Source organism: Gnatocerus cornutus, chromosome 9, assembly GCF_029298725.1.
Source record: "Gnatocerus cornutus isolate USDA-ARS CGAHR chromosome 9, icGnaCorn1.1, whole genome shotgun sequence".
In the NCBI taxonomy this organism is placed as follows: domain Eukaryota; kingdom Metazoa; phylum Arthropoda; class Insecta; order Coleoptera; family Tenebrionidae; genus Gnatocerus; species Gnatocerus cornutus.
In genome coordinates, this window is record NC_142241.1 from 11,572,411 (window position 1) to 11,779,454 (window position 207,044).

Sequence of the window (207,044 nt, forward strand, 5' to 3'; positions counted from 1 at the left end):
ATAATATCAGCTCCTTTAACCATTCGTTATAACTTTTAATGTTCAATGAATCATCGTCGCTCTTCTCGCACCAACATCCATTTTTATCTTGATTGTGATTTATACGATGATCATCGACTTTTTATAGGTCTAGCTTAGCTAAGTTTAGGGAATTCTCAACGAAAAGTGCGATGATTCATTCAACATGGACTTTATTTAAATTGCCAAAAGCGTAAGACTTGCATGGTGATACACCAATTCAAAAATTAGAAATCATGGTTAAAGGAGAAACTTGTGATTCTATGTATGTGTCCTTTTCAACTTTAAATGAGCACAAATGTGAACATACTTCAACAAACTAAATGTAATAGATATAGTTTCCTAGTTATATTGTTATTTTATTTGATTGTTGAAGTTATTAGGATGTAACTGTACACTGCATTGAAGCGTACCCTGACCACTAGCGACATGTACGTTTAACAGATATTTATTTTTGGACGCTGGTGTTGAGGGCGCAGACCCCTCACTCGTGTGTTGTGACCTTCTGTAGCTAGTGGCACCTGTGTCTATGTCTGCTCCTTGTAATATGTCATATGAATGTGCACGCAACCTCCACAAGATGATACGAATAGAATTCATCACCTCATTTCACGTGTAAATACACTAGTTGTGACCTATTTGCTTTCAGTAACGTTTTTACATTAGACAATAATATAAGGTACCATTTGTAGAGCATTCCTTTCTTTACAAAAGTGTCATCTTGTGGATTTGTACCTATGTAAATTAGGAGATTCATTTAAATCTATATATAATATACAATATTTGAAGTTTGAAGTTTCATTACATCCACGCGCCCTTTTTTGAAACTAGGACCATTCATCTCTCACTAAAAACAGCTGATTTTGACGTTTCCAAACGTCACCTGTCAATGGAGTGTCAACAAACAATGCTAATCACTTGTTTGGATCGAAATTAAACTGTCGCAAATTGCTTGATAAAACCTTATCAAACGCAATTTATAATATAAAAATATATAAATTCCCCAGTCATGGTGGGAATATATTAAACCCACGTTAGTTGTTACCGCACAAAAATGCTTCAAAACCTCTCTCTAAAGCCGCTGTTTTACTTTTTTGCTATTTATAGCGTTGTAACAACCCAAGGTAAGAACCTCACTTAAGACCACAACAGAGATCATTTTTTTACCATTAGAGCCACCCAATGACACCCCTGACTGGAATGGGCAATGGTTTCCTCACTCTCCAGACACTGTTGATACCAACCCTGTTACAGAAATACGTAAAGATATGTACGACCCCATGCATGGGGTCATGATGGGTATTAAAGACCCCCATTGCGACGATGGAAAGGTAAATAACTCAAATTATATCAACAATCTCAGATCTGTGTTTCAGACCAATTTGGAGATAGATTGGGATTTTAATCCTGTCAACTTCACGTGCTTTGATTTTATGAAACATTTAACGTATAGATCAAGAAGTGACATCCAGCCTGTGCACAGTTATGACGTCATACCTAAAGGCTACAGTGTATGTAACTCAATTTGTTGTAACTTTTACATTTATGCGTTACTTCTAGGCCTCCCACAGATGTATGTCTGAAGAGATTGATTATGATGTTACAATCCCAACTTTGTAAGTAACCACTTTATTAAGAATTGAAATGGTAACAGTTTTATAGTGGGACCCATCGCCCCCTTTGGGCGAAATATGGCGAGTACACGTTCCTTCCAAGACAACGATGGGTGCATAATTTAGAACATGGAGCTGTAATAATGCTCTATCACCCATGTGCTGATAAGAATGAAGTTAGTATTCTAAAGGCCTTGGTCAGGAAATGTTTATATAGGCATATTATCACTCCTTATAATTTATTATCAGTGGATCGTGTAAGTACTTTTTTTTTGTTGTTTAAATTGAAAAATTTACTGTCTTTTTAGCCTCTAGCTCTTGTTACTTGGGGTCACCGCCTGGAAATGTCAAAAGTAGCTCCTGAAATCGTACTGAAATTTATAAAGGATCACGCGCTTCAAGGGCCGGAACAGACTGCAAGGGATGGACAGTTTAGTTTCATGCTTGAACGACATGCTGACATTGTTAGCGATATTGAGGATCGTGAGATTTGTAAGCTTTACGATTTTATCCAATGATATGTGATTATTTTGTGCTTAAAAGTAACTTGTGCAATTATATTGATGTAACTAACTTGTAAGGAGATTTACTAATATACGTACTATTCTGTAATATCAATGGTTGTATTATTTCATCACATTGTTTGGTAAAAACATTCAAAAATGTTAAAAGTTATAAATTATTTTTGAAGTCAAATTAATAATAATCGAGCACTTATATTCTGGTCTGCATGGATACAACTAAAAATAGGAAAGACGAAAGTCCTGTCGCCAAAGAAAGGCACTTGGATGTTTTATTTATTGATTGCTTATGATTACATAATTAGACTCATCTGTTTTTTGTTTTTATATCTCAAATACAGAAAGTTATTGGAATGACTACAGAAATTTGAACTTGTAATAGGATACGCATCATTTGGACTTATTTTTCTGGCTAAGAAAATTTCAGAAAACTTCGTTTTTAAAATTTAATTTAATTTAAAATTTGGAGAAAATTTGCACACCTATATTACTATAAAGATACGTACTTACCTAACTTCTCAAAATAGTCACATTTATTTACTGCCCGATGTGAACACCACCCATAATACCAACACCGGATTATTATTATTCAACTCATGTTTTTTTCATTTTTAATGTTTGGGTTTTTCGTTATTATTCAAAGAAGACTGAAGAGCAACACAAAAACAAAATTTTGATTACATAGTTAAAACTAATAACACTGATAATTTTAGTATTACGACGAAGAAAATTGGAAAAGTTATTTTATAAGCTACTTAAATCTGTGGTACAAATTCCAAGACTTTAGCACAGAATAAAAAAAACTTCTACATTTTAATTTTTAGCCGAGGCTGATTTTTTTTTATTATACCTGTAAGTACAAAAATTCAGGTAAGTATGAACCTGTCCAAACTTCTTCTTTACTTTTTTGTTTAGGAGGGCAGATAAATACGACGAGCTTTAGAAATTTTCATTGGCAGAATTGAATTTGAGTAGTTTATTATTTGTACTAAATTACAAAATTATAAAGCAGAAAAGACAAATTTTAGAAATTTTTATTTTTAGAGCGAATCAGAAATTCCGAAAATTTTGAATTGTTTATTTTGATTCGGTCCATTTTGCTTCTTGTTTAATCAAATTGATGGAGGTCGTTTCTTCTTAAATAGTTTATTAATCGTACCAAATTACTAAATTATATAGCAGAAGAGACAAATTTTAGAAATTTTTATTTTTTGGAGTGATTCAGAAATTTCGTTTGACTAATTCTGTCAATTTTGTCCTTGGACCAATAAAATTTATGAAAATTTTTCTTCTTTAGTAACTTATCAGTTATAGCAAATTACAAAATTATAGAGCAGAAGACACAAATTTTCGATATTGTCATAATTAGGACAAACCTGAAATTTGGAAAATTTTGATTTTTTTTCTAATTCTATCATAAACGAGTTAAGACAACGATATGTCAAATCTTTATTTTAATGCATTATTATTGCTAAATTTGTAAAAAGTGTCATGCATTTTTATTGCCAAATTTGGAAAATTTTAGTAAGAAACGCGAAATAGAAACGTTTGTTATTACCTCATCTCATTTTCGACTTGCTGGACAATAACCACTTTTGCCTCTTGTTTAATTAATTTGAACTCAAATAAAATCATGCGGTAACATTATTATACCCTAAAATCGAAATTCTGATTGATTTCAGCTCCGCAAAGTTTCCATAAACATTAAAAAAATCTTGATAACAAAACGTACTGCTTAGTTTACAATTCAAATTCATTATCATGAGCAATCTTTCTGGTACAAAAAAAAAGATTTTGATCGTCAACCTGTGTATAGACCTACAAAAGCGGTGTCAATCATGTAAGGTAAGCTGCAAGTGCAATCAAATGCTGCCCAAAAAAAACTACGAAGCAATAACAGGTAAGAATCCCAATATGAAAACTACGATATCTGTTTTCTAGATAAATATATTGTATGGCTCTGTTGCTATTCTAAAACAAATTTGATAGAACTTACATGTTTTTAGTCTCATTTTTAACTTAGTTGGAGATAAACACTTGTCCCTGCCAGTTTTTTATTGTTTACTGAGCAGTCGAAACCCATTTCTTATCTTTTTTTTCCATAGCTAACATTGCAAATACGATTGTTATGCATAACGAGCATTACTTAGTACATTTGACGTGTCCATGAACATAATTATTACTATTCCGATCCCTTATCTTAATAAAAGTCAAACTATTGAATCCCTTTCCATATAACACAACAGGTAAGTCAGCGTTGATTATAAATTAGATCCATTTCGTCCATCAGCAAGTCAACAACACCAAACCACGAATAAAATTTCAAAAGAAGTCTTATAAAAGAGATTTTGTGTGACAATAAAAGTCACAGCTTCGTCCAACAAAGGACAAAGATATTAGCCCATGAGAAGGATATAAAATACACAGTTTGACCTGGTAGTTTACATTTTCTTCTGACACTCAGCTTTTGTCGGCCCTGTTAAGCTGCAGGGGGTTGCAGCCTCTAGGTCGGAAATTATTACTAGCCTGACCATATCGCTTTGTTTCATGCCGAAACATATTAGTTTTTTTAATCACTTCCAGAATATCCATTTCACGAATCGACCTTCGAAAAGCCATTAGACAACACCGGCAAAACAGATAATCATTGATTAATTAACTTTTGGGACACTTCAAAATTGTCGTCGGGGACACACTAGGGGGCGAGTTTTTGAGAATTTCAACGACATTCAATGCTCGTTTAGAACAAAAAGTATCGAGTTTATTCCATTGAAGACAAGTTTGCATTGACTTATTCTTTTGATATCGGATATTTTCAAATTGAATAGCTAATCCCCTTAATAAAGTAGGATAAAATATCATTCCAAACGATAAGTTTGGGGTGCACTGGTTTCTGAACCTGTTGAATCAGGTGCAACTCGGAGTTTTAAAAGCCGTGTAAACTCATTCTTCTCTTGAAATTCGTAACTTTTGTACCCTAGTTTTGGCGAAAAAAACCTTTTCAAGCTCATGGGAACGCACTTGACACTTGATATTTCCAGCGCTGAATGCATGGACAAGGTGGTACCCATTAAACCGATTAAATTCGGCGCTAAGAGGGTTTATCCGAGACTTATTTCATTATTTGCCACGATTAATGCTTATTTTGACAGGATGATTTATGATATAAATTCCAGGAGGACAACCACGCCAAATTCTAAAACACACATCCTATTTTTTCCCAGTATCACTCTTGTTTTGATGTAAACCGACGCGGTCGGCTCCATCTGGAATACTTTTCATCATTGTTAAACCAGTTAATCACCACCGAGTTCAGAAACCTTTCCCTCTTTTCGACGAAGGCACTTTGCTTGTTTATCTTAATTCCCAGATTTACAACATTTTAAGGAGATTAAAGACAGAAATCCCCGACTTTAACAGGATTTCTGGAAAATCCTATCAAAGACGGACGGTTTGCACACCGGCGCGCCTGGAAAGTACAAAAATTACTCTCAGGCAATTGTCGAAAGCATTTCGGGTGGAAAGTTGTCTGATCACCATCTGAGAGAAAAAGCAACATTACAAGGAGCCTGTTGTAAATCAACCGAGTGCTGACCATGCAAGACCATAAATCAGGACCCGCGGGCTCGATGACGACCGCCACTGGACAATGCGGCACGTTTAGAAAAGCCAAGGGACACTGAGGATTCAAAGAGACTTTATGTTAGCCCTCTGATGTTACATTTTGTGTTTTGATAGGCGTGAAACTTCAGGCACTCCTATTCTTTCCAGGCGTTATTGTCGATGATTTCGTTTTTGGCGGGCGGTAAAATTGATCTATTAGTTGCATTTTTGTAATTAATCGTGATGGGATTGGCATTTCATCAGGAAAATTCAAGATTTTATTGGCGTAATACTGGCAAGAGAGGCGTGGTGTAAGTAACAAGAAAGTGGATTGAAGATTATTATCTCGCGATTTCTGATAAAAGCGAATTGAAAATGAGAATCCATCTAGCTCACCGTGAGAACTGAATTTTGTTATACAATAGAATTAAGTAATAAACAACGAAGATTTGTAAATGAATTACAATTATTGTTCTAGATTGTGCAATTTATTCAACGGTTAAATAAATCACGCGTTTGTAGCCCCCAGCGCGGTTGAAATTTATTCACATTTATTAATACTGACGGAAGTACTTCTTCTACAGCTTTATCCAATCAATAAGTGTAATTAATTAACATCCAACATTAAAACACTGACGTTTTAATTACAGTCATTTATATTCACAGTCGACGTCGATTCGACATAGGGGTGGAATTTTTTTAACAAAACCTGTAGTAAAATTACTAAAACAACCCAAATCGATTATTACTTTTGCAACTTGATCCGCAGTTGTAAAAAAATTCTCTTTGATCATTCTAATTCAAAGAAGTTTAATGGTTAAACCTATTGAGATTGAAAGGAAATCGATTAGTCTGATTAAGAATTAAGTCACGTAAGAATAGATGGTGTCTAAAAATTTACTTTTCCTGTTATTAACTGTTGAAATAGTAATGTCGAGGGAATTTGGGTGTGTAGATGCTTATTAGTAGTAATTTTATAGACAGTGTTCTTTAATTTAAAACGTTGGCATATCATATATTCTTAATTTCAATCGATTTATAAAATGTTCGATGCAAACAAACGTCTTTCATTTGGAGAGTATTTTTAACACAGTAGGTTTTAACACACAACAATAATAATACAAAGACAATCTACATAACACGTGTAGGAATAATGCAGTCATCATGTAGAGAATTAAAAAAAAATCTCATACGATTGAATAAACGACTTAATGCAAACTAATCATTTCAAAAGGTTATAATTAGAGCCATTAAACATTTGCACTACAACAAATAAGTAGATACACAAGAACAACAAAGTATCGCCCAAGTCCGTTAATTCGATAAAAGTTTGCGAAACTCAAATCTGAAGAAACTCTTGTCAGCATCTTCTGTATTATTATAGAGCGCCTACAGGTACTCTCTTTACAAGGTAAACCCTTTATGATGGGATTAGTACCTGACCCTTGAAAACTATTTCCATCAAAACCGATAAGAATCACCAAAATTAGTTGTGTCCAACACATTTTTGGTGATGCTTGTCAAGATAATTTTTCGAGTGACGGTTGACTTCTTGAGCGAGCCAAATGTTGCGCTTACACCAAAAGGGGCGAAGATAATTTACTTTGTCTCGGATTCCAACAGTTGTTTGCGCAAATTTTTTCTTTCAAGACAAGTTTATCCAGTAGCATTAATGATGAAAATTGAAGTTATAAAGGACTGTTTCTTTATTGCACCCGGAAACCGCCCGGATTTTGCTGTTACATAGCCGTTAGAATTTGGCCACAGTGAAACCTGTGTCGCCTTGGATAAATTTCCAATGCAAATTAATCTCAAACCAGTTGACTTTCTACACCTCCACCCACGCAAACGCTGTATCATCTCATGTTGTTTCCGGGTATAAAGCACCAAACCATAAAGCTTTCTTTTAAAATCTCCCGTGTTATTGTACACAAAGCAATCTCTCCCTCTGCGCATTATCTCAAAACCGTCCCTTGAGAACTTTCCTTCGAAGGGTCAATAGGGTTGGCGCGAAGACCCTCGAGTCCGGGAATGCCCCGGAGCGGTGTCCGTTCTCAATGTCGCGCATTTCCTTCGCGCAGCTCCGCCTCCAAAACACCAAGATCGTCATCTGGGGCCCCTTAGACGCCGCAATCTCAGTTATTAGTGCGCCGTTTAAGTGTCCGCTATGATGGCTTCCTCGGTCCAACTCCAGTATCAGCCAAACAGTGCGCAGCCGCAGGTGCGTGTACCTAATCATAGTAATCTTCTTCGACACCCTTTCATTAGTGCTTACGATTTTATTAATGCTCTGCTATGATGATTACCGACTGTTGATTGGTAATTTCATTACGGTTCGTTTCGATAATTGCAAAAACTGTTATCTGGGCTGCACAGCGTCAATATTTTGTCTTCGCTATCATTACAAAATTACAGACTTACCGGAGATTGTTACACGACATTCCGGTGTAATGCCCGGATCGGTGCCTAGACACTTGGCGACCGCAAACTTGCCAGCCAAACTTTCGTCGCGCTCGCTTTTCAGACTCCTCAAGCAAACAAGCACAAAAAAATAAAAACTTTTATTCTCACACTAAAATACGGAAAAACTTCCAACTTTTGTGGCACAAATTTGACCACGCTCATCAGTTTGCATGGTTTGTGAATAATAATAAAAATCTAAATCAATTGTAGAGGATCAAATGGGTCGTTAATGTTCTCAAGTTAAACATATAATTTCTAAGTTATATGCACATACATAATGTAATTATTATACAGTCTGCTGGCTTGTTTGGGTGAAAATTAAAGTCGTTTTTCGGATTAGTTACGGATTCAGCATGACACACGATTTTTTACATCACTTTTACAGTGTTAATTGCCTTGTCATTCTGCTTCAAATAAATGTTTCCGCGTAATGCTTAATCTACAATGTTTGGTTTATTTACACGATTTTTAGTTACATTTTTAAAATCAGGAAAATAAAAACAAAATAAATTCCCATTTGATGATTTTTTATTTTTGCCATTTTCGCCGTAAAAAATACCGAATATTTCGTTCCTTTTGCAGATGACGTCGCTCAACCTCCTGGCGACCACCTGCACGAGAATGTATCAGCCCCAGCCGTACACCCCTCACTCTCAGGTGTCTCCAGCGTCGACGACTTCCTGCAGTAGCGACGGTTACGTCTCCCAAGTCCCCCTCGAAACCGCTCGTTCGCCTCTCGAATTTTCCCCACACTATCAACCCGCTTACACTCACAGTTACAACAACCAGTATTGGTTTCAACACTCTCCACCTCCAGCAGATATCGCGACTAGTGGTTATCAACCCCAACACCAACAACAGTATCAATGGCCCCATCAAAATACGTACATGTCGAGCTTTCCATCAATGAAAATGATCAAGCCTGAAGTGTCCATCGTCGACTACCCCACCTACTCGAAAGCACGTAGATGTATAAAGTGCCAATGTCCGAACTGCATAGGGGAGGAAAACGGATTGAAAAAACCGTCGTCGAAGAAAGTGCACATTTGCCATTATCAAGGGTGTGATAAAGTGTACGGGAAGACGTCGCATTTGCAGGCGCATTTGAGGTGGCATACGGGGGAAAGACCCTTTGTTTGTAATTGGCTTTTTTGTGGGAAGAGGTTCACCAGATCCGATGAGTTGCAAAGGCATTTGAGAACGCACACTGGGGAGAAGCGGTTTGCCTGCACCGTGTGCACGAAGAGGTTCATGCGTTCCGATCATTTAGCCAAACACGTCAAGACTCACAAGAACAACAAGAAGCCGGAAAACCCGCAAAGTGAAGTGAAAACTGAAAACACCACGCAATATGGAGGACCAAGCGCTAATCCGCTTTACAGTGCGTATCCTCCCCATTCCGGAAGTTACCATTCGTCTGTCGTAACTGCACAGTAACTTTTTATGAACTGTTGGGACCAGTGCAAGGATGTTGGAAACTGTTTTAAATGTATTTTGGATGTAAAGAGAACGACCAGTTTGTATTTTTGTATAGTCATGTTGTAAATACCTACAGAATATTTTAATAAAGATCTTAAAAACAATTTTTCTTTTATTCCTTTCTCGCCATACTTCAAGCTTTAATGACTGCATTCAGGCGGAAATGAGCTTATTTATAATGATGTATATCAAACTAAAGTGATTTTCTAAGCTTAAACACGTTTCAGCCATAATTCATTATTTGCATATCAATTACCGACAATATTAATTAATTATATGTTTTTTTCCACGAGCTCCAATAGACTATCAATATCATAACTTGGTATCCAAGTAAAACATGTTTGTGGAGACACGTGATAAAAAAGTCCTCACAATTCAAAACGGAATTGTTTGATTACGTTTCTGATTATAAAAGATGTTCTTAAACAACCGGATAGTGCTTTTTAAGTGTTTTGAAGCCGTTATAATCTATTAAAACTCATTAAATTTTATACATTTCGGTGATTAATTTCAACAAGTTGATTAAAATTGTACGGCTCCAGTTTGATTATAGAGAGAGGACACAACAACTTGTATTTTGCAATTAATGAGAGAATGTTAACACGGTCAAATTAACATTGATCTGATTTGAAACTGACGATATTTGTCAAATTTTATCTGTCTAGACCTAACAGGAAGTTTTATTTTTTGATTGTTGAAAGAAAGTCATTTTGCGGCATTATTTGGTCTGGTGGTTTTGTTAACAAATTATCAGACTTGTCGCATTTACAAGCAAGAGCATAGTCACGTAAGAAGAAACCTACCTAATTCACATGATTATAGTAGTTTGTGGTGTTGTACAACTGCGTAAAAAGAGACTTGCGAAGTTTGCTCACTTGTGCAATGTATAGGCAAGTAAATTGAAATTACAGGCTAAAGCTCACTTCATAGAAATATTCAATTTCAAAATATTTAGAATTGTACCTAATAGATATTTACATAACAAGTGCGGAAAGTGACCAATTTCGCACGAGTGTGAATGTAGATGCACGAGGCGCCAGCCTACACTATTTTTCCTACGACCTTCTATCATCAGGAAGAAACAATAAGTTTTGTCAATAGTTCATTTCTTATCTATTCTAAACGTATTTTTTACGAGCTTATATAAAAGAGACGTATTCCACAAAGTTATATGGTTGATGTTTTTGTACATCCATTTACGAAAGTAAAAGTCACAAGTGTAATATGAATATATTCGCACAGACTTAATGAATTCATTTTTGCCATTCTGCATGTTGTTTTACAGTGAACCGTCTAGATATTCAAGCCAAAAATTCAAGAGTTACATTTGTATTTCAAAATAACTGTCAATTTTGACAGGTCTGTGATTTCTACTTTCGTACCTAAATGGATGTACGAAATCATCAACTTTCGGAGTCATTTAACCGTATAGAAAATGCCACTTTTATATGGGGTCGTAGAAAAATTCAACTTATTAACAAATTGTTAGAAATTGAACCCTTAAACATACCCACCCCGGAAATTATGAACCACAACAGCTTATTAGAACCTTTAGAAAGAATATTAATTGCAACGATGTGTGAGGAAACGGCGATTTTATAGCTTAATTTTTTAAGCACCCTTGTAACAAGTTGATTGCATTTGTTTCGGAACATGTAAAGGACCCGTAGCGGAACTGTGGTCGTCCTGTTGGCGTTTGCGAGCTTTTTCGGCTTCCTCGAGTGCTTTAGCTAGTGCTTCCACCTACCATGAACACCATGAACCCATTCGCGTCTTTCTATTTTCGCAGCCTTGAGATGGCGCCACAATCGATATAATTGAGGGTGCTATTAACTGGGCGGGTTTTACGGATGCATGGCCGCCCTGATAGAGGAGGGCAACGAAGGAAAATAAAACAAAAAAACGCAAATTATAGTGTGATATTTATGTATGCGCGGTGGGGTTGTGGAAGGCGGCAGGGGGAACAACGACGGCAAGTGGCGCTCGAATTAAGTCAGTTTCAATCAAATCACATGAATGTATACATTCTGTTGCGGTTTCTTATTGTTATTGTCGTTGATGTGATGGGGCAACAAAGTGCACAAAGTGTGTGTTGTTGTTGACTTGGATTCGTTTGTCTTGTGTGGATCCCCGGCCGCCAATCTGGAGGAGCGACAGGACCGGGATAAGGGGCATGGATCCCCCGAACTCTTAGCTGTAAGCTTACTATCCCCTCTGCATTAATTATTCCACCACAGAAAACTACCTGTTTGCCGGTTCACTGTTTTCATAATTAATCATCCGGCTCTTGTGGGATCTTTATTTAGTCGGAGCGCTGTTAGGTTGAATTTTTTCTATACCTTTGGGGTCGAAGTTGCTTCGGTTTCATACAAATAATAAAAAAACAACATGCAATGTCACGAGTGTCATCCCCTCTTTGCGCGTACTCATCACAAGTGTTACGGTTGTTGAAGAGGTAAAAGCACAACACGTAACATCACTCTAAATGCGAAAATTGAGGTTTTTCATGTTGATGATTTACCTACACGTTCTGGGTTTTGTTTTCTTTATTACCACGGGGGTCATCTACTTTTTTCTCTATAGGTCAGCCCGTAAAACGAGTTTGTTGTTTTTTTTACAACCACTTTGCTTTAGTATAACTATACAAATTAATCCCAACTTATACATCAAGTTTTAGAAAAATTGTTTACGCACTGGAATCGCCTCGCTAACAAATGACGAGCATTTAAAAAAGAAAACTAATGACCACCGCTAGTGAAGATTGAACGTTACGTATCAATTTAAATTACGCTTTGTGAACTTTTTAAAATATTTAGAAATCAGATAACAATGATGAAGGATCAATTTTGTTTGCCAATTTGACAGTTCTTCGTTTGTGGTACAATGAAGAAATTTACACATCGATAGTTCGCTGTCCGTCGGCGTTGGTTACGGACTGTAAATAGGTGATTTACTTCCAGTTACTTGCTTAACTGAAATGACGAAACTTTGTTATTGTAACGACCGAAAATTCACATTTCTAACATTTTTAATTAAATTAAAACCTTCGTTGTCCGACGCATTGCCCAACCATGGTCGAATATATCGCCTGTCACATCCAATTGATCCTGAAATACCCACAAGACAATGGTATTTTAATGCACACACATTTAAAAAAAAGTAGGAGGTGTTGTTGTAAACTTGACAGCTATTGGAATTAACGTCTTTTGTCAGGTCTTATTGTTGGTGAAATTAGTTAAAAATTTATCAGTTTTGGGCTTGTGGCAAGGAAATTTACCACGGCTGTTTGCCGAAGGAAAAATTTTCCTGTTCACTTGCATACCGCCGATATTCTTAGTCTTATTCTTTGTTTAATTATTTATGAGGCGAAATTTAAATTTCAAATTTCGCGGCTCGTATTTTAGGGTAGTACCGACAAATAGTTTTTTTTTTTATCATCACTAGCCACGACACATCTCTTAACAGATAAGAAATGTCAGTTTTTTTAATAAAGCTCGTAGGCAAGATCCTTAAAATGTCATTGAAAAGATATGAAATGCCTGCATACTACCTGCTAATGTCACAGACTTATAAATATAATTCTTCTATAATAGGTCAGCTGCATAATGAAGGTGCTGCTAATTGCGGCAAGGTGCAATTCCCGTCGGTTGGCGAAAAGGAAACAAATAATTATTATTATCTTTGAAAAACCGAAAGTTTTCAAAGATGTTATCTTCGCGCTCTAATTCATCATATTTTGTCTATTTGTTGCATGTTTGCCCACATTGTTTAAATAGACTAGTAGCCGTACAGTGTTTGAAACATCACTTTTGATTAATATCTAAGCTGACAATAAATATTTCTGTGTGTGAATTGACACAATCAATCACATCCATCTGAATCAAGCTTTCAACAAATCACATTGTGCCATCTAATGCAGATGAGTGCGGTCGACATTCGGATACATATCTCATTAATCCAATAAACATGATCGAGTGTGCTGGGATTAATTATTGACAATAGATGAACGGTGTGTGGTAGAGGAATCCCCGCAGAGAGACGGGTGGCTGACGCATGCCGACAGAAGTCCAACCGAAAAGGAATAGTCATTTATTAAACGCTGATCTGGAGGAGATGTGGGAACACGGCGTGTTTAATTTTAAATGTACAAATAGAAAAAAACTAGAACAAAATTGATAAATTAATGTATTCACGGCGGTTTGATTTAAAATAAGAAAAAAATACTGTAAATGAGATCAAAACATGTCAATTAAATTGTTGCATAACTCTATAATTATTTGTTATTCATTCGCATTTGCATATCTTAGTATGGATGTCTACAGGGTGTTGTATTAAAACTTAAACGTACAATTTGCTTTTTATAAATTTAAAAATAATTAAACGATTGGTAATTTCATCAAAGAAAGTGATTATTTTGTCAATATCGTAAGTTGCATGTCGAACAAGATATTCTAAGTTATCTATTATTCTGTTTCATGGAATTTATACGTTGTTCGACTTGCATATGAGATAGGTATACTTATAAGTTGTGTATTTACTACGAAATTGATAGGTAGAAATCAATAAAATTATTCACATCTGTTGGCGATTGGAATATTTTTAAAATTCGATGTTGCAATAAATCATACAGCTACTGCACCCAATTTTTTTTTAGTCAAAAAGCACGTTAAAATCTATAAGTAGGTAAATAGGTCTCAACAAATTTGAAGGAAGTTTTCTAATTGTTATAAAATTTTGTCAAAACGCCAACATTAATTATTGCATTTATTCAAGTAAAGTAGGCTAACAGTTTTCATGCTAAAAGGATAGTTTTACGATTTAGGAGGCCTTAGGAGAAACTAAATTTCTGTAGTATTAGGCCGTTTTTTTAACGAATTTTATGACCTATACTTGGGCTAAAGTATATAATGAAGACCTCACGAATATAATTTGTTTAACAGAATTTGTATTTCAGATAATAAGTACTTATAACGCGATTAAAAAATGTGTAAGTATATATTTTATTTTTTATTATTTTCATGTTTGTTTCAAATACAAAACAAAATTTAAATTTAAAATAAAAATAAATTAATTTACATTTGTTAAATACGAAATTAAAATATTAGATAGAATGTAAAGAAAAAGACTTTAGGACAAGAAGCAACCCCGTATATGTTTTTGTGACAAAATATTGGCAAAATATTCGTGTAGAATTTGAATTCTCTATATCTACTATACAAGATGATAGACGGCAATCAAAGAACTCGTAAGTCTGTGGACTTCCTAAATAGAGATTCCGAAATTTTTCTGTCCAAAAGCTTTTCGTTTAGCAATTAAAACGTTTTAAAAATGATCAAAAAGATGCGTTAAAAAAACTACTTACAACATGTGTTCAAGTTACGTTGCTAAACAAATGATGAAATCTAAAATAAGATTTGTCAAATTTAAAAGATTGGATCAGTGTCGCCCGTTAGGTGCAGAAGACAAGAAACAACAAGAATATAAAAAAGTGTAATAAACAAAAAATTTACAACATGAGTACATTACAACAAATTGTGTCCTCAAACTGTCACAAAATCTAAAAGTCGCTGTAGAACTTTGCTAAATTCTTTACGATGCGATATCCGTCTATTGGGAAATTTTTTATGATCAGTAAACATGATGATAATATAAGAAACATTTATTATAAACAACCTTTAGTTTTGTCAACAAATTTTGTTTCGGTCATTAGATATAATTACATCAACTGCCAGTCGTTAAAATACCGTGTTAAAGATGCCAACATTTTTGATAAAAGCAACTCTTTAAAAATTTTGTTGACTATATCGAATATTCTCTGCATCCTCAAACCACTTGCTGCTTAACAGTTTTCGTGGACTTCACCATAAAGTAAAAGCATGTCGGCAAACTTTTAAAATATATAATTTACCATTTTAAAGATAAAGGCATACATTCGGCTTGGATATTATTTGGTTACAAAAATTCCATGAATTATTAAAGATTCATGTTCGGTAGAAGTAACAAAATTTAGTAACTTATATTTTTGAGCTGGGTTATAATTTTTCTAGTGTAATGTCTTGTTCCAGTCTTGCCTAATTAATTTTTCGCAGTTGTTTGGTGTGCTTTGCAAAATTGATTTTAACCATAAATTTCTGACTTTGTTCCTTCCGATCCTGTTTTCTTCCTTTTGAAACTGCTTGTCTTGTAATAGTTGATTCCATTTCGTTATACTGTCAAATTTGAATGACAAATTTATTTGATAGACAATGATGCCAATGTTTAATTCCTAGTTATTTCAGAAATTCAAGAAGAAGAGAAGAACCTTTTAGTTGTTGAACGAAAGACATTAGAATAAAAGTTACTGCACATTCTCGTTCCATAAAGTCCCCAATTTATCAGTTTATGGATTTTCGTCTATTTACGAAACCCCGTATACCTACTTACATGGAATAATACGTAAAATTCCCTAACCATCATACATTGAAAAGCAATTATTTGTAAAAGAAATTCCTCAATACATGAAGAGCCCTTAAGAGAAAGTATTCTTAGAAATTACAAGTTAAAGGTTCTGAACTTATGTTACCACCAATTCTTCGCTTTGGGAAAGCTTGGAACAAAAATTAACAAAAAAATAGGTAAAGCATCACTTTTTCAAAATTTCCATGACATGTGTCCCAAAAATGACTGATTTTTCCAATAACTATTAGATAGTAAAGGTTATCTGAAATGTACAGGTGTTTGTAGTTTTTAGTGCTAAATTTAAATAAAATGGCAATCTTTACATACTGAATCTAATGCTTACTTATAGTTTAACCCCAAAAGGACATGCAACCACTGACGCTTACCTTAGAGAAATTGTTCCTCGAGACCATAATGTTGTGAAAACTCGAGAATGAATATACCCGGCACTTCACTTCAAAAATATCGCGATAATTCGGCACAAATATCAGACAATCATTCTCCAACGAAAGGTGGTGATTAACTAAAGAATGTATTGGCCATTACGTAAATCCCTCAGCGGACGTAAACAAAAACATTTTTTTAGCAACAAATGGTACGAATATCTTTTAATCTCTACTAATTACGAATGATTTATTGTAAAAAAAACTTATTGTCCCCAAAAATGAGGTTTTTTATCCGCTTAATCACCGTTTAAATTTGGCACCCAAAATCGCACCCTTCATTAGGAAGAATTAAATAGGCAGCGTATTCCACTATTCATTCTTTAGTATCATTAGATTCAGTTGTGCCTTTACAATATTTGCTAAAATATGTTCAAAACAGTCAATTTACGATTTTTTAGGTGCTTGTACTTCTATTATAGGCAATTAAAAAATAATCTAAAACTGTATTAGCGATTCACGTTCGGTAGAAGTAACTAATAGATACTTTTGTGTCGCTACGTTGAATTTCTAAAATAACTAGGAATGAAACATTGGCATCATTGTCTATCAAATAAATTTGTCATTCAAATTTGACTATACAACCAGATGGAATCAACTATTACAAGACAAGCAGTTTCAAAAGGATTAAAACTGGATCGGAAGGAACAAAGTCAGAAAAATTTATGGTTAAAATCAATTTCGCAAAGCGCACTAAACACCTGAAAAAACTTTGTTTCACACTGCGAAAAATTAATTAGGCAAGACTGGACAGCACTCATGGTAGATGCAACTGTAGACAATATTCCACCAGTAACACTAAAAAAGTCAGATTCAGAAGATGAAATCGATGAACTAATTTTGAATCAGATTTGGAGCTCTGATGATTTTCTTCTTTTTCGTTTGGAAAATAAATATTTACCTTTAATGACAAACCAAAAACTGTCATTTGGATGACATCTATTTTACAAGACATTACACTAGAAAAATTATAACCTTAGTTACACAGCTCAAAAATAAAAGTTACTAAATTTAGTTACTTCTACCGAACGTGAATCTTTAATAATTAACAGTGTGATCGAAATATTGAATAGCATAAAAGCTTCTTCCAGATTAGAGCTTTAATACCATTTTTCTGAATTTAGGTACCCTAAATTAATTTGCGTCCATCGTCAATAAAGTGAAAATTTTCTGACACAAAGGACAAGTTTAACATGCAATAGTAAAAATAGTCTATTTTTACTGTGTTTTAAATTTAGTTTAAATTTTTATCACGAGTTTAATTGTGTTGCTATCGCTTAAAAATATGCAAGCTATTTCTGGGAAGTAGTTTTCAAAGTGACCATGATTGCATATAAACAGTTGAACAGAAAAAAGTTGACCAACAAACCAAAGCTTGTGTGTATTAGTGTATAGTTTTTGGGTGTCGGTACATATTCTCTTAGATCAGATCTCTTAGATTCAAAAGTTATTTTGAAAGAGTTGAGTATTCAAAGGCAATTTTAAACAACCTAAAATGTAAATGAGTAGTTTTCTGTTGTCTAAATTTTTTTGCATAAATTATTTTGATACTGGACATACTTCAAAGTTAACTGAGGATGAGCTTTTATTATTTGCTCGCTTGAGAATTTACAGTTCTGGCTGAAATTTTAATATCTACTTGTTCTATATCTCCGAGCCTCAAAAATTCGCAACAAAAACGAGTTTCTTTTTCGACGTTTTCGAAGAGACAATTTTTGCAAAGCCATGCAAATTGTTTCGTTGCCCACACATGTGCTTTTAGCTTAATACGAAACAGCGGTAATTTATGTAAATGCAGCAAGTGTTTTAGTGGAAACTAATTAAAACTATCTGCCCCCGTCATTAAAATGTCATTTATTACCAGTTACAACATCGTGCGTTGTTGAAGGTTGATTATTATGGTTTTTGATAAAGAATCGCGTTTGAACAAGAGCACTTAACGAAAATAAAAGTAATTTTAGAATTCTTGTGCACGTTTACTAATTGAAACCGATTAATAATTGAAAGGCGAGCAATTTATAATGAACGGAAATTCGACTTCACCACCAAACCTGCCATTAAAACAAGAACCGAAACAGTCAAATTCATAATAAATTTTATTTTCTTTGATCACTTTGGCGTTTTTAATTATGGGAATCAGACGCACTTCTTAATTAAAGAAGCTCAGCGATAATTTATTAGTTTGAAAATTTCTACAGTCCCATACTAGTTCTAACTCTTCGCCCCACAAAAGGTCTTCGACTTGGCTTAGTTCATGGCTTTTATACCATCACCAGAGAAAAAAAGCCCAATAAAAATTTTCACCGATTAGTTTACACGCTATACTGGGATATTTCTATCTAAATGAGGATCAAGGTAGCCGAGGATGGAATCGAGGTATGGTTTGAAACTCGTTCGGCGGTTCTTTGGCGGGACAAAATTGCTTTCTGCTTTGGCTTGAGCGCGCACTTTATAAAGGCAGTATCACGTACTCTGCATTTTTATCGATCATCTTTTTGATTATTATCGATAATTAGCTCTACCTTGAACTTGGTTTGATTAGAAAACGTGTTCGGAGAGGTAAATTCATTTTTTGTTATGGTACCACGTTAAATTGCGCTGTTGTTATTTTAATTATGTTAAAATAGCTAGACCAGCAAAACAGCGACTTTGTTTGCTCGGAAATGATGTGAAAATTGCGGATTTTTATTGTTATCGCTGCAGTAACATTCTTGGGCGAATGTGGTAGGAAAAACTAAGCAATAATGGCCGTAGCGGAGTTCCACATCCACTGCATAAATTGTCCGGAGCGGGTCCAGTGTGCTGTCGTAAAAATCACAAACAAAGAAAATAGCCGAAAAGCTTGGATAATTACACGCGTTTTATGGGGTTTTTCAAACATACCATGATAACTCTATCAGGCATTTAAGTTAGAAACGATTAAGTCTGCAATTCATTTTCTTTCCATATCCTATGGAGAATTAATGGCAATGTTCCTACATCGTAATCTATAATACGCCGTATGACAGTTGACAAATCGCTCATTTTGCATTGGTGTTGATCACGTCAACGTTAAAAATATGCAAGCAATTTGCATCTTTATGGAGTTTTTATGCATATAACTATTAAATAGAGCTCATAAAAGGAATTAATGGGAACAGTGCAAATCTGTTATGTGGTTACACCTTAAAAACGCCGTTTAATCCTGCAATCTAATGTTATTGAAAAATAGAGGAGCGCAAGCTGACAAAGAAAAAACGAAATTAATGGCTCAGTTTAACGAAATCATTTACCATGATTAGAAGAAACTGAAATTTATCTTGATTTTATCCACAAAAACTGGGTTTAAGACGTTTGAGAAATAATCAAAGAAGAGCAATATACGATATAAGATCTTCAAACCAGTTGGATCTACAAAAAAATCTTTTACAAACTTTGGAATTAAAATTGAAACCTACTGAAAACAAACGTTACTTTGCTTTTTTTTCTTTTTTTGTGCTATAATTTTGTAATTTTGCACAATCACTAAGCAATTCTCTATTACAAACTCCACCGAATCTAAGTTTAGTATCGTTAAAACCAATTTAAAATTTTGGAAATTTATATCTCGTCAAAATAGAAATTGTTGCTTTCGTGCTACAATTTTGTAATTTGGTCCACTTAACAACCAAATTTAATTGCTCTATAAGTCGCCGGAGCAACAGACATTTATAAAAAATTTTGAGTTCCTAGCTCGTCCTACAAATTGTCAATTTTTATTTTAAAGTTTTGTAATTTAGTGTAGTTAATAAATACTTTTAAAATAATAAGTTCACCAAATTTGATTGCTTTAGTGTTAAAAATGACGGATTTATATAGTTTTAAAGAAAATTTTTAGTTTGAACTCGTCCTGCAAAGAGAAAAATTCCGAAATTTCAATTTTTTTCTAAAATTGTGTGTTCTTGTGTAGTTAATAAATGCTTCAAAAGTAACAAGTTCACTAAATGTGATTACTTTTGTGTTAAAAGTGACGGGTTTATAGACTTTGATAAAAAATTCAGAGATTTGAACGTCCTGCAAATGAGGAATTTTTTATAATTTTTAATTTTTGTAATTTAGCGTAATTTAGTGAAAATAAACGCTTCTAAAATAATAAGTCCACCAAATTTGATTGTGTTTATGTTAAAAATGACAGACCTATAAAGTTTTATAGAGATTTTTGAGTTTTGAGTTTGTTGTGTGTAATTCTAAAATTTTTAATTTTTGTTCCGAAAACTTGTAATCTAGTAGTTCAGCTAATAAACGCTTCTAAATCCACCAAATTTGATTGTTCTAATGTTAAAAATGACAAACTCACACCGATCTACAAAAAGAATTGAGTTCATCCTGAAAATCCCAGCAGAACTAAAATGTTATGTTTCGTTAAAATAGATTTTTTTTTAAATGTTTCTTTTTCATTCTACGATTTTGTAATTTTGCACAAATAATGAGCAACTTAATAATAATAACTGCACTAAAAGTCATGATTGTATCGTTAAAACTACGAGAGTTACAGAAGATTTTAATTCAACATTTGAAAATTGATGTCCTCTCCTCTATAGAAGGGCAAAAGGTTGCAAATAACAAGGCATTTCTTGCCTGAGCAAGGATCCCGATAATCTATACATTTCCAGTTGATTGTTGTTGGTCCCACCCCCGTAATCAATATGTTTTTCTTAAGTTAAGCATAATAATCAAAACAACGCTGACAACCTCCTCATATAAACATTATTTCCATCAGCGTTGGTAATAACATAATCGAGTTCGAGGTAAAACAGACCTCATTACCGCGTGTATTCTATTCTATCCGACAACTACTTTAAGTGCACAGTAAACAATTATTTGCACGGCATATGGTAACGTGTTGGTAGATTTAACCACAAATTTGCGTGCTGAACGTTCAGGGGGAGGAAGTTGGGACGTTTATCAATTTACACAAGAACTCTCGGGTTAATATTGGCCATGTATATTATCAGAAGATACTCAAGATACCCGCTTTTTGTTGAGCTTTTAACAAAGGTGAAGACTTTTGCATCGTAAAAGAAGCCTCGAGGCTCGTGTGATCTCCACCCACGAAGACTTATCGACGAGTATCTTTGGAATTTTTTAATGTCGCTATTATTGAGTCCGGTACAACACATTGTCTCGGACCGTGCCTTAAACGTGTTGTTTTGTATTTATTACACCGACTTTGTGAATAATTTTACCATCTCTTTTATTTTGAATTATTGATTAAGTATGTTAAATATTATGATCGGATACGTGACGTAATGTTGCGGGAATAATACAACGTCTAACTTTATCGAAAATTGAAATCTGTTGGTTAGATGGTGGTTATTTTATTAATAGCTTGTCTTAGTGGGTTTAAAAATTTTAATTAACGTTGAGTCAAAGGTCGGCAGAATTCCAATCGAGGCAGGAGTTTTCCGTAAAAATTCCTTATTGCCTCATATACATCAAAACCCTATTAAAACATGTGAATATTTTAATCCGCGGAGATTGTTACACCCAAAATGATTATCTGGCCTTATTATCTTTTTTAATTGTTAGATTAAAATGAAAATTGCTTTTACGTAATTAAGTTTTTAATTGCCAAATAAAAGCACCGTATTATTCCAAGCAATATGTAAATTTACAACCTAAACAAAATAAACTTTTTTCTTAAGTGTGAACATACTCTCTCCACTACACATACACGTAATGTATTTATTTATTCATAGTAGAGTAATTTAGCATCCTCATTCCATGATACTGGTAGATAATTAAAACCGACATGATTTCTCTGGATTATGTATGGCAATTTTTATTATTACATTCTTAAAATTCATTAATTCATCGTGTTTGATGTGGATTAGTTACTTAATTGCAATTTTATGCAGAGTTTAGTCACATTACTACATTATTAATTATGTTATTATTCTCCTTCAGAAGACATGACTTTGAGTTGACCATATCAGGAAACTTATAATCGCTTTCGTGATACTGAATGATAAAATCTGATAGACTCGTGCATTTATTGTGGATCCATTTTCCATATTTTTACGGCCTTGAATTACCATAATAAGTGTCATAATTTACGTCCAATTAGCGTCGCAAGTTTGAAATGTAATACTCGTAAAATTAAAAAAAATATACAAACTTTTTGACGTGTGTTTAATGTACCAGTAACTCCCTTTTCCCAGAATTTTCTTTTGCGCTAATATTTGGTACAAGAAAACCAGTATAAAATATGATGGTGTGGATTCCAAGAAAATGAGTGGTTTTAGTTAATTCCTCATCATTATCTTCACAGCTTAAGCTGTCTGAAAGATGGACTTATGAAGGTCTGGGTAAACGACGTGTGAAGTCATAATCCCAAAGGAAACAAAATTTCAGTCTATTTTCTATGATTTTTTTAACGATTTTTTAACAGTTTTTACATGTTCCTCTTCTGGCAAAAGAACTGTTAAAAGACTACAACCGCCCATGCCACGATGTATGTATCTGCTGTCACAATATACTCCGTTATGAGTCATAAACTAATTTTATAAATACATGCAGGAAGACCACGTGAATGTAAGCAGCGACATGATTTACTGATACCACAATAATTATTACACAGTGATAAATACAACTGCTGTTGTATAATCAATTTGCTTAGATAGAATCAACAAGAGACAACAACTATCATTTAACTTGGCACTGCCTTCTAATTTGTATCGCGTTTTTAGCATGTTTGGAATATGCAAGTTCCATTTGCATACAATTTTAGCACATTAAAAATTAATTAAAACCTCCACAATGTCGTTCCATGTTCGAGTTGTTTGTCCCAAATTGCTCTTCTTCATTATTTCGAGACAATCGCCGACTTGCTTACACTCTGTGAAATGAGACAATGGAAAACTGTCAAGCAAACAATGAATTTCAACCCCCAAACTTGTCATTCTCATTCCCCGGTTCTGGGAATGTCTCAAAACGACGTTTTCAAGCGATAAACAATTAAATATATCGTAAAACCGGCCGTAATTCTCCCGTCTTGTAATAATATTTCACAATTATCGTGTACTGAATATTAATTGGGCGGTAAATATTTTAATTCAATCCAATTAAAGCAGAACAATTTGCATATCAAGCATACTTTAATTGTATTTTAATATGGTATTTATACACTACGGCAGAATCTTGAAGATTTGCGTGCTAGCATTAATAAACATGCCGACTTTTATTGCACACGATAATAGGCCACATTTTTATCAGAAAAGGAATTAATTTTTCCCACTTTTATAGGAACGGGACATGAAGAAAGGAGAACAAATTTTTCAGTGCTGCAGAAGTAATTACAGGTCGAAAATCTGATGAATACATGTTTTCTTGCAATTTATTTGACGTTATAATCTAAAGTGGAATAAGAAATTTGTTGTAATTACGGTTTTTGAAAATAATTTCGGGTGTCGGTACTCAATTTGAATTTGTGTCTCTCACGCAATTGTGACGTGTCATGTGTGAAAGATATTTGAGTCCAAAAGGTCTTTAAAACTTTTTACTTTGTAAGGGTTAATTACATCAATAAAAGACCCTCATTTGTCTTGATTCAAGACGGCCGTTTTGTTCGACTTCTAGGAAAAATCCAAACACGCAAGAGTACATCAAGATTATGTCAAATCGTTGAAGCAAAGCGAAATGCGATACATTCTTCCAGACAAAGTGAGACAGTTTGCTATATTGATGTTGCATGAGGTATGTCACGCGTTTTACAACACAACGAGTAAAAACATAATACTTGTTATTATCTCTTGGTTAAAATGCCTTGAAAAGATCTAGGCAAAACATAGTAATCACGTAAATTGAAAACGAGCATTTTTCAACGTGCCGACATTTCATTTTTATCAATGATTCGCATTAGATTTGCATTTTATTCATGTTACTTGCATGATAATCGTGCAAGTAAAATAATACAAAACTCGTGCTGCTTGCAGCTGGAGTAGTTTTCCTTTTTCAATAAAAACTTGCAGCTATGAATTAACAGTCATCACAGATTAATAAAACAGTTTTTACGGTTATTGAGATAATTTTTACAATGATGCCCTTAAAACATTACAAAGTACTTTCACCTGTGCTATTAATTAGAGCCCTCATCTTGCAAAGATGTCCCACAACGTCAAGTGCTTATAATCTACCCATATCATCAAGAGTGGTCATCATCATCAACCAACGACGCATTAAATTCTAATTTTTTTCTACGACTCCATTTGAAAGTGACATATTCCACAAGGTTAAATGGCCTCAAAAGCTTATTCATATCTTTACTTGTAAGTTTCGTAAATAGACGTACAAAAACGTAAGAAATGGTCGCAGGAAAAATAGTGTACGTAACTCGTCAGAGGCAGTTTTCGCACTCGTTAGAATGGGATTGTTGAAAAATAAATGAACGTCAAAGTCCTTTACTCTCAATGACTTTTTAATCCTTTCGCCGCAAGTAAAAAGTGCTAAAAATCCCTAATTAAAAACAAATAACTTTGATTACAGTGCACCGCCATTTATTTGTTGGTGGCACTTGCACATCAAAAGAGCAACACTTAACATCTCAAGAGCACGAATTAATTACATATTATTTGAGCGAACACTGTGATTTTAGAGGCATCTGTCAGATGATTGACGATTGAAGCCGCTGTTAACCTGGCAGCCATTTATTTCTGTACAAGAAGCTTTGTTTTCGTTTTAATTGCCTTTTAAGCGTTTGTGACGTCACCACTGACTGATATAAAATCAAATAGCTTTTGCTCGATATTCGATCGAGCTTTTTAGCATTCAGGATCAGCTTCCGGGTCAGCAAGATCCCATAAAGTCGGATTGGAAAGCAATGGCTCGGAACGCTTTCCAACCGGATGGCAAGTCTTCAGGATGTCAGCACTTTTCGGACTGAATACTTTATGTTTCAGTGTCTGTCGCATTTTGTGAAAAAAACTGGAGTGTTACGTAAAATCGTTTTGAAATTATGCATCGGAACGGGTTTGACCGGTGGAATAAGTACCCTGCATTAAAATATTTCGAGCTAATTTTTGCCCCATGGGGATCATTTACATGAAATCGGTTCGGGGGTCCCGAATTTGGGGCGCACTCTCACTGGTCTGGTTGTTTCAAAATTAATTTTTTCACTGAGGTCGAGGGTTAACAGTCAAACGGACTTTGTGCACCGCAACAAAGTAATGGTAATTGAGTTCGAAATTGATCACATAAGTTGATTCCGTGATCGTACTAGGCACAACGAGATATCGAAAATTACACACACTAGCTGAACGGGTAGAATAATTTACACATTCTGATTGCTAGTCCAGTTATGTGAAATTATGCTAGTAACATTTTAACTTCCGAGACCGTAACCTATCATTTACTACTCGTACCTGGTTTGCAAAGATCGATTTGATTGGAATCCAGCGATTTATTCGTAATTACCGACTCACTCGATCTCGGTAAGCTCGAGAGGTTTAATTGCTGTTTTCAGTATTTTTACCACCAGCTCATTGGTACGGATTTTGAGATTCCGTCTTTCTGTTGCAACCATGCGGGTCTTAATACTAACAAATCTATTGTTATCAATATTCTAAGTTTTTCTTCGTCCGCTTCCTGGGAAAAAGAAGCAATTTGTTGAACTATTAGGCAGGTGCTTCCTCTGTACCGTAATTTTTTATTAAATTTCACCCTCGCATTCTGGGTATGTGGGTAGAAAACCAAATTCTCTTTTTCCACGAGGCGCTTCGTGAACCCATGACCTCCATAAAGGGTCGTGCAAGGTATTGCTTTAGCAGCAGCGTCAATTTAAAGACAGCTGTACGTCTTGATTGCTCATTTCCCTTTTCCAAGCTCATTATAATAAAATTACCTGTGGAAATAACCGATCACCCATCAGATCTTGCCGTTTATATTTAATAACTTTTCGATTAAATTTTAATAGTGGAGTTGTTTTCACAGTACAGTTCGGACTATCCGAAAGTTGAAGACGTTGACTTTTTGTAAATCTGCGGTGCATGGTTGAAAACAACGCCAGACAACATGCACGTTCGAAGAAACGATTAGATCTTCTCGAGGTCGTTCTTCAATCACGCATGGTTCTATAAAATTCTTGTGGCGAGATAGTGAGACCCAAATTGTTGTTTATGTGGTGCATGACACAAGATGCAGCGAGGAGTAGACCAGAAGAAGCTTCGTTTCCTCCGATTTTCAGTTGTAACATATGGGAAATGAAGCCGAAATTGGTCTAATTTGGATCATCTCTCTTCTCTCCAACATCTGTTGTCTTCTTCCAATTTTCCCCCCAAAGAAAAACGATTTGTGTGGCTCGACATCACGTTAATAATTAGACTGGCAATAACTAAAGTTAGACGTTGAGCATAGGTAGACAACGTGTGAAATCGATTTGGTCAGGTAAATCGGAAGCCACGGCGCCGGACCGCCGGCTAAACGCCTCATCTTCGCCCTGCCTCCTTTAATTAGAAATGGGCTATATTAGGACCCACATTTAAATAAATATATTGTTATACTTTGTTTTAACCGGCTTAATTATCTGGGGGAGTTCCCCATAGACCCAGCTTCCCCTAAGTTGTGAGAAAAGCCATAAAAAATCTTCTCAACTGCTTTGAAATTGCACCACACTACCGAAAATTCCCAAAGACAGCATTTGAATAAACTGTAATTATAATAATCAACGCCAAGTTTTTCAGGACAGTCACTGCCATTATCTCATTATCGAATTAGCATAGGATGATTTCCAGTCGAGCGCCCGAGTTCAAAGTGAAATAATCCTCTGTGATGACGGCGTGTAATGAGAGCATTGCCAATAGAGTAATTGACATCATAGTATCAAAGGTGCGTTGTTCCAGCCGCCCTCGATCAAATTATAGAGGCCGCTTTGGGGGGTGTAATTATAGCCTGCCCAAAGAAAATTGCTCGAAAAATATGTTGCGGCCCTTTTTTGTTGCTGCATGGGACTGGGGCTCGTTTATGTGCTGTCTGATTTCTGTGCCCTCACGTTTTCAGCTTTACTTTTATGTTTTTTATGAGATCGCCGCAGGTCCTCAAAATGTTCAGCCACGTTGAAGGCGTATGCAAAATAAGATGTTTGGACGTCATTCGAGCTATTTACACAATTTTAAAAATTCAGAATGCATATCGTGTCCATTAGCTAGGTACTTACGGAAATAACTTCAAAAGTATCCATAAAATCTAAAATATTAAAAACATGCAGTAAAACGTATGACGGTCTTAAAAAATTCCGCTCGTTATCAACTTGTTTGGTAATTCAAAAAATGTGGATATAGGAATAGTGCAAATGTTAAATAATGATTGAGTGGTTTTGGGGTTGGTTGGGAACCTCTGGAACGTCATTTGCGGCTAGCAAGATTTCGGTCAGCTTGCGTACACGTTGGCGCCTTTGTCTGTTCCATATATGACCCAGGGTCCACGAAAAGAAAAGACCGCGGTCTGAAACGATGACTGATCTTTCACTACTACTGATGGATCCGTCAGTCATTAACTAGTTCAAAGTCGGCGCAAAGCAAACACTTAACATAAACACACTCTAAATTATACAAGAGAAAAAATTGCTTCGAAAGGACCTTCGATTCCACAGAGAAAAGGCTAATGTGTTTTTAAGCGATGGTGTGAATATTTTAGTAGTCCGAGTAAACGTAAGCAGTCAGCATAATATCCACGTTCCAAGTGTTTGTACCGACACTGTTTATTTATCAAACTCCCTTCCTGTGTTCGTAATTCGTTGGTCATGGCAAAAGTGTCACTTGGTACACCTATGCAAAAAGAGAAGTCGGTGATTTATGGAAGATGTACGCTTTTCGAACCCACCCAATATAATTTGTCTGAGTCTGACTTTATTGTCGATGGTTATAGTTTGAATAAAACATTATTATAAGTGTGGGAACTGCTGGGAAGATATAATTTATAGCACCTAGATATAGGACAGTGTCAAATTCGAAACACCTATAGATATATCAAGCAATAATCCATAACAAGAAATAATTAAATAGCCTCGTCCAATCCGTTCAACCGGTCCCATAAATTTGAAGCACCCTCGATGCCTCGAACAAAGAGAGTCAAGCAGCAATGCTTTCAGCCACAGCCACACACACCCGTTATCAGTATTGGAAATCCATTTTACAGAAAGCTCTCATCAGCCTGTTGCCGGCGAATTTTCACTAAATCCACCAAAGATACAAGGGAGCTTTAAAAAGCTCCGTTTGGTTCCGCTCGTTCATACAACCACCGCAGCGGTCTTTAGTGTCAGTTTTCATTAGTGATCACGTGGAGGCTAAATAAAAACAACCCCAAACAACATAGCACGTCATTAACCCAGTCGAGCTTTTACAGCACCAAGACCATAAAAGCTCCGAGATGCGTGCGGATCAAGGGTGCGGTGATATGGCGAACTCCCCCGCGAGAGAACTGAAGAGTGGGCGTGTCGAGGCGAATAAATCAGTAACCGCATCGCGAGAGTGCTGCCATCTCCCCCGCTCTTCAACCCGGACTCGTGACCCTCGATCCCCCCAACGCACCCGCCAATGTTCTAATAGTGACCAGAGATAGGACCGTAATGAATTAAATTCTTGCAAGTTTTTAGTATTGAACGACGGCGATGGGTATTATCGCTTCTGCCGATCTGTAAATTAATTACAATCGTGATTTGAACCGGAGACTACTTTTTTCGCGAAATAAACCAGACTTAAAAATCGGCAATTCTATGAAGTAATAACTTGATAATGGGAGTAATGACGTGATCTTGGTTAAGCATGCTAAGAATATTAATAACTCTCCATGAGGGTGACAAATTCTCTCGAGTTCTTGTGATTTAAGAAAGGGTAATAATTATAAAACACGTTTTCTCGTATCTATAAATTAATTTATTCGATAATAATTATGTTCCCGGTATTAGATAATACGGTAAATCCAAAAAAAATCATATAGTGTTACAATCTATAAATTTTTATTGTTGATAATTACTGTTTTAGTGAAAATGTAATCTGTAATGTAAATGGAGATTATAGGTTTCTAAATTAGCAAATGACAAGTTGTTAGTGCTAGTTTCATTAACAAGAAAATGTTATGTTATGAAACCGTTAATTTATCAGAAGATTGAATTTATATTTGATCAAAAGATAAGATTTAATATAAGTAATTTAGTTTTAATAGCCACGATTTTAATGCGGTTGATGTGACAACTTTTTATGTAACCAACGGTGTAACTTGTTTTTTAGGATCTAGTTAAATTTCGAGTACGCAAGAGGTCAAAATTCTCATCGGAACGACCAGAATTTCCTTTTATAACTCTTGTACATAAACATTCGATCAATTAATTGATATTACACTGATCAGCACGACTTTTTTAAGCTCTATTACGTGCCCCTTACACACTTTTTGATTTAGTTGCTGAAAATAGCTTTAGAAAGTTTTCATCACGTCATCAAAATCTTCTATATGAGTTCATAAGTGGATGAAATGCTTTTCAAGCAAAACAAAAATCAATAAAATTTAAATGACCATTAAAACAAAAAAACCTTGAAGCATATTTCAACTTGTTTTCTAGTCAAATATTCGACTTTTTAGACGTCTCATGTTACAATTTCTTTAATGTTGGTAATTGTAAAACTTTTCCGGATTATTCTTGATTTTCGGTATTTGAAAATAAAATAGTTATTCACGCCATAAATGCGGAAACTAATGTTTTACAGCACATGTTGAAATGTTTCAGCACGAGGCTACCGATGTATTTTATTTCATACTGAAAACAATTTAATTGGAAGGTATTTGTGGATATAAAGAAGCAAAGAGCAAAGTGCCATTTTTCCGGACTGCAATGAGTCCTGTAAAATATGGAAAAACGGACAGTACGAAATAAAAGTTATCAAAATCTTCTAAAATAAGACAGAAAAGCTGCAATTAGTTTATTTTCCGTACTATGATCCTAATTTCCGTTCTGGCAAAAAATAGCATGCCTTCTAAACCGTCTGCGGCCAAACCTCGTTGCAGGAAAACGGAAACCCCGAGACTTCCGAACCAGAGAATCTCACGACCATCTCCGGAAACTTAGTAAAAACTCATTACTCTTATTATTTTATTTTATTTCGTGCCCGTTTATTATCGCAACTTAATCATTCATTATCCACTTGGCTAGATATTACCGCAAACTGTTAGTTCCTGGCTTCGTTTCTTTAATTAAGAAGAAATGACCCGTAAATATGTAAATCTGGTGAAAAATTCAAATTATTTAATGACAGTTTAAAGGTGTCATGCATATCTACGCAAGAATTCGAACCATGTGAATAATCTGAGAAATCTGCAGATGAAATCAGGAACTGTTGGTCATCCGGAACTAACGACTATTCACCAAAGTGTCTATCTTCCCCAGATCGCAAAGTCGATAATGAAGGGCGTCCACTCTCACACGTGCTGAAGAAAGCAATCTCGTGCTTGCAATTTATTATTCTCCTTGTCATTCTAGGCAAAAGTCAGATTTGTCTACTCAGGAAACTGTTAGTTATCTTATTCTAATTATATTTCTTCTGTAATGCGGACAAAGTCAATTACCAATAATAATGGCGAATTAAATCAACGAGTAGAATCTCATAAAGTTATAATTGCACATTTGAAATGCGCCGCCATATTTTTTTAGTAAGGAACCAGAAATAATTAATGGACGACATCAGATATGGTTACATCCACGATTTATCAAAGTTGTTGGCGATGTTATGGTTGGTCGAAGAGGCAGCTGGCCACAACTAAACCAGCGTGCAGCTATTTTTTAATTGGTCTTCTTCAGTGGACGTGGGAGGCCAGAAACGACCATAAAACACAGAAAACTTGTACGATGTATAGAAAGATACTTATCGCTTTTCGAACGGAAAAATTTCAAAGCGCGACTTTACAACTTCATTTCTCAACCGCCTCTAGCTCAAAGTACAAAAAATTTAAACCATTGAAGTTTGAATGACCTGTGCAAAAAAATCGACAAAACCCGAGAGACTTGAATTCCAAATCGTGATCCTGAAAGACTGAATAAAAATTTGAACAATGCTATCAATCAAGACGGAAGCTTTCAGGGAAGATGGTAAAAGAAAAACAGTTCATTCGCTCAACTAAGAGATAAAACACGCAATCCGCAAATCGAGGGGAACGATTTTTTTAATAAACACAAACACAATGGGTCTTGATATCGCAAGACAAATGGAAAGCTGTGTGGGCGGTTTACATGGAGTTATTGATAGCTGGGCGGCGGATCCGATTATTGATTATTTTGTGCGTGGTTTAGAACAAAACTTCATTGGGCTCATACAATAGAATAACAAAATAAAAATGATTTGTTACTTTTTTTTTTCAATGGACGTTTACATCATCGACGATTATGTCGAATGACTGGAGAAAAAAGACCCGAAATTACACGTCCAGCGACATATTGGTGCAATAATATAAGTATATCATTTTCGAAATTATAATATTTCAATTTTTTTTAATGGATATGATATGAAAAAGGACCTCTTTTTTATTACTCGTGTGTTCAATTATCAATAATACCTCTCCCGCAGATTGTCTCTCCTCCCGCTTGAGGGCGCTGTCATCTCCACCTTCACTCATCACGTGACCGAGCTGAACGTGTAAAAATACACATGTTATGACACGTGCTTGTCAAAATTAATGAACTTGACACAAGAAGTGGTGGCTTTAATAATAAAAGGCCCTGTTTATTCGGGTGAGGTGACACACCCCCGCGTGTGTGTTGCCATGGACACGGGGGCGTGGTGCACACACACATACACCTGGCCGTCACTCGACAGACTGTCATTTCTCAACGCTATCTAGACGCTAACTAGCATACGATTTAGGGAAACCGAACCTTTAGTTATTTTCATCGGCCATCAATCAATGGGTTCGCGACTATAATGAACCCTTGAAGTTCTGATTTTTTCGGTTTAATTTAAGATGATTTTTAAATATCGCATCAGCGGCCATCTTTAGCTAAGATTTCTTCAGTTAAACTCATAAATATTGAGCATCGGAGACGCCGCTTAGACATCAACGGAGGTGATGGGAAAATTACTGTGATCAACTGAGCTTCTCTTATTGCTCTTGCCGTCAATCCATCCATCATTCGTGCTAATCACTTTTTGATATAAACAGTTATAAATTGCATATAAATTCTTATTGATTATTGTTATTATATTTTATTAGTCGCAACCGCTGGATTTGGGGGTTATTAGCGAACTATAATAATTTCTTGAGGATATTTATCTTTGAGCCAACCTGACTTATTATTCATCTGTAAAATAATCGGATCGCTATGCCATAAATAAATGTTGACATAAGAAAAGTCCTAATAGCTAAATTACGGTATTCTGTGATCGCTTTCGATTTATCATCATCCTGCAGGAAAATTCTCCTGTTCCACGTTTTACCTAATTTACCCAATGACGGTCGGAGTTAACAATGTTCATCCGTGAAAAGTTTCATTGACGCGCGCCAAAGAAAGAAAAGAATGTACTCGTTCCCCTAGTTCGTAATGAAATTATAATTATTACGTACAAAAATACAGTCTCTAAATGTGATAATACGTTGTTAGACAACAAAATGTACGCCCAGTTCCTACTATGGAAGCAATATTAACGCCAAGTCATCATTGCTGAAGATGGGTAGACGACCAGACAAACCACAGTCGTTCTAATTGTTATAATTACAATTCGCTTTATCATGAGTCAGACCTTTAGCTCTTCTATCTTGATTTTTACACGTTTTGTTTACCGACCGTTCAAACGTTTATCATTATTCCGGCACCATTATTAAAATCTTCGTGTGTGTTAATTTTTTCCAATGTTGTCATTAAATCCGTCGCAACATTTCGTTAATAGGTAATAATTCTGTTTTTCTACGGGAATTATTCAAATTAAAGAGCATAAATCTCGACGAAACGACAAAAAGCATCCGTAAAGCAACATAATAAATAAAGACCTTTTGATGGTCCATGCTCAATTTATTCGATATATTATGTTTAATTGAGCGTGCGACAAGATTTATACTCGCGATCCCTACATATAGATGGCTGTAGTAATCGAGCACGGTATAAAAATGTCGATAAAAATATCCCTACTAACTTTACAAAATATTTACGAGCTAGGCTAATGTGTGAATATTCAACTAAACTGTAACGATGGAACGCTTACTATAAATTACGTTATTAGTTTTATTGCTGCTGATGACTCGATTTTATGTTCTTTTAATTGCGTCGATTTTTACTACTGATACTACAATTGATTTCTCATTTTATGATTACTACGAAAAAAGCATGTTTATCTGTTTTAGCTGTTTGTAATGTCGAGAGCAAACAACTAAATTACGAATAATGACACAATAAAACATTGTCAGGAATAAAATAAAACGAATCATTTTCAGTTTGGGGCCCATGATATAAAAAAATTATATTTCCTTTTACTGATGATTATTATCGACGTGAGCTACATTTATACTCGTTTATTTATTATATCCTTTTAATTAAGCTCATGTAATACGAAGTAAATCTAATTAGAAAAGTCTAATATATTATGTGATTTGTCGATAAATAGATAATTAACACACTCTGTCTTGTTTTATTTTTCAAAACTACATAAAACGTATGCCAAGAAAATGAATAATGACTTGAGATTACTATACTGCAAGCGCGATTATGGATATCGACATCAGTTCTGCCTCATTTCGTCCAATATTCACTGCTCAATACATATAATGTTATGTGACTTTTATGTCAGAGCAATTATAAAGCAGATTATTGATCGTGACTGATTTTTTGTTCGAATGATATGGGCCTGTTTAGATTTATGTTTATGATCCAGTTTCTGAACAGTGTTATGATAACTCTTTAAATTGGATTTGAAAGGCAACTCCATTACTATTGAAAGAACTACACGCCAATTTATTGATTTTTTTATGGACTACAGGATGCTACAAATATTGTCAGGTGTTAATTGATATTGATTTGAAGCGGAAATATTTTTGACCAAAAAAACATAATTTGATTTTTTAATTGAGGATATTTTATAAAAAATGAAATCACTGATAGGTACAAACATTTTGTGTTCAAGACTCATTATATTTTATCTTCTATCCTAAATATTTATATGTGCCAACAATAACTCATTCGCAACAAATTGTGTTAAGGCACATTTAACAACACTTGTACTGTAAAAAAAAATCTTTATCTACAACCATCAAATAATTCGCTTACAACATGTTTCCTTTTAGACAAATAATGATGGCTATAATTAGGGTCCGACGCAATAATGGAATTCGTCGGCTCTGATTGGCCAAAATCCGTTTAGTAATGACCATAGTTCAGCGTGTTTTAAAATGATTTTCATCTAGGTACCTTTGAAATGTAATTCTTTCTGTGTCGCTCGCATTGTTCTGTGTTTGAACTCGTTGTGTCAACAGTGTCACTTGTCACTTGTCAAACGTCAAAATTACTATTAGGGAAAGAATTTGAACAACAAATAAAAAAGTTTATCTTTTCAGCGATGATCCAGTTGACGTCGATCAGTTTCTACCTAATAATTTTTGAATGGTATTCTGAGGTTATGTAACCGATGTTACAATCATTATCTTCGAAAAGCGGGATTTTTTAATTTGTACAAAAAATCATAGGCGACTAGATGATTTTTTTTCTGAAACACGGCATATAGTAGGTTTTTAACCGGGGCGAAGTGAGCTATGAAAAGAAATGTCAATTTATATTTTGACAAACACGCCATTCAGTAAATTTTTGGGTTTTACTTTTTGAACAACGCACATGCTAAAACCTCGTACGAAAACTACTTGAAAATAAATGTGTTTCGCACTCTGAAAAAATTAAATTAGTCTGTTAAAAAATTTAGGGATTTTTATTTTTACATTTAGTTAATTTTGTAAGTTCTACACAAAATACTCCAACATAATTATAATCATCATAGTGACTGTTTTGTAACTTGTTTTTCAGCAAATGGTCGTAGATAAAGTACAGTATTACACTCGCATGTTATAACATGCTTGTATAATAATTACTATAATCACACTAGTATAATACTTTAAAAACTTTTTAGACGTGGTCAGCTTGAGCATTTCGCTGTTGATAATTTATAAAGTTATGTTATATATAATATCTATTTATGTATTTTTGGAGTCATAGGAAAAGTTACCTACTCAGGAATTTTAAAGAATAAACTATAAACTCATGCGGAGCTGTTAGATATTTCCGTACTTATTTATGATGTATCTCGTAATTTAATGCTCATGATACGCATTTTATGTTTCACGGTAGATAAAGTCTTTTCACGTCCAGTCTGTAATAATAACCATCCCGTCGTAAAACAGCAGAAAATCTAGAAACTTGCATATTTTTTTAAACCGTTACATGTAACAATTTGAATATAAAACTCCAGTCAAATATGGCGTGTTCGCCTGCATTAAACCTTAATACCTACATGAAATTACGAAGAAACTTATAAGCATACCCCTTGATATCATCATAACTGTACCTAATGAACTGATAATTACATTATAAATGATTAGTTTTCATGACAAATATCCAGCCCAGCACATTAATCTCGCATTTCTCAACGACGTCGTAGTCTAATCAACTTATACAAATAAGTACGAGCAAACCAATAGTTACCTCACAACTTAATTTCTGATCGATCAACTGATAAACGAAAGTATGATGAAACCCGAATATAGAAAATGATGGTAAAGACAAGTTGATGGATTCTCGCATTTCTGAAAGACGGTGTATTAATAATGCACTAACCAGTAACACTATTGTATAATCCCCTTGTTGTACTATCTAGGGCCAAATTGTTTACAAAGCTGTCATTCTTCAAGCGTGATAGTTATTTTTACCACACAAATAACGTTTTTAATAGATCACGAAAGTTTAATTGTTTCTGATGCAAATTTCTTGATTGGTGCTTTGTTGAAAGTTCAAGGTGCTCATAATTATTATTAATAAGGAAAATGTTGCCTGTCATAAAAGTGTCAAACAATTAATATAATGGCGAGCGTAACTGTACATTTCCCGGAAATTATTTTTTTCACTTTTTGTTTTTTTATGGCTGGAACTGGATCAAGAGGACATGAATTTTCTATGTAAATGTCGAGCTCCTGTTTTTTCAAGGGGTGTTTTAATCAAAGCCAACTAGATGTATGTGTATCACGCAAAGCATTCAGGCGAATGCGTAACCCCGGGGTAGATTCCCTTATTACAGTAAATCTGTTACATTTGATTAAATCCTGTTGGGGTAACCCAAAATTCAAGGGGATCCTGCTGATACTCCCACGTTCACTAGATCGCACTGATTACTGTTACATTATGCATTCATTGCTTACTTAGTTACAACGGTTCACTTGATCCAATAATGCTTTATAATTTTATGAACTTTGCCTTGGGGATTTTCGCGAATTAAATACAAATCCCGAAGAATGGGGGCGGAAAGATCAATTAAAATCATTGGTGTGTCGGAAAAATCATTGCAACTTTGGAATCAAATGGGTTGTTACGTGCTGAGGCTACGGAAAGAGCGCTTTATTTAGGTGAACATCATTAAAATTATGCAAATTGCAAATCGTTCTGATGTATAAACAACATAATAAGGCATTTCCTTGTGATTTTTTAATTGTTGGAATAAACTGTCGATCTTTCAAATGTTGGTTCTCAAGACATTACGGCGCGGTTTCGTATAGTACAACACGGTCTTCAAAAGATTATCTTCTGAAAATCTTACAGAGATCCTCTGATGCACACAGTGGAAATAGCAATAACAGTTTTATGAATTGGTTAAAAAATATATAATTTTTTTAACTACAGCTGCCAATTTAAAAATATTTAGAAGTAGTCAGATCCTTTATAAAGAGTCTATCAAACTTCATGAACTTCACATATCACATACAGGGTGTTTTTGAAATGAAGAATAAAAGAAGACAAGTAGAATCAATTGACAAAAAATGTTATAGGTAAAAATCTTTCGAGATAAAATTAATCGAATATTTGGTATAAATTTCCAGTTCGCCACTGGATTAAAGAATGTAGTCTTGATTGCTTAGCAACAATCCAAGGTTTGTTCTTTTAGGTTGATATTTTCATCAGGAGTGTTTTAAGTAGATAAGTGGTAAAAAGTGTTTTCTTTTTAACGTTAGAAAAAATAAAAAGTAGTCAATTCAGTTCCTTAAGGCTGCCAAAGGCCGTGTTTAATTTTTGGTAGTATATTTCAAAAACACTGTATTTATAACACTGAACCAGTTGCACAATGACTAGCTTATTGTATGACATACTTACTGACCGAAAAATGATTGTTGCGACGGGTATTTGGTACTACCAAATATGAGAATATTACAAGACATTGGTAAATAAATGTAAAATTTAATTCCGTAAGTTGCTCTTTTGCCCAGAAAAGTGCATAGACTGGTATGCTCTAGAGTGCAGTATGCAGTTTACGATACCAAAAACTGTTAAATGAGTTGTAATAACTGCAAGTAGTTATTTTGCAAAATGACAATTGTGTTGGAAAACCTATAAATCGCTTAGGCATTTTGCAAAATTTAAGTCAAATGATTTGGAATAAGCATATAAAACTGTAAATTCCGGAAAAAATGAGATGAAATAAAATCATTATTTTAAACATGCAATTTTAGAATAGCGCAATTTTTCCACTTTTGCAAGAAATTACTTTAGACTCTGCAGGATACTAAATATAAAATATGCAACATTTGCCATTTGAGCCAATTATCACCTCTCCTCACGCAGATATCATCACATGCGTTGCGACATCAATGCCGATAACATTATCGTCGTTTCAGAAGCGGCAAGTTGAAAGCCGCAATACAATCATGTCAATTATCAATTGTTAGTTGTAATTACAAATAACGACCAAGTAATTGTTTGGAAGTCGGTATTTTGTGCCATTTACCACGCAGAATATCATATTTTCCCATGCCCAGCTTGTACACGATTCACAATTCTTGAGATAGTCCCACTAAAACAGTTGAAAAATCAACTATTTAACGTCGTTTTTTCCACTTTTCGAGGGCCGTAATTTGTTAAACGTAGTGGGAACGAATTCGCATGTTGTTCAGACCGCCATTGCCATGTGGGTTATAATGATATTGGTATGCGGGTTTTTCTTATTTTTCCATGAAAACGTAAACAAAGACATGACCGCTTTTGCCGAAACAACAATTTAATCATTAGCTGTGAAAAATTAAAGCGATGGCGTTTATTGGAACAGCTGTCAAAAGAGCCACCATGTATGGGGTAATTAACATTAACAACGCATTAGCTTCCACAAATTATACCAAATTAAAGGTGCTTTTATGACGCTTTGGGAAAAATTAGTGGTAAAGCAAAGGTGGGTTTAGATTATGCTTATTTGGCGTCGAGCGGTAGCCCCCGAGCTTTTTAGTAGCTTCATAATTCGTAGTTTTAAATTTTAAATTATAATATTTGGAATGTACCTACCCGCTCGGTAATAGATTAAATAAACTGGTAAAAAGATGATATTTTAGACCGCGGGTTTCCAGTTGATGAAAATTATGCACCCTCCTACTTTAATTGTTCTTAAAAGTGTTGTAATGGTGGTTCAGCCAAGTGTATACTTCGCCTCTATCGTAAAAATTAGGGCAATTAACCGCATTTATGCACTTGTTTAAATATGGCTGACAGCCGTACTACCGATTCTCTGTAATTTTATTAATGAATTCTGAAGAATTCCACAGTCATTTACCAAACCTGCAATTATACATCGTCGGAGAGAACATTTCTGAAGGCATATTCATGATATATGAATTTTGTCTGCTTCATGTCTGTAATATACAAACCATTTGATATTTTTTCATCGAAGTGTTGGTGTAGCAATGTCGGTCCTCCATGTCACATTTTAATTTATTTAATCCGCCGATGAAACATTATTTATGTTAGGTTTTATTTTGACATTGCTAGCTAGTAATTAAGTAATTAATATGCAGATTAATTTGTAATTAAAGATTTATTGCAATACTGGATAACTGTCAGATTGGATCTGTGAATTTTATGACTTTGCATACGATTAAATCAATTCCTTTCGAATGGACGTTTTTACGGACCTTTAGGTATAATTAGAAAGTGTTGAGGATGTTTTAGGAAGCGAACATAATTGTGTGCGTGCGATTATTATGATAATAGTTGGCATTGAGACAAGACATTTACATATATCTTCACTTTCAAACAATGCCACCAACTTCAGACAAAGAACTATTTAAATGATTGCGAGAACATACATAGAACTTGGCACTTTGGAGTGTACTCACCTGTGAAGAAGAAGAGCCTTCTGGAGGACCAACCTGAAAAAAAGAAAGACAAATTACAGAAGAGTAAAAATCTTGCAACGAAAATTTTTTACACCACTATGATAACATCAAGAGGAACACCTGAAAACCCATCAAACCCATGACATCGCGCTCTAATGTTTATACCCTCAGTTAATCTTACGATGTTTTTTTATTTGGGAACAACAGAAAAGATGGGACTAGACGATCGTCGGGCGTTATCTCTCTTGGGCCCCCGCATACAGAAATTTACTGACCATAATTACAGGGTTGGCGATATTTAATTACAGATGGTGGTCCGCGGCTGGCGGCTCTATCTCTGCGCCATGTCTTATACAGAGGGTTATATGCACCACCTAATATTCCAGAGATGGTCGTGTGAACCGCGATAAATGAACCCACTTTTATGTTTGCTTTTTGTAAAGTAGGAACTGAGTTGAGTGACTTCAGATTTATGCGCACAGGTTACATGAAACATGGTGGTAAGACATGAAGAGGAGGGTTGTTGAATGAGTTTGGAAAACTTTACGTGTTGAAACAATGCTAATGATATGAAGAAATTACAATCAGTTTATGTGCTTTACCATTTAATTTAAACATGCACTTAACTATTTAATTCCTAAGTAATTTTAAATAATTTACACGGACTTAATTATGCAAAATTAAACGTTTTTCAAAGAACAATGTGCGGTCAAACTTGTTAAAATACGTGTACTATAAACAAATTAAACAATTAGGTATGTTCAAGGCGGATATTTTAGTGTTTTCTTTTATTTAAGACAATTATACCATTAGAGTTGTTCTGAGAAATGTCACTGCTTAATTGCAGATGTAGGGGAGAGGGGGGCATAGTGGGGTACCGGGGCATAGCGGGGTAACACTCCTGCTGCTCAAATTAAACGCTGTGAAAAAAGTCGAATAGCGTGTTTTGATTGGTTGTTAGTTGACAGTTAACCACGTGTGTTTTATAAAACAAAATGTGAAAACCTATATGTTTTATAAAACAAAATGTGAAATTCAGTGTTTTCGTTAAAAAATTCGCGAAGTTAGGGAGCAAGTTTTTTTCAAATTTAGTCATACAAATGTTGTGGCTAATTATGATGAACCTGCTCATTTATGTGCAATTGGCATTGATGCCTAAGTAATTTTAAAATGTTACTTTTTCTAAGTAGGTACACAGGAATTCAAAAATTTGATTTCCCCATAGGGTACCCCACTTTACCCCTATGTGCGGGGCAAAGCGGGGCAAATCCCATTTTTTAAAATAATGCTCACAAGTCGTAAGTTTTTTATGGTAATCAAAAAAAGTTCAACAAAAATCATCCGCAATACATTAGTCTATGATATTTAGTAAAAAAAAATTGTTAATTTTTATTATTTTAACATGCGTGGGTAATTGAATGTTAAGTACCCCACTATGCCCCCCTCTCCCCTACATACATAAGCAATAAATGTTGGAATTTTAATAATTCGAACTGTAAATAGTCAAAGTTGGAATATTTTATCGAAACTAGAAATTTTTCAAATGTTACGTATTTAGAATATCTAACTAGACTTAATTTTCATTGTACTAAAGTATTGTGTTTATGCGGCTCGATTTTTTGTTAAACCACATAATTATTTTATTAATAACAAATAAAAAACACGATAATTACCAAAAAAATTGGATCAAATCGTATAACCCCTAAAACTGTATCTTAATTAAATATTTATCATATCCCATAAATTTTGTTTTATATTGCCTCTGAGAATCTTGAAAAATTGAGAAGAAAAAAGAGCAGAATTTCACGATTCGTTGTGTTTATCCTCGACTTTGGAAGTTTCTGATGCTGAGGATGACGTTGAAAAATTCTTTAATGTTAAATTTATCACCACAGAAAAATGACATTCAGAATAAGTAAGAAATGGATTTTGAAATAGGGTAGTAGGAAAAATTGTGTACATAACTCGTCGAAATTTAGCACTTTCCGCACTGGTTATATAAATATCCACAAAATCAATACAAATAATTAAGTTTCCAACAAATCTTCCTTTCCCAGTCAACAGTTATCATCACCTCATCATCAGCGAGCAATCTCCTCTGACGAAACACGTAACGTGGTGCTCGATCACGGCCTCTTGTAGCATCGTTATGACCTTGAACTGGTGTTCTTTTCGCTTGGGATGTTCCCGAATAGCAATCATCCCAACTGATGCGGTGGTCGTTCTTCAATCCAATAAATCACCCGAATCGTGAAATACCGACTTTTCTCTAATCGTTGGTAATGGGCACGTTATCAAATACAATGCAACTATCCGGTAGAAAGGGCTGGAGGCTATCGCGAGCTGTAATTTCAGCGGCATGACAGACTCGTCGGTTGTGGTTGAAGTTGTAGCCGTATACATATATCTTTCTGACGTTGACACGCAAATCATAAGGCATAAACCTTCATGGACCACATCCATATATCTTTAGAACCCAACTTCGAATCCAGTTCACACGAATTCCTCTAATTTATATTGTTTATCTGTATTTGCGAAAGCGAGGCACTCTGCTTCTTTGCCTTCGGCGATGTTATAATTACACACTTATCTGATCGATGCACCATCAGAGGCAATATTGAGGAAGGTGCTTATTAAAAGCAGTTGTTCCCAAAGCGTGCTGTACACTCATTTGTAATAATTATTTATAACTTAGTGTTTCTGTTCTCTACGTTTCGTATTTTACGGCTTGATGAATAATCCGTTTATCAAATTAACCCTTCCACTTATTATCGAAACGTTTCGTACTTTGATTTTTTCCATCTTCAGACACGACGCACCAAATTTATTATTCCTCGTTTTCATTGTTTGCTTGCATGCTCTGCAGCACTCCTTCCTTCTCCTTGAACAGCACATCTTTTGATTTTCCGCTCAGTTTAAATTAGCCCTTCTCGTTTTGAAAAAACGTAGATGTAACGATTTTCGGGCGGAAAACGGGTGTCGTTTTCACAGCACCCATCGCCTATTCATCAGGTAGGGTTATTTGTACGTGTGAATAGGTGGCATAAAAGGAAGATTTCAATGAAATTGTGTGGCGTTTGAATGGGGACGATGGAGGAGTGTCCCAGTAACTCAATCCCGGAGCGGAACTGGGAGGATCTCCTCCAGCACGTGTGAGAACCAAACACCTGGGTGCTCCCTGCAGATTGCGCGTTATCGGCTCCGGTAGCTGAAGCTTCAAGCATGTTATTTGGGTATGGCAGAGGCGTTCTTCGTACTTCTAGAACTGTAATTTTGTGATATCTTCAGATAAGTGAAGTCGTGAAGTCCGTATGTCCGCCTGCACGCTTGCGGTAACACACGTTTGCTATGATCATTCCATTATTGCTTTTCAATTGTGCACTTGAGAACTTACTTCCTTCAGGCCGAGATTTTATAGATAAAAAACGATGGGGCACGGAAGGTCGGATGCCAAGCATTGATCTTTCGCATTTACTGAAAAATTCTAAAGTGCTAATTACGGGTGCTTGGATCAGGTTTTGCAAGTCACTGCGGTTTGTTTATGCTAATTTTTTGCTTGGAAATTTCTTATTTGTATCCAGTAATTACACATGATTAGAATAATATCTCTTACAATTAAACGTGGTCTTACTTTGTAGACACGTTTCCGCTTTTTTTTCGTCGAATATTTTTCTAGTTCATTATTTATGTGTAGTATTCCTTAGTTTGCCTTGTCACGACATTTCATAAGTTTTTATTTCGTCGTTTGCATGTCTCTTTACTTTGTATGGCATTTAAAATTTAATTTTCTGTTTATTAATGTTTATTTTTATTTTATCTACTCTCAATTTTCCTGCCACAAGTGTAAAAATCGTATTGTTGGACCTCCGGAGTCTCCGGAGTCCCCGGAAGTGGACGCTTTAATCATTATTTCCTCCCAATTTCCTGCCACAAGTGCAAAAATCGTATTGTTGGACCTCCGGAGTCCCCGGAGTTCCCGGAGTCCTCGACTTTCATCGATTTCCATTTTCAAAAGCAAGAACTAGAGTGTGTAAATCGCCGACAATGAATCACTTGTTGCAACCGCTCCCGTTTTCATTTGCACCCCGAAGAGCATCTCCATTTCATCGATCGCCGCAACCTTCCTCTCATATCGATACTTTCGTTATTCAAGACCATCGTCCAGCTCAGAAAGATGTTGAAAAAAATGGTCGTCAACAGCAGCAAGAAGACGCGTCTCCCTCGCGGCTCTCCGCGGTGGTCTGAGCGTTCCGCGGGGCGTGCAATCAGGTAGAGCTCCAATCGGGGCCCCATTTGATCCGCGGGGGCGTTTCGTAGCACGCAATAACCGGAGCCCCACGCTCGCCCGTTCGTACGCAGTTCTAGTCGCATGCTGTTCCGGTCCATCACATCGCTGTTGAGCTGTCTCTATAATTACACCGATAGCTCCGACAATTACCTTACCGAATAACCAGCACTTTGTGACACAAATTAGTGGTTGCTTTATTGAATTATATTAGTGATATAAACAGTACAAGGAATGGTGGTGCGGTCTTAATTCGTGGGGGTACATGGTGAACGACGGAGACATGAACTGTACGTATTCTTCGTATCAAGTGCAGGCGAATTCGCCGCAGGTCGCTGCGGGCGCCGATTTTCTCGAGGTAATGATTCATAATTTCTGCATGTTTTCTAACGTGAATAGTAATAAAGATCAAAGCGATTAACAATGTATCACTTTTTTCAATAAATTTTCCTCCCGGGAAATGTGCTCACCTGCAATTACCATGTAACAGTATCAATCAAGTGCCGGCGAATTTGCCGCAAGTTGCCAGGCACGCCTTTTCTTCGGGTAATAAAATTTCAAAACCGTTTTCACAGCTTTTATAAATTGTTTCCTCTTTTTGCATACTACCCAGTATAACAAAAATTTAAAAAACTTTTGTTCCTATAAATTTTGGTTTTGTTTCTGATAAATTAGGCTTACCTGATTCAGAAAATTAACTTAACAGAACCATTAACTTTACTTTTTTCTGTTTTACCTATTCTGGTGTAGAAGATAAATAAGTATATAAAAGAGCTTTGTTATAATTTGAATAACACTGTATTGTCAAATTATAATTTATTTTAAAGAAAATAAAAAATTAAATGCAAATAAACTCAATTACTTCAAAAATAGAGGATTTTTCTAGTTTAGTTAAAATAGATAAAAACAACAAATTTTGCATACATTTTCTTAAATATTTTTTCCAAAAGTGATAGTTTTGATGAATGAACGCTTAAATCATGTTTAAACTAATGTATTTAATCATAAAATAAAATCAAATGAAGAGAATCAAATTTTTGTTGCACTGTGTTATCAGCAGAATCGTTTTGTTATCGCAAAACATTAAAGCTCCAAAATAATTCATTTCTCTTTTAAAACCGACGGCTCTTCTGATCAAGAAATAAAATTCTTTGGGTATTAACTTTGTGTTGCAATTAATGGCAGCTGATTAGAAAAATGGAAAGAAAGCTTTTAATTTTAATAGGCACATTATCGTCAAAGTGCAAATATTTTAGCCTTTGATGGAGGTTGGTTTTTACGTAGCTAATTTTATTAATGTGGCGAAAAAATATGAATTTCTGCCAATTTTGTGTCAAGAAATTCAGATTTTTGAATTAAACACAAACTATTCATGTTTTCTTTAAACCTCTGATTCCAATTAATAATTTTGAAAGAACTCCAGCCTCTAATAAATTGGCATCACATTTGCACAGCTGAACATCACAAAACATACAGCCTGCTAATTGACGTCAATTGCAATTAATTATATTATTAAAATAATTATGCAGTTGATGATTTGAATAACATTAATTGCAACATTCAAATGGGCGTTTTCAATTAACTTTGTTTTCAATCTACATACATAAACATAGTAATGTCATCATAAAGAATTAGTTAAATTAGTGCATGCTTGATTTCAGCTGCACTTAACTACTCAAATTATTATTTCTTTGGTCGTAGAGTTTTGAGAAAATTAAAACAAACCCGCAGACATGCCCCATTGACAATCGTTTCCGGTTCTTTCTTTTAACGAATTCTCGTTATCGAAGTGATTAGAAGAACCAATAAAAATTGTACTGCGTCATCCTGTAGTGTGGTGTATATTTATTTGACACGTTTACCTGCTATAATTCTTTACTCTCATCAAATTTCCTGAAAGCCTGAGCCGACAAATAAGTAGGTACGTTCAAAACGTCCCCACATTAAATAAATCATATTTGTTTTCGATTTATCCGGCCAACAACAACAACGAAGTATTGACTGAATATTTAGTTCCGTTACTTGGATAGAACGCCAAGGAGAAAGGGTAGTCATTAAAATTTGATATAATTCGATTGTCTAAAATTGGTAAATAAAGATTTTTCGGATGGAGATTTGAAAAAATAAATTATTTAAAAGATTAATGACGGCGAATCGATGTGTAAATTACATTCATTACAGTTCAATATAATTTGGGAGTGTCAAATATGAAAATAAACAGGAAAATTGATTGTTTTAGAAAATTCAACATCGGTGATTAGCCTGACAAGAATTGATTTTTAGTGCAGTCTCGTGCTAAATCTCCATTCATTGTTCAATTGGTCTTGAAATGGAGCCAGACATTTTCATTTCTTATTCTTATCGTGGTTTTGTAATTGGATCAATTTCTTATCGACTCGCGCAATCAGCCGAGTAACTCTCTATCACTCCCCAATCTCTCCCAAAAAATTCCAAATCGTAATCTTACCTTGAAATGGCCATAATTTCCGAAGTAGTTAAACAGAATTCAACCATAAAAATTTGCATAGCGACGCTAGCCAACCCCACCTTTAATTAATCTTCCCCTTGAGCGTTCCATTTACAATTTAATTTAGTTATTTACTGACCAAACTCACGTTAGTTTAGCTGTTTAGCGCGACATATGCGTTCTAAACCACCACCATCTGGGCGAATTCACTACTTTTTGCCACAAATAGACGGAATTATGTCATTATTGTCCACCAGGGATGTTCGTTAAACCACAAGTAGAAATTTCCTGGAAACTGGTTTAGTTCATCTGTATTAAGTTATAAATTGAGTGAATCAATTATTGGTAACGAGAGGTGGACTTACGGGAGGCCTTAATTGAAAAATGACCACCTTAGATCAAATTACATATGCGCAAGTCTGGAAGCGCCATGTAAACACTCACAAATGCTGAATTTTGTATGGAAATTGCACGAGTACGGCCCTAGCCAGAGGCGGATTCAATAAATTATGATAGAGTGCAGATATTGTTATCGAGTGATTGATGGCGTGCAAGAAAACACCGAGCTGCCACTTAAAAAAAATAATCACCGTTAATTAGATTTAATTGCAAAGATGCACCAACGAATCAGAATTTTCTGAAACACAATGAGGAAATGTAACATTTTCATGCCAATATCCGTCTGGAGGGTTGATTGGTGCGTTAGTATGCAAGTTGGGGTGACTGGCAGTATCTGTCGGCATTTACCCTAAAGCTAAGAGCTTATTTAAACCGTGTTTCAATTTAGTCCCTCCACTTAAACCAAATTATTCTCCAATTGGTTTGGCTCAATCAAATTTCGTCAAATAATCCATTTTTATAACATTTCTCTTTAAGTGCTCAGTGGAGGTTTTTTCATTAATCCTCTTATGTGATGATGGAAGATTTTTTTTTGGCTTTATTAAAACGACCAATCATTTTAGGTAATAATACACCGGACCGTGCGCTCACCGGATTATAATAATTACTGCCGAGTATAAATATAAATTAGAGTGCTTTTCATACATGAGGAATTAAATGCAAAAATCCTTCATTATTTTTCCTAATAATAATGTTTTCGTATTAATCAGATTCAAACGAAAATAATTATGCAATAGGAGATAGATTAACATAACGAATGAAAGGGAATGGTTTTTGTTTTCATTAAAGCACGCAATATTGCAAAATTAAGTCATTCGCGTGATCAATTTAAGCTAAATTTACCTCGCTAAAAATGTTTCACACACGACACCTTACGTAAATAATTAAAAATTTATAAATTTTATCTGCTAATAATTGCTATACTTAGCAACTTTTAAGACAATAATTAATATAAGATTAATCACCGTAAAGGTGCACTTTTCATGCAAGCATAGGAGCGAAAGTTGCAGTTGTCACCTGATAATTTAATTTTCTATAATTTCAGAGTAATTAAATGCTGGCATTGTTTTAAAATTGCAGCAACGAGCTCGCATTTTTCAAAAACTGCTACGTATAATTAACAGTGTCAATCATGCGAGAAATGTAATATGATTGATTGGAATTAATTAATCATTAAGCATAACGAGGTGGTGAAGGCAAAATTAGAATAATCGGAGTGATTCAATTTGGATGATTCAATTTAGACGTTGTAGTTTGCTTACATAAGAATGTTAAATACTCAAGGGCTGGTCCGAAATTACTGGCAATCTATTTTTAATTTTTACTGCCTTTAAACAATATTTAGGATTTTTTGAAGGTGGGCAGGGCTATCAAGGAATGTCGTGTTCTGCATATTTTCACTTTCTGAGCCTCATTTTGTCTCATTAGACTCCGGTTTTTTGTCGAGTTAGAATAAACATATTATCCACCTTGCCTCAGGACGACATCATTATATGTACCTCTATTAAAAATTTTCACAAAAAGCGGTATTAACACTTCCCGGAACTGTTCTTTTGAATAATGAACCATCTGTTAAAAATTCTGTATGAAAATTCCCGCTTTACCATCAACATTGTCGAAAATAGATACAGGTCGCGTGTGTGGTCGTTTGTACAAATTGCATCTTCTCATCATACCATCATCGGTACGTGCTATACAATCATTTCTTTGATCTTGCCGCATGCTCCGCTCTTAGTGTAGGTGTATTTGCGAACGTTGACGCTACATATAAGACACTTTCTAGTATTCAAATGAGCTTGAACAATAACCATGGTCGAATTTCCTTTTAGAATTTTGCTGGTGTCATCCAATAAAAAGTGCTGCACATGGCAAGTGGCAGAAAGATGAGCTTTTATCTAATATCTAAGGTGCTGCTGTCAGGCGAGGTCGAGACTGAGGTGTAATTATGCCCCATCTTGGACAGTATTAGCGGCGCCTGCTTTACCGACCTGCATTATCGTCATTATAAAAGTCATCATCATTATCTGGACTGATCATTCCCATCATCTTCGGCGCTAGACGTCTGTCCAGTGAGACATTGATACGATGAGAAAACGAGTCAGACTGAATAAAATCATGACTTTGTAGGTACGGATATTTATACTTGATGAGAATGATGATTGCGATTGTTAGGAGCAATAAGCTTGTGCCTAAAAACGTAATAGATGCTGAAAAAACTAGCAGATGGTGCAGGTGACAGATTTTAATGTCCAAAAGTGCTAAAAAACACGCTTGGTTTGTCTTACCAAATTATCTTTTTGATGGGTCATGAGTGCAGGGCGAAAGTTTTAGAAAACGAAAAAAAATGGCAAGAATGAATTTATTATTATTGGAAGAGAAAGAGTATTTAAGTGAATAATTACTTGCTGTAATTAAATTACTTACCGTAATACATAATATAATTTTAATTAGGTTGATAATTATGTTAAAAATGGATAATGGTGTTTTAATTGTGTTGCAAGCAAAATGTTATACCACTACATTTTACGGGTTCTGAAACAAACTTGCTCAACTGCTTAATCCAACTTTAAACCGGGCTTAACTAAACTAAAGGTTAAAAAGGCAAGTTTTGCTGTACAATTTAAAAGTGAATTTAAGACTTTTAACTTTACCACTAACGCGAAACTAAAGAAAGTTAAATCTCAAATTCTCAATCCGAAACAAGTTTAAATTTATACTGAGTAACTGCCACTCAACTCTCAAGAAATTTCAGCATTGCATAAGAAGTATTTAACAAGAACATCCTCAAGAAAAATAAACAAAATTCCAAAAGTTTTAAAATTTTTGTCAAATATTAACAACAATGTAAAAGGATTACAAATTTTAATTTGAAGCATCGTAGAAGGCCCAAAGGTTACTTAAAAAAATTAAACAATATTTTCGAAAGGTTCGAAAAGTTCGAAACAATTCGTGCTCAATACATATATCGGAAACTATTACAGATATTAAGATGCGGTTTGCGCCATCGTTTTTCTCGCGATTTTTTACATAAGAAATAGTTCTTTGATTCTTCTACAGTCGAAATTCGCAAATTTTCGCGAAAATTCATGATTAAAACTATACCAAATTTCTCATATCGATATCTCGCTTATTTTTTAGAGTAAACTTGAGTTATTACACATCAGTGTACGCAAAATTTTACGCAGATTCCAAATCTGGGATTTAAATTCAGATCTGACAACAAATAACTGAGTTATGGCCGATCAAAGTTTCGGATAGTTGATTTTCATTTTTTCTCATTTTTCCCAATTTTCAAAGTTAAATATCTCGGAAACTATTAGAGATATTGAGATGCGGTTTGCGCCATCGTTTTTCTCGGCTCATTTTACGTTAGAAAAAGTGCTTAAAAGCCCAAAATTCGATAGTCGATTTTTCGCGAAAAAAAATTGCGACTCAAACGATGAAAATTTTTATTTTTTTTTATTTTTGGCCATAACTCGTAAACGATTTGTCCGATAGATCTCAAATTTGGCCAGTAGATAGATTTTGAGCTCCTCTTTCGACTGATGTATAATTCAATGCTATTAAACGTCGTTTTCATGTTGAAAACATTAATTGAAAATCACTCTAAAATGACGTCTTCAAAACAGTTTTTGGCCAATGCCTCGTTTATTTATTAAGCAAACTTAACAAATTTGGGTCTCATTTTACGCAGAATGTCACGCTGAATCCAAAAACATGAGAATTTTTAATTTTCGTCAACAAATAACTGAGTTATGGTCGTTTAAATTTATGGGTTGTCGCCAGAGGGCCAAATTTTTGAAGGTTCAAAACAATTCGTGCTCGATATCTTGGAAACTATTTCAGATATTGAGATGCGGTTTGCGGAATCGTTTTTCTCGCGATTTTTTACATAAGAAAAAGTTTTTTCATTTTTCTACAGTCGAAATTTGCAAATTTTCGCAAAAATTCACGACTAAAACTATGCCAAATTTCTGATATCGATATCTCGTTAATTTTTTAGAGTAAACTTAAGTTATTATACATCAGTGTACGCAGAATTTTCCGCAGATTCCAAATCTGGGATTGAAATTCATATTCAACAACAAACTCATAACTCAGTTAGGCCGATCAAAGTCTCGGAAAGTTCATTTTCATTTTTCCTAATTTGTCCGATCGATCTCAAATTTGGCCAGTAGATAGATCTCGAGCTTCTTTTTCGATTTAGAAATTTTACTAAAATCATTGGTGCGGGGAAGCTGGTTGATATTATAAAATGTACATTTTTTTTAATAAACAAAAATTTTTTAAAAAATGTATTTTTCTAAACTAAAAAATGGAAGCACAATTTTCAATGGGGTGCGGAGACCTATTTTCAGGTTCAAAGGGGTGCGGCTTACTTGAAAGATTAAGAAACAATGATTTATGACAACAAACATTTGACGTGCATTTGAAATCCAAGACATTGCGCATGCGGAGCGTTTTTCATCGGGTTTCTGAGTCCGGCGATTTTCGAGCACTCTGTGCGTTCCTAGCGTGGTATTTATGAACGCTCAAAGTGGAGTGACAGAAAGCATTGCGCATCTTTATGAACGCTTTTGTGTCACATTTTACACAAACTTTACACACAGTGAGCAGCTCAGAGGTGGCGAAAGATGCCAATGCCAATTAGTTATTGCTATGTTGCCAACTCAAAAAATTCCCCTAAACATAATGACACACTTACAAGGCAAGTAGTCTGTGCAAAAATGCCTACTTACGCTAGTATGAGTAGAAAAATATTTGAACGAACTCAGTAGTAGAAAAGGAATTTAGAAATCACATTGCTAGCATACCATTTGTGTGCTAAATGTTTGTGTTTTTATACGTATTTACCAGGTGTAAACTAATAGTTACAGAGGTAGGACAAAATAAAGAAATAGATGTGGATATAATCATTACCTATTGTTAAACCACTGTTGTAGTAAAACTAAAAGAGGTAAATAACTTGTTTTCCAATTTTTTTATCCTATGAAAAATGAGCTTTGAATAAATAACGCAAAACTGTGTTTATGTTTTCTGTTTTTTCTGTTCACTAATTGCATACACAGCATTTTTATGTAAATCATATTCCACTTTTAAAGGAGAGCCAAATGGCCAAATCAACAGATCGCTGTAATAATTAAGGCCAATGACTGGTTCATAAAACTCGTAAAACTCATGTCATCACCTATAATGCAGTACCATTATTTTAATGGTATAAACAAGCTTCTGAAAATAACACCTCTTCGTCGAGCTTAAACCATACCGTGTGTTTTATCGTCAAGTGCTTGTACTAATAAAGTGCTTGTTTACAAAATAATAGACGCATATATAGGTGCACTCATTCATCAAATACAGTATAATTTGTGAAGTCGTGGGGGTGTCATGCGCAATATCAACCTAGCTATAAAAACTGGAAGGTGTGGCTATAGATAAATGGCAACTGCTTGGATTGGTCGTTGCAACAATGCCACGCCTTTCCATGACCAAACAGAAGGGGAACCTGTGATTTGGGCATCTCGAATCCTTCCCCTTCTTAGAATCAGTAAGCAATGTGATCTCAACAATAGCAGTTCAATATTTCTACTGTATTAGTGCTGTGTCGGGCATTGTTTTAGCAGTGTTGTCGTAAAATAAAGACAGTGGCTTACGTCAACATCATGCTCACCGACATGACCCCCACGGCGAGCCAACTCTATGGGGCACAAATTCCCGCCATGTCCATGAATGTAAAAGCTGCTGTAAGTACGACAAATTAAACTTTACTTTGTGCAAAAGTTGGCAAATGTTAAATTCGAGACATGTTGTTTAATCGGGTGCTGGTTGCCACAAGACCTCGGCCTTTAAAAAATTCCAAGCCCAACCCTACTCATTACGCCATAAAATTGTCAAGTACTGATAACATCAAATTCTGCCATTGTTTGAGGTTATATTACCCACCCATATAGCAGCAAATTTTCTAATTGGATGCCTTTCCATCGACACTCATTTGTTTCGTGCGTTAAATCATGTAAATATTGCCAATTAGTAGCGTATCACCTGAAGTCCCAGCCTACTATTCATTACTTTGATTTTATTTTGACATTTATTTGGCAGCACCGGTGTGAACTGTCAAGATTATCATCATAGGATATTACGGGAATAATAATAATTAATTTTAATGAATTATGTTCGGGTTCAGCAGTTTCATACAATGTTCCTGCTAATTTATGCAGCGGAGGTCAGTTGACAATTAATTTTTTAAAGATGAGGTCAAAATATCAGGTTTTACAGTTCATTATACATTAGTTCCGTCCACTTTAAAAGGAAAAAGGCGTAGTCAAATGTGCCGCCTGATAGCTATTTCAAACTAATTATCATTATGTATATTAGGTTGGGGGTTTTAAAGGCTCTGCCGCCATTATGGGCAACGCTAAATGCCAATTAAATTAGGTGAAGAAAAATGCCGTCGAAGTTTGCCAGGTTTGCGATCAAAATTTACAAAATTTGATTTGGAAAAATGTTTGATTCTTATAATAAACTCTCACTGTCAAAATTTAATAGGATCAATTTCCTTTTCGCCACTAAAATAATTGTTCAAAACCAAATTGGGTGATATTTTTAGTGAATAATATTCAAATCCTTTTGCTTGTTGTTTTGAGCCCTAAATATTTACTGTATTTCAATGCCGCTACCGAAAAACTCTGATCTAATGCCCATTTCAGTCCTTCACTTGTCAATAGATTATCCCATTGTGCAACATCCCCAAATTGACCACAAAGTCCATCCTAAATAAACTAGCTATTTTCAGTCCATTGTTGACTGCTCTTTGCCAGCCTATTGTTACCTTCTAAAACCTCTCGAAAATCCACCTAACGAGATGTATCCAGCTACTTCTCTCGAGGACCCTCAAATAAAATAAGTCCCTAACACTTCACTCTTTAATTGATTAGTGATTGGCACTGCAGTTGTCCTACCGCTTCGATAGCATCAAGCTCCGGATTAAAAATCCATTAGGGCAATGCAACACTCTCACCTCGCATTTGAAAAATATCCCGCTGTGCAAATCCATCAAGTAAAAGTACACAAACCCCGCATGTGGTACTCTTGTTCATTTTATATTTTACCAACAGCCTGTGAATTTATGCGACGTAAAGTAGGCTAATTCCCTTTCATCCGACGGCCGAGGTAGGTCATACGGAAAATGCGCTCAACAGTGTTATTTTTCTAAAGAGTCTTAAGTGTAAAAATTTGACTAAACGAAAAAAGTTGTACACTTGGTGAAGCTGTTGGGGTCACCGGTGTTTGAAAACTACAATAGTATTATTCTCCCGTCTGTCCCTTGTAACGAAATTGTCAACCTCGATCAAACACATGATAGAATAGCTCCCGATTGCCTTAGACAGAAAAACAAGTATTTTTGTAATCTTTCTAACAGATGTTACTGGTGTATTTATGTAACACAATACCGGAAAATCATTTAAGTGGAAATTTGATAACGTGTGAGACTTTTTTCGAAAATAACCTTCACATTATGCATATAACAGTCAGGTATTATGAATTCTACCATAATAAAACAATTTGGAGTTGGACAAATAAACGAAACGCTTGACTGTCACAAAAAATGTAATTTATTTATTTCCAATCATTATTTTCTCATTAAGCTGTTATGTTGGGCTTATTATTTATAAAATGTGCTTTTTTGTGAATGGGCTTTTATCTGCAATCTACATTTGTTGATTTAATAATTCACATGATATTTGTTGAATAAGCCGTTTGCGGAAAACACGTTTTATAGTGATGTTTCCTGACGTCTATTTATGCAAGAGAATAATTAAAATTGCATTGATATTAATATTCATCTATTTACAACGCATAATCGAACAAAAACACCATCAAGAAGGCGTTGAATAATTTTGACGTGTTGGTAGCACTGTCTCTACACACTTTGACGTTGCAGAAATGTCTCGACAAGTGTCAACAACAAGTAGTGCAGCCAACGTTAGACAATTACCATTCCTTTTAATAAATTGGTCAGTCTAACAAAATTTAACTTTTCTATTTTTTCCGAAGAAGTCTCAACAGTTCTTCACAATTTAAACCTTATTGTGTAAGAATCCGTCGACAGATTTATCATATCAGCTCTAGTTGTTTTGATTTTCAATTGTTTTTCCAAATTTTGTAGAAGCGATTTTGGCAACAAGAAAAGGAAAATCAAAAGTCTGACTGTCCAATTTAATCAATTTAAGTGTAAATTTACGATTTTCATCGATCTTTTCCGGTGTTTAGTGTTTAAATCATAAAATTTTACACATTTCTCGAGACCAATTTTTGCGTTTTCGACAATTGTCACTGCAATCTTCTAAGCGATGTTGCTCTAGCATTTAATGGCATTGCTTGTAGAGTAACATCAATTTTGAATGAATTTGAGGACTTTTTCAAAAAAAACTTAAAAAAAAGTTTATTTTTACAGTTGGTTTAGCCTGAAATTTGACATTAAAGTTGCCATTTTTCGAAAACTAGAGCTGATCTTGAAAAACCGTAATCAGAACAACCTGTATATCCAGAAACTCCTTTTATAACTTTGGAAAAAAAGTACTGTTGCGCAGTGCAGGGCATTGTTGCTTACAAGACGATTTTGGAAGTCTTCTACCAGAAAATGCATTTGAAATTGTAATAAATTGATCTCTTTTGGCGAGCTTAAAATTTGATCAGTAGTTGCTGCGACGCTGCAGGAACAGATTATAACTTTGTCATGCCTGAAAATTCTAAAATTAAGCATATTGCATATATACAGGGTCCGGCAACACTTGTGTCCACCCCCAAAATCGTCTTTAATTTTAAAGTTACAATTTTGAAAATTTGCATACGCTTATAGTTGACAAAGCTCTAGAAGCTGACGCAAAAATTTGTTTTTATCACGGTTTGGTTGGCGTCGCGCCGTCTAAGAAATATAATTTTTGGCGAATTTCGAGTTTTTGCTGAATTCAATTTTTTTCCAACATAACTGTGATACAAATATCTGAGTTTTTATTTTAAATCTAATGCAAATTGTGTTTAAAATTTGCGAAAAAAACTCTGTTTTATCAAGTTAGTTTACACCGCAACGGCAAACAACGTTTACACTAAAATTTCACAAGCCACTTCATTCAGTCTTATAAAGGTTAATTTTGATTAACACGGGCATGTTGCACTTTATGGACACCAGAAATCGTTAATTAACATCGACAAAGCGACAATTTCACCAAGTAAGACTTTTGTTACAATTTAAAGCGAGCCAAAGGATAGATGGCATTTGTGACACAAGATGTTGACAGATGGGTGTAAACATAGTTCCCAATTTTGACGTAATGAAATTGGAAACTAACTTGATAAAACAGCATTTTTTTCTCAAATTTTGAAGATAATATGCATTGAATCTAAAATTACAACTGAGATATTTTTAACACAGTTATATTGAAAATAAATTAAATTAGGGGTTGATATCACAAACCCTCACAATTAACGAAAAATTACATTTTTAAAGCGTCGCGACGACAGAATTATCAGTGATAAAAAATTTTTGCGTCAGCTTCTAGAGCTTTGTCAACTGTGAGCGTATGCAAATTTTCAAAATTTAATCTTTAAAATTAAAGACGATTTTGGGGGTGGACACAAGTGTTGCCGGACCCTGTATATTAAGCACTTTTCTCAAATAACAGGACGACATTTCGTTCAATTTTGACTGACAGTGGGTTTGATGTGAAATTGAGATTATTTTGGGTAAATCTAATAATGTATATATTTTATTCAGTAAAAAACCTCTTGCTAAAACATCGTGTTACCTTCTTATGCCAAAATAGTAAATTTGAAGAAAATAGAACAAATTATCGTTTTTCTAAACCCTTGTAAAAATTTATGAAATGAATGGATTTATTAAGTTTTGAAAAATAACTCCTCAATCGCAGAATTTAAACTGAGGCGCTTGGAATGCCAGAATCCTTTTCAGGACTATTTTATTAGTCGTAAGTCATGACAATACCATGTAGTAACTCTAACAATACGTGTCTATAATTTAGTAGTAAACTGTTTTAATACTTTGTAAAATTTTATGACATCATTACCAGAGGATGTCTGTCAAGCGACTCGAATCTACGATGCACCAAAAGTACCTACTTACCACATTTTTCTTAAAAAAATTTCTTCATGTGGTCGACTTTAAAAAGCGAAGGAATTTCTTTTTTTTAAACACTCCTGTGTGTTTACGTCAATCACCTTACATAATTTCTTTGTTCCTTCTTGGTCGCATTATCGTAATTACTCTCAACAATCCAAATATAGCAAAAAGTAAATATTTTCGTCGATAATTGGGCATACCACAAGCACGTCTGAAACATCTCCAAACCTCAAGTTTCTCATGAAACTCACGGCGATGGCGTGTACAAAAATACAAGTTCAGTAACAGCTTCGAAAATGACCATAATTTGGTTTTGATGATGTTATATGCGGGTGTCGTCACTTAAAATTAACTGAAAAACTTTTAATTCGTGACCAAAAACCTCATTTTCGTGTTTATTATTCGAATTAAGACTAATTTCGATATAATTTCGTAATTACGACATAATCTTAAATGTGTCACTGCCTAGAATAATCGGCTTGTTCTCCAGCGGCATAATAACATTATTAATCGGTTTTAAACGAACAATTTTTTACGGGGAATTTGGCACACAACCACAAAAATGACTAATGGGACCAGATGCCACCGCATTTCTCGGGACTGACATTGCGGCCGAGAAGTTTTAATGAAAAATAACCCCCGCTTCCTGCATTAAATTGATTTCATTAGAAATTTTACGGCGATTACTTTGATGTCTAAATCGCCGTTTTCGATGAGAATTGATTACCTTTTCCTGAGACAGAAGTTATAAATAAAAGACGTGTCAAAAGCGACTCGAGCTTGAAGGACACTGGGGAAGGCAGCGCGAAAAGTGACGAAGAATTAGAATTTGCAATTACGTATATTCGGGCAATTACCTCCGGGTACCAACAGGTCGCTGGCCGATTGCTGATTACTTCCAAAATTAACATTTGCGATAGAATTATGTATGTATAACCGTTTTGTGATTATAAAATGTTAGGTTTCTTTTACCGAGGCGCCAGCGCGTTGCGGCGGCTTAAAAAACAGTCTTCAAAATTTATGATTACGCGACTTTGTGTGGCGCATTTCGGCGTAAACCAGGTCGATGCCCCTCTATATCATAGAAATCGGCATTGTTTAAAAATGCTACTGGGAATATGACATAATAAAAGCGAAGATACCTTTTATCGCCCGTCAGAGCTGAAGAGCCCACAATTGACCATAGCTCTGCCGCTTGCTCATATACTGTCAGTCACTACTTATAACTTGTTGGTCTTTCAAACAGAGCCGACTTTTTTACCTTTAAAACGTCAGCTTTTTATGCACTGTTATTTTATTTTGTAGAGCTGCGCCATAGTCGGGGTTATTGGTTGATGGTCATTCTTTTTTCTGACCGCTTTTGATGGTTTTCGTAATTGTTTTTCGAGAAATCAAAATTAGTTCGTTTAAAAGAGATGAGTTGAAATTGGACGGTTTTTGGAAATAGAGTGCCGCGAGCGAAATGTTCCAGATATAATTTTAACTCGTCGTAAATTAGAACCATTTAGATTTTTATTGTCTGTTGTATGTCAACTGTGTCTTCAGAATAAGTGATGTGGAGTTCAAATACTTAAACTTGGAATACTTTGTGGAAACGCGTCAATTCCAACCATTCCACCGTCAAGAAGGGTGCTAAAAATTTCAACTTAATTATTCCTGAGCTTATTTCTGTACTTTCTGATCCACAAGTTCCCAGGAAAAGATCATTCAATTATCGTGGAAACAAACAAATTATGCACTGACATCAGTAACACGTTTTGCATGATTACAAGAAATACTTGTATATAAATGCAGAACCTGTAGCCTCAAGTGGGAGCCTAATTATCCCCATATGACACCGGCCTTCAATACAGTCGCTTCTCAGAAATGAAGCAAGATTGACACTTTCAAACTGCGGTCAAATCGAACCTTTGTCTTCCGAAGCCGTCAAAACATTTCGCTTCGGTTTCTTTGAAATTTTCGTGAAAAGTAGAAATTGAAAGTCAAGATATTAGCCGAGTGAATTCGTGTGTATTAGTTACATTAGAATGGCCGGCGGTCTCGACAAAATGTCAATCAATTGTCGCCTTTCTTCCTTTGGCACACCCAGGGAGGTCACAGTCGGCCCACCTTCATTATAGCTATGAATATATTACGGAGGTTGTCACGCACCTCATGTCAGAATATACCTTTAGAAAACTTAATTGACTTTCATAAATCTTATTAACTGTGACCGACTTAGTCATATTTTTAAATACCAAACCTACTCGGTTTCAAAATTGCCATTCTAACAAAAAAATAAAAGGATTAAGCTGCTCCTCAAACAAACAAAACCTTTAATGGTCACATGTCAAAAGTTTTACAAAGCAGTAATTGGGTAACTAAGCTCGAGTTTCTAAAGGAGGTGTAGAAATAATGAAAGGCGTCTAATGGGTTTTCAGCTTGGACAAAACCGCAGATTATGGCACACTTTTTCACCGAAGCAATAATTTCAGTAACTGAAATTGGAGCTTTCGTTCAACTGAGCTTTTACTTCTTTAAACCGAGAGGTGCAGAAGTGGCGTTTTGGCTCTCCAGACTCTCTTGAGAGTTTCGGAAGTGGCTAGCCATAAAAGTAGCGCTACCCATTCAGTTGGGATCGTAAAATCTCGTCCCAAACATAACCCCGGGCTACTCATGCATATAAATTTGTTCACCTACGTCCCAATCTTGTTTATGACCGAAACTCGTTAAGTTCTGTGTCTGTTTATTTATCGTGCAAGAAGTCAACACCAGTAGCTCGCCCATCTTATACTGTAATGAAAGCTTTTAATACATTGGAACAAAATGCGTAGGATCAAAACTGCTCCCGAATTTTCAATCGCAATGTTATTTTATCGTCAAGACAATTTATCCTTATTTGCCGGGAAAGGTGCGCTCGAATGATTTCACAATGTTGCGTGGGTCGATAAATTATATTTGATACAAAAAAATTTAATAATTATTATGTAAATGGAATGTTGGGAAAGATTTGGTTTCACTTGACATTTCGGCGGTGGCAAAATCCAAAATTGTAATTTTCGCGGAACGTCCATGGGGTAATAAATTAATAATCTTGTAACAGCAGACTAATGACTTGCTGAAACTGACCGCAGACGTCCGAAGCGGCACTAGTTTGAATTTCGACTCGATAATAGAACTGGTCGACAATCAAACCTAAATAAATCAAAATAAGAAAATGAAAAACCGAGACGGTAGCTGATGGTGCAGAGGATGAAACCATGCCTTCAGGTTATCACGCGAAGATTGACAAACAATTATAACATGACAGAAGTAAGCCGGTAGCGAGGTTTCTTTATTTATTCCCTGAATTACTAATAACTTGGAATTAATGAGTTGGTCGGCAACACACTAAGGATGCATTATACATGTTAAAAAAACCTTTAGGTAACCGCATTTCGAAATTAATGAGTAAAGGTTGCGAGGTTAAATGCATAGGGGATGGGACTCGCCCTCCGGCTGTCTACGATTTCCAAATTGACTTTTTTGTAACACATCAACAACGAAACTCGATGGTTGAGACATATTGGTAGGACTATCGTGCTTACAAAATCTGTTTTTACCAAGAGGCACAGGTAGTTGGATTAGGGCCCTATTATTTGAAAAAATCCCGTGTTTGTACTCTTGGCTGTCATCAACAACTGTGTAATCCGCTTAGCAGCTTTGTGGAGCACCGGATCGTGTAGTACTCGTGTAATTCGAGAGAGCTCATAATAAATGGCCTGTCCTTGTTTGTTCGACTAAATATAAATAATCGGAATGGATGACAAATGCTCGCCATGCCATATTCAAACATTCATCATGGGGCTATAAAAAGTCCGGAAGGGAACGTGTTGCGGGCCGTAATGCTCCAACGCGGTCGATAAGTGGACAATTTTATTTGGATACGCCGGCCACTAAAGCCCCATTCACACCAAACGCAAATTCTTAGTAAACAACACGAAAAAATTGATCTGTATGTTTTTTAATACATCACTTTTGATAAATTCCCACGACAATTCTCACATTTTTTAACGTCAGGCGCGGTGCCAGATATTTAATAGAAATAAATTACTTCTCCTGAGGAGAACAGCAGTGACAAGTTTATTTTTCTTCGGTTTCTAACTTCGCGTTTGATAAATACATTGTCAACATAATTTCAAAACACAATAACTCGTCAAATTAAAGATTCCAGAAGTTTTAAACGGGATTTCATGCTCAGAACATTGAAGAAATTGTTAAATAACAAGCTGCAATCTTCATTGATTAAACAGTTAAAGTTGTGTGCTTTGATTTTTTTATTTACTTTACATTGTAGTTATCGGTGGCTTGTCATTATTCGTTATAAACGGTTTTTATAGCATTTGTAGATGTGACCATGACTCCCGTTCCGTAATTTGGTGGCATTAGAAAAAAATTCATCGATTGTTCATACAGAATGTCCCAAAACGTGTTCAGGGGTTTTTGAGTTAAAAGCACTTTAAGTTGGCCAATCACAGCGCATGATTCTCTAGTCCCTTGCTAAGTTACCAGCAAAAATGTTTCCTTATATTGCACACAGATGCGATGTGGTTGGTCAACTTAAAACACAAAATACAGACACAAAAATCAAATAAATCTGGGACTCCTGTATAGTGTTGCCAAAATTGAAAGTTTGTGCAGAATCTTATTGACTACAAATGTTGAGGCTACCAATTAATTTCTACTTTTAAAATATTCAATCGCTCTAGCATCTACACCCAAGGCTAAAATTTGAGCACGTCTTCTCATTACATTTTTTGACTAATTCATGAATAAATCAGTCAGTTGTATCAAATTGATGTTTGGATGTTTTGACACTAATTTTGAAGCCCACTGTACATAACTATCATATAACCCAAAGTTACGTGCCGCAACCGTGCACAGATGGCATCGTAAAATAATTTATAGAGTGCAGTTGTGTACTTTTATAATCTTCACTCACGTGTATTGAAACCAATTTATGTTTAGATAAATTTAAGTTTATTAGCATGTTTATGCCGTTACGTGTCCTTAATGTGTATTATACGTTATCGTAACGTAAATACAATTTGCGATTGAAACACTGATTGAAAATTATTGTCTGTTGTTTTAAAAAGTGAGAATTCGCGGTTAAGAGAAGATTACACGTGTAGGTGCTGATTGTCATCAATCTTAATTAAGACAGTTACGTAAACGCAATCAAAGCGGATTAAGTGGAGCAAGTGGAATCATAGTCTCGACATGTGAATGAACCTTTAGATAGGAGTTTTCCCGAAACGTTTTACTTCTAATCCACCACCATATGCAACTCGGCGTGAATTGGATACCTCCCTCGCCAGCTGCCTTGTTAGCCACCGGCCGTCGACTTGGTATACCAATCAATTCTCCATTACGATTTCAATGTATTTTGTGGTGGTTTATTATGTGCGGGAGCGACCTCATTATTAAAAAGTCATTTTGCTGCGAGGCATTGTAACAGAAAATAATTTGTTTACATTATTTTTGTTATTACTTCATGCACCACGTATCTCCATCCCACAGCAAAGTGATTGCTATCAATCTTGTTCCTGGATCTAATTACGGAATAATTCATATGGGTCATTCCACAAGACAAATTCCAGTTTTTTTCTTCAGAAAGCTGTGCTTTTGGTATAAATTGCCGTCATTTTTGCGATATTATCTCGCAATAAAAACTCGTTGAGCATTTTTGGCCATGGGCGTGTCGCCCCTGCACTAACCAGCAAATTCCAATTTAAGTCTGGTTGAGCAAATTATATTTGCTTTGTTAGCGGCTGATTGTTGATAATACCTAAAGCGTTAACTTCCCGTGGCGCCATCTCCGAAGTGTGACCATCCACAATTGAATTAAATCCGTCCGTTCCAAACAGTCGGATTGAATCAAACCCAACTTCACGGCTATAGCTGCGAACGTGTCGGTGAAGAATAAAAATGGGCATTCGTTCCGACCATTAGTGGTGTGCGGCCGTCGAAGAGACTTCTCTCTTCGTATAATGACGGCCACTCTCTAGTTTTTAATTCTTTTTGTGTAGCTGTGCGTGTCTTGCTAGCGACGAACAGGCGCCAACTTTTCATTATACTGTTGATTAAAGCGGCAGTGTTTGAGGCACCGACCCCCGGTTTCGCGGGTCCTTTGCCACTTGGTTACGTCACACCATCGTGCAATTAAGGCCTCATCATGATGGCTAATTAGAAAACGCCGCTCTCGGGTTACGGAGTAGGATGACGGGTAATTGAAGAAAACTGACCATCGGCCATATGACTCCTTTCACCCTCTGAAAGGCCAATATGAAGGGTGGAAATATCATGACTGACTTGGGCTTGGAAAAACAGGAGATGGTGTCCCACTTTCATCAATCCGTGTCAGAGCGTGATGTCTTAAGATTCACTTTTTAACCTCTCTGTACTGTTACCCGCATATTTCTTGTTTTTATCTCGACACGTGTGTAATAAATGTGATTATAATTAATGCGACCACCAGCCTCTAGCTTCCATACTACGCCCATGACGAGACAATTCTATTTTTCCAATCAGAGACGCCAGCAGCTTTATTAGTTCCTTACCAATACTAATAACAACATAGCTATTAGATGATGACTGCTTGTCTTGAGTTGCAGCCTCTAGCATTCATCTCAAGATTTAAACATTGGTAAAATCCAAACCGTACCTTCATGTCTTTGAAAAAATTAATGTTTACCATTAGACCCAGGCAGTATTTGACAGATATAGGGGTCATTTATATTGATGAAATAGCACATATCGACAAGTTTTTGTACACGCTATCATTACGGATCGGTATAGTTAATCGCAGGTAGTAGTTAGAGATGATGTATGTTTTCCGCAACCAACGCTATGGACACGATTGCGTATTTTTATGGGTACATAACACGCTTGCTTACGCATTAGTACTTGCTCCATTAGCCGGCTAATTGAAAGCTCACCGTGGCAGAATTGGGCACTTTCGCTCCAGGAAAAAACGCTTTGGGGTGGGTGAACTCTTCGGCGGCGTCTCCTTGGGTCGATATCTTGGCCGCCAATCACAGTGCCACTGGGCGTCGCCGACCACGTCTTGCCGCATTGTGTCGGACCATCACTCAAGGGTCTTCTGAAAGCCCTCGGCAATCAAATAATAAAAGCGCATAATGGAAGAAGCTACTACTGGACCCGGCTTTCTCGAAGGTCACCCTCTTGTTAATTACTTCCTAACTGGAACGGCTGTGAGAACATTTCGACCATAATTCAAAATATTAATCGATACCGAGTTATTTAGTGTGATGTTGTGTGGTCGGTCTGTAAATTTTAGATGAGTCCTTACACTTCAATTTACATTTAAATCAATCGATGCGCGGGGGCTTGAATTAAATTGAAACCACTAAAATCTCTTAAAACTGTGGCTTTATCTTCATTTTTTTTTTGTTGCAGGAGCATCCGAGCTTAAGGGGGACTCCCCTGGCGATGTTAGCAGCCCAGTGCAACAAACTTTCTAGCAAGTCGCCTCCGCCTCTAGCAGACGCCGCCGTGGGAAAGGGCTTCCATCCATGGAAAAAGAGTCCACAGGGCGCACCATCCCCCGGTAGCACCTGTGTTTCATCGTCAAGTTCCTTGCCACCTCAAAGAACATCATCGGCTAACCCAACGTACTCCAGTCGATCAGTGATGACATCTTGCTCAAGTGTGCCGACCACCGCTTCTTACGGGAGCGATTTGTACTTTCCGGGAGCAACATCTCAACCGGCTGTCGCAGACAACTCTCATGTCCATCATCATCAAACTTCGTTGTTGGGCAAAGTTGAAGGAGCTGCAACAGCTCATCATTTGGGCTCGGTTTATTCTCGTCATCCATACGAGTCCTGGCCATTCAATACAATGTCGAGTGCCACACACCACGGCGGAATTAAAAGTGATTCTGTGACTTCCGCCAACGCCTGGTGGGACGTGCACTCAACTGCTGGCAGTTGGTTGGATATGAGTGGAGCTGCAGGAATGCACGCTCAAATGGCTGCTAATTACTCAACGGATTACTCCAGTTTGACGCATTCTTTGGCTGCTTCCAATCATCTCTTGTCGTCAGGACAGCACTTGCTGCAAGACACGTACAAGAGCATGTTGCCGGGAGCCCAGTCCGTCGGTGCGTCTTTCGGATTACACGCGACTGGTTCTGCTCCATCGCCCACAGCAGGAGCCGGAGGTCTTCCTCCGCAAGTCCCATCCCCAAGGTCGCAGCGACGCTACACTGGTCGCGCTACTTGTGACTGTCCAAATTGCCAAGAAGCCGAAAGACTGGGACCTGCAGGTGTTCACTTAAGAAAAAAGAACATCCACAGCTGCCATATACCAGGCTGTGGCAAAGTCTACGGAAAAACCTCACATTTAAAAGCTCATCTTCGATGGCACACCGGTGAGAGACCCTTCGTCTGTAACTGGTTATTCTGTGGCAAAAGGTTCACAAGATCCGACGAATTACAACGTCATCTGAGAACCCACACTGGCGAAAAAAGGTTCGCATGTCCTGTTTGCAACAAGAGGTTCATGAGATCCGACCACTTAGCCAAACACGTGAAAACTCACAACGGTAACGGGAAAAAAGGCAGTTCAGATTCTTGTAGTGATTCAGAAGAAAATAGTCAAAGTGATATAACAAATAACGTGAATTCACCGGCTTCTATAAATCAAACGCCGCCCCCGTCGGCGCAGATGTCCGGTTTAGATATGGTGACAGGTTTGGACGTTAAACCCCCCGGTTTAGTTTGAGGCCGGTGGGGCCCTGCGCTACTTTATCCAGGCTATCATCGCTAGCGTGCGGCCCCCATGTGATACGGACTTGTTTCTCAATGTTTGTACATAATGTGAATGGACGGAGCTTTAGTTATCATTTTGCTAATTATGAAAATTTATTGTATATAATATAAATATTTAAATATTTTACATGTATAAGTGTCGGCAGAATTACGGTGAATGAGAAACGTGTCTACAGTGTGTCCACATATCAACAGGTTTTTTTTGACAGCTTTGTGTTATACACCTTAGGATTTGACTAAATTATTTATGGACTTAATGTTAAGATTTCTATCATGTTTCTCTTTCCGCCAAAGAAGCTGTAATCCTGTAAATTTTATTGTAACTATATCTGTAAATTATTCTATAAGAGCTTTTGTGAACACGTTGACAGTGAATATAATTTTCAGTCTAAGTTTGTTTGTCATTATTTTACATCCTGCAAAACTACTAAAACAAAAACTAAAAGCTACAAACGGTAAGTATCGATCGACAGTAATTATTTAAAAAACAGCAGAAATTTTGTTTCGGCTTCTTTTTGTTTGTTTTTGAATCAGAAAGTATTAAAATGTCAAAACATGTTTATGTTATTTTTTTCCTACACTTTCACAATCATCTGTTATTACGGAAATGATAACATTAAAATTAACTACTGCTAATGCATAATAAATTAATTACCTAATGACTAGTAAAACTAATAGTCATTAATCTATTTTCTATCAAGTTAACATATTAATTAATATACCCTCATATATTTATCATTTATTGAAAATTTTTATGACAGGTACCGGCTATGGGCACCCTGCAAAAATTTCGTATTCATTGTAGTTACAACGTTGTTGAAACGTCTATTGAACGCTTGCAAATTACTTGTTCAGTTCTAATTTTACATTCTGACGAAACGCCCAAATTAAATTTTTTCTAGCCAAAACAATAAAAAAATATGTATTCTTTATTTACTTATTTTTGCAGAAAGGAAGTTATTTATAAGAGTCCAAATTGTAAATATGCATGACTCAAACTTATTTCCATGTATTAACCTTGTCGTTTGTTTGAATTATGAGTGTAATAAATTACCATTTGATATATTAATTTTAAAAAACTTAAAATTCGTTTCCACTTTCATCCTTTTTAAGTTCTAAACTAAGACGCCACTAAACAAAATTTATTTCTGGGCGGATCCGGACCCGGATCCGGAAAAATACTCCAAAGTGAATGGTAAACAAACCATCCGAATTTTTCCTCACCTAATAAACTTTCATTTTAAATGCTACAAATGAATAATCAAGATTTAATACACGTGAGTAACTTTCTCCAATAAATAAAATCTTCGATCCTGTTGTTATAAATCTTTAAAACCCGCAGACGCCATCAGTGGCAACTTTTAATTAAGCGCTGAATTTCCAAGTTCTCGAGAAGTCTATAAAAACAGTGACAAAAAGCACAGTAGTATGAGACAAGGATAAATAGAGATCAACCGCTGAAAGCTCTAAAGTGAATTGTTCCGCTCCCCGGAGTCGGTTTAATCAGGAGACCCCCGGAGTTCGCTTCAATTGAGCTTTGCTTAATGGAAACGAATAGTGCTCGTGTCGCTTTGTTCAAATTATATCTACAATTCAAACCGCACTGCATGATTTCATTATGTGCGCTAATATCGTTTTCCTCAACTGAATTTATCAGATTATCGAGAGGCAAACTGTTATTGTCAACGTAATGGAAGATGCACTCGATTTAAACGAAGAATTATTATGATAACGAAGCCTTAAAAATCAACGATATGATGTACAGCACGGTCAACAAACTGTTTTATAAAATCGATGAAAATATTTCTGGATCAATAAACGTTCATATTAATGACAACGGTTTCATTGAAAATTAAATATTTGCTGTGTCTATTTACAGAAACGTTTTATTTTTTGCTTCCTATTTTATGAGCAAAAAAAATCAGTAGCGATATTTGAAGAATGAAGCCATATGATCGAGCTGAAAATCAATTAGCGAATTAAAGCAAACATGTTAGCTCGCAACCCCCTGCCCGGGGATGGTTAACGACACGACACATAAATTATCCGAGGGTTCTATACAAGCATGAAAATCATGCACTTAATAGAGGGGACCTATGACAAATTTCATCGAATTAGGCACTGATAACAACCCTTAAGATTTATCTAGGGATGCAGTGTCTCGATTTCAACAATTTTAATTGAACGGAAGCTCGTCAAATAAATAACTCAACCCGCGCATAACCGAAACTCTCTTTTTCATCCTTCAGACGCTGTATTAACTTTCGTATGATAAAGTGCGGCTTTGACAACTCTTTCGTGTTAGCAGTCTTTTTTTACAGCAGCTCGTGCAGGAAGCCGACGAAAGTGAAAAAGTGCTGGGATATGACAGACGCGACTTGCCAGAGCATGTCATGTTGGTTTTAAAATAAAGAATGAGGTTAGAGTGTCATTTAGTTAGTTCTACAAGGATCTGCTTGGCTCCCAAATAAATTATTCCATCACCACGTCGAGCTATTTAAATTACTGTGAAAAATTGATGTGATTCTTCACAATTAAGAGGCGTTTACTTTTGGTTTATGTTAACGAGACGAAATTAGACGCAGTCATTTCGATAATGGTTTCTGAAAAACGGATTTAATGGTATGAAAAAACTCGTTAGCGAAGGACCAACTTGGGATCTCTAGAGGCTACACTAATAATAGGATGTGGATATGGGAATTTATGATTGAGCAGATATCACCGATCGTAAAAGACGTATTTCTTTAATTTCGAGTTCTTAGAAGATAAAATTGTATGACTTCCTTTGAAACATTAACCAATTCAATTTAATTGCAGCAAAACCTGAAAAGGGCAAAAAATCATACCAAGTACCTGTAGGCATTTTAATAGATATTTAAATATTCAACCTGCTGTCCATTAATTTCCGTTAGATTCCACTTTTTTGCTAATCACTACCTATTTAGCGGTGCAGCCTTAAATGCGTGCGTTAATTTAACAATTTTCTTTTTAAGTAGAATTAATAATCATGAGAAACAGATATGAATCTAAAATGAAATTAGCACATGGCAAATAAAGGTGACATTTTCATGGCATGGTTCTCTTAATCATCATCATTAAGTATAATTTATGGTACTAATAACTTGCAAAAAGTATTGGCATGCGGTAAACTTTTATTATCTGAAAGGTTGGAATAAATTATTTCAGTTACCACACGTAATACAAGAGTCTCCATCTTCCATGAACAATGTGAACTAAGGCGAGGGCAGCTCAATTTGAATGTGCTTCATTTTGAAATGATAGCAAATTCCAGAGAATGTTTATCGACTTTTGATCTTGTTGTTTCTTCGTTCGTTATAAAAAAACAAGAAATTCCACCTTTCTACACCTAACCAGTTCTAATAACGTCGTCTCTAAAATTGCAGCTTGTGCAAATAACACATCAGACATCACACTCCGAAACAATAACAATATCGACGCATAGTCCTTAATTGGAGTTGTATACGTTGTTTAATACATTGTGGAACCTGTGAGCACATTCTGTACCCCTTAGCGGCCCGTTTGAAGTTTCGCAAGTCATCGGAGCCACTGTTACATGCATCATCATGATTAATTTAGTTGGATTGTAGCCATCATCCCTCTGAAACACCCCCTCCTGCCCTCGCACGACGCCCTCCTCTTTCTAACTACAATACGATACGATAAAGAGCAGCTTCGGATCAAGTTGTAATCATTAGGTTTCTATGGATATTTCACACAACGTGAACAGAAGTCGTCTGCTTGATTAAGCTCGATGTATGGATAAGCTCTTTTAATTTCATTAGCCATACTTGTGTAGATTTTCAATGTGATACCATTATAATAGGGGTGGGTATAATTTGGCGCAATTCAATTCACCAGGTGTAAATTACGATATTGGCTCTGGACCGTCATTAAGTCGCCATTATTATTTCAACACAAGGTATGGTGAGTTGTGCTAATCATGTGAAAAACAAGGCTGGATACAAATGTTAAATTGCCGGTTGCTATCTTAGTAAGTGACAGATGTACGTTATATTGCGAGAAATCATACCTATTTGCATCACTAGTCCATAACGAGAATAAGTGGAAAATATCCGAGCTCTTCATGCTATAAAAGTGGAAAGCAAAAATTAGGTTCTGAATGGAACTGTACAGACTAAATCCTCGCATTTTTTCTTGCACTACATTCCTGATTTTCCGGAATAAGCGGAGGAAGTCATTTCGGATTGCTGAAATTCCGATTAATCCAGAGAAAATAAAGTCTATTATTTTTTATTTAAGTTTTATTCTTTAATTTCTTTTAACATACTTCACTTCAATTATTTCTTCAAGAACTTTGTTACTTTTGCTACAAATTCTTTACAAAACCAAATTTTAAATAAACTGCTATCTATCTTCTTCAACTTTTCTCTTTCGCTTTTTCTTCTGGTTTTCCATTTCGTGAATTTGCACTGATGACTTCGTTGAAGTTCGACACACTACTGCGTTGTAGACAATAAGTTAAATTAAGTGGGTATTATTTTTTTTCAACTCGGAAAAATCCGAAGAATTAAAAATTGCTTTACTTCGGATAAAGCGGAGTTCTCGATAAAGATCTAGATAATAGGAAATCAACTGCATTTCTGTTCTGATCGACTGTGATCTTTCTTGGTGTTGAAACTTCAGATTTATCAAATCTTCCATACACGGAGCTCAAATTCCCCGAGTCATCGAATTCCTCTGTTTAATTATTTTTTGTCTTTTCACTTCTTTTAAGTTGTTTCCATTCCTAGGACTCCTAGACTCTAAGATTCTTTAGTCCTAAAGACGCTTGTTCATGTGTTTCTTCTAAGTTTTTTTTTTAATATTTTTGTCAAATTCTTACGATTTCCTCAGATTTTTGGACCATATAATAAATATTGTTCACTTCTTAGTTTATTTTGGTTCTTCCGATCACGATTCTATAGTGTCCATCAAATTTCAGATTATTTAGATTTTTTAAATCCTCCCAGTCTCTGGATTTCCTTTAATTCTTTTCATCTCTATATTCAGATGTGTGCTGATATTAAGATCTTTTGAAATGATTGAGATTTTTCTTTAACAGTGTTATTTAAATGCTTTGAATTCCTTCAATTCCTTCCTTCTTTCTGACGCTTTTTGAGTAGAAAGCACAAAAAATCGTGATTCTTAAATCTCTTTACACTAAATTCAATTCTTTTGATTCCATTAATTATTTTCAAATGCTGAATTTGATGTGCAGTTGATATGCAACTGATATGGAGAATTTGCACTTTACTTGTAAAATATCAAGGCAATAATAATTATGTTATGCACAATATGCAAAATTATGCAAAGTACCTAATTAGTTCATAGATTCAAAAAAATAATCACAAGGAAAACTAATAGGTATGAATTTTTATACGTAAAAATTTAACTTATAGCAGTTTTATCAAACAACCACAAGTACCTTTTCTATCACTATTTTTATAAAAATCTAAAATAATCCTCAAGGATCAAAAAAGAAGACATAAACTTATACATACATCTAAAAATATAATAATTCCAAGATTAAGTAGTCAAACATGGTTCAAAAAAACAACTTCAACTCGCACTTTTTGCTCACACTTTCCCTATAACTCTCGTCTGATTTATACCGTGTTAAATCGAGTACAACTGCGGTACTTTGACTCGAAGAACCTTAAGTACATCATGACATATTTCATCGACCATAAATATCCGAAATTTGATTCAAGTGTCCACCGTTTACACCGAGAACGCCCAATTTAAGAAGATGAACTATGTCTTGGTCGCTTTTTCAGTTTCACAGATGGATTAGAAACATTACAGCGGTGTGCGAGCTTACACACATCATTTGTCAACTCGAAATACCTCGCTATAAATATGTGGTGCTACAGTATGACACGACGGAACACTTTGTCATATCGCAGTGTGTTGTAGTGAATGCTTGTTTTAGTCGTTCGCACTTATGTTTCATATTTTAACGATCCGTCGAGCCATCTACTATGTTTCTACATGATGAATTAGTATGACGGTTGGACGTCGAGTAATAGTAAACAGCTGCTAAACTCACTTTATTGTGGAACTTTTCCGGTAATTAGTTATTTTTAGGAGGCGATAATGCCAGTGACATCTTCATTCACTTTTGCACGATCAAATTTTGAAGGGGACTGATATCTGATACTGAATAAGCAGTTCGGGATTATTAAACGACTGAAGCGTCAAAGCACAGGATTTCTCGCATTTCTCTGAATGGGAGATCAAAGGGACCGTGTTGACCTCACAAGCTCTTAATTTTTGCACAGAACTCAACGTGTGCTCTACGATAATATACAGGATGTATCGGTTACATGGATCGGTTTACATACTGTCAAAGTCGTTATTTTTACTAGCACGTTCCAAGAATATACCCAATTAACCGGGGGCACGACCTGCAGAAGTTTTTATACATAATTAGGCCATTTGATCGTACCCCTGAAATTTGTAAAAGAAAAAAACAAAATTGTCACGCGTTTAATATTGATTTCAATTAAACTAATAGAAAAATAGATAACAAAGATAAATGGTAGCTCGAGTGATAAATGGCTTTCGAAGATTTTAATGCAACGCTCGCATGCAACCAGCAATACAGCAAATCACATGCCTCAAACTAAAATCGCAGGCATAATTTTGCTCATTTTGTTAAAGATAAATTCATGATAAAAGATTCCATAAAATTTTTGATTCTGAATGGGGGCGACTTCAATTTTGATAAAGCAGCCGCAGGTATATTTTAAGAAATAGAAAAGTTCAATAAATCATCGAAGCGTCGTTATTTCAATTAATCTTCCCTAAAAGGCGCTTTGTTTCGAGTCGTTGAAATCTCGTGCTCCGTGCACAAAAGCACACATCTGTCCCACAGACGTCCTCCGCCTCCTGGATCACTAACGAGTCCTGCATCGGAGGCGGAGAAGTCGACCTCCGAACATTCTTTGTTTCCGCAACGGCCTCACATAGCTTTATTAATTAAAAAAGACGTCGTCGATAACAACATGTATAATCGAGTAATGTCCACAAACAAACACCACCACAGCTGTCAAGCGAATTAATTCCTATTTATCAAAGAGGTGTGTCGTTACTCTCCTAACAAACAACTTCACCGCAATTAATTTACGCATTTATGAACATGTCTTTATGATCTTATCGCTTCACTGGTTTTTGCTTTTTACTAATTTGATGGCATTGTTTTTTAATTACGCGACAAACCGCCGGGAGCTTTTCGAACTTTCGGTGAGCTTTTTAGCGCGGCTTTGACGTCGTCACCATTCAAGTCTTTTATTAAGGAGTGTTTTGTGTGGTTTCCATTATTGGCTTAGTTGGGTTCGAACCGAAACATGCCGGCATTATTAAAGTTATCAGATGTTTCGTCGAGGGACAATTTTTCAATTTATCAATAGACTTTAATAAATTCTTCCATTTTCCCTCCACTTTTACTCACCTCATTTATAATTGAAATCATCAGATGTTTATTTCGTGGCAATTTTTCCTTTGTTTGTAGTTCATGATAAATACAAGGGACGCGACACCGACTAATGTTTACGAATGAATTGATAATGAGACTCGTCTGTAATTTTACTATTTTTAAAGGTTACACTACTTAAAACCGTCTCCATTATTCGATAATGATCTTAACAGCAAACAAAATTGAAATTCATCGAAAGGTCGTCGTTTGATCTTGTCAGTGTGAAAAAGGCGAGCACGCGCCGCGACGACCGTCGTCTCATTGACGACGAACAGCGTCAGGGAGGAATTTACAATGTGATTGCTGCTTTGTAACTAGGCCTATCAAAGCTTCACTGGATCCATTTTATTATTCCTGGATTTCAAATTAACCTTCATTGTGTCTCTGCTACATTAACATTCTGAAATGCTCTCTGCCTGCGGCACTGTAAGGGGAGTCGAAGAGGAGACTACTATTCTTCACCAACTTTTATCGCAGAAAAATACGTTAATTTAATGATAAGAAATGCTTTAAGGAAGATATTGGGACGAGTAAATGTTAATTATTTCAGTTTTAAAGTGGTTTTAATATAATGATACTGTTTTATGCCCTCAGACTGGCGGCATGCCACTTTAAAAAGAGATTATTTTGCAACAACGTTTGTTTTGTGGGTAATACTTATTGATTATTACAACTATTTACGGACAGAATGTTTTTACTTATTTATTTTAAAAACCTGAAATTCTTAAACTAAATAATTTTAAAATGCTATAATTTATGAAAAAAAAAAGATTTCGAAATTAAAAAATCAAGAATACAAATTAGAAATTAGAACCTGAAATATTGAGTTGTTGTTCAACTTATCAAGAATTTTTATTAATTTCTGCAACATTAGAAGATAATTAGTCAAATTTTTTACAAAACTAGATACAGTAGACCCTCGATAATTTCAGAGTTCAAAATATAATGTGATTCAAATAATCGAGAGAAAGACAAGAAGAAATTCAAATAAAAGAGAGTTTAAAAGCAAACAGTCAATAGTTAGAATAAACAAACAAATCAGAGAAGAGAGCGAAAAATCCACTAACTCCACTTTAACGAAATATCGTGAAACTTATAGTTTGTAAGTTATTAATTCTTCTGGTAAAGATTTATGTAACGACGAAACTTCCAAGAACCTTTTATCAAAACACTAAAGTAAAAAAATTGTAAAATCTCATTTTAAAGCTGCAATGGAGTTATGCAATGGAGTATAGAGTGTTGGCGGGAAAAAATTTCTAGATATATCTTCGAATTAACGAAAGGACCAAAATAACATTAAAATTTTTCAACTTACGGAAAGAAATCGAGAGGACCGGGAAAAATCTGCAAATTATCAAGGTTCAAATTAACGAGAGTCTACTGTAAATATAAATAAATCAATTTCTTTCTATTTAAAACTGCAGCTCAAATAATCAAAGTCAAGGCAGGCCTTGAGGAAAGAAAGTTCATTTCATCATTTCTCGTGAGAACATTCAAAATCATGTAAAATCAATAAATATAATTGAACGACAAATTGCTTACAAAGAAGGACAAAACTGTAATTTGTTTTAATGTTGTAAATTGCTCAACAAACAGCGGTATTTCCGGAAATTATTCTAATCTTTCGTCCGATTTGACAATTTCGTGCATTCTCTAAAGTCGTAAAACTTAATAATTAATTAGTACAACCGAACTTTATTAGAGAGACTTTTAATAGCATTCTAGACGCTCCATATGCTACGAAAGTGATTTTTTTCACACTAATTAGAATGCCTTCTTGTAAACTGATAGCGTTGTGATTTATTTGTCGCTGAGTTACACGTTTCGTTGAAATTTTTCTTTAGGGTAATATAGAAGAATTTTTTAACGTGAAGTGATTAATCATAGTTGGTTGTTTGTGACGCCCTTGACACTGAAAGATTAAAAAAAGACGTGTCGGTGACAAATTTGCAAAATTGACTAATTATATTCAAAACACATGTCTTTGGGGTTAAATAATTCGTGCAGGATTCTTTGATTTTTGCTCCATGAAGTGGTAGATGCCAGACGTGTGTAATAATACCAACTGGGGCAGATCCAACTTAATTTTTCCGCAGAGATTATTATGATTAACCGGCACGTACCTTCATGTTTAAACAAAATGTGTGTGCAATGTTATTATTTCATTATTATATTCCGCTTTCACTGTGCCTTTTGGTCCGAAATTCTTGTATGTGAAGGCCTCCAGCTAAACCGTCAAATTCTTATCTTCAGAGTACATGAAAAAAGGAATCATGAATGTAATAAAGGCAACACATTGCGTACGTACACATATCGCAAAATTACATATATTTATATACCCTTCCAGCGCCTGGTCTTGTTCATGTCTGTACTGTCTTGAATTCGTGGGGCGCTAAAATAATTTCGTAGATCGAAATTACAGGATTCAAGCAAATTCGTGCTCACGTTTTCAGAAAGTCGTGTATTGACAACGATTCGTTCAAAAGTACAACTAAAATTTTCTGCGACAGCTTTCTGTCGAATAATTATCGTGTACGAAACAGATACCGAGAATTTTTCAGGGGGGTATTATTATCTTTCCGAGGGTGCTAAGGTTTCGAAAATCTTTTCGTAACTGTCCTGTAATTGAATACTTTTCGTGAACGGTCTAATAAAATTTGGGTCGTCTATTATCTCTCAGTTTTCAGTATTATGGGAACATAAAGGATTGCGGTTTTTGTCGTTTAATGGCCGCATTGTGCGTTTAATAGTTGTCAAAAGTTATAATTTAACTGTTCGAACGGTCAGGGGCGTAACCGAAAGGAAATACATTGTACACAATCGAGCGGTCTATTCAATTTAAATTAAGATTTTCTAATGTTACATTTACAATTTCGACATGTAATACATGCTTTGGGCATTTTATAACATCCGGAATGTTTACGAATTTTCACGAATTACACGAGTTTTAAGTGTGTTCGTATGTCGACGGTTTCCTTAGGATAATAAATTTTCGAAGTGTGAATTGATGAGACAAGAGTTTATTATTAGTTCGCCGGAAGTGTTAATGAGCTCAGGTATAACGAAGCGCCGAACTTCGCAAGTTCATGACCAAGTAAAGCGTGAGTTGGTGCAGATAAAAATAATAAAATATCTGTTTGTTTAAGATCCGGCTGCCCACCTCTAGCCTCTTTCCGGAATAATATTATGCACGCCCCATTCCATGCACATTATTTGTCACGGGTTGCATTTTGGGCCCCCAAGTTGCAGCTGTTTTCAAAACCAATCCGTTATGGAGCAAATGACACTTTTGAGATTCGTTACGATCACTTAAACTTAAAAAATATGATACGTCGCAGGCAGATACCTCGATTCCCATTTTAATAATTAAATTCCCGAGAACTATCATTAAATAATTACGTCTAGGAAGAAAACAACTAAATCTATACCGTCTCATTACGCGTCTATAATACATAAGGATACGTAACAACTTGCATACACGTATGTCATTTGAAATATTAAAATGCAACCAATTAGTAAATAAATTGTCATCAAATTACGCGACGTTTAATGTAAAAGGAGTAATTCTTAGTTAAAAAATAAGCAGATAATAGCATCGCATGTCGGGATGTAAAAATTTAAATAAAAAAACGGCAGTTGCCGTACCGATATGTAACAATAGGCATCTAAGTTCATCGCATATGTTTCACAAAAATTGTATGTAATTTGCTGGTTATTTTTTCCTGTACAATGCACGGAAAATGATAGGAGTAACCCACTAATATCAATAATTATTGTGGAACGCAAGTAGGATACACATGTGTTTGGTTCACATAAGTACCGTGGAGGAGACACGCTGTAGGTACACCAACGGAAAATGTGACCAAATTAATATTATTGGATCGAACCTCTTCACGGTTGATGCTGCCTAGTCAAGAAACGATTTCGCTACGATGCTATTCTCTGTTATTAAATTAAATGAGAAACCTTTCATTAGCTTACTAATTGAAAGAAGCATAACCGACGATGGGAATTTTATTCAGACTCAATACGAATTACCAATCGATTACAGAAGCTATGATTCCATTTAAAGTTTTCAAATATTGATTTTATAATTTCAATTGCGGAGATTGTTTGGACAACTTTTTGTACAAAACTTTATTCAAATTGATCTTTCATCGATTTAACACTCGCTCTAAATATTCCCATAAATTATCAATCAGTATTGATGCAATTTTATTCAAATCGATGCAGAGGGAGTCTTTCGTTTGCTAAATACTTCGGTTCATTCAGCTTTTCCAACAAACGAAAAGTTCTCAAAAATCAGATATGAATGACGCCGTATCATTGTCGTCAATTGTGGAATTTCAGTTCGCATTTGTGCCATCGTAGAACTCAAGTTGTAAATCTCTGAGCAAACTTCTATAGAAGATCCAACACAATACAACACACTACTGTAGAAATGATGTAGTTTGCTGCATTATCGTCTTTGGTGGCCCATTTATAAGCTCTCTAACTGACAAATAAAGTTAATTGTTAGCTCCTGTACCTGAATAGGAAGACATATGTTCACATTCAAATAATACGGCTCTTTGTAAAGTTTACACAAGTCGAGAAGACAGCAAATAGCCCGAAAAATTCCGAAATATTTCATTGAAGATAAATCACGGGTCATCCTAACAACACTTTAAAGACAAAGCCCAACCCTGCTGTATCATCTTGGGCGTGAATAAAAAACCAGGATTCATTGTCCTTTCCCAGGAACATCGAAGGAGGAGGTCATGGTAAAGCGTTATATGTCATCACACGCCTCCCAGGGAATGTCCTCCTCGCCTCATAATAAACCAGGTGTTTGGTCCGTTGCTTTTTGTCAGAATCCCATCCATAATTCCAGTTTTTTCCCGTGTCATAGGCGTTACCCTCCTGCCTCTGGAATTACCCGATTTGATACACAAAATAGTTCGCGGCATTGTCGGGGATGATTTGTTAAAGGGCGGGTTTACCATCGTCTGCAAAGGTGCGAGGACAATAAAATCGACTGATGTTGACAAATTTTAGGCGGCTGCGTGTAATTTTTCTATAAACTTATGAATTTGAATGGACACACGCCCTCTGAAACCGCAATTTGAGGCTAATATTTTGAGGACCAAAATCGCGTCATCTGTCCAATTTTAAACTACATAATTTAAATAATGCACGGCAGGAAATAATGCGAGTTATTCCGACGTTATACTTATAGTATATGCATACTTAGCTAATCTTTTATTCTACCGAGGGTAGAACGGTAAAAGTCTCCACTGTATAATTACGGATCGTAATGGAAGTATCTGCACTGCTATTGTGAATGAAGTCTGTTTCGCATTTCTGCCGCCTTCTTCCACCCCTTACCGCCTATCGGCGGTCAAAATCCGCCCGCGGGCGTATTGGACAACCTATTTGAAGACACAGCGAGCCAAATTACTAATTTCGGTTGACATTGGCGAGCCGTGAAATTTAAAACAGACAATGTGAAATAAATGGAAAAGTGCATGACATGAAAGCAGTCTTTGGGAACGCATGAATACATGTTGACAAATGTTGGTTTAATTTCTACTTTGTAATTAAGGACAAGAATGAAAGAGTATTGTTTTCCAAAACACGCCCTAAAATGTCTATATAATTCAAACTAATTTAAAATAAATGTTGACAAATTCTTTTATTTCGTCTATTCAAGAGTCATGTTTCGGAAATAAGGAAAAAGGATCTGTTTTAGAATGTTTAAGGAACAAAATTTGGAACTGAAATACGCTTAAACTGTTAAATTTTGTGAATTGAAACTTATTATAGACTTCTTAACAATTTAATGTTCTTCGTCTATAAGTTATGATTAAGAAATGACAATAATTACAGTAAATACGTCTTGCCAAAACTTGTAAATACAAATAATTGAAGTTAAAACGTAGTATTTTCAAGAAGCAACATACTTTTAACAGTAATTACAGTTTCTGTTAAATTACACGTAACTGTTTCTAGATTAGAAAAATAGCTACACTTCAAAATCCATATCGTAATAGGAACCATAATTTTGGGATTATAAGTATAACATTTATTAAGGAATTTCTAAATTAAAAAAATATTATTTCTAGCATTTTTTCTGCAAATTACACGTTAAGCTTTTAGATGAACCGTTTTATTAGGTGATTGTGATTGCAATTGGTGCCTGGAATAAATTTCTCTATGAAAAGCCTCTTGAACATTTCAACCGCCTTCTTACACCCCTAACCGCCTGTCGGCGGTCAAATTCCGCCTGCAGGCGTATTATCCAACCTCTATGAAGAGCTCAGTGAACCAAATCACTAATTTAGTTGACATTGATGAACAATGAATTTCAAATAAGCGTCCAACCCTAAATGCAAATTATGATTAGACGCCAGACAAAATCTCCGGAATGCTAACATAATTCCACCTTCCGCCGAATATAATTGCAGAAAAGAATTTAATAGTGCTTTTGTCTGGACGATCAATCTGAATAAATTTCGAATAGGCCGGATAAACAATAATTATGACAACAACAAATGTCATTATGTAAAAAAATGATGTCCTTTATACCCGCTTATTAGGTATTATTATAATGAATTTGAGAGAATCAGCCCAATTATTGCCATGGAATTACGTTTCGATTCACAATACTGATTTCCTAGTCGGTTAAAAAAACATGTGTACATCATGTGTTTCATTACCTGACCAAAATATATCATTATATTACTAACCAAAGGCTTAATTATTATAATCCACGGACTTGCATCGGAAGGTCTCCGGTTGGGTCTTCCTTGTCTTTTAGGGTTTCACAATTTACCGCTAGGTGTCAGGTGTTGAGGAACTGCGGTTTTCCGAAGTGGTTGCGGTGAGAAATAGGGTTCGGATGATATGTAGGTCGGTTGATAACAATGAAAATGTCGTTTTAACTGTCATTCATTTAACCGCAATTTGGGTATTTTTCAAATTGAACGTTTTGTGATATATCAGAGAAGAAAATTTCAAAATAACGAAAAGCTTCATTCGTCGGCTTAAGTTATTAAGTTTTTTGAAAATGTTTTTGAATAAAATGCGTTTTCAATTTTACAAAAAGGATAACAGAAAGGTACAGCATTAAATCCTTTTATGTGTTTTTCGAATCCATGTCAGATTTCGACTTCACTTAAAAAATTCAAAATGAACTTAGCAACTTAACGACCTAAGCCGACTTTATCTGATTTCTCATCTGCGAATTCTGTAGGTAATTTCCAAATTTGCCGATTTTCTCTTCGAGACATTTGCTTTTCAAAAAGCAAACTTTGCAATGGGGGCAATGTGGGCCCCTAAAAGCCGCATCTTTTTAAAAATTGAGTTCAATTCATAAAACCGCAAAACTTTCGTCTCGTAAGCAAATGAAGTTTTAATTTCCTCGAAACTAATTAAACAAGACATTAACCACAGGAAGTGGTTACGCATCTGGTCAGTGCACAGGACCGATTCACGTAATTTCGTACAAAACTCTCACTAAAATTATCCAATTTTTCCTTTAATTTATAATAAGGAATCAGTAAAATTAGTCATATGTGCACTCTGACTGTGAAAAATTTGTGCCACGCATGTGTCTGATGTGTCTTCTTATACGACATAGTTTATTGCGGCCTCCCGATCCCCTTTTGTGTGCAAAGTGACAGACATAATAAATTACAAACATATTGGGATCCATTGTCGCCAATGTAACTTAACCTCAAAGCGTTTTCGGCATTGACTTTACATTCGAGAGCATGAATGGCGAGTTCCGTCTCCCTGCTAGTTAGTAATAGCCTCTAATGGACCCATTGCCATGAAATATGGATCGCAACCCCCCAGGGTACTGTTCGGTCTCACACAATACCACGATGCTCTCTCCAACCCCGTATAATTTGGACACTCTTGCGCTTTATCCAATATTCATTTTATGGCGTAATAGGCTGAGCAAACATTACGTCGGATTTAAGATTCTGCAAATTTATCTCTTTTACTAGGCAAAGAAACAGAAACTTTTTCTAGTGAAATTCTGTTTTCACATGGAAAAGTGCAGCTTGAATGAATCGATGTATTTTTTTTTCTGTAACCGGAAATGATTGATGTATTCTTTATTGAATAAAAAAAACATAAAGAGTACAATGACTATGGACAACATATACGTGACAAACATTCAACTGCCTTGCTGTCAAAGGCAACCCCTATGAACAATAGCAAGTTACCCTAACAACTGGTGCAAATTATACGCCACTCGGCTTTATAACCGTTTAGCAGGGATTAGCTACTGACAAGTTAGGGTGTTTGGAGCGTATGCGTATGTTCTCATTGTTGATCTAAAAGTTTGTAGGTGTTGGAGAAGTGCTAAATTCAAAAATAACACGTATTTTTGAAGGAATAAACAGAAATAAGCAAACTGAGATGAAAGCAAAGTGTAGTAAAACAAATCAAGGTAAAAAAAAAACACGAAATCCTGAGGGTTTTCAATTTGTTTATTCGTATTTTTTATTGCTCTTACGCTGTAAAAATTATCTAGAGTCTACTTGTCTTAAGGCCAGCTAACATTTTTGATTCAAACACCAAATAAACTTTTGAATAATGCAAACATTAGTTTATGCAAAAATTTTAATCTATGGACCACTTTTCTTCAGAGCCCTCCAAATATCTTAAAAAAATCCCAAATGTGTTACTCTCAGCAATCAAATTAAATTTTTGGAAAACTAAATTACAAGAATAACTAGGCGTATTATTTCACAATTACTAGTATCATTTTTATCAACATAAAAAAAAACAAATACCTAAAATAATATGTTCCAATGTGATAATTTTATTAATTTTGCAGTTTTTCTTCTAGTAGAAGTGCTCCAATTACAATTTATAACATTTTTAAACTTACAACTTTCTAGTTTGTTTCTCAACTCCAAAATTTCTAAAATATTTGTAATTTTAAATTTTGAGTTACATCTTAAATCCATTGGGTTTTCAGTTGTCTAATTCGTTCGTAATTTCAAAAACTTTTAATTTGAATTTTTTGTTATCTGTTTCTATAAATTTTCACGTCATGCAATTACGGGGTGTCTATCTGCGATTTTTAAAATGTTTAAAAAGATTCAAAGAAATAACAGATTTTATAATAGCGTTCGTAAAGTCCGCAATTTCTAAAGGCCTCCCATTTTGAAGTTGCCATTTTCCTATCCATTTCGCATATTTTGGGATTTCTTTAAAATGTTTTTAAAATATGAAAATTTAACAATAATATGAAACATTCATCAAATACAAATGAAGAGAAATAAAAACTTATAAATGCGAACATTTCACAACTTGATAGCAAATAGGTAGACAAGAATTTGTTTACAATCTTAAAATATAAATTTAATAAACCGTACTAAGAATTAAGTTTTAGTATAGTTTTTCATAGTTTTAATATGAATGTTCAAAATCACAAATATCTACACATTTTCAAAAAAAAAACTGACGTTAATGTTGCTTTAAATGTATATATGTATTTCACCTATGTAGCATGAGTTGTAAAAATTTGGTAACTGAACAAACTAGATAAGTACCAACAACATTTCTATTACAAGAAATTTTAAGCGCCCATTCATTTAATAGAGTGTTGGATTTTGTGAATACGGGCATTGGAAGATATTAAGTTGAGGGTCTTTAACGAGTTACATTGAATTTTTATAAGCCATTCTTCGCATTACGAGTTGCCATAAAATGTCTGCAAATAATTCTATAAATTGATATTTATAGATCACATTTTATCACAAGCATGGTGCAAATTGGAGTCCATGAATGAAACATTCTGAAATTTTCGTTCGATGTGCTAAACATTAAAATTTAATGCTAGTAAGTACGTCATTCTTCCTTCTTGGTAAATGAATGCCTTCTTCATTAACTTTTTACGTTGATTACATCTACGCAATGTAATGACATACCAAGTACGTTATTTAATTTAAGAAAATATGAAGAGAAATCTACAATCTCTTTGTTACACGCGATGTTACTTACAAAAATTTAAGAAAGTGTATGACATGGACACGAACCAAATACCTTAAAACTTCCCTGTCCTTCTTGTGAAAGTTACACAAATTCGTTTTTCCCATAGAATGACAAAGCCTTGATGACTTGAATAAATTTTCCGTTCATTGCTCACTAAATAGCCCGGTCGTACGAATCCCGTCCGATGTGGTGTCATATCCCCTAGCTGCGTTATGCCAATATTTCCACCAGAATGAGTTCAAATGGTGGCCCGAGCCGCCCCTGGCTAATTGTCATTTCTCACCCTGGTCCGATATTTGCCAACTTTTATTGTTTGAAATTCTGTTTTTTATCTTGGGAATGACTAACACGCTGTTTATACGTTTGCCGAGTGGTAAAATTAATAATGGTAATTGTCTTTACTACATTAAATGTTTGAAACCACATCCTGGCTGGTTACCGGCTGCAAGTCAGAGTATTCCAATGGCTCATTACGCTAATTTCAGTAACAATCGGTTATAATGTGTATGTAGTTTGCTTTTATTGGGGCCACATCCCGCCTTAATAAGTACCCGACGATTTGCTTCCTCGTTGCAGCAAGGAATGCATAACAATACGGAATTTACTGTTACTTGTCTAAAACTAGAGTTGCATAGGTGTAATTGATAATACCAGAAGGAGAACTTGAATGACCACAGAATGACTTAACAATCAGTTGTTACAATTGCTAGGAAACCAAGAATTTAACTAAAATCACGAAATACCACAGTTTTGTAACATGCATTGACGTTTACGTAAACTTTATGGTAACCTCCATTAATTAACTCCATAAAGCTCCGACCAATAATTTACAGTATCTTAATTAATACGGTACCAAATATTAATAAACAGGCGTTTCCGTCCAGTGTAAAAAACGATTAAAACTTTAATTGCAACGTTGGTTTAATGTGTCACTCCTACTTTTATCGATTTGTTTTATTATTTTATTATATTTCAATTGTCTTTTTATTGATATTAATATAGAGTGTAATTTGTTTTTAGGGCGGAGAAAATAAGCAGTGGGTGTTGATACCGGATTCGGCGTCTGCTCTACGGCATCATAGACTCCGTTAACGTTATCAACGAAGCATCAAAAAGAAGTAATGATGCAGCAAATAAAATGGTTGTTGTAATATACAGTTTGGGGAATTGATACCCGATGAATGGGAACAATTTTAATAAGAAGTGGGAGAGGAGTAGTGTCAGTGGGTGGCATTACTCCCCTCAACGCATCTTAGCGACAAAGTTCTCGAAAATTGTAACTCAAATTCATTGAGAAATACAATGCCTATCATTACTCATAAAAAAATTAAATTGTTGCATTTTGCATTCGAAGGAACAAATTCCTCTAATAGCGAAGAATTACTAAAGGAGCAATCATGTTAACACCTCGTCTTGCTAAAAATGATAAAACAATGCCACGACGCATGCATTCGCGCTGATGGGGGTAAATTATTTTTATCTTCCTCGCTCCAATAGCAATTATGGTTTTCTTTGTTGCGCTCATTTATTTGTCCATTAATCGGTCTTGGACTCACCGAAAATTCATGTTTCTTGATGTGTGTGAGAATGAAAGAATGCAAGAATCTCTTTCTCGCTCGGTGTCCCCCACTTTCTATTAAATTTAATTCCATGCATCGGGTGCCAATTCCCCAAACTGTATGAATATGTAATGCAGCCTGTGTAATGATACATTTTGCTCCGCCTTTCGTAGAGGATTGGTTCTTTCGTGGTTGACCTCAGGTGGGGAGCTGCCGTGTTGTTATCTGGCACGCGAACCTACAACGTGCACGTAGATACTAGCTACAAGTTTCATTTTTTATTGGCAACATGAATAAGTATAGGAAAAAATCTATAATGCAAAAATTCTGTAAATAATTAAGCCAAAGAACAAAGCCTTGCCCAGCGAGAGTGGTAATTATGCATGTATCTCTAGCAGTTATCGGTAAAGAATGGAACTTCGTTTATTATTTCCTACCGAACTTGATTATTCATGGAACTAAATTATGCACATGGACGGTTTTCATAGGTGACAAACGGTGGTACTACGTTTAACTGAGGTAATCGAGTTCTTTCGTAATTTATTTATGAGGTAAACTTATTGTTGGTAGAAAGATTAAAGGTTGTGTTATTGTTTAGAGGTTGGAACGACAACAACGGACGTAATTAGTATGACATTTCAATGTCGCAAATTATCTTAGATACGTTTCTACCTACACATTACCTATTATGTGACCTACAACTACATTTTTCTCCCATATCATCTTATCTGTCTTACCTTTACGTGTACTTATCGTTAAATTAAATAAATACCTATGTAGCTTTTATTCAGCAATCAATATAACGATTCATGTTCAATATTGATCGTAATTATCCACAAAGCTTTCAATTCACACGAGATCTCTCATGTAGCAATGAATCAGTATTCGCCTGAAACTAACGTTCTAATTCAATGTAATTTTATGTATAATTAATAGAAGTAAAATATGTATAACAGCTGGTACATCCATCATTTGGTTGATTCACGAATTCACAAAAATTACATAAATTTTCCTTGAAATAAAAAAATCTGCACAAAATTCCACGACTATAAGACATTTTACTGCATTCTGCGTATTCTTCTTCTAACTCTAGCTGACAAACTCATATCACCTTCCTTACTAAAAGATTTTGGCTGCTACTAAGAATAAGTCAGTTTTGTGCAAAATTTGTCATTTCGATCTTGATTTTCATCCATTGAACAATTTCGTCTTTTTGGGCTAATTTTAAGTTTAATTTAATTTAATTAGTTATTTTGATAACAGTTTGGCGTGTAAAAAGCATTTATCTTATCATGGTGCATCAGAAAATTCGTTTATAAATTCGTGTAATAAGTTTATTTTTGCCGGTCAACTTCTTTAAGTTTCGAAATATCTTTCATGCGACAAAAGTTTCCTAAGTGTTTTATTTTTTAAATACATCGATAAAACGTTTGCATCTTTGTATGACCTTCTTCACCAAACTGTTGACAATGTCTGGTAAAATTTTTAGCCATTTTTTTTTCCAAAGAAATTTGATACTTACAAGATACGCAACGGAAATGTTAACTGCTAATAGATTTATTCCAATAATTATCTCAACGATTTCATGGACACTAGACAGAAATTCCGAAAAAGTCATCCATGAGTGGAGGAAGTACCATGTCCATTTCAGTTAAACTATCTCAGAAATCAAAGAAAAATTTATTCAAACCTATTGCTTTTCCCAATATGGATTTTTTTAAAAAAGAACTTGGCAATGCTAAGTTAAGAAATGGTAGGTACTTTCAAAAGTTTAAGAAACTTGGTTTAAAGCACTTTTTGTTCTTTTTTTGATACATAATAATAAATAAAATGAATAATTAACTGTAAAAAAATGTTGATGTCTAACAACGACGTTGTTATTAAAAGTTTATCCAAACAAAGTGTGATTGTTTATAAAAGAAATCTTCTATCTTAGTTAAAAAAACACAAATTTTTTTTTGGTTTCAATTTTAAGCTCAGGAAAGAATTAGCTGCAACATGATAGATAGGCACTTTTTTCATCACCAGGTATGCATACGTGATTTATACCAAACTTTCTAGATAAATTTAAAGCACCCTCGTAATAGAAATCAAATCTTACACCTTGTTTATGAAATGTTTTATTAAAATCAAAAGTAAAACTCCCTAAACTGCTACTGAAATTCCTAAATTCTTAGAATTCAAAATGCTAATAATGCGATACGAGTCTTCAGAATCTTTTGTAACGATTTTAAATCTCCAAAAATATAGGTAAGAGAATAAGGATAAGAATCCACCAACAATAAAATTCAAAAATTGTTTGAAACTGGAAAACCGGAAAACTTTTATTGTTGATTTTACGGAGATGGATGGTTCAAATTTTATAAAACACCCCCTAATTTTTCCAAATTCTCTCAAGTTAAATGCCACTCAACTCATAGGATGACAAAAAATAAGGACTGTAAGTAAGGAGGAAGTAGAAGTGTTTATTTTTGCATTCTATCTGAGATTCATTTAGTCAAACGTTGTCGGAACGTATTTAAAAAAATCCGTGTGTAGAATTTTTAAAGTAAGTTTTGAATTTCCTGAAAAACAATTTGGATAGCTAAAGTTTGGGAATGCCAAGTTTTCATGACTTCTTTAAATAATAAAACACGTAGATATTTTTGACGAAGTTACTTTATGACTAAAGAAAACAAAGCAAGGTTAATCTGCAAATATAGGAAAATTCCAAAATTCCAAAAAATAAAAACCTGACGTCCCGATAATCCAAGAATATGAGAAAACGAAAGTTTCTGAGAAAATAAAAACTGAATACCTGAGAATCTTAAAACGTGAGAATTTGAAACTACTTGAACACATTAATAATGTTGAAAACTACGAAAAAAATTAGGGAATCTAAATCTGAGAATCTCAAAATCCAGCATTGGAAAGCCTGTAAAACTGAGACCATTAATACTTCGTAAAACTATTTTAATTTGAAAGTTTGACACTTAAAAAAGAGACCAATTTGGTGCCAAAAAATGATTAAAATTATTGATAAAATCAGTATTAGCATGTTCTACGAAATGAAAAACGCAATCAAACGAAATTGATACTTATTAGGTGATTTAAGAAACAATTAGCTTCCAGAAGAATACAACGATCTTATTTCTTGGGAAGACAATTTACTTTCAAGAAGATGATGTCCCAATTCACAAAAATGTCAGCATTACTAATTGCCTAAATACCAATCGCCATCTCACTACAATAGAATGGCCGCCACGTTCGCCTCATTTCAATACCATAGAAAATGTTTAGTGCATGAGAATTTGCCACCCATGCTGCAACATTAATTTGTCGGAAAAATTTTGTGTTCTGAGAAAAACATCAAAGCAGGTACCAGTATAATAAAGATTTAATTGTTTAATACAATATAATAATAATTACATTGTATCCGCATTTATGGGTATACGTTTTCATTTCCTTACGGGTAATATTACAGTAACGTGAAACTTGTTTTTTGGTAGTTCCCGAGCTTAATAACTTTCGAGAACGTGAGACCATAGCTCATAAAATTAGCAAAAACGTAATTAGAAATGGAACCATAAGACAAAAGCGCCGCATTATGAGTGGTGGCGCCAGTAAAAAAATACCGCCAAGGACCAACAAATTGCAACATCGGCCTGATGAGGTTTCTCAGGTAGATATAGAAATACTATTAACTGGAGGGTGGATGATGGATTTATTACAACGTTAGTCATAATTTCATTAACGGTGAAGACAGTGTGGAAGAAATAATAAAATCTAAATATTAACATATTAAATTACGTACTTAAGAATTAATAACAAAGCCATCAACTGTCGGGGTAGATATTATGGTTATTAGTAATACGGGTGTGCTTTTTCTAGTAGCAGTTATGTAAAATAAACACATATCCTGCTTCCCGCTATCATGGCTAGAGGTGCATGTTGTCATGGCACATTGTTACATTACAAAACGTCAGTAACATATGTCTAAGTAAGGGTTGAAAGTAACTAAAAGCCTTTGAACAATCATAATTATACATTCCGATAAAACATTGGTTTTGAAAAAATCTATCAGAAACGAACAGATGTTCCTTTTCGTATGTAACCGTCGGCCACGCGAGATCCTGGAGCGGTAATAGCATCACACGCGTCAGTCCGAACGGACTCCTGGAGTGTCCTAAATGCTTCTTAAGACGAAGAATAGCCCATGTAATTGCTACGTATAAATTCAATTTACTAACACTTCCGGTGATTACAAAAGAAACCCCTTTGCAACGTCCGGATCCTGGCTCCTACAGGGACCAGAATTACAGGTCTTAACCCTGCAATTTGGACCACAAAAGATAAAACGTTGACGTATGTGACAAGAGGCGGAACGGATAAAAGAGGTGAAATACCGGTGAGGGTGTACCAAACGGTTGCTTTGTAGCCAAAAGTGCAAACAGTTTGCCCATGCTGTACCAAAAGTACTGAATTTGCGAAATTTTCCAACGACTTCGATCCAGAAACTTATTAATAACACTTGACAATACTGACATATGGTTCTATCTGTGTGGTCTTTGTGCTAGGCCGGCCACATCGAGAAGGCGTGTGCTGGAGCTTACATTCTCCATTTTTCCATAATCTCTTCCACTTTATTCTTGGAGCAAATCCGAGCCGCTGATGACAGCAAAACCGAGATTACATCAATAGATAAAGTTTACACGAAAATTTACAAGCAGCTGTCGTTTCTTTCATTACCAACATAAATACGGCGATTTAAGAGGTGCACAGTGTGATTTTTCCATTATCGCTGGAAGGCATAATCAGTGGTCTGGATGCTTCCAGTTAAACGCAAATGACATTTTGATAGTCGCCTTAACCGTTCCACTGAGCAAGACTGGGCTAACGAGAAAGGACTCACGATATCGCTCACTTATGTCAAAACTTTTATTTTATTTAAAAGGTCTAATGATCGCCACGTAATTGATGTAATTTAAAGCTAATTGCGAAGAAATAGCTACGAAGAAGTAAATTTATATTTCATTTATGGATGTCGGAATTGCCCTAATCAGAACACTGTCCAGTGGACTAAAAAGTCTCGTAAAATATTATTGCCGTTCCAACGCAAAAAAAACAATTACAGAATCTTATTATTTTCACTAGTTTCAATTAGTGTCATTTTACTTCCTTCAAGAAATGTAATTAAATATATTACTACGAGTGTTTTCCCCTGAACTAAATCTCTTTTTAGCTCTATAATAAGTCAGCTAATTAAAATCCTCCCTCATCTCCAGTTACTTTACCATCGTAATTTATGTTCGGTTTTTACAGAACATGAATGAACCTTCCATTTTTTTTTTTCGTTATAAGTAGGTAGTAACTTGTCATGCACAGTTAACAGAAATAAATATGCTAAATTATAGTACAAAAATTAACAATAGAAGTATAAAATGGCAATTGCATGACAATTTGTAACTATACAGAAGAGACATGCACATCTAGGTAGCATTATTTTAGCCGTGTAATTTTAGTTCCGATTCCCATAAATGTTTCAAAACTAATTATAAACAATTACACTAATTAAGGAATGTACATAATATTTATCTAAACCACATGGGTTTCGGTTGGATGATTTTTTACATAAATATAGTGTTTATTATTCATTTAGAAAAGTAACTTAAATGAACCGTGAACTTTGTCGGCTTGCCTCATGTAAAATTGTCATAATTTTTTCAGCATTAGCACTAATTATTCGTTATTTTAGGGTTAAAAACGCTCGTAAAAAACCTGAGATCAAAAGAAATACTGAATGTCTTCCACCTCTAATAATGCGATTGAATTATTTTAATGATTTGTTGGCTTTCATGGTTAACTTCTACTATAAATAAATTTCCAATGTCGGTAAGCTTCGAAGTAGTTTCTTCGTAAAATGAAAATTCAGTAGAACGGAACGGAAAGTTTGGAAAACCACTGAATAAAATATAGGCAGATCGCGTGTTTTGAGATGACACATAGCGACATCTTGACCCTCTGTTTCTGAAAAAGGAATAAATCCAAATAAAGGGAGGGCCAGCCAATGATATAAATAAAATAGCCGTAAGTTATTTCTCTACGAATACAGTTTGCGAATAATTCAAAACTTTATTGAATGATTTATTTCACACGAATTGTCGGACACCGTCAATTTATTACATTTATATTTCAGCGTTTTATTTCTATAGCTTATAATTTACGTATCATGACTAAATGTCGTTCGACAAAAACAATCCTTTAAATTAACTTGTAATTTTACGTTAGAAAGACACGATTCGTTAATTAAGCGACTAATTGTCCAAATAAATTACTATTAACGCTTCACCTAAAAATATTAGTAAATGTGATGGGTGCTTATTAAGGGTGGATGATTAGGACGGAAATCGTTCCATTTGTAATTTTTGCATTGCAAATGCGTAACTGCGAGGAATTTAAGAGAATACTTTCAAGTATAATTATCCACCATTACAGCCACATCACGCGAAGTTTTTGGATCAAATCCGAGTTATTAATGTTAAAATTTTAATTTGCAATGGCGCCGACACTTTCCTGTAATTACAAGTGCGTATGATATTAGCAATTATTGACGGTTAAATGCTTCTTACCGTTCATGAAATTACCTGAGAATAACAGTTAATTTACCTCCAGTGACTATGTTCATTCTGTGAATAAATTGGATGTTCAGGTAAAGACATAATTTGTTTTTTGATCAATATGTGCATTATAGTTTCCAGCTGCAATTACCTGATAAGTTTAGAAAATATTCTAACAATGCTTAAGTGTCTGCAATTAATGTTATCATTACATTTACTGCGCAAATACACATAAAATATGCATTTAGATATCTAAATTGTAATTGCAAATAAAGAAGCCACAAGCGGGCACCTTGGCACTATAACATTACTATTAAGATTAGAAGTAATTCTTGCAATTTTTTTGAAAAAAATCAATTTGATCATCGTTTAATAATTAACCTAACGCAAATTACCTGTTTCATGACAGAACGGAGTAAAAAAAATTCAGCCATTAGAGATTTTCTCCCACAAATTAATTTTTCAATAAAACGTGCAGATATAATCCGACGCATCATTAAATGACTAAATTAAATACCTGCGGCACGTAATACAAAATTCCAAAGCGTGCATGGGCGTACAAACAAATATGTGTACTAATGCGCAATTTCTTGATCAGTAACATAAAACACCATTTCAGGTAATAATTAAATTTTCCTTTTATGTGCTGACAATTAGATTTTTCTGCTCTAAAGATACGGTAATAGCACATAAATAATCGTGCTTCAACCTGCACATTACAAGTAATTATATGGGAAGGATGCTTTGATCACTGAATTAACTTAATTAAAACCTTTTTTGTAATTAACGATTGTATGAAACGAATTATTAGTCTGGTCTGCCGTGAATTAATTGAATAACATTCTTTGTCGTACCGGAATAATCCGATTTGCGTTGCTTAAATAAACCGGAGACTTTTTCGGCTCAGCGCAGAAGGAAGTTTCAAAGGAGCCGTCAAAAGTCGGTCAAAGTTGCCGCATTGGCGCCTCTAGATCTGATTTTTTAAGTGTAACTAACTAACCAGACAAAGGTTCAGACCTCCTACTGCGTTCTGTTGACACACGTCGAGCTTAACTGCCCCTCTAACACACAGAAATTATTGTAATCTGTAATAAAAGGCGTGTTTTTACGATAAAATAGGATAACGTCCTTGTTCGAACATGGTTCCGACAGTTGAGGAATCAACCGCTCATCAATATCTCTGCGAGCTTCTCGTCCTTCAAACTCCGGTTAGTTTTTGCAACTTTTTCTTGTTGCTTGAAGCAACAATGTTTGCTAATCCGAATGACGTGCCCTTCCTCATCAGGGGTCTGTTTTGAGCAAACAAGGGCGCGTGGCCGCCCTTGATGCCGATCAAATGAGTAGGCAGAACATCTCCGATAATACATTTATAGATATAAAATAAGCAGCAGAACCCATAGCATTGTGACTCGACCATGTGTTAGAGGAGGTGTAGCTGACGACGTCCTCTCCGGCGGGTCGCGTTACGCCCTCCACAGCTGCAGACACCGCCGCTACAATTGTCACCCAGAAACAGTTACCAGGAAGGCGGAACTCAAATGTCGTACTTTTGCGACCCGTGCCAAAATAATAGACACAACAGGACAGGAAACGACCCCCCGGAAGTCGAGCTTTTTTGGATTAACTCATAAGTTGATAAACAAGGCGAAATCGATTTGTAACTAGTTGTTATGAGTCATTTTCGAAAATGAGATGAGTATGTGCTAAAAAAAGGCGTAATGCACGATGGACAAGATTGTTATCTCTTACTGTGAAGTGTCTTGATGAGATTATGCTTTAATGAATCACGTAGAGTATTGAGAATAAATGATCTAAATAACGACGAAGGGAAAACTCGGAAGGCTAAGGACTGACACAGGACCATTTCGTCGTCCAAGTCAAAGATTAGTTCTCTAATCTTTGGTCTAAGTGGCAAATATTGCAATCGCAATTCAAGTCATACGGGAGCGCAAAAATAGTTATTTGTGTACCAAAGGCAAAAAGTGTTTCTTTTTTAGCCGAGCCTTTTTTTAATAAACGAGGCGATAACCGAGGCCAGAAAGAAGGCAAGGGAAAATTGCACTTTTTGACAGTGATGCACACAAGATTTTTTAGATAACATCATTAAATTTACAACTTCATTAATTTTTATTTTTGATTTATTGATTTAATCATTTATAACAACTGAATAATTGTAAATATTTATGAATCCTTCACAAAAGTTCATATTTTCTTTATTTACATTTGCAGTTTCGGCATGTGTAGCTTCACAATTTGTATGAATTAGGTTTGATGTGTTTTTGATGTGGTTGCAGCAGCACTGCTAGACAAGTTCATTTTCAATAATTCAACAGTTTGATGATCAAATTTTAAAAATCGATTGTTAAAAATAAAGCTGCCATGAGTAGGTATACATTTTGACCTAATGAATTCTTAGTGCCCATACGAGCTAATTACGTAGCATATTTAACAAAACGGTTGCAAAAAGTGTAGGCCTCCAGAGCAAAATGTCATTTCCTTTCTTCGTACGTAGGTACCTAATTACTGCCCTCAGCTTCGTGTCGTATATCAAACCATTGAATAGCTGGAGGAAATGGTATTTTCTTTTATCGTTAGGTATATACCACAAGAGGTTTAATCGCTTTAATTCAAAAAATAAAACGGCAATTAAATTAAATTGCCTTTGAGAGTCAAAGTAACATTCCACAGTTAGAAATTTCCTTAATAAAACTTTTGATTTTTTCTTTTTTCTATATTCAGAATACCCGTATTTGTCGTGTACATACACATGCAGGTACATTCGATAGCCATCTCTTTTGGATGATTGAGTTAGTACAGTTACGCCGTCAAACGTATGAAGACATCAAAGCTCGTAGTATCGGAAAGCTCTGTTCATTCAGGAAACCGCAATTGTTGCATCTGAAGTGTACAAAGGCAAGATCGACAAAAGCTTTTGCCACATCCGGAGTGCACAACTTTTCGTCCGCTGTCGTCGCAAGGAACTACATAAAGGACAACAATGACGTATTGCGTTACTCTTAAGACATGCCGACAGGAAATTGCGAACGTTAGAATGTCATCATACATTGTTACACTTTACGATCGCACATTTTAAAAGCGGCATTGGAAAAAGTGGAGAAATGGGCGCGATTTTGTCCCATCAACGCGTAAATATGTCCATTTCGTGGGGTTTTTGTGAACTTTTCGCTTAGACTAACAGTCGACGACGAACACATCCCCTTGGGCTTCTTCCAACGCTAATTTAACATAAAAGTAATGACGAGTTGGCGCAGCTTTGAAATAATCCGAATCGTCGGTTAATAACGATACACATTGTCAAAGAAATAAAAGTCGTTGCCGCGGGTAGCAAATCAAGGACCGTCTGTAGTTTTATCACTATAATCAGTCCGGCCAGCAGCTTTGCAGATTACCAAGATGGCGGCCATCATCTTGAGAATAGCTATGGAAATTATCAAGCACTATAATACAGATAAATGCTTTGCGAATCCATAAAATGCATTAAAAAAACTCGAACCCTCTCATTGGAAATATTTAAATAGGGCGTGGAGCTGCTGCTGGCTCGGGATGGGCTTTCCAAGCCCCTTTTGATCCACTATTTTTATCTGATTGTTTCAGCCGTTGGTTGCATGAAACAACTGCAAATTTAATAAGATTTCGTTGTTTAAGCGGAAGCTCGGAATTACTTAAAGATACCTGTAGATGGTGGAATAATTGTACAAATACCCACTTACTTTTCGATTTTGAAAAATGTAGCTAAATACCACTAACTTAAAAATGTGTCTTGTAAAAATAATTGCAAAAATTATCAACGTCATAAATCGATCATTTCCAAAAGTAACTTGATCATGACTGTGCTTATCTGCCAGGTAAGAAATTTTAATAATACGTTATAAAGTCGTAAGTTTTCGAATGCGGCTGCTTAGTATTCAATTTAACCTTTCATTATTGTGGCATATAATATTCTGTTTCCAGCAAAGTGAAGAATTACGAAGTCACGTATTTGTATGCACATCAAACGTCACTTATTATTTAATATTTATGAAGGCAAGGTTTTATTATTTCCTGTAAAGTAGTTGCAAAGGATACGGTAGAAGTTTCAGCCCAAACTTACAATAAGTTAATCATAGGCAAGTGCATTAAGCCACAAGGGATTCGTTTTTTATGCTTGAGCGGATGTCCGAGACGAGATTAAAATTCTTGAGAGTAAAAATTATGAAAAATGGTAATCAAGATAAAACTTTTCGGGTTTGCCTTTTCAAAAGTTTAAAAAAAATGTTAAAAAAAATTACACACCGTCTGTTTTCGCAGTATAAAATAAAATTAGGAAAATGGCAACATGGCCTAAACTGTTCTTCCAATAATTTAAATTTCCAGTATTCAAAGTTATAGAAACTTTGCTGTTGTATTGTTGGCGTAGGTCAGGTCGGTTCATGAACGAGTAATGTAAGTATGGTTTCAAGTGAACGATGATCGACATTGTTGATTCAAAAATCTTGATACCTAACAGTTTTTAGCCATTTTTCCCAAAATTTTTCCGATTTTTTTTTCACCATGCCTTTGCGCAAAATGTATAGATAATAAATTCATTTGAGCGTTTAATTTTGGCATTCAACTTTTACTCTTCAATCCATCATATCTCAAAAAATTAAAGACATGGATTTTTTTATCATTTTTTCAGTAATCTATGGCATTGTCCGATGAGACGGTGGTGCGCGACTTTCCGGACACCTGTAACCGTAATTAAAAAATATGGGACCAGCGAGTGGAAGCCATTCACAGAAAATGTTCAATTTCCTATAAAAACTTGTGTAAATTCCCAAAACAACAGTCTCCAATTAACAATGAAAATCGTAAACAAACTATCAAATAGAGGTCCCCAAAATTGAACGTGCTCTACATTGCTTATTTGTGGCCCAAATAGAAAACGTTATAAAGATTTATTACTCAGTTTATCAAGATATTTATCTCCCTATAAATTTGGCTCCCAAAATCCCAAACACCTGTGAAACTTCCAAGACAGTCACCCTTCTACTCATGCAAAAGTCGAAAAACTTAATAGATAGAGCATGTCTTTAAAAATTCGATTAAAACCACCTTATATGTTGCCACGACAAAAGAACCAACAACTTTGTGGTCCTGAATGATTTGGCAAAGTCAAATTTTGCATGCAGAAAACCAATCAAGCAATTGATTGATATATTAATTATTAAATTAATGAAATAGGATGAGGCTTAAGTGGACTTTGGTAATTGAAATTTCTTGGTAGCTCTACCGATTAGATCAAAATATCAAAGAGGTGTTTTAACAGTTTGAAGTTTGGCAACAATAATAGCACAATTAGCTAATTCTACAGCTAGATGGATGTTGTTTTTGTGCAATCATACGGTATGTATAGCATTGATCACAAGTTGGCACATTTATCCCGAAAGAAACAGTTTCAAGTAACAATAAATTAAAAACATTTGAAGCGATCCAACTCGACAGATTTAAAATCTAATATAAACGATAGAAGAGAATTGCATAAAGTGCATTTTCCAAGCTCAACTCTCTTTTCGCTAAACAAAATAAAAAAAATGAACATGCGGGTACTTACAGATTAGAATCTCATCACTTCTTTCTTGGATGGAATTAGGATAACCCTCACTGAGCGTTCAGTTTTCAATCACCACTAAGCACACCACACTAAGTAATTATTGTATTAATTACATTTACTAATTAGTACTTCACAAATCTTATTTACACCTGTATCACTCTGTCATCTGTCAATTAGATTGTTTGACAGCCTACTTGATCAAATCAAAATTGAAAAAAAATAATATCGGCAAACCTAACAACAAAAAATACTAACAAAACTAGTAAATCGGCAGTAATAATTAAAATGTGTCCTCTTTATCTTTGATTTTCTGAAGATGAATTATTTATTCCAACAAAATGAATGGGAAATAATCAGATTAGGTAATAATTAAATTAAATGATATTGTTTTTTATTGACTCAAGACTTATAATAACGCCGCAACAGTTTCTTGTAAAAAACAGGTGTTATGCCCATTTGCCTTCATTTTTATTTAGTTGAAATAAATAATTTATTTTTAAATTCGAGTTAGCCGGGTTGTGAACCTTTCTATAAAAAGATCGCTCATCTGTCAAATATAGGTTACCGGCGGTGATTTGTATTGTGTTAAATTGCTGTTTTTCAACCTTTCCTTCATTGAAATTGACTGAGACTTCGTCCACGTAAGTAGCTAAACTATGTAAACCACCTGTACATAACAAATGTGTCAGAACCTCGGTGAATTATTAAATTTTCTCGACATATTGATCTTTTGAGGTTAAGTGACTTTCACGTGTTACTTCTCATCTATGTGACACTTTATCTACATTGTGATGTCATTTACGGAATTTCGTGAATTAAAGCTTTGAATGTATCATAATGGAAATTCTGTAGTTTTGTTCTTTATTTGTTTAAAATTTGTAGAAAGATTGTGGCAATAATAGAAATCCGATTTATGTCAACCGTCGCCCTCTATCGGCGCTTGGAATCTCCATCCATAACTGCGGTATATTTAAATCTGAACCGATTTGTAGTATTGGTAATTTCTGTCCGCATTATTGATTAAATCAGCGAATTTTGAAATTATAACGGAGAATTTATAAGCCCGAGGCCGCTGTGAGGAAAATTACATTAATATGAAAGTTGGAATTGATGGTAAATTCGAAATTGCAGCCTATGCAACAGTGAACTTATTATTATGTTGCGCTTTTTTAAAAATGGTGAACGCTCTGCAAAATCCCTAAGTTACAATTTCGGTATCAGATTGAAAATTGCTATTTTGTGCAAATTAAGTTGCAGTCTGTGATGTGTGTTATTATTTGAACGCATAAGCGCCCATTTGCATATCGGAAAATGGTTTGTTCGACAAAACAAAAAAGCGCTCAACTCACTCGTGAGCTTGTCATGAAAATAATTTTGCTTTCTTGCAATTTTGCAGGTCATGCCACCAAAAAAAGTGCAAGAACCGGAGAAGAAGCCCCTTATAGGCAGAGTTGGCACCAATTTGAGGGTGGGCATCGTTGGAATACCAAATGTGGGGAAATCGACGTTCTTCAATGTTCTCACTAAGAGCTCCGCGGCGGCTGAAAACTTTCCGTTCTGCACCATTGATCCCAATGAAAATAAGTATTTTTTATTGTAGGCTAGCTTTGTTATGCGCTCTTATCAGCGCATGTTTAATGAATATCGTGCTAAATTGTCTAGAAGGATTGAGCAGGATTTAGTTTTTTTGCTGAAAAAACGTTATATCGACAAGATTTGTTATCCGGCCTTGATGTAAATTACCTGTTTTGGCCAGGAAATTCTTGATAAAAACAAAACAATTCCCGTCATTCATATCATAACACTGCGCAACAGTACATTTTTTTCCAATGATGTAAAAGCTGTTTCTGGATTTACAGCTCTAGTTTTCGAAAAAATTGCAACTTTAATGTCAAATTTTAGGCTAAACCAGCTTTAAAAAAATATTGTATTTCTGAAGTTTTTTTTGAAAATTTAAAATTGATGTTACTCTACAGACAATGCCATTAAATGTTAGAGCAACATCGCTTAGAAGATTCAGTGACCAAAAACATGTAAAATTTTGTGATTTAAGACTAAACACCAGATAGAGATTGAAGAAAATCGTAAATTTACACTTAAATTGATTAAATTGGACAGTCAGACTTTTGATTTTCCTTTTCTTGTTGCCAAAATCGCTTTTTCAAAAATTGAATTGAAAATCAAAAAAACAAGAACTGATATGATCAATCTGTCGACGGATTCTTACACAATAAGGTTTAAATTATGAAGAACCGTTGAGACTTCTTCGGAAAAAATAGAAAAATTAAATTTTGTTGGACTGTGTAATTAATGAGTTAGAATTAATAATAATCTAGAGAAAAATAACGCTAAAAACAAAAAACTGAATTTCGCCATTTCCCATTTTTTGACTTTTAATTTCTTGACGTTTTTACCGTTACACGTCAATAATGCCGAATCAAGAATATGTGTATAAAAAGAATTCTCTCCTCAATGTCGTTGCAAATCAAACTGTGATCCTAAAAAAACAGCACATCCGCAATTTACCACCCAAAAAAGAATCTTCTTCATCGCGACCAACTCTCAGTACCTCCCCAGAAGACTTTGAAGATTTCTACCCTTCGGTGAACTCTTACTACCCCTTCACCGAAGATGTTGATGCTTTTGCTCGAGTCCACCACCTTCTGGAAAGCCGGCGCTGCAGCGATTCTCTTGAAAAAGAAGAACCTCGAGTTTTTGTCAACGAATATTCTTCAAAAAACGCTCTTTATCAATATCTTTACTCTTTTCCTGTGTGTTTTATCGTTTTGGGAAAACCAGGCCTGGGTGAAGAAGAACTAGCAAAACGATTGGCAGATGATTGGAAGTGTGTTTATATCGATCCCTTGACACTTCTAGAAGACGAAATCGGTAGTGACAGACGCCCGGGACAATGCATCGAGTTTAACTTGCGATGCGGGCGTTCTATAGGAATTGATGTTTTGATAAGGCTTCTAGCGAGGAGGATTCAGCGTCCTGATGTTATGCACCGCGGGTTTGTCTGTTGTGGTTTTCCATTAATACCAAACGAGCTGTATGAAGAAGATCCGATTTCTTCAGAATCTGCTGTTTTCACAGTCCGCGAGATTTTCGAGGAGTTGCTCGATCAAACTTTATTCACAACTGATCTTTCTGCGAGAGTTGCTGTCTCCATCGAGGAGCCATCTAGACACGGATCTTCGGAAAAAAAGTCGGACACTGGAGGATCTGATCAGCATGCCTCTCCTAGTGGTTACAATATTTTCTTTCAATGGAGTTTGGAGAGCGCCGTTTGTGGACCCGCGGAAATTAACAATGATTTGGAGAAGCAGTTGGATTTTATTTTTGGGCTCTTTCGGGAGCCTTTTGTGATCGTTTACATTCACTCCAGAGACTCTGATGTTGTCACTAAAAGAAGTAATTATTTTTTTGACTCGTACACGAACAACCAAATTGATATGCAAAAAGTGAAGATGTTCTACACTGAAGGTCCTTCAAACGAAGCTCTAACAGATGATCTCTTTTATGGTGGTTTAAACCCATTCGCGGAAAATCCGACGCTTCGCCACATAGTCAAAATTCCGGAGAACTTGATAGCGAATGTGAACACACAACTTGGTCGTTATCACAACGAAATTGTCAACTTCTTAGACTTCAAGGTTTTACAACATGATCAACAATACTACATTAAAGTCGACGGAAGATCTTACATTTCACAAATGGTAAACAACATTAAATTGCGGCTTCAAATTTTACCACTGCAACCAGTTCTGGTACCTAAAGGTTTTGTCAACTCGTCCGAAGACGCCGGTGAAGACCAACAACCGGATGATATCAACGAAATATCTCTTGAAGATGCTTTTCGCAGATTTTCCAAGCGGAACGTTGTGAGTCCGATGCATCCCTGGCGATGGTCAAACTGGGGGTCCTTTTGCCCAGTGTCTATGTTCCACGGAGAGTATCAAAGTGGTGCCCCAAAATTCGCGGTTGAGTTCGCTGAGAAAATCTACTTTTTGGCCAACGAATCGTATTATAACGACTTCGTCGAAAATCCGCGCATGTTTCTTTTGCCACCGTTCCCAAAACCTGGGTCTAACGGATTTGTCTTTGGTCCTCCTTTGTCGGGGAAGTCGGTCGTGACAAAGTGCTTGAGTTATATTTTGAACTCCAAAGTACTAACAACTGGGGAAATGCACAGGGAGTATTTCAACGAAGTCGTGGTGGAACATCGTTCGAAGGTGAAGCAGAGTGCCATTGCCGAAGCCCTAGAAATTCTAAAGCAGGAGCGTTTGGTCGAATCCCAAGAAAAAACGGCAGAATGGGAACGAAACTCCCAAGCTTTGCTAAGCGAGCTTATCAAACTTATGAAAGACTCCCTTGAAATATCGATGTCCTCATTCGCGTTGAGAATTGAAAGTTCAAATAAGGTAGATGAATGCAGACAAAAACTCTCCGAACTCAACTTCCCCACCGATATTTCCGCGGAGACTGTTGAAAGCCTCTTGAAAAATAACGATTTCCGCGACTACCTCCCCGATTACTTAAAAGAAGAACCTGCAGAACCCTCAGTTCACGACCCGTTTGTCTTCGAATACGCCAACACGAAGCTAGACGAAATCGGATTAGAAGAACTGAAAAAGCTCGCACAAGAAAACGTGTATGAAATCTACAGCCGCAGCATCAGAGGCGCCGAAATTCTCAGCGAGCACAATGGTTGGTTAATCGATGGAATGACTACTGACGTGAATATAATAAAGCAAGTCATCGACGAATTTCCCGTACATGAAGTCGTGGTTCTAATCACGTCAGATCACGACTACCTCATTGAACAATTCAAGAACGAGAAAAAAGAAGAGTTTAAGAACTTCCGTAATTTCCTCCTCAACATAAATGAGCGGGATGCTGCTTATCGGGCACCTCAACCAACAGCCCAAACGTTTTGTGCAGAAATTGTCACGGAATTGGTAGATGCGTGTGGTTACGAAGAAACAGAAATTGATCCTGAAGCGTTACTAAAAAAATTTACCGAAGATTTTGAGGCGTACAACCAAGAAATTACTTCCACGCTTAATTTTCTAGAGGCGCATGATATTCATCCGGTGATAATAGATATCAAAAACCAAACAACTGAGCAAGTTTTGGAAGAAATGATCAACAAAGTGCGAGATAAATATCGACTATCATCATCGAAATTCACAGAAGCCGATCGTGCGGAAGAAATGCAACAATTTTTAACACTAGCAGCAACGACTGAAGATGAAGGCGAAGGCGGAAATGTAGTCACTGACGAGTTTATAGCCAAACACAGAAGGTACGGAGACACTCACTATTACTGTCCTGTTACTTTCAACACTAAATTCGTACTGTGGCGCGGTAAAGAAGAATTTGCTGCCAAGTTCAAAGACAAGATTTACTTGTGTGCTAACGAATCAAACCTGAATAAGTTTCTTACGTGTCCAAGAAAATATCTCCCGGAGACTCGATCTCCGAAGCAGTTTCCTCCTCCAAGAATATGCGTACTTGGTACAGACCCAGGAGTAACATCGATGATCGCTAAAAAGTTGGCAAGAAACCTCGGAGTGCGTTATATCAATTTCAAGAAAACTTACCGTATAGCTGTGGAAAATCTTAGTTCTATGAGTCTCATGTTCAGTGTCAAAGACCAAGAAATACCAGAAATGATATCATCTGAGTGGTTAGAGAGTTGGGTTACCCAAACTTGGTTTGAAAATCCACATGTTGGTTTTGTAGTTGATGGTTTTCCTGATAAACCCCACGCTCTGGAATTTATGGTTTCTCACGAAGCCATCCCAGATGTTATTCTTCACGTTGCGATGTCACGAGAAGACAATTTGAGAAGACTTCTGGAGAAAACTTTGAACAAATGGAAGAAAAAAGTGGAGGAGCAACGCAAAGAACAAGAAGCAATGAATTTAATAGTGCATGAACAATGGGAGGACTTCAGAAAGACTCGTTACAACGAATTGATCGAAATAAAGCGACAGGAACGCTACGCGAAGAAGATACAAGAGAATTTGGAAGAAGTTGGTGATCATTTGAGATCGGACACGCAGATAAGCATCGACTCCATTGTGGAACAACAAGAACATGATGAAGCCATGCGGATTTTAGACGAAGAATTTCCAGAACCGGAGATCGAAGAGGATCAAGAAACGGATGAGGAACGTGTGCAAACTTGGACAACTCAAATAGACAATAATTATGATCAGTTCACCGAAAGTTTGGAAGAAGTGAAGACGATCTGCGATTATGAACTTATTCCTTTCGTGGAAATCAACGGTGAACAAGAAGAAGTTAAAATCATTAGACAGGCCTTCATAATCGGTAATAATATCAAGTTTCGTGGTCTTTCCTTCTTTGAGCGGTGCTACGAAGTTCCGACCAAAACAGCCGAAAAATTGCTGGAAGGTGGTTACCACTTTCTAAGTTCCTTTGGGAGACTTTGCCCAGTTCGGTACTACGATGGAAATGAGTCCGTGCACGGGTACTTTGCAGCAAAGGCAAAGGATAAAATATACCCAGTGTTGCATCGAAAATACATTTATTTTATCAACGGTAAAGAGAACTTGGCGAGATTCTTCAAAAATCCGTTAAAATACACGAGTCAAGAAAACGTGAATTGTCCTCTAATTCCATTATGTGTTGCTGCAATTGCACCACCGAAGAGTGGCAAATCTTCCTTGGCAAGCCGTTTTGTGCGTGATTTGGGCCTCAAAATAATAACGCGTGGAGAGGCAATTCGTTACATCATATCGAATCCGCTCTACACTAATTTAAACAGTGCGGTTGAAGAAGTGCTACGTCGAGGTGAAACATTGTCCGACGAACTCGTGATGAGTTGCGTTCAAGCTGCTTCTTTCTGCGGCGACTGTCTTACTCAAGGCTTCTTTTATGATGGCTTCCCAAACACTATTTCCGAAATGACTCAGTTGTCTCGTTTAGGACTTGTGCCCCATTTAATTTTCGACTTGGAAATATCCAAAGATCAGTTATCCAAACAAGCTTCAGAGATTGATAGAAAATTACGCTACAGTTCGCGATTTATTGATTATCGATTAAAAGAATGGTATTTGACCCAGAAGCAGTTTCGAGATTGGTGTGATCGTGAGTACCAAAATATCTACAAGTTACCAGTCGATCGTTGCATTTGGGGAATCGGCGAACATGCAAAAGAAGTAACTTTATCGGTAGCATTCGAACGTAAACACTATTATTCGCATGTGAAATTGAATTGGCCGTTGCGGTTGGCTAACATGCTTGTCACGCCGTTGGAGTTTCTAGAGCGGCAGAGTTCTTACAAGAGTTATTGTCCAGGCTGTTTGTATTTTTCCCGACGGATGAAAAATGGAGGTGAAGTACCAGACCGCACGGGTTTGATTCATTATGAGAAGTTTTTCTACTGGTTGTGCGACGAACATATCGAAGCGTTCTTGCGAGAGCCTGATAGATTTCTTCCACCAAGTAACGTGTTGTTACCACAGGAATTACCAGAAAGAGTTGTTTTGGGAGATGACGAAGAGGAACCTGTGGAAGGTGGATACTGTCTCTTTTGTTACATCAAGAACATTCCTCACAAAGTCCTGATGAAGGGAAGCTCAGATTATGCTGTTAGATACAAAGGTCGATTGTACATCTTCGATAGCCCCGACTGCATGACAAATTTTATGTACAATCCAAACCAGTTCTGCGGATTAGTCATTAATTTTAGAGAAGAAGAAGAAAAGACCGCCTTAGAGTATCGAAATCTTCCGATACTGGGAATGCTAGAACAATACTTGGCCGAGATTCTTGTTAGATCCGTACACCATACAAACGTAATGAGGCCGATTATTCCCGGTTTGAGTATTTCACAAGCTGCTGCCGTTTTTGTTGGCTTGAATCTGAAAACGCGCAATCCGAAAACTCAACATTTGCGGTTGTATGAAGACGCGTTGCGGGCTTTTCACGAGAGGCGGTCGAATCTGCTCAAGTATTTGGAGCTGATGAAAAAGTATTTAAATCCACAGGTGTATTACGAAGAACCCGATCCTCCTTCGCCGGAAAAAGTTGAACAAGACGACGAGGATGAGTGGAGATGATCTTGAATTGGATAGTTTTTGTATTTAGTTTGAAATAAAACATTGAGAGCATTAATTCGTATTGTATTTTTCTTAGATTCGTTGAGTGTCTTGTGAATGCTTGGCTTTTATTATTGTAAATTTGAGGATCGAAAAAATTGGAAATTCTGTTACTTTGAATGCTACAGTAACGAAATTTGCCATGGTTACTACTTTTAACATGCTTATTAATCGTGCCAAATTACAAATTTCTAGAACAAAAACTAAAGACACTTTAGAAATTTATATTTAAAGAACCACCCTTTTCTAAAAACAAAATGAAGAATGTGATTAAAATCGGATTAAAACCAAAAAAAGAATTTATGCGATTGGCTGACATTCTCTTTATCGAAGAAGTTTTTATAATAAAAAACACACCCGAGCAACCAATTCGAACGTAACTTATCAACTTATCATTCATTGGTTGGATGTCCAAAACTGCTATTGGATCGATTTCTTAGCTATACTTCTTTTCAATTCATACCGAGGCCCCCATTTTAATGTTAACTAATATACATGAGTGACCAGTATATTGTATTATGTTAGTAAAATGCATGAAAGTTGGTACTAATTGGGATGTTTTGAAGAAATCTCCTCTTCTTCAAAACATCATGTCATACGTCAATTTGTCAAAATAGATTTGTTTACTCTAACCTACAAGCTTAAATTTTTAAACTTTTCTGGCTCTTAAAAAGTGCACTGTAAGTTGAAAGTACGTATTAAAACACTAAAAAGTAAGATACCGGCCATTTCTTTAACTAGACCGATGCGTAAGCTGCCATTGAAGACTTCGCAATGATAGGTTACGTCCAGTACAAAAAGGTACCCCAAACTTATAAAAAGGCAATTTGGAACAAGATTATATCAAAATATATCAAAATTCTTCAATCCTTTAATTGAGTAAGCATTCCTGTTTCAAAAAACTTAGCGAGATTTTATTACTTCACTGTTAATAACCAATAAAGAAACCACTTATTTAAAAACCATCTCAATTTGTAAGACAATAACTTCATATTTTCGGAAGAATTCAACAGTTTTTGATATTATTCCAACGCGAAATGTAAATGTCTCATCAGTGTTTACAATTATGACGTTCCTGTCAAAATGCTGTCATACATGTCGGCAACTTTTGGTGTTTAAAAATGTCCCCAAAAAGTACATTCCTCGACACACTTTTTGGGTACAGTCCCAAATTTCGGGCCAGGTTCGACCTTTGGACCTCGCTAAGAACTGAAATCTAGTATAATTAAATTATGCACAAAAAAGTGTCATTTGTTCATTTTTTTTTAAATTTGAATATTTCGTTTTATGATTTTGAAATTTGATAGTTAATACACGACTCAAAAATAGTAACTTTCCCAAATTTCGTAGCTGTAGCTCTAAAATTACTAAAATTACAATTTTTACTAGAGGATGCCGAAAATTTTTGCTTGGACTTCAAAATCAGGATTTCTAAAATTTGAGTTTTTCGCACTAAAATTTTGCTTGGTAGAGTTAACTGTCGTGACAGCAACTTGCAGTATTTACTGTAGAGACAAAAAAGATCAAGATAAAGAATTAAGTGGGACGAAAAAAGATCAAATAAAAATGCAAAAAATTTAAATGAGTTTGAGAGGACTGATGAATCTGGGCTAGAAATTCAAAGGATCCAAAAAAAATTGCAGGATCAAAAGGATTTAATGAGAATTTGAATAAACTTTGTATGAAGAATGGAAAAAAATATGAAAAAACAACTAAAAAAACATTTAAAGACTATAAGTATTCTACAGCATTGTTAATATTAGAACGGCGAGGCCATAATTCATTGTATCTTAGATTAAGTAATAATCAGCTCCCTTGTTACCTCCGAATGCAATTTATTGAATGAGGTGTTTATTATCATCGGCAATATTAAATCTTGCGATGTTCTCATAGTTTATTTTTCAGCACGTCGCGTACCTGTCCCGGATGAGAGATTCGATTATCTGTGTGAATACTTTAAGCCAGTAAGGTGAGTTTGCTAATGACCCCAAGAATAAAATTGATACTTTGAGTTTATTGTAAAATCATAGAAGACGATGGCGGCACTCCGTCAATTTAGGTTAAATGGTTAAGTGATTGCCTAACGGTAGTTTAAAATTTTCGGAATATTTTGGACGGTGTGTCCTAATATTTGTGTAGAGTTCCCACCGTCGTTTCGGCGCCGTTAAATTGGCGGCACCCTTATTAGAGGAGACTACCGCAATTACCTCGATGGACAATACGAACCGAGTTGGTCTCGACCATTTGAATATCGTCCTGAATTAGAATAATATACATGGTTACTCGTCCATTAGTTATTTCGGAGAAATGCAAATTGAGTTTGAGCTGTCGTGGTGTGAAACGCCTTTCATTTATCAATAAATCCAGAATATGAGCACATTAAAGCCAATTACGACACATCTTTCGTGCATAACAGATGTAATCGCGTGTCAAAGGCCATAGACCATGGACTAAATGTGGTGCGATTGGATGGAACATTATACGGCAGTTGACGGACCGTCAGTCGACACGAGAAGGATAATACCTCCGATTACCTTACTCAGTCATAAGGACTCGCCTTGTTTCCATTATTTGCCAAAACGACTGTTTCACTAAATTGCTGGGTGCAATTGATCTGAACGCGATACTTTTCTACCAAAAAATTCAATCGCTGCTTGATTATAGGTCATTAAAGGCGTCTTCGGCTTCTGCTATTCCTGGTTCGACAATAGTCTAGACCCGATTATTTAGCGTTCTGACGATTTAAATTTCATTTTAGTTAAGTGACGCCACGCCAGGTCAAAATATTTCGGCTCCAAATCGACAGAAAGAATTAAAAGCTAATTTACTTTGTCTTTCGATTTTTCGCATTCCACTTCGGCCTAATCGTATTTTAATTGAGTAAATAAAATATGAACATAATTGAGGATTAATATGCGGGCGTGGTGGACGCTAAATAAATAAAACTCCAGTAATGACTCGAGACTAGAACATTACCGCATTAGTACGAAAATTATGTCATTACATGCCTTCATTTAGAAATAAAATTTTTGGAAAAATTAAGGGCGGTTTTCTAGCATGTCCCGCGTGCAAATGATTATAATTTCTAAGCTATTAACAATGATAAATGTGCTCGAGGACTCCAAGGACTGCTTCTGTGCTTCATCACTAGACAGCTCACGTTCAATTTAAATTGTAAATAGCCTCCACCCGTAACAACAACCCCTAAAATTGAATTGATAAAAGAAATATTTCAAGTTGTCGTGACAAATGTGCGTTGACAAAAGCCATATTTCCTCCAAAAGTTACCCCGTTTTATGTAATAATCACGTAAATTAAATGCGGTTTCAAAGGCGGAGCGTCGTCGGGGTTACAATGATGGCGCCGGCGGCGACGTCGCATTCCATTTTGTGAATAATTTTAAATAAACACTATTTGAAAAATTCAATTAAAACACCCATGATTAAAAAGTTTTTGTCGATGATAATAATAACGGCTCGATTCACCCGTAGGCGTTCCGTTCGGTTGTCCTGTCTTTATGTGAAAATAAATTGCTAAATCGCGACAAATTATAGACTAAAACTCACTATTACCACAGTGAAGTGGACCAATTTGTCCTATTTTCTCGAATTTCTATGATTACGGATCGTTTTCATTTCAGTGGTCGAGCTTTGAGCACAATTACACGCGGGATGAACGCAACTTTTAATTTACTGTATCCATTAATCCTTTAATTTTTTTAATTTGAGAGTAGACGATAGGAATTGCCATCCTAAATTATTGGATCTGGCATTTAATGAACGGAGGAACATACAATGTACGGCATTATTTATGAGCGCCCCATTAAAGGAGCATATTCTGTAAGTATGTCGGAGGCCAAACATGAAAGCCAATAATCGTTATTTATCCGTCGAGAACGCAATAAAATTATTGTGATTCAGCCAGAATTGCCCCGAATGAGCGCGATTTCGTTCAACATTTGAATATCTGGCGTCTTTTTACGGCAGATTGCTCTGCGCCCGGTCCCCATAAAATAAAATTGGGGAGAAAACGTCAGTAAAACGCCGTGTAGAAAAGCGTCTCTTTCCAGGCCAATCTGCAAGTCTGATGAGGTCAGCAGAGCGGGACACAAAGGATCTTCATTAAGTTCAGATCAAAGGGTGCTGATGTAGACCGTTGTGTGCGAACTCTAAACATAAAGCAATAATGTGCTCCACAAACACAAACCATTAACAATACAAATTTATCTCAGAAAAACAGTTTTTTAAGATGCTTCCAAACACCGGTTTCTGTTTTCAGCAAAGTTCCCGCCTTTCTCAACGTGGTGGACATCGCCGGCTTGGTCAAGGGAGCTTCAGAGGGCCAAGGGCTAGGAAACGCGTTCTTGAGCCACATAAGCGCCTGTGACGCCATCTTCCATCTTTGCCGTAAGTTTCACCACTTTTAATCCTCCGGTTTTTTTATTGGTGTGTTAGGAGCCTTTGAAGATGACGACGTCACTCACGTGGAGGGCGATATTAACCCAGTCAGAGATCTAGACATCATCTCCGAAGAATTGAGACTGAAAGATGAGGACACGCTAATGAAGAATCTTGAAAAACTAGAGAGAACTGTCCAAAGGGGCGGCGACAAGAAGTTGAAGCCCGAATATGTAAGTCTAGTTCATCATTTCTATGACCTGACGACGATGACGTGTTTAATAAAAATAAAACATCAACAACAATGAGTGTAACATCAAGAATGTTGGAGACGCCAACACCTCCGTTTATATGATTACAATACAATGTTAAAGACGGGATAACATCACTGATTTCGCCCCGCTGTGCTCTGGCGGTCGGTATTCAATCGTAATGAAATCTTAGACCACACAAGACCCTTGCGCCATTCATTTCCATAATATCGTATCCATTTCTTGTACTTTCCATATCGTAAGTGTAAAGTCATCTCTTTGGGTACTTGTTTCTCTGACACGCATCCTCTGGCTTAACATCCCGTTTATTTTGCTGGAGACGTGTAAAATGCAAATTAGGGCTGGGGACTTCTGCCGATTCATCTTCCTTTCTTTCTTTCATGCTGATTCTTCGGCGATATCTACAGTTTCTTGCCTTCCTTCATGCATTTCTTGATTCTTCATCCGTCGAATTTTTCATATCTTTCCTGCAAATATTTTCTGAGATCATTAAAAGAATATTTTTTCTTTGGCCTCAGATATCTTCGTATTATCCGTTTCTCTCTTAAGGCTCGTTCGCACTAGGCCAGTAATTTAGTAACTAAACATGTGCGAACCACAAAAATTTAGTCGAGTAGTTTACTAATAAATGATTTAGTCAAGTCAATCCATTTATTTCATGTTTTGGGCGAGTAGCAACCCCCACCACCGTTCACTATCGTACTAAATTGAACACTTAACCAGTTCGAACATGTTGCTTTTAGTCGAGTTCATTAGTCATATGTTCATATGATTTTTATTAACAGATAAAACAATTTTTAGTCATTCCTAACGTTTCAAAGTATTCTTTAGGATATTTCAATGCTATTTCCTTGATCAGACAATTTTCTTGTGATCCATTTTCGTACCCACAGTTTATTTACTTTTATCTCAATAATTTCCTCTACCTCTTCTAAAATAGCCATTACAGTAAAATTTATCATCTTATTTAGTTTTTTGCGCTGTATCTTGTTCATTTTGATTTCGACTTACCACTCACTAAACTTGTGTAATGTGAACAGTTTTTGGCTAGTTGCTCTCAATTTAGTTGCTAAATTGCGAGTTACTCGACTAAATTACTGGCCTAGTGCGAACGAGCCTTTAGGGTGGAATTCATAGTCGATACTAAGATTTTTCTTACCTTATACTAAATAAAATCTTACTTAAGTTAAGAAGTTAAGAAAAATCTCGAGAAAAACTCATTCTTAAATTGGAAGAGCAATACTAACTTAAAAAATTCTTAAGTGTGACGTCTTCAATTTTAGGAGCCCACGCACGTTTCTTTTAGTGACAATAGAAATCCCCTAAAAAATAATTACACATTACCACAAATTGCCCAGTGACAGCATATTCGATCAAAAATTGAAGTCATACTCGACATAATTTCAAAAAAAAGAACCAATTTTTATCTTAAGTCAGTCGCCGGGTTCTCTTTCCTTAAATTTTTCCCAAGTTTTCCTAACTTTTTACTTAGCGAGCTGGGAAGAAACGTCTATGAATTCCAAACGGTCAAGTTAGCAAAGTTTAGGTTTTCTTAGGTGACGACTATGAATTCCACCCTTAAACCCCTTAAATCCTCGATTCCTCTTCGAATTCTTCAAATCCGCTCATTATTGTCTGCGTAAAAATTCATCTTTTTTGTTGCAATAAAAGCAAAAACCATGATAAAATTTAGCGAGCTGCGAGCAAAAAACCCCAAAATCCCCGCCGCTTTCCAGCGCGCTGCAGTCTCCCCGAATTGCCGTCAGTTTTTGTGCAATGACGACGCAGAATTGTCCACCACAAGGGCTTAATTGATTTCGGGGCTATAAAACTCGTAATTCGATTACGAAGTACAAATGGTTGACAGGTTGCCTCTTGCTGGGCACGGGCCTCGAAAAGGTGGGGTACCCCCTGCAGAGAAGCATCTCGCCGCGAAAGCCGGCGGGCGGTCGCCACCCCACAGGTGTTGCCTTATTAGTTTCATCGTCCGTTTGAGGTCAGAGGTCGAAGGCGCTAATCTTTCATTTTCCACTTGTTACAGGACGCGTTAGCTAAAGTCAAAGCCGTGTTAGTCGACGAAAAGAAACACATACGATTTGGCGACTGGGACGTTAAGGATGTGAGTATAAAATTGAAAAATTTAAGTACGATTCATCTGTCATTTGTTGCGTTAAAAAGTTTATGATAAATCGACTGGTGGGGAATGTGCTCGTCATTTTCGACCTGTTAGATGTCTTGCCAACACTGTAAGTGATTCCTGCTGTGTTAAAGAACCCTATCTGAGTGTCAATGCCAGTCGACAAAAAGAAAAGCACCAGGTGGTGATAATATTATAGCACATTAGCATTGTACAGAGTCATCGTGTTTGTCGCATGACATGCCCAAATAATCGGAATTCAAACTTAAACGATCGGTGATTATGTAATTCATTCAGACAGAGATCATCAGTCATTATGAGATGCAATTCATTTTACCTTTCTTTTTAATATCTCGGCGCGGCCGCCACAATGAATTAGTAAAATCCATTTGATTTAAAATTAAGTAGCTGAAACCGCACTGGGAGGATCTCAGATCAAAGTGACAATACTTCGCAGCAGGAATCTTTAAAAATTTATCATTCACACAAGTGGAGGCACGATTCTGTTTTAATTACAAAGTTTAGGTCACGGAACTGACAAATCCTTTCACAAAATTATTCCGCGGCATTAAAAATAAAGACGTTTTTTACAAGATTTATTCAGACCATCAGTTATTAATTACCAAGGAGGGAAAAGTCGCGATTTAGTGAAAGGGTTGGCGCTCAAAGGAGTGTCTATATTCAAATCGATCGATTTTTTTTTAGATTGAAGCTTTGAACCGCTACTTGTTTCTCACGTCGAAACCAACGATATATTTAGTGAACCTCGCCGAGAAGGACTACATCAAGAAAAAAAATAAATGGTGAGTGCGTTGTTTCCCTTACAATTAAATAATAATCTCCGTATAAAATATTCAACGGAACGAAATCAATATTTTGTGACAGTTAAATCGCTCTAAAAAACTTTCTATGCGGACAGTTTGAATCGGTTCCCGATTGCCGTCATTCAAACTATCTCTTGTTGTTAAACGCAACCTCATCCACGGTAATGGCGACCAAAAGTATCTCTCCACTTCAGACAATAGAGCAGCAATGTTCGGCGGCAACATTGGCTTAATTACCAACAATACAGGAGTGCTGAGTATTCGTACTACTCTTGGTCCTATAATGGTCGTTGATTGCTTTGATCTTCACCGCGGATACTATCAATCGCGCTTAATTCACTATTCAACACCGGTAACTCGTGTGTCACAGAGCCGGAGAAGACTTAATTACTCTGGTGATAAGAACTCTCCTATCGCAATGTGGAATAAGTTACGTACCCTCTATACCTTATTGATAAGTTTTATTAATTTAGAATCGTGAGAAGAAGCCACCCCTCACTGTTATTAATATTATCGAACCGCCTGTATTATTGAAGCGACTATTTATATTAAAAGAACATGTTTTCCTTTCACGGCTCTCCATTGTCCGTCACGTAACTTTTACGGCTTTTTTTATTCTTTCCTCGACAGGTTAATAAAGATCAAAGAATGGGTTGACAAAAACGATCCTGGGGCGCTAATTATCCCATTTTCCGGCGCTTTCGAGCACAAACTGATCGAAGAATACGAAGATGCAGCCCTTCGAAAGAAATTTCTGGAGGAGAACAACGCCACCAGGTGAGCTAATTGTACATCTTGTCTTATTAGTGGTGATGTATGGCTTTGTTATAATCGCGATTATCGCCACGCGATGTCGAATCCTTTTCAAAAATTGAAGCGAATAAAACAATAATTGATCATTGAAAATAACGAATGTTGATTGAAAGCTGCCTCGAAAATTATGTATAATTTTATCGAAATTTCGTGTTATCGCCCCAAGTGTTGCCCGTCTATATTATCCTCCTCTTCCATTAAAAATAACGATCAAATGACATATTCATCTAGATCCTGACCACGTCTGTCGGTATCTCAGATATAATGACAGGTTTAGAGACCGAACGATGGATACGTCTGGTCCTCTTGTGAATCATTCACAAAAACTAAAGGCACAAGTTCGTACTGCCATATTATCATCATCATCATCATTTTTTTTCGTGGCTGTACGTGACGAGCCCCGATTTCAGGGTGGTGCCATTTTCAAACAATGAAATTACCCTCAAGATAATATCGTCTGATGCTAATGAATGGCAGCGGACGCGTTTGCTTCTTTGCGAATGCTTTGCGAATATATTCAATTTATGGGTCATAAGCAGGTAAATATGTAGTTGTTTACCTGCGCTTATTAAAAACGCTTTCTCAAGAAATAATTGTTATTTGTTTTATTAGACTGGAAAATTTTTCAAAGCATTTTCCAGACAAAATTTTATGTGCCGGCAATATTTATTACCTATTTTATCTATTTCGCTTTTGATATGAATTTGGAACGTCATTCACTCCGTTAGGGAAATTTTATCAGAAGAGATAACTTGGTAGCACTGCATTCAAATCGAAAAATTAACTAGTTTCGTTTTGGAGGCCTAGGCCGCCAAATGCCATTTTCCGGTCTCAAAAAACGGACGGCGGCCTAAAAAAGATGATTTTTTTGCCGCAAATGAGTATCTCAAATGCTATGAAAAATGACGGAGGCGCACAAAGTTTCTTTATTATTAATTGTAAAAACTAATTCCGTTTAGTTTAACTGGAGTACCATTTTGCAAAGCTGTGCTAAGTGCACAACCAGTGTGACCGCTTAAAAAATAGGTGATTTTTGGAATTTTTTATAAACAAAATTACTGCATGAAATGTTTTCAAACTTGGAGAATATATTTTAACACAAATAATACCGAAAAATTGAAATTTTTAGATGAAAATATTTAATTCTGGCCGAGTTATTAAGAATCTCTTAAGCCACTAGAAAAAAAGGCCCTTCACTGCTGCCGTGATTGCGGCCATCACAGCGGTTGAAATAAAATAAAATAAAAAGATTATTAAACTAGAAGATATTTCCCGTACGATGACCCTCGATAACAGGGAAATTTTGAAATTTGTCAAAATGGCGGAGTTTTGAAAAAAAGTTTTGGCACTTCAAAATTACATTTTTTATAAGATCAAAAAACTGTAGGGTCATCGCACAGAAAACCATATACAAAAAAAAACAAACAAAAAATTTTAAAGACGATCGGATGATTTGTCTTTGACTTATAACTGCAGCAAATTTGAAAAATGTAGTTACGAGAAAAACGTCTTTAAAGATAACTTTATTATAGTTAATAACTGTATTAGTTTATTATACTAATAGCGGTAACTCAAAAACTCTTTAAAATATTTATTTTTATCGATTTTTTCAAAATTTCACACTGGTTGTGCCCCTTAAAGCACCGAAATTCATCAGTCATTGTCATAACAACTGATTGCTAAAAATGTGTACGAAATTACAATTTTCCAGAATGCGCCAAACTGTTTATCTGATAAACCACAGCCCTTTGGGGCCATTATTTCGTCGTTATCAAACGCCTTGCAACCCTTTCTGATTGCATAATTTCCTTTTTTCAGTGCACTGGACAAAATCATCGTCCAAGGCTACAAAGCCCTCCAATTAGAATACTTTTTTACAGCTGGTCCTGACGAAGTGAAAGCTTGGACGATTCAGGTTGGTATTCTTTAATATATTCACAGAAGCATATTCGAATTATTCTCCCCGAATGTCTCTTTATCCCTGCATTGAAAAGTTAACTTGGTCGTTGCGTTCTGAATGCGACGGAACTACGACAAGTGAAAATAAAAGGCCCATTAAACGTCTGGCAAAGCAAACTAAATAAATTACCCTTACCCTAAAATTGTCTTTCGACGATTTGCATAAGAATGCCGACGAAAAATGGGGACGAATTGAAATTTTCTAGCGATTTCACGGCGGGGATGTTCAGACGTGCTACACATGTCGGCGCTTTTTTTTCACGCAACTACACCGACCCTGCAATCACAGTTTAGTTTAGTTTAGTTTAGTTTAGTTTAGTTTAATTGATCCGAGTTCGATTTGAATCAGTTTTCCGACACGTGGCTCCCTCTGTTACAGAAAGGTACGAAAGCGCCACAAGCTGCAGGTCGCATTCACACTGACTTCGAGAAAGGTTTCATCATGGCGGAAGTAATGAAATTCGTCGACTTCAAAGAAGAGGGCTCTGAGGCGGCTTGCAAAGCCGGAGGAAAGTATCGACAACAAGGCCGCAATTATGTGGTAGAAGACGGAGATATCATCTTCTTTAAATTCAATGCTGGTGCTGGTCTCAAGGATGCCAAGAAGAAATGATTAACAATGACAATGACCATTTGCGTCATGGTTTATTTATATGTAAACATGATTTTTTTCTACTCAAGCTTGAACTGTTAATATTTGCATTATAAGATCAATGTCGTATAATAAAGGGATGTACAGTCTTTGGTTCGTTTCTTTTTATACCATTGGCATTCAGTGCGAATTGTGATCACCGTACAGCATCTGTAATTGTTTAAATAGGCGCCGCTTGACCCAATTGTAAAATTCGTATTCCTTTGCCAAGATTCGTTGGAAGTACTTCCGGATTTTTGGCCGCACTTGCGGGCGTTTGCTGCTAATGAACCGCTCTGAAACAAAGTTTTTAGAATTTTTATTATTAGAAAAAAATGTACGAACCAATCATCTTCTCTTTGTACACGTTCTGCACACCCTTAAAAAAGTAGGGCACTTCGTGCTCTAAAACTTCAAGAGTTGCATTCATTTCTTCCAGAACTCCAATCACTGGATAGTATCTTTCTACGTTTCTTTTTGCAGTTTGTAAAGCCCACTCGCTGTCAAGTCTAGAATAAAAAAAAGGATAAAGACGAGCCTCCTGGAAGTTAGGATCTCAGCTTACAAACATTTAGGGTCATGTCCGCAAAAATAAGGAATGGTCAGTTGCCGCTTGTTTGTTAGCACATCAGTGCAGTTATCTGCCCCCCTACCAACACATTTGATAATTCCATTTTTTTCCTTGCGGTTTTTAAAATAAAACGATCTAGAACATTAGAAACACGTGTTTTGGTAATCATAATCACAGTCATAATAATAATAACCTTGATATGGCCTTATCAGCTGGCTCTCGTATTAAGTTGATATATGTGGGTGACTGCTTGTCAAACTGCGTAAAGTTGATAAAAGACAGTTGTCGATCAAAACTTAATGGAACAGCCTCTTCTCTCATCACTTTGTATAATTCATCGACAAATTCCTCCTGCAAAAAACATCACTGCTACATTTTCAGTCATGAATATTGTCACGTTGGCCGAAAAATCAAAAGTCTCGCTTGTAACAATAACAATTTTTATTGTGCACTATGAACACTCTCGTACTTCACAATTATTCACTTTACAGGACTTCCAAATACTAGACTATCTCCAATCCTATCGCTACTCCCCTATATACAGATATTCCCCTACTACTAGCCTAATGCTGGAGCGCTGCGAGAATATTCGGGAGTTCCGCCTATGACTCAGCGACCTTCTAGAAACGGCGATTCTCGAAACGCACGGAACATTCCAGCGCTGGCGCTCGAAGCTTCCAGAATCTTCTCGTAACACTGCCCCCCTCTTAGTTCTGATCGTCCCGATCAGACCAAACACCTGATTCTCCGTGATATTTACAAAGTCTATTTAGATGAACCACTTTCATCTTTGAACGGGCGCTGCGTTGGATCCGATACACCACGTCGTTGATCCTCTTGATCACCTTATACGGTCCCTCCCATGTAGGTGTCAACTTCGGAGATAGGCCCTTCTTTCGCCGAGGGTTGAATAACCACACCAAGTCTCCTTCGTTGAATCCTTCATGATTAGCCGTCACATTATATCTGGACCGCATTCTGTCACTAGCCATTTTGATCCTCTGCCTCACAAGGTGGTGTGTATCCAGTAGGGTCTCTCTCAGGTTGTCGACGAATTCCGGTACTTCCTTTCGTTCCGCCCCAGGCGAACCAAGCAGAAGATCACAAGGGAGACGCAGCTCTCTTCCAAAGATAATCTTCGCTGGTGTTTCTCCCGTGGTTTCATGAATGGCAGCTCTGTAGGCCATCATAAACAAGGGCAGTCGACGATCCCAATCCCTCTGGTGCTCTTCCACTACCTTGGACAGATGTTCCTCCATCGTCTGGTTGAATCTCTCGACCATGCCGTCGGATTGCGGGTGCAAGGGTGTGGTTCGAGTCTTCCTAATTCCCAGCAGCTTACACATCTCTTGAAAAACGCCAGACTCAAAATTCCTTCCTTGATCGGAATGCATTTCGAGTGGAACTCCAAACCTGCTGAAGAAATTATCCACCAGGACTCGAGCTACTGTTGTGGCTTCTTGGTTGGGAAGAGCATACGCTTCCGGCCATTTACTGAAATAATCCTGCACAACCAAGATGTACTTGTTGCCGTCATCAGTTTTTGGAAATGGCCCGGCCACATCTAGAGCGATTCTCTCGAACGGGGCTCCCACGTTGTATTGTTTCATGCCTCCTTTAGTTCGCGTTCGAGGTCCCTTGCTCGCCCCACAAACTGAACATCTCCTACACCATCGTTCGACATCTTCCCGGCAGCCAACCCAGTAATACCGCTGCCTAATCTTACTTAAGGTTTTGTTCACTCCGAAGTGAGCGCCTGATGTCCCGTCGTGGACCTCCTTGAGTACTTGGGGGACTCTATTCTTGGGCACTAGTAACTGGGAGGTTACTTTCTTCCCGTCTGCGCTTTCCCAAGCCCTTTTCAGTACCCCATTTTCTACTAGCAGTGAGTCCCACTGCGCCCACATCGCCTTCAACCCTGGACTCTTTTCCGAGACATCTTCCCAACGCGGCCTTCCATTATCCGCTTCCTTCCACTCCAGCAGTGGCCCAATTTCCTGGTCTGCCTGTTGATCCTTCCGAAGATTCTCCGTAGTCCAGTCATCATCACAACCGATAACCATCCTGTTTACCGGCAATGGCCCTTCAATCTTCGCGCACTGCTTGCAATCCTTGCAAGGTCTTCTAGAGAGAGCGTCAGCGTTATTGTGTTGCTTTCCTGGTCGATGTTTGATTTTGAAGTGGTATTGCTGTAGCCGCTCAATCCACCTAGCCACTTGTCCTTCGGCGTCTTTCATCTGTAGTAACCACGTGAGGGCAGCATGATCAGTCCTTATCAAGAACTCGTGGCCAAACAAGTATTTGTGGAAATGCTCTACAGATTTTACAACGGCCAGCAATTCCTTTCTTGTAGCGCAGTAATTTCTCTCTTGCTTGCTCAACACTTTGCTGTAATACTCGATCACTCTCTCTTCTCCATCCTGCACCTGCGATAACACCGCTCCAATGCCGATGTTACTGGCATCTGTGTCCAAGACGAACTTTCCATGAGTCCTGGGGTAGCTCAAAATCGGGCTAGTGCACAAAGCTAACTTCAGTCGCTTGAAACTGCTTTCGCAGTCTGATGTCCAGTCGAATGAGGCCTTTGCTTCCGTTAGTTTGTGCAGAGGTGCAGCAATGTTGGCGAAACCTTCTACAAACCGCCGATAATACGTGCAAAGTCCAATAAAACTTCTCACATCGTGCTTGTCCTTGGGTCTGGGCCATTCCTTAATCGCCTGAATCTTATCTTCGCAGGTCTTGATTCCTTCAGATGACACCGTATGCCCCAGAAACTCCACTTTCTTCCGAAATAGATGGCACTTTTTCGGATTAAGTTTCAAATTGGCACCCCTAAACCGGTCTACCACTTCTTGAAGGTTCTTCAGGTGTTCATCGAAGTTTTTACCCATGACCATAACGTCGTCTAAATAAACCAGACAAGTTTTCCACGTCAATCCACGCAACACACATTCCATTAGTCTTTCGAATGTAGCGGGTGCGTTGCAAAGCCCAAAAGGCATAACCGTAAAGTGGTACAGGCCACTTCCCGTGGAAAACGCTGTCTTCTCTTTGTCTTCGGGATGAAGTCCCACTTGCCAATATCCACTCTTCAGGTCTAAGGTTGAGAACCACGTCGACCCTGACAGAGTTGTGAGAGTGTCGTCAATCCGGGGTAATGGAAAACTGTCTTTCTTGGTAACATCGTTGAGTTTTCGGTAATCCACACAGAATCTTGTACTACCGTCTTTCTTGGTTACGAGCACAACCGGCGAAGACCAAGGACTGTTGGATTCTTCGATAATCCCTTCTTCTTGCATGGATTTTACCAACTGTTCGGCCTGCTCTTGCTTCGCCCACGGTAACCTTCTCGGTGCCTGTCTGATGGGTTGATGGTCGCCCGTATTGATTCTGTGTTGAACGATGTTCGTTCTTCCTAATGGTTCATTCTCAACGGCGAACACGTCCTTATTCTTCTTGATGAAAGCCTGTGCTTTAAGGGCCTCTTCTTCAGAAAGGTCACTCGTGTCTACTTCCAGCTTTAACTTTTTCACGGTCTTCACGTTTTTCTTTGATGGCTGTGCGTCACTTATTCTGGAGATCGGAACACACACAGCAACTAGCTCGCCCTTCCTGATCGTGACTGGAGTAGGGTTGATATTTGCCACCCGCACAGGTATTTCTTTCTTCTTCTTTTTGTCTTCTTTCTTCTGCTTCATGTTTTTCATTTTCTCTTCTTTCTTCTTCCTCTAATTTTTCTTTTCGTCTTCTTTCTTCTTCCTCTAATTTTTCTTTTCGTCTTCTTTCTTCTTCCTCTAATTTTTCTTTTTGTCTTCTTTCTTCTTCTTCCAGTTTTTCATTTTGTCTTCTTTCTTCTTCTTTTTGTCTTCTTTCTTCTAAATTCGTAATCAACTTTTGTTGTGTGTCCATTTTCGCCATCATCGAAGCCATCAATTCTTGCAGCGCCTCCATTTCTGCGGCTTGCTGTCTGGTTTGAACAGGCATAAAAATTGTCCACAATCAGGTAACAATGTCACAGTCCGGTAATGTCACGAATTTTCCGATCGAAAATTCCAGAATTTTCTCGATCACAATGCTGGACGGGATCCCACTTCTGACACCAGTTGTCACGTTGGCCGAAAAATCAAAAGTCTCGCTTGTAACAATAACAATTTTTATTGTGCACTATGAACACTCTCGTACTTCACAATTATTCACTTTACAGGACTTCCAAATACTAGACTATCTCCAATCCTATCGCTACTCCCCTATATACAGATATTCCCCTACTACTAGCCTAATGCTGGAGCGCTGCGAGAATATTCGGGAGTTCCGCCTATGACTCAGCGACCTTCTAGAAACGGCGATTCTCGAAACGCACGGAACATTCCAGCGCTGGCGCTCGAAGCTTCCAGAATCTTCTCGTAACAATATTAATGAAGTTTCACCGAAAAAGGTGTCAACTTATTAGCCACAGGACGGTGCTGGTTTATATCAAGTTCATGGCCGCTTGAAAAATCTAACATTCTAATTTTCTTTTTGACTTTTTAAAAATTCAAGAACCAAATATCGACGGGTATTGATTAGCGTTTATGATCTATTTTTAAAACAATAAATTATTGTTTACAAACGCGTTTTTATGGATAAGTACGTGGTCTTATCGGGTTTTAGACAGACCTGCATTGACGTAGGTACTTTCAAAATTTTGTTTGAGCAACGTGGGAAAATATTTACATTGATATGGGAATTTTGAGTATAATGGACGAAAATAGGGACTGCATATCTCGGATTATTACAACATTGCACAATTTTACGATTTAGAAATATTTTAGTCTTATCACAAAACATAATTATAATGTGAAATTATGGAATTTGATAACGGTGGTTCTAAAATGCCAATTAATTTTATTGTCTAAGAACTGGGATAACGAGAATATCAAAAAAAGGGAAATAAATTCTTTGGTTTATTTTTAACTCAAAATAATACTTCAATGAGGACTTATCTTTGTGATTATTTTTATAAAAATTCTAGAATTTCCTCATGTATCAGATAGGCTTTTATTATTGTGTATTTTAGTGTTTGTGTTAAGTAACAGTCATAAAATTACTCCATTACTGTGTTTTTTATTCCAAATAAAAATTCACCAAATTAAAATTGCCAATTTTTGCTATTTTTAAATGTCAGATTAAGGATTAGTCATCCACAAATTTATTTACCTTTTAAAATACCATTAATTTGTTTTATGTGTTTTTTGTGTTATCCTTTTTTAGTTAAAGTTAAAAAATGACATTCTAATTTAAATTGGGGACAGATTTAGTTTGAGGAACATAAAATTTATTCTTTTTGAGTAAGATCAATCAAAAAGTTTGTCTCTTGAAGGAATCCAAACAAAAATTTGTACGCAATTTTGTAGACATTAAAAGGAAAATAAGTTTCTATGTTGGGTTTCTGTATTTTTAAATAAAAATAAAACTCTTATAATCTTTGTGGTTATTTTTATAAAAAATATAGAATTTCCTCGTGTATCAGATATGCTTTTATTACTGTGTATTTAAGTGTTGTGTTAAGTAACAGTCATAAAATTACTTTATTGTATGTTTTTTACTCCAAATAAATTCACAAAATTAAAAATTCCAATTCTTGCTATGTTTAAATGTCAGATTAAAGATTAGTCATCCACAAATTTATTTAAACAGCTTTTAAAATACCATTTTTCTTTGTTTTTTTTTATCTGATTTATGTGTTTTTTGTATGTTATCTTTTTTTAGTAATTCAAGTTAAAAAGTAACATTCTAATTTTCTAATTTTCAGAATATTTGTCCCCAAGGTAATACATATCCTAGAAAGGCTGTTGCTATTACTATAAATTGGGCATAGTTTTACTTTGTGGAACATAAAATCTTCATTCAATAAAAAAAGTTAGTCTCTTGAAGGAATCCAACCAAAAATTTGTACGCAATTTTGTAGGCATTTTTATGCCTTTAACTTGTAACTTCCAACTATTGTAAAATTATCTATAATTATTGTTTTATTTGTGTACATTATTTCTCCATTTGGGCGCAATCCAGCATGCAATTTCGTGAACTAAACAAATTTAAAGATTCCACATCTGCAGGTTTATTTTTGACATGCTGTTAGTATTTTATCACCGTTTTATTGACTATTTAAATACCATCTTGTCAGACATGAAAATCTTTTCTCTTTCACTGTTATAAAAAGCCGAATTTCTGAATACTAAAATAAACAACTCTTCAATATTACGACTTACTACACCTAACATTTGTAAAATTAGTCTTCTGGCACGAAAAGCATAAATAAACGGGTAATGATGGAGATCTCCAGACCCGAATTTTGGCAAACAACCTTCCATTTATCAAACGTGTCCGAACTATTTTCAGAATACAATCTGGCTGACAATGTAAATTCAAAGCGCGCGTACTAAATAATTTCTCCATTATGCACATAGTATTTACATAACTATGCAATCAAGTGTGTCTTTTCCGCTGAATTAAACAGAAGAGTTTATTGTCCCGAAAACAATAAGTGACAATTTCACCGAGAAACAAGGAATAGAGCAAATACCACATCCTTATTAGAAGCAGTCCTTCGATTCATGAAACATTACTAATGGCGAAAGAATTTCCCAAGAAGATTTTGACTTTCATAAAGTTGCTTAACGAGGTCCAATTACCAAAAAACGGTAAAGTTACAAATAAGTTTATCTCACTGATCCACTTTCAAATGATGGCTTTTCGAAATGTCATTTTTTCACAATTGAGGTACTAAGGTCACTTTACAGGGTCGACTTAAGAAACTGATGCCCTCACGTAAAAGAAAATGCGCGTGAATTTTTTCCTACTTTCTAAAAAATCAGTGTTTGGTCACTTTATCAGCTCAAATATTTATGTTGAGAATGAAACATGCTAATCCGACTCTGACGACAAGAATGTTAAATACAAGGAATACTTATTGGATAACATCACTTATTTATGCATTCGCTGCGTGATCCAAAATGAGAACGATCGTTTAGTTATTAAATAAATTTATTTTAACAAAAAGCGTCCTTGTAAAGTGTTGTCCAAGTAGCTAAATTATTTTATAGTCTGTACACAAATGAAATGAATCAGATTTCTCAGTTCGCGCTTTCTGCTTATCTACCACACTGCAATTTCTGTCTTTCTCAAAATAGTGTCTAAACCGGTTCCAAAATGATGAGATTGTAAGTAGTAGTAAAAAGTAGCCGAACCTGCTGAATCCTGCTGAGACTTCCGCCTTTCTGGCCCTTGAGTCTCACATGCCTGTAGTTATTAGGGCCTTGCATTTTCTGTAGCAAGAAAATCAACACTTCTGCTCCACAATTGGGGATTTGATTCAAAAACAAAACGTATTTATTAATCTCGTCCATTTTACCCAACTCTGCTAACGACTTGGTAACATGTTTCATCGGTGCTACCGAAAACGACGTTTCGGTTGTTCTCACAGTCGTCTTCACGTAATAAACATTGATTGGATGATGATTCTTCATCACGAGAAATGAACCACTAAATGTTAACATGATCAAAATTGGCAATAACAGCCACTGTTGACGCACTTTACGGTACATTTTATTTACTTGAGATGTGTTAATGTCAGTGGGTCGATTTGAACTGTGGGCATCCTTTAAATAAAGGTGAAAGGTAATTTAAAGACTGAATACTCCCGCCAGAAAATTGTTGATATATAACTATAATTCGTGATCGGTGAATGAAAGTATTCATGTAATCTGTTGAACAGGATGTTCCCAACTGGAGTGACAAGAAATTTGTTTTAATTGTGAAATTTACCGAAACTCGAGATGATTAAATTACTCTATAAATTGTCAAATTGCGATAGACAGTTTTATAACTTCTGAAACTGGTATAAATTATTAATTGCGCAATTATTGACGTATTCACCAAATTGTGTGACTCCGTTAATTAATAGCTTAAATGAATTTTGCATCATTTAACGGTTCGTTAGATAACTGGCGCAAAGTGCAGCGTATTTGCATATTTCACGAGAGATAAATTACCCTTGTGGTAAAAATGGGGAGAATTTTATTCCAAACTTTAGTTCTATTGATTTATTTGATTGAGTCACGAATTTTTTATGACAAGGATAACGAAATGCCAGTTTGAGCGGAACTCGATCTGTAATAATTAATTGTTCATGAGACAAGTTCCTGTTACGTTTATTACACAACTATTCAGTTTGGTAGCTAACCCACATCGTCCCACGAGCTCAAGTGGCGCCCAACATATCCCAATTCTTCAATATTTATTATCTTCCTACTGAAATGGTACAAATTCGATTCTGTCCGAGTATTAATGTAAATTGCCTGCGATGCTTTAACGACGAGAAAGTCGGAAAGTGTAAGTCTACTATAGTAGCAATTAGTTAATAGCTGCATTATTAAAAGGGTTGAATTGTCATGCCGTTTACTTTCTCCAAGTGTTAATGGAGAATTTTCATACATGTGTTCGGTACTGTTAGTCCCATTGTGCACTAATTTGAATCAAACTTTCTCAGAACCGTCCAATCAGTATTGAATAAAGCACACTTATTAGTGATCTGTACATTTTTCCGAATGTCCAGCTTGAGCTAATTATTCCAGAGAAATCGAAGAAAACGTGTGTGAATTGTGACGTTACCAACAAATTATTGCGACATTCAATTTCTGTTTTTCTTGTTATTTAATTCTGTGATTAATTTGGATCGTGGGAAATCTAACATCACGTTAAATTTTTGTTACGCAGGTAAGATTGAAAAATCTGCAAGAGATTGTTGCCATCAAACTGTGATAATTAATACGCCAATTTTGTTTTTATGTTTTGCGTTTAGAGAGCGACAGCGTAAACAGAAAGCAAATCCCTTTCAATTTGTCGTCATGCAAATTTTAAATATCACTTTACAATAATTTTATACTTCTCCATAAAAAGTGATATTTGAGTTGAAATTTTACCAAAATAGCAAAAATCAATCTCGATAATCATCTCTAATTTCTCCTAATGAAAATTCTTTTAGTTTTTCTTATTTTAATTGCTTGTTAACGTTAAGATGAAGTTGGAATTTTCGAAGCACTCATATCTAACATTTATGGAAATGTTTTAAATGAGGTTCTAGATCTAGAGCAGATCTGGCTTTATTACAGTTGTTAATGTAACTGGTCTGCAAATAAAGAGATAATTTATTGAACTAATTTTTCTTTTGAAAATACCGACTATACCACAAGCTAAAACGCCAAACAATACTAATTTGCTGTTATGTTTTAAATCTCAGGGGATATACTGACAGTAAGCCAATATTATACAACGAGGTCATCACTCAATTAAAGGGTCGTGTTATCAAAGATTGCTCTAAATTAATTTATGTCGAAATTTATTGATACACGCTACACAGCGAATAGTTGGTTTTCGGAAAATGGGGATTATTTGCTCGAATCGATAAGATTTTTAATCTTAAAACGTCTGGGAAGAGTAGTAAATAAATACACAAACGTTCAAAAGTCTTGCACCTTCCCCAATTTTATATTCCATTTTAAAAAAAAAACAGAAGTTTGTTGAAAAGCCAGCTTAGTTTTTGGTCTTAAATGAGACAAAAATTTTTAGCCATCAACTTCACTGACGCGATTATATGCTATACCCCAAAAACCTAAACCAAATATTTAACTTTTTTTTATTAAAATTCTAATCTTTGGTAGTTTTTAAGTTATGACAATGAAATTTGCGGAAGTTACTACTTCTAAAGCGTTTATTAACTTTGTTAAAAATCAAAATTTTAGATCAAGAAATAGAGGTTTTATAAAAACTTTATACAATTTCATTTTAGGTAAAACCAAATATTTTCAACTTTTTGTTATAAAAATTCGTATTTTTGTTAATTTCAAGGTTTTGTTAATGAAATTTTTAATAGTTACTACATCTAAAGTGTTCATTAATTGTATTAAAGTGCAAAATTTTAGAACAAAAAATTGAGATTTTGGAAAATTTTATTTTAGGATAAACCAAATATTTTCTACATTTTTTTATTGAAATTCGTATCTTTGTTAGTTTTCGAGTTATGACAATGAAATTTGTGGAAGTTACTACTTTTAAAGCGTTTATTAACTGTGTTAAAAAGCAAAATTCTACAACCAGAAATAGAGATTTTATAAAAATTCATTTTAGGACGAACCAAATATTTTCTATAAAAATTCGTATTTTTGTTCATTTTTAAGTTACGTGAATGAAATTTGCTACAGTTAACTGTGTTAAAGTGCAAAATTTTTGAACAAAAAATAAAGATTTTGGAAAATGTTATTTTAAGATGATATTTTGTGCGCTTTTTATTGAAATTCGCATCTTTGTTAGTTTTTAAGTTATGACAATGAAATTTTCGTATCTCTAAAATATTCTTTATTTATGCCAAAAAGCAAAAATTTCGAACAAAAAACAAAAACAATTTCGAACAAAAAAGGTTTTGAAAAAAATTATTTGTAAATTTTTGTCTTGTTGAATTCTGTTTAAAGTATCTACAATTATGCCCAGATTCAAATTTAATTTTTTATCATGGTTTTATAAAGGAGTGCAAGATTTTTAAACGTGAGTGTAATTAGGCATATTTGCCAACTCTTCGATAATGGCGAGCTTTGGGAGCAGCATTTTCACTTCAGTTCTCTTCTATATCATAATATTTCATAATTTAATTAATTATTTGATGACGAAATAAGAAATTACGTCAATTTTCTTGTTTTTTGTTTCACGTTTGATAAGATTTGATTTGGGGTTGCGGTTCAGAAGCAATTGTCAGGATCAAAAGTATTTGTAAGAATTATTACAAATCTTGGTACCGCATTTTTAATACACATTTTTATATCATTTTCATGCTTTTGGCGATACAAAGAACATAACAGGTTAAGTTTGCCCCCGATTTCTCAATTTTGATTTTTGAAAAACGTAATTTTTGGCGTTTTAATCACATATAGTTAGCACTAGATTAAAACTGATTACGTCAATTTGAAGCGCCCCGTTTCCTCTATAAGTTCACAAAAATAATACTTTTGTAGCTTCATAATTAATAGCGATTTTGGGCCGGGACACTAATGTTGGCGGACCCTGTATTAACTTGTGTAAAAAGCGAATTTGGATCTTTCATTTCTATAAATTCTATAAAATATAACGTTATAACGCAGGAATGTGAAACTCCCTGAAAATAAAAAACTTACAATCTGAATAATGAACCTGGAGATGTTAGACCCTCAAAAATTCTGCTTCTAGGAGCAGAAGAACTGGAAAGTTAGAAATATACCTAAAACCTGAAATATCGAGACAATAAGAATAAAAAACTGTGGAATTTAAGAAACTAGCATCAGCTATCCAAATTTTTCCACGCTTTTTATTGTGAAATCCTCAAACAATGGTTATTATCACTCGGGGTGTTAATCGGTAAACACAGAATTATTTATAATGCCTTTGAGAAAACCGACTTTACAAAGAACAAGTTTTCAATACTCCAAATATTAACTGCAGGAGTTGGCACCAGGCAAATATTAAATAATGTGGTAATTGATCCAAACCGATAATGTTGAGATAAATTTAATTACCACACGTCGAACATTACCAATAAAACCGAACTCATCACGAAAACGACCGTTTTAATAGCAACATTACATAATTTTATCCTTTTGGCTACCACCACGACTTCCTTGTGATGTTCTGCCAAGTTAAAACCATAACGAGGTCAAGATCCTTCAAGGCTTTCAATATACTAGATAGCGATGTAAAAAAATAGCGAAAAACACAAAGTGACCTTACAGCAAAAGTTGCTCGTGTTTGAACTTTGTTTTTGTTGATATTGTGAAAACAGTGCGACTTTCAAACGTTTCAAATTCCGCGCCATTATCGATCGAGCTCCCGGCCGGCTGATTTGTCCACGTGAGCATCGGAATATTCCAGACGCAGTTTGTTTATTTTGGTTTCGGTGCGCACAAAACTACTCTCGTTCGTGTTTATTGTTAACAATAAACGCAAAATAATCAGTGCTTAAAGTTCTGCGATGGCAAGTACGTTTCAAAAACTGAAAGATTTGGATTTGTCGCGTGATGAAGTAGAACGAATTGGCGAGGCTCTCAAAAAGGAAGAATTCCGGAAACTCCTAGTCGATTACGTGGAAGAAGTTCGAAACCCGGCAAACCAAAAACTCTACGAAGAAGAAATCACGCAATTGGAGCGAGAAAGGGGCGTTGACGTCACCTTTATCAACCCCAAACCAGGTTATGTCATCAAGACAAGTGTTGACGGAAGTGGAAAAGGTTTCATTAATATCTGTGCCAATGAGAATATCCAGAAGCCGTCGTCATCCCCCAAGTACCAAGAGGGCGCAAAGGGGCTGCAGTGGTCTCTGCCGCATTCCCTGGCACCCCCGAGGGAAGATTTAGACAATAAAGGGGTGAGGTGTCTTGTTTACGATGTCGTCTTCCACCCCGATACCATCGAATTGGCCAAACGAAACAAGTCGTTTCAAAGTATGGTAAACAACTCGGCGTGCGAGGCCGTGGAGACCAACTTCAGTGTTGCCTTGGACAAGAAGAACCTCAAGTTCCCCAAGCTGCAGTACAAAGGAATGCCTCACTCTACAGTAATTAGAAAACCCATGAAAGACTTCGTTGCGTCGGAGATGTCGCTGGACGAGAAAGAATTCTTTGATAAGATGTACGCAGAAGTTGATGCACAAAAAGCGAAGAAACCGAAGAAACCCTTGCGGAAATTGAGTGAAGATAGAACCAGTTACACAACACCAAAATATGTGATAAAGCACCGCAGCCACGTGGACGTACAGGAATGTCTTGAGGACAAGCAAGCGAAGATTCACGCCGCTATCCCTCATTCACTTATCGTTGAAATTCACCTCCCGTTGTTAAAATCATCATCAGATATCACTCTGGATGTGACTGAGAAAACAGTACAACTTACCAGTGAGAAACCATCAAAGTACAAATTAAATTTAACTCTTCCATATCGGGTCAACCAGGACAACGGGAATGCGAAGTTTGATAAAGACCTGAAGAAGTTGATTATCACCCTTCCAGTGAAACGTACCGTGGTTGATTACACCCGTGATGACAGCGGAGTTGAGAGTGATCATGGATCTCCTGCAACTCCCTTGTCAGAAGAGGATTCTTGTGATAAAGTGTTCAGTGATAGTGGCTATAGGACTAACTTCCTTCAAGATCATTATAATTACGATCTACCTGAATTCACCTGTCATGTATTTGAAAACATCCTCGCATTCACCCTCAACGTTAAAAACGTCGCTGAAAGCTCAATTAGCAAAGTCATTGAATCGTCTTCATTACACATCAAATTCACCAGCGTTAGTACAAGTTATTATGAAGCACAATACGCATTCTACGTCAAATTACCTTCACAAAGCATTATAGAAGATAGAGTGCAAATAGAAACTTGGGATAATAACGTAATTGTCCAGATTCCTCTCAATTGTGATAACAAGTTAGAGTACTATTACTACGGCCTAAACGACCAAGACTTGAAAAAAAAGTACCTTGAGGAACCCTGTATCTTGAACAGCGTTCTCCAAAACCCTATTCCAGAGGAACCAGAACCAGTGACTGAAACTGAAGAGAGTAAAGTTGTAGAAAACAACAGTATTTCACAAAAGAGTAGCGCCATCAACATCGCTGGTTCTTCATACGAATCAAGCGGTGATGAACTAAGCGCGAGTTATAGCCCGTCCAAAAGCAGAGGTATCCTCAAACGATTATCATCGAATAGGCAATTTGTAGGACGTAGCATTTCAGAATCAAGTCTGGATGACATTGTGTGTTCGTCGCTGGATTCGGCGATCCCTGAAGATGGCGAAATGTCTACAAGTTTGAAAAAAACTGTACGCTTCAATGATGTGATAATGAGGCAACTCTATAGGTACTACTGTGAATTTGTTGAAATTGATTTCTAACTGTCTTTTTATTTCAGATCGAATTCCAGTATTTTGGGTCAGAAGAAGAAGAACCAAAGAAAATCCCGGAATAAAAAGCGTGCTCAAGAAAGACGACATAGTGAGAGTGAAGCCTCTGAAGTTGAAGACAAGAAAGACGACATGCAAGATAACAATGAGACTGGTGATCAAGAAGATGAAAAGAGTGATTATATAAATAGTGATATTTTCGATATGGATATGTCTTTTTAATTGCATTCTTTTTGTAGTTTTGCAGGTTTGCTGTAAGGATTATGTGGTAGGGTTTTTTAATATAACACTAACAAGTCACGTACTCTTACTATAGTTTTTAATTGCTTAAAGTGTTATATGAACGTAGAACGTTAAATAAGGGAGTGAAATTGTTCAGTGTGTTTTCAGTTTGTTATTAAGTACAACTTTTATTTTAATGTGATACTTTTATCAGTTTTTTTGTTTTATTGTGTAGCATCGCCCAGTGATTTTTGTTCTTTTTACTTTTTCATGTTCCCTTTTAGAATGTACTACACATAATCGTGATTTATTATCAATAAACGTTTTAACATTTATCACGATTTTTTTTGATAAGAATAATATTTTATAAAATCCAGGAAGGTTAGATATTCGACTACAACTTAGAACTCCTGGATTTAGGCAACACATAATACTCAACGCAATAAGAAGTCCTCGATTCTCAAGGAATATCCATATGATAATCCAAATCCTATTTTAAATAACACTGAAATGATTAAAATCTTTTCAAAGTTTAATATTAAGAAGATCTTTAAAATATTGGAAAGTGAAGATAAAGAAAGCAGATCTACATCGTTTGAATTGGATTTTCTTTTTGAAAAAATTGAATTTGTAAATTGAAAAACGTGAGAAAAACGATTTCCATATGTCGTTGTTTCGGAAAAATGGAGCTCTGAATTTTCCAGAGCTCTTTAACGACAAGTCAAAAACTTAAAAAGTCGTAATGCAGTTATTTGTTGACGTACTTGAAAAATCAGCACAGTTATGGATTCTGCGCGAAATTCTACGTTAAATAAGTACCAATGATTGAAGTTTGCATTACAAACAAACGAGATATTGACCGAAATCGGTTTTTAAGATTAAGGGCTCATTTTTAACAATTTTTTCGGTGCGGAAACAACATTAAGTACCTCTGAGTTATACATCAATCGAAAGAGCAACTCGAGATCTATCAACTGGTCAAATCTCAGATCAGTAAGTCAAATAGTTTACGAATGGCGGTCAATTTGAGAATTATTGCTTCAGAAAAAAAGTTTTCTTGCAACTATTTTTACATATTACATAAGAGTAAATCAAAAACGAAACCGACAAAAGATTAAACAATAAACATTCAAAACACAAAAAGAGGAGTTAATGCCAAGCGTCAAGACGAGAACAAAAAATTGCGAGAAAAAAAGATAAGAAAGAAGATTATCCTCGGCGAATTAAGAAACAGATTTGAAAAATATGTGCGAATGAAGCAGCAACTCAAAGACAAGTTAGAATAAAGGAGAAAAAATATTTAAAGAAGTAAACAGCATAAGAAATAGCTGAAACTTATTTCTTTCATGTAAATTAGATTCTTATTTGTTCTGATTTGGTTGGTAAATTGCCTCAAATTCTCGGTTTCGCAATTTTTATTCCGGAGAACGAAATGGACAGTTGCAGAAAAAATAAAAAAAAACAAATTAAAGCAGCATTAGCTGAGGAGATGATGGACAATTTTTTTCACTCTTTCTGAGAAGTTTTAAGTCTTTTTAAATTATCCTTTCCGGCATTTTGTTAATGAACACTAGAAATAAGTAGAGACTGTTCATTTAATTACAAACTTGTAGCTTTTTCTGAGCTTCTAATAAAACAACGCGCTAAACAAGAAACTTCCCGTGTTCAATTTCAATTGATTGTAAATCGACACAACGAACAACGAATTTTTAGTTATTTATAATAACAGATTGTCTCGTGTAAATCTTTATTATATTTTCGTCAGTACCTGACGTACATGAAATCCGTAATGCACTGTTTAATATCTCAATTTTAATCAAAACAAAGTGATTAATAACCGAACTTCCTCTTTGAAGTCAAACAACGGTAAACCTTCAGAGAACTGTTCATTTATCAAAATCAGCGTAATGAATTGCATTTCGTAAGTGAACAACAATTAATTTAAAATATTATGAAACAAATATTTATCTATGTATGTTTTAATTAAATTAATACAAGAACGAATCCGACAGGTAGATGAGCAGATAAAATTTAATTAGTGAGTTAGATTGCACGTTGTGCACAGTTGGTGTTTTAATTTTGAAATGTGATTCTAGTTAAGCGTTTAAAGAATATGAATCGGTGTTGATGCACGCCGTGAATAATTATTATTAAATCTCATTGCACAATGCGACGCGTTGCATTAATGACAAGTAGTAAACACAACTATAAATCATAAAACAAGACAAATAAAGTGATTTATTCCGTTTTAACGTAGCGAAGAAAGTTCAATTAACTCATTCGTAAATGCCGAACGTATCATTTCTTAGACACATATTTCACAACTTTACAGTCTAGTGCGTTATACGTCTGCACTGTTCCCATCCTTCAAATAAATTTATCTTGGCTAGGATTATAATCGATCAGCAAACACATTCGATACTGCATAAGAGGCTTTCGGTTCCCGGAATAATACAGCCAGCATTTCCAATTTCGTCTGGAAAGTTGTCTCAAAAAATTTAAATGAACGCTGCGAATACATTACTCAAGGAGGCGAAGTAAAATTACCACAGGTTCATCATTATTATGCAAAACGGGGAAAACTGTTCACACAAGAAGGTTGAATTGTGTGCGGGAGCCAGAAAATCTTCGCAAGTTCTAAACAAACTAGGATAACTAATTAGTAGTTTATGATTCGCGTAGGTCATATTTCATAGTTTGAATTTTCAATTAACGACGGAGTATAATGGGAGAGGTAATTAAAATCGAAACATGTTTGAGGGGGCAAAAACTGGTAAAATTAGCTAGTTTATGTTTATTTTTGTTTAATGTTTTCCCGTTAAATCTAAAAATAATAAAAAGTAATAAAGCGCGATTTACTCGGGCAACAGCACCAATGGGTATTTTATTTAAAATGATTTATTGGATTTTTAATTATTTTTCACAAAAACATTTATTAATGGTTGTACCTATGTAATTAAAAAATATATATTTACTGATCACTAATGAACCAAAGGTTTTATTACTATTATTTTATATCCAATTAAAAATATCATAAAACTGCACCAGAAAAACGTTTTTTTGAGTTAAAATTAAAGGCTCCATTTCTTTTAAATATATTAAAAATAATTTCGATTGGATTTAATTAACTCTTGACAACTTTAGATATTTAGAGTTTCTCGTCTGATTTTATTTTTTTCGTTAAAGTCTACAAAATCAGTTGTCAATGTATTTAGTGCGGTTCTAAAGCTCGAAATCGTCTTAATAGAATTCCACAGAGTACGTCCAGATTCGTAGGTGGTCAAAGTTAAAGATTCTGAATAAAAAGATAAAGGAATTCAAAAAACAAACTAGCTGGAATCAATACAGGAAATTGTTGCTCATTTAGACGCATATTCATACATTCTCTCCTCTTTCTGTTCGTTAGAAAAAATCCTCTTTTTATATGAACATAACTACAATAAAGAAAAGGTGCTAGAAAATAGAAAAACAAAAAAATTTTGTTGGCGCATCCACCATTTTTACATCTTTAAATTTTGATATTTGCCTCAATTGTTTGGCCGTTCTTAATTTCTTAAACGATTTCTGCTCTATTTAAATACAAGTTCTGTGAACTTTCGTTCCGGAAAATTCCTAGATTATTCTTTATTATTGTTACGATTTCAAAGATCTTAATATCTGCATTGAAAAAAACGTTGCAAAAAGTATATGACAACGTTTCGTCGTCGATTCTCGGAAAATATATTTATAGTTTCCTTTTATACTCCTTCATTGAAACTCACTTCACCTGCAGCAGAGATTTATTCTTTTTGCGAAGATTATTAAAATGGACGAGTGAGTTGTTTGATAAATAAATATACCTATGAAAACCATTAATGGTGCTCGATTTTGTTGCATAAATATATTTCCTTGTTGTGTGCAAACTATTTAAGATACAACTAATGACTCCCAGGCGTATTTAAAATAATCCTGAAATGTTTGAAATTTTAAGGTATTTTTTTCCGCCAACCACCACCGCACCAGGGCTTTTGACCTATCAACACTGAGGTGTAAATGACAGGGATTACTTCTTTCCCACGCTGCGCACCCCTTAGACAAACTGTTCCGTCTCTTCCTAAATCCCGTCGAGCACTAAACTGATTACTGTGATTAATTAGCTACCAGAGTTCCCTAAAACGATTGATTTGAGATGTTCTTTGACACTCGATTTAATCTCGCGAGACAATGTACGCAGCGGCGGGTTTATGAAACTTGGATCTGTGCTCTTATTCCAATCCTGAGTCTCTGATCTTTAATCTGCCAAAAACAATCAAAGTGTATAGACATGAAAGTGGCAATCTCAACATTACCTAGGATAATTTGTATTAAATAGTACGGTAAAATCCGGGAATGGGGACGCTCTGTATCCTTGCGCAAGCGTATCCCACAGGAGATATTCCCGGGAAACGACAGCTTCACTCGTCGGGAATTGTAGCCGCACATTCGTATCGTCGTGCAGTTTCACGAGTCGAACTTTCGCGGGTTCAAAAAGTGAATAAAAAATTGTACAATAATTTTTTAAATAATTTCAACGAAACACGCACAGTTTCAGTCCGGCTTGTCACAATCTGACTAGAATGGGACTTGATTAATTGTAAATACATAATTAAGTAATGAAGCATATCATTTAATTGAGAAACAACATCAGTGTAATGTAGTTGTAGAAAAAGAAAAAAATTCCACACAAAGTAAGTATTACGACTATCAACATTTCCAGACTGCTTACCTGTTGCGCTCCGCTCCTATTATTGTGACTCCGGATTTGAATTTAATCAAACATTTTTTGTTTCGTTCGCATTTAAAAAAGGATTTCTTTGAGTTGGGAAACTGTAAAATGTGTGCTCGGCTGGGAAAACCACCACATTTCTTAAGAAGATTTAACAACCCTTTAACGTAGCGGATGGATGAGATTTACAAAACTCGCGTTCGGATTTTTGTAGTTAAAGCCCTTTCCAATAATGTTATTTAAAAATCTAAAAACGATCAAACGATTTAATCCTCTAGTCTACTTCTGTTTATTAATATTTACTCAGGGAAATAATTAATCTTTTTTAACACCTTAATTTATTCCTTGGGCTCTCAATAAAATTCAAATAAGGTAATTATAAATTTAAAATGATACTTTAACCTTTCTGGGTGATGATGGACGCTTTTGCATAATTCTGAGGGAATGCGTAACTGCACGTCTGCAGTTTATGTTATTTTCTAAAATAGGTTTGACTTTCAGTGCACACGTCGGAAGTAAACTTGATGGATCGTTTGATTTCATTAAACACTTTGACTATTTATATTTTATCCTGAAAATGTAACGAAGTCGATACCCAGAAAACGTTTGTGTAATTAGAGGACTTCGTGAATAATTTAGTTAATTAAGCATCTCCCTGTTTTAGAACGCAATTAAAATCGGATCTAGGAAAACTTGTTGCTTGTTGGAAATTAAAATTTAAATCACATGTCCAAAGTACTTTTTTTTAATTATTGCAGGTTTCTTAAAAGCCAGATTTATTTTGTAAACATGTTGGATTATATTCCCTGCCACTGCCAGTGGTTTGTAATTAGGAAGCAAGCCACGAGAATTTCGTTATATTATTGTACAGTGTGCAATTAACCGCCACTGTTTATGGTGCAATTAATTATTTCTGGAAATTTTATTACTTCTGCAATTTTAGGAAACACGCGCCATTCTTATCTAAATCCAAATTAAAAGCTTAGCGTACTTTTGAAACATCTCCAAAATATCGACATGTCGAATTCCGTAAAATCTTATTATAGGTATAATTACAAAACCGAATTCCTTTTTTGTCTCGATTCCCGAAAATTCCAGCTCGGCTCCCTGGAGCTAGAAAAAATTTCTGGCAAATCCAGAGTAAAATAACATCAAAAGAGAGATTGAGTTTAAATTAATCAACTTTTCAGGTTCTATCAGTTTTAGCAGTTTTATTAATTCCGTCAGTATTTGTAAAATCTTGGTTTTTTTTGGCTAAAAATAATAATTTTGCGCTGCAATTCATTCGTATTTTATGTGTATTTAAAAATTATTCGCCAATTAACAAAATGAAAAAATCCGGCGCATCCACCATTTTTGCAGAATATTTAAAAATTATTCGTTTTTATCGTATTTGCATGTTTGAATAAGCGTTTTTTTTGGGACATTTTGAAAGGTAATATTGCAATTCCACTTACCCCTGTGGTCATGAGTGTCACAATATTTACCCCAATTTCCGAAGTATTTTAGAGTCAGGATGGAACTTTATAAAAATATAAATTTAAGCCACTTTTCGTGGGGTAAAATTTGTTTTAAAATCTCGTAAAATGATCCATTATCCGTACAACGTAAATAAAAAAAAAACAGAAAATATGTACATTCCTCTGCAACGAATATTTTTCCACAAGTAGCTATTTTAACATGGAAACGCCAGCTTTCGACCAACTTTATCGGTAGTAAACTATTTTGTGAAAGCTGTCTTCGCCAGAATGATTTGCACTGATGAGTTTTAACACGGCAAACTAGAAGCAACAATCTGTCCGTAAATACAGGTTGCTATAATTGTACACTTTTATGATCCCAATAAAAATTTATGGTTCATATACCAGAGTCAATTCGTACTTCCGGTTTTCGAGAAGTTTGTCTCGACCACTTTAGTATCCTCCAAGTGTCATACGTGTTCTAAAAACTGGAAGAAAATCCCATTTTTATTAGTTTTTCGAGCGGAAAGTTGTACCTATTTACTTAAAGAATTTCGGGCAAAACTTTACGTTTAAGTTCTGATTTCTTAATATCAGAAGTACGCTTCGGTATTATTTAACTTGGCAACTTGAGAACGGCAAATACTAATTTTCGCTAATGAAAATTGCTATTTGAGTATCTTCACTCGAAATAAAATCTTGAATTTGATTAAACCGACTCAATATTAATTATTTTCCCCAGACACAAAAACTATTTTAGTTTCCGTGGGTGTACATAAACAATGTGAACTCAATTTGTGGTTTTCTCGGAACACTTTTTCAATTCCGTACACAAAGCCTATTTTTTACCCGTCCTGGCTTATGTCTTTCACCCATTCGCAGGAAAATTAGCAAAGCAAACTCGACCCATGTCACTTCTGTTTGATTTCTTATCGTAGCCAGACAAGGTTAGTTCAAGTTTTCCAAAGTTCTTAGCTTTAAAAATGATTGATTTATCGATAGGATTCGTATAAGATGAAGTTAGAAGAGAGTATAATTTCTCAGAGGTCTCTCGTGTGTCGTTTGCAGGATGTCATGCCACCTGGACCCATTTTCGCACAAGTTTAGTTGACGCATTCGTTGCTCCTTTATACCGTTTCTTGTTGGAACCAGTATTACACTCTCGTAACAATAACTGGCTCATAAAACTAATAGATGGGGGGTTGTGGATGAAAAGTAAACGTTCGATGGCGGAAGCGGCGTTATGTGTGCTTACATTTTCTCATCGCATGATACTACAATGGGGTAGTTTTCAGGTGGGGGATGATGAAGCTTTTGCGTGGGAGTATAACATTATTATCATTATTTAAGCTTGATGACAAAAAATTAACGAGTGTAATGTAGTTTTGGAAGCTGCAACGGATTTCTAGTAGTGAGCTCAACCAAGGATTCTATTTAATTTGACAGTGAAATGGTATTTAATTTGTTTAATACCCATATTTACTAATTAAAATTCCTCAGTATTTAATTTCATACGGAAATATTTATTTTCTGTGGTGTAGCCATATGATCCGCATCCCATTTTATATTATTTCCCATTGTTTATTAATAATAATTAAAAAGCAGGTTTTGTGGCTAAACCATCCAGAAAATTAAAAATATAATTTTTCCACTAAGGATTTAATTATTTTCAGTTTTCATTGTCTCTGTTTAAACAATAAATTCGAGCTTTAATGTTGCAGCCATGACCGTAAAAGAACATCAAGTGTTGTCTACCTAATCCGTAATTAAGTTTGCTTGTATTGTCGGAGAAAACCGTTTTTATAGTCGACCATAGTTAAAATACGCTCTCATGCTAATATTTCTAGGACAGTTTACACAATAATTAAATTGAAGTTAAATTAATCGCGGATTTAATTTGACGATTGCTTAACATTACTTCCAACTTAACAAAGAATTCAGTTATATTTCTCTTCCTTCAATCTCCGAACGATTCTGTGTGAAATTGGAGTGTCTTTCTCCCAACACCGTTCAATTCTTTACTGCCAATAATTGCCAGTAAATCCTCCAATTATCTATTTTCCACTGTTGGCCATCGATTTCCACTTAATCCAGCACGCGGGTGCTCTTTTAGCAGACAAAAATTCAAATGCTAGGACAAGGTTGCTGCTAGAAATAAAATTAGTGTTCGGTAATAAAAGCCAAATTAACTTTACTATCCATGTTGCACTAGTTAAATAAACTATTTCAGGTTCAAGAGAATACCGTTAAAAGTAGGTAGGTAGAGAAAATATTGAATTCGTTAATTTTAAACCTGTTTACTAGCTTTTAGTGAGGAGGAGATAAATTTAAGCTCAACATAGTTTTATGCAGCTTCAGCGTTGCTGTTCGGGTCAGAATTCGTTGGTCATTAATATTTAATTACGGCAGCAGGTATGGGGAGAACACCGTCATTGTCGAAAATAAACGCTGACAAGCATCATATTTTATACCTAATTATTCTACTTTGGTAACAATACCAAAAACTAGGATGTAACTATTGAAGCGTCAAATGCACCCATTCTGTTAATTCAATTTATTGTACCATCATTTAAATGAAGCTTAATTATTTATGCTCACTTAAAATTTAATTCCTGCTTTATTTACCAAAATGTTGACGCTTTTACTGCCAAAGTTTAATAATAATTTTATCGACAATAACTTTTGTAATAAACTAGAAAGCTATTTTTTTGCGTCTCCTCATTTTAAAAACACGCGCAATCTTTCCGCGTTTGATACCGAATTTCTGTTAAAAACGAAAAGATTAGCGGACGAAGTATCGATAAACGATCCTGAAAGAAAAGCGAAGGGGAAAAGTCGTGTCACTTTTAATATCAGACGCCTCCTTTTACAAATATTAAAAGCTGCGCGTTATGCTGATGGATTGTTTCTTTGAAAGAAGGGACACAATAATCGTGGAAAAACAAATTTGAGATGATACCGCATTGTTTGTTTTGAATACGAGCTAATTTGTTGCTTTGAACACAAAAAATAACGAGAAAAACTCCTGGTGAAGATGCCTGATTAACGGACAATTTCCAAATGAAACGGGACGAAATTGATTGAAAATTCGACATGGTGATAACCTTTTGATCTTCGCTCGAATGGAAAATTTCCACTGCTTTGATTTGGGTCAAAGAAACAGACCAATTTTCTTGTGTTTTATGCATGCTGCACTCTTTTTGAGTGGTTAACGGGAAAGTAAATGTCAATTATAATTTAGTAGTCGAGTCAGCAGTTAAAATATAAGCATATTAACGTCCCTGGAGGAAAATTAGAGCCGACCGGACCAGCAATGATATGATATAATTCCTAATTCTCCTGAAAAGCGAATAAACTTCTAATTTTAATTAACGCATTAGGAAGGAGCGGAATTTTGGTAAACCCGATGAATTATGCAGTACCTACGTTATAACAGAACCGCACGAGTTGGAATCAGTTATTAAATTAACCTTTATTGTTAACAGAATTTATTACTGGAGCCTTCGGTGTCAGACCTACCGAGCCAAAATGAAAATTGAGTGCTTTACAAGACTTTAGTTTTCTGGGCTTTTTGTTAGTTTTGGAGACGCTGGAAATAGCTTAAAACGTTCTTCCAAGTCAGGAGAATTCCCTAAGGCAATGTGAAGAGGAATATTGATGCAAATGACAAACGTATTTTAAAGACAGCGATATTAAGTAAACTTCAATTCATGAGTCTAGACTAAGCCACCCCAACGATCACTGAAATCAGAACTTTCAATTTTATTCATGAATCTCAACGTTTTTCAATAATACAAAGGGCGAACGATAAGATAATATTTTCTTTAACTTTCGGAGCTTACCTGGGGAAGCTTTATCTGCATTGTTGAAGATTTTACGTTACAAGTTGCGAAGATAATGTGTACATTTACATAATTAATATATTTTCTTTATGTAGTCCGTTCGCTTTTGTTAAAGAATTAAACGTCTTTGTAAATACAAAAGAGCGACAAACGTAACTCGGAGGCAAAGAAAAACTTTGCTAAAGTAAAAATTGTAGGTTTCACGAGTCTTCTATTTTTACGAACATGTAAAAAGATTATTTTCGATAATTGATACAAAGATAAATTGACTGAAAACGGATCGATCGGGAAAATATTTATGCGGCTGATATACCTGGATAAAAATTAACATTCATTATAATTTTAATTTGTTTTTTCGGTATTTAATCATAATTTTCTCCCGCAAGAAAAATGTTGTACATTTACTATCGGTATGTAGAATTTATGTTTCTATTACTCCCACTTGAACGACGTCTTTTTAAATTCGCACAAAGCTTCACCCAACAAAAACAGATCTTCTAGTTTCCTTTGAAGCTGAGTTCGTTAATATTTCCCGGAGCGTTTTTATTAAAAACAAAGAATCTGATTTGATGTGTCACCGGACTTTATTGGATTAAACTGACAAAAGTACAAGTGGATTGATGACATCTAAGAATTTTTAATTTAACTCCTTTGACAAAGTAAAGCAATTAAATTTATCTCCGTAAATCAGTTTCTGCATTTAAAACTCTTCGTCCGAAAATACGCGGCGAACAAAAATAAACAATAAAAATGTAAGCAATGTATTTTAAGCCCGAAATTTTAATAATACTCTCTGTCAATATTACGAGTGGTCAATGTTCAAACCGCTCGAAACTTGAACACTCCATTGGTCAATGTTTTAGTTCACAGACGTTAAGTAAATGGTCTTAGAAAAAAAAAGGATGAAATAAGCATCTATCGATCCCGATCGTTGGACAAAGTTAAGTAGATTATGTGAGAGGACAAAGAAGGATATTTCGTCGGTGTTAGTAGATTGAAACAGAGTCCATTTGATTACGTTTCCCAAAGCTAGTAGTGCAACAGTTAGGAATCCAGACGTGCTAGTTAGAACCAAAAAGCTCTCTTTCACACTCGTTTCACCTCGAAGTTTAATTATAGAAAATTCTGAACTCACTCCATAATGAAATTTCTCGCACAACAAGTTGAATAAGCAATTATTTGGGAAGATGGTGATCGAAACGAAATAAATTAAAAAACATGAGCTCCCTTCACATCACTTTTGATAAAAGCTGTACAATTACGTAGGAGCCGAGAAGTTTTAATAAAACTAACCGTGGAATATTACTTTTGTTGAGTTTCAGTGCAACCAAATTGCAAATCTATGCGCGGATTATTGTCTTTTATGTAACTTTTGTGCAAGAGGAGCTGATAAGCTCAGTTTTGATTTAATAACAGTTCCGCTAACGCTGAAACAAAGTTCAGATTTCATGTCTCTGCATATTTTTTGCAACTCACTGTGCCAGTCAGACTAACTAATTTACAGTTGTTGAAAACTTTCCGATGGAAACACGTTAACAATGAAAAATGTAAGAAGTTATAAATACAAGTAATTATCGAAACTATTTTTCACTATAGGGCCGAAATTTTGTCAAAAATGAACCGGCGCATCCACCATATTTAATAATTTTTTGCAGAGATCATGAAGAATTTATTTAGCTTTTGTTATGTGTAGTTCACAGGCATTAAAACAAAACAGTTACGAACATGTGTCATTTGCAACCTTTCTGCTAGACGAGTTTTTATTTGTTTGTTGTCATGGATTACTCACAACAACGTAAAACTTCCAGCAAAACAGCAGCACCCAAACTTTATTAAAAAAAATCCGTGCCACATTCTTGGAGGGTCGAATTCGACATCCTCCCCCCAAATTCCACCGATGAGCAAAACAGAAAACAACAAAATATGCAAAACTGTCCTATTTTACACATTTGGTCGTATCATTTAACTTAGTCAAACTTCCAATTAGTCTGGAACAATATAACACTTAAATGAGCACTAGAGATTTTATCGTATTGATTAAGAAGCGTTTAGACGCGATTCCAGTCATGCATTGTTAATTCAAAACCATGAAGCCCATTCCAGCTATTACTCTTAAACGGAATTAAGGAGAGAGTCTCGATCAAATCTGAATTATCCTAATTAAAGTCGTATTTGTGTAGCACCTTGTAAAAGGGTGGAATTACCGATATACCTGAGGGACTTTGTGGTGTCTGCATGACTACAGCTCAACTTACAACGTTTAATTGGAATAATCGCAAATTGAGTCCGCGAGTGCTAATTGGAATTAAAGGTTCGAACGTAAACCGATCACGGATAAATTTTTAAATCGTTCTTTCCCGCACCCTACTAAAACTGTATCTTTTCAATTAAGAGAAAGATCGAACTGCCTCCTATCTATCATTTTTATAGCCCATCCGATAGACATAAAAAGGATATCCTATATATTACATCCCGATCGAAAAGGGCAAAAAATATTCCCTCTGATATTTGCTATCCATATTTGTCCAGTGACAGCAAGTGATAAATTGTCACGGTCAGACAAAGTGAATTATCACGGCTCGGTTAACAAGTTCATTTCGTCCAAGTTCATAAATTTAAATAATAAAACTTTAAGAAGCATCGCGAAAATAAATAAAATTAAGTAGATCGTGGGAAGGTTATTAAGCTGTTAACTTGGCCTAGCCAATATCCGAGATTCCTAGAACGGGAAATCTGATTAGCTCGGACGAATTATGAGCTGTGATGCATTAAGCTGTCGAAATAACGCTTGTCTCTCATGAGTGCATTTTAAGTCGAATTATGAAACAGGTAGAAATTGCAATTAGTACAGAATTAATAAACTGCTATTGGAACTGCAATAAATTTATCAATGAAGTAAATATAAAAATTAAAGTGATCCATAATCCGCCCAATGTTTAATTAAAGCTTTGATCTGTACAGCTACAGAATATTTATTACCCGCCAGCATAAATATAATATCGCTAATAATAATATTTTTTCGCCGTTTTTTTTTAGTTTGCGCTCCCCGGACCAGTTTAATTAAAACTGCAATATCACTCCGAATCCGAACTAGCCTCGAAAGAGTAGCAGCATTTTGAATCTATCTCCTTCGCCGTCATAAAATACGAGACTATCGAACCGGAGAAAAGGTCAAAACTGCTACGTGGGCACTAACCCAATAAATTGAAAGTAATGCATTAAACCGCAATAATGTGAAAACGTAAAAAGAGAATGCAGCAAATATAAACTGTGAAAGTTAACCAGAAGCAACGCTAAAAGCTTCGGAACACTTGGGACTCGGATAAGGTTAACGAAATAATAACAGTTAAGCACGAATGGTTCATAAAAAGAAAATATAAATTAAAATACGAGAATTTCTTGGCGGAGGGAAAACGAAAGATTAATTAAGTTACATAAAAATGGTAAGAATGATACGAATTTTGCGGTTTACTAACTTTTACGTTTAATGTCGTTTACGATGAAAATTGTTATTAAACAAGTTTTGGGGGAGATTTATTGAAAGGCTTTGTTTCAAAGGTCACCGCAAGTTAAATTGCGTTGCAATACATAGTTTTGAAATCTAGATTTAGACACCTAAATTTTTGAGAAAATAGTTTTTAATACATATTTTTGTGCAAAATTTTATATGTCTCACGTTGTGTATAAAAATGGCAAGTAAAAAATATTATTTAGCGGGTTATGTCCCGCAAAACCGTATTTTGGTTTAAGAATTACGCGGCCCATAAATATTAAAATCATAACAGCATTTTATGTGTCATGAAATTGATGTTTCATAAGAAATTACTGAGATTGAATTATAGGTTTGTTCGGACTATCAATCTTCCTACATGTGCGATTTATGACTACTTCAAAAAAAATACAAAAATTCGAATGATGACACGAAATATGAAGCAAAGAACAGAAGTCACAGCGAACACATTAAAACAAACAACTTGCCACAAATCACATGTAAATAATTACGTGGAATTGCCCTCACATCTTTGATTTATTCATTTTAATTTCTTGTTTAAATTCGTTTTTACGACCCTTCCCAAATTCAACGGGCAAATTAAAAAGCCGGCTGCCAGGCAAATTTGTAGTAACGTTCAACTTTGTATTTATTCATCCGGTGGCGCAAAATTCCGTGAAACAGGTAATTTCGAATGATTGGAAAACTAAAAATACTCAAAACCGAAATGTTGAATTAAAAAATAGTTTGTTTGACTACTAGAACAAGGATCTGGAGCGAATCATGTCTTTTCAATTATGCACAAGATGCGTTCTAACACGAATTTCCTGCTGTTTCAGGGCTATACTCCGGTGTTGTCCGATGCCAGCGCGAAAGGGGCTACTAGCGCCCCAAAACACCTTCCTTGATACCATAGCAACAAGATTCGATGGAACACGTAAGTAACATTTCTCAACATTTATAGGAGGTTAAATCTTATTTATCCAATTGTTGGTTTGCTTACTCCGTCCCTGAAAACATACAATTCGTTGAGATCACCTGTTGCTCTCTCATTCTGTTGCATCATGTTCCAACATATTGCCATTTTTCACTCCTGAATCGATTTTCAGCCGGACACCAGTAACACGAGATACCGCTGTTATTATTTAGGGTTGAAGGATTCGAGATGCAATGATTAATTTAGAGCTGGTTTCCAAGTTTACGTTATGGCAGAGACAAGTTTATTTACCTTCAAAAAGCGTGATGGATTTAATTTTAAAAGGGAGCGGTAGCGACCCACTTTTAATCTCGTGGAGAGATTACCTGGATTTTTATATTACAAAGTTTTCATATTTTCGAAATATTAACGCGGAAAATTGACGGGAAAAATTACGGGCTATTATTACACGTTTTCGGTTTTGAAAACCCACGTATGTATGCATTCCCAATAAGGATAACGCCAACGTATGAGCTAAAATTACCTCTTGTTTAATTTGGATAACAAAGCTTATGAACATTATATAACAACTTTATTTCTGACGAAACGCTTTACACGATTATATTTTATTTTTAGAGTTCTCTAAATGAAGTACGCAATTTCAGTCAGGTATAATTAAAAGGAAGAGTTTCAAACAAGTGGATTTTTAAGTCACTTTTGTTTCAAAGCTGTCTTTAACATGGCTCGAAGGACTTGTGTAATTAGACGCCGGCACTTAAGGCTATTAAAATGTGTTTCATCTCGTGAATAATAAAATATATTTATAATAAAGTAACAAACGTTTTATACTACAATTCTTTCCCCCTTCGTCAAACGAAAATAAACAATTGTTCGTACCAGAGCTTTAAGCGTCAGACTTGCGTAATGTTGAATATTACCACACTTTGAGTTGTATAAGAATAATTGGAAATAAATCCTTATTGGCGTCACACCACACTGAAATGACTTTAATTAGTCGCCAACAGGAACCGGTCTATTTTCGTTTGATTACCTCCTTTGCTAATTGGCACCTTTCGAATAAATTTATTCAACCGACGTCGATCCTACATATTCCGGAGAACAACAGTTTTACCTACGAACAATCGCTGAAACTAAAATGAACGCAATTTTGTGCAATTAGAAATATTGTACGTTCGCAACAAGCTACGTGCATTTAATTCGCCGGCTTCCGCTGAATTGCAAGAGAATCTGGAGGCCAACGTTTCAGTTGTAACCAAGTTACACAATAACTGCTTGAAAATATTATCTGGATAATTCGAAATAATACGTTTCAGATGCTGGAAAGCTGAATTTCACGATTTCAGCAGACAATCTTGTTGTCCGATTTTGAATGACTTTAATCTAAAATTAAAAAAAAAATGCCTATAGCAATTATTTCTATCTATCAGACTTTCAAACATCGAAGAACGAAGTTATCTTTCTTTACTAAATGTTAAATGAAATAAATGTTAATCTCGGTCTTTTCGTGCATCTACTTTTTCCGCGGCCATCTTTGTTTCATAGTTGTTTAACAAATAAGAAATCTCAAATCAAAATCTAAGGTCACGGAAAAACGAGGTCCACGAAAAAAGCGAGATTTACCACCAATTTCCCAGAGCCCCCTAGTTAACCTGTATAAATTATGGAAGTAATTTTCGCCAGTTTTTGTGTACTACTAAATCCGAGTGATTATGGGTTAAGATAATCCATCAAAATCGTAAATTGAAGTCGTAAACGCATCGATTAAGCATCGCACTCTCAAAATAACCCAATCGCCCCCGTAATTATCGCAATCCCGAAAAATGTGACAAAAATACGAAGATGCACGTGTCAGAGCTCACAATTGTCGGTGATATTCAAAGGACTATTGAAATCAAGCCTTTTGTGACGCAAACTATAACCATAACGCTTCTACCAAAATAAACTGCAAATGCTGTTCACGTGCAAACTGAGAGCAGCGGTAATCTTAACGTGATCAAGTAAATAAGTGATGTGCATTGAACAGCTGTTTAATTAATTGATAATGAATATTCAATTAATCGCTTTTTACAACGGCGATAAAACGATCGTTGATATTTTGTTTACACGGAAAGTTTTATTATCTTCTGACAAAAGTTTGATACGGCCCTCATCCAAAAGTAAACACTTGTACCTGCGCTGTTAGTAATCGTGTAAAATTAACAACACAGGCAGTCGGGGAAAACAACATTTTATAACAATTTAGTACGTCGTAAATCACTGGAAGATACACACGGCAGGTTTTTTAAAGGAAATACATACAATAAAAATATACAGTTTTATTAAAAACATAAATACTGCACGGGTTCTCGAGACTTATAGAAATAATAACGTGTTTCTCATTTTTCAAACATGCACTCCTCTATTTATTTTCTTTATTTTTACATTTTTTCACATCCTAGCATTGTTTCTTAATAATTCCTAAGCGCCAATAAACCCAGTTAGAAGCTTCCCTTTTTCTATCTACTGTAACAAACCATTGTCACAGGATGAAGTGGAAATTATGAAACGTCCTTGAGGACACGCCAATTTAAATTCAATTGGGAGTCACAACTGAAGGATGAATTACGAATCACGAATCCACCACAAAACTGAAATGAGAACGCATACCTGAAACCAAATTCCGAATTTAATTCAGAATCTTCACGACGTCTCGTCACGTCTTACTACTATAGTACAATAAATTATTTCCAATGTGAAGGCACGTTCGTTCTATAGAATCCAATCGGATGTCTGTCTAGTCTACCATTTTTACTTCTATTTGCAAACAGGATTAACGAGCATTGGAAGAATAAGCTTGAGACTGAAGAGGGTTAAAAGTCGAGTGGTAACTGATCTCGTTATTGGTAACTTTGACGAAGAATTTCGGAATTTAGGGAAACTTTACTTAAACTACTTTAAAAGATTATTGTCCAATGAAAAGCTCACTTCAACAGCCAATTAAGGTGGAATAGTTAATGAATCCTCCTCGGTCCCAATAAACCAATATCAGTCATTAATTTTTTGCCTCACATAAGTATTCTTGTACGATGAGATTTAATTAAAAACAAGATCTCTTGTGATGAATTTTGTAAAAAAAAGTTCATCTGGGGTACTTAAAAAGATATTAAAAATTTTGGGAATTAAGTAAAATTTGAACTTTTCCTTAATTAAACTTGTAGCCGCAAAAGGTGCCTCCACAGAGGTAGTTGAACTTTTCGAGTGTTCGAGACTAGGATTTCCTGAAAGTTTAAACCCTTCAAAGGATTATACGATTGTTGCTTCTGTTTTATTTACAAACGTTTCGAACAAATCTGAACTTTCTTCCAAACACAATACTTGGAAAAATCAATTCTACCTCCGCCAATGTTTCCAATACGAAGGCGATCGCCAAATCTCCTATTATTAAAAGAATCCTCAGAATAAAAGAAGTAACTACGTGTCTCAACTTATAAATATAAAACCTCGAAATAACTTTTGTATTGAGTGGAATCCTGTTAGAATTGACCTCCGCTTTATTCCGTGCAGTGCATGAGCACATTATTACAAATCCAATGCTGTAATAGATGTCGGAAGGTAAAAATAGAACTGCAGACATTTAAATAAAAGACTCGTAAAGATGATTCCGGAATTAAAGCAGCATCCCACGTCAATAGCATCAATCGAGTTTTATTTGCATGGGACCCGAGTTGAAATGGGTTCGTTGTGGAAATTAACCCAAGAACAATAGGAAACGTAAATATTTATAAAGCGGTTATGACTTTTTGGAAGCGACGCTTTAAAAGTCAAAATCTGACCCGAATCTGAATCTATTAAGTGCATAAACTGATTGGGGTAACACCGTTGGTCGACTCTGAGTAGCAAATGTTGTAATCTAAGAGCTTTGGAGAAAATGTAACGAGCGTGACTTGAATTACAAAGCTCTGGAAATTTTACACTCGTTAACATTTTTTATATCTCGTTTTTTATGCGAAATCGCCAGTTCGCAAAAACATAAGCCATTTTTAACGCAATTAACTAGCGGTGGGATTTTTTACGGAGAATCCTGCCTACCAACAAAAGGTCAAATTCGTCTGAAATTTGCAATGAAAGTGGTCTTTATTAACTTTCATGAAAATTCACAATACGGGCATGAGCTTGGAAGAAGCTACGTCTGCTAACAAAATTAGGTTCGTGGATGAAGACTCCGATATTTCCAATTCTTCTGCAACAATGACTACGCGAAATTGTGGCAGCCTACAGGATATTTCTGTAAGCCCGGGGTAGAATCGCGGGGATAAAAAATGTAGTTTTGTTGAACGACACTTTGAAATAACTCAAATTTCTAGTTTCGGTTCTTATTGATGTGTTCTTAAATTAACTTCACTAAAACCGAAGCAGAAACTTCTCAACTATGCAAAACTGATTTTGCCAGCCTTAGTCAATTTATTGAAGCCCATCAACTTAAAAACTTCCAACAAGTTCCCGATAAAGTGACTACAAAATTTGCAGTGGCTTCCGCTTAGTTCCTCGTCGTAATTAACATATTTACACCTCCGTTGCTTCAAAGATTTATTGTTGGAACTTTTTCGGAAAACTTGCAAAGTAAAGCTTTGATGTAAACACACTACAGCGTCGTTGTCGGATCATTAAAGTAAAACGAAATTTTCATTAGAAACTTGCATAATTGTAAATTTATACGGAGAGCAACGCGTTTTGATAGATTAATGGTGAGCTTTTACCCAAAGCTCGCGCGTTATGTTTTTTAGTTGCAGGAATAAATTACCAGCCTGTAGCGACAGATACACAACTTTCAGCGCATACATCACAAGATTGCTGTTTTAGAAATTCTCTACTTTACTAGATCCAGATATCTGCTCACAAAAGGAAGATAAAGTTGAGCAGTTTGTCGCGGTTTTTACAGGGACACGACAAGTTAATAATTAGTTTGAGACGGCTCGGAATATATGAGGAAGATTAGGCGGAGACAGGCTGACGCTCAAATAAATATTCAATTCTATGATACTCTTGAAACATTTATAATTAATCTCGCGCGATCCCTTCCTTTACGCATTTCACACTTTCCATTTGACTGGAATATTTTCGTGTCAGATCCATCCCGATTGTGTAGAAAAATCCTTTCTTGTTGATCTTTTAAATTCGAAAGTGATGGATCACTTTGTGCCGCGCTTCGCTCTCCGGAGCTTTTTCCGCTACAAAAGTACGAATTCAAACAGGTTGAAATTATTGAAGCTGCAATAAACGTGTTCAACGGCAGGAAGATGTTACATGATAGTTGTGTGATTAATCCGAAGGGAGCAGGCGCGTTTTAGTCGAGACACTTATTAAAACTGCTCTGTTTAGTCCATTAGAGGAGCCCCGCTAAAATATTACATTTTACAAAAAAAGTTTTATTCAAACACCATTAGTGGGAGAGCTTCGAGCTTGAAACTTAATCAAATTTTCGAGTTATAGACAACTTTTCCATAAAGCGAACGCATGGAGATTTTTTTCTAAAATACAAAGCGATTATTTTACTTTCAAGTAGGCGATTCCTTCATTTCTGAACAGATTTCAATTGAAGTTAGAACCTTCACAATTCCATAATGAGTTTTCCACATTTTCCGACCTCACTTGAATTGATTTTTGATTATGCTGACTCGCAAAAACTTAAACCTTTAAAACGGAGGATTTTAGCCGTTCAAATATCAGAGATTATTATTTTACTAGTGTATATTTCCACTTTGAATTTCCGCTCATTCAGTGCTTTGAAAATCAACTGTAATTCAATTAGATCGGATTGTCAGTTATTTTATTTGGTTTCAGGATCAATCAATCAACACGCGTTTTTTAGACCATTGGGTCATGGTTGCGACAGCAAAAACACGACTCACCTTTTTGCGCCTATTTTTACTTCAGTAGTAAAATTTGACGAAATCAAATAAACAGTTCGACCGCGGAACGAAAGTTCCTAAAATTCGGGGAACGGGAATTTTGGACTGTTTAGACGCCACTATTTGTAATTTAGCCTTTGATATATATTTTATTCACCGGAAAAACTAAAAGAATGTTTCTTTTCTCTTCAGTATTTGTTATTTCTTACTGAGATTTTGCAGGTGTGTTAAAACGTTCTACTTCTGGAAATTTGTATTATATTTAATTGTGACGAGAAGTAGACTAGAACAGGTTTTGAAAGTTTGCGAAAATATAAACTTTACGACTTGTTTTAAAATTGTTAACGAAGGTGTAAATCCCACAATACAATTTAAGAAGTCTAATTTCAAGATTTATTTAATCACCGACCTTTTGCAATTTATTTGTTTTCTGCTTCGGCGAGTTTTACGTTACTGCTTTTCTAAATCTATTTTTAAATAATTGGAAGTGTGGTAGTAATCATTTCGAGATAAATTCAACAAATTCAGAACTAATCAGCAGTTTTAAAGGTGGGTGAGTGAAGCTTCTCGAGATAAAAGTACCGCTTCGCTAAATTGCTGGGAAAACTTTCCTAGGAAAATGATATTGTCTGTGCAGATGCTTAAGGAGGAAAACTCCTCACCTCTTTTTACTGATCCAAATAATCCAAAAATAACGTTTAACAAAGGAAAATTTTCAGGGGATTAATGTGTTCAAAGTTCCGTTTCTGGGGCATTAAATTGTAATTATTCCATTAGTTTGCTTTTATACAACAATGGTACATATCCTAGTCATTTCACAGCTATTAACTTCCTCTAAAACTTGCGTTTTAATATCGATAATATAATCCGCATTATCCCTGTGTACTTACAACTGCATTAGATATTTCCTCCAAATTCGCTGTTTTCCGGGTAAAAGCTGCATAAAATTTTCACAGCTTTAGAATAACTCCAGACAGAAATTGCTTGCTTTTAACATTTTCAGCAGGGCGTGCTAATGAAATATTGCTCAATCGTCTGTTGCGGTTTTATTCACTGTCAATTGAGGGAATTTTCCAATTATTCCGATGCAAATTTATTCAAAAAATTTTGACCGGGGCGCATGAGCGCATGTTTACGGTGTAATAATAATTTGTGCAGGTGTCAACACAATTTGTGATGAGTTTGCAGGTTTTAATTAGAAACTAACAATGGAGCGTTCTAGGAAACTCCCGGCAATAACACAATTAAAAAACATTCAGCTTTAAAAACCATCCTGCGATTTTTCGAGTTCCACTGCGAAATTAATATTATTGTTATAAAGTTCAAAAGTTTATTTCGCCAAGGGCTGGTAAAAATTTTTCTTATGTTTCTCCTAGGCTGAGATTTCCCGAAAACTCTATTCGAAAAGAGTAACTTCCCCAAATTTTATAGTTGTAGCACTAAAATTACCAAAATTACGAATTTTAGCCAAAGATGTCGTCAATTTTTGCTTGTTCTAACAAACAAAAATTTGTAAAATTCCAGCCTTTTGCTCTAAAATTTTGAAATTTGGTAGAGTTAATAAACTGTTCAAAAAGAGTAATCTCCCCAAATTTCATAGTTGTAGCACTAAAATTACCAAAATTACGAATTTTAGCTAAAAATGTCGTCAATTTTTGCTTGGTATAAAAAATAAAAATTTCTAAAACTTGAGTCTTTCGTTCTACAATTTTGCAATTTGGTTGAGTTAATAAACTATTCAAAAAGAGAAACTTTCCCAAATTTCATAGTTGTAGCACTAAAATTACCAAAATTACGAATTTTAGCTAAAGATGTCGTCAATTTTTGCTTGGTATAAAAAATTAACTCCGATATTTAGTTTTATTATTTTTTTAATTTGAGTGTTTTTACGTAAAAATCCAAAAAACAAATGTATCAACAACTGAAGCTTGCCTTTTGGATTGTCGCATGTACTGAAACATTATAATGGAACTGCGGCCTGGAGTAATAGAAACGAAAGCTCGTCTCACTGCTACGAAAGCTTTGAAGTATATATCACTCTACAGAAACAGAAACACAAATCATCTTAAAATACTGGAGCACTGACGCCCATAAAAATACAACCGGAGATTTACAACAGTTTAAAAAAATTACATGAAAGTGACATACTCCTGTAATGAACACCCAAATAAATATCTCGTGCATTAGCGTAATTATTTTATTCAGCAAATTCCGGAGCACAGCTGTGTCTTTCCACAATATGAGCCTCATAATTGAAAAATTTACAATAGACAATATAACGAGTCATTTATTTCCACTGCATTTTTCCCACGTCGCTCTTTGTATAAAATTACACTTTCCACATTTCCTCGCATTTCAATAACGCACCCCTTCTCAATTTTACCACATCGTTCCGGTCTTTTGCGTCGTAAAATTGCAAATTTAAGAGGTCAGACTGCCCCATTTCCAATATTGTAGCTCGGGAAAGCGTACAAAAACTAGTTTTCTCGCAATTACCATTGAAGGTGAAGAAATGAAAAATTCTGTTTTAAATTATTCGACCAAACTTACCGACTGTTAAGCAAACTTGCAACAATGTAAGGATAACTTAGGAAAATGGAATGAGACTGGGAAATTCGCAATGTTCCGAAGCGCAAACTATAACAAAAGGAAAATTTCGGTTAAGATGCTTGAAATGGAATAATTACGCACACAGAGAATTCATCCTACATATTGCCGGTATGTGGAGTGTTTCCCCAAAAGAGGTCACTTCTCAAGAATTCAGGAAGGTAAACAAGTTGGAAAAGCCCTTTCAAGATAACTGTTGATAATTCACCTTGGATGCGTGGAAAGTTTGAAAGGTTACCTTCTCGATTATTTACGTAAATGGAAGAAAAATAACGGCAGTTGTCAGGTGATTTTTGGGTTATTCAAAGCCCTTAAAAATTCATGCCGAGCGCCCTCGGCTTCCTGACGTCATGGTACACAAAACCATCATTAAGTTAGGACTAGTTTAATTCCCCACACTTATCAAACTTTTATAAACCTCGCAGAAAACAGAGAAATGTCAGTTTCTACTTCTGGGTTTCAATTTTTCGACATTCTGAACTTTCGGAATAAGACACTCAAATTTTGCAGAGGGTAAAGAATTGAACTGGAATCCTAAATTGTAACACATTTTCGCGGTTAATTTTACGGTAGCAACAATATTTGCATAACATAAATAATAACGCTTCAGCACATTTTTGAGGAAGTAAAATGTACTTCATGGAATAAATTTCCATTAAATGTACGTGTTATTTTGCCTAAAAACTGATATTCCAGGTAATAAACAGAGGAAAACACCGCTTGGTTTTGTTACAATAGGGAGATTACGTTTTGAATTTGTTAAAATACATGATCACATTGAAACCACTGGAAATAGAAATAAAATTGTGCGCATTAAATCTTTGTTGAAATTAACTTCACAGATAGACCAGTTTGTTTTTATTTTACCGATCACCACTTAAATAGTAATACAGCTTAGTATACATAAATTTAGAATTACTTCCATTGGGAACTGTATTTTTCTCGCGTGTGACAGCCCGTTAAATTAAGAACTCTCTTTAAAGAATGGTAAATGAACAATATATTTTTCACCTACTTGAAAAATGGCTGAGTACGACAACTTCCATTGCAATCCTCATAAAAAATTCATTGCCGCGAAAGCGAATCTGTAACAAAAATTGCAATTTTTCATTAGCACCAGTGCCAGTGTGGCGCATGAAAATCCGAAATAGTGTGAATCCAGTCTTCACTTCATTTAAATTACGTTTATTCCCGCTATATTAATGGAGTAATTGATAACAGTGGCTCGTAACTTCAATTTTTCAAATGAACTAGCAATTTAAATTTTATCGGTTTTTCAGCTCAATTTATAACTCGCTGTCAGCAGAAAATAATCGCGCAAGTTTCTAAGTCTCTGGAGTATTTACCCGCAGAAAATTTATACTCATAATGATAAGGAATTTTCAAAATTCGAACTGATTAACTGAGTAATCTACACGAAACTGCTCTCACTTGATCCTGTTAAGAAGTTACAGCGAGCCGAATTATCCCTAAATTCGAAAAACCGACACGAGGGTTGTGCTAAAAGCATCGGTGGTACAACAATAATTCAGTATAAAGAAGAGTAATTTTAATGAGTTAGTGTCCTTGTAAAATTAGGGGAGACAATGGGGGGTTATTTATATTGACACGAACACATTTTGAATAATGAAACGGGAATTAATGTGACACTTTCAGAGCGTGAAAAACTGGCTTGTGACATTCTTGAGTGGGTACACTCGAATAATTTAATTGGAAAAAGTGCCGGGAATAATTGCGTCGCTCTTGCTGATTCAATATTTGAGCGATCCCGTAATTTCGGGCAATTTATTCAACAGCTTATTAGCCGAAGGGTGGTCCGAAAATCACAGTTTTCTTGGCGTAATGCGACTACATGAACTTGTAAAGGGCGTTATCGTGATAAACCTCATTACCAGCAACCCCAGAATTTGTCTGTTTAACCTGCTCCAGTGATTTATTATGGAAATATGCTTGACATAATTCATAGTCTGCCTTTATCACATTACAACACGACGATTAAATTAACTTATCGATTAAACGTCAAATCGGACTTTCTGTCTTATTATTGACCACAAATAGCCCTTGTATTGACTGATCTTTTGAATTTTACATCAACTCTCATGGAAATCCGCGTAAATCGGTTTTCTACACCGAAAATGATAGTTTTATGTAAATTCGTCGCTTATGAGTAATTAGATGCTAAAATAAGTCGGTCGTGGATTAATTTTCGCACCTCCCTAGGCTCAGATGTTGATTAGAGGTGTATTAAACGACCCAAGCGAATGAGATTAAACCGAAGAACTGCTCATGCTAGAGTTTCAGCGACATTTTTACGTTTTGCCAGAGGGTACAGTCGTTGATTTCGAAGTAAAAATAAACTTGTACCTAATTAATTTTTAACTCGACCGAGTATAGGAGATGCAGTTTAATTTCTCGAACAATGGGGACTCTCTAGGTTAATTAGGCGCTCCAAAATAAACTCAAGAAGAAGGCCTAGCGAGAGCAGACAACTCATTAATTCTAGGGATTCCTCTTTTGTTTAAACCATACTTTTTACTGAACGCTTATTTCTTTGAACTTATTGAATCGAACAAGTTTTTGTTGCTCTTTTTACATCTCTGACCTTTATCGAATTTATCCTAAATACTCTTTTGTATTCTCCGCCCTTCAGACATTTTGAATTCTTTTCCATGTATCGCATTTAAATGAAACTTTTAAGAGTTCGTCTCATATTTTAAGGCGATTTTAAAGCTCCCGTTGAAAAATCAGTTATTGGCGACAACTAATCCAATATTGGTGGTACAGTTTTTAGTTTGGCGCTTTGTTCGCACACAATCTGGTCTAAAGCTCAAGCAAGCATTAACTGCCTCAGACCGTCCAAAAAACCGCGAAACTTCGATCACAAACTTGTTCTCACCATGAAACTTTTGTTATCTCTACAAATAATCCGTCTGCTTTTTATACCGCGCATTATCGTGGTGATGCTCAACTTTATAATGCTCCATCACAACGATGATCAATTTATCAATGTTTTTACGAAGGACGTGCGTCGCAGCGTTATCGCAACTTTCAGAGCGAACAGTCGGACTTTTTTCTTTCAAATCGGATAAAATATGAACACTTTTCAAATTCTTGCAAATGTTGAACAAGTGACGGATGAATAATAAACGTCTTCAAAAGTGTTATTTATGGCGCTTTTCAAAAGAACTGAGAAGTTAGACTAGACATTCAATTTTACAATACGGAGAAGGCATGAGTAATCTCGCGGTTTTGGTTTTGCACAATTAATTCCGAATGTTTAGGAGGCTTTCGCAACATTCTGATTTTCAAAGGGTTTTCTAGCTTCTACTTTAAATGATTGATTTGTGTAAATGTGCAAGATCTGGCACAATCCAGTTATCTTCGCAGAATCTCGAAATGTTTGAAAGGTCGTTTTTCTATTTTTACAAAACTGCGTACCTCTATGCCGGACTATTAAAATTCGTTTGTCTTTACCACGTCATCACAACGACTTAAATCACTTTTATTAATTCTACCTCAAATAAAATTGCAAATTTATTGACATTATTGAATGTAATTGAACAAATAAACCGAAAATGACTAAAAACTTCGGATTTACGGAGGAAATTAGTCAAAATTTCTCAGCAAGAAGTTTCCGGAATCTTCTCCGGCGAAGGAGATCAGTTACAGCTTTCATTTCCGAGTTATGGAATTGTATTTAGTAATCCTACAAGACAAAGATGTTGTATTGACTCACACGGAATTAACTCAAATTACAATTGCCTGCAGCTGCTTAGCTGAGAGAACCCAAAGTTAAATCAATGCCTGTGCTATGGAGCTCATTAAAGGAAAAACTAGAATCCTTAAAATTGTAGTTCATCCCCTTCGAATAGGTGTAAAATCCGGCCGCCCCCGGAATTCTGTACAAAAATTCCCACATAGTTCCATTTCAGTGTTAATAACGCACAGTCGGCTTAAGTAATTTAATCATCTCTTTTCCGTTCCAGATAGCAACTTCGTATTGGGAAATGCACAAGTTCCAACTCTCTACCCCATTGTCTACTGCTCCGATGGCTTCTGCGAACTCACAGGTTTCACCAGAGCTCAAATTATGCAAAAAGGTTGTGCGTGCAAGTTCCTGTACGGTCCGGAAACGAAAGATGAGCACAAAACCCAAATAGACAAAGCCCTCGAATCAAAAAACGAACTGAAATTAGAAGTCATCTTCTATAAAAAGAACGGTAAGTCAAAACATTTGTTGCGCTTTCGCGTTCTGCAGGTGGTCTCTTTAAAAGCTCGCTATACGTGTGATTTATACTTTCCCAGGGACCCCATTTTGGTGCTTATTGGATATCGTACCTATAAAAAATGAAAAGAGAGAAGTTGTTCTGTTCCTGGCATCCCATAAGGATATCACCAACACGAAAATGGCAGAGATGTCGGAATGCGAGTTATACGACAGCGGTAAGCATAATTTATCAATGCATAAAAATTCGTGAAACCATTACTCGCCTCCAACCAATCTTTGAAAAGAAAAACTCTTTGTCAAAAGAAAGTTAATTAACTTCAAATTTTACACTCTCTTTATGATTTTCCTTCTCGTGCTCACACCGATAACGTTTTAGAACATCAAAATTTTTATTGTTCGTTTTTCTTACATTGTAGAAAATCTCATCTGTCAAATACAAACCTTCGTTGTTAAATTTTCCAATACCTAAGTAAAAGTGGAAACAGACTGACCCAGTTCACCTCAATTGCACAAATTCTCTGCAAATATTTCTACAGAACGTTAGTGAAATGTAAACAGCGAGTGATTAATATTATTAAAATCATTTGCTAAATATTTACACGTTCATTAAACACATTTCCATTATTCTCTGATCTAACTTAAAGCAGATCAATGGAGACTGAACTACATCGCTATGTTAATATTTACTAATTAAAATTCTTCGGAAATCAACAAAAGTAATTTCAATAGACGCTGAGATTACAAAATTATCGCATTGCATACAAAATTTTTCTTCCAACGAAATGCTGAAGGGGTTATATACCTACAGTTAAAATTTTCAACCGTCATTTTGTTAAAAATTATTAGTTCGTTTATTCCTCCGATCAATTACAAGATAATACATTGTTTTAACAAAATGTTTTTGGTTTTTTCATTTTCAATAATCCAGCCCTAAGATATTCAGCTCACCGCAAGACGCGTTTTTTTAGAGGAGCTTTCGGAGATCTGCTGCCTATAGCAGCTTCTAAAACAATTATTTTTACAAATAAAAATGCTAAAACACTTCTAAAAGTTACCAAAATATGTGTACAAATTTTTATCTTAATAAATTAAAAGGTCATCTCAAGAAAACTTTTAGAAAAATTGCTTTTTTTACGCTCTGACCCTTAATTTTTGAATTTATTTCGTTGGTGTATACTTTGATACAACATGAGATTGCAATTATTAATAATTTCATAAAGTTCTCTGTGTGTGTTATTTTGATCTTACCTTAAATGTGTACATTATAAATTACTCTTAATAATTAAATATTGGAATATTACTTCATCATATTTGTGCTGCGCGTAAATATTAGTATAAAATTATTAATAAGAAGGAAGTGTTTCTGCTCACATTTATCACAAAATACTTTCCAAAGCAAACCTCTGAGTTTAACGATTACAGCTTCATTTTAACTCGAAGTGCTGTTGAAGTAGTCTTTGAAGTACATTTTCTAAGTTTCTGAAGTTACTATAATGCACGTATCTGATATTTTTAATCAAAATTAAAAAAAAATGCAGCAATAAATGATTTAATAATTCTAAATGAAATATAATATCAATATCCACTACCAGTCATTCGTCTTTGATGGCAGACGAAATATCTGAAACATTTCTAAATGAAGCAGCCATCCTCATTTCGCCCAGCCTTTACCGAAATGAGATTTCATGTCTAACCGCAGACGCCAGAAATCTTATATCATTGTGTTAATCAAGATAATGAGCGAAATCTGCAGCAGACACTGCCAAGAATCAATAACCAAATCAGCATCGTTAGATAATACAGATCCGGGCTCCAGTAATAAGGTTTGTTTGCCGTTTGACGCTCGGCTCGTCGACGAATGCTTCGTTTTAAAAACGTATAATTACTAAAAATATTTGCCAGCCGTTTTAACGTAAACTAAGGTAACCATAATCCGTTAATAAAGCTTCGACGAAGCAATATCACGTCTTTTGCAATTAAACTGCTTATAAATTGAGATTTTGGTTAATCTTACTTATGAATTTACCCTCGGGTTCGACAACACAATTATAGACTTTCATAGTTTCAAACTTTCCCAAAATCATCCCCGAAGTGCATCAAGCTAAAGTATTTCCACAGAAACTGTCACATGTCCTTGGTAAGGGATCGCATTTTTAAATCCGATAAGAGCGGATCCTCGCGGAAGGATCCCTTCAGGATAATTTGACTAAATTATGCACGAGGTAAACTAAAACGACGGAAACACGAGTTGCGTACGGAATTTCGTGATTTATGAGGAGCTCTAGTCGCAATGATAAAAGCTATAAAAGCTAAAAAGTATCTTTCAGCTAAATATAGTAGATATAAACATTCCTTGAAATCCCAAGTTGGAGATCCTTCAAAATAAATAGAATAAAATTTCTTTGTATCCGCAAAACCTATTAAAAAGGTTTCCGTTGACTTATTTAAAATAATTTGTTCCGCTTCAGTCAAACAAACAAAGATTTTGAGTTACTACACAATCTGTGGTTCTTTTGAAATGTGAGCTTTGACTAAGGACCACTTCCGGGTCAGACAATAAATTATCGGTTTTAGGTAAACTTAAAATTTACGATAAGCACACAAAATGCAAATTTTGATATAAGCGATCTTTGCGAAAAAATGTTTAATTTAAATTAAGGGTCGGCTTATGTTGGTTCAGATAAATTCAGTTTATCGCCGTGTGGATAATTTTTTATTTTCGAGGAATAATTAAAACGTACGTATGCTTGCATAATGAGCAGGTTTTATTTCGTGAGATAGAAAAATCTGGATGTGCAGGATTTAACAATGCCTGATAAAAGTTTAAGTGAAAAATATGATAAAAATGGAAATGGGCGAAGGCAAAAGGCTGAAAATGTAATCCACTTGCATTTGGTTAAAAATTAACCTTAAAAACTCCGGATTTTGTTGGAAAAAGCAATATTCCAATGGATGGGAATTAACTCTGGGGTTGTTTGCAGGAAATTATCCTTTTGTGGGGGATTTCTGCCTAATTCAGCAGAAAACTTTTAATCTCACGTATATTTGAACAGTTGCTCCAATACGCTTGCAGTTTTGTTATTTCAATTATGGTTTATTTTAGAATCTTGTTAAGGACTGTAAGGATAAGACTAAAAAATCCCAAGACTTGTCGTTATTGTCCTTAAAAACGACACATGTGCTCTCAGAATATTCTCATTTAAATCACCTCCATTCTGCTTTCCATTTTGTTCCATTCTCTTCATTTTGTTAATTTTGTTTTGCTTTCTGCACTTTTTCGGAAATAAATCGACGTCTGTGTACAGCGGCCGTTCTTGGAGCTCGCTTCCGAGGTGCTGACTCTTGCCTCCTTGCAGACGCTAACGGTAACCTGGACCCAGAGGCACCACCAGCAAACTACGGAAGAAGACGTTCGAGAGCAGTGCTCTACCAGCTTTCCGGCCATTACAAACCAGACAAAATGAAAACTAAACTCAAACTGAATAATGTAAAACATCTCTCTTTGGGCAAAACACATTCTAATTATGTTCTCTTTCAGAACTTGTTAAGTTCAACACCAGCGCCCTTGCCTGAATATAAAACTTCGGCAATAAAAAAAAGTAGGTTCATTATATCACATTATGGGATGTTCAAGAGTGGATGGGACTGGCTTATATTAATGGCCACGTTTTATGTGGCCGTTGTGGTTCCTTACAATGCCAGTTTCTTGAATTCGGAGAGACCATCAGTTATCATGGATGTCTTAGTGGAAGCTCTGTTTTTCATAGGTAAGATTTTTTCAATAAAATCAGCTTAAATCTCGCACAAATAAAAGCGACAGGTTAATAGGTATTTACCTGGAATTTCAACCAATGTGAATGATAAACCCTGGGATTTGCTATTGACCCGAGCTGCTGAAACATGGGCACAACAAAGCTTTTATCTCAGTCCAAATTTAAAATACAAGCGAAAATGGGTCTCATTAACAGCAATCAACTAATTTATTGCTTAAGTGGTAATTAACTTAAGTGAACAAAAAATGAATTAAAAGTTACAACGTTTATCGAATATTAATTTTCGGTAAACTGTTCCTCTGATAATAGTTATTTGTGCACTAAGGCCAAAAAGTGATTTTTCTTTTGGCCGAGCCTTTTTTTAAAGAAAGCGAAGGCAAAATGGCACTTTTTGGCCGTGATGCACACAAGATTTATTAGGCGACATAATTAAATTTACAAGTTAATTAATTTTTATTTATGATTTATTGATTTAATCATTTATTACAACTGAATAATTGTAAATATTTATGAATTCTTCAGAAAAGTTGATATTTTCTTTATTTTTTACATTTGCAGTTTCGTGAAGCTTCACAATTTGTATGAATTAGGTTTAATGTGCTTTTTGATGTTGTTCAACACGTCATTGTTGCACTTTACAGCAGTTTGTCGATTTGATTTTACCCAAATAATTATAAAATTAAGAGTAATGTCGGTATCTTGATGTAATATGCAAAACTATGGATAGATGGCGCCACCAAAGATCGGCCAAAAATGTTTGCGGCTAGAAAAGACTTTTGAGGCCTAAAAGTTCCATTTTCAGTTTAGGTCGCCTAAAAACAAATTTTACACTCATTATTTATGAAATCAAATTTATTTTGCATAGAAGAGCACCTAAGACAAATAAGTACTAAATTTTTCTTTAATTCCGGAGCAATATCGAGTCGATTTTCCTAATTTCAGCAGTTAACACGTTTGATTTTCCATCACATATACTTCAGTGACATGTGACAAGTAGTCGATATTCAAATCACCGTATTAACTTGTTTATTTGGATAACAAAAAGCTTTGGTTGCAATTTATCAACGAAGAAAACAATCAAAGTTTGTAATAATATGCAGTTTCAAAATGTCAAGCGATCCTAAAATTTTCTTGTTTCGGTGAGTTTATCGGAAAATCTAACTTAAGCTGTAAGTGCTACGTCATCGCACGTTCCGCAATTCAAGAATAATATTTTTCTTTTTCGCTGCAAAACAGGTGATTGTCATCGGAATATACAAACCTGAAATAACAAGGTGCATTATGTGTAATTCGAACGTACAAACTAAACAGTACTCCGAACAAACGGAGCATCTTCGTGTATCAAACAGGTATTACACAATGACCCTATCGAACATGTCCTAAAACCGCAGTATATTGGTGTTGTAACCTGTAATCAATATTACATAACACGAGCCAATATGTCAAATGCGAGAAAGACCGTGCCAAATCAAATAAATACCACTAATTCCGGTTTGTTTGTTTAAACATTTTAGACGCCTTAAAAATTTATGACTTGATTTTTCTTACAGCTTTGTAAATACAAGAACGTTACAATTCCTTTGTGATGCATTGAAGAAAATTGCATTTGCTTGAAAGCAAATAAAACGCCACGGTTCACATATTTTCATTACTAGAATTTTGCGTGAAATCTCTCAAGACTCGTGAGAAACGACAAAAGTCTCCTTTCATCTCAAAATTATTACACACAACCCATCAGAACTAACAAATAATTTACAAAACACCGTCTATACAAATCTTTAATCAGACTAAGACAAACATGAACGTCCAACAAATATTTACTCGAAATTCTTTTTTCTTTAAATTATATCAGGCGAAAGCGAATTACCTACGCTAAGTAAACAATACCCTCATGAATAACAAAGGGTTGGCACAAAGATTTGTACAGGGATTTTACCCTTTTTCTTTCTAGTTCTAATTCGACTTCGGCATCAGATAAAAACGACCGGGATGTGAAAGGAAAAATATCAAACTGAAATTGACACGAACAGAAGATTTTGTATCCAATTCCTACAATTTATAACCGAGATAAAGCTATATTGTGTTCAATTGTAACGACGAAACTCAATTTTATATCAAATTTGACACGCGAATGTCGCGTGGTTTACTGCTGAAAATGGTGGATGCGCCGGGCACTCATTAACATTTAAAATACCAATTTTTGGCGAACAGGGGAGTGAAAATGGAATTAAACAATCCAGGAGTTGGTTAAATATTTAGAACAAAAGTGTATGTCTAATGCTGTAATGTTATTATTTGTTTGTTAGCGGTTTTCAACTGGCGCTCTCTCAACAAATATTGCTAGCAAATGATTAATTGATTTCTGCATTTATTCTACTTTTAATTAAAATGTGAAATTGAAATTTCTGGTAGAATAATTATGTCGGGATTCATAAACAAAGACAATTAGAGTGTTAAATTTTCAAATTTAAATAAGTTTGTAATAATAATTTCTCTTTGTAAAATATTGTTTAGCGCAATAGTGCGATCAAATGTAAAATTAAACAACAATAAGAGCAAATATCAAAGCTGTACGGTATTTAATATTAGGGAAATACAATCCAGTTGAAATCATCTTTACAAGTAACCAAATTTTGGTTTTTAATTTCAAATGGTATTTGTTTCTCGTCAATACAAAGAATGCCGATTGAAGCTACAATCGGACAGGCTTTCATTGCTTTCTCTGTTTGACCGAATTAAACCTTCACAATTTCAATTATATACAATCTCATTTATACATAAGTGGCTGTGCTATTTTGGACCTCAGGAGGTTTTTCGATCATCGTAGTTCAGGAGATTTTGAAAGAAGTGAAAAACAGGCTTAACATTCGGCAATCACTGACTATTCTTTTGACCATATAGCAAAAAAAGTGCGAACTAGATCACTTTCCCTAGTTGAAAAACAAGAACAAAGCTATAAGCGATGTCATAAGATTTAGTCCTTCTGTGGGAGCAACAATTTGTTTGTTTTTGTAATTTTTTTGATAAACGTATTGAACATAAATATTCTTGATACCTTCAAAACTTCAAACGCATCCCAATACATATTTCAAATTCTGTTTAATTTGATAATTGGCAAATGATTTTAGTTTCAAAATTAGTTTTTAATATAACATAGTATTGGAATATATCGATTTCCAGTCTAAATATAGAACAACAGATAACAGACCGTTTGTAACGTTATAATGTCAATAAAATCACATCAGTTACCATTAATTCATAGTTCACATCTAAACAATTCAGTTAGAAAATGTGTTTTCTTTGGAAACGCTGAAAACTAAATTAATATTGCAACCAAAAATAGGGGTAACTTTGACCTTTAACATTGATAAAAGTCCATGACCAGCTGTCCGCAATTTTATTTTCAAGAAAGTGAAAATATAGCAAATGACACCTTCAACATATATCATCTTTCCGCTTGAAGGTCTCCACATCTCATTTTCCTCTTTATTCGTCTCCGCGTCTGTTCATCAAATATTAGTAAAGTTCAAAGTTGACAAGACTCGTGGCTTCTAAACTAAAAATTAAATGACTTGTTTCTTTTCCAGATATTTTATTAAATTTTCGAACAACTTATGTCAATAGAAAAGGAGAAGTAGTATCAAACTGGAAAGCAATATCGCTCAACTACTTGAGGACTTGGTTCATCGTCGACATGCTTGCAGCACTGCCATTTGATTTACTTTATGCCCTCTACGGTGAAGAGGTAATTTTGTTTTAATTTAATCTCTCGTTTAGAAATTCCTCATAAAGAGAAAAGCGCGACTGCCCAACAGTGTCGCTCTAAACATTTTATTTTTGTGTTGGGGTAACTTAATTAAATGAATTGACCGAGAACAAAACGAGTGACCTACAAACTTTAATATTCTTCTTTTCAGAAATCCAGTCCATTTCAACCACATCTTATCAAATTAACTCGGTTGCTTCGCTTAGCGAGACTTCTTCAGAAAATGGACCGTTATTCTCAATACAGCGCCATGATATTAACCTTGCTTATGTTATCATTCACTTTAGTCGCCCATTGGTTGGCTTGTATCTGGTATGTGATAGCAGAGAAAGAATTGGAAACCGAATTGGGTGAGTTAAGTAATGTACGACTTTACAGCACGATGAGTTTTCGCTGTTCTCTCTGTTTCCGCTTTTTGTGATTCATCAAAACTTTTCCACTTATTGAAGCCCAAAGAAAACTAATTACGTTAAAAATTCGGCGACGGCTAAAAAGCTAATAATTTTTGCGTTTGTTTACAATCTTTTCAAAATGGAGAAGTTGTGATTGGTTTGGTTGAGCCGGGAATTCTGTCCCTACATTCTCCTTTATTAGAGATTCGATATTAGCACACATAAGACGCTTATTAAAATTGGCCTTTAATAACTTCCCGTTTCCATTCAAAACACCTGGGTCCAAGTTAATTAAATTATTTATTTCAATGAACATGAGCGAGCCAGTTTTGTCTTTTAGCCACGATTCTTATGGTTGACAAAACTTTGTAATAACAGAGTGCTGAGAAAATCTCAATGTTTGTACCAAAGACAAAAAATAAAAAAATTGACAGCAATGCAATGCAGTATAATTTTGACCACTTTGGAGCAAAAACGGAGATGCGCCGAGTGCAGGCAAAAATATTCTTCACAAAACAGTACAATTTTAACGCTCCAATAATTCATAAAAGTTTCAGGCACGAGTAAAAATCTTGGGACTGAGAAAATCTCAACTTTTCTGTTTAACTCCTACAGGCATTTTGTTTGAATTATATAAGTCAACTCAATATTTCCGAAATTATAGATAATTAACATTTTTAAATTCTCAAAGCTCAAAGTCGAAACGATTTTTTAAGATTCTTACCTTTCGACAAATGAAATTCAAAGTATTCTGATTCAGCGGATTATTTCGCGTAAAAGCAAACCGATGAAACCAATCAACTAGTTTCACTTTAATTCGAGGTTAAGCTAGAAACAATGTAGGGAATTTGAAATCGATATCTACTAATCACTTATCACTTAATTGACCCGAAGCTGCTTCATAATTTGTAATTGAAATTTATTGATAAACGCCTGAAGTTATACAATGAACATTGGATGCATCGAATAAGTTTTTTTATTTGGAAGAATGGTGGATGCGCCAGGTTTGAATAATTTATTTCCATAACAATTTTTTCTTATTATTACATAATATTATTCCAATATCGAATTAAGGATTATATTCCTCAATGTGGCAAGGACAGATTGGGGTCATCCCTCGGGATTATCTCATCAAAACAAGTTAACAGTAAACACAAAACATTCAATCTAAGTAAATGTAAATTAATCCCCTCGTAATATTGGTGATGCGAAATTTTCCTATTAAAATGAGTACACTTTGACACTTTTTTAATAAAGTACGTCTTATAAAAGAACACAACGTTTTAAACGTCTGTTCGGTGGCAGAGAAAGAGAAAATGAACGTTGTTTGTACTGTATAAGACGTATTCAGAGTGATTCAATCTTGCTTTTAAAATACCTAATTGCGAAAGCGTTCGCATTCGTATACAGAGTATAATTTGAGAGAAAATCTAATTTAGAATGGAGGAAGCCTTCCCCGGTTCTAATCTCCACAATTTCTAGTATTTACCGACGTCTCAAAATTCTTACCAATTTAGTTAAACTGTGAAGGTTGACGGATAAATTGCTAAAAGGACAACCTGAGAAATACAACCATTTACGATTTTTAGTATAATTGATAACAATTATATTTCTTTTAGGGTGGATTCACACGCTCGCCGATCGCTTAAAGCTCCCTGACGTCCTTAACGTCTCCAAAACCGACGCCTACGTCACAGCGCTGTATTTCACCTGTTCAAGTTTAACCAGCGTCGGTTTTGGGAACGTCAGTGCTAACACCACCAGTGAGAAAATCTTCAGTATATGTGTGATGCTGATTGGGGGTAAGTTTTTGCTGACTTTTCCCGAATTTCTTTTAATGTGGCCCAGCCCTAATGCACGCTGTCGTCTTCGGAAACGTAACTGCCATCATTCAAAGGATGTACTCAAGACGATCTCTATATCAAACTAAGTGGAGAGATTTGAAGGACTTTTTCACTTTACACCAAATTCCCAAAGAACTCAAGCAGCGGATGCAGGACTACTTCCAAACAATCTGGTCGCTTAACCATGGCATCGATATACATGAGGTCGGTAAAGTTTAGTGGGCATTCTTGTTGAATATTTTTGTTGAGGTTTGGATTTGCGAAATTATATCAATATTTATTAGAGCGAAGTTTGGAGTAATTAAGCGGAACGAGCGATACCTTGTTATTTATACCTGACGGGAGTTCTGATTTCGACCGGAATTATTTGTAATGTAAACAGACACAATTAGGAGCAACTAATTCGTTATTTCTGCAAAAAACTGATAATTAATCTAATTCAATCGTGTCTTTTGACGTTGCAAACTAAACTATCCCTTGATAATATCAAAGACATGTTGAATTTAGTTTTAAATGTAAAACGTAATTCCGGATAGTTGGAGATCACTGAATAACACAAGATAATTTAATTACTTTGGATGGAAGTAATGGCACATTTCTGCAGTAATAAAAACTGCAGACAAAGCAGATATTTTTAATCGTAAATCAATAACTTTCTAAGAACTTGGCACAAATGAAAGCTTAGAGTCATACTTTAGGTGCGATTCAATCTTCTTAATTAAAAGTTTTGTAACTGAAAAACCGATAAAAAGGATTACAATGGTCGCAACTATTGTACGAGAAACGCGAGTTTTAAACTCAAAAGTCAGAAACTAATTATTGCGATGTTTTTTTCCATTGAAGACAATAAAATTGCTGTAGAAGTTTAGCCGCAATTAATTTGGTTTACTAGATCCGAACAGTTCCCAAATGCATTTTCCGATTCTGTCTCCGGTTTTAACATTAAACTTGTGAAATTTCGACAGACTCTAAAAGAATTCCCCGAAGAATTAAGAGGCGACGTCTCCATGCATCTTCACAGAGAGATTCTGCAATTACCAATTTTCGAAGAGGCTTCTCAAGGATGTCTGAAGCTCCTCTCTTTACATATCAGAAATAACTTTTGTGCCCCGGGCGAGTACTTGATCCACAAAGGGGACGCTTTAAGTTACATTTACTACATCTGCAATGGCTCCATGGAGGTGGTGCAGAACGACATGGTCGTCGCCATCCTCGGTAAGTTCAGTGACTTTTTTTTCAACTCATGAAATTTCAGGAGCGACATGATTTTATTACCCTTCGCGTACGTGGCATAAAAATTCATATTTTCGAATTAGCAAGCAATCTGGTAACCGATCTCGGGAATGTGAGAGCATGCCTCTTTAAACCTTTCACAAGAGTTGTCGTCTCAGTCCCTTTAAACCCTCTTCAACAAGTATTTACTAAAGCAACACTTTCGAAACAGGCAAAGGTGATCTGGTAGGAAGTGACATAAATCTCCACCTTCAATACCCCGCTAATGGTCCTCCTGAACCAAACCGATCTCCTGACATCATCGTAAAATCCAGTAGCGATGTACGTGCCCTCACGTATTGTGACCTCAAATGCATTCATACTCAAGGACTGGTTGATGTTTTACGGTTGTATCCAGAATACCAAAAACAGTTTGCTAACGACATTCAACACGATCTTACATTCAACGTTCGGGAAGGATATGAAGCTGAGGTGAGGATAAATGTTCTTTAGCACGTTATAAACCAAATATATTCAAGTACACTCCTCCGTCAATATTTACTTTAGCAAACTCTCTTCGTAAACATTGAAGGGATGAACTGACGGAAAACTTGATGTCTATCTAATTGGATTACTTACAGCAAGAATCGGATGCTAATGGGATGCCATCTTTGACTCTTCCCAGTATCAGCGAAGATGATGAGAATCTGCACGAGGAAGGGGAGACGTCACCCTTGTCGCCGAATAAATCGCCCCTACATGGGGTTTCCAACAGTCCGAGACACGCGAAATATAATTTAAGGTAAAGGAATAAACGGAGCAAAACGCTTCCGGCAAAGACCAAAAACAATTTTCGTTTTATTGGATGAAAACGTCTGCGTTCTTCTTAAATACACAAACGAATTCGACAAATAAACTATCTCTAGAAGTTGATAAAAATGTCTTATTCAACTTTTTAGTTCTCGTTTTAGTTTTTAGTTTTTGTTGAATCTCATTGAAAAAATATGATTGAATAAGTTATCCAACGAACTACTTACAGAAATCATGAATTTGGCAAGGTGTCTGACAATCTGAAAAACTGATTTTCCAGAATGTTTTCAGAAACCAACTAATTCTATTAAAAAAAACATGTTTTAATTAAATTATTTACAGAAATACCCTTCAAATGCCTAATAGCAATACAATACAATATAAAATTATAAACCGATTTATCGTACAGTTTTTGAGAAAATTAAATGTAAAATTTGAAGTGCTATTAAAAGTTTTATTTTGTTTTTTATAATTTTATTAATTTTATTAAAAATCGTACCCATATTATTTCAAGAAATCGTAAAAGCACATCCTATTTACAAAATTCATTTTGTTCACTTGGGTGAATCAAAAGTCTAAAATATGCGTGTAAACTTTTGTGAACGATATTTCAGTAAATCTCGGCGACCATGGAAGAGTTTGATATTTTTACAATTTTTTAAACGTACGATTTGTAATTTTGGACCTTATTTAGGCAATATTTTTGTAGTGCAAAGTTTAATAAAAATCCTAGGAAAACGGATGTCGCGATCATATTAGCTTAAGATTGTTTAGTTTAATTTTATCAATTTTTCTCAATTATCTTAGCAAGAACTTTACAATTCATTCAATTAATTTAAGATTATGTAATTATCTCTTTAATGATGCATTTATAACAAAGATTAAAAAATATATATTAAAATGAAATTGAGAAAATAATAAACAGATAAATGTGGTGTACCTACTCGTATTTTTTTTACAACTTTTAGTCCTGACCTGATAGAACAAAATGGATTATAGAATCAGAATCATGAGGCCATTCAACTTCAGCAATAGTTTCAAAACTTTAATAATTTGTTTTTTTTAACGGTCATTCCCAATATTTCTCTACTACAAGCAATTAATTAATTCGGCTATCAATACGATCATCTTTTCAGGCCCTTGTTTTTCATTTAATTTTGGCGCAAAGACCAATATTTTGTGCCCCGGAAAATATAACTTCCCACCACGCATCAAATCACAATTCTTGCTTTACTTCTGACAGCTCATTTCCGCAACATCATCTTTAATACCATTTTATTCCCCCTAGACTCCAAGAATTCCACGAAAACGCCTCCCGCAGCCGCCCCCGTCTCGGTGGCGTCGCCACTAACCACCTAGCCATGTTGCGTGAACGCGTGGAACGGCAAAGAAGTGTAGTTACGCCGCACCACAAGACCAGTTCTTTAGAAGATATAAATTGTGAATTGAAAAGCGACGTGGAAAACAACAGAAACAGTGTAGATCGGTTGGACACCCAAATTAGTTCTCTCCATCAAGACGTAGCAACGTTGAGCATGGAGGTTTCTATATTTACCAACACTGCATTTCCGCAAGTCTGAAGATATCTTTATTACAGGTCCGAAACGCCATTCAGGCCCTGCAGGAAATGACAACACCGTCTTCCTGCGGAGGTTCAATGCATTATTCTGTCCACTCTAATCCTAATTTGCACCAGAGTGTTACTGGGAATGCGTTGTTGGCGAGGAGCACATCGCATCCTCCGGAAATGTTTTACTGGGAGGAACAACAGTCACCGCCATTGGCGTTTAGGCCATTTCCAACATTTGTGGAAGTTGGGACACAAACTGAAGATGATGAGGTAGTAAGGAGATATGTGAAGGAGAATCCTAAGGAAGTGTTAGAGATGTTAGGGTTGGATCCATATAAGATTTTAAGTCGAGGAAGTCTTCGGAAAAGTCACAGTACGCCAGATGAAAAAAGTGTTCAAAGTAGGAATTGTTTTAAAAAACTCAGCGACGTTGCTGTGGACATTGACGACGAAGAGACTGACGAAGGTAAAGACGAGAACAGTCCTTTTCTCTGGGATCAAACCCAAGAGCAAAGGAACTTTCAAATTTTCGAAGCCATAAACCCCCAAAACTCGTTACTTAAGTTTAAGAAGCCGAATCACGAATTGTAATCGGGCTAGTCCATCCTCAAGTATTGTGTCAGAAGACGGTGATATGTAAATACGTGCATTGTACCTCTTATTCTCTTAACTACAAACATTTAACAAGACTCTCCTCCAGCTGCTGCATCAGCAACTGTCTCAAAATTAGATCAAGTAGTTAATTGCAATTGCAAAAGAGACGTCAATTATGAACCAAGGCACGCGTTTATTTGTTTTTGTTAAATGTTTGTATAGTTTCTTCGTTTTGAATAAAAAAAGCTTTGGTTTTCCGAGGCGTGAGAGTAATTTAAAATGTTAAGCAAGCATATCATGTGATCTACAGGTAGTGCCTCTATTGTGATGAATCTCTTTCTGATAAATTGTGTCTAAAATTGTCGAAAACAATCACTCTATTTGCTACGTGTTTTCAATGTTATAACTATAGCAACATTTGTTGTTCTAAATTTTTGTAAATAAGTTTATTGTTTATAAAACATTCCATTTTTGCAAATAATATCTCGTGATACAAGTTAAGAATTATATATTTGTATATTTTCGTAGGTTTAAGAGTAATTTACACTTATTATTTCGTAAGAGCAAGTCAAATAAATTTTTTATTTACCACCTTGTTTTACTGTACAACCTTCCTGCGAATTCAGTACTTACCAACACTTTTCTTCTTGTCTTGGCTTTTAAAAACTGCACAAACATAAACATAATCAATTTAACTTATAAATTAAATTCTTTCACTATTACATTTTTCAAAAAGTGCGTCCAAACTCACGCAGACGCCATGACGCAAAATGGTTTAGAAAGTACTCGTTCCAACACGTTTGTGTTGGTAGTACTGAAGGCGGTTTATTTAAAAAAAATACCTTACAAACAAATTTCTGGTTACATACAACGTTTGTATAACATTTGATTTAAGATATTAGAAGCGGATAAGTTCTAATTTTCTCTTTGAGCGAAACGACAATTCAAACGATTCAAAGAAAAATATTTCTGAGATAGCGCTCTGTTTTACCACAGTTCCGTGCAGACCTGTAAGATGGCGGCACATTCAAATGAGTCATAAAGTCGCTCCCTGAGTTTTTTTGTGTGGAACTCCGCTAGTTTGGTATGGAGGGTGTGTGCAGTTGTGTGTTGTAAGTTTTTTATCGGTGGAATTATGAAAATTAGATAGTCATCACTTATCTAATCCAACAATCGAGTCAGGTAATAAAATTATCATCCAAAATCACCAAATATTTGCGCTCAGATAACATAACCGAAATCGATCATTTCTACTTTGTCTACTAAACTATTAATAAGATTCATGTAAATAGACCTTAATTTTAGCGAAAAAATATCACAATCTACGGTTTTCTTTACATTTAATTAAATTAACTCTACAGCTGCACTGCTTGTTATTGAGAGGCTGACGCTGACCAATTTAGCAATTATGCATAAATATCCGAAGATTCGAAGGAAATCCAATTACGAAAAGATATTTTTAGAATAATTAGTCATCCAGAGTCGTTCCCGTGTCAGATTAGTTAAAAATAGGGTGAATTGGAGCATTCAATCAAGCAGACTTCTCCCCAATTGAAACATGTGGGTGGTGGGCGCTTGCGCTAATTAAATCCATCACTTTCATTTATTCAAATAACTTGTCGTACCCATAATCTACCTGCGAAAGTCGCCGCGACGCCTCCCCACCTACTCAGTCAGTTTCCAAAAATAAATCTTAACAACAACTGTGTCATATTACTAATAAATCTCAGCACTAACTTTATATTAGTAATCGACCATTCATCTCGAAGAACTCCTGCGATTGCCAATTATGGAATCGATATAGTAGCTAGTAGAATCTCATCGATTTATACGAAAAACTTGTCACTCAAGCGGCACGATGCGGTTACTTCAGGTCAGAATCCCGTACACTCACCCTTGTGGCTCAAGATAAGAGGGCCATCTGGGCCCCATTAACAGGAAGTGCCGGATCGTGGCGCAATTTCGTAAACAAGAAACGACTGCTACAAATCTATTCGGGTCAAACAAATTTAACTAATTGGAATTATTGTTACAGGATGAAGTTATTTGTCGTTTGCTTGTGGACCATCGTGGCAGGGGCTAACTCCCAAATCTTACAACAATTTACGCAAAATCCATGTGTTTCTAAATCAACTTGCCATGAATGTATAGCGACTCCCACCTGCGCTTGGTGTTACGATACTGTAAGTTGGCTTAAGTCAAGCTTATGTCTCTGGGAAAGTGGGTATTAATGTCGTCTATTAGCACCTCTGTAAAGTACAAGTGTTGCACATAATGTCGTCATAACTAAAATGGAATTGGATTGTTTATGTTTCTCTTATTGGAATATTTTACGTGTTTATTCCAAAAAATTATAACGTAATTTTAATATTGTTTACATGCATTTGGGCACTTCATTTTTTAAATGTGTTTAAGGATCGACCCCAGTGTTAAAAATGGTCGTTTTAGACCCAGATGCCTAAAAAATTCGGGTAATTCTCTGCTAAAAAAATGAATAAAAGCATTGGATTAGTTTATAAAAACTCGAGACACCTGGCACTCATGCAGTAGCTAATTATAGCATCAACAATAAATACTGGAAAAAGAGACCGAAGCAATTATGTGATGAGTTATGTAATTAGCCGGTGAAAGACTTGAGAAATCGTGCCTAGTAGGCCTTGCACTATTTTACATGTTGGTAACACTGTTCGCTATCAATTTGACATTTGTAAACATGTCAACATCATTAGGGCTTAACCTTCCACTATCACAAAGACAACAGGACTACCAACTTTTTTTAATCCACAGGCTACTTACAGTTTTTTGTAAAACCGATGTCTCGCTTTATTACCTTGCCTGATTGACTACAAACAATATAAAAACATTATGACGTCCGTTGACCTTGTTAATGTGGTACTTATCTGCAGAGGTGTATGCAATTTTGAATAATAAATACGACTTGTACGTTACGAATATATTCTGATACTGTTAATTTATTAAAATTAGTAAATATTCGTGGTATTTCAGCAAGGTCACAAGTGGTTTTGCTTATTTTATCACTTCTATGCTCTCTTTTATTAGAAGTGATCAAATATTCCGTAGCTAGAAGTGCATGTTTAAACCAGTTATCATTGTCGGAACTGTTTACTACTGTTTACACAGTTTGTAGATAAGACTGCACCACATACCTACAGGAAGAGTCGACACACTTATCAGTGAAATAACAATTTCTTAGAGCTCCTCGCAAAAGAAACGCAGTAAATTAAACATATTTGACTGCTCCGACCTTCAATATTTACCTCCTTTTATATGGATGCATAATAAAATATCTTTACGATCTTTTTTCTATGTTTAGGTAAACATCTCTACAACCAAGCGATGCTTCCAACCAAGCTACCCCCTTCCACCCTTAGACCAATGCGACCCTTCGAAAATATACAACCCTGACAACGAAATGATCGTCATTGCCGACCAAGCTCTGTCTTCAAGACAGGAAGGTGAAATTGGTGGCTCGTTTGGACATGGTTTTGAAGAATCTGGATTTGGTGGGGGTGGAGGTGGTGGCGGAGGATTCGGAGGAGGTGCTTGGGGAGCCAGTGGTGGCATCACTCAAGTCAGACCTCAAAGAATTAAACTAAAGTTAAGAGCAAGTAGGTTTGGTTGTTTTAATGATTTAGGTGAAGTTATTACATGATGTTTCGCAGAACAAACTTACACTATTCAAATGTCTTATACACAAGCTGAGGATTATCCCGTGGATTTGTACTATTTGATGGACTTGAGTAAGTCTATGGAGGATGATAAAGAGAAGTTGTCAGCGCTGGGGGATCATTTGGCGCAGACGATGAAGAATATGACGTCCAAGTTTACGTTGGGTTTCGGGAGTTTCGTTGATAAAGTCGTGATGCCGTACGTCAGTACCATCCCAGAGAAGTAAGTTGGGGGAAAAGTACTTGAGTGAACTTTGTAAGACAATTTAATCAGAGTCTAGGTAGATCAAGAATTTTAGTCACAACTATAAATTTTTGCTCAATTCCTAGACGACTCGTACTAATTTAGTCTCAGTTCCAGTCCAGGTTTTTTGACTTTATCGTTTAATAGTTATTATTGGCCAGGTTACGCCATCCATGCACACAATGTGTGGCTCCCTACGGATTCCGCAATCACATGACCCTGAGCACTAACACGAAAATGTTCTCTGTAAGTCTAAGACACTTGCACTATTTACTAAACTTTTGATCCTATTTCCGTTCCACTTTCCAACCCCTTTGGTGACGATTTTGACAAGTTGGCATTGTGAATCTTTCTCTTTGCTCTTTCTCTAGAGGCATGTCAATGTTCGTGATCTTGTAGGCGGTAAAACAATTGCAGGTCTGCAGGAGCATGGTAGGGTAGCGGAGGCAAGGCCAGGGAATTTCGTGTATAGAATCTATCGTTTTTTCTTTCTCAATTTCAAACGTATACTTATTCGACTCCTTTTCGAATAAATCATACGTTTTTAAATGAATGCTGCATGTAGATGTTAGAATTAGTTTATGGTTATAGCCTGCGTAGTCCGTGTACAGGATGCGAAGCCCCATACGGTTTCAAGAACGTGATGACTCTGTCAAAAGACACGTGGCAGTTTTCTGTAAGTGTTTTGGCTAACCAAAAGCTTTCAAGGGAGTTTCTAATCGCATTCAACGAAGTTACTCATCGACTAAACTGTAACATTTCTTAAGCATGATCTAAAATGCTATAACTCTTCAGCAAACAATGTTTGTTAATTAAAGTAACGATTAACGGATAACACCACCTTTGAGTCCTATCCAGACGTTTACTGTAGTTTTCTCCATCTTGTAACTTCAGAATCATCACGCTCTCAGCGCTAAACACACTTTTTTTAAGAAGCCAAGGTTGAATTAGTTAGTAAAATTGAAGGGACTCATTTCAAAAGACTCCTCCAGGTCCACTAATCCCAAGACGCAGATTTCAGCCTTGACAAAAATGTCTTTTTCACACAATCTCAATAATCTCAACTCTTCATTGTTGTTCTAATCACACTACATCCTCTAACTACTAACGTACCAATAACTACACGAATTTCCAGTCAATCGTCGTTTTTTAGCACATGGTAAAGAGCGCATCCGTGTCTGGAAATCTCGATGCTCCAGAAGGTGGTTTTGACGCCATAATGCAAGCGGTGGTTTGCGATGAAATCGGTTGGAGGCCAAAAGCCAGACGACTTCTGGTCTTTTCAACCGACGCTGCGTTCCACTACGCCGGAGATGGAAAGGTAAAAAGTAATTTTAATTTAAACAAAACTCATTTGAAGTTTTAGTTGGGAGGTATCGTTAAACCGAACGACGGCAAGTGTCATCTTGACTCCAAAGGATACTACACCATGTCAACGGCGCAGGATTATCCTAGTATCTCCCAAATTAACACTTTCGTTAAAGAAAAAAAAATCAATGTGATTTTTGCCGTGACTGCGGACAAAGTTAGTATTTACGAGCAGCTAAAGCAACACATTGAAGGATCGTCGTGTGGGCAATTGTCCAGCGACTCTTCAAATGTTGTCGATTTGATAACCGAGCAGTACCAGGCGATTTCTTCAGTGGTCGAAATGAACCACAACGCTTCCAGCGCTGTTAAAGTACGATTCTTCTCAAAGTGTCTCGATCCCAATGGCGAAGAAATCGAAACCAATAAGTGTGGTAACATTAAAGTAGGCAGCTTAGTAAAATTCCGAGTGAAATTAGAAGTCGTGGAGTGTCCAGCTGATCCCAGAGACACCAAACAGTTGATCCAGATCTACCCGATTGGTCTTAACGAGAGCTTGATTATTGATTTAACGATGCTGTGTGATTGTCCTTGTGAACACGAAGGTCTGGAGTACAGCTCCCCGAAATGCCACAACCACGGTACCTACATGTGTGGAATCTGCGAATGTGTGGAACCAGCTTACGGTCCTTCTTGCGAATGCAATAAAGACGGCACAACCGCTAACGTGTCAACTGCTAATTGCATAAACCCGAAAAATGGCCTGGAATGCAGCGGAAGAGGCAACTGCATTTGCGGAAAGTGCGAATGCGAACAAAGAAACAACGCGGAAGAAGTGAGTCTCTGTATTTATAAACCTCAAGTTACCAATTTTCTTATAGACCATCAGTGGCGACCAATGTCAATGCGACAACTTCTCTTGCGAACGCCACAAAGGACAACTTTGCAGCGGTCCTGATCATGGTACTTGTGTTTGCGGCGTTTGCGAGTGTGCCGAAGGTTGGATGGGCGACAACTGTGCCTGCAGAAACGACACGAATTCTTGTATTAAACCCGACAGTGAAGATCCTAATTTGTTGTGTTCAGGAAACGGACTTTGCGAGTGTGGCGAGTGCAAATGCGATAAGACGGATCAAGGGTTCTACTTCGGTCGCTTCTGCGAGCACTGCAGCTTTAAGGTACTTATAAACCGTTTTTTGATGTAGCTAACATGGAAATTGCAGAATTGTTCGGACGATTGTTCCAAGTACAAGCTGTGTGTTCAGTGCCAACAGTACAAGACAGGGAATTTGACGGAGGAAGAGTGTGCGAAGTGTCCTTTTACGCCCACATCAGTACCTGTGGTTGAAGGTAATTTCGGTTTTATCAGCTTTAGCGTTATCGTTATCACAACACCTTGCTTGCGTTAAAGTTGTTATTATACAACGGAATGCACAAGGTTAACAACAACCCACACGTAATGGAATTTATCGTTTCGCTGGTTTAACAAATAGTCCGGTCAATCTTAGGAATGGTAATTCGGAGGAAAAAGGTGTAGGCACCATTTTTGTAGATAATTTTACTAATTCTGCTCTGTCGGAGTTTTTGTCATTTGATCACAATTTTTATGTCTATTTTGACCGGACTAAAAACTGTACTTTTCAGTCGTTGATAAGAACGGCGAAGTCCTCTGTCCTTTCTACGACGAAGACGACTGTCGATTTAGCTTCGTCTACTACTTTGACGAAGAAAACAAACTCCAAGTTCGCGCACAAGAAGAACGAGAATGTCCAGCAACCGTCTTCTTACTGGGAATTGTTTTGGGAGTCATAGCCGCAGTGGTACTACTCGGAATGGCCGTTTTACTCTTATGGAAATTATTCACAACAGTCCACGACAGACGAGAGTTTGCCAAATTCGAAAAAGAAGCGATGATGGCGAGATGGGATACGGTAAATAAACACTTTATTTATTAAAGTCACTACTGTTTTGTTTCAGGGCGAAAATCCCATTTACAAACAAGCCACGTCGACGTTCAAAAATCCAACGTATGCAGGGAAGAGTTAGATTTGCTTAATTTATTTTTTTAATTGTAAATATTTCGAATATGTCCTGTAATCACACACCTACTGCCATTTTACTAATTCATTAGATTTTATCAATGGCGTGCCATCTATTTATACCTACGCATTATTTTTTACTTTAAGTCGTACTTAAAATACTAGATTGTGATTCACAAATTTTGCCTTATCGTCGATATGCCTTCAAAGACGGGCCTTCTAGTTTTTAATATACTAAAAATATTTTATAGCGCATTTGTGTATATTAACGGTAGTTTCGTAGTTGTAAGATTGACCTAATGACGACTGTTAATTAATAGATCTGATCGTTTTGATTTTGTATAATATATTTGACTACAATTTTCTACGTCTTATTACTCAGTTTGCCCATCCAATCAATTTCAAACTTTCCGCTTTAACTTCATTTTGCACCTCAATTCGCATTCACATTAATCTAAAAACAGTTTAAAATGCTCTTATAAAGCCTTGACAATGACGGCACTGAGGAAGGAGCAAGCGCACATACTGACAAGCATGAATAATAAAATGAGATTCATTGAAAGTTTCTTCTCATCGGCTTCCGTCGTCCTAAAAAAATCAATTATTTTTACCGGAAACGCGTCCGATGGTTACGTACATTGGAACTAATATCACACAGATGTTAATCAGATATCCATTAGTGAAGGCAAAAAATATGATAAGAAGTATGTATGCGTAATCTTCGTCGAAAACCACAGGCAAATGAGATCGCGGTTGAATGTTACAAAACATCAACAGTGGAGCGAACCCAATCCGAAGACAACTCGCGATTAAAATGATGATACCATTCCTTGGCTACAACTTGAAGATAATTGTTGTTTCATTATCATTATCAATTCCACGTTACCCTTTTCAAATAAGCCGCAAGTTCTCTTCCGATGTAGTCACAAACAAAGAATAATAAGAATGTGGTAACAGGAACAAAAAACACATCTAAAAAGAAACTTGATTTGATAAAACTTAGTTTTTTTACCATACCGTTCCATTTCGAGCCACTTCCTTTGCCCATTGAAACCGCCAGAGAGGCAACTCCTGGGTGCATCATGATGGTACACCCCAAAACTATACCGAGCGATATTAAATAATATTTTATTTTTTTAAAAACAGTGAAAAACCTCTCTTTTGTAAATTTTGTGTTGCCATTCCGTTCGATCGTTTTACCGAGGTGGTACCTGAAAAAATCTGAATACCTCAAAGACATGAGGAGCCAGGTCAATGTAAAAAAGACGAAGAACATTCCAATTAAGAAATATATAAGCCCTGTGGTCGTCGAACTAGCGCCGATGCTCAAAGAGAAAAGTTGCAACAAAGATGCGAAAATTCCGCAAATTGAATGGCCCGAAAGCATCGTAGCTAGATATTGCGGAGGGAATTTTGCTACCATTTCGAAAAGAGCGGGCACAAAGGTACCGAAACACCCTAAAAACAAAATAAAGTCTTTTATTAACGCGAAAATAGCTCACCGGTCAGAACGAGCCCTGTTGATAGAGATACAAAGAAGAACCCGCGCTGCCCTAAAATGCCAATCGTCACAACAGAATTACAATTTTGTTACTCACATGAGTCTGTGTTAACCATTACAAAGACGCAGGTAACAGCAAACATGAGTAACGCACCACAGAGAGCGGTAATGATTCGCTTTGGTGTCGAGAATCTCTTCAAAAAAAAAATTGTGATTCCCAAAAAAACCAAATTTGTTACGTGGCCCACAATAGCGAAGTAGGAAAAAAATTCGGCTTGCAATCCTGTTCTTTTCTGAGCATCACTGGCGTTTAATAGAATCGGATCTCGAAATTTGTACATCCAATACTGAAAATAATCGTTTTTTCGTGTTTGTGTTGAACCAACTTACATCAGTGGCCGTTGTAAAAAAATGTTGAGGAATTAAACTAGCGGTACCTAAAGTGTAAAAGAGCACGTATGTTATAAAAAATCTGTCTTTGTACACTGGAGGGTCTTCGTGGATGATCATCTGTTCGGTGGTTCCTGAAAAAATTAATAAATTTTGGTAGTTTTTTGGGTTGTGAGCACCTTCATTTTCTTCAACTTCACGGGCCATTTTGAATAATTTTGGCAATTGTGGATGACCTGAAACTGTAACTAGTGAAAGATGAGTGATGACTAACTGAAGTTAGTCGTAAATTTAGGATTGATAAGATATGAAAACTGAGTTAATCCTCGGGTCTTAATAGTAAGTGAAAAGTAGTGATCAAGTCAATTTCTTAGATTTATTAGTTTTAGGAAGTTTGTTTAACTTATTTTATAAAAATTCAATTTGTAGTGACTATTCACTATCTAGGAGTGTCGGAAGATTTTATTCCACTTAGGATAAATACCGACATAGATTATATCATAGAAGTACTTTATTACAATTTTTCCATGTGCTTGATTTATGAGCTGTCAATGCAGCTACAATAAATTTATTTGGACATTTCTAAGAATTCATTTTTATTACGAAAGACTCTGAAGACTCCAGAGGATCTGGACATGGACAGATATTAAAAATAATTTATACTTTATTGTTTCCTTATAAAATACAAATAAATAGATAAATTATTCAGTGTTTGAAGTTTAATTAAATCTCTCTATATCAAATAAGCCCATTAATACTCCGACATTGTTCCAAAATCTCACTATAATGCCTTGACCATAACAGCGCTCAAGAACGAACAAGCACCCAAACTAACAAGCATGAACACCACAATAAGTATCACTGTAAGATTCCTTTCTTCTTCTTTCGTAATTCTGTAAAAATCACGTTATTTAGAGCAACGATGACGACATTTACGTACATTGGAACTATTATGACACAAAGATTAACCAGATAACCATTACTAAATGCAAAACAAATGATAAAGATAATGTAGGCGTAATCCTTATCAAAAATCACCGGTAAATGGGAACGGGGATGCGCATTACAGAGCATCAACATCGGAACCAGTGCAACTCGAAGAAAGCTTATAATAAAAATGACGAAACCATTTTTGGGCTGAAACTTCCATGTTATCAATGTTATCATTTTTCGCGATGGTTACGTACCGTTTTCAAGAACCCTGCAGTTTCTCTTCCGATGTAGTCACAGAAAAAATAGAGAAAGAACGAAACGAAAGGAACAAAAAACACGTCTGAAAAGAAAAAGGTAGTTTGAGAGGTACTCAATTCTGTTTCGTACCATTCCATTGCGCACCACTTCCTTTGTCCATTGACACCACTAGCGATAGTACTCCTGGATGCATTATAGTTGTACAACCCATGGCAAGGATCATCGCCGCGAGAAAATACTTCAGATTGTGGAACACACTCAAAACTTTTTCTTTGGAGAGTTTCGTCTGTATAGTTTTTTCAACTTTATTATTGAAGTAGTACTTAAAGAACTCTGAGTACTTTAGAGCCATTAGGAACCAGATCAATGTTAGCAGAATAAAGAACATTCCAATCAAAAAATATATGAGACCTGTAGTGGCGGAACTTGCACCGATACTTAAAGAGAAAATTTGTACTAAAGCTGCGAACATTCCACAGAGTGCGTGTCCGGAAAGCATCGTCGCGATGTATTTTTCAGGAAATCTTGAAATGATTTCGAGGACTGTGGCCATGAAGATTCCGGAACATGCTAAAGAGGGAACATTGAGATTATTTAAATTTTTGTTGTAGGTACAGTACCTGTAAGAAAGGCTCCTAATGTTAGCGAAACAACGAAGAAACCACTCTGCCCTGAAATCATAAATTTAAGTGACTGAAAGTGAAGACTTCGTCAACTTACATAAATCTGTGTTAACTTCTACAAAGATACAAGTTATTACAAACGCGATTAAAACCCCACAGAGACCTCCAATTGTTCGTTTCACCACCGAAAACCTCCTCAAAAAAACAAACGTGAGTGCCAAAAAACTCAAATTGGTAACGTGAGACACAATTGAGAAACTAGAAATAAACTGAGCTTGTAATCCTGTTCTGTTCTGGCTTTGATTGTCACTAAACGGAACATTGGGATCTCTAAATTTGTACATCCAATACTAAAAAAAAAAACGTTTGGTGTTTCACAGTTTGTTTTCGAACTTACATCAGTGGCAGTGGTAAAAAAATGTTGCGGGACCACACTGGCAGTGCCCAAAACGTAAAACAACACATGGGTTAGATAAAAATTGTCTTTGTACATTGCTGGAGTTTGGTGGTGCACTGTCTCTGGTGTTTTTATAACACAATCTGTGGTTTTGGGTCAAAACACGTGTTATCACCATTGTCTTAAAGTTCGCGAGTCATTTTAAATATTTGTCTGTGTCTTAAAGTTCGTGCATGTAATATAAACTGGAGAAATGGCCATGAATTAGTAACAGAAGTTATTCATAATCGTACGATCTCTTGTAATCTTACAAAGATTAAAAGAAGTGACAAAGTTGGAAAGAATTTGTCGCACAGTTTATATACTTTGTAATTTTACTTATAAAAAGAAAAGACGATTTTGTGAGGTATGAATAGATTATCCCCATCTCGAATCAAAGATAAAAACAGTTTCAAAGGATTTTTTTCTATTTATATTTATTATTTATAATTATGGAACAAATCCAGTGTACTTTTATGAAGAAAAAGAAGAGCTTATAAAATTATGTTGAGTCATCTACTTGTGATGGACTGTTTGATTTTTATAAATTTATACACAATCCCTCATGACTGACAAGGATTTGCTCAATTCTAAAAAGGAGCGATTATAACAGGTGGGATGTTATCTAATCAATTCAATTATTATTTAATTTCTTACAATTTTTAAGTGTTTACAGCGTCGTTTTATCTCTATTCATAATAATTCATCTAAAATGTCAATCAAGGATAAAAATTTCTGCGAAAATGTTCCAGATTTCACTCTTTTAATTATTTTAGTCTATCTGGAATGTCTCTAATTTTTGTATTTCTTAAATTCATTTGTTTACGCTTTTATGTTACTTTTTAGATTTTTTATTTTTTTATATCTAAACGGTTTTTGAAGCTGTATTCATAAAGTAGAGATCGAAAAGCATAAAATAATATGTTTTTATTAAGATCCAAAGATTAATTTTGGAAAAATCCGCAAATTTCGTGGAAAAATCAACTAAATTTGAAGCTAGACGATTTTTCCTAAATACAGACGGTTTTTAAGGCCAAATTCGCAAAGTAGAGGTCTAAAAGCATGAAATAAGTTTTTATCAAGATTTATCGGTTAATTCTATAGAAATCGGCTGAAATTTGCACGAAGTCAAAAAATTAACTAAATTTGAGGCTAAATGACGATTTTTCTTATATCCAGACGGTTTTTGAGGATGTAGAGGCAAAGTAGAGGTCGAAAATCATAAAATTGTAAAGAACAGTAAAAGAAATTTAACAGTACAAAAAATAATTTACGTAATTAAATACAAATAAATATTACATGAGTTATTGCACTTTGAAAATTGAGGTAAAAACTGTATACAAATAAACCATGTAGACCAAATTTGTCATTTCAGAACTCTTCTTGCAAATTCCTCTATAAAGCTTTGGCCATAACTGCACTAAGAAACGAACAAGCGCCTAAACTGACGAGCATAAACACTAAAATAAGAATCATGGAAAGATTCTTTTCTTCTGGTTCGGTTGCCCTGAAAAAATATGTTATTTCGTACTAAAACAACGAGATGAACGTACATCGGAACTTGTATCACACACAGATTAACCAGATATCCATTAGTCAAGGCGAAAACTATCATAAAAATGATGTAAGCGTAATCTTTATCGAAAACAACCGGTAAGTGGGAACGTGGTTGGGCGTTACAAAGCATCAACATTGGGACAAATGCGATTCGAAGACAGCTTACAATAAAGATTATCAGACCATTTTTTGGCTAAAACATCAATATAACACTTCTACTTATTTTATAGTGAAGAGATCGTACCTTCTTAAGAAAAGCAGCCAGTTCTCTTCCAATGTAGTCACAAACGAAATACATCAAGAAACAAACAACAGGGACGAAAAACACGTCTGAAAAAAAAACGTAAACTAAACAAATCACTCGTTTTTTTCTTACCATTCCACTTCGCCCCAGTTCCTTGTCCCATTGACACAACCAAAGAAGTTACTCCTGGGTGTATCATAATTGAGCATCCCAAGACAATAATCATTGAAGTTAAATAATATTTTAGCTTGTTGAGAACGCTAAAAAATTTCTCCTTCGTAAATTCCGTCTGTACAGCTTGTTCAGCTTCTTTATTAAGATAATACTGGAAGAACTCGGAATGGTTTAACGTAATCAGGAACCACGTCAACGTAAAAAAGACGAAGAACATTCCAATTGCAAAATATATAAGACCTGTGGTTTTGGAACCTGCGTCAATACTTAAAGAAAAGATTTGAACCAGAGCTGCGAAAATTCCACAAATTGAGTGTCCCGAAAGCATCGTAGCAAGATATTGTGGGGGGAATTTCGCAATCATTTCAAAGAGGGTTGCCATGAACACCGCGCAACATCCTGAAGAAGAAAATGAAACAGAAAGTCGTTACTACCAAGGAGTACCTGTAAGGAGGAATCCTATTCCTAAGGAGACAGCGAAGAAACCACTTTGCCCTAAAATTAGTGTTAATCGTTGAATTTCATCAATGTCAACTTACAGGTGTCTGTATTAACTAGCACGAAGATACAGGTTACAGCAAACATAACTATAGCCCCACAGAGCGCGGTAATTATCCGTTTTACCATGGTAAATCTCCTCAAAAAAATTATAGTAATCGCCAAAAAAATCAGATTTGCCACATTCGACACGATGGAATAGTTCGAAACGAATTCAGCTTGTAATCCTGTACGATTCTTGCTATCACTAGCATTATAAAGAACGCTAGTGTCCCGAAATTTGTACATCCAGAACTAAAAATGTTTTGGTATTACATTTCGTACCAAATTCAAACTTACATCGGTGGCTGTAGTAAAAAAATTTTGAGGAACCAAACTGGCAGTGCCCAGGGTGTAAAACAACACGTACGTTAGATAAAACTTGTCCTTGATTTTTGGGGTTTCTTCAGAAACTATCATCTGTTCGGTGGTTTCTAGAAATCAATGGGATTATCGGGCGTAACATTTTTTTTATTTTAGTACCATTTTCTTCATCTTCGCGAGTCATTTTAAATATTTGCTTGTGGCTTACACTTTGTGGACGCACTATTAATTGTAGACAGCTAAAATGAATCATTTGTAGAATCTGGTCATATCTGATAAGATATCAGTTTTGAGATTAACATTAGCGTCAGATGTTGCCGAAAGAATTTTAAGCTCTCAGTGTAATGGTGTTGACGCAATTGTGCTATTGTTACATGAAATGGGCCAGGCAATATGGGAATTAAATCCAATATCAAAGTTTGATTTAAGAAAACGTTTTTATCAGTTATAAGTACAAAAATCTTTCTTGGATCTGTTGATTTTCGCTTATATTACATTATAGTTTAGTTATTCTCATTGTAAATTAAAAAAATTGAGTGTACCATGAAAAGATATGATAAAAATATTTGCAAGACGCTAAGTGGTTTGATTTGAAGTGTATTGATAAGAGATTTTTTTTGCCTGAAAATAAGTTTCCGCGGAACCACTAAAATGTAACACAATTACGAAGACACAAAGACAAAAGTCATAATAATAGATACTTTATTAAATTGAGATCAACACTTCACCAAATCATTGACTGACTGACTTTCTTCCCTCGGAACTACGATTTCAAAATATCTTCTTTTACAGCACTTTTACCAAAGCAGTTCCCACAAAAGAACACGCGGCCATGCTAACTATCATAAAAATCAGTACAAAGAACGTAGCCAGCGGTCTTTCTTCCTCTGTAGGGACACTAGAAATAAAAGAAAATAACGCTACTCTTCAATCTTCACGTTTACATACGTGCCAACGAAGTGGGCACAAAGATTCAGTAAAAATCCATGAGACAAGGCGAGCACAATGATGAAAATTATATAATAGTAATCTTCATTGAAGATTACGGGCAGATTATCGCGTGGTTGGGCATTACAAAGCATTATTAAGGGTATCATAGCTAGTCGAATGCAACTTATGGATAAAATAACTAATCCGTTTCGAGGCTAAAAAGTAACGTTAAGAAGTTCACAAAATTTTCAGTCAGTTAACCTTTTTTAGGATCACTCCAAGTTGTCGTCCAGTGAAATCTGCTATACAATAAACCAAAAACGAGATCACGGGACCAAAATACAATTCTGAAAATATATTTTTGCGACAATTTCATTAACACTGTTTCTACTCACTGTTCCAGTCACTACCATCGCTTTTATGCATAGACACCACCAGAGAGGTGAGCCCAGGCTCTATTACAACAGTCGTACCAGTTGATATGAACATCGCCAGGAGATAATACTTAACTTTTTTGACTATTGATATGATTTTTTCTATACTAATTTGACGCTTCTGTTCTTCAATTTCTTTGTAAAAGTGATGTTTAAAAAAGCGACATTCTTTTAAACAAGCGAGGAATAATACCAGAGTGACGGTTACTAAAACCAAAGCGAATCCAAAATACACAATTCCTTGATCTTCGGCGTCTTCATCGACACTCAAAGCAACGACTTGGGCGACGGCTGCTAAAACTCCACAAAACGCTTGACCGACTATTACTACCTCTAAGTACGTCGGGGGGAATTTTGGGGCCATTTGAAAAGCGGTTACCATTACCACGCTGCAGCAACCTGAAGAAACTTTTAGTTTTACGGATGAAAATCAGGATCTTACCTGACAGAACGCATCCTATTACCAGAGTAAACACAAGAAAACCCATCTGCCCTAAAAATCTCACATCAAAGATACTTAATTAATTAAAATCGTAGCTTACATGTGTCTGTATCAATTCTTACAAAAACGCAAGTTAGAAGAAACATTAACACAGCGCCAGAAAGACCTCCAATGATCTTGGTCCTCATCGTGGATTTCTTTAGTAAAATTATACTAATTACAATGAAAACGGCATTGCTAACGTGAGTATCTATAGAAAAATCTGCGGCGAATTCTGCTTGTAGTCCGGTCCTGTTCTCACTGTCGAGGCTCAGGTTACTTTGAGGATCTCGAAATTTGTACATCCAGTACTAGAAAACAAAATAAGTTGCGATTTCGCACATACAAACTTACATCAGTTGCTGTACTGAAGAACTTGGAGGTGATCAAACTGACGGTACCAAAAGCATAAAACAAGATGTACGTTACAAAGTATTTGTCTTTAACTGGTTGGGCCTCCATGTTTACTTTCAACTGACGCGAAAATTTACTCTCTATTATAAAATACCAAAATATTTATCTAATTAAGAATTTCAGATAACTGAATTAAAAGTGATTCATTGTTACATCTTCATGACTCTTCAATTTTAAAACTGCTTGAGATTATTGAGTACTTTGATTGTTCAGTCGAAATGGAACGAGTCATTTCCACAAGACATACATCTTTTAACAAGGATAATTCATAGAATAAATATTACTAATAGATAAAACAGGATGTATTTGAAAAAAAACTTTATTTACACCAATAGCTTCATATCGCTCGCACGACGGCGGAACTTGTAGGTGCACAAATCGCTAAACTTAGGATCATCAGGAACAAGACGCCCAACATTGCAAAAGGTCTCTCACGATCATCTGTGACCCTAAAAAAAATTAGATCAGTTTTTGAATACAAAAATGTAAGAAACTTACGTAGGAACCGTGATAATACACAAGTTTACTAAATATCCGTTGCTAAACGCGAATATGAGTAGGAAAATAATGTAAGCAGAGTCATCGTTGAAAAGCACTGATGAGTGCACACGAGGTTGAGCATTGCAGAATATAATAAGAGGAAGCAAGGCGATCCGACAACAGCTCAAGCCCAAAAGAATGATTCCTTTGGTGGGCTACAAGCTAAAGTTAAAAATTTTCTCCGTGTTTTTGAAATTACCTTTTTAAAGAACGTCGCTGCTTCTCTCCCAATGTAGTCAAAGAGGTAATATAACAGGAAATTAACAGTTGGACCAAAAAATTTATCTACAACTCAATTTGAAAAATGCGTCTCACATCAAATCGGATTTACCGTTCCACGGGTATCCATTTCCTTTGTCTACGGAATCAACCAACGTTATCACCCCTGGGTGGAGTATAACAGTGCACCCCAACACTAAAACCATCGAAATCATATAAAACTTCGCTTTGTTTAAAGCAGAGAGAATGATCTCTTTGCTGACTTCTAGTTTTTTCCTATCTTCTGGTTTCTTCTTGATGTGATAGACGAAGTACTCTGATTTCCAATACGACGCCAAGAATGCGACAAGTGAAAGGAATATAAAAAACATTCCGAGGAGGAAATATACCATTCCGGTGGCCTGCGGGCTACCACTTATTGCTAGCGCCAGGATTTGGGCCAGGGCTGCAAAAATCCCGCAAATTGCTTGTCCTGAGAATATGGCCGGTAAGTATGTGGAAGGGAATCGAACCGCCATTTCGAAGAGTGTCACCATGAAGACTCCACACATTCCTGGGAAAAATTACAGATTTAGGAATTTGGTGGTTAGCAACAAACCTGTCAGGACGAATCCTATGACGAGAGAAATGTAGAAGAACGTGTTTTGCCCTAAAATAAAAATTTTAATTAATTAATTATTATTGTACAAAAGGTAAATGTAATGGCTCGTGAGGGTGTAATAAACTCTCAGCAGAACAAAAGAATTTTCAAGCTTTGTTGCTGAAAACCTAACTAGTAATATTTATCAGTTGTAAATGTTCTTCGGTTGATTTCTCGTTTATTTTTGGAGAAAACTTGCGTTATTGGGGCTCATTTTAAGCAGAATTTCACGCAGATTCCAAATCTACCTTTTAGAGTAAACTTAAGTTATTATAAATCAGTGTACGTTGAATTTTCCACAGATTCCAAATCTGGGATTTAAATTCAGATCCGACAACAAATAACTGAGTTATTAAAGCTGATTAAAGTTTCGGAAAGTTGATTTTCATTTTTTCTCATTTTTCGTAATTTTTAAAGTTAAATATCTCGGAAACTACTTGAGATATTAAGATGCGGTTTGCGCCATTCTTTTTTTCGGCTCATTTTACCTTAGAAAATGTTCTCAAAAGCCTTAAATTCAATAGTCGATTTTTCGCGAAAAAAAAATCCGACTCAAACGATGAAAATTTTTCATTTTTTTTATTTTTGGCCATAGCTTGTAAACTATTTGTCCTATAGATCTCAAATTTGGCCAGTAGATAGATTTCGAGCTCCTCTTTCAACTGATGTAAATTCAATGCTATTAATCGTCGTTTTCATTTTGAAAACATTGATAGAAAATCACCCTAAAATGATGTTTTCTAAACAGTTTTTGGTCAATATCTCGTTTATTTATTAAGCAAACTCAATAAATTTGGGTCTCATTTTACGCAGAATTTCACGCTGAATCCAAAAATATGAAAACTTTTAAATTTTCGTCAACAAATAACCGAGTTATGGCCGTTTGAAATTTTAGGTTGTCGCCAGAGGGCCAAATTTTTGAGGGTTCCAAACATTTCGTGCTCGATATCTCGGAAACTATTTTAGATATTGAGATGCGGTTTGTGCCATCGTTTTTCTCGCGATTTTTTACATAAGAAATAGTTCTTTGATTTTTCTACAGTTGAAATTTGCAAATTTTCGTAAAAATTCACGACTAAAACTATGGCCAAACTTCTGATATCGATATCTCGCTTATTTTTTAGAGTAAATTCAAGTTATTATACATCAGTGTACGTAGAATTTTCCGCAGATTCCAAATCTGTGATTTAAATTCAGATCCGACAACAGATAACCGAGTTATGGCCGATCAAAGTTTTGAAAAGTTGATTTTCATTTTTTCTCATTTTTCTCAATTTTTGAAGTTAAATATCTCGGAAACTACTTGAGATATTGAGATGCGCTTTGCGCCATCGTTTTTCTCGGCTCATTTTACGTTAGAAAAAGTGCTTAAAAGCCCAAAATTCGATAGTCGATTTTTCGCGAAAAAAAATTCCGACTCAAACGATGAAAATTTTTAATTTTTTTTATTTTTGGCCATAACTCGTAAACTATTGGTCCGATAGATCTCAAATTTGGCCAGTAGATAGATTTTGAGCTCCTCTTTCGACTGATGTAAATTCAATGCTATTAATCGTCGTTTTCATTTTGAAAACATTGATAGAAAATCACCCTAAAATGATGTTTTCTAAACAGTTTTTGGTCAATATTTCGTTTATTTATTAAGCAAACTCAACAAATTTAGGTCTCATTTTACGCAGAATTTCACGCTGAATCCAAAAATATGATAATTTTTAAATTTTCGTCAACAAATAACCAAGTTATGGCCGTTTGAAATTTTAGGTTGTCGCCAGAGGGCCAAATTTTTGAGGGTTCCAAACAATTCGTGCTCGATATCTCGGAAACTATTTTAGATATTGAGATGCGGTTTGTGCCATCGTTTTTCTCGTAATTTTTTACATAAGAAATAGTTCTTTTATTTTTCTACAGTTGAAATTTGCAAATTTTCGTAAAAATTCACGACTAAAACTATGGCCAAACTTCTGATATCGATATCTCGCTTATTTTTTAGAGTAAATTCAAGTTATTATACATCAGTGTACGTAGAATTTTCCGCAGATTCCAAATCTGTGATTTAAATTCAGATCCGACAACAGATAACCGAGTTATGGCCGATCAAAGTTTTGAAAAGTTGATTTTCATTTTTTCTCATTTTTCTCCATTTTTGAAGTTAAATATCTCGGAAACTACTTGAGATATTGAGATGCGGTTTGCGCCATCGTTTTTCTCGGCTCATTTTACGTTAGAAAAAATGCTTAAAAGCCCAAAATTCGATAGTCGATTTTTCGCGAAAAAAAATTCCGACTCAAACGATGAAAATTTTTAATTTTTTTTATTTTTGGCCATAACTCCTAAACTATTTGTCCGATAGATCTCAAATTTGGCCAGTAGATAGATTTTGAGCTCCTTTTTCGACTGATGTATAATTCAATGCTATTAATCGTCGTTTTCATTTTGAAAACATTGATAGAAAATCACCCTAAAATGATGTTTTCAAAACAGTTTTTGGCCAATACCTCGTTTATTTATTAAGCAAACTCAACAAATTTAGGTCTCATTTTACGCAGAATTTCACGCTGAATCCAAAAATATGAAAATTTTTAAATTTTCGTCAACAAATAACCGAGTTATGGCCGTTTGAAATTTTAGGTTGTCGCCAGAGGCCCAAATTTTTGAGGGTTCCAAACAATTCGTGCTCGATATCTCGGAAACTATTTTAGATATTGAGATGCGGTTTGTGCCATCGTTTTTCTAGCGATTTTTTACATAAAAAATAGTTCTTTGATTTTTCTACAGTCGAAATTTGCAAATTTTCGCAAAAGTTCATGACTAAAACTATGCCAAATTTCTGATATCGATATCTCGCTTATTTTTTAGAGTAAACTTAAGTTATTATACATCAGTGTACGCAGAATTTTCCGCAGATTCCAGATCTGGGATTTAAATTGAGATCCGACAACAAATAACTAAGTTATGGCCGATCAAAATTTCGGAAAGTTGATTTTCATTTTTTCTCATTTTTCGTAATTTTTAAAGTTAAATATCTCGGAAACTATTTGAGATATTGAGATGCGGTTTGCGCCATTCTTTTATTCGGCTCATTTTACGTTAGAAAATGTTCTCAAAAGCCCAAAATTCGATAGTCGATTTTTCGCGAAAAAAAATTTCGACTCAAACGATGAAAATTTTGAATTTTTTTTATTTTTGGCCATAACTCGTAAACTATTTGTCCGATAGATCTCAAATTTGGCCAGTAGATAGATTTCGAGCTCCTCTTTCAACTGATGTATGATACAATGCTATTAATTGTCGTTTTCATTTTGAAAACAGTGATAGAAAATCACCCTAAAATCATGTTTTCTAAACAGTTTTTGGCCAATACCTCGTTTATTTATTAAGCAAACTCAACAAATTTAGGTCTCATTTTACGCAGAATTTCACGCTGAATCCAAAAATATGAAAATTTTTAAATTTTCGTCAACAAATAACCGAGTTATGGCCGTTTGAAATTTTAGGTTGTCGCCAGAGGGCCAAATTTTTGAGGGTTCCAAACAATTCATGCTCGATATCTCGGAAACTATTTCAGATATTGAAATGCGGTTTGCGCCATCGTTTTTTTCGCGATTTTTTACATAAGAAATAGTTCTTTGATTTTTCTACAGTCGAAATTTGTAAATTTTCGCAAAAATTCATTCAACTTTATAGCTCGATATCTTCGAAACTACAACAGATAAAAAGAAACAGTTTGCGCTATAGTTTTTCTTGTGCCTTTTTACAACGGGTCTTATCTTCTTATATCGAATTCGAAAAATTAAAAAAAAACGACCAAAAATCGATTTTGAAAATTAAAAAATTATTCATTGTCTTCAACAACAAAGCAAATTTTGATTTATGAGGGTGCAGATTATGAACACCACCTGTTGAGAGTTTCTACACCTCATTACGAGCCATCACGCCCAAGACTTCTTTTCTTTTGCTGCTAACTATACGTGATCTTACATGAATCCGTGTCTGTTGCCACAAAGATGCAGATTACAATAAACAGGACGATAGCAGTAGAAAGAGCACCGACTGTTCGTTGAAATAGATCAAATCGTGTTCGAATATAATGAGCAGTAAATATAATAGCCGCAGCATAGCCAACATTGGATACAACGGAATAATCTGATGTGAATTTTGCTTGGAGATCCGTTTTGTTTTGATCGGTGTAGCTTTCATTGCTGTTTATATCCCGAAATTTGTAAAGCCAATACTGAAAAAAAAATGTAATTTATTGTGGTGATGCATTAAATTTCCATTTGCAGTTGGGTTTGAAAGAAGATTTCATGTCGTTACTAACATCACTGCAGCAATTTTGTCGCAAATTTGTTAAACTTTATAGAATTGGAAACCAAGAAATAAAACTGCGATAATAAATCAAAACTATTTTGATCTTTATTTTCTAAAACGCAATTTTTTTGACCACAAAATAGGTCCAAGGTTGAGCGAATTTATAGTGCGGTATACTTATAATTTAAATCCAGTAAACAAACTTATTCGGTAGCGCATTTATTCGCGACATTTTTCCAAACATAACTTAATCGATTTCAAGTATTTGCGTAATTTGATTGGTGTTACATATTGTTAGGTAACTCTGGATTGCAGCGCTGCCAAACAATTTAGAATTATAAGTCAATTAACTGCGAAAGTATAAAAAAACTTATACGTAGTAAACACATCAATTATAATCATAATATATCGTAAGAAATCACAGTAGATCCATTGCTTTCTGTGTTTTATTTATAAAAAAATTGTCAGATAGATAAGATAACATTGAAAAGATAATTTTAGGTAACATCCAAAACCATCATTTTCGCTTATCTAATAACAATCTTTTCGAATTCCCATATGTTCACAATTTTTAAGTGAACAGTTTAAAAAAAACCTTCCTTTAATACTATTTGATACTAGCACTAACTCTTCTAATTACAAGCTACAACTCAGAAACAAGTTATAAAGTACTTACATCAGATGCCGTGGTGAAAAAATTTGATGGAACAACAGTTACAACACCCAAAGCGTACAATAAAACGTATGTTAAATAATATTTATCTTTTGATGGCTCTTCATTATTATTGCTATTAATCTGTTCACCGTCCATAGTTGTGAGCGCGCTAAGCACTGATATGTAACTAGTTGTTAAAAAAATCGCACTCAAATGATGCTAAACTGTCCCATGGGTACAAAATAGTTCATATCATAGTTAGTAATGTGAATTGAAGAGAATGAGTAACCGTACATGAAAATTTTAAAGAAACTTTTTATTGTATAATTTTTGGCTTATCTTTACACGGAATTGTCATGTGCGCAGTAATAAAAATAAGTGTACAGACGCACAATGAAGATGTCAATAAAAACATATAACTGCTGTAACATAATACATAACAGATCAGTTTAAACCTTTGGGGAATTATATGAAAATTAGTTGTCAATAGCCATTAGAACTATATTAAATTCCACATGGACAAATTTATGAGTCATATCCGCGAAAAAAATACAGTAAAACATAAAAAACTTATTCATCCGAATCCGAGCCGCCATTCTTGTCGCTTCCACTTTTTTTCTGATTCTCATTTCTGTTTTCTCGTTGTTTTGAACGCAATCGTCCTCGTCCACGATTGTAACCACCTCTTCTGTTTTGATTGTTGAATCCTTGGTTAAAACATCCCCGTCCATAGGGATATTGATTTTGATTATATCCGAAGTACTGATTTTGTGGCATTCCATATTGCCCGGTATATGGGGGTGGAGGATAAGCACCTGGTGGCGGTCCATAATAATGAACCGGAGGTCCTTGATAAGGAGCTAGAGGCGGTCCCTGATAAGGAGCTAAAGGCGGTCCCTGAAAAGGACCCACAGGCGGTCCTTGAGAATGATTTGAAGCATTATCAGGTGAAGAATATTCAACTTTCACAACAATTTTAGAATCTTTACGCGGTTGTTGGTGCTGAGTCTGAGTCTGAGTCTGAGGATTCTTCTGGTATCGCGGACGTGACTGGCTTTGTTGATTATTTTGTTGTTTTTGAAACGGTCTCTGGTCAGTGCGCTGATGTTGAGGAGCATTTTTATTATAGCGCTGTTGGGGTTGTTTTTCAGTTGATTTCTGATTATTCCAGTGTTGGGGTCGTCCAGGTTGGGTGTTAGGTCGTTCTTGATGTTGAGGTTTTTTAGTATTATTTTCTTCACGTTGATGTTGTATCTGTTGAGTGTTGGGCCGTTCTTGATTTTGAACTGATTTCTTTAAGTTGTTTTCTTGACGTTGATATTCTTGTTGAGTTTCAGGATTCCATCGCTGTTGATTTTCACTATTTCTGGAATTTATGTGCGCTTTCTGACCAGAAGTTGATTGGTCTTGTCCCTATTCGTACAAAATATTTAATTACTAAAATCATTTGAACACATTTGAAATAGAATCAAGTTTATAAATCGTTAGAAGAATCTTAATTAAATTAAAACTGCATCTTGGATTAGACGCGGAGATCGTAATTCGTAATTTTGTAGTCTATAAAAGTCAGAAATTGATTCTAAATCAATCAACGAATTCCGAAAGACAACAAATAGGTACAAAAGAATTCACACAGTACTATAAAACTGACTAAATAAGTTAAAACTTTAACTTTAAACAGGTTAACATCAATTTTGATCCAAACTTACCATAATGACAATTTTCTAACACCAAAAAATTTAATATGCACAAAAACTTTAACTACGATGCAGTCGATATTACAATAGCCTTGCATTAAGTCGTTTCTATGCGATAGCAGTGTCACGCAAAGAGTTTGATTGCAGAGCCGGACTTCCCCGAATTATAAAACAGCAGAATTTATCTTTATTTACTGGTATACAGGCCAAGTTTTAATAACATGGTTGATTATGGCTATTTTGATTTGTTCTAATCTGGAACATGCCAAAACGACTTTGAAATGTCCTCTGACTTCGGGTAAACAAACATTTAACACAATTAGGGATTTTTTTAAATAAAACAAAAACTAATTTTTTATTTTTAATCACATTCAAAACCAAAGACGGTGCTATTTAATACAAATCACACCTTCAAGATTATTAGAAATTGAAATAGAAAGTTGTACAACATAAACAATTAAAATAAACTCAACACTACTCGGACGAATCTGATGAATCAGACGACCGACTGCTCTTCCCGCTCTTCCCTCCTTTGGATGAACGCGGCTTTGAGTGTCCTCGATTCCCTTGATTTCCATGTTTAAAACCTCTCCCGCGATTCCCCTGATGATGTTGTCCAGAATATTGTCTTTGATAATGACCCTGAGGCGGTCCCTGATAGTGTCCTGGGGGGCCATAGAACTGGGGTGGTGGTGGTCCGTAATACGGAGGTTGACCTGGAGGAGGCTGATAATATTGTCCTTGTGGAGGACCATAGTACTGCCCATATGGCCCTGGAGGAGCACCGTAACCTTGTTGTGGAGCCTGACCATAGTATTGTCCTTGAGAACCTCCCCAAGGCGAATTTTGGTAACCCTGCTGGTTCTGGTTTCTGCGATCATGTTGGTCTTTCCCGGGTTGGCTTAACTCCACTTTTACTGTTACTTGCGGTTCTCCATCCTTTGATTGGTTGAAAGATCCGCGTTGTTGGCGCGGTTGGTGACTTCTGCTCGCTTCGTAAGGTGGAGGAGGCTCACGCCATTGTTGTTGTGCGTAAGAAAATGGTTGTTGATTCTGAGGCCCATTGTTATTCCATTGTTGATTCTGTTGTCGCGGTCTTTGTTGGTAAAAAGTCCTGCTGTGGGTACGTGTTTCATCATCAGTAGCCCTCTCATTCTTGTTTCTATCACGTTTCTTCTTCCCTTCATCATCGGTTTTGCTACCTTTCTTCTTATCCTTCTTGGACTTGTCTTTTTTCTCTTCAGACTGAGCGAACTCCGAAGTTTTGGGATGAATATACTCGCAGTTTTTGTCATACTCTAAGTTTCTCGATGCTTTCTGTTTCTTCAGTAACTCGTGGATTTTTTTCCCATTATGCTTGAGCTGATAGAGATGATGAATTGTCTCCATGATCGATTTCGCGTCTATAGTCGATGCTCCAGCAGTGCCAATTCTCAAACTGGCCTCAAAAGCAGCTTTGATTTCCTCGTATTGATTCAAAAGTTGTTCCAAGTTGTGAATCACCTCAGGATCACCGTTGCGTCCAAGACTCTTCTCTCTAAAAACCGAATTATTAACACTTTGAAAAATTATCTTGGGTTTTTACCGCGATATCAGATACTCAATGTATGCTTTGTAGGAATCATTGAAAGGCGAGATGGCATTGTGTTGCAAGAAGTGAGCGAACTGAGCGGTACTCTTGATAATAATGAACCTTTCCTCCTCCAGTTCTCTCTTCCGTTCATCAATCTGCGCTATCAATCTTTGACTTTCCCTCAAAGCCTCTTCTTTCCGGTGAATGTTATCTTTAACAATCGTGTCTTCAATCTTATCATTAACGGTTTTGGTTAAATAGTAGACATGCATGTGCACGGAGAAGTCGCAAGTACACTTCATGCATGTTCTTCCCCCCATGGCTGCACAATTTCGCAGACTGACGTCACCAACGATTTCTTTTGTGACGTTGGTCAAATAACATGGATCATGACATCTCTGTCGGTAGTGCCACTTCTGAACCTCTCCAACCTTGAAAATATAAACAATTATTTGCACGGAATTCCGCAATTACTATTGATAAAGTATTTACCTTCACCATGTCTGCGCATTTCGTGCTTGTGCAAACTGTAACTGGCTGTGTGAGTTGCGTTACTTGCAGATTAACGATCGGGATAAACAACTTCTTCTTTAACTCATCCAAACTCTGATTTTCCATTCTTAAATTAGCCTGGTGCCTGTTCAGAATTCTGATATTATCATGAATAAGCTGAGAGATATCAGCAAGTGGTTGCGAAAGCTGGACGATGATTCTTCGAGCTTCATTGATACTCATCGTATTGAACAGTTGATGAGGCTTCAACGCATCATGAGCTGCATCGCCAACGATGTAAGAAATCAACCTGAAAATTCTCTCATTACAAGCTACTTAGAATTGGTACAAACCTCCAACACTCTTTGGCGGAGTTGTTCCAACTTTCTGCAAATCTCTCTTTGACATCGTCTTTAAAAGTGATGCCTTTCTTCATGGCTATAAGAAACCGGAACGCTTCATTGTCCAACGAGAAAATGTTGTCTTCAAGAGGAATGACCACGTTTGGTGGTTTGGCTTTGATATCATCAACAACAGTTCTAAGGCAAGGTAACGTGTCACCAGGAGTATAATTAGTGCCTCTCGTATTCGTAAAAACGAAGATAATATTCTTACTGGCGGACTTATCCAACCTCGACAAAATCTGCTTGACGCAGTACTCAAAAAGAATCGTTTTTCTGGTCGTCGTCGGTTTCATCAAGAAACAAATCGCATGCAGCTCCTTAATTTGCGACAAATACGCCAAGATATTCTCACAGTTGATATCATCCTGTTCGATTCCTCTAGGATCCCCCATTCCAGGAGAATCAATCAAACGCAGTCTAGTTTTACCTCCGGCAATCGGAAACACGTACGTTTTGACATCTTGAGTTCCTGCAGCACCGACTTCTTGAAATTCATTGTTATCGGAGCCGACAGTGATGGTAACTTGTTGCAGATTTTCGTTGGTGACGGTAATGACAGATGGGATTAAGATAAGCAAGTCGTCAGCTTTCGAAGCTTTCTTGAATGATTTGAAGTGGAGGTAGTTAGCAATGGCGTTGATGAAAGTTGATTTTCCAACGCCCGTTTCACCGAGGAGCAAGATGTTGATGTCTTGGCTCTCCGAGATTTTGAGGCCTTGGAACTTTGAGGAGAAGTCGTCTGAGGCCATTTTTAGCGCCTAGTAGATCATGCTTTGAAAAGAAAGGCATTGTTAGTTTTTCCACTGATCCGGAAAAGTAAAACACGCTTATCTACTTACAATCAAATTGTTATCAGGCAGTTTTCAGTGTTGTAAAAACAATAAACATGTCGGATTAGCAAATCATATCTCGCACAAATAAATTCTACGTGTAAAAAGGATAAATTATTTAATACTGTGAAGAAACACAATAAGCCGCCACCAATCCAAAGTTAAAACTGTCGGTTTATCCATAAAAAGCCATATCGTTTAGCGATAAGATAATGATAACGGAAACTGGCAACAGAGTCATGGGTCCTGTGTCCACTCATTTTAAGTGATAATTTCCATTACAATACAACTCGTGGAATGAAAGAACTATTAATTTATTAAAGTGTTTCTAGACTGAAATCAAAATGAGCTAATTTTCTCTATCTAAGCGAATATTTCAACCTTTTTAAAACGTTTTTCCAAATCACCAGACAACAGTCATTAAGTTTATGATCAATATCACTGCTTTTATATATTTCACATGTCGCAACACATTTATCTTATAATATTATTATTCCACAAGCACATCAATTTTTACACTTACCAACAATAAAATTGAAACGCAATTTAATGCTGCACTACACTCTACACTGCACACTTGCCGTCCTTGTGAGAAATCATAAACAATGTTTTATTAGCTTCGGTGCAGTGCCGGACTTCCCCGAATTATGGATAAAACATACAATTGATTATATTTTTACAACAAAGCACTTGTTTGGTGTACCTATAAAAAGTGATAAGAGAAACCAACTGGCAATATCTTATCGTCTGTACCCAATTTATTCACTGTTGTGGTTTCATTTTATTTGTCGTGTGATCTGTAAACATGTTATTGTGTATTGGATGGGATTTACCGATATAGATAATTATGTGTAAAATTAATTTAAAATTTTGACCAATTTGTTACACATAACTGTCGTATAAAATTAATATCATTTTTTTTATAAGTATGTGGAAGAAATAAAATGTGATTACAAATTTATATGAATTGTATAATTTGGCATATTTAGTACAATTCTTGCAAACTTCCCCAAATTGGTTTTCCAATAATCTCAATTTTGTCAATTACTCGACTACACAAACCCAGCGCGCTATTGTTGGTTGCATATAGACGATAGTCGTTTCATTATTTGGAACGATAATAAAGTAAATAAATACAATATATGAAAAAAAAATATTTTGTTACTTCACTATTGTTTAAAAAGGAGTGACCAAATTGCAAGAATTCAATTTTAGCCATTTCCGAGCTTTTGTACTTGTAATGTGGTAATCGTAACATCCGAAAAACTCAAACTTTCAATTCAACTGCATGGGCCATTTTTTTTTTACTTTTCAATTCTTTAAGAGAGCATTTTAATCTATAAAACTGTTGCAGCCTTTGAGACAAAGTGCGTTAAATTTTTGTGTTAATTTTATTCTAATTTGCCCTGCAAGTTTTAAATTTTGTGCTCCTTTCATTTTCGAGTTATTTCAAAGAACAAGAATAAAAGAGAATTAAGTTTGAGCATTTGTGATTATCGTGCATCGAATTTTAGGTATTTGTGGGCGAATTCTAAAGGAAAAATAAGCGAGAAAAACGATGGCGCAAACCGTTTCTTTTTATATGTTGTAGTTTTGAAGATATCGAGCATTAAAAATTTTGAAACTAAAAATTCACTTTCCAAAAATTTGACCAATTTGTTGTCGAATGTGAATTTCGAGTCCAGATTTGGTATCTGCGTAAAATGAGCTATAATTTACTCCAAGAATAAGCAAAATTTCGACCGAATTAAGTATTTATATTTGTAAAAATTGAAACCAAAGGTAGGTAACTTTAGTCAAAAAATTGTTTTTATTTATTTTTTGTTAATTATTCGAATTCGAGTTAAGAGCAAATAAAAAGACGCAAGAGTGACGATGGCGCGTTTCTTTTTATCTGTTGTAGTTTCAATGATATCGAGCTTTAAACATTGTAATATGAAAATCAAATATCCGAAAGTTTAAACGGCCAGAACTCAGTTATTTTAATGCCGTTCGTAGATTTTGAGACAAGTTTTGGAATCTGCGAAAAATTTTTCGTAAAATGAGCCCGAATAACGCAAATTTATTTTAAAAATAAGCGAGAGTTCGAGCTCGCTCAGAAAATTGGCATAAATGAAGTTTTATTCAACGAAATCAAACTTTCGACTTTCGAAAAAATTAAAAACGAAGTCTTAGCTAAAAAATTGCTAAAAAAAACTATGGCGAAAACATTTCTTTCAATCTGTCGTAGGTTTCCGAGTTATTGAGCAATCAAACCTTCAAAAATTTCGCCTTCTAAGACGACATCAAATTTTCGGCATTCGGAAATACTTTCGAATTCGTAACTATTATAAAAAATCGCGAGAAATATTTAAATCGCAAAAAAACTCTCTAGAGTTTACATACTTATCTTCATTTCGCACAATTTAATTTGAACCAAAAATCGGACTGAACACCGCAAATTTTGAGTTTTTTTTGCAAAATTTTTTAAGGAATTTGTGATGACTCGGACGGTATTTCCGGATATTTCAAAAGCACAAAAAAAATCTGGGAATTTCGAATCTCCAGAAATAGAACGTCACGATTTTTGTGCTCAGTTTAAAAATTTATATAAAAGTACAACTCAATCTTTGTTTTCATTTTTTTAATTAATTCTACGACACGAGATTTCTACGACACAAAAAAGTTTAATTTTCGCTTCCAATTTGTTTTCAAAAAATCATAAAATATAGAAACTGATTAGTTCAGGTCAACCGAGCCGTGCAATATTTGTCACGGATCAAACATCACGATTCCTCTATAAAATATAAATGATACAAGACCTTCTGTTAATTTAAAGTAATAGAAAGTCAAAAAAATAATTTAGTATCCGCTGAAAAATGTATTTTTTCCGGTCAATTTCTTCTCAAAAATACCCCTGCTATTCTAGATGTTATTAATCTAACATGCCCCACAAAAAATACAAAAAGCTCGTTTTTATCATCCTCATTTAGAAGCGTTAATGGACCAGCTGCTCAAAATTGTCAAAGCTGAAATATTCGTATTTTTAAATAGTAAAAAATATATTTCTCTGCATGCATCGTGCACTTCATTTGATGGAGTTTAAATGTAATAAACCTAAATTTAAATCAGTTTGGCGACAATTCAATCAGTCCGTGTCTGGAAATTCCCATGACACAGTAAAGTGACACGACTTCAAATTGAACCGTTGTTTGCTATAATTGGAATAATTTAGGAAATTTAAATTACAAGTTAATATTGTAGATGTTTTATTTCATCAAGTTGGAACAGTAGCATATTCATGAGGATCCTGCTGGGAGAGTGTCAATTCAGATTCCGAGAAATTTTCAAAAATTGTCGGTTTTCACTAATTTGAAAGTTAATAAATGTTTTTAATTAAGTTCAGCTTGGAATTATCTAATAACTCTCTGACATTAGCTCAGTTGGATTTAAATAAATATCATTTACTATGTACACAAATAAACAGTAATTATCATAAATTAGATGTTTAAAACTTTTGCTATAAATAAGCAACTTGTGCGTGCTTTCATCACGTTTGGATATTTTTCAGTTTTTAATTTTGTATTTATCATAACCCCTGAAACTTGGTTTACTGCTAATTACTCTTAACTCTCCAGCAATAAACTCGGTTCGCAGAAGTTTGTTTATTTTTGTCATATTTATTTTGTCTCGGTGCATGTTTTTCTTATATGCACCGCTCTTTATCCTTGTAAATGTCTGGAGAAACATTTCATTAACAGCATGTTTTTATTTATGAATCGTAGTGGAATATTGATTCCCGCAGCCAAAAAAGTGGTTCGATCCGAATCGTTCTTTCATCCCGTCGAAAAGAACTAATAATGACGTCGTAAAAAATGTCGCAGGCATTCGTTAAATATGTAAAGTCTGGTCAGACATAAAATCTAATAGTTGATGTCAGCAATATAATGAAATTAATTAATTAACCCTAAGTGCATTATATTATAAAAAAATGAGCTCCCCGGTTACCGCTGACTGTTTCATGATAAATTATCCTGTTATTTAAGGTTAAAACATGCAGAGTGGCGGTGTATTTGCCGAGTGCCTATCTCTTCGGCTGATTTCACAGTGAGGGGTCCGACCAAACCAAACAGACCACTTTATTTCTTTTTGGAGTTCTTTGTTTATAGCCCCGCTTAGCGATGATGAGAGCAAGAACGAGTCCCACAAAGTCTGTTTAATCATCGAGTCACTAAAGAAATATTCATAAAATTGATTCTTTAAAATCCCTATTAAAACATTCAATAAAATGTAAAAAACGACCGCGGCCCATAATGGCCGATATCGTCAACTTTATCCAAACATTAAAAATCAATTAAGGTTGTATTTTACAGATAAAAAAGAGCCCCTCACCCAAATTGCTTTTATCAACTCGTCGGATTAAAAAAAGTTATTGATGAGTGTGTGTTCTTGTATCATAATAGTAATTATAAACATCTCGGATGCTGTACTAAAAGCCAGGAGGGATTGCATTAAAAAACGACCCAGCAGACGTTGCAGCATACCAAACGATACGAGAGTGAGTGGAAGTTTATCTCTGTCTTAAGTCCACATCGATGGGTCCCAAGAAGTATGAATAAAGGCGGCCGTACACTTGATGGTTTAATTAGTCCCAGTGACTTGCCTGAATTGTACCACCATGAAGAAAAATAGACCCAGTGAGTCAGTGGCATAGACACAAAAGAATTTGTTTTCATACGGAAAGCAAACACAAAAAATTCTGATTCAAAACTATTAGTATAACAAAATCCTTTCACCGACGTAACTGTGCAATAAATTTACCATTAATTAGAAAACAGTTGAAGTCAATGCAAACGGATAAAAACGCTTGTTGATGTCTCAACAAAGCAATAATTTAAAGGCATCGGCGGCGCACAGTAGGAAAATGGCTAATTTTGCGGTTGGATTGGTAAACAAGGATCCATGCTAATGTCTAAACAGATGCTGAGTGTAAATTTTCAATTTTGTTGTCTGTCAAAGTGGGGAAAAGATTTCACCACATCAGGCGAATTAGTGTTGGATCTAGCAATTATTTACCTGCGAACATAGGCGAGAAAAATGTGCTCTAATTGCCAAGTTCAGACTCTCTTTGTTAATAAACGATAATAAATTAAGAGTTGCTGTTTAATTAAGAATCATATCTCACAATGATTTTCTAATTATAATTATAATTCATACACCTATCTATTAAAATATGTGCTGTCTGAAGTCATGTTTCGCCGAGTATAGAAGTTACTTTTATCATTTAAAAGGATAACTATAATTAAAATCTATAGATAAGTACCTATAAACCATGCATGTTGCCCGAGGTCTAAATTTACAGAATAATTAAATCTAAAGTAATAGATTTTCCTTTGTTCTTGCTCATTTAAAGGTCTTTAAATGCTTTTATGCGTTTTTAAGATCATGTAAACTTGAATGTTAGTTATTCTAGAATTAAGTTGCTTAAGTCAGTGTATGAGGAAAATCTTTCAATGAACAAATGAAGGAATTCCGACTATATCAAGAATCTATAACTCATTTGGAAAAATTAGGATCTTTTTTCAAATGTTTTTAACGAATGAGTTTTGAATTTATAGTAATTTTTGAACCAAAAAAAGAATTACTTTATTTCATTGCGTTTAGGTTTGTTTTTTCGGTTTTATCTACGTTTTTCATTTCATTTTTCAGTCATGGAAATCGTGAAAATAGTCCGTGGAATAAGTTTTGTCAAAATACTAGTGAAAAGCTGATAAAATCCTTAAATTTTTCGGTCTCTTTCTTGAAATAAAACTTTCTATAATTATTGTTTCTTTTTCTAAAATTTTGTAAGTCGGTACAGTTAGCAAGAGTGCCAAGTACAATAAAACTTATAAATTTAAATGTTGTAAAATTAAAACTTCCAGAGTTACGACGTTACAAAATTTCACAGAAAATTTTCAACATTTTTAGTTCGTCCTTCAAATGAAAATATCTAAAACTCCGCTTTCTTGTTCTAAAATATTGAAATCTGACAGAGTTAATTGAAGTGTCAAAAACAGTAAAATTGCTAAATTTCAATCTTATCAAATTGAAACTTCCAAAGTTATCAGGTTTCATAAAAATTTTTAAACATTGTTTTTCGCCGTTGAAATAAAAATCTCTAAAATTTTTCTTTCTTGTTCTAAAATATTTTAATTAGGCAAACTTACTTAGAGTGTCAAAGACAGGATGTCAAATCTGAATGTTATAAGATTTCAGTGTTATGAGACTTAATATAAAAGTTTGAACATTTCTGGTTGGTTCTTAAAATAAAAATTTCTGCAATTTTTCTATTTTGTTTAAAAATTAATATAATGTGGTGGAGTTATTAAGAGTGTCAAAAACAATGACACCTTCAAATTTCAATCCTGTAAGATTAAAACTTCCAGAGTTACCAGATTTCATACAAAATTCTGAAAATTTCGAATTCGTCTTTAAATTAAAATTTCTAAAATTTCTCGTTCTTATTATAAAAATACTACAATTTGGCGGAGTTAATTAGAGTATCAAAGAGTGTAAAGCTGCCAAATTTGAGTGTCATAAAATTAAAACTTCCAGAGTTATGAGTCCTTCAAATAAAAAATTCTAAAATTGCTCTTTTTACTTTTAAAATTTTGTAATCTCGTAGGGTTAATAAGAGTGTCAAATAAAATGAAACCTTCAAATTTGAATGTTGTCAGATCGGAACTTCCAGAGTTGCGAGATTTAATAAAAAAACCATCAATGATTAAATTGCTTTTCCTAAACAATTCCATAACTTTGCAAGTTTTCAAAAAAAAACTGAAGAAAAATATAAGTATTTATGCAGTACAATCTAAAAA

General features: G+C 35.4%; 16 protein-coding genes across 22 annotated transcripts; 8 read left to right on the forward strand and 8 right to left on the reverse strand.

The window, feature by feature from the left end:
- Window positions 1-866: 866 nt before the first annotated feature.
- On the forward strand, window positions 867-2,249 carry LOC148168829 (uncharacterized). The gene is made up of 6 exons (XM_088046323.1): window positions 867-1,142; window positions 1,192-1,349; window positions 1,395-1,529; window positions 1,579-1,634; window positions 1,681-1,888; window positions 1,940-2,249. The coding sequence occupies exons 1-6, from the start codon at window positions 1,073-1,075 to the stop codon at window positions 2,147-2,149; spliced, it is 837 nt and encodes a 278-aa protein (XP_087902449.1). The 5' UTR covers window positions 867-1,072; the 3' UTR covers window positions 2,150-2,249.
- A 5,638-nt stretch (window positions 2,250-7,887) lies between these two features.
- Window positions 7,888-9,792, forward strand: LOC148168830 (uncharacterized). The gene is made up of 2 exons (XM_088045496.1): window positions 7,888-7,976; window positions 8,801-9,792. The coding sequence occupies exons 1-2, from the start codon at window positions 7,923-7,925 to the stop codon at window positions 9,653-9,655; spliced, it is 909 nt and encodes a 302-aa protein (XP_087901622.1). The 5' UTR covers window positions 7,888-7,922; the 3' UTR covers window positions 9,656-9,792.
- A 1,991-nt stretch (window positions 9,793-11,783) lies between these two features.
- Window positions 11,784-66,403, forward strand: Sp1 (transcription factor Sp8). 3 transcript variants are annotated; one of them, XM_088045046.1, is made up of 2 exons: window positions 11,784-11,893; window positions 64,636-66,403. In XM_088045046.1, the coding sequence occupies exon 2, from the start codon at window positions 64,669-64,671 to the stop codon at window positions 65,962-65,964; it is 1,296 nt and encodes a 431-aa protein (XP_087901172.1). In that variant the 5' UTR covers window positions 11,784-11,893; window positions 64,636-64,668; the 3' UTR covers window positions 65,965-66,403. The 3 variants fall into 3 exon arrangements, with proteins under 3 accessions (XP_087901172.1, XP_087901170.1, XP_087901171.1); XM_088045044.1 differs by lacking the exon at window positions 11,784-11,893 and adding an exon at window positions 44,242-44,555; XM_088045045.1 differs by lacking the exon at window positions 11,784-11,893 and adding an exon at window positions 52,575-52,804.
- Window positions 66,404-97,779: 31,376 nt separating this feature from the next.
- Window positions 97,780-116,531, forward strand: LOC148168832 (obg-like ATPase 1). Its single transcript, XM_088046380.1, has 10 exons — window positions 97,780-97,894; window positions 98,650-98,833; window positions 107,297-107,357; window positions 109,667-109,794; window positions 109,843-110,018; window positions 112,099-112,176; window positions 112,900-112,997; window positions 113,649-113,795; window positions 115,650-115,746; window positions 116,170-116,531. Exons 2-10 carry the CDS (start codon window positions 98,653-98,655, stop codon window positions 116,401-116,403), a joined length of 1,200 nt encoding a protein of 399 aa, XP_087902506.1. The 5' UTR covers window positions 97,780-97,894; window positions 98,650-98,652; the 3' UTR covers window positions 116,404-116,531.
- On the forward strand, window positions 98,849-105,855 carry LOC148168833 (adenylate kinase 9-like). Its single transcript, XM_088046377.1, has one exon. It carries the CDS (start codon window positions 99,683-99,685, stop codon window positions 105,347-105,349), a length of 5,667 nt encoding a protein of 1,888 aa, XP_087902503.1. The 5' UTR covers window positions 98,849-99,682; the 3' UTR covers window positions 105,350-105,855.
- On the reverse strand, window positions 116,417-124,645 carry LOC148168834 (uronyl 2-sulfotransferase-like). The gene is made up of 5 exons (XM_088046381.1): window positions 124,219-124,645; window positions 117,186-117,343; window positions 116,987-117,127; window positions 116,767-116,930; window positions 116,417-116,717 (listed from the first exon to the last, which is right to left on the reverse strand). The coding sequence occupies exons 1-5, from the start codon at window positions 124,573-124,575 to the stop codon at window positions 116,563-116,565; spliced, it is 975 nt and encodes a 324-aa protein (XP_087902507.1). The 5' UTR covers window positions 124,576-124,645; the 3' UTR covers window positions 116,417-116,562.
- Window positions 124,646-128,853: 4,208 nt separating this feature from the next.
- Nop17l (PIH1 domain-containing protein Nop17-like) lies at window positions 128,854-131,509 on the forward strand. 2 transcript variants are annotated; one of them, XM_088046019.1, is made up of 3 exons: window positions 128,854-130,731; window positions 130,786-130,909; window positions 130,961-131,509. In XM_088046019.1, exons 1-3 carry the CDS (start codon window positions 129,024-129,026, stop codon window positions 131,172-131,174), a joined length of 2,046 nt encoding a protein of 681 aa, XP_087902145.1. In that variant the 5' UTR covers window positions 128,854-129,023; the 3' UTR covers window positions 131,175-131,509. The 2 variants fall into 2 exon arrangements, with proteins under 2 accessions (XP_087902145.1, XP_087902144.1); XM_088046018.1 differs by having other exon boundaries at window positions 128,854-130,909.
- Window positions 131,510-135,623: 4,114 nt separating this feature from the next.
- On the forward strand, window positions 135,624-172,418 carry Elk (Eag-like K[+] channel). Of its 2 annotated transcripts, none has more exons than XM_088046378.1 (15): window positions 135,624-135,880; window positions 145,550-145,647; window positions 158,129-158,362; window positions 158,448-158,585; window positions 161,676-161,857; window positions 161,909-162,137; window positions 165,731-165,888; window positions 166,061-166,259; window positions 167,921-168,103; window positions 168,150-168,349; window positions 169,111-169,360; window positions 169,590-169,849; window positions 169,999-170,159; window positions 171,456-171,708; window positions 171,765-172,418. In XM_088046378.1, the coding sequence occupies exons 2-15, from the start codon at window positions 145,572-145,574 to the stop codon at window positions 172,326-172,328; spliced, it is 3,087 nt and encodes a 1,028-aa protein (XP_087902504.1). In that variant the 5' UTR covers window positions 135,624-135,880; window positions 145,550-145,571; the 3' UTR covers window positions 172,329-172,418. The 2 variants fall into 2 exon arrangements, with proteins under 2 accessions (XP_087902504.1, XP_087902505.1); XM_088046379.1 differs by having other exon boundaries at window positions 161,727-161,857.
- Window positions 172,419-173,359: 941 nt separating this feature from the next.
- Window positions 173,360-179,975, forward strand: mys (position-specific antigen beta subunit myospheroid). Of its 2 annotated transcripts, none has more exons than XM_088046861.1 (11): window positions 173,360-173,513; window positions 174,367-174,514; window positions 175,666-175,960; window positions 176,015-176,243; window positions 176,426-176,510; window positions 177,418-177,585; window positions 177,631-178,407; window positions 178,454-178,750; window positions 178,796-178,922; window positions 179,217-179,503; window positions 179,550-179,975. In XM_088046861.1, exons 2-11 carry the CDS (start codon window positions 174,368-174,370, stop codon window positions 179,616-179,618), a joined length of 2,481 nt encoding a protein of 826 aa, XP_087902987.1. In that variant the 5' UTR covers window positions 173,360-173,513; window position 174,367; the 3' UTR covers window positions 179,619-179,975. The 2 variants fall into 2 exon arrangements, with proteins under 2 accessions (XP_087902987.1, XP_087902988.1); XM_088046862.1 differs by lacking the exon at window positions 176,426-176,510 and adding an exon at window positions 176,856-176,940.
- A 19-nt stretch (window positions 179,976-179,994) lies between these two features.
- On the reverse strand, window positions 179,995-181,825 carry LOC148168838 (equilibrative nucleoside transporter 3-like). Its single transcript, XM_088046864.1, has 8 exons — window positions 181,682-181,825; window positions 181,503-181,636; window positions 181,210-181,459; window positions 181,114-181,164; window positions 180,629-181,069; window positions 180,498-180,583; window positions 180,249-180,445; window positions 179,995-180,199 (listed from the first exon to the last, which is right to left on the reverse strand). Exons 1-8 carry the CDS (start codon window positions 181,707-181,709, stop codon window positions 180,088-180,090), a joined length of 1,299 nt encoding a protein of 432 aa, XP_087902990.1. The 5' UTR covers window positions 181,710-181,825; the 3' UTR covers window positions 179,995-180,087.
- A 433-nt stretch (window positions 181,826-182,258) lies between these two features.
- On the reverse strand, window positions 182,259-183,891 carry LOC148168839 (equilibrative nucleoside transporter 3-like). Its single transcript, XM_088046253.1, has 8 exons — window positions 183,879-183,891; window positions 183,714-183,829; window positions 183,414-183,666; window positions 183,314-183,364; window positions 182,823-183,263; window positions 182,690-182,775; window positions 182,443-182,639; window positions 182,259-182,395 (listed from the first exon to the last, which is right to left on the reverse strand). Exons 1-8 carry the CDS (start codon window positions 183,889-183,891, stop codon window positions 182,284-182,286), a joined length of 1,269 nt encoding a protein of 422 aa, XP_087902379.1. The 3' UTR covers window positions 182,259-182,283.
- Window positions 183,892-185,001: 1,110 nt separating this feature from the next.
- LOC148168840 (equilibrative nucleoside transporter 2-like) lies at window positions 185,002-186,837 on the reverse strand. The gene is made up of 8 exons (XM_088046863.1): window positions 186,748-186,837; window positions 186,565-186,698; window positions 186,267-186,519; window positions 186,172-186,222; window positions 185,686-186,126; window positions 185,554-185,639; window positions 185,306-185,502; window positions 185,002-185,259 (listed from the first exon to the last, which is right to left on the reverse strand). The coding sequence occupies exons 1-8, from the start codon at window positions 186,770-186,772 to the stop codon at window positions 185,148-185,150; spliced, it is 1,299 nt and encodes a 432-aa protein (XP_087902989.1). The 5' UTR covers window positions 186,773-186,837; the 3' UTR covers window positions 185,002-185,147.
- LOC148168841 (equilibrative nucleoside transporter 3-like) lies at window positions 186,838-188,895 on the reverse strand. The gene is made up of 11 exons (XM_088046254.1): window positions 188,788-188,895; window positions 188,495-188,744; window positions 188,395-188,445; window positions 187,914-188,351; window positions 187,780-187,865; window positions 187,537-187,733; window positions 187,379-187,486; window positions 187,290-187,310; window positions 187,131-187,209; window positions 186,963-187,073; window positions 186,838-186,921 (listed from the first exon to the last, which is right to left on the reverse strand). Exons 1-11 carry the CDS (start codon window positions 188,893-188,895, stop codon window positions 186,838-186,840), a joined length of 1,533 nt encoding a protein of 510 aa, XP_087902380.1.
- Window positions 188,896-189,131: 236 nt separating this feature from the next.
- On the reverse strand, window positions 189,132-195,673 carry LOC148168842 (equilibrative nucleoside transporter 3-like). The gene is made up of 7 exons (XM_088046865.1): window positions 195,231-195,673; window positions 194,225-194,477; window positions 190,205-190,255; window positions 189,719-190,159; window positions 189,587-189,672; window positions 189,346-189,542; window positions 189,132-189,296 (listed from the first exon to the last, which is right to left on the reverse strand). Exons 1-7 carry the CDS (start codon window positions 195,363-195,365, stop codon window positions 189,185-189,187), a joined length of 1,275 nt encoding a protein of 424 aa, XP_087902991.1. The 5' UTR covers window positions 195,366-195,673; the 3' UTR covers window positions 189,132-189,184.
- A 30-nt stretch (window positions 195,674-195,703) lies between these two features.
- Window positions 195,704-197,024, reverse strand: LOC148168843 (uncharacterized). Its single transcript, XM_088046866.1, has 2 exons — window positions 196,919-197,024; window positions 195,704-196,622 (listed from the first exon to the last, which is right to left on the reverse strand). The coding sequence occupies exons 1-2, from the start codon at window positions 196,919-196,921 to the stop codon at window positions 195,780-195,782; spliced, it is 846 nt and encodes a 281-aa protein (XP_087902992.1). The 5' UTR covers window positions 196,922-197,024; the 3' UTR covers window positions 195,704-195,779.
- Window positions 197,025-197,254: 230 nt separating this feature from the next.
- Window positions 197,255-200,921, reverse strand: LOC148168844 (uncharacterized). 2 transcript variants are annotated; one of them, XM_088045920.1, is made up of 5 exons: window positions 200,729-200,921; window positions 199,325-200,146; window positions 198,972-199,281; window positions 198,492-198,910; window positions 197,255-198,443 (listed from the first exon to the last, which is right to left on the reverse strand). In XM_088045920.1, exons 2-5 carry the CDS (start codon window positions 200,122-200,124, stop codon window positions 197,381-197,383), a joined length of 2,592 nt encoding a protein of 863 aa, XP_087902046.1. In that variant the 5' UTR covers window positions 200,125-200,146; window positions 200,729-200,921; the 3' UTR covers window positions 197,255-197,380. The 2 variants fall into 2 exon arrangements, with proteins under 2 accessions (XP_087902046.1, XP_087902047.1); XM_088045921.1 differs by lacking the exon at window positions 200,729-200,921 and adding an exon at window positions 200,215-200,531.
- Between the last annotated feature and the right edge of the window lie 6,123 nt (window positions 200,922-207,044).

Excerpts from the sequence above, each read along its gene's own strand:
- LOC148168829 (XM_088046323.1), top strand. The coding sequence starts at position 1,073 with ATGCTTCAAAACCTCTCTCTAAAGCCGCTGTTTTACTTTTTTGCTATT. Across the intron at positions 1,350-1,394 it reads CCCATTGCGACGATGGAAAG|ACCAATTTGGAGATAGATTG; the intron begins GTAAATAACTCA and ends TCTGTGTTTCAG. Across the intron at positions 1,530-1,578 it reads TCATACCTAAAGGCTACAGT|GCCTCCCACAGATGTATGTC; the intron begins GTATGTAACTCA and ends CGTTACTTCTAG.
- LOC148168830 (XM_088045496.1), top strand. The coding sequence starts at position 7,923 with ATGATGGCTTCCTCGGTCCAACTCCAGTATCAGCCAAACAGTGCGCAG. Across the intron at positions 7,977-8,800 it reads CAAACAGTGCGCAGCCGCAG|ATGACGTCGCTCAACCTCCT; the intron begins GTGCGTGTACCT and ends TTCCTTTTGCAG.
- Sp1 (XM_088045044.1), top strand. The coding sequence starts at position 44,463 with ATGGTGAACGACGGAGACATGAACTGTACGTATTCTTCGTATCAAGTG. Across the intron at positions 44,556-64,635 it reads CGGGCGCCGATTTTCTCGAG|GAGCATCCGAGCTTAAGGGG; the intron begins GTAATGATTCAT and ends TTTTTGTTGCAG.
- LOC148168832 (XM_088046380.1), top strand. The coding sequence starts at position 98,653 with ATGCCACCAAAAAAAGTGCAAGAACCGGAGAAGAAGCCCCTTATAGGC. Across the intron at positions 113,796-115,649 it reads GAGGAGAACAACGCCACCAG|TGCACTGGACAAAATCATCG; the intron begins GTGAGCTAATTG and ends TCCTTTTTTCAG. Across the intron at positions 115,747-116,169 it reads TGAAAGCTTGGACGATTCAG|AAAGGTACGAAAGCGCCACA; the intron begins GTTGGTATTCTT and ends CCTCTGTTACAG.
- LOC148168833 (XM_088046377.1), top strand. The coding sequence starts at position 99,683 with ATGCCGAATCAAGAATATGTGTATAAAAAGAATTCTCTCCTCAATGTC.
- LOC148168834 (XM_088046381.1), bottom strand. The coding sequence starts at position 124,575 with ATGTACCGTAAAGTGCGTCAACAGTGGCTGTTATTGCCAATTTTGATC. Across the intron at positions 117,128-117,185 it reads GCTGATAAGGCCATATCAAG|ATCGTTTTATTTTAAAAACC; the intron begins GTTATTATTATT and ends CTAATGTTCTAG. Across the intron at positions 116,718-116,766 it reads GTACAAAGAGAAGATGATTG|AGCGGTTCATTAGCAGCAAA; the intron begins GTTCGTACATTT and ends ACTTTGTTTCAG.
- Nop17l (XM_088046018.1), top strand. The coding sequence starts at position 129,024 with ATGGCAAGTACGTTTCAAAAACTGAAAGATTTGGATTTGTCGCGTGAT. Across the intron at positions 130,910-130,960 it reads ATAATGAGGCAACTCTATAG|ATCGAATTCCAGTATTTTGG; the intron begins GTACTACTGTGA and ends TTTTTATTTCAG.
- Elk (XM_088046378.1), top strand. The coding sequence starts at position 145,572 with ATGCCAGCGCGAAAGGGGCTACTAGCGCCCCAAAACACCTTCCTTGAT. Across the intron at positions 168,350-169,110 it reads ATGGCATCGATATACATGAG|ACTCTAAAAGAATTCCCCGA; the intron begins GTCGGTAAAGTT and ends AAATTTCGACAG. Across the intron at positions 171,709-171,764 it reads TAGCAACGTTGAGCATGGAG|GTCCGAAACGCCATTCAGGC; the intron begins GTTTCTATATTT and ends TCTTTATTACAG.
- mys (XM_088046861.1), top strand. The coding sequence starts at position 174,368 with ATGAAGTTATTTGTCGTTTGCTTGTGGACCATCGTGGCAGGGGCTAAC. Across the intron at positions 174,515-175,665 it reads GCGCTTGGTGTTACGATACT|GTAAACATCTCTACAACCAA; the intron begins GTAAGTTGGCTT and ends TTCTATGTTTAG. Across the intron at positions 177,586-177,630 it reads ACTACGCCGGAGATGGAAAG|TTGGGAGGTATCGTTAAACC; the intron begins GTAAAAAGTAAT and ends TTGAAGTTTTAG.
- LOC148168838 (XM_088046864.1), bottom strand. The coding sequence starts at position 181,709 with ATGGCCCGTGAAGTTGAAGAAAATGAAG. Across the intron at positions 181,070-181,113 it reads AACAGGGCTCGTTCTGACCG|GGTGTTTCGGTACCTTTGTG; the intron begins GTGAGCTATTTT and ends TTTTGTTTTTAG. Across the intron at positions 180,584-180,628 it reads AAGTGGCTCGAAATGGAACG|ATGTGTTTTTTGTTCCTGTT; the intron begins GTATGGTAAAAA and ends GTTTCTTTTTAG.
- LOC148168839 (XM_088046253.1), bottom strand. Across the intron at positions 183,667-183,713 it reads TTTTTACCACTGCCACTGAT|TATTGGATGTACAAATTTAG; the intron begins GTAAGTTCGAAA and ends TTTTTTTTTTAG. Across the intron at positions 183,264-183,313 it reads ATTAGGAGCCTTTCTTACAG|CATGTTCCGGAATCTTCATG; the intron begins GTACTGTACCTA and ends TTCCCTCTTTAG.
- LOC148168840 (XM_088046863.1), bottom strand. The coding sequence starts at position 186,772 with ATGACTCGCGAAGATGAAGAAAATG. Across the intron at positions 185,503-185,553 it reads TGGCTGCTTTTCTTAAGAAG|CCAAAAAATGGTCTGATAAT; the intron begins GTACGATCTCTT and ends TTGATGTTTTAG. Across the intron at positions 185,260-185,305 it reads TGTGTGATACAAGTTCCGAT|GGCAACCGAACCAGAAGAAA; the intron begins GTACGTTCATCT and ends ATATTTTTTCAG.
- LOC148168841 (XM_088046254.1), bottom strand. The coding sequence starts at position 188,895 with ATGGAGGCCCAACCAGTTAAAGACAAATACTTTGTAACGTACATCTTG. Across the intron at positions 187,487-187,536 it reads TGTGCCCACTTCGTTGGCAC|TGTCCCTACAGAGGAAGAAA; the intron begins GTATGTAAACGT and ends TTTTATTTCTAG. Across the intron at positions 187,210-187,289 it reads GTTGATCTCAATTTAATAAA|GCAAAAAAAATCTCTTATCA; the intron begins GTATCTATTATT and ends ACTTATTTTCAG.
- LOC148168842 (XM_088046865.1), bottom strand. The coding sequence starts at position 195,365 with ATGGACGGTGAACAGATTAATAGCAATAATAATGAAGAGCCATCAAAA. Across the intron at positions 194,478-195,230 it reads TTTTCACCACGGCATCTGAT|TATTGGCTTTACAAATTTCG; the intron begins GTAAGTACTTTA and ends TTTTTTTTTCAG. Across the intron at positions 190,256-194,224 it reads GGCAACAGACACGGATTCAT|GGCAAAACACGTTCTTCTAC; the intron begins GTAAGATCACGT and ends TTTTTATTTTAG.
- LOC148168844 (XM_088045920.1), bottom strand. The coding sequence starts at position 200,124 with ATGGCCTCAGACGACTTCTCCTCAAAGTTCCAAGGCCTCAAAATCTCG. Across the intron at positions 199,282-199,324 it reads TCCGCCAAAGAGTGTTGGAG|GTTGATTTCTTACATCGTTG; the intron begins GTTTGTACCAAT and ends GAGAATTTTCAG. Across the intron at positions 198,911-198,971 it reads AATGCGCAGACATGGTGAAG|GTTGGAGAGGTTCAGAAGTG; the intron begins GTAAATACTTTA and ends TATATTTTCAAG.